This window comes from Haemorhous mexicanus, chromosome 4 (genome assembly GCF_027477595.1).
Source record: "Haemorhous mexicanus isolate bHaeMex1 chromosome 4, bHaeMex1.pri, whole genome shotgun sequence".
Classification (NCBI taxonomy): Eukaryota; Metazoa; Chordata; class Aves; order Passeriformes; family Fringillidae; genus Haemorhous; species Haemorhous mexicanus.
Genome location: NC_082344.1, coordinates 38,965,163 through 39,204,585, shown reverse-complemented (window position 1 = coordinate 39,204,585; position 239,423 = coordinate 38,965,163). Strand labels below are relative to the sequence as shown.

The 239,423-nt window shown below is 37.7% G+C and overlaps 3 protein-coding genes across 7 annotated transcripts in view; 1 reads left to right on the top strand and 2 right to left on the bottom strand.

Moving 5' to 3' along the window:
• Positions 1-4,067: 4,067 nt before the first annotated feature.
• Positions 4,068-10,184, top strand: CBR4 (carbonyl reductase 4). Of its 4 annotated transcripts, XM_059844499.1 has the most exons (7): positions 4,084-4,216; positions 4,978-5,085; positions 6,122-6,263; positions 6,781-6,901; positions 7,365-7,501; positions 8,111-8,245; positions 9,619-10,184. In XM_059844499.1, the coding sequence occupies exons 3-7, from the start codon at positions 6,122-6,124 to the stop codon at positions 9,795-9,797; spliced, it is 714 nt and encodes a 237-aa protein (XP_059700482.1). In that variant the 5' UTR covers positions 4,084-4,216; positions 4,978-5,085; the 3' UTR covers positions 9,798-10,184. The 4 variants fall into 4 exon arrangements, with proteins under 4 accessions (XP_059700484.1, XP_059700481.1, XP_059700482.1 ...); XM_059844501.1 differs by lacking the exon at positions 4,978-5,085 and having other exon boundaries at positions 4,068-4,216; positions 6,784-6,901; XM_059844498.1 differs by lacking the exon at positions 4,978-5,085 and having other exon boundaries at positions 4,068-4,216.
• A 9,618-nt stretch (positions 10,185-19,802) lies between these two features.
• PALLD (palladin, cytoskeletal associated protein) lies at positions 19,803-165,629 on the bottom strand. 2 transcript variants are annotated; one of them, XM_059844496.1, is made up of 20 exons: positions 165,286-165,629; positions 145,036-145,214; positions 142,609-142,675; positions 141,937-142,042; positions 140,908-140,982; positions 138,282-138,423; positions 136,680-136,703; positions 128,191-128,310; positions 127,097-127,409; positions 58,509-59,204; positions 44,535-44,670; positions 42,091-42,192; positions 39,859-40,080; positions 34,838-34,987; positions 30,925-31,019; positions 25,817-25,949; positions 24,637-24,844; positions 23,762-23,927; positions 22,890-23,023; positions 19,803-21,913 (listed from the first exon to the last, which is right to left on the bottom strand). In XM_059844496.1, exons 3-20 carry the CDS (start codon positions 142,614-142,616, stop codon positions 21,741-21,743), a joined length of 3,003 nt encoding a protein of 1,000 aa, XP_059700479.1. In that variant the 5' UTR covers positions 142,617-142,675; positions 145,036-145,214; positions 165,286-165,629; the 3' UTR covers positions 19,803-21,740. The 2 variants fall into 2 exon arrangements, with proteins under 2 accessions (XP_059700479.1, XP_059700480.1); XM_059844497.1 differs by lacking the exons at positions 127,097-127,409; positions 128,191-128,310; positions 136,680-136,703; ... (4 more) ...; positions 145,036-145,214; positions 165,286-165,629 and adding an exon at positions 86,772-86,903.
• A 65,107-nt stretch (positions 165,630-230,736) lies between these two features.
• The window catches only part of LOC132326405 (uncharacterized), a 12,362-nt gene continuing 3,675 nt past the window's right edge, over positions 230,737-239,423 (bottom strand). The window contains exons 4-8 of the mRNA XM_059844494.1: positions 238,729-238,751; positions 237,718-237,863; positions 237,068-237,159; positions 236,879-236,974; positions 230,737-235,797 (exon numbers count right to left, since the gene is read on the bottom strand). Of these exons, the coding sequence (XP_059700477.1) occupies positions 234,136-235,797; positions 236,879-236,974; positions 237,068-237,159; positions 237,718-237,863; positions 238,729-238,751 (2,019 nt within the window). The 3' untranslated portion in view covers positions 230,737-234,135. The remainder of the gene's footprint in view (positions 235,798-236,878; positions 236,975-237,067; positions 237,160-237,717; positions 237,864-238,728; positions 238,752-239,423) is intronic.

Genomic DNA, 239,423 nt, shown 5'->3' with positions numbered 1-239,423 from the left:
CAGGACATGCTCAAATCCTAGATTCCATCTCTTTAGTCCAAAGTCCACTGATCACAGTGGGAGTGTCCAGTGTCTGTGATCAGACAGGACTTGTGGACAGAGGCTGAATGTGAGAGAAATGTTTCTTGAGGATAGTTTTGCAGGGGTGGGTAATGTTGGGGTTGTTTTATTTTAACGTGCCAGGTGCCTCAGGGCAGCACTGGAAGCGAGGTGTTCCATTTTAGCAGCAGATGAAGCAGCAATAATACAGGCTCCTCTCTGTTCCCTCCATGGTGTGCCTGACTGCTCACTGGGAGCAGCAGCAGTTCAGTGACCGTGCTAACTCAAACATGGGCCTCACGCTGACGTGTGAAATAATCCTGGTCCTAGTGGGAAAACCTGTTTAGCCAGGAGTATATGAAAACATTAGGTAATTTGCCAAGGTTCTGATAGCTTTGTTTTGTTCTGGGTTTTGGTGCTGCGTTTTGTTTTTAGAGTTTTCACAGAGCTTTTATACTTTTCACAGAGGCACCAGAAAGAAATTTTTTAAGAGGAAGAAGTTTTCAATTTTTCAAAAAGGTACCTAAACTGTATAAAACCATTTCATGTTGGCATGATAGAAGTTCACTGTTATCACACAAGAACAAATATTGCAGAGATTTTGCACAGTCTAGAAAAACAAAACAGACTGCAGTGTCATAAAAAAGATCACTTAAGAGCAAAGGTGTGGCAATTTGGCTGCTTAAATATCTGAACCTCTGTGGATGGGAAAATCTGCCAAGTGGCAAAATACTGGAAGGAGTGTTTTTTTTCTGTCATACAATAAGGCAGTTGGATTTTTTCCTCAGCAGTTTATCTCAGCTTTATGTCAATTGCCTAGAAGGCTGAGGCCATATCAAAGACATTTGAGAATTGCAACATAAAACTTGTTAGCTCTTTATTTATTTATTGTTTATGTGTACATATAGCACAATATATATAAGTATAAAATTAGTAACTAGACTGGATTTTTCCCAAGGTAAAGTGCATTCCTGAAGAAAGGGGACCAAAAAGAGACAGCAACTTCAGTGCTGAGCTGCCCAGGCAAAGTGGAAAATTATGAGAAGCCCTGAGAGCTCACCTAAAACAAGGCACCTAGTCCAGTGACACCCCTTTTGTTTACAGGAAGAAATGCATGGCCGTGTGTTGACTGTGTGACCTGCCACAGAGTTATCATGTGACCTGGAAAGAAGGAAACCTCTTAAGCTCTTCCCTGCCTTAATTCTGTTCTAAGCCCATGACTCCTGTATCCCAGATACATGCCCCCATCATCAGATTTGCTTAAGCTAGGGAGGTCATCTTTAATACACCAGTTGAAAAGCAAAATAGTTTCTTGAATCTTGATTTCAATTGACTTTTAATCCGCAAGGTTTTACATTTACGGACAGTGATCATCTGGCTCGAGTGTCAAATCTCCTTGGCCTGGCCCACTTTAATTTTTTGTTCTTGTTCCTATAAACTGAAACCACTTCAGACTGCTGGCTATGACAAGCTTGCTCAGTGGTGAAAACCTGAAGTTAGTGACCGCCTTTCCAGCAAGGGAGGAGACTTGAAAACAGGTCTTCTCAGGGCTGAGTGCTCCAACCAGCAGGTGTTTGCTTCCAACAGGACTGGGCACACGTGCAGCCAGGTCTCCAGTTGCTTTGTCCCAGGCCTTACACAAAACCCATGTAATGTGGGAGGCATGCTTTCACAAGCAGAACAGGGAACAGAATGAAAATGCTCCTGGGACATTGGAGCAGCACTGCTCTTTCAAGTGTGACTCTTGGCAGAAATTTAAGAGGCCACCAATTCAAGCACCACTGTGGTTAATGATTAGACTCAAGTTCCTCTGTAAATCTTGCCTTCAATCAAAACCCAAGAGGAATTTGAAATACCTGAGAGACGGGACCTCAGTTACAGTGGCCTGTTTTGTGCTATTTTGCTCTGATTTGAGTTTTCTGCTTTTAGATACATCAAATATCATTTCCTGTTTGAGACTATTCTGTTTCTTCCCATGTTAATAGAGAAATTCTTACTTGAAAGCAGTATCTTGGTTGTGTGGGAGAATGACTAAAAATTTTTAGAAAGGAAGAGTACTCTTAGGAAGAGTATTTTTGCTTTAGGGTGAGGAAAGACAGCTGTGTCATTTTGCACATTGTGGACAGGTTCCAAGTGTGTGTATACATGGTCACACAGACAGACACACAAGAATTATTAGCTTGTATGTTCACATTAATAGTAAGGCAGGCATAATAATGACCAGTATTGACCTAGCTGTTACAGATCTGGTCATGATAGATGCAACAGGTCTATCAGATCAAGTTCTTGTATCAGCTACTGTTCCCCCAAAAGGTGAGGTAATCATTATGACACTGATCTGTCTCTGGCACTCCACTAGCTTTATTGGGAAATCAGTGTGAATAAACTGGCTCAGTTGAACTCTGCTTAATCTGATCTCATGATTTAACCAGGCATCTGGAAAAAAAAGGCTAATGTCACTTTGGCCAATGAATGAACATACATCTGGTTTTAAACACTAAGTTACTGAACAAGAATTAAACTGAATCTTGTCTGAACTTTTGAAAAGGATATTTAACTTTGTCAACTATAACACACATTAAAACCCCCGCACTAAACTCAGGCTTACTCTGTGTCAGCAAAATCTTAAAATCTTAACAGTACAGGACAGATTAGTCTTTAACTTTCTTAGAAGGGTAGGTCAGCTGTATGGCTAAGGACACAGGTCAGAAATAAGGTAAACTCATAATTACTTATTTTTTTTTCATTTAACTATGAGCATCATATTGTAGAAAGACAGCAGCAGGCAGATTTTGTTTTCTCTGTAGTATACACATCTTCAGAAAACATCACTAAGGACCATTTTTTTGCACTCTATGTTACTTTGCTTGTAAGCTTCACTTGAAGAAAAAGCTATCCTGGTCCTTAATTATGCTAGGTACCAGAAGTCTTGGTCAGAGACTATTCTGAGTCACAGTCTCATCTGTCAGTGCCTTTTCTTCTTTAACACTGAGAGGCCTCCAGGCTTTCAGAATATGGCATGATTTGAAACATCATTGTACCACAAAATCTCATTCACTCTTTTGAAAAGAGCCACTTGCAATCTAAATATATTTGCCAAAAGAAACTAATTCTCATAATAGCTTTTCTTCAATATTTTATTTTTGTTACAGATGCCCACCTGTTTGCCAATGCCTAAGTCTGTTTTTTTTTCTATATGTAAAGAATAATCTGTGGAAGAAGAATCCCACATGCATAGAACTAATGTTATTAAATGCTCTACAGCTCCCCTGAAACACATATAATCTGAAATCCTGAAAAACACCTTACAAGTCAAAAGCAAGAACTGTATGTTTGCTCATGGAAACTCCAGCAGGATTTCAGCATATCACTCTGCAGAAAAGAATAATAACAATTATTATTAATAATAATAACAACAATTTTTCTCAAAAAAAATCTGAAGCGTACTCTTGTACAAAATTGTCATAGCTTTTGTTAGTATTCCTCAGAGGGGAAATTTACTCAGTGTGTGTGACTTAATTAAGAGTCCACAGAAGCCCCTCCAGCACATCACCAGACATGGATCATAACTGTAAACAGCATTACTGTTAGAACAGTTTCTTTAACATTAGTATTATTGCATATCATGAAGTTTGCTTTGCTTCCTGAATAGGAACTCTCACAGATGCTTCTGTATTTTGGGCTTATCTACCTTAACGCGTTTGAAATTTAACTCTTCTGGTACAGCGATACCGCATAGAAGATCCTTGGGATTTTTGGGGAAAGGGAAAGTGAAAATGAAACAAAATCCTGATTCATCTACTTGTTTGTATCTCTAGATGAAGCACATTTTTGTGCAGGAAGGGGGTAACAAGGGCAGCACTGAGAGCTTCGGCTCCACGCCGGACGCTGAAAAACGGAGTTGCAAAGCGGCAAGCGTGAGGTGAAAGCCGAGAGGCCTCTCGTGTGCCAGGCCGCTGAGGCCTGAGCCCCTCAGTGGCCGGGCCGGGCCCCGTCCCGCCGCAGAGGCAGGGGAGCGCCCCGGGCCCGCCGCCCCGGCTCCTTTCCCGCTGGGACCGGCGGCCGGTGCCCCCGGCGGTGACGTCACGCCGCTCGCCGTGACGCCTGCGCTCAGCGGAACCGGCCTGCCCGGGGAGGGACCCGCGCTCCGTGAGGGAAGCGAGCCGGCGGCCGGGAGGTACCGGAGCGCACGTGGAACGCGCTCCTCGCGTTCTGCTCCCGTGCCCGTGGCGGGGCATCAGGCGCAGTCCGCGCCTGGCTCGGGGCGGGGCGGGGACAGCAGGGACGGCGCGGAGCGGCCCCGCTGCCACCGTGGCACCGGCGGCGCGCGGGCTGCGGTCCCGGCGTGCCCCGCGGGCGCCGCTTCCCGCTGTCCGTGCCGAGGGCTCCACCTGCAGCCGGGCCCGGGCGGCAGCCCAGCTGAGCCCCGCCGCCGGCACGGAGAGAGGAGGGAAGGAGGCCTGGGCCGGGCACGGCTGCGGAACCCCGCTCGCCCTTGTTTAAAGGTGCCCTCCTTAGGTTGGCACTCGGGCGCTCCGGGGTGGTGCCACCGGAGCCCCGGCGTCAGGCGTTCGGTAGTTTGGCTCTGAAAGAAGAGCGAAGGTGATACAGGTGCCTGCGTGTGCCTGTTGCTCCAAGTATACCTGGTTTTCCCTTCCCTTAATTATCCAGGGAGCAGCGGGGCATTACTGCTGCTGCAGCTTTTCCCTCCTAAGTCACAGCTCCAGGGAGCCTGTAGGGCGTTCCTGTGTTAAAGAACAAGCTATATATACTGTCTTGCAGGTAGGCCCTGTGCCTCCGCCTGGTTAGTGCACAAGGGGCTTTCTCTGCTCTGAGAACTTGCCAGGAAAGGCAGACACATGGGTTGGTTTCAGGCACTTGTGTATACTTAAGGAAAAGGACAGACCGTCTGCTTGTTCTGTTCGGACTCTGTCACAGGAGACCAAAATCATCACGAGTTGGTGGTGGCCTGGCACACTTAGTACCACGTGCTTTTTTGATTATCACTCATCCAGAAGGGTTTAATAGACCTCAGTGAGGCCAAGGGTAAGTTCTAAGGGCTGGGACACTCTTTAGTGACATATTGAATAGCTTCCACATGTGTAGAAGTAACTGAATAGACCTGAAAGAGGATACAGGTGGAGAGTGAAACAGTGAGGGGAAGGTACGAGGAGAAATGCATAGAATTATCTAATCAGAAAGCAAATTAAGAACAAAAGGAAGTACTTTCCCACAAATAATAAAACTTGTTGCCTCGGGATGAAGACAGTATAATTGGGTTCAAAAAGGATTTATTCAAATGTATGGAAAAAAGATTCATTGTTACTGCTTGACTCTGCCTCTGTCTCCTCAGGAAATCCCGAAACAGCTGATTGGTTTCTAGAGCTTGCAGAATAGAAGATCATTCTACAGAAGTACTTTCTTTGTGTACTCCATTCTAAACATCAAAGCTAGCTACTTCAGAATAATTTCCTATTTCAAAAAGCTTTTTTTCTTCCTTCAAAAGCAGAAACAAAAAAACCCAGGCCAGTAAAACACAGTCTGACAGTATTAAACCAGTGTAAATTCAACAGTTTCAAATCATACTCAGTAACATTTGCACTGGTGAGGTCCAACACAGATACTTTGGATGGAGTGAGACCTTGAGGCTAAATGACTTCAGCACAAAAATAGTGGTTGCAAGAACAATATAATTACAACCAGTACATCAGCTTTGAATAAGCAGCTGAACAATACATTGTGGCCTTTAGGTATAAATCACATAATTCATCAATTGAATAAGGATTGCCATAACTCTAGTATTGGAATGCTTGATTATGTGCGTGATTTTAAATTTTTTTTACTGGTTCATAAATATTTAAAAATTAACTTTCATTTGTAAAGGTGGTGTCTAGTTCAGCTGTTTATTTTGAATAAAAAAGGAATACAAATGAATGAATAAAAACCAAATCACTGATTTTGTGCTATTACAAACTGCTGCAAACAGGTAAAGCCTGTGATGTTGACAAAAACAGCAGTTAATGTCTTGCTCTGCTGGACACACAGTTGATGGTTTATTTGCAATTTATGGATTATTTTGAAGATGGGCAAGGTCTGTGCTGTTTTTGGAGGATCCCGTGGGATAGGCAGAGCTGTGGCAGAGCTCCTGGCGCAGAAGGGCTGCCGCCTGGCCATCATTGCTAGGAACCTGGAGGTGGCCCAGAGCACTGCCCGTGACCTTGGTGGTACGTATGCTGCTGTGCCCTTCTCACTGCTCCATGCTTGGGTGACTTGTGAAAACAGCGAGTTGTTCAGCTAGATGGAAAGGCAAATAAAGGCTGAGGAATATTAAAAACTAGCTGTATTGCTTCGCTTCTGTTTTCACAATGGTTGTTGAGAAAGCAGATTACCTTTTTTATCTGCATGATGGGAATTTTAAGATGGATGGAATTCTTTGGGGTCACAATAGAGGTGGTGTGAATTGAGTCATCCTCAGCTCCTGAAGAAGCCAGAACTGAGGCCAGTCTGCTCACGCTGAACTTCTGACTCTAAAACACAAAAAATATAAAACAAGGAATTGTCACATAACTAATGAATACAATACTTGAAAATAGTCTTGATTTAATTGCCTGGGGATTAAATAGGTTCCTTAAATTATAGCTAGTTCAACATCTGTTTTGCAATTGAGCTGATACATTCTGAAGAAGATTTATGAATTAAATACAGCTTTTATTGTGATGTTACAAAAATGTTTCAATACAGCAGGACATCTGGCACTTAGCTGTGATGTATCCAGTGAAAAAGAAGTCCAGAAGGCTTTTGAGGAGATGCAGAGGAATTTGGGTCCTATTAACTACTTGGTTAATGCAGCTGGGATCAACAGGTTGGTTACTCCTTACAAGACTGTCAGTAAATTCTAGATGAAGGCAGCTCACTGTAAGGTGCTCTGGCCCTTTGTGCTTGGTAAGAGTGTTGTTAATGAGCACATCTGAAAACAATATTAAGTGCTTGCCAGTATTTTGTTCCTGATAGCAGTAAAATCCTAACAGATGATACAGCTTTCGCTGTAGTTTCTGCATTCTGAGTTCGACTTCCCCCTCTATTCTTCCACTTTTTCTCCCAGAATGGTCCAAAACAGTGCTTGATACCACTCTGAAAAGGAGGCTTTGTGTCCAGAAGCATGGCTAACTTGGTTTTTTGCTACGTGTAGTTCTTGCAGCATTGTCATTTTGTGTGGAACCATATACACTCCCATTAATATTCTGTCCAACAGTCTTTTTTTATGAGTAAACATCATCAGGGGGTTGTTCACTGAATTCTTTGAGTTTTTTTGGTTTGTTTGTCAGGGATGGTTTGCTACTGAGAACCAAGACTGAAGATATGATAGCCCAGATTCACACTAACCTTTTGGGAACAATGCTGACATGCAAGGCTGCTCTAAAGGTCATGATTCAACAGCAGGGAGGTGCTATTGTCAATATTGGTAAGTTGCTTATGTAAGCCAGTGGAGTTCTGTGTAGTAGTCTTCTAGAAATGTTTAGCAGGTGTAACATACTACATTGCTTGTTACAATTCAATTGTTTTCCTTTTCCTTGTATTTAGACATTCTATATTTAGCCTTTATTTTTGAATGCTTATTCTTTTGTGTAATTTCAGCAACTTCCAAATGGCTTTTTTAAAGTAATAAACACCTCAGAGTTTGTATTTTATTGAAAAAAGAAACTTTGCTATTCTTAACCAATTCTTTCGATATCTCTGTATAATACCAGCTGCTGGCAATTAACTAAGAATTGATAGGTTCAGTCAGTTTCTTTCTTTCTTTATTTAATCTGGGCAAGGATACTTTTTTTAGAAAAGTCTTAATTTTTCTCTCCTGGTGCTTGCTGGTCAACATAGATACATGAATTATACAAAAATCATAACTAGTGGGACGTTTGCTTATCCTAGCAGGCTAAAGTGCATAAAGTCATGCATATTTTACTATTTCCTTGTGATTTCATTTTTCATTCCAGGTTTAAAACTAAAATGATAAAGCTAGTGCAATGTTTCAAGTTACCCATTTAATCTTCTCTTTGATGTTTCTTTATTTTAGGGAGTATTGTAGGACTTAAAGGCAACTCTGGTCAAAGTGTGTATAGTGCTACCAAAGCAGGATTAGTTGGATTTTCACGCTCTCTTGCTAAAGAAGTAGCAAAAAAGCAAATTCGAGTCAACGTTGTTGCTCCAGGTTAGTTCTTGAGGAATTCCTGCATCCTTGACTGTTGCAATTCATTAAGACTGTGGATATTTATTGTACTCTGAATTAAGACTAATTTCTATTATTTTCTTCAGCTTTTTAAGTAAATATTTTTAATATCTTTTGTTTGTTTGTTTAAAGTATAATACATTCTTTTAGAAAACCTTCAGTCTTATTCAGGGAACACCAAGAAATTTGGGAGAGCAAGTCTATCTATTCCTCTATCCATTATTACATAATGAATGTAGTTTTTCTTCTTTGATCCTTCTTCAAAACTTGCTGTCCTTGCAGATGGAAGGATTAGATCTAATTAGAAATAGAGAGCTACCCTTGTCTCCAGCTAGAGGATGCTTGTTTGTTATTAGGGAATCATGACAGACCATAAGAAAGCTGTCATGAAAGCACCCCTGTCTCCTGTAGTAAAAGGAGGAAGTAATGAAAGTTATTTCTATAAGCAAAGGCTGTGATTTTTTAAGATGATCTAGTTCAAGCAAACTGCCACCCTTAAGGAAAAGGGTAAATACCCTTCTGTATTTTCTGAATTTTTCCACTCATAACAGTGTACACTGCTGCTCACCTTCTACTACCTCTGATGCCTTTCAGAATTCTGCGTGAACCTGTTCAGCTTGTGAACTAGGCAGGAAAAATACTTTTATTCTTTAGTGAGTTGAGCAGCTCATCCACAGCCATCATAAAGGGGCAGAGTATTACAGTAGAAAGCAAAAGGGAGGCTTTCCCTTCTTGATGGCAGCTAAAAAGCAGGTAAGATCAGCTCTATATAAAGCTGCAGCTTGTGTGTAGAGTTGTGCAGCAGTGGGAAAGCCAAATCTCAAATGATGGAAATCTGTAAAAAAAGGTCCTTCAAAAATGTCAAGAAATATTCTTCAAATGAGTGCTCTAATAAAAACTATGCAAGAACTGCCATAAGTTCTAAAATAGAATGCAACCACTTTAAAGTCTGAGAGGGTTTCCTGCCAGACATTTTGTGCTCATATTTTAATTGAGAACGTTTTGGTGAAATGAATATATTTTGTCTTTTAGAATAGTGATATTAAATATAGTTTTTGGATTGAATTTTAGTTACCCTTTCTTGTTTGGTTTTGTTTGGATTTTTTAATGGACTTCTATAGATCTCTGCATTTTGGTTATTGCATCATTGCTTCTAAAAACAAAAAGGATTTTATTGGTTAGATAAGAAAGTGGTTTTGGCCATCAAATGATGTGGGCTGCTTTGGAGACTTTGAAGAATGATAACTGGTGCTGAATCCTGGTAATAGATTTCACTTTGTAAGATTCAGTGGGGAATCCACTAGATAAATTTAGTCGAAGGTTAGGTAACTCTTGATATATCTCTCTGCTCTTAGGCTTTATTCACACAGAGATGACAGCTCATTTGGAAGAAGATCAGTTGAAGAAAGCAATTCTTCTTGGAAGATTTGGAGAGCCTCATGAAGTTGCACAAGCTGTTGTCTTTCTTCTAGAAGCCTCATATATTACAGGGAGTGTTCTGGTTGTAGATGGAGGCTTGCAGCTTATGACCTAAGTACTGCCTTGAATAAATGACTGCTTTAATGTCATGATGGTAATATATAAATATGTATTAAATAAAGGGAGAGGGTTGGAAATCATTTGAAGATTGATGTACATAATTGGCTTGGTCTTTTTTAGTCAGAGGAGAAATTCAGCAGCAGTGAAGTGCAGCGTGTGTGTTTAGCTGCCTGAAAGAGTCTGTTTGGTGTTACAAAGTCTGTGTATGAAACAATTTGAAAAAGATCTGGTTTTGATACGGTGATAGCTTTAATAATGTGCTGATGTGTTTTTAAAGCACTGTATTTTTATAAAAAGTCCTGTTTGCTAATTTGGGAGAGAATGAGATTTTATTTGAATTATCATGTTACACAAAGGTTAATAAAGTGCAGAGACATGTTTATTGAGTGGCAGGTATGATTGCATCAAGTTTTTCAAGTAGGGTAAAGATTGTGAACTGCATAGTTTTGCATTCTTATCAGTTAGTCCCTACAAAGTAGCAAGGAGTTTCCTTTGAGCTTTGTTTGTTTGTACCTAACACTACAAAGCTAGGAACTTCTAGATCTTCAGCATACCTGAATTGCCTTTAGGAGCTTTAATTATACAGTGTGTTTTTATAAAGACAAAGCCTACTCGGTTCCATTCCTGAAGGTCTGTACAGCACTCTCTCAATCCAGGGGCTCTTGTGTGTGCCCACTGAAGTATTGCTACAGCATTGGAGCTGCTCATCCTGTCATACTCTCAGCTTGAGCTGCACATGCACTGCTGAGCACTACAGCTGCAGACCTTGCTCTGTAAGACACTGCAAGGACTCAGTAGATGTTTAGAACATGTATCACTTCCAGAGCACAAAGTCAAGGTGTTTTGTGTTTTGCTCTGTATCTTCATGAACACTCAGATCAGCTGTTAAGTTGAGCTCCCTCATATGTATGTCTAGTCAATAAAATGGCCATTTATTTTATTCAAAGCAGCTTTTGAAGCAGAGTAATTATTCTGCTGTAAACGATTCTGAGTGTTCCTGTCTTGCTGAAAACTTACCAAATGTTTGACCTCAGGCTTTTCTATTGAGCTCAAGTAATTTTTGATAATTTATGTTTTTATTATCTCTGAAGAAAACTATGAATGTGGTTCAGGACCTTCACTTCTTAGCTCTGGCGTTCATTGCATCATGATCCAGATGTTGATTCAGCTTTTGAAATTATTTCCCATCTTGGCACACACCACAATACAGAAAGAAGAGATCGCACTGATGATAACTGTGTCTTTAAAGTTGGAGATTTTCTTCATTTGTGCAGCTGAGAAATTTTGTCTTTGTGCCAGAAAACAATACATGTTCAAGCTTCTTGCAGGTATGTATTGAGAAATAATACAAGGAGTACTTATATGATGAGGAGATTTTACAGTTGGTTGTGCTACTCACTTTGGAATATAAAATACTATAGAAGTAATCCTTCCAGAAGTCCTTATCTTCCTGTTATTGCTGTTATGTGTCATATGTGTCTTTGCACCAAAAATATAATTGCTAATTATGCTTTTCCTTGATATAAGGAGTTGGCCAGAGATGATGTGAATTTTTTCCAAGGGCACTGAAGGTGAGGAAGGACAGCTGGTACATTTTCACTAGTCAAGTAGGAATATGTCAGTGATTTGGCTGCTTCCCATACCTGCCCTTGGTATTTTACAAACAAACCCTGTGCGACATTTCTTGACCGAAAGCCAAACCTAAGAAACTAGAAATAATTTTCTTTTAGTAAGCTAGTAAGTTCTGACCCTAATTATTATTATCCTTCTTTTTTTTTGGGGGGGGGGGAAAGGGAGTTGTTAAATAAGTTATTAGCAATGGAATTTTTAGTTTATACTTGCAATTAAAATCTGAAATAATGCTGTCAGAAGAATCTCAGCATGCCACAAAGTAATTTCTTTAAAAGGTTCCAGTACATACTATGTTTTTATTATTGCTGTTGCCATAGGGCCAGACTGAAGTGTTGGTAGCTTTAAATCATACTTTTAAAAAACTTTCCCCCCGCCTTTTCTTCGAACTGGTAAATTAGAACTGAAAACTGGTTAACACAATCCTGAATCTGTCTGGCCTGTGTGATGTCTTGGACAGGGGAAGTAGGGACTGTGCAGGGTAGGTAGCAGATCAGGTGTGTGTCTCCTTAGAAGACTCTGGTATCTCCAGCAGTTTGTGCCTGGGATATTTGAACCCACCAGTGTGTAGCTCTGGTTGAGGCCTGCAGGCATTAGAAACAGCCCTCAGGTGCTCTCTCTGTTTCGCTTCTGAATTTGTAGACCTCTATCTGATCCTCCCTGCCTTAGTTGTTTCTGTTTCGTACTGAAGTGTCATATTTCTTTTAATGACTTGTTGCTGGAGAGCTGTTTTGTATCTTAAATTGTCTTTGTTGAACTTTGCTTTACTCTTCCAGTTTCTCAAGGAAGGAGCACCAGGTAGAATTTTTTGCAGAATTCACTGTGGATCTATTAAAAGAAATTAAGTTATTTTATGTTTTGTTTTATATTGTTTTTAAAAATTGTGCCTAGGTGTTTTGCTTTTTCCTAACCTTTGCACTTATATTTTCAGAACAATAACTCAGTCTCGAATAATTAATGGTCAACTTGGAGTTAATTTCCACATATATTACAAAAGTCTGAATTTTTGTAGTTTTTTCAGCATAAATTATTCTCAAATTTGAGTCTGGTTTGCTGGTTGTAACACCTGTTTCCTCAATGAAATGGTTCTGCAATTTTTTAATTCCTTAATCCCTTTGTGACTTTGACTAACTTAATGTTACTAGAATACATTGTGGCATTCAGAAACTGCTGTCTCAGAACCCTTAGAAATAGGTTGTACTTTGTCTGCTCCACCAGGGGAACTATGGTGTTTTATTGGCACTGCACATCCTAGGGGAGAGCAACTGCTGATTCATACCCTTTGTCTTCTATCTTTAAACAATGTACTGATATGACAACTTATTTTGGTAGCACAACATCTTTAATAGTTTTTGGCAAGGGAATGTGTCAGATGCCTTTTCAAGTATGCACCATTATTAGCTCTCCATACTCTCATCTCTTGTTTACCAGACATGATTTTCCTTTGCAAAAGCAGCTCTGTATGTTTATCCTGTTGTTTTCTTGGCTTTAGAACAATTTCTGGCACTTTGCTATATATAGAAAAATATATGTAGGCTCAATTCCCTGGATCCCTCTGGAATCTCTTCTTAAAAAAAAAGTGGTCCTTCCACCCACTAAAATCACAAGAACTTGCTGTCACATTGGTCAGCTTCTGGTCACTTAAGGCAGGTTTCACTCAGAAGTTTCCCACTGCAGTTTCTTGGTTTCTTTTAGAACTGGGGAGTGAAAGCCCTCATCTATCCCCTTTGTCACTCTGTAACCTGTCCTGATGTAAAGGAAGGAGTAAAACCTTCAGCGAGGTGTCTGTAGAAGTTCTCCTAGAATTCCTTCATGGTACCAAAAACTGATCATAGAGATTTCTTCACAGTCTGGGGATTTCTTTCTCAGTGGGTTTTCCTTCTCTTCTTTCTCTGAGCAGTTTGCTTTTTACTTTGATCATCTGCTCGTCTTCTTCAGGCACAGTTCCTGTTCCTGAGTTGCCAGTGCACTTTTGCAGATTATTCCTCTGCACTCTGATCTGGCTGTAAATGTTACATTCAGTGACTGATTCCGTTGGACTCCTAAAGCTAGATTGCTGGTTTTACAAAGGTTGATGTTTAAATGCTAGGAGCTTTCCCCTGTCCACAAAAATTTTAATTTGATGTGTGTATTTAAAATTGTTGTACTGAAGTTCAGTATGTTCAATCTTAGTATTGTCATTGGGCTGCATCTTAATTTTGACTTGTCTTTTTGGCTTCATTTTAATATTTTCTTAATGTATGTTGCTTCTTTTTTACGGAAGTCTGTGGTAGTGAACGTCTGTCTGTATTAATAAACTTGGTCAATAGAAATAAAAGTGAAATAAATGCAGAAATAAAAGTCACCATTAAAAATAAATCACTATTTGAAAGTAGCATTTTGGCTCAGGCCGTATACAGCTGGGGTAGCCACAGCCAGATTTGGGTGGCCCTGATCAGTTGTGTGAAAAAGAATATATTAAAAAAGTGATCTTGGCCTCTTCAGTGTGACATTTATCCAACATACTCATGACTGCTATCTGTTGTCACAGTTACATTGCTGGCCTTAGACGTCTCAGATATCATAGCTATGGCTATACATTTGCATCTTAATGGTGTGAGTACCAATATCATCTCATAACAGAGTTTACCTTGCTAGGTTTGGAAATTCAATCCGTGTTTGATTGGATGATTTAATATGTTGATATTTATTTTTATGACTCTTCTATATATTTTGTATCAGTATCTTACTTTTTTATTTTGCTTCCATCATATTTCTGGTATGTCTGTTTTGTCACTGTCCTTGATTAAAAGCAGACATTTGGGCTTTGCATCTTGTGCTGCTGGCATTTTTGCCAAGCTGTATATAAATGTTTGGGGTTTTTTGCATATGGGTTTTGGTGGGTCAGACTGCACTTGACTGACTTACGTTGATTACTCAATTGAATTTTGAAAACTTCTGTGCACTATCATATTAGATATCGTTTCTGTGATTCCATTCCTAATCTAAGTGACAGAATGTGCTCTTATCCAACTAATGTTTCTTTACCTGCTATGTTGCTTAAAAGTCTCCTATAATCTCTTAAATACTAGCATATTTTTTCCTTTTTTCTCTTTAAGAATAAAGTATTTTGTGGCTTCCCACTACTCCATGTTTCCGAAGTTTCTAAAGAATCTGTAGTCCTGTTCCTACAACTGTTTTTTCAGGTGTGCATTGAAACTTTGCCTCATCCACCTAATTTTGGGAGCATTCAAAGAAGGCTGCAGTGCAAGTCTGGTCTTTAACATACTCTGTGTTTTATTCCACATCTTTTCTCCTGCCCCACCCCATCTCACTGGTTTGTACATGGCCTTTCACTACCACCACAGAATTTCTAAGGAGACCATCAAGGCAGGTTTTGAGGGTGGCTGCTTTTGCAGCTGTCATTTAATTCAGCATGCAGTTCTATTACACAGCAACCCTCTTTCTGACTCACCCATAATGATTGCTTTGAGTTTTTACTCAGCTGGGTTCCTACTTCAGAGAGGATATCCTTGCTAAATGAAGATTGTTTAGTGCAGTATTTACTCATTTCTGTGACCTGCCTAATCACGGCCAAGTTAGGAAACTTAAAATTGTTCTGTTGGCTTTGAGTATGATTCAGTTCAAAGTTCATAGGTAGTGTGATTTGCGTGTTCTGGGGTTTAGTTGAAGCACATTGTAAACCTAGACAGTTAATTGTTTGGTATTCTTCTCTGCATTTTTCTAATGTTTGGGAAGATGATGGATTACTCTTGTTCATCTTTTGTCCTAGGTAGGACATGGAGCCTTACTTCTGCTTATCTCTTAAGAAGTATGTTTGTAACTTAGAATTTGCGGTAGTGAGCTCACTGTCTGACACAAACAGTCTTTTCTTGCTCTTGGGGCATCTGTTGCAATGGATGGGCTGGATGGCCTCTGAGCAACCTGGTCTAGTGGAAGGTGTCCCTGCCCATGGCAGGGGGCTTGGAACTAGATAATCTTTAGGGTTCCTTCCAACCAAGCCATCTGTGATTCTGTGATTATTGTCAGTAAAAGTTTGCAGCAGGACACATAAAATGTTCATGAGGTGGTTTTGGTTTGGGATTTTTTAAAAGATTGCAGCTGTAAGGAGGAGCTCTGGTGGGGAGCAGCTTTTGCAGACTGTGGTAACAGAAGTATATTGTGTTGGCTGAGTTGGTGCATGCTGAGTTAGGGTTGTATCCCATGAAGAGATTTCACTGTGGCCTCCTGAGGGCAGTCTATCCTAAGGCATTGTTGTATTGGTAATGACTTAGTGAGTAAACCTGTATTGTTTTAGGGAAGTGGAGTAGCCTGTGTAGATGCTAAGCTGATGGCTGGCATCCCTGTCACTGGTTTTGTAAAATCCTGTTCCATATATCCTGAGCTGCTGGGAGTTGTAGGCATGACTTTTAGAAATGGAAAGGATTTCATACTGAGATTAGTGAAATTTGGATAGGAAGTGGATATCCTAATCCCAGCCTGCAAAATCTCTTTGTTATATTAGTACTACAGTCAAAACATACATTGTAATGATTCTTTATTGCTGTAAGACAAGTTTTCCTACCATAAAACCATACCTACCATATGTTGCACAGTGTGAGGTTGTATTACATGACCCTGAAATGTATATTGCCTGTTGCAATTATGTGACTTATTTTTTTTGAAGAACAGTGTAGTTCATTTAAGTAAAGCAAATGAAAAATGAACTCTCCAAGGCCAGGTGCTCCCACTTGGTTCAGTTAATCAATATTTGAAAAGACAGGTCAAGTGTAGTTGTGGAGAGAAGTCATTGGATGTGCTTAGTGCCTGAAGAGGTAAGAACTCTGCTAAGTCCCAAGTTATATTTGATTTTCACACACACAGTTTGTTCAATATCAGATCATATGCTAAAGGCTTCTTTTTGCTGTAGATATGCCTGTTAGTAAAAAAAATGCTACCTGTACCTTGCCAGACATCTTTGGATCAGCATGACTATAATCACAACTGGTCTGGTATTTTTATGGTTTTATTTTTATGTTAACATCTCATATCTGGTAAGGTCTGGGTTATGTTTTGTTCATTGTATGTAACAAAACTGCCAGTTCGAATATGTCAGTGTCAAATGCAGTGGGACAACACTCAAGTAAAAGCCACCAAAGCTTCCTTTGTATCATTACACACACACTAGGGCAGTGTTAGTGAGAGCGTGGGTGCAGATGTCACTGAACAAATGGAGTTGCCTGGACGTTTCTCAACATTCCCAGGCTGCTGGCTGATGGTACTGAGGTGCCCTTGCATGTGTAGCATGCTGATGAGTTTGAAATTACTGCATGATTTTGAACAGTTTGTTTAAGAATAACTGCAAAGTGATTATATGGTATTGCTGAAGCTTGTTAGTGAAGCAGTTTGATGTTTTATGAATTCTAACTTGCAGATCTCCCAGCTCAGTATTTTTAATGCTGAATGCACTAAACTACATGTTCCAGCTCTGTGCTGGAGGCTGTACTGTCAACACTTGGATGACAATGACCTGTTAAAAGCTCTCAGTTGCAGTGTTTTAATTCTGAGCCTCTCAATATGGCCTTCTATCCTAGTTTTTCAGATAGTTGGTAAATTTCTACTGCAGACTTCCCGCCACTTCAGAGAAAAGAAGGAATATAGTAATTTCTCCTGTTTTGTTTAGATGTCATTTAGGGCACATGTATGATTTTTGATGGTGAGATGTCCCTTCCAGCAGCAGACTGGAACTGCGTCCCTTCTTTGCAGGCTCTTGTAGCTCTGTTGTTGGAATGCATATATAGCACAGAGAGCAGCTATAATTTTATAGTTCACCATAATTTTCAGGATCCCAGCATGGGAGAGGTCCTTAATTTGCAATAGATTACAGGTGTATATGATTTATAGTATACTATACTATATAGGTATAGATAATCTTATTTTCAGCACCTTTTGCAGTAGCTCAGAAAGGTCCTGTTGGCAGTCTGGGTTTTGTAGCCTCAGTTCTCTACAAATACTCTGTGATATCTGGGCCAAGAGTTGTCCAAAAAAGCTTGATGACAATATGTTTCCCTGAAACTGTGTTGTTAAGCACACAGGAGAAAAGTGCTAATATAATCCATTTGGTGTGGTGAGATTTGTAGAGCTCCTTCTGTAAGTGTTGTAATCATCCTGTGCAATGGCCATGTACTGTTACTTTTTTCTGCTTTCTTGTTCTGCAGCTGTTTCTGGACCATTTATGCTACTACAGAACTAGAAAGTGATAGCAGTTACAAGACTTGGCCAGTCCCCAGGGTTACCTGTTACACTGCAGTTGTTTTATAAAGCACAAAATTTCTCCTTCTAGGTAGTGTTGGACTGGAGTTCGTCTCCATCTGTATGGCTGCTGAAATCACTGCTGTGCAGGTACTGCTGCTCGTTGTCTGGCTTTTTGCTCTAGACATGACTGAGCATTATGTTTCAAATACATTTTTAGTAGAGATGCAGTGCAGTATTAGATAAGATTATGGTTTAATTACTTCTGTTAAAGAATGCAAAATGGCCTAATTTTGAGTTAGAGTTGCAAGCTTTAAGACAAGTCAAAGAATACTGTGTGCTGTCTGGAATACATTGTAAATTCCTTGGGGCAGGAACTGTGTTTCCATCTGCCTGATGTGTTTCACATGCTCGTATTTCTGTTCAAACAGAAAATCTGTGCAGAGGGAAGGCTGTTTCTTTTAGTTCAGGAGAATGATATAAATGTCAGTAAATTCTATCCCTTGCATGTACATTTGAATGGTGAAGGAGTGAATTAGCCAACATGCATAATCCAAGCAGGCATTTCTAGTCTATGCTTGAATTTATCTATAGTGAACAGTGTGGGTTTGGCAGTTGGGTCATGCAGTCAGAGCATGCAGCTCATCCCCTCAGCATCATGGCATGTTGGATAATGTGAGCTCATGAAGTACTTACATATGAAATCTGTTTGGGCTACTTGCAGAGGTGAGGATGTAGCAGTCCAGATGTGGAGAATCAAGGCATTTCTTAGCATACACCCTAAGTGAATTAAAATAGACCTTAAAAGTGGTGATACAGAAAGAAACAATGATTTATAAGCTGGGGTTCAAGCTGGACTGGTGGTGATCCCCAGCTGCCAGTTAGCAGTGATGGAAGCACATTGTGCTTGTTAACTAATGGTTGCTGTTGCCTTAAAGCTGTAGGATAAAGGCACTGTGTGCTAAGGTACACCACCTGGTGGAACAACCTTCACACAGGTGGAATTTTGCACCTCACTGCTGGTATTCTTGACAGAGGTTTCTGTTGTCATCCTGATGGTTGTTGCATTGAGTCTCTGATTGCTATGAATATGCTTGGACTGATCAGCTTCCTATATAATTAGAAGTCTTCCCATACCTAAACTGGAAGTCTTACAAAAAGTCAAGGTTCATTTTTTTAGTCTTAAAATATGACAAAAGTACACTTTCAGGTCATACTATCTATCTTTGGACTATGTGGAAGGAGATTAAACTTCTGAAAGTTACTCTGATGCTTCCAAGAATATTTGCTTTTTGGCCTGAGAAGTTAACTTGCTTATGCCTCGCTTCTATCTCTGACTTTGTAAGCCCAAACAATCCTGGTAACTAAGTAACAGCACAGCTGAATGTTTTCATAAAAACAATGTTGCTGCTTAGAGATGTGATTTACTACTAAAGTGCGTCTGTACATATATACAGAGGCAAAAAGTGATGATGACCTCATCTTCTCAGTTTTTTAGTCCTCCAGCCAAAGCCAAGCTTGCTGTGAGCAGACACAACTCCAGTGACTTCAGTTGCAGGATCACCGTGAATGTCAGTGCTCGCTTAATTGCTGACATAAGCCTGTTTGTAGTGATCAATGCTTGAAATGTAAACCCAAAAGAAAAAATGGATAATGTTGCATCTTTCCTGGTATCTTCACATTGAAAAAAGGAGAAACTAGTTAGTAGTCAGGATTTTGTAAGTAAATCTGACTTTTTTTTTTTAAATTCAATTTTGATATTGTGTTGTTATCAGGCTCTTAAATTAATTTCCCAGTGCTCAGACCATGTCTTTTGCTTAGAATCAGTTGTAAGTGATGACATATTGCAATTATTAGAAATACAAAACAGACCTGCATATTTTCTAGCCTATTAAAAAAAAAAGTATCTTCCAGTTCCTCTGTTTGGCAAAGGTTTCTCAGAATTTATGAGTAATGATGTTCCTCTGTGCTGTTCAAACAAGATTCCAGGTCACAAGCAGAGTATTCTGATAAATTCTAGTAGTTTTTAGATGCTGCATATAGGCCTCACTTAATCTGTATTCATAATATTTAAAATTTCCAAATCTTACACTTGAATGCTTGTACCGAAACAGTTATTAATCTTTACCAGAAGGAAAGCTTTCTATTTGTGTAATATTTATTGATGCTAAACCCACATTATATCAGCACAACAGTCCAAAGTAATGATAATACATTTTTATAAATACAAATAAAAAGTGGCAAAATAATGCTAGTGAAGCTAAACAAAAAAGTAAATTAGCATGTCACAGTTGAGGAAAATTTGGCAAAAGATATGACATACTTCTAGAATAAAATCAGATTATTCCCACCTGACAGACTGATGTTAATCTAGATTAACCATCCCCATTACTAGTCATATCCTGCACCAGAATAGTACTACCTTGTGTGCTAAAGTTTATTAGTCACTAAAAAACAAAACAAACTTTGTGTACTTACAAAGCAATACATGTATAGCAGTAATGCAATATATGGTGTACACAATTACAAAATTAAAAAAAAAACCAACAACAAACAAAACCCTAAGTACAGGACTTCTGAATAAATGAACTGAGATAAAAGATTTCAACACTTTTATTATAAATAATGAAAGATACCATATATGTGCTTCATATAAGGAATACAGTGTTTTCCTTTCCTAGCAAAGTATCGTAGCTCGTACCATCAAACACTCATTTTCCTTGTCAGGCCTAGTCATTTTTCCATCCATTCTCCCTCCCTCCCTCCCTCCCATTCAACTGAAATTCATTTGGTTCTAATTTAAAACTACCTAGTCAGGTGTGACTTAAGTGGGGCTCCACTTCCAGATGGATTAGCCTTGCATTCTGTAAGTAGCCTTCAGGCTTTTCACCTATGGTGCACAGACTCTACCTCTCAAAAGAGTTGACGTTTTCCTGCAGTCAGGAGAAGGAAAAAATAAAATCTACCAGAGACACGTTAAGAAGAAAAAACAAAAAGCAAATCGGATCTTTTTGCCTATCTTAATTTCTACTTCCTCAGATTTGCAAACTGTCACCTGTGGTGTATACTTGTCACTTAAATCCATAGTGTAGTTTCAGTTTCAATCCATTTTTCACTTGCTATACATTTCTAAAATCCTCATACATATTACACAAGCTTTAAACAGTCAAACATTCCACACATACACTCCCTAGTTTTCAGCTCACCTTAGAATTTCAGAATCTTGGATGGGAGTATTACAAGGTTACACACTGCTGTCTGGAAATCCAGAGTGTTTCAACCTCTTGCCCAGTCCCCCTCCCACCCCTTGCAGTAACTCACTGCAGTGGTTTATACCATGAGCATTTTTTCCCATCTAGTTACCAATGTGTAATCTGGAGTAGATTGTTATTAGGTGTGAACTCTTCTTTGTTGGCCTGCAGAAGTAAAATTACTTCTGCTTAGACTGCCATTGCTATATGTTTGTAAATAAGCCTCCTCCAAGACGGCAAAAAGGAAAAACACAAATGAATTGAAAGTTAGGGTGTTGATGTCCATACTAACAGCATTGAAAGAAAGATTCTTTTTTCATGGTTGAATAGAAAGCAGTTTGCAGAGATACAGCATTTGCTTACATTTCTTTTCCTTGTCCCTTCCTGTTTCATTCTTATAGTATTGCACTTGTTCATTGTTGCTGTCAGAGTGTGTGTAGCCATTTTAGAACTGTTGATAACCCTTGAACAAAACATCTTGCACCATTAAGGCTGTGTAGCATCTACTTACTGCTTACGAAGGTATGTAGTGAAAAATCTTTCTCTCTGATGCGTTTTGGCCTCTATGAAAAGGGTTATGAAGCAACATAGGTTAAGGAACTGGTGAATGTGATTTGTTGTGCAATGTGTACATTTCTATTAATAATCTATCTATTCTTCTAATTTGGTATAATGAATAAGGAATATATGGTTACTGTGTTTGTTGTTTATCTTTTGTACATGAAGGTGTCTGCCCTTGCATAAAGTGACATAGGAATATCATTGGTCAAGGCAATGGCTTTCAGTGTTTCTGCTTTGAAAGAAAATGATGGAAGTGGCAGTTGAATTTACAGATCATCGCTCTCTACCAGGCCAGGCTGCATTGTCAGGTGCACTGGGTTTGCTTCTGGCTGGAAAGCTGCTTTGATGTCTAGTCCTTGGTCACAGAGAGCAGCGTATCGGCTGGCTGAGGGCCGCACCTTCTTTGGCTTGGTCTGCTGAGGGGGTTGTTGCCACTGAGCTGTAGATTAAAAAGGAAAGAACAAGAACAAGCGTTAGCCTTCCTGACTGGTGCACCTAAGTGTGCCAGATGCTCACTCAACCCTTTGTGAAGCAGATAGTAATTTTTGAGACGCAGAAAACCATTGTATCAAAGGTAAATTTGTTTAATTTCTTCACATGATTGTTTTCTGGGGTTTTTTTCTCAGCATCTGGTTTCACCTTCCAATGTGGTAAGTAAATACAACAGTCTGTGTTACTTTTTGGCATTGTTTTCTATTTCCTTGTGCCATTGAGAAGGGTGACAGCAAGGAGGCTGTTTCTGTGCACTCATGTTACAGTAACAGGCCTGTTCTAGGGTGAGTTGCTGCATATAAAATGAAATTATCTGGTTGCCATTGCCATCCCTTGTATACTGAAGAATGCTGAGCCAAATCTCTTATTCTTAATTCCCATTTAGCAGCACCACCCCAGAAACCATCCTTTATTAGTCTCTCCCCTTTCCCCTCCAAGTTAATTCTTGCTATGAGAAGACTGGTAAGAGATACTTCTTTAAGAAAATATGGGTCTGCTTTGGAACAAACTGAGTAATTAAGCAGAAAGCCATAAAAACATCTACTACACTTTTGGTAGCTGTCACAGGTGTATTACAGACTAATGTACAAAAGAATACAAAAAGTTAGGGAAGTGCCAGCAAAACAATAGTAATAATGATCCACAAAAATCATATGATCATGCCATTATCTGTTGTTAATTAGCTATATTTAATGTACTACTAAGCAAAACCAGAAAGCATGCAAGCTTGTTTTGCATCTGAAAGATGGTGAAATATACTTTGACAGAGCATTTGTTGTCTTGAAGTGGATGTTTGCTATTGATGAGAAACTATAAACAAAAGAAAGAGAGACCAATGTAAACCATTCTGTGAACAACCCAAAACTTACAGAACTGTTGCTTTTGGGGGGATTACTATGATCACGAAAATTAAAGCAACTTACTATAAACATCCAACCTGGCAGTGCAAGACACTATCCCAGCCTCATTCTTAGCTGAAACAGTGTACCAGCCAGCATCCTCCTTTGTAGCTCCCTGAATAAGCAGGCAAATGTAGCCGTAGTTATCCTGGTGCATGCTAATCAAAAGAAAAGTAGAAAATTACTATTTAAATCACAAACTGGTATAAGCTGTTTCAAAATGGCATTATAAACCGACCCGATCTTAGTTACAGATTGATTATAGTCTAATTTTAATTAAAATTTTAATTAAAATGGAACTTCCTCCGAACTTAGCAAGTGGAAAATAAAGCCCTGAGTATTTGGCAGTTTAATATCCTGTATTGAAAACTAAGAACAAAAAACACTTGAAGTAACTTTTCTTTCACGATTATGGATTAAGACATTTGGAGCAGCAGGAACACCGGATCTTACCCAGAGTTTTTGTGGAAAGGATAAAGAAACTCGAGGAAGATCTTAAAATATAAAATACTGAATCGTAGTTGCTTTACTGTACAGCAGAATTATGAATCACAGTTTCTGCTGAAAAGCACAGAGTGTTCCTTTGGAACCTTGATTTTCACTAGCAAATTTCTGTAGTTTTGATCCAGGAAGAGTAAAACTAGTTCTCTTGCTTAGAGTGCAAAGGTAGTTGTGTAAGTCTAATGATGGAAAACAAGACACATTTTATTTCTGGTTCAGGCACCAGGCTGGCTGCAAGTTTGAGTAAATGGCATAAATTATTACAATCACTAGTTAATATTTATGAGATGCCCTTTACACAAAGTGTTCCTGTGACCTTTTAGGTTTTTATTTGTTTTACAGGATAAATCACCATTGAAGTTACACATGGGGAGGTTATTCTAAGTCAGTCTAACCTCACTCGGTCAGTGTTGTATGTGAGTGACTCGTTCTCTTTCTTCCAAAATATCTGAGGAGATGGCTCCCCCGAGATTCGACACTCCAGTCGCACTGGGAATCCCTCAGTCACACCTGTGTTTTGAAGCTTCTCTATAAATACAGGTGCTTTTTGTACTTCCTTAGCTGTGAAAATAAAGATTGCAGTTATGTTGACATTTGTCTATGAAAACATAGCCTTTCTTTCAGCAGTGTGCCAAAAACAATTATGAAAGGCCTAAGTAGCAGGAAACGTAAGTGTTGTCTTCATTAATCATGAAGTTCAGTCCTGGTTCCTCTGAAGAAAACAGTCCCATCATTATTTTAACTGGGGGAAAAGTAAGTGCTAAAAAGCTGATTCTGTCCTAAAATAATTGAAATGTAGAGCATGCCAACTAGATAAACTGGCTGCACTATGCTTGATAAAAAGTGCTCCCCCGTATTCCACAAAAGCACAGACTTTTAACTGAAGAAGGAACTGCTGTACCAGAAGTCTGCTGTGGCATTAGTCTGATGTGCTGTGAAATGCACAAGGCATTCCCACTGGCTGCCCAGGGGTCAACGTGGGTCTGCACAGATTGTCATTACAAAGAAACATCCAGGGAAATAGCCTGGTTTGTGGCCTCAAGGCCAGCAGTCCCCTTTTCTTAACTGTGTGCAAAGACATTACATGCCAGATAACTTATGCCACAATGTAACATGAATGGCTCACCTATGAATATACCATACTTCTGTGACTGCCAGGTTTCCTTTTCTTACCCTCCACCCCTCAATGTGTCATTTGACATCATTCATGTTTCCTTTTTTCACGCTATCCTGGCAGTGCTCAGTCTGAAAGCTTAGCATGAAGAGTTACCTGCAACAGTGAGCTCCAGGCTGAATGAATTCTCACCAGCTCGATTGCTGGCAATGCACGTGTAGATTCCAGCATCTCTGGATGTGACGGGTTCTATGATCAAGGAGTGCACCCCGTTCTCGCGCACCAGCATTTTGTGAGAGCTGTCGGGGCGAATTGGTCTGCCATTAAGTTGCCAGCTTAAGTCTGGAGTTGGTAATCCACTAACCTTGAGTGTAAAGAGAACAGTGGGAAATTGTTTTAGCCACATGAAACACTGGAGGAGTCCTGACTTGTTTCTTCAAGGAAATTTGGTTTGGTTTGCTACTGCAAGTGTACCAAAAGATTTAAAGATCTAATTCTGTCCTGATTTACACATTGAGTCAGTTGTAGTCATTTACTTAACTTTCTGGCCAACTCCCTAAATTCCATGATGTCTTATGGGCGCAACTGAAAAAAGATCAGTGTGTAGATCGGCTAGAAGCTAAATAACAATACATTGCAAAACAAAAGGGAGGGTGACACCTTTTGTCTTTTTTATTGTTTGCTCTTCAGGTGGAATGAGAAGATACTCCTTTCTAGATTAACTTCTTGTTGGAAAGCTTGCAGACAAAAAGATGTTCGCTGACTAACTACTGACCTCTGAAGTTGCATTCCACTGAGGTGTGCCCTAGTGACAGCACCACCTGCACTAGTTAATGCTTGGTCTGTGTGGACAAGTCTTGCACTCTTGAAAGCTGTGCCACTTGCTGTGGGGACTGCTTCAGAGCAAATAGCTTCTCCCAAATAGGTTAGCATAAAGTAAACAGAAGCCACCCAAGCCTGAATTATTTCTGCTCAGCAGAGTCATAAATCAGGTTTATACTGTTTGAAACTTTTAACGGGGGCTCAAAACTCAAGTAGTAAAAAGACTTAAAATGTAGAAACACATTGTCTTTATAGTGCGTGCTGCTTCCCTCCACACCCCTGAATTCTGTAAATCAGTTTACTGTGAGCTCTAAGATCTGCCTGAAGCACTTTCATTGGACGGGAGGGAAACTTTTATTGTCCACTTACTCACTCATAAGCAATGAGATTAATTACCCTGCTAACAGGAGCCGAAACTGCCAATAGGCAAAATTGCTTTGAAAAGAAACCAATGTGGTTTTTGAGTCAGCTGATGTTATCAAAAGGCTGCTGCTAGCCTTTGCATGACACTTGCCTTGCAGTCCATCCTGCACAGTTTTCCTTCTTGAACAGTCAGGTCTCCAGGAGCCTGCAGAAAATGAGGCCGGAAGAATCGTTCCTGAATTGGTTCATTTTCATCACCACTGTCCCTTGATCGAGATCGTGGTCTTAAAATAACATGAAATAAAGGTAAATTATTTTTTTTCTCTGCTAAATCAGAAGAACCATAATCACTTATAAGACTGGTTTGAATTTGAAACAACTTCTTTAACCTATAGCATAATCACACCATATTTACACACATGCACTGGTAGCATTTGGCCCAGACTGAGTTAATTATGACACTGCAGTTATTTAATTACTTTCATTTAATTCACATCTTGTGACAAACTATGACCTATAAAACAATATTGCTACAGAGTAATAGCTTGTAATATTAATTAATTTTATGAATGATAGTCTTTTTGTTTAGTCTTTAACTCACTGAAATACATATAAAAGAAGTTGGCAGGGCTTGGCTTGTAGCTTCAGTTCCCCATTTCTAGTGTCCTGTGTATTTAATCCCCTCACTGCTGCTGATCACACCAGAAAGTACATGGACTCTTCATTAATCATGGCTCCCTTTCAGCAAATAGCAGCAGCTAAAAGCTAACTCATCTCAATTGACAAGAGACCTTTCACATCAGACTTATGTTCTCTTGTTCTGCACTACTGAAGACTGTACAGAAAATTCTGTGTATTGAATTGCTGCGGATATATTTATTCCTCGTTTAACAGGTTTTTTGTATGAGATACTCTTGAATATTTTCAATGCCACCAAACTGTGGAATTAAAACAATGAGAATTTCAATTGTGAGAAATAGGGAGAATAACTTTGGTTGCTAGTTTTTTTTTTGTTTGATTTTTTTTTTTTATTATAAAGGTGCCTTAAACAGTTTGAAAAATAATAAAAAGGAAAGAAAAATAGCTCCTGTCCCACACACAGTATCAATCACCTTAAGCTTCCATGGTATCATTTAATCCATTTTCAGCATAGGCTATTCTTCACTTTTAATTTAATCCATCAAATCTTTTTCTAAGTGATTCCTCATTTAACTGGATTTATGTTTCTATTGAAATTAGATGATTCCATTTGTTTGATTTAGTAATCAAATAATCTTGAAACAAAATTTTATGTCCATTTTTGTCCTTGCCTGATCAGCTCCAGTGGGTTCCATTCTGGAGCCGGCTGCTGCCTACAGTAACATCCTGTGTAAAGAAGAGGAGCTACTCAAATATCCTCCAAAGACCTCTTTTATCAATGACACATTACAGTGAAATTCTCTTATTTGAATCCCACATCCTGTTAACTTCTGCCAGTGTTTTGTTTTGGCCACTGTTTGCAGTGTCCATGCTGCAGTACAAGTGCCCATATGCATTTTCTACTGCCCAAGGTCATTCTCCAAGTTAAAATAATTCACAACAAAAAAGAGCCTAAAACCCTCAATGGTCACATTTGGAAAACATGCTGTACTACTGCATAGGAGATAAACACTCCAGCTGCATGCTGTGCTCCACTGAGGCTGCACTTAGAGTTGCTTGTACTTGATTTATTTTGCCCTCCTCTGTTGTTGCCCTTTTTTCTGCTATTGCTGTGTTTGAATTGGCCAAGCATTGCCTGTGCCACGCTATTCTCTTATTAATGGCTCAATGCTGACTTTTTAATGATCATCACAGTTGTCAGACAGCTATGACTAAAGGCAAATGGAGGGGCTGGGGGAGCTTGTGTAGATAGCCATTCAATACTGCTTAATAATGTAGGACTGGATACTGAAATGGGAAACAGACTGACATCCCTGCATGCACTAAGGGCTCATGTAACTCTCCAGGTGCCTAAATCCATGTCTGGAGCACCTCATAGTTTTTGCCACTTGAACATGTCTAACGCTACTTCAGTAGGTCCAACATTGCAGCTCGTAAGCAACTCTGAGCTTTAATTGGTGAGCTCCTGATCAGTTTGGAGTCATAGATGCCAGGTAGATGGGATAGAAGATGGAGAGCAAGGAACAAGTGTACTGCTATTGTTTGGTAATGAGTTCTGCAAGACCAACTAGAAATCATAGCATTGTGCTGCACAGTGTGAGCAACCTGAGCAAAATCTGCCTCCGCATTATTGATAAGCATCCTGTTGATAAGATGCCAACAAAGTACAAGTAACTGATGCTTTGTAAGATTTTGCAAAGCTGAGCCAAACATGTGAACTGGCATTACAGAAGTGTGAAAGCCACCAACTCACTGCTGCAGCTGCAGGAAAAGGCAGCACTGGTCAAAACTGGGAGGTGTGTCTGGGGAATTTATGTTACATCAAATGGAAAACAAAGAAGTTAAGAATTTGTGAACACAGATGTTGCATTTCTACCTCTTTGTAAGTTTACCCTAAAATCACAGACTCTTTTTAAGCCTTTGCTTTGAGAGGTGAAACTAGGGTCATTTCAATTCTAAAATATTTTGTGGTTTTAAACAAATAATGAACTGAGTAGAGCCAAGTAGCTTCAGATGTCTAAGAATGACAAATTGCAAAAGACTGGAATAACTTTGATTCATTGTGGGCTCTTTGGAGTTGCAATGTGGCCATCACATTGCAGAGATTAGTTTCAGCAGAACTGACATCATGTACTAAATGTGTCCAGGGGAGACTCCATGGGTTGGTACCGTACAATGCACTGGGAATTTCAGTGAGTAAGAAGATGAAGACTTTATGACTGGCCATGTGGTAATGATCACTAATTTGGAATAAAGGAGATTAAGTTCAAATTAATCCCCTAATTGAGAGCAGGGTGATAGGAATGTTTAGTTTTAAAATCTTCTTTAAATCTCATGTATTTTATGATTTTTTTGAACTCTGGCTACCATGCTTAGGTGACACAATGTTTGTTGAGCACCTTGTCATCTAGGGGATTGAGTCCAAGCTTTGTACACATCAAAAAATTCAAAAGTGGCCACCCACATCGAGTGATACTAAGAAAGTGATGTTTGTCAGGTAAGTAGATTTCAGAAAAATACATTAAGAGTGAAATAAAACCCCAGAGTTCTGCCAGAACACATTCTGTAAGAGATTAAATATACTTCAGGAAAAAGTCTGTCAAGAGTGTAACAAGTCATAAAATTCTTTAAGCTAATAATTACACTTGTAAGAAAAGAAGCAAAAAATGGTTTTGTTATTCTCAAGCAGAAAATCTTATAGAAATAATATCATAGTGCCATAGGAATATTACTTATCAAAAGTCAATGGCAATAGACATGACAAATACCACAGTATATGGGAGTACAGTAATTTGGGATATTACATTAGAAAAACCAATGGCAGGACTCTGTCTTAGGAAGGTTTTATGTGCTCCCATTTCATCAGTCTTGGGTGAACCCTCCCGTGGGCGTAGTGAGAACTGTCACTAAACAGAGATTCTGTGCTGAATGCTTACAGAAACTGCTCTTCCAGAGCAAAGATAATGGGATAAGCCCTTTACATGGTTATTTTACAGGAACAAGAATCCCCAATAATTGCCCTAATTTTAATTAAACTGCTCTACAGAAATCCCTTATTTCTAATTCATTACCCACTGGACACTCAACCCAAAGCAATAGTGGTTGCTTGAGTGCCTGTCTCCATTAGAAAATATAATACCAGCCTGAAGTGGCCTTGGACTTTGAATGCATTTGGAGAGATGGAAAAGAGCCTCCTCCATTATTACCTGAGGGTTCTGTCCCTCACAAAAAGAGGGACATACAGATTTTGTTCTTCAGGAAGCTGCAGGAGTGGCAGCTGCTTGATGCTTTCACCCTACCTACATTCCCATTGTCTTTGCTTTTAAAGGTCTTTCTCCTTTGTCACCCTGTGTGCACGACTTATTCAGCTGAAACCTGATTCTTCATGGCAGCTTTTCCCTTCAAGGGTTAATGTGGACTTTCCATTTTTACCCATTACCTGAGGGTGCTAAGTGCATTAGTGACTGGAGAGGCTACAGCAGGTGGTCCCAGCCTTTTCTGTGCTGTTCTCACAGTGCAGCCTGGCAGGATATTCCCCTCCAGAGGCACTCTAAGCTTTGGGCTTAACACAAGGTGACACACTCAGAGACAGTTGGTGGCCATCTCAGAGAAATGCTGGGAAATGCTTTCAGGGTTGCAGTTTGTTCCTTGCAGGAATAAGACTGACAAGATCTTTAAACCAACCAGCCTCACTTCCTAACACTTTATGGCTACCAGAGGGGGAAGAGAGCCTGTTTTACATGCAGCAGTTCTACATTACATACTAGTACCAGTACTAACTGTTACATAAGTCCTTTCCTGGTTGTATACTGACTGTGTAATTACATGTTCTCTGTATATTAGTTGGGCAATATTGAGATTCTATGACTGTTGAAAGCATTAAGCAAAACACGTCTTATTACAGCAGAATCCAGAAACCAGAGCCCTCACACTGCCTTGAAACAGTTCTGATTACCAAAATCAACTTTTTTGTATAATCTAAAGTTGTCTAAGCTTGTGCTAAACAGCCTCATAAATGCTTTGGGCAAAGAAAAAAATTATTAGAAAGGAAAAATTCCCTTCTATGGTCCAAACACATAACCCATCGCTTCATATTGGAAAAACTGTAAACTCACCAAAGATAAGTTTAATGCTTTATTTCTGACTCATAATTCCTTATAAGAAACTGAACTGAAATATTAAATACTGAAATACTAAAATATTTCTAATGTAAATCTGATAAACCTCTTTGGCATGCAGTTATTAAATGAACACTTCCTAGAAGCTGCAGAAGATGGAGGTTCCTGGTAGAATCCTAATCACATGAAATATTTTTAAAAAGCCTAAGTGGCAGGAGCCTTCCCAACAGCTGATAGTGTAATTTGAGATACAGAGTAACTAGTGAACACCACAGAGAAAGGAGGAGACAGGGAAATGTAAAGATATTTAAAATTCATGTCATTTCAGAGGTTGCTTATACTTCTGAGTGTGCAAGTTCTGTAGCAATTTCAGACAGCAGAGGCCCCATTTCTTCCTGAATGCCATGCTTTTAGCTTATCTGCTTACCTCACATTCTTTACCTTACCACAGTTATTTTACAAAATCCTTATTATTAAAAGAAAAAAAAAAATCATCAAATACCTTCTTATGTGAGGCTGACCTGAAGGTGACCAAGGACTGCGGCCTCTTTGATTTACAGCTTGAACCATCAGCCTGCCCGTGCAACTTACTCTGCCCTGTTAGGATGACAGAGAGAAGGAACATTAAAAGACTTAAAATATGTAATAATAAATGTTCAACCAGATCTGTTTTTTTTTTCCCTAACTATTTTATCAGCTTCCAATCTAACACAGAACAGACTGGAAGGACTGTGATTCATTCATGTTTATTTTTTTTTTTTTCCAAAGACTGTTAATACCACTGGCAATCAAGTTCCAAGTTATTATTGACTGTTATTGATCTGGGCAGGAGGTTTCCTCTGTGTGTGGCAAGTGGGCAGAAGATGGCCCATGGTGATTGTTGGCAGTTACCAACAGAATTGCTGCCTCCAAAGTGGATTGATCTACTTGATCTGGAGGGCCCAAAAGTCAAAAAACCTCTCATTATTGTGAAAGCCAGAAGAATTTGACAGGTACGTAACAGGTCCTCTCTGCAGAGTGAATCTGGTTTGAGGAATTGCACTGAAAGGCACAGCTATGCTGATGGACATTGGTGATAATTCAGGTTCTTTTCAATGAATGATAAATAAAACATGGCTCTGGTGTATTTGGCCCCCTTTTTTCTTTTACTTTGTGTTTTAGAAGTCAGGTTTTCCACCAGAAGCACTAGTCCTAACAGATTTGGGATGTGACTGCCCTGTAAAGGGTAAAAGCATCTGGTGGTCATAATAAATAACATCTCTGACCCCTGGGCTAGTAGCAGTAAAGCAACATCCACATCAGCTTTGCAGTGTATTTCAGCTCTAAGCTGTGGGCTTCACACTCAAGTCTGCCAGCATGGAAGTGACAAATATTTTTATCACAGTACTTGCGGGGTTGCAAATAGCAGTTCTTTAAGAACTGTCTGAAGCCCATCAAAAAACAATTTCACCAGGCTCACAAGCAGCCTTCAAATAGCAACAACTTTTGTGTTCCCTTAGAAATGAAGTCTGTGTTCCACTTCTATTCCCATGACCCATTTAGTACGCAAGGAAAATCCCTGCATTAAAATAAGCTATTGTGCAAGACCCACAGCAATTCCTTATGTAAAAGCCTTATTTTTCCCCTTATGTTACAAGACCATTGAAGACATCTGGAACAAATGAATTTCTATTTTGGGTACCACTGCATATTAATATTTTTCTGGCAGGTGATGAATTCACATAGTTTGGGATCATTTCTGCATATCTTAATAGATGATGGTGTGGAAACACAAAGAGCAATAAGGAATTTGGATAGGGAAGATTAAGCAGGAGGCCAAAGATTTCGGAAAAGTCACAGGATGGAGAGGATGGAAACAATGAGTGGGAAGTAATTCATGAGATGATGTCCTAGAAACTAAGGGAACTCCAGCCTGAGGACTGTGGGTGTGTAATGCAAAGAAGCGGAGGGAATGGGATAAAAAGAAAGATGAAAATAAGATCTTGATGTGAGCCCATACAGTTCATAGAAAGAGCTCAGTTAAGGGATATGATCTCTAACTAAAGGCCTAAACCAGGCAAGGTTTTGTGTTTGTCTAGGCCCAGGATCCATTTGCTCTGGATTAACTTCTATGGCAAATTTTACAACAAACCCCAGTGGTGTGTCAGAACTTTAATTCCAGCTCACTGCACTTTATGCCGTGGGCAATGGGGCCTGCCCTGTTAACTACCATGGACAATCTCCAGGCTCTGTCAACAAGGCATTTTACACATAAATCCTATTATGTTAGCCCAGGTCATGGGATGGCATCGACTGGCAGAGCTTTTATGGACTGAATCCTTTAATAAAACTGATTTCTTTGCTTTAATAAAACTGATTTCTATCAGCTGAGAGCATGTTTTTTGCTTTAGAGTTTGGTGATTCCAATAGCAATGACCAAACACAGCAACAGCCTAGCAAATATCTACCAGTCCATCAGAGTTCTGATGTGAGTTCCCTTGTATTTATGTACTTTGCTCTCTTAAGAGAGCGAAGGTTGCCAAATCTGCCTAAGTTTGTGATAGCTTTGAGATGTGGACAACTTTCCATTAGAACTGAGAAGACTTTGCCAAAATTATTTCCACTCAGGATGATTTAAAAGAATTGGAATCCAGATCTTTGAGTGTGAAAAGCCAGTACATAAACTCACAGCCCTTCTTTGCCTCCATTGTACTGTTAAATGCATAGTAAAAGCAAGCAAATAGTGGAAGAGATAAGTATGTTTGCTTGGGAATTACACTGTAAAAAGGAGGATGCTGCTGGTTCTTCTCCAAAGAGGGGGAAAAAAGCACAAGCACAGAATTTTATCATTTAACAAAGCTGCTTTTTCAAGCTCCAAGCTGGGAACTACACAAACCCAGCTCATTTTAGTACATCCCAAAATCCACTAACAAAGTAGTGCCATCAATGACCAGAACTGGTAACCTGGCCTGGGTCACTGTTGTGTCATTGAATGAACATTATCCTGAACAACAAATGCTCCAAAGTAGGCTGTAAATATTCAGGGACAGAGTGCAGTGCCCAAACACAAAGGCAGTTTGTTCACCAAGTTCTCCAAGACTTTGGATCACACTGTAACACTACACAGCAAACCTCTGTGCATGCACTGAGACAACACTTAGAGGAAGATGAACAGGAGCATTTCTTACCTTGAGCACGCATATATTTTTAAACCTGTTGTGAAATTTCACAACTTAAATGGTACCTAGTATTGGTAAGAATGTCATCTATGTGTAAAAGCTCTCAGCTTGAACAATTCCATGGCCTGATGTTATTTCATTAATATTTCTTTTATTTTCTTTACTTTTCTACATATGTATAAACAATAATTAAACCACCTATATATTTAAGCACTGCAGTTCATAGAATTTTCCCAAAAGCTGTATGTTGCCTGTCTGTACAACCCCTTGTATTCACAAGCCCTCTGCAGTATGAGCAGAACTGACAAGCTGAAGAGTGAGACAAAAATGGCAGCGTCATGCTGAGTAACCTAGCAACGTGCATAACAGAGCACAACACTCCTGCTTAGATTAAACTCTGTCTCAGTGATACAGTTTGTTATTCTACAGTGTGATTCTGCTTGCAGGCCTAGTCTTGGCAAGATATTTGGCACTACAGAAGAAAATAATTCATTACATCCCAAAAGTTGTGTTACTGCTTTGGTTTCTCACATGCAACTCTTTCCCCTTAATTTGCTGTGGTGTAGGAAAAGTGGATTGAAAAAGCTACTCCCATAGGATGAGTGACCTGTAAGTTTGGCTGTGTCTAATGAGCTAGTAGGTTTCTGCTGTGTACCTCAACTCTTGTATTAAATCTGTAAAGAAAAAATGGCTTTGCTAAACCAGTAACACTCTGTTTCAGAAAAGCACTGTTTAAGATGAACGCAGGACTACTACATGATAGTGCTAGATTTTTTTGCCTTACAGAATTGCAATCTGCCTGATGTAAGCATGTTGAGGTGTGATATACTCCCACTCATTTCAAAAAAATTTGCCTCAGTCAGTGAGCGGGGTGAACAAAAGAAAGTTAAATCTCTGGACTGGGTTACTTCTGCTGGTAAACTGGATCTTTTTCTCCCTTTATGTATATGTACTATCCGTGCTCAGTTAGAATACTGAGATGTTATCAGCTGAAACAACTAGTGTAAGACTAATTAAAAAATGATACCCCTCCCCCTGAAATCTCAAACCATAGGAAAAAAAACCTACTGTTGAGTTGCTAATCTCTTGGCGATAGAAAGGTCCCACCCTACTGATGCAAGATGAAAACAGAAATCTAACTTGCATACTTTATGGTGACTTCATCATTTAATTAAATCATGCATATGTGAGATGAGATAGTTTTCTGAAGATTTATGTCCAGAAGGATGTTTGCTCAGGAGCCAAACCTTCATTTACCTGTGGGTTAGCAGCCATAATAGTGTAATTCCCATCATCATCCAGGGTGGAGGCTGCAGTATGCAGTGAGCAAGTTCCATCAGGTTCTCTTTGAATTCGGTAGTGATCACTTCGTTTAGAAATTTGCTTCCCATCTTTAAACCAATAAATCTACAGGAAAAAAAGCAAAGCACAGCTGGTAAGAGGTGGGCACTCATTGTCATAATTTCTCATTTAATAGCACTAACGAAATTAACTGCTGAAAAACTCTCTGGTAAGTAGTAAAAGAAAACTGCTTTGATCAGCTCCTCATTCTATGAGTCACTTTCACTAACAGTTACAAGATTATCAGTGGTCCAAAGAGAAACAACAGCCTGAATGATTTCCAACAGAACGTACAGGTGCATAAGGGCTGAACATTTCAAGAACTGAAACTAAATGTCATTACAAAGAAGAGATAACTGATTTCAGAGATTACTAAACTTACATTTATTTTGCCTAAATCTGAAGAAGTTGCAGAAAAACCTTGAGAATGCTTTTGCTCTCTTTTCAGAAAATAAAAACATAAATAAAAAACCCAAGATAATGATAGGCTTAATTAATTCAGTGATGAATAAAATAGAAGCAATGATCTCACTGTTGAAACACCCGTTTTATCTCGTATCCATTCCGCTGAGTGGACTGGACCAAAATGCCAGAGGGGATAGAGCAGCTCAGCTGGCAGTCAGCAGCTCAGTGTGTGGAGGGGCCAGCTCAGTGTAGTGACATGACTGAAGCTAACAATGTCACCCCTGTGTGACAGGCCAGCTACGCAAGTGGACAGCTTTGCAAAGTCACAGGAAATACTTCAAAGCAAAGCAGCACGTGGACATCTGTTAATAACTGCATGCCAACACCAGCACAGGTCCAAGCTGCCCAGAACTCTTACACTGGCTATCAAACAGAGGGCTTTTCCAGTACTTTTGATACATAATTCTATTCTCTGGCTGACCCAAGATATACTTTCAGTGAGCCAAAAAAATGATGTATGTGGAATAATATCTTACAGTAATCCATGAATTACACACAGAAAAAAATGTACTTTTAGTGCCTCAAATTTGAAGGGGAAAAAAAATTGACCTAGCATTCAGGAGTTGTTTTTTTTTTTTTTTTTTGCATTATAATAATAAAGTAAAATCCCAAACTGATATCTGCTGGAATCAAAAGTGAATGTTGTATGCATGAACACACACAGAGGAATATCTGAAAAATGTTATACTAGGAAGGCTGTACTCAGCAGCCCAAATCCATATTTAAGTAGAACATTATTTACTTGTTGTTTCTGAAATGTGTACTACAGATAACATCGTGTTCAGCATTTGAGACAGCTGTGAAGATTCCTACATCATTTTTAGGAGGCCAACTCATTCAAAATACAACTGTATTTGTCCTGGTCCTGCTGGGACTGTTTAGCATGAGGAATACACACACTTTGCTCAAGCTCATTCTTGAAGTGGGAATTTAGGTCTTAAGAGTGAGGAAAGGGTGCTGGCTCTCTAGTAAAAAATGAAGTGACAGAGCAATGTGCAATTCCATTCCTGATAGAGTTTAATCTGCTGGGTTCTTCATATGTGCCAACATTTCAAAGCTTGAAATTCACTCACTTGTGGCAAAGGGAAAACTTTTGAATTTAACAAATAACAATGGAGGATTTTTTTGGTGAAAATCAGTGAAAATTTTCCTTAAACATTTAGTACTGTGTATGATTTTTATATTACCAAGCATTATGCGTAAGCTGAAATGATTTCATTTCCTCAATAGCTGGTTATACTTGTTTCCCATTTTGTCTGTCAGCAGCCTTGCAGAGGCTCTGTGGCCTGAACAAAAGGTTTAGTCATCTTCTTGTCTGCTGACAGAGCACTTACTGGAGATGTAAGAGATATCTGATCACTTATATACACATGCTAATGGTGCTAAAACAACATTGCTGCAAAAAATGAGTTTTAACTTGCATGCTTTACATGTGTCATAATGTTGCTTGGAAATCTACTGCATTAAGTAGTAACTATTTAATAACAGTACACTTATCAGAAATATCAGGAGACATGCATGGAAATACACACAAATATTAACTGAACCAGCTATCCAAACATCATGTATATGTTGTCCAAAATTTATATCAACTGAGTTTAAAAGCATTGCCATCCCATATGAGCAATAAATCCTTAATATTACCTTTATCTTACATGGAGTTAATAAGTAAAACAGTACCACTGCAGGAGACAATGGTCCTTGCAGTGAAGTATTTTCTTTCTAGGATAACTTTCAATATATGTACCATTAAACTACGTAAGCACTGAACACTGCATCTGGATTGCTTTTATTTGCACCAGATTTTCAGAAACCAGTGTGCAATGACTGGGAATACAATGGCATACACAGTACAAAGGGGGGTTTGATCTTGGGCAGCACAAACATTTTTAATCACCAAGAATTATATTCAGCCATGTGAAGAGTGAGCAGTATGAGATTTATGTAACATTTGTGCTGAAATTAACCTCTTGTATGGCATTGTCTTAATTCTGAGGAGAAATAATCCCTTAAAAGAAGTATTGCATAGTCCCTCCCGTAGCACCACATTGGTGGAGGTTTCTCATTTCAATGAGAAAATAGTTTTACATTACACCAAAGGTTATAACAAAGAGTAGGCTCAGATTTAAAAAATCATACATATGAAGACAGAATTTGCACATCAGTATTCAATTTACATGGCATGTTCAAGGGAAAAAATAATCAAGCCAATAACTCTGCTTAGAAAAATCCCTTGTAATGAATGCCAGATTTTAGAAACACACCAGTCCTTCCCAAAGCCATTCCTTGGCAGACCTGACAGAATACTTAGAAGGGAGGAGCTTCAAGTTAGTAAATTATTTCCAGCTTTTCATTTGCCAGAGTAAAAAAATTATTCACAAGCAACATTTCCAGCTTCAACAAATGACAGCAGAAGGGCAGCCCTCAGCCACTGAGCTTTTCAAAACTGCTGTCTTGGAATGCTCTGGCAGATGAGGGGGAGACACTGCCTTGGACATTTGTGAAGCCTGGCTAACAAGCAGCCATACAACAGGACTGATATTGGTTCCATCCCAAGCAATGTAACAAATTACACAAAGCATCTGCGAGTGAATGGAACAAAGGTGCAAGAGCAAATCACTTCCTAATGTGCACGCTTTGACACTGCAGGAAAACAGAACATGGCTGTGAATCACAGGGCATTCACATCAGATGCTCCTCTGTAAGGGCAGGCTTTAGGGGAAGTGCTAGGAATGTGGCTTCTTGCCTGTGCAATCCTTATCGCCCCAGTGAGGGAAAGAAGACATCCCCTTTCATCTATCTTAAATCACACAGAGAAACTACACCTTAATTGGAAACTGTGGAAATGAGGGAATGGTGAAGTTGACTCAGGCTGACTCATAATAGGCCATCTAGCAACTTAGTCATAAGCCTCAGGCAGAAAGAGTATCTCTGCACACATTGCACTTCTGTCAGCAACAGACCCAGTTGCATTCCACCCTTGTTCAGCACAACAGACTCTTACCTAGGGTCATCTCAGAAGTAAAGATAGACATGAAAAGTTTGGTTTCAGTCAGACTGGGCTTATCTTCCCAGTGTATGTGTCTTCAGTTTGAAGTAGGAGTGCTTTTTTGATATAAGTATACTGATCTACCCTGCTTACTTTGCAGTGGTTCACATCATGTTGTGCTCTTGGAGCACAGAGCTGGATTCCTTTCAGATGAAACTAAGCCAGAAAATGTGCTCCAAGAACTCATCTAGTGTGCATCTGCTTCAGTCTGTGGGACGAGATTAGAGCTAGCCTGGAGTAAAACCTTCTGACGTGTGTAGGGGTGGATATCACATTCTAGAGCTTTTCTTTTTCTGGTCTGCACGCCTTGCTGATGTAGATGCAGCCCTAGTTCTCTGTTGTAACTCCTCTGCTACCTCATAAAGTCCTTTTTTTTTAAATTAACATCTTGTACAATATCATACACTATCATTGGGCATATAAAGTCACTTGCATTTCTCTCTGTTTGAAATCCTAAGTACCCATAAAACTTACACTAGACGAGAGATTTGGATGTGAGCGCTTCCATGAAGATCTTATGCATCAGATAGGGCAACACTGACCTTGTCTAAGAAGATAAGAGCCCCTGTCCACGAGAGGTCACTGTGAGAGCTGTGAGGACTTCACAGGGAAGACACTGGCTTTGGCAGGGGAGTTGAAGAAGCTGCTGCTGTTTGCCTGCTGCATAATCAGTCAGTTGATTGCCAAGCAATTTTTGAAATGGTTGTATGCAACCTATCCAAGGAGGGCATTCTTCCAGACTACTGACATCATGCAGCTGGTACTTTTAGATTTGCTACAAGGAAATGCTTCCCAAGCCCAACTCTCCCTCAGAAGTTCATCATTAAAACCTCACCATCATGTCTCATCTTGCTGTTGGGACATATGGGAACTTATGGTATTTTATTATGCCTTCTTCTACATTCCAGTAAAATCCAGTCTTGTTAGCGTGTGTAGATGCTGAAGAATGAGAGATACCATGCTGGCTTCTGAACTAAAACCCACATACTTTTGCATTAGTATGTTTCCATGCCTGAACTAATTACCCATGCTAGCAAGGTGAGGTGGCTTTTGGGACTCCTATGCCAGCTCACATGGGGCTTTCTTAGCATTGCACTGCATTCTGTGCCACAAATGTACCCTGGAGGTAATTCTGAAAATGACAGAAACTTTATTTCTAGATAAAATAATTGAGAAGAAGTCTCAGGAGGGAGTAACTGAGAGCAGAAGCCTCATAGTAGCATTTTTTACTAGATTTTGACTGAATAACTCCAGTTACACCAAAAGAGATTCGGCAGTTTAAGCCACATAGAAGACTTTCTTGTCAAGTGTGAATATCTCCTGTTCCTGTAAGATACAGCCCATAGAGTCCAGAGCCTGATGGTAAAGGATGAACACAGAACTCTTCAGAGAAGTTCTAGAAAGATTTACTGTTTTTTCTTACCTTTGGCTTTGGATTTCCTGCCACTTTGCATGTAAATGTGACTGGCATTCCCTCAAAGATTTTGTAGTGCTTCAGCTTTATCTCAAAATATGGTGACATACTGTTATCAATAGGTTCATCTCCATGTTGCACTTCATCATCTGATTCTTCCACTGGAGATCTCTCCAGCCTGTATTCAATTTCACTGATCAGCCTTTGCTCAAAGCTGGAGACTTTATATTCCTGTCAAATGAGAGGTAGACATTAATGTCCTGCTTCAACACATTGCTCAGGAAGATATGTTCTTAATGTTTGGATTTTTCTTATTTTACCAAATCTTCAACAAGCCATTAAGTTTTTACATATAAAAGGAAACTGTATCTTGTTGAAGAAAAACACTATAATCCATGTCTCCAATAGCTTCCCTATGAAACAATCGAGACATCTGGTATGAGGCAAAAACTGTATTTCATGTTGTCTTAAGGTCTAATTTATAAGGGGAAAGAAAGTCATTGGTTGCTTTCTTTCCATTAAAAAAAAAATCCTATAAGAATAAAAGTATTCTGAGGCAGTTCATAAAGACAAAAGGAACATACTAATATTTCCTTGAGGGTACAGACAGATTTAGGGTGGGTTTTGTTTCCAGATGGCTAGAAGACCATATGGTTCACATCTGCTATTTGCATAGAACTCCACCAGAGGCTGAACCAAAAGGATAAAATTATTTTGTTTACAGTTGCCTGTAAAAATGAGGACAAAAATAAGAGAAAATTGCAACAGTGGCAGTCCATGACAGTTGTTTCCCTTTGCTTCTGTTGCTATGATCCCCTTTGTGAGGGATCCTCCCTTAGAAACAAAATTTACCGTAACCGTATTGAAGATACAGCAAGAAGAGCAGAAAGGTTCATCGAGTGTAAAACACTCTGACTTGCTTGAATTTGTTGTGATTTACTGATAGACACTGTTATTTGCTTTCTTGAACTGTTACTTTGCAGAATTCCTGCTTGGAAACTTACTGATAAGAGTGATAATGTCAGACTGTAAAACAGCTCAGAAGCAGAAAAAAAGTATTAGTCAATGCTCTTCTCAGTCAGCAGAAATTCAGACATTCTTTCAAATTACTTTTGGCCATTGTCTCTGACTCTTGTTGTATTTAAGACAGAACATGCATCTCATGCAAAGTATCCTTTCACATCCCCATCCTCTGTTGCTGCCTCTGGTCTGAGATCAAGGTGACACATTTCTGTCATCGGTTACAGAACTAATCATAACCCTTGATAATCACAAAAAATGGAAGAGCAGAGGAATACACTGTAAACTGCAGATAGTTTTAAAATTTCTTTGTTTCCTGAAGTGCACCATAAAAGTAAATAATGAAGTATATGACACAGTTAGTATCAGGTCAGTGTATGTTATTGTTACAGCACAAAGACAGTGGAGCACACGATGATTGCTGTTAAACTGTCTACACTCCCACAGGCTTCTAGAACAACTTGAACATCCTCATAAATGGAATGCAGCCCAGTTCTCCACAGTTATTAATGCTAGATGACCTCTTGTTATTAACCAAGAACAGCAGAATGGAAAGGGAAAAGGAAAAAAAAACAGACAAAAAAACAAGACAGAAAAAGGTGAAAATGATAACCTTTTGAATATCCATGGGACTCACTACAGAAGACCCAACAGAGCCAGCTTCCTGCAAGGGTAGAAGAAAAGATCAAGAGGCAGAAAGAAGACCAAGAGATATCCATGACAGTTCCTCAGTTTTTATCAGGAGAACGTACTTGGTGCAGCACCATAAGCAAATGAATGCTACACATTTCTGAATAGCAGCTCTGGCATCTGAGCAATGGAGAGCGTGTACCTGGCCTTTCAAGCAGGCTTTCTGTTGTGGTTTTGGTCTGCACCCAAAAGTGCCTATTACACAAATAAAGAGAAGATGGTTTCAAGATAGGAGATGCATTTCTGCCTTCAGAGACTTAAAGGTCAGGACAGAACAGGATAAACGGAAGAGTTTAAAGCAGAAAGCAGACATTCGAGAAGTCTCAACCTTATGGAAAAACTGAGCAGTAGACATGTGATCCTCCAGTTTATTTCACTAATAGATAACATATGACTTCTGTAATCAATAACCATCCTATCTTGTGTATATTTGTTGTCTTATATAGGACTTTATTTTAATGACAATCGTAGTCAGTAAAAAAGAAAAGCTGAAAGGCATTTTTCCTGTGAAATTGTGGAGTTATGTGGCACCTGTATAGCTGGATCTTCTTCTGGTTCCTGTATATTGAAGACAGTTGCAGCGCTGTCTGCTCCCAGCAATCGACGAGCCATTTTTTCCTCATATGTTAATCTCTGAAAAAAAAATAAAAAGGAGATGAGGGGACAGGCAAAAGAAAGAAAAGATATTATTTCTCCAACCACAAAGCAGTACACAGTAAGCAATGCTTAAAGTAATGTTGATAAAAGAGAGCAGCAATATGTTTCTAACAGAAATTTTCTACCACAGTTTGTAATGCATTTTTTTAGTATTACAAGTGGCTCTTTTGGCTTAAGCAACCCTTACACTGACTCTGCCATTTGTTTCCATCCTCGTGCCAGGAACTTGGGTAGGAATGAGCAATAGGAACTGCTTAAATCACGGCCATCAGAAGAGGGCATATCAAATCATCCCAAATCTTATCCAGTCATTCTGCTCAGTTTTTACATTAGAATCACAAGGCAGAAAACACTGCCAAAAAATGATACTTCAATGTGTTGTCCAAAATACAGAAAAATGTATTCTTCAAGATTTTAAAATTTCTATTTATTCTTACTGTTTCAGAAATTTAGGAGACAGCTTATAAAAGACAATTTACACTGAGAAAACAAGTTCAAGGAAAATCTTAATGTATAAGTCAATTATTTCATTATTAGTTTTCTTCCTGCATTTACAAATGCATTTCAGACACTTTCCTACAAATCAACATTGCAAAAAAATGCAAGTTTGTGAAAGACAAATTCATTTCATGGTGAAACACCTCATTTAAGGAGAAAAATGAAAAATGAATGAAGAATGGAAATTGTAAACATTACATCTACTGCATGTATGCTTTTAAAAAAAATCTCATGTAATTTATTTTTGTCTTAATGTCATATTGCAGCTAAACCAGCAGGCTAAAACTCATGACAACTAGGTAGCAGTGTTGTCTCGGTTACAAGTGTCTAAGGAAATCATGACCTTTTCTTCACTTTCATTTCTTCTGCAGTCAATCCAAGTGCCCACTGCCATGATTACACGTACAGAATTTACCCAAGACAGGAATCTGCAAGGCAAAAGCCTCAAGGCAAGCACCAAACAGAGTTTATTTAGTTTAACCTCCCACATCATCTGATCACAGTTGGTCTCTTTTTTTTTTTACCTTGGGCCATGTGGGCATTCTCAGGACATTCCATACATTTACCCAGGCCAAACATCTCCCTCACTTTCCAAAACAGGCAGTGACAGTCATTCTCAGCCCGCTTCCTTGGAAAACAACAGGAACTAATACACTGTGGCAGTGATTTTGCTTAACTGCTACAGAAAACTGCCAAATGCTGTGCAGTCAATGGAGAAAGGTAACAGGAGCAGCAGACACTCTGAACATTCTCCCTACTTCACTCCATTGACCTTATTAAGAACCAAAATTGAGCAATGTTGATAGACAGTCTAACTCAATGGGCTTTCTTGAATTACACCCCACAGTTTACAGCTCAGACCTAGTAGCAAACTTAGTTAAATTCTGGGCATTGTCCTGAGAAACGTAAAATTCCACTTCCTTTCAAAGTGACACAAAGGGATACCAAGGTATTCAGATGTTAAAAAAATATTTTATTGACAAAAGAGGGGTGACAGTTTACATTTTTAAAATTACTTTCCTCTTAAAAAAAATTCCTGCTTCAAAGATAGTGTCTTAATAACTGTAAAAAACTCTTAGGGAAGTTGCTTCTCATCAACTCTAAGAAGGAAGAATTTGGCATTTTATCTTTCATATGTATCTTAACTGTATAAAAAGGAACAGAGCTCTTTGTGGCTGTGCATTTCCATTGCTTGATATGCTCATTTTACCTCATTTCTTGACTCCTCAAGCAGGTCATTAACCCTTGAGTCTGTAAGTTAGTACTATGGGTTATTTCTATTCTACTGGTGAAAATTCTATCAGTCAAAAGAAGCCCCCCAGCTGCAGAATCTAATGATACCCGATTCCTACTGGGTGGTTTTTCATAATGAACTGCCTTGTAGCTCCTCTGATGTCCAGTTACCACCTACTGCTTCTCCCATCATCTAATGGCTGGGCACAAGGTAGAATGAGCCTGGACTGAAACAGAGCTGTGCATGTTCATCCACTCAGTAATGAAAAGTCAAAAGCAAATGGCCCTTGAGGCTCAAAAAGTCATGGAGTGCAGACTGTGCAGGCTTCTTCTGCAAATTCACCATTTTGGTGACCTCCATTGCTTTGTTAAGTCCAAGTAAAGTTGCCAAAGAGGAGAAGGAATGATAGAACAAAACATACGCTATCATTCCTTTTGGAAATGCAGTTGTGAAAATCCAATTTAAAAATTATAAATATATAAAAAGCAATCTACAACAATTATTTTATATGCAGCATATCTCAGAAACCACCAGTGGTGCCCATTCTCACCCACTCCCATTCCCCAGGGTATTTATGTTTTTATACCGGTTGCCCGTTGTTCAAAAGGTCTTCTTTGAAGCGAAGTTTTCTCTCCAGATCCTGAATTACAGCATCTTTTGACCCTTGAATCTCTTCATCTGATGCTATCCTAGCAGTTCTGCCTGTTTTCTTGGGAAATCCTCTGCAAAACAGTATCAAAAAAAAATCATGAGCTTTCCTGAAGTAATTTGTATTTAGCAATGTATCTGGAATCCCTGCTATTAGTGAAGAAAACAACATTGTGTCTTTCAAACTAGAGGTCTGACGTCTTTCTTTCTACCATCCCTACTAACTCACACTACTGATTAAATGGTTACTTTAAGGACAAAGATGAAACTATCCTTTATTTGGGCCTTAGTTAAAATAGCCCTCAGGATTGCTTGGCAATGGCTGTAAACACCGTACACTCACAGATGAGCAATGGCAATAAAGCAAAATGAAAAGAAACATGAAAGAGAAAGCATGACTAGATAAGTGGAGATGGAAGATAAACTAGGTTCCTGTGAAGTACCAGAATGAAGATCAGGAAGATATAAGTCAAGGCAGTTAATTATTAATTTAATTTATTATTTATTAACTAATTCCTTGTAGAAACTTTGCAAAAACTGCATAACTTCATGTTTATACTTCATATCTCTGTGAACACATACCCATAAGGCAACATATAAATGCTGTTGCTCAAAGAAGAGCCATTCACAGCCTGGGTAACACTGGGAAAAAGAAAAGTCATCCTTGTGAAGCAGTTCTCAGCAGCAAGATTTCCCAGTGGAATAGCAATCATTTAGCAGTTCACATTCAGAGAGTTAATTTATTCCTCTTATCAGCCTACAGGATAGGATTGCACTTTCAGCAATTTTCACTCCCATATTCTTAAACAGTACAGGAAATTTTATTTTTCCTGACTGCACTAATTTTTAACACTTTTCAGAAATGTTATCACGGCTTTATTGCTGGAAATAGCCAACATTTTGGGTGGTTTCTACTGGAGATCAGCTGTTCTTAACACAGTTGTGAAGAAAACAGCATTGCTATCATATTTAAAACTTGTAGCACACCCCATTTCTGCACTGATAATAGACAAACTCAGATGACAGAGATAGAAAAAAAAAAAATCAGTCTAGCATGTAATGGGCAAATTTATTTCCAATACCCAACTTAATAATTTAATTACCAGTGCCAAAATTCTAAACAAGAATCATACATAGATAACAAATTTTCTTGGATAATATTCAATTCTATGTTTCTATGGTTAGAGAGACTTCATTCTTCAGCAAGTGCTTTCAATGGTAATTTCTAGCATTAGAAAAAATGAAAAGACACACATATACTGTCAAAAACCAAAAAGGAATTAAGTTAATAGATGCAGAAGACAATAGTTGAAAACATTCCTAACTAAAACATTTCATATTCTATTGCTGTAACTAAATGTAAAATGTGAAAACAGTGAAATTCTTGTAAAAAGGACTGCATTTTTACATTAAATCACAGCAGAAGAGCAGACATTTGCCTAATTTCACAAAGAGGCAGAGAACTACATCCTTGGCCCTAGAAATATTCATCTGTTAGCTGGTGACCACCAAGTAGAATAATTCCCTCAGCTTTCAGCTGGGGGTCTTCTCAGTCACAAATACGAAAGCAAGTCTCCTCCACTCTGTTTTGGGGAAGAGATAGGAAAACTGTCCCATCTTCAGGGACACAAGAGAATGTTAAGAGGCAGGGATCAGGTCTCTTCAAGAAAAAGATGCCTCAATAACTCCAGAAATTAGGTACAGTAAATGTAAAGGAAAACATGGAAAGAAAATGGACAGGAGAGAGTGGGAAGAGTGGATGAGAAGGGAATGTCACTCAGGAAGGCTTGAGATCTGCTGGAAGGCTAGTGGGCAGGTGCCATCTGCTTCTTCCCTTACAGCCCTTCCCTTCACCTCCCAGCCCTTAATCACCTAGGCCAGCATTGCCATGAAACCAAATTTTGTCACTTTTTAGGCTACCCCCCGCTAAAAAAATTAAAAATCCCCAAACAAACAACAACAACACCCAAACAAAACAAAATAAAACCCAACCCAAAAATCAGCCAACTTCAAGGCAGCAAATTTCAAGTTTGGCTTCACCTTTGGCTTCATCTGTGCCAGCTTTTAATGGAGACATGCATCCTCCCTTGAAAATTCCAAGTGATACATTAAGAAACAGCTTTTATTTCTCATTCTCACTAATTTGATACTTGACTAATAAACAGAGTTTTACCAGAAAAAGGCCTGCTTATGCCTGGGACTCTCTCAATAGGCTGTGAAGGTGAAATGTACAGTTAACAGTGTATGAAAAAAGGAACGTCCTATGTGCTTGGGAGTGGATTTCAAGTAAAGGATTTTCTGAAGCACTATTGATTATGCCTGAAAACAAAAAACCCTAAGCAAATACACACATTTTTCACAGAGAAATGAGTACCCAGAGAATTTAAAGTTTGTAAGTTCAACATCCACACTATACACAGAAAAACAATATCATAGTCCATTTCTAAACAATGTCAGATAATAAGAAAAGAAAAATTATATCATGTCAAACCTCATGTCTATCTCTCTGTCAGGCTGAAGGGCATGCAAATAGGCAACAAGAAGTAGCTTTAATACACTTCAGTTTATGGTTTCTGAGTTAGCCTGCAGGAGCTGCTGTAAGTTCCCTAGTAAATGAGGGAAACAGAGCCTGGCTGAAGTTTCTATGATATGGCTGCATAAAGCTATTCAGTCTGAATATTCAGCTATTCAGATATAACCAGTGATTTCTTTTTCTACCAAACTAAAATAATATAGTCCAATGAAGCATTTCCAAGAGCTCTGTATACCAATTTGAGCACTTAGGATTTCAGCCTTAATTGGAAAAGTGAAATGGAGAAACACATTTCTCAAATTGGCTGACACTTAATTTGCAGAGGCTGTAATTAATTTGCAGGTAACAAATGCCACTTACAATAATCTTCATGATTTGTCTAGAGGTATTCTAATGATGAAACTCAGGAAAATGTTTAAAGCATGATAGCAATGCTAATGGAAAATTAGCCTTAACATGTTAAGCATCTCTTGAGAATCTATGAGATGAAAACTTGGAAAATAGCACTATTATTTCAAAAGAGACAGAAATATATTTCCAGAGCATGGCAGCATAAGACATGAAATGGAGCTGTTTCCTGTATTCTTGCTCTTAGACACTGAATCCAGTTTTACCACTGCATTTCAAGAAAAATACAGCAAACTGGAAAGTTTTAGAACAAGAAAACTACCCAGTGGTTTTAAAAGCACAGCTTTTGTGACAAACTATGTCACACACAGAGAGGCGAAAATTCTTGTTTCTTTCCTCAGGAATTTAGGAGAATGAAGAGAGACAGGCAAATCAAATGAAATGTCAGAAATCAGACTACAGCTGACATCAGAAAAAAGCTGGTATTTAATCATTCTTCATGTCCATTGAGGATGATAAGTCACAATAATTTGAAGAAGAACAGGCCTAGCTTAGACACAAACAATGTAGAACTCTCCTTCCTCCACCCTACAACAGTGACATTTAAACACTGGAGCAAGTTAGGTAGCAAAGCTACATAGGAATTTTATTTAAGAACAAGGTATGCAAATATGACAACAATGGCCTGGGGATCCTGGGGAACTTTTAATAGGAGAGGCAGAGTCCTTAACAACCTCCCAGATCTCTGGTTTTGTGTCAGATGATCCTGAGCTCTGCACAGTCCATGTGGAAGTGTCACCCACGACCTAGTCAAGGCAACTTGCCTGAAAAGTAGATCATCGTGCCTTTATTAAGTATTTAAGCAAGGAAGCAGTTGGTTTAAAAATTTAACTATAAAAGTGAGCACCAGTCAAAATTTTTTAAATACCTTTGGAGAGAGTCTCTCTTCCACTTTTGGTACTATTTTAAACTGGGACAAAAAACTCCAAGCAGTGCATAAGGAAACACAGCTCTTCCTGCAGATGCTCTGTTTCCACCCCCTCTTCAGAATCTCTTTCTCTAAATATATACACTTTAAAAACTGTCCAAATAGATACATGTCTCCATATATATATATATATATATATACACACACACACATACATACCCCACAGCAAGTTAACTCTTAAGACATACATTCTTGGGATGAATTTCAAAATGTCTACAAAGCAATGATAAAAAATAGAAGGACTTTAGTAAATCTGTCTTCCAAAGCATAGATCCTTTCAGCCTGAGTAATGGTTTACATGGCAAGACAGCCTGGCAGCAAACTTTCTTCAGCTTCTTTTGCAAATATTTTCCACCATCCTTACATGCCCTTATCTGGATGCATTTAGCTCCAAAGATTTGGGTCCTCAGTGAGGCATTGGCTTTCTTTCTGTCTTTTCTCAGGGATAATATCAAACAAAAAAATCTCCCAATTCATTTATGTATTCGTATGTTCATTCTTTGCCCAAGGCAAATTTCAGATTTGCTGCTTTAATCTAGCAAGAGATTGCATATTTCAGGCTATTGACAGCATCAGTCTTGAGCACATAACCATCACCACAAGTGTGCAGAGAAATGAACAGCCTTGGGAAGTAGGCTGCCACTCATATGGATTTTAAGCACCTCTGACATACAGATCACCTAAGTCAGTGGGGGCTTGAATCCAGGTATAGATAAAACCACAAATGTCTGAATTCTTTGGTCAGAAAGGGTGCAATGAAATTGCCAAAACTGTCATCTTAATTCACACTGAGATTTTTGACAGCAAAGATTTTTGCAGCCTTGACTTGGCTCTCCTTAGTTTTGAATATTTGCCCTGACATTTGTTTAGAATGAAAGCCAAACCAGCAGTACTTTTTATGTTTTAATTACACGGAGTGCATGCTGGATGCAATTCTCTCTTTTCCTACGTACCTTTTACAGTGTAAACAAGGGCAACAGGCTGGCTGTTGTTATCCTTCCAAGAACAAATTCCTGTTTGCAGCCAATATGGCTTAGTTTCACAGAAATCCAAATTAATTCTCTGGTAGTGAGGTAATGAACAGTAACTTGATTTTTTTTTCCTTTAAAACTAAAGCCTTCCAAAAATACAGCTAATTCCTGCTCACTTCACACATTTTTCACTTACTGTAAAAGCAAAGTTACTACAAGCACTGTAACAGGTCACAAACTTTGAAGCTGCAGCTGTATAATAAAATTTAGTCTGATCTTGTCATACATGCTGTGGAGACCAGGAGCTTCAGCTCTGTCCAGTAATGTGATGTTACATGCATCTGAATTAAGGGAATGCCTGAAGAACAGACCTGACTAAGGATGACTTCCAGAAAATGGAACAAATGTAACAAAAGTTCAATTATTTCTACCATGCAATGTTCTGAAACTGTGGTTGAAGAAAATAAATCATGTCTCAGCATTGGATATGTTAAGACAGAAATGAACAATATAAATTTCTGAACATCTTTGATCCCTCTTAATGTTTAGATAAAAAAGAGTACAACTCACCTACAAAGTGCATGACTGCTACCATTTTTTTTTCTCTAAAGCTTATGTTTAAAAATGCATTTTTACTCATGAAAAGAAGAATTACTACTTTTTCATTCCCCTGTTCAGTTCCTTCCCCTCCTGAGCAAGCTACCTCTCTGCCTCATGCTGCACTGGTTACTGTAACTACGTAAGCACCATTTGCCTTTCAAAAGATGTGCATGTATTTCGATATCAAATAAAAAATCAAATGCCTATTTTGTAATCTAAATTTTTTCTGATTGTTACCAGCAGTATGCTGGAACTGATGGCCAAGAAGAAATAATTAAAGCACCAACTGCTCCTGAATGTAGAAAAGGTGGGCACAATCCTCATAGTCCTGAAATATTTAGAACAGGCAACTACGAGAAGCATGTGAAGAAAAAGCTAAACTGGACTGGGAAAAGGTGTCATATCCCAAATATCAACTAATTCCAGTTGATGTGGTGTTACTGGTTAAGGTATCCACAACTATCAAGCACTGTACCTGGCTTTCACATTCACAGATGTTTTTGTGGCATTCAGATCTGTTTGAAATAAAGAAGTAATAAAATTAAGTCCCCTGAAAAGAAAAACCTGCAGACCAAAACAAGCATCAAAGCCATGCTGTGAACAGCCTCTCTGTCTTTTCAACAGGGAAATACATGTACTAATTCTCTTAGGTAAGTTCACTGCCATCTTCAATATTCTTAAGTAGCTGCAAATACAATTTTGAAAAAGAACTGGATAATACATATCTTGAAAATTAATACTTTCAGATGCAATGATTGTCAGGATACTGTTACTTGGCTAATGTCTGTGTCTCCATGTTACATCCTTGAGCTCTACTTTTGCACAGCTTTAACTGATTAGATCTGGGGCACAACCTGGATTTCTAAGTTCAAGTGCAACAAACATGCATTCATCATATCTCAGAAAAGCTGATATGGATGTATTTTATGATAAGCATGTGCAAAAACAAAGCCCCAGTATGAGCTGTTTCTTAGCACAACCAACAAGAATTGGTCTGATATCACAGCTAAACCCCTCATGTGTTGGTATTACAGCCACAAGTAGAATCCAACTGATGGGAAAAGAAAACTTTCAACAAAACTTAAACAAAAATTGTTTAATGGGCAGGAGCAATAGCTTAACAAAATTGGAGGCTGAGAATGAATGCAAACCCTATATTTTCTGGAATTTTTCCAGTCACAGCAATATTTGCCTTTAGATATGTTTTCCCAATAGGTTATCTGGAAATACCTCCAGGTATGACTGAATAGGCAGCAAAGAGAGATGAAGTCTCTCTCTCTCAGAAGCAAGGAAACACCCTGACCTGTCTTCTCTGTTTGATACTGGAGTTCTTAATCAAGGTACTTCCTCCTACATATCATGATTTTCACATCAGTCATGCTGTAGATAACCTCCATTTTTCAAAAGTTGTGACAAGCATAACTTACAGAAACAGGAAAAGTTTAAGTCCCATCTACATAAGAGAACAATGCAGTTTACTCTAAAATGAAAGCTGGCTTTTGTGCTGGGAGAGTGTTGAATGCTGTAAGATAATAAGATAGAGAATTGTATTTTTCCTGAGAGTGGTCACCATCATTGCCAGTTGACTAAAGGAACCTGACGATTACTAAAATATTTCTTTCAACTCCATTTGAGACAGAAGGCAATGGACAAATCACAGTACACAGCTGCAAGAGCAGACCAGCAGCTCTGATTCAAAGGGGAAAAAAGTGCAATCCCTTTCTAATATTGCTTTTCTCATGATTCCCACATAATCTCCTTTATGATTTGGATTTAATGTTCTAAAGGTCACTGAGATAGCAGTTAAATTTTGTGCAGAATGATAAAAGCAGCTTATTTAATTACCTTCTACAAGGTAATTTGGAATGTCTTGCATTCAAATAATGCTTTCTTTTCCATTTTCCATCCTTTTCCAGAAAATAGTAACTCATAATTCATGTTCTTTCACCAATTCTGTACAGTCATATTTTTTTCCTGTTTTTAACTAAGGTAGTATTATTGAAGGTATCTAATTTAAGAAAAGGTCTGTTTTAAGGAAAATCATTAATTTTTAAAGTTGCCTTCAGAAGGATATATGTATAGCTAACAATATATATTTTTTACACTTAGAAAGAGATCCCATTTTTTCAGGTTGGATAATTTCACACCCTTTAGTGGCAGGTGTTATACATTTTAAAATCAAATATTCACTAAATAAATAGTCAACAAATACGTCTCACGGGATTACTTGTGCTTTCACAAATGCTCATGTAAACATGTAATGTATGTGCTTAGCTAGAACTTTTAGGTATACTTATCTCTGTTCCTTCACATGTAACTTTTTGATTTCTTTTCTAGGAAGAGCAAAGATCAGTTTCTAGCTTCTACAAACTTAACTGTGAAATAACCCCCCTCAGTTGCATGTTTCTGCCACATTAACTCTCTTCCCTGAAAGTGTTTTGTAACCAAAATCTAATCTGAATACAACAGATCCACCCACCCTGGAGTTTTCTTTAGGTAAAGAGGGAAAGAACTGAGATTTTTAAGAACAGTGTTCCACCAACTTACTCCAGCCAAGTTTTACCTCAGAAATTACTGACAAGTGCTCATAATTCCCTTAAGTACTTAGTTATCCATGCAGTTCCACTAGCACTTCTCTTCTGCTTAATAACACAATGCTCTAGCAAGACACAAAGTCTACCAAATCTATTCCATTAATAAAAAAGGTTATTGCCAAAGCTTGCTCAACTAACACCACCACAGCCACAGCTTGAAAATACTGGTCACTATAAAAAGTCTAGACCTTACTGGAAAATTGAGATATAATTTATTCAAGGGAAACCCTCACCATATTGTTGCAAATAAATGCTTAAAATATTTAAAGATTAATTAGTAGGTATTAATGTCCAAATAAAATGTAGTAAATTCACAAGTAGGTATTCCCATAATACACGCAAGACTGAAAGACCACATGCTATTAAAAAAAAATTCCAAAATAACCAAACCACAAAAAACTTCATTCCAAACAAATTAACAATTCCCACTGCAATGCTTCCAAATCCATCCAAATTTAACTGGAAAGAATATTCATTGGTTCAAACTGGTTTAGCTAATGCAGTCACTTCCACAGAATCTCAGGGTTCAAAACCAAGGAAAATGTTGAAACATTAGCATGGTATTTACTGTTCATGGTCCCACAGGACACAGGAATTGAAGAGAGCATTAGAAATGTTCTTACAGAATTACAGACTATTCTGAGTTGGAGTAACTCAGAGAAAAACTGAATTCAACTCCTGGCCCCACACAGGACACCCCAAGAGTTACACTGTGTGCTAGAGAGCATTGTCCAAACACTCCTTGAACCCTGTGAGGCTGCTGCTGTAATCACTTCTCTGGGGAGCCTGTCTGAGTGCCCAAATATCCAACCTAAACCTGCCCTGACTCAGCATCAGACCATTCCCTCAGGTCCTGTCACTGGCCATGACAGAGGAGAGATCAGTGCCTGCACCTACTCTTCCCTCATGAGAAAGTAACTGCAATGAGGTCTCCCTTCAGTCTCCTTTTCCCCAGGCTGAACAGACCAAGCCATTCCCCACACAGCCCCCCCTCAAGGCCCTTCACCATCTTCATTGCCCTCCTCTTGACCCTCTGTAATGGCTGAATGTCTTTTGTGTACTGGGGTGTCCAAAACAGCACACAGGACTTGAGGTGAGGCCACCCGAGTGCAGAGCAGAGCAGGACCATCCCCTCCCTTGCCTGGCTGGGGATGGTGTGCCTGATGCCCACCAGGGCACGGCTGGCCCTCCTGGCTGCCAGGGCACAATGACTTTCCGTCAAGCAGGACTCCCAGTCCCATTCCAAACAGCTGCTCTCAAGCCTCTCATCCCCCAGTCCTCTTGTATAGCCAGGGCTGCCCTGTCCCAGGAGCAAAATCTAGCACTTGCCTTCATTAAACTTCATACTGGGGGTGACTGCTCAACCCTCTAACTTGTCAAGATCTCTCTGTAGGGTCTCTTTGCTCTCAAGGTAGTTGACAGTTCCCCCCAGTTTAATATCACCAGCAAATTTACTTAGTATTCCTTTGAGTTTTGCATCTAAATCATTTATGAAGAGCACTGGCCCTACAGTAGAGAGCCATGTGGAACTCCACTGGTGACTCTTTGCCAGCCTGATGTAACTCTATTTACTGGAATTCTTTGTGCTGGACCCATGAGCCAGCTGAGCACCCACCATATGATGTGCTGATCCAGCTGAATGCTGGACATGTTGTCCAGAAGGACACCATGAAAGACTGCCAGAGTCCAAAGAGATTACATGAACAGGCTTCCTTTGCTCAGCTAGGTGGGTTACCTTGTCATAAATGGAAATTAAGCTAGCCAAACAGGGCTTTTTCCTGATGAACCCATTCTGGCTAATGACTGCATTATCCTTCAGGTGTTTTTCAATAACTCCAAGAGTAATCTTCTCCATAAGTCTACCAGGCACTGAAATGAGACTGACAGACCTGTAGTTTCCCTCGTGCTGTTCTTGAAAACTGGGACAACGTTAGCCAGCATCGAGTCAAGTGGCACCTCTCCAGATTCCCAAAACAGTTCAAAAAGTCATGGAGAGGAGTCTTGTAATGACATCAGCCAGCTCTTTGAGGATTCTTGGATGAATCCCATCAGGCCCCATAGACTTACAGGGATCCAGCTGGAGCAGTGGTTCCCACACAAGTTCAGAGCTGACTCTGAGTTTATAATTCTCAGAATCCTCGTCTTTCAGCTTAGGGCACTGGGACCCCCATAGTCCATGACTGGTGCTGAAGACTGAAGAGAGCATTAACCAGCTCCGCCTTGTCTATGTCCCTGTTCGTATGGTGAACACCCTCATAATTTAACAAGTCACTGGTTTTTTTGACTGCCTTTTGCAACAAGCATATTTTTAAAAGTTCTTTTTATTGTGCTACACAGTACTGGCTGGCTTCAGCTCTAACTGAGCTTTTGCCTCACAATTTTCTCCCCATGGAGACAACCAGCATCTCTGTAGTCCTCCCATGTCACCTTGCTTCTGCTGGTCAAACATTTACCTTTTTTTGCATTACCTCTAGAAGAAGATCCCTGCCTAGCCAAGTTGGCCTTCTGCCTTGCCTGCTTTTCCAACATTTTGTAATTGCCTGCTCCTGTGCCCATAGGAGGTAGTGCTTAAAAAGTCACTAGCATTGATGTTCACCAGCATCATCAAAAACATTTTCCCAGGGGACCTTACTCATTAGTTCCCTAAGCAGTCTGAAGTTTTAAATCCAATTGCTTTGTGGTAGCTGTGGCCAAGACAACCACCAATTTCCACTTCAGTCATAAGATTCTTTCTGTTAATGAGCAGCAGATCAAGGAGGACACCTTACTGAGCTGGCTCTCTTAGTGTCTGCACCACGTAGAGATCATGTCTAGGAACCTCCTGGACCCACTTGTATTAGCTGTATGGTATTCTCAGTTAACATTTGCCAAGTTGAAGTCCCTATAAGGATAAGAGTGGTTAACTTAGAGATATTCCTTAGTTCCTTAAAGAATAACTCATCAGCATCACCATTCTGGATAGGAGGTCTGTAGTACACTCCCATGATGATATCTGCATTACTTGTTTGTCCCTTAATCCTTATCCAGAGGCTTTTGACTATGCCATTGCCAACTGCAAGCACCATTCATTCCAGACCCTCTATTACATACAGTGCCAACCTCCCTGCCTATCCCCCCTGAAGAGCCTGTAACCATCCCTCATGGCACACCAGGACTCAGTGCATTATGCCAAAGATGTCGTATCTCTGGGGCTGGGCCAAATCTTTGAGCTCCTCTTGCTTTGTCCTGCACCTCTGTGAATAGATTTCTTTTAAGTAGAACAAATATGATAAATGCACGGGAAAGGAAATGACCAAAGAAAGCTGATGAACAGAAGGTTTGACTCCAAGAGGAGTAACAAAGACTTTTGGTTTGTATACAGCCACAGAGAACTTTACTGGTGCTGCCTTTGACCATTTTCAAAAAATAAATGCCTCCACCTGCAATGTTTATTACTTTACCTTTATTCTGTTCCTACCAGAACACAAAAATGAAAAAAAAAATGATGCCTACCAAGTTCTGCTTTTGAGGAGCAGATCTGTGGTTGTGCCAAGATTTAGCAATGACAAAGTCTTTGAAGATAAATGGCTTGACTAGTATTTCTGCTGCTGAGCAAAACTTTGAATGCTGCAATTTATTTCTTGCACCCAGTCTGTAAAGCACACTGTCAGGAAACAGCATCATCATTTTCAACCAATGGATCTTGGAGATCATGGCAAAATGATGAGACCACAGAAGTTATGAAATAGTGTGTGGAGCTCAGAAACTATGTCTTGGAAAGATAAATGTGCTGAAGAGGACTTGTGAGGAACAAGCAAAAGACAAAGGAAAAGAAGCAAAAAGTGAAAGGGGCCAAAAAAAGAATTGAGGCTATAGCACAAAGCAGAAGAGACCTAAAGCTGAGGGGGAAATGGAGGCCAGGGGAACTGCTCAGGAGTGGTATTAGAATTATGGGAAACAGAGTAATTTTCTCAGCAAGACACACCAGACATTAACCTACACAGTAACATGAAACAGGAGAAGCCAGGGAAAAATTGGCATCAAAGATACATAACAATAGATTATGGCTTTTCTGCATCACACAGTACATATTTTACCATGTTTTAATGTTATAATTCAGATGACAAATGCTCACTGTGTATGTATATACACACACACACACATATATATATACACACATAAATTATACACACATACATTCAGTATAGTTAACACGATCCAGCTCCCATCTGGACTTTATTTCCTGAGGGAATGCAGAAAAACAGCCAACTACCTCATCCTCAGCTCAGACCCTGAGGTTGCTGCCTTGTTGGGGTGGGGGAGGGAGGAATATAGACACACCATCATGTGAATACCCAGACTGGCTGCTGCTCTTGGGGAAGTGAGGGGCATGGTGAAGGAGGAAGAATCATTGCAGAGTTGTTTCTCTGTCCAAAGATCAAAGGGAATGAGGAAGAACACAACTAATGCTTCAAGTGAGAACATGTACCCATAAGCACAGGGTAACAGGGAAAGAGGGACACAGCAGAGGCTCAAGCTGCTGCTATTACCCTCACAGCTCACAGAGGTGAGCTCAAAAATGAATCCAGCTCTTGTCAGAGTTGTATTGCTGGACTAGAACCCTTTCTTGGAAAATCAAGGGTAATAGCAGGCTTCAGTAGGCTGTGCTTACTGGTCAAGCTGTCAGTAAATTAATCATGCAATTTTCAGTGCTCAGTATCACTTTGCACTGGCTGAAACTCAGCCAGCGCAAAGGACACAGCAAGGAAGAAAACCACAACTAATATGACTGCAAAGGCAAATTGTACTATTTATTAATTTTTCTCCTAAAAATGTTTCATGGCCAGACTCCATAATGAGCTGTATGAAACAAATCAAGATAAAGAAATGCTTTTTAAAACAGATACATGACTTATTACTTAGATATCTGTCCTCTTTCTTCTTTCTCTTCCTTTTCATATCTTGGATTGAAATAACAGAATTTCCCACTGCAACAGTATGTAGCTGAGAAAGTCACCTAGATACTGTAGATATGTTTAGTCAAACTTCTGGACAAAGTTATTTATAGGCCTTGGATACAGCTATTCTCATTTTTGTTCTTCAGCATGTCTCTTTGTTCTCTAAGGATGGAATGAGAGTCTAGTGCCAGTGGAAAAAAAACCTGATCTATGATGGGAGCTGACATGCTCCAAAACACTATTTTGGCCTTTAGAGAAGACAAAAGGGGAAAGTAAGTGTGCAGAGTTGTTAGGGATAGGGATTCTGTTTGTTTTTATGCACTGCTATTTTAAATCCCTCCCTAAACACTTTCCCAAACTTCCTCAGAACAAAATCTCTAGCCAAAGCCAATGAACTGTTATGGCTGTTATATATATATATATATATATATATATAAAACTGTTATACTTTGTTATCAGATGTATATTTTTATACCTTGTATTTTCAGTATCACAAAGCTATAGGGACTTCTGAAAGACACTCTCTTTACTTGATATTTCTCTACCTGCAGATGTACTAGGAACACAAACTGCAAATATCACTGTAGATGAGACTTTGAAAGAATTGGGCCACAAGAAGAGTTTTCTCAGGTCTGCTTCCACTGCCCTGGGCCTGCAGAGCCTTTTGCTCCTGCTTTCACATTTTCTTCAACTCCAGTTTAAAGCTTCAGCTTCTCATCTTTTGTGTTCCTACTGCAGGGCTCTTTCAGAGTCTCACTTCTGTGAGGGTTAAAAAACTATCTCACATCTCTAGCACAGAAGCATTTGCAATTTATTCACACATCTCTCCCTCTCAGATACCCGCTAACAGCAAAGGGCCCCAGAAAAGTACAAATGAAGCAAGTGCAATAATCTTCATTACAATCTGCAGTACATCAAGGAGCTCATCAGCTGATACTTACGGAGGCGTCACTCCTTTCGGGAGGCCTAATGCGTTGACAGAAATGGGTGGTGGCTGGGATGGCAGCATGGAGCTGAGAAAAGCTGCTGGAGACTGGCTGGAATTAGGAAATCTTGGAGTTGGAGACAGGCTGTGGGAAGGTGAAGAAAGTGAAGGAAGAGGAGGGGGTGGAGGAGGTGGAAGTGGAAAGGAATCACACACTGGATATGTTGCTGTTGGACTAAAGACAGGTGGAGGTGGGGGTGGAGGGGATGGAGAAGAAGGAGACCAGGCATATTCCCCTTCTGGAGCAAACTGCTGAGAGAATGGAGGAACTGGCACTCTCCCAAACTGTTTCTGAGAAGCAGTTGGAGACATAGGAGAAGGAAGGCTAGATGTAGATGACCCAGAAGATGGAGTCACATAACCTGAAGCAGGGCTGATGTTCTGAGCAGCAATGAACTGCTTAGGCCGAGCATAGTTGAAGGAGCTGGAAGACTGCATGGTTGGGGAAGTATGAGAGTTAAGAATACTCATTGGCACAGGAGAGGTGGCAGACTGGCTGGACTCAAGCTCCTGGAAGGAGGGGGGAGGAGGAAAGGAAGGAGAAGAGGGAGGGTGCTGATGATGATCAGGTTGCTGTTGGTGACGATACCACTGTCCACTTTCTTGCTCCAGACGAATTTGGTTCTGCAGCTGCTGTATTTTTTGGGGGTCCCTGTGGGAAGGAAAAATAGACAAAAAGATGATCAGACATGCAGCTCTGGCTGGGGAGGAGGTAGAAGTTCCACTGGTCTAGGGTCCAGGAAAATTGAAAGAGAGGGAAAGTTCAAAGCATTTACCTATGTTGAATAGCCCCATTTCTTCAGAGTTAACACATGGCTACAAAAACCCATTTTTTGTCCTCAAGATGAAGGAAAAAGGGTATGCATAATAAAATTTAACACAACCATCAAGTCTTCAAAAAGGTAAATTATATAGCAATTTGAAGCACTTAGGATATTTTAAAGGCACAATCCAGATAAAGGAATTCAAGGTAAAAGTACTGAAATTCTTAACAAGGTTTCTTTTTGTTTCCTGTGATTCTTTTTCAATGGCCCTGTTTCAATAATAAGGCTGAAATATTTACTCAGTAACAACTTCAGCCTTAGCTGAATTTCTGCAGTAGCCTCGGTGGGCCAATCAGACAATTACAGCCATACTTTTAATGAGTACTTGGAGACAAGGGACCAACTTCTGTGTTAGAATCATCCATGTAGGTAGATGAGCAAAGACTTCTGAGAAGCATCTTTAACCTAGAGAAGCTGTGAACTGAGATTCCCCAGGTCTTTAGTCTCACTTTTTCTCCCCAGTTTTATTTTCAACTGTAGATCCTGAGACGAATCTTAGTAGATACTTAATATAGTTCTGAGGCATTGCAGTACTATCAGCTCAAATGGAGGTAAGAATTTCATTTAGAAATGCAGAAATTCACAGGAAGAAGAATAGAGACTAAAAAAGTTAATATGCAGGAGAGCTCAGAATCTTAATTAAGGGGAAAATAAAGAAAGAAAAAAGTAAAATGTTCAACAGTGAAGCAAATCAGAACTGGGGCTTTTTTTTGTCCAATACAGCTGTTTGAAAGACTTTAAGCTCAAAATTAACTGTGTGGTCTGTCATGTGACAACACATCAGACTGACTTGCTTGAAATTATCCTTTTCAGCTGGAAAATGTAACTTTACCTCATTACTCCAAATATCCACAAAGTTTCAGCATATGCACATATACCTTTTCTGTACATGTAATATATAAATACTTTATTGTATACAAGTATGTCATTGTTTATATATAATTTGGTCATCTAAGCAGACATTTTAGAAGCAATTTGCCTAATGCATGGCATATGAATGTATGATTCTGGCACAACAATATACTTTTGTTGATAGCAACAAAATTAGAAATGGTAATAACATCATATTTTCCACTTGAAGATTAATTTTGATATTCCAGCCATCTACATTTCCCAGAAAATGTTTTCTGATAATAATTCTGCTTATGATCTCTGGCCAAAAGAGATTGCTTAGATAATAAAAAGGGGAGCAAGCTGTTTTAGGGCAGAAAACTGAAAAATCTGTAACTTATACTTAACAGTTGCCTTTCTTTGGTACTGTTGTTGTAAAGATGGTTCAATTCTAGCAATGTCTCACTAACAATACAAAGTTCAGAAATTAAAAGGAGATTAAGTTTTTTACTTAAATTAGCAACAAGAACATTTGGAAGTTACAGTTCATTTTGTAAATTTTATAATTCATTTTTTCATGTTGATAATAGAGATTCTAAATCCCTATCAGTTCAATTTTTCACTCCACAGGACACAGGCTGAAAATTATTCTTCTATTTTTGTGAAATTACTTAACAGTCACCTTTATTTAAACCAGTTATAACAACACAATTTTAGCTCCTGTCAACATTTGACTTGCTTAGTTGATGACAGCAACAGTTCAGGTCACTTCTGACTGGACAGAGAAAACCCTGTAAGATTACTACTTTCACCTCATTCTGCATCTTTGGCCTGAATATTTGCAGACCTACTGTCCAATACCTCTAAAATTATTACCAAATAATAGTTATTTTATTTTTCATCATAATCACCCTCAATTTTTTTTTTTATTTATTACAGACAGACTAAGGTAAAAAAACAAAAAAGGGGAAAATTTAGCATTGTAAATGAGGTGTTGAATATAGAAGGAACTTAGCTGTCTCCAACATTACTATGTTTATCCAACATGTGCTGAAAGCAAGTAGGAGTGTCATGTCTTGAGACCTTTTTATTTGCATTTGCCAAGTCACATGGCGCTGTGCCCGGCCAGCAGCATCCCACAAATGCCCATCTATGGCCCTGTCAATGCAAGTGCAGCACTGCAGCACTGCCCTGCACTGCTGCTGACCCCGCCAGGCAGAGGCAGAGACCAGATTCAGGGCATCTCTACAAAAGGGTGACAGGCAAAAATGAGGTTGTTTGACTCTCACACTAAGCTTGCCTTGAGGCCACAGGAATATGCATGCCTGTGAATCAGGGTTTCTTAGGCCAGGACAGTACTGATTCTGGTTGAACAGCCTTTGGTCAGCTTAGAATCCACCTACATTAAGTGTTTGTTTGCTTAAAAAATAGCATGCAAACACCATGCAAACCATTATCACATCAGTCCATGGGGCAAAAAACCACAAAGACCAGCTTAGAGTAAATTTTCATGCCAGCTATAAAAGTGCACAATCCTTGTCTGCAAAGGAATGTTCTCTATCCCAGAGCTATTCTTTTAACAGCAGACACTGCCGTATTATTTTCTTGAGGAGAGGTACTCTAGGGATGTGTCACTATGAAGGAGAAAAGGAGAGGAAACAATAACAATTCACCAGTGTTTCTTTGGAATGACACCATCAGTGGTGGAAGTTCTACATAGGTAGATCCCTGAAAGATAATTCTGCTGTGACAAAGACAGGGAGAGCCCAGCTGCCAAAATTATGAAAATTATTAATTTCTCATTAGTAGGGAAACAAAGAAGGGAATTAAAAGAGTTTGGTTTTTGGATGAGATTACAAGGAAAACTAATTTAATTGTAATTACATCCTCTTTCCAATTAGTTGAAATATGTTTTGTAATTTTAAAGGGCACACATGCATTCAGGAAACACATCAAGCTTGTCTAAACAATAGAGCATAAACTTCTTTTTTCATGTGGAATTTTTTATTTTGCCAAATAATTAATTAAAACAATATAAGAATAAGCATTTAAAAGTAGTTTTTTAGCAAATTCAATCAGTAAATGGTAAAGGTAAGTAATTAGAAAAAAATCATATCTAGGGTAAAATGAATATTGAGAAATTCCATGAACTCACTGAAAAGCAGGCCTAGTACTACATAAATATGTTCAAAAGTTCTGCTTTAGAATTCATAATGTTTTTCCAATACCAGATATTCTTAACCAAGATATTAAAATACATTTTCAGATGATGTAGTAGGTATGCTAAAACAGCTCCAAAATGCAAGCAGTAAGGCAGTAAGATGTTCATGAAAGCAGACCTCAGTTACAAGAGAGGCCAGGTTTCTGAGCCATGCTGCCTGTGAGAGCAGCTTCATGCACGGGTTTGGTACTGGGCACTCAGAACATGCTCAAGAAGGTGATGACTTTCAGAGCTAAGGGATAGCAAGAAACATTTGAAAACAGATGTTAAAAGCAAAGACTAGGGACATGAGACATTAGGTTTCTTGGTGGACAACAATGGTTGCCAATACATACACCACAGTTTAATAGCTACTAGAGAAATCATATTTTGAGGTATGCACTTGGTTTAAATCACAATAGGCTGGTTTATACTTTTATCCCATTTTCATAATGCTTTTTATTCCTGATAACCTCTGCATCACATTGCTTTGAAAACAGAGCAGTATGTGACTGAGAATTAAACTGGTAACAACCCCCATCAGGAACTGTAACTCCAAGTCCTGAACACAGTGGAGTAAAGGAGGGACATAGGTAGTGGTTGCACATCTCTCCAAGTCTCAGCAAGAGCTGGCTACTGAATTGCAGAGAACATTACAGCAGATGGCATTTCCAGGAATGCAATAAATCCTTCATACTTAACATCTCTCCTGGGCTCATTCACATATTCCCAGTAATGGGGTATGTACCAGCTTTACTTTTATCTTACATTACAAAGCTTATTTAGAGAAACAATGTCCCTCTTCTGGGAAGCATCTTACTGTTTGCAGTTTAATCATCAACTTTGTGTACCTTTAAACACAAAGGTTCGTATGGAAGCTCTTCTATCCAAACAACCTCTCTTGGAAGGGGAAGTTCCCAAAAGGTAGAGAAATGCTGTTGTAGCCTTGAAGCCTTTGTATATGAAATGAACCCTACTGAGTTATGCCTACCACGAAGTACGCAAGGCCACTGGAATTTAGTCAGTGTTTTACAACACAGCACACAAAGTAAATGGAAATAAATAACCACAGGTAAAGAACCAAGATTAAGTGATGTTTTCTATAACATTTTCAAATTCCAAATTTTGTCCCTCCTGATCTCAATAAAAGAAAATGGAAAGCAGACAAAGAAAGGTATTTTTTTTTTGAAAGAGAGTCCTATTTATCTCAGGTATGAAAGAATAACGAGCTCCTTTCTGTCTCAAGTCATTCCTGAGCAAAAGCAGACCAGCTCCTTCACAATCCTATCAGTGACCTCCTTTGAGAAACAGATGGTCCAGTTCTACAGAAATATATAAAACATACCACTGAAACAAAGGCACAACAATATTTTAAATGAAAAATTATCAGAATTAAGCACAATTTTAAAATGTTGAGCAATTTTTCTAAGTTAAGATTCAAAAACAATACCGGAAAATGCCTGTATATTCGGGGTAACAACTACTCATCTCTGTGAACTCTACTTTCCTAAGAAGATCTAGCTTCTAACTCAAGACTATTGCTTCAGATTTATGCCGGAGCATAAATCACTATCACACTGTATCAAATGGCAGGGGCTCTTCTCACTAAGTTCTGTGTCAGCAGCTCTTTATGTATAGATGTATTTTTTATATGTGTACATTTAGATATATTTATCTCTAAACTTTGGTATTTATACAATAAAGTTTTCCCCATAATTTGTTAATTTATTAAAACTGGAATGTATCACATATATTTATATCTTTCTAGCTCTTGGGCAGCCAAACCAGATAACTGCTTCTGCATCTGTGGCTCCCAGCAGCTGGTAGGACAGATCTGCCAGGTAGCTCTTAAGGACATTTAATTTGCTTTCTACAAGTACAACATGGGTATTTTATTGATATAGTACCTGTTGGAAATTCTTAATTTTCTTAACTACTTCTGACAGTTACTATTTACGAAGCTAAAATGTACATGCCAACTTATCCAAAATGTAATAGTAATCACTGATATCTCGAATTCTACTCTTGGCAAAATTCCTAATGCAATTTAAAATTTTCCACCAAACTTATCAATTACTGAGTTGTTAAAAATGAAAAAAAACCCAAAACCTAACTTAATCTGCCAGTGAATTGAACTAACAGATGTACTGAAAAGAAATGCTCAGAATACAAAAGTAACTCAAATATCCACTGAAGAAATTTTTGCTCATTTTTAGAAATGTTAAAAACATACATATATGTCAAGGCAAGAATGTGAAGTAAAGGGAGAATGGTTGCCTCTTTTAACAAAAACTGCTATGTATTCAACACACAGCCTCCAGTCTGTATCAATACAGATGCATTTAGACAAGCTTTAGGTTTTCTGAGACTGAACAGTCCCTCATATTGTGGGGGAGGGGAAAACAAAAAGGGGGACTGTTTTAAATGCTGCAAGGGTTCATATTTCTGTAAGACTAGAATTATCAGTTAAAAAAAAATGGGGGGGAGACAGGTGATGGAGGGGACAGGATGGGGGAATAACAACAACAACAACACTACCACACAGAAACCAGCACCAGTTTCGGTTCTAGCATGAAAATATTCAGAGGTATATTTCGTCTATACTAAGATTACAGGGAGGATGCAGGTTGTCATTACATTTTAAACCTCATTCTGGGTAACTTGATGGAGAACTATAACTAGGAACCTTCTCCAGCAGCTGCAACCCTTTAATATTTTGATAACCTTCCCTTCAAAGCTTAACAATCTGAAAATGCAGATTTACACAAATATTTTCTGTATTTCACGTTGATATAGAGAAGCATTTATAATTCGTTTCAATGTAATCTAATACACTCCTAGAAGAAGAAATATGGTGCAAGAGCTAACACAGGGACTGTGTTATGAGCACTCTGTGAAACTGAGCTTAACTTTTCATCTAAGAAACTTCATACACCCAGATGAGAAGAGTAAACCATCTGCGTTGTTTGTGAAGTTTCTTGTAAGGAAGTCCTGCTGTAATTTGGCTGTTAAAAACCTTTCTATCTATCCTAAAAAGTAGCCACTGTAGCTGTGCCCATTTTCCACTCTGGTTTGATTATCTGTCAAACACATCAAGGTAATTTCTGTGCCAAGGAAACCAACAGTGGAGATGGTGCCAGTATTCAGCAAACATGAGCCATTCTTTCAGAGACAGGAACCATTTTTTACCCCTCAATACCACTGCAGGGACATTTTTCAAAACATGCACCAGTGAGATAACACATTTAGCTTGGGTACAGAAAGAGAGGAAATGGTGCTCTTGTGCACATTCATTGTTCCTAAAAGTCATAAAGATACAATACAGCTTTAGCAAAAATGCTAAACTTCGTATCTCTGGTAGGGTTAGATCATAAGAATTGGTCTGGTGGTCAAAAATCTGTCTGGCTTTGTAATTCAATTGTGTTGCACAAGTAGTGCACAGGCTATCCAGAGACAGATATAACAGTTAAAATATTACACAGGCAACAGGCTTTACTGAGAATGGAAGCTAAAAGCGTTGCATTATTAAGAGGTAAAATGCACTGAGACATTAATTACAATGCAGGTTCCAATTTGCAGTTGAATCAGCCCAAAGTGTAGGAAATCATTACTTGGAATGCAAGAATGAGCTGGCCTGCAAACAGAAAAATAGCTATATTACATAGAAGGTTATGTTCTGTGCTGATTGGTATATATTCCAAGAAAATATGGGGTGGGAAAAAAAAAAAATCAAAGTATGAAAAACCATGCTAGCCTAAAACCAAAAGTGAACAGAAGAAAAAGACGTAGTAGTATATGGAACAACACATGCACAGTTGTCTTTTTTAATTTACATATTTATTTTAAATTTAATATATTTGATTAACAAAGTGCTGTATAAATCATCACATCTTATCTACTACTGACCACCAGACTTCTGAGATTTGCTTATTGTAATGCCACTCAAAAATGTTCCAGTGGGCTTAAAACTGGACTTCCATGTCTTCAATATTAACATTCTGGTATCTGTCAAGTGTGTTCTTTGGATTACATATAAAAATGACTGCTTTGTACTATTGAAAGAGATTTTCTTCATGAGGAAGAATGGATAATATATTAAAAAGGGAAAAAAACTGAGTGGCTACTGGGTGTCCTGTCATGAAAGGGAGCACACAGTTGCTCACAATGTGATCTTAGGAAAATTAAAATTTCAACTCTCTATTAAAAATACTCACAAGACTAAGGTGCCTTTAGAACCTAAGTTCTAGGACCTTTTTCAGCTATTCTGTATTCACAAACAGGTCTGACATTTGAGCAGGTAGCTGCCTCATGTAAAGCTGGATTATTACCAGCTGACACGTCAGTAGTTAATGTTACTGAAATTCAGTGGAGGCACCCTATTCTTAAGCCACCATATGAAAAGGAACAACTGAAAATTAAATAAATACATAAGAACTGGCATTTAAATGAAAAAATTATACACTTGTGCAATTCCATTACAACAACATATGATAGACTTACTTCAGGTGTCAGCCCCATCTTAATGCCATAAGAGTTTAGTGCTATACCACTCTTCCTGAAGTCCTTTGTGCACACAAAAAAATCCCCTCAACAACATACACTAACTTTTATGGAAGGAGGAGATGCACCAGGAAGTAAGACCGACTGCTAAAGGCACTAATAATCTTTCAGCCTTGTTGTCAGGAACACTGGAAACTGAAAATAACATTGCAGCATTGCCCAGAACTTTTGTGACATTTATTCAACCAATACAATCTTAACACAATTATAACTTAGGCTTGATACAGTAGAAGATGCTATATTCCCAAAAATAAAATAATTTACAGGGCCCTGTCACACCTTATTTAGCCAGACATGTACTTCAGAACTGCGAGTTTGGAGGCTGAACTTTGTTTGTTTTTAAAAGGTGTCATCCCCAATGTATAAAGAGACAAGAAAAATTATACCCAAAATGCTGCTAAAGCACCCTCAGATATGAAGAGCTGTTACTTTTTGCAAGAGCATTGTAAACATAATTTCCCTGCTGCTTGGCTAAAACAAACAAACAAACCTTTCACAGTATTACTAAGCAGAGGCAAAATCCACCTACAGTACACAGATGCCACTGCAGTCAAAACCTGCTTTTAAGTAGTCAGAATATATTATGTGCCTGAACATTTGAATAGACCTGATCAGTACTAATTACATTCCTTGTCACCACAAAGAGAAACAATGCATACTGTTGTTACATGAATTTGGACACTGACATATAACCTGAATTAGCTTCTTGCAATGGCAACACATAATTTTAAACAGAATTTTGCTCATAAATAGATATAGTGATGTAATGGTGAGTTTTTTTTTTTTTAAAAACTGCTAGCTAAGTGTGCAGTATGCTGTTCTGGAAAGCTTAAATGGAATACCTTATGCATAAATGGCAGAGCAAATGATTGCCTTTGTACTTCAGGGTGAAAATACATTCCATAAAGATGATTCCCTTCAGGTACTATTTGTTTTTTATTATAGCAAACAACCTTGAGTATGAGAGACATATAGTAAAGACTTCTTCTCTGAATTAAACTCCACCTTAAGTGATGTATAATCACGTAAAAAAGAAGGAATCACACAGGCAAATGTGTAACGATAAACACTTGTTATAGACAAATACTGTGCCAATGAGTATGAATGGCTGGCTCCTTCCCTAAAATTGTTTTGAATCTTGCTTAACTTCCAGTGAAAGCAGCCAGCCATCTTATACAGAGAAAACAAAAGGAAGTATATTTCATTTTTTCCTAAATGAAATTGTGACCAGCATGGTGACTAGCCTGAAACAAGGAACCTGACACTTCTCCTAAGGGAACAGTAAGGACACATCTGCATTTGGGTTTTCCCTTAGGTCAGAAATGTGCTTTTGAAACAAATTTCCAACCATTTCCCACTTCCTTTTTCTCTGGTTTGCATCCATGAGAAGCCTCTCAAGAACATGAACTCCTTCCCTATTAGGTGAAATGAACTAACCAACTTGAGCCCCTTATGAGTCCATGGAACAGACTGGAGCAAGTCCAAGGAAAAACCAAAATCCCAAGCTCAATGACCCTGAAGTGTGCAGATACAGCACCCTCAGCATGTTTCTTCACTCTATGGAGCCACCCTTGTCTCTGTACACTATTTGCCAATGTAGGCTATACACTGAATAAGCTACCCTGAGGTGATAGCTAAACCATACAATCTAAGAGACTTTTAAAACTAAGCGTGTATACCACAAGAGGTTCTGGCTTTATATTTTGTGTGTCAATTTCTGGTAAGTCAAACACATTTCTTTCTAAATGAATATGCTGAAAATTAATTTATTTGATTTATAGGGTTTTCTTCATAGGATTTCTTTACACTTTCAAAGTGTACAACATATTGATGTGTAATATATGCCAAAAATAGGGTATCTTGCATATTATTTAACATCTACATATTCGGAGACAATGTATTGACCTATCCTAGTTAGCAATTTTACTATTTCTATGTTGTAGTATGGATTTTCCTATTTGATTGCCTGCAGCTGACCTCCAGAAATCAATTCCACTCCTCCCATCTGCCCCGCAGTAAAAACCTCCCAGACAAAACAAACATGTCTTTTTTGCTTTCAATCTCATCACAGAGTAGTTTGTAAAAAGCTAGTTACAAAGTGTATTTCTCAGGATTTAAAACCACTTTGTCTGACAATTATGAAGATTCTCTCTTTATGGACTCAGTATTTTGATGACTCATGCACCTTCTTAGCCTGGAGCTGGACACTCTCTGAGAAAGAATATTAGAAACAGCCCTTGTCTGATTTAAGGGTTCCAAGTTATATTTTTCCATATTTATTAAGATAAGATTTATGTTAAAATGAACATTCCAGAATGGATGACAAGAAGAGTGGTTTACCTACTCCTGTAGTAAAGTTCATTTGGTTTATCTTGACCAACAGCAGTTTGTTCTGTCCTTATTGTCCCTGTGGTAGAAGGTTTTTACACATTGTATATGCACTTTATTCCTGCCCACGTTCCTTGCCCACAGCAGGAAGGTTGGAACTAAATATTCTTTAAGGTCCCGTCCAACCCAAACTGTTACACGATTCTATATATAAATTGTTTCCTTCACATAAGTAGACTACTAAAATTACTTTTGGAAACTATTGGGAAATCACTGTTAGTAAACTGAAATTAGAAAAAAGTAATCCATGCTTTGTTTCTATCACTCTAAGTGCTAGCAAGATGGAAAAACTGCTACACCTATCTCTCACAATTAATCCAATATTAATTGTGTGTAAACCTCCTCTACAAGTATCACAACAGCTTGGACTCCAAGTATCATTTACCTCAAAAACAGCTGAGATAGAGAAAGAGAAAAATTGACCTGTGTTTTGATAAATAACCAATAGTTCCATTTCAAATATGTCATTTAGAACTTCCAGGTTACTTCAAAGACAGAAGGATATTGACATTAACAATATTGGAAGCACTAAAGTCAGCATCGCTGGGGATCATATGGTTCTTCCTTCTTTCCACTACGAGTTTCCACATGATCCTCTTCCTCTCAGCAATACTCAGATCATGGTATAATGCTGGTCTGCCTTCTCATCTGTCTCCCTGCCTCTTCCCTTGGGCTACCTGCATGTCTTCAGCAGCCCCTGTGAGCTTCAGAAGGCCTGCCTAGGGTGTACCATACCAAAATTCATGACTTTACCTTCTATCTCACTACATATTCTAGCTTCTCTGGAAAACCATGATTCATTCTTGGGAAAACACTGGCCTAAAAATAACCTCATCTACTACACTTTTCTACCATGAACTCAAGGAAAGTTATTTGAGGTGTTTGAACCTGCAAGACCCTTGGGTCTCTGAGCCTGTTTACTTCATCTACTTAGCCACAAAGAAAATTTACCCAGTACATTGACCTTGCTTCTCACTTGAAAGATCCTCCTAGTTCTATTCCATTTCAGGTAGAAACCTCAAGCATGGCACTCAACGCAAGTATATACAATAACAAAAGCATTTGGATGATTTGAGGTCAGCTAATTGATTAGTCAAATCATACAAAATCTGCAGAAAAAGAGGTAAAAAGCCAAAAAACTAGAAAAACCCAAAAATAATTTAAAAATTTAGTAGTTTTTGTCATAAAAGTACAAAATATTTGTATTTGCTTTACAAATAAAGCAAGGACATTTAAGTTCTCCAACTAGTTGTGCTATGTATCAGGGAAAGTGAGCACCCAGAACTGCAGAAAGACTTTGCTGCTTAGTTTTTCTGTTTGGAGGAAAACAAATACATTTCCCTACAGTCATCCTCTTTCTCATGCCAAGACTGTAATGAGTCCATGCACTCAGACTTACCACACTAATTACATTCTCACGCCCTAAAGGCAGTGTTGTTTGAAGATGTCCATTCTTTGGTCATTTCATAAACCTTCAGAGACTGCAGTTTTCCAAATGAATTTCAAGACTTCAATATTCAATATTCAAGTTACTTAAAGAATCAGTAATCCACTAGGCCTTAGTTTAAAAAATGGGGAAACAAACTTTGCTAAGCAAGAATTGATAGCACATAATTCTTGCTGTACACTGTCCAGGCAATACTTTACAGATTAGTTATGTCTGATCTTCTACACTAGGGAGAACATTTGCCTGCAAAAGCCTAATACTAGAAATGGCATCTCATGATTCAAGATTTTTTGTTTGGTTTAAATTTGTCTAATTTTTAAAATCTTACATTTGAAATTAAGAGGAATCAGTAAGGCAAAAGTCCTAGTTTACTATAATTCATAATTGCAGGAAATGTTTTTCGACCCTTGGTTGACTCAAAATTGTTTCTCATGATTTTTAGCAGCATGATCTACTTCCCCAATGAATCACTCAAAATGAATGAGAAGAGACCTACATACTTGGAAATAGTAACAGAATCTCGCAATCATTTTCAAATCTTCTACACATTAGACAGCTTTATATTTCTGAAACAAGCTCCAGATGTGTACAACAGTAATATTTGATTTGTGATATGACTAAAAGATCATTTGCCTTTTTCAACTGGCCTTCATTTTGATGTCATGTTGCTCTAATTCTTCTAGTCAAAAGGAGATACATAGGCAAATGTTCTCATCACTCCTCTTTGGCATCTCACATAACTAGTAGTACAGCCTCCTAGATAGTCAGGGAAACCTCCAGGGTGCTGTTCAGACTGTGTAAATTTGATGCCTAACATCAGAATGTATGAAGACTCCCTCAAAGAGATCTTTAGAAGTCATCCCAATAAACCACAGGCTTCAAAATGAAGACAGACAACTCAGATTTGAGCAGAAAACACATAAAATGTTCAACACATCCTCAGTAATGCAGATAAAAATAATACTACCCAAAATTCTTTTCCTCCACCCACAACTTAGTAGCTCATGAGACAACTGGTTTCACAATCACACTAGACTTAGCATTTAATTTATTAAAGTACCTTTTTCCCCATATACATTATGAGTTAGTTAACTAGTAGGACAGCTCTTATTTATCAGTTAACAAATGTACTCAGTACTCTTGATGGGGAATATTCTTTTAGGTGGAATTAATATCAGGGAGGATCCACAGTTCCAACACCACCACACCCAGCTAGTGTCACCCTGTAGGAGTAGAATTAGTAGAAAAGGTCAAATTGTTTAACAGCATTATGAAGTAACATTGTTAGAGTCAGGAAGAAATCTTGTGATTATTTATCAACACCATCAGCTGTAGAACAAAGAATTGAACATAAGCCAGGAGGAAAAAAATCTACTAGTTTGAAAGGAGACTCATTTACTCATTTAAAAAGCAGTCCTAAAGAAAGTCAGAGAAGGTGATGAACAAAGATATGCCAAACTGATTTTAAACCTTGCCAAAAAAGCACAGTATCACACTGTATTCTGTATGAAGAGAAATGTGAATATTTCAGAAGATCAGACTGGAACAGGAATGTCAAGCTTGGTTTTAATCACATCAATCCTGCCAACTGGTTAAAAGTGAGACATCTGCAGTGCTTAGACTAAAAAGGCTCAGATCAATGTAATTAACTTCTTTGTACTTTATGTTCCCTAAACAATCAGCAAAATAGTTCAATTAAAATGTTAAACAATGTTTTTCAGCACAGAAACATATCTTAGAAGCACAAATCTAAAAAAAAAACACTCTAGATTTTTATGCACCAGGAGCAAATCTAGCTTTTACTTTTCCCAAGTTCAACCTCTTTTATTTCTGTAAGATGCCCCCAAATCTTTTTATAATTCTTTCAATTGCATATAAATATAATCTCCTGGTATTAGTATATTAGCTTGGCTAAATATAGAAAGGAGCACTCACTCGTGTTTTATGGAGCATTTTCTTTGGTATGCAGCTAATATAAATAAAATGAGCAGAGAGAAGTTGGCAGTGTTCCACTGACATTACATCACTTTTCCTTAATAGGAAACCTCTCTGCAACTCAACATCTTGCTTTAAACACTCGGAAGTGTCCACAAAGTCTTCAGTGAGGATCATCATATAAGGCCAGGAGTTAGCTGCAAAGGGCTAGAACATGAAGCTGGATCTCCCAGTACAACACTGAAAAGAAGCTCTCTAGTGAAAACCACCTTTTAAATGTCACCAACCACGGAGCAAAGGAGTTACTTAATGTCTAAGAAAAGACATCTGTAAAATGTACATAATTCCTGTAGAAAGAAAAGGATGAAGTTCTAATTTCTATGATGATTTCTGTAGACTCAGAAATTCCTCAAGAAACCAACAAATTAAAAACAGAGGTCTAATCCAACAGACATAAATAGGACAGAGACACAAGTATCTATCACAGTTTCATTTGCTGCTTACTCTTTGTGTTCCTCAAAAAGACAAAATCTTCTATTTTGAAGAAATTAATTACTGTAAAATATTATATGATATTCATTTACTAAGAGGCAGATGTTGCCACCCACATAGGTTGAGCTCTTCACCAAAACAATAGGACTTTTTGACTGTACACAAGGAAAATAAATTATATGTGCAGCAAAACCCAGTGGATCTACAAGATTCCTCTGAGAAAAAGACAAGACCTTGCAATCAGTTTTTCTCATCCATCACTGAGATTGCTACATTTTATTGTGCCATACTTTGAGGCATGAAAAGCAATCCACATAGCACATGAAGAAGAAAAGAGCCCAGAGAAATTTATGTTCATGTTGTAATTAACATAAACATAAATTCTGGTTATTGTATTTCTAATGTGCATACTGCCGAGCAAAAATCCAATTCCCCTTCAAGTCTGCATGCTGTATTTGCTGGCATGGAATTTTATTGAGAACATAATTTATTGAGGCACTGTCACACAGACACACACATGAACACAAAAATGTATTTATCACAGTACAAAAAGTCATGGTAGGTCATTTTGTCCTCTGCTTCATCCTTTCCAAAAAAGTTTGAGAGGAGTTCACTGAGTGGCTCCTACTCTATTTAGTTGCAGCTGTGCAGCAAACAGTCTTGAAAAATTTACAGTAATTGTTGCCATGTTTACATCAGTGGCTCTCAGTAAAGAAAATACTTATCTATTAAAGGTATGCAAAAAATAAATGTAAGCTGAGCTACACTGAATGTCACTGTGATTGCTCTCACAATCCAGAACCACCTGCTCTTACACAACCATGAACTCTCTGTTCCCCTTAGTAAGGCATCTCTTAATACTTCTTTATGTCCTATCCTCTTCTTTCACTGTCATTTGTGCTGGCACAACAGCTCAGGACCCTAAGAGAAAGGGCAAGTGAACTAAAAGTTGAAAGTCTACATAGAATTGGATAAATTGATGGTTTTGTTTGTTGGTTGGGTTTTTTGTGGCTTTTTAAAGTCTTGAGTCTGTTCACTAATTCAGGCTAAAGAGCAGCCACCCAAAGGGTTCTGCTGGTGCAGCAGCAAAGCTCTGCTTGTCCAGGAACAAGCACTGAAAGCTGGACCTCTCATAGCTCACACTGCCAAGACAGGTTTTGCAAAGCCCATCTTTAGTGGGCAATTGTGAAGGGTAAGAATGAACTTCCACATCCATTCTTCTACGGATGACTTTGCTATTAACTTTCTCAATGGCAATGACCAAATAAGATCATGAAGTTTTATTTCACATATACATTTTTAATTCAACTGTCCCAAAAATGAATGAAGTCTTTAATGGAGGTAAAGCCAAAGTATAGTTTACAACAAGAGAAAAGTAATTTCAAACTGGTTAGTGTGCCCATTGAAAAATTGGAGAAAATTTTACTTCCATTGCTAGAACTATCTAAAGATTCCAAGTAGGGGTATTTGTGCCATAATACGCTTTTACCAAGAACACAGTACAGGCCTAAAAATGAGGACATGTAGATTAAGACTTGATTGCATGAATGACAAATGTATAAATAACAATATTCACTTGACCAGTTTCATCTTTGTGCATTTTTGTTGATCCATGAATTGGCTACTTCCTCCATAACTAGATTTTCTTTTTTCTAAAACAATATTAGAATTATTAGCATCAGCCAGTGTTAATTTTTCAAACTATCATTTTAGCAGTGGTTTCAACTAATGCCTAATTTTGAGAAAACATCAGGAAAAGCATAGGAATGAAGATGAAGACTCAAAACGAAATAGAAAATAATAAAGCACTTATATTTATCTAACATTAATTGAATCTTATTACAATAAAACTTCACCAAAACCAGCTGATTGGACAACAGAGGTCCTGCTAAGTAAGTTGCTATAACTCTTAGGTTTCAACTATCATACTGTGTTGCTGTATTATTTTAAAATCAGAGAAAACATCTGCTAAAATTAGCTGTAATGGAAAAACATCAACTGCAAGTCTCTCACTCATTCATCCCACCACTATTATTATGCAAGTTATCCTACTCTATACAGCAACCACAAGCAGAACTGATGTGCTAGCTGGCCACGTGCATGCTGAATCCATCGTCTTTTTGTTTTATCAAAGAAAAATCAAGATAAAACTACTTTCCAAACTTGTGAAAATGAATTCAGGATGTCACATTAGTAGCTTGTATGTTCAAGCACAGACATACCATTGAAACCAACAGGAGCAACAGTAATTAGTAGCTCTGAAAATCGGGCAACTTTCATATGAATTTAACTTCATTCAAGTGAATTTGAAAATTTAGGTTGAAAATTCATCCATGTATTGAAATACATTTAAAAATATTAGTTTTTGCTCTCAGAGTAATATTTTTTAAAGAAGAATGAAGCATCTCAGTAATTTTCTATTACTTAAATATTACAGAAATTCTTGGAGATGTAAATGTTTAAGGTTAAGTCCTATCAAGTAGCAACAGAAATGGAAAGCATCTGATCAGCATTTGTGACTGAAGTGAATCAGTCTTGATGCTCTTTCCAGAAAACTTGTTACAATGTCTGAACATGCTACCTTTTGCATGAACCTTTATTAGCTTATTTAAGCAGTGAAAATGCCGAAATCTTTCTTTTGTCCTTGGAAGATGTCCCAATATACAAAGGAGTATGAGAATTTTTCTGGTGGATATTAACTCCCCACCTTCAGTGTAACTCTGGAGTTTATTCCAAGATTTACTCAGATCACAGAGAAGGCTTACCATGGCATAAAAATTCAGGTAGTCTAAATAACAGTGATAAATGACATCATCTGGTTCAAAAATTGGAATAAGTGGTACGGCAGAATTTCCCACTAGCTCAGGAAAACTTTTTTTGTTAAATGACCAAGGTAGCAATAATATATAACTCTTACAAGTTTTAAACTGGAACAGGCTGCCCAGGGAAGTGGTGGAGTCACCATCCCTGGCAGTGTTCAAAAACTGTGGGGATATGGCACCTAAGGACATAGTTTAATGGTGAACATGGTGGAGGTGCTGGGTTAATGGTTAGATTTGATGATCTCAAAGGTCTTTTCTATGCAATATTGAGACAGCTCACACAATGAAGTTTCAGAAGACACATCAGTTGAATAACAGTTTAAAATGTCTAGAAATGTATAAATCAGAAGGTATCTCCTTCAATACCACCAAATTATCAATTAGTTAACTCTGGCTTAGCAACCAGTTGTACTAATTCTATGCAGTACTTTTCACCTAGTTTAGAAATGTTGCTTTTCCCTCTGTTTTGGGCAAGGAGACATGAAACTAGAGCTGAAGGAAGCAGTTGGGCTGGTGAAATTATATCAGATAAATACTCCTACCACAACTGCTCCGAACTACTTAGGTGTGCATACTTATTCTAGAACAGAAACAGAAAAGTTTAGAGTCAATGAAACACAACTAAGTAAACCTGACAGTTCCTAAAGACTTTTACAACTCTGAGTTATTCCCAGCCATTGTCTGACTTAGCCTGGATATGATGTACAACACTATTATTTCTGATGGCTTACCTATCTTTCAGTATTTAGGCCAGCGAGTAAATTCACCAGCAGGAGTAAATGAAATCCTTATTTTACTGGGGAACAAAAAATCCAAACATGCCACAGATAAACCCTAAGAGTTAGCACCTCAATGAGTATTTGAGTAGAAAGACAGTTATTCAAAAACACTGGACAATGTGCACCATCATAAGAGCAAAACTAATAATATTTTCTGAAAAAAGGCACTGAAATGGTTTCATTAAACCAAAAGCATGAGTTTAGTTTAAATATGTTCCTGTCCATACAAATGCCAACCTGCACATCAACGTGCAATACTAATATGAACAGAGTCTGTGCAATGCACGACCTGATTACAGACAACAAGACTATTAGGCACATGCAGCAATTTACAGGACAAACCATTGATTTAGACCTGAACAGGTACATCCAAGAGCATGAAAGGAAAACTCTGAAACATTGAACACGTTCCTCAATAAGGAAAACACATTTTTCATGTCCTTCAGTATCCAAAACACTATTTCACTACCTTCTTTCTGTCCTTAATGCAGCATTTTCCAGTTACCTTAAATTATCCTACAAACTTCACCATTGGTCAGTGATTTTAGCAAACCGTAGAGTTTTAAAAATGATGGGCAAATAATTGAGAAACTGATCATATTAGTACTTTCCTTCCTTTATAAGTAGCTCAACAAAGACATTTTCAAATTCATGTAAAACACTGACCCACTATATAACACAACTATAACACAACTTTTGAGGAATCTGAAGTAATTAAACAGAGGAAGCATCTGAGAACAATTTCAAACACCAACCACTGAGAGTAACATCGGTAACTCAGGAAGCTTGACAGCAAATTTCCATTGTTCTACCTCTAACAAAAAGACCAGTGATGACAGAGAGAATTTCCATAACTCAGAAGCACAGTAAGTATTATTTAATTATGAATTTGTGAAAATTTTAATCTCTCAGACAAGCAGCTTCTGTCTTGTATCACTCTTTGTATGGGGCCCTGGCCTCTCCGTTAATTAGAAAGGTCCTATTCACACCTTTTACAACTCTCTCCCAAACACCCCAGTTACACTCTGATTAAATCCTACATTACCTGCATAATCAACTGTGCTCTGCCAATATTGGAAATTCTGGCAGATATAATACATCTTTTTGGAGAAAAGAGAGGCTACTAAACAAAATTACTGGGCATCACAGAGCTCTGTATGTTAATACAAATTCACTCAACTCCCCCAGCTTTCATTTACTGCCAATCAGCTTTCTGCTTAAAAGCATTCCAATTCTATTCTGTTCTGCTCTTTATCAATGAGCATGTTCCTTCAAATATTAGCATTGCAAACAGCTCCTCTGATCCAGTACTCTTACAAGAATTCACTCAGTAAACAGAGCCTGTCTCTTGCATTTGTAGGCAGTAATGCTTAAAGCACAAACATTTATCTTCTTAACCCAAAAAAGGACATAATGCAAGTGTCGTGTTTTAGTCACAAACCAACAATTAGCCTCAGTGGTCAACAGAGCTTTCTTGTCATTTATTATAATTAACTGTCCCTAGGTCTCTCCTCTTTTCTAGTTACAGCCTACCACAAAAAAAGTCCAAAGTTTGTGCCCAACAGGAATGTTACCTTTACAAAGTTTCAAAAGAGTTTCAAAGACTGTTAAAAGTGAGGATGCAATAGCCCTGTCTGGCAACTTGTAGAAAGAGCAAACTGCAGCCAGAAGATGATGAAACCCTCATTTATAAATGCAGCCATTAACAAACTGAACAGCCACAATTTCTGTGTGTGCTTCTGAGATCTAAATTTCTTGATACTTCTGTGATACTGCAGAATCCCTGGGATCGTCTGTTGAAGAAAACTTCCAGTGAGATACCACACACCAGCTGGATATTCTGAAACTTAGACAATCACAAACCCCTGCTCCTGTAAGATATCAGCTCCTGCTCCAAAAAGCACTATCTCCTTCCCAAAAAGATTCCTCAGAGTTGAAACCAAGTCCTTGATTTTGGGCTAACTGCGATGCATGTGGTCAGCGCTAAGCTTCACCATGCCGGCAATGGTTCCAGCGCACCAGTCCACACAGTGCGTGGTGCGCCTCTGACATCAGGACTAGAGTGGTGCACTGTGTTCCACCTAGGGCTGCAGAGAGGCTGCTCATGTGCTGCTTGCAGCTGGTTGCTGCCATGTAAATGGTAGGAGAGTAAGGCAAACCTGGCAGAGATCCTGATTCTGGGCCTCCTCCTCCTTTTTCTGGGTATTTAATGTGATTCTGACAAATGTCTTATTGATATTAATTGTCTTTGTATATCCATCCATCAACATGACCATTAACTTTTGAAAGGATGGGAGACATGAGAACCTAGAGTTTTAGAATCAGTGTATAATTTTATTTCTGAAATCACAGAAACACTTAAAGTTGCTGTGGCTTATGGGTCAGAGATAACTGTAGATGTAACCTCAGAGTCAATAGCTGAAAGTTCATCCAGTGTTTTAGAAAATGTTGACATATCATTTTGATTTTATCTTAACAGACACTCCTTTTTTTCTCTCCATCTATGTGGAAAATGTGCATGCAACAGTAATCTAATTCAGTTGCATATCCATGAAAGCAGTATCTAAGCATAAGTGTTCCTGAATTACAACTGATAGGATTTTTTTCTCTTTCTTAAAAACAAACACAAACAAACAGAAAAAATAAGAAAAAGAAAAAATAAAGAAGAGGCTCAGGTATTTTAATACAAAGCAGAAAACAGAAGCAATCATTTTCCAGAAATTCCTGATGAACCACTTAAGAAAATGTTAAACAGTTAATAACTGCAAGATCTCTAGCAGAAACTCTAAAAGTAACTAAAGATAAAGGAATGGAAACCACATGTAACATTCTAGAGACTCGTAAGACAACACAATGTACTTTCAATATAGTGTGAACTTCCACAGTCTCACCTTATGGATTTCATATGCCTACAGACACTCATAGAAGAGGTGTCTCTCTTTTTTTACATCACATACAGATCTCCAGATTTTGAAAAAGATAGGAAAACTATGAAGTTTTATAGGAAATCAAGACTTTCTCCTAGAGCACAGCCAAGCAGTATGGCAATCTATTTGCTGCCTGAAAAAAATGCCTACAAATGTTATATGTGAAAAAATAAGCATTATTCAGCAAGGACATTGAACTCATGCACATGAGAATTGCCATAGATATACAAAAATTATCAGTGGCATTGGAAACACAAAAAGAGTAGAATTTGGCCATGTCAGATGAGGAAGATATGTATTCTGAAAAAGAAAACAATCTGCAGTTTATAGAGAAAAATACAGTCTGGTAGCTGAGAAATACAGATGAACATTTCTGAAACACAGGCAGTCTTTTCATTGAAATGCCTGAAAGGCATTTCTTTATATGCACCAACACCTCTGTAGGTGTGGGTATCAATATTCCCTTTAAATATTCTTTATGTAATTCTGGTTTTAGGCACCTCAGATTTGCACAGAAATAAACAGCATCATCTTGCTACAGGCTCACCATCAGTAATGCAATACCAAGTAACTCATGCCTTTATTAAATTCCCTAGAAATTTTAGCAGGAAATACAAATCACACACAAACATAGACTGCATGAAAATACCCCATCCACAAAATATTATGATCACCCCTGGGATTTTCAAAGCTTCACTTCTACTAAAAATTTCACTAGATCTTGGGTCAGATCAAAAATAACCATAAATTAGGTTGCCTTCCTGAAACCTTCAAACACTGCAAAGCAAGGCTTTGTATTTCAGAGCCAATGCAAGTAGAGTGAGGTGGGCTAAAAGAAATTCAGCACCACTGGGTTTCTGAGCAAGGAAAATCTACTTTCATTTGTGCAAAACTTTCTATGTTGCCTTGGTGAATCTCCTTGCTGGCCAAAGTTGGCTATTAAAATAGTTTTTCACTTTAATAGCTGCTTTAAACAAAGCACCCCCATAAGTCAGGTAGAGATTTTATAGATGTGTCTGTGTAAGGACACACACACATACATATATTCACATACCATGAGATTCATATGCACACAGAAACAGACTTGCATTATCTTCTTTCATAAAAAAAAAATCTGCATAATCTGCTCTTTGAAGTTAGAAACCTTTTACACACATCTGGATGTACATACACACATGGCACTTAGAATTGAAAGAAACAATTGTGTTTCTAGTGAGTGCTTTCATACTGTGATTCAGCCTACTCAGAAGAATTAATTCAGCCATAGAGTAATAATTTAAAAATACTTCAAAATCCAACTACAAAAAAATAATTAAGGTATTTCAAGGATAAGTCTTCCAAGTTGTAAGTAAGGTGCAAAATTGGGTAGGAGCAAACTCAGCTGAAAGCTTGGCCTAAACCCAGCAGGTTGGCTCTCCTGAGAAAAGTTGCTATAACACATGTGGGTCTTGATTTAAAACAGATTTGTGTATTCAGTGTGGCTGGAGAAATACTTTTTAAATGGATCTGTAGCAGAAGTAAAAAAAAAAAAATCTAAATATTCCATTCTCTTTTTCTATTCACTAGAGCCCAGGCAGGACCTCCTAATGAAGTTTGTCCTGTCTACCAGATACCGCCTGAATGCATTTCTTGCTCTCTGATGTACATTTCTTTTCATCACAGGAGAGGAATTAATTTTCATTTGCAATTTAAAAATTAAATCCAGCTGACTGAATCTTTATCACAGTTCAATATTTTGGAAGAGACCTTTAAGATCATCAAATCCAACCATCAACCCAGCACTACCACTGTAACTTCTAAACCACTAAACATATAATTATTTTTTTTCCTGATGTCTAATCAGAATTTCCCCCTTCTCAGCTTGAGGCCATTAACTCTGATCCTCTTACTGCAGGTATGGAAGAAGAGACTGATCCTCATCTCAACATAACCTCATTTCAGACCTCAGAGAGCAATGAGGTCCCCCTGAGCTTCCTCTTCTCCAGGCTTAGCATCCCCAGCTCCCCCAGCCAATCTTCATGTTCTCCAGTCCTTTCACAAGCCTTGTTGCCCTTCTCTGGACATGCTGCAGCATCAAAATGCCACTCTTAAAGTGAGAGGCCCAAAACTGAATGCAATGCTCGAGGTGTGGCCTTGGCAGTGCAGAGTACAGGGGGACAGTCCCAGCCCTGGTCCTGCTGCCACACTATTGCTGACACAGGCCAGGATGCCATCAGCCCTCTTGGCCCTCTGTCTGAGAACAAACAGAAATTTTGTAAATGCTAGGATTCAAACAAATCCACTTGAGATTGTAAAAGTTTAATAATTATGTTGTAAGTGTAATACCCTGCGTTTTCCCATTATTTACACACACACCTCAGGTTTTGTGTTGTTGTAATAAGTACAGTAGCATACAAAACAAGTATCAGCCTTTACTGGGAATTCAGTGGGGTAATATGGTTGATATAAACATTAATACCATTAAAACAGTGGTTTTTGTGTGCTAACCTATTTTTACATTTAAGCCTGGAAAAAAAATGTAACCATGTTGCCAATGAAAACCAAAAAAATCTTTTCCTGTACATTTCTGCTGGCTGACACATCATGTCTGCAAATAATAGTCTTTTCTCTAAAAAACCTTTACTTTAAACAATCCCAAAAGAAAAAATAAGATATGAGCCATCTTATGAAAATTTACCAGAACTTGGACATTTTGTCAATGCAGTATAGATGCATAGATTCAACTCTTCAACTAAATAACTCTTCCATATTATTAAGGAAGAGGTAGGAACTCAACCCCTCACTACCACTTTCTGCTTGAAATACACTATAGTTTCTTTGCGAAACTATTTGTTTCTCAAAGAGAATAATTAGAAGAATTATTTTTTCTTATCCTGTGTTATATTCTAGCACATATAATGTAGACCATCTTTTGAAATTGGTAACAAACAAAGTCTGAAGCCCATTTTAAACAGAAATTTCAACAGGAACATATTTTGTTGATGTGAATGAATACAATTTCCCAGGCTCAGAAGAATGTCCTGGGGAGGACTGGACAGAATTCTGAGTAACAGCTACAAACAATGGTTTAAGATAATCTAAGGTAATCAAAAGATTTCTTACTCAAATTATCACTGGAGAGATATGCACACTACGATAACTAGGGAAAACAGATTCAGTTGCTTCTTGGCTCACCTCACACAGGTGAATAAGACAGAAAAATCCCAGCAAGAAATTGAGCCCACTATAATTATTTATTTATATAAAAGTAAGTGCTGTTTATCTTAAAATTCCTTCCCTTTGTGGAAGGGGGAAGTGCTGGGGAGTGCCATACACAATACACTAATTACAATCACTTTCTGCTTCAATAAAGGAAATGCAAACTTCCTGCCTTGGCAAAGATTAGAATGTCTCAAGCAGGTGGGAAAAGGACCATGTAAATGTCTAGACAGAAATGTGGAGGAAAAGTATTTCCTAAATTTTCTATTCATGTGCTAACCCAGAAAATGGACTACACATGTAAAGAGAACTGCCTTAATTATTGGTTCTTCTACTTTGATAATTACATTTTTAATTATGATAATTATATATTTAATAGATGAATACCATAATGTTAAATTATCTATAATGCTCCAATAAGTTCTGACACTTGTGGTCACAAGACTCTTCACCTTCTGCAGGTAAGAGGTTAAAATGAGTCTTCAAGGCCTACAATAATTTGGTTAGTAATTACTCCATACATATTCTTCCAAATGCGTCTATTATCGCTATGAAATCATTGCTGAGTATTGCTATTACTGAGTGGGCACTTCCTTCCAAAGGGAACTTTATTACTTAATCTAGCACTGAAATGCTATCTGTTAAGAAAGCAGGAATGTTTCCAATGGAAGATGATACATGAATACAAAAGTCCACAGGCATATTTTGACTAAATAATATCCCCAGGATAAAATATTTCCAGTCAATTATTATGTTCTCAAGAATATATCTGGGACCATCAGTCAAGTTATATGTTCTACATAATCCTGAAATTTTTATTGGGAAAACAAAACCTTAGGGCCGCCAACTCTTTGCAGCTCAGTAAAGGTCCAGTACAACCCCCAAATACTTAAAGACTGTGCTCTGTGCAGTTATCTACACATTTTCAGACTAGAAACTCAGCTCTTTAAAACCAAAGGCCTTTATCTTCATGTCTTTCAGGTGTAGTGACCACAAATATCCATAATCTACGGGAAATTATGCTCTACACACAGAGAAAACCTACACATATGACATCACACTCACTGACAGTCTACTCTGCTCCCAGGCACGTGGATCCACATGAATGCTGGCATAAGCAAAATTGAAAAGCAGCTAATTTAAGTAGAAGCAGATGAGAAATTAGGTTGTTGTTAGAGGAATACAATATTTTCCATTAACTACATGATTTTACAAGTATGATTGGTTTGCTTTGCCCAGCTGAGAACCAGGTAAGTTGAATAAGGTACGTCTCTCATGGATCATTTTGAAACAGAGTAATAGGAAGAAATTCTGTAGAGGAGAAAAAGAAGAATTTCTCCATAGAAGTGGGCTGACCAGCATCCCACGGGTCAATTCGAGGCAGACTCCTTCCTTGGTCTTCCAATGCCTAAAGCCCAACAGCTGAACATTACTCATCAGATTTACCACTGTGTCCTTACAAAAAAGGAGGCATGCTGTTCTAACATAGCTATTAGAAATGGCTGCTGCAGTCACACAGACCACAAAGTGGATGACAAAACTGCAATCAAGCTCCTGCTTGTGGAGCAGTTAGATGCCCTCCACAACCATCATATCAGCTCAAAAAATTCTGCAGTGCAAAGTTTTATATGTTGCAATCATCACACAGTCTCTGAAAAGAGAAAACAGTAGGCTCAGGCTAATCAGTAGGCACACAATAATTGCTGCTTGAGTGTCCAGCAAGATGAGCTTTGCCAGTAATATAAACAAAAAGAAAAGAAGAAACTTAACAACACTTTGAAGATAATAGAGAATGTTCTAGGATTTCAGTGTAACAGCACAAAAACGTTTATCTTACATCAATGGTTTTTAATTGTTAGTTAAAACACACTTCAAATTTTTAGGACTGAAAAAAATTCAGAAAGCTGCAAGAAAAGTTATGTGACATGTATCTGCCAAGTGCTAACAAACCTTTACCACATATCCACTACTGCAGTCTTAGGAAAAGCGCTACATCAGATTGCAGTGTGTGATAACTTGCTAAATTCTGACTTTGTGATTATCAGATTTCCACTATCTCAAAGATGAGAGAAATCTCATCTCAAAGATGAGCTCCACTATCAGATTTCCCCTGTCTCAAAGACGAGGATTTGTTTTATCCAAATGAGACACTAGCAATTCCAACAATATCCTACCTGCATATTCCTACATGTTTCAAACATCGCAAGAACATCTGTCTATCTTCTACCCCATATTTCCAGTTTCTTTTATTCAAACTCTTATCCCTCTTCCCCACCTTTTCCCCCAGGGTTTCTCGTTCTGGCCAGGAAAATCAGTAAAAGAACATCATTTCACAGACAGTTCTTTCAGGTTTTGTTCACCAACCAAAAGCAGGATGCAACACAATCTCTCTCAGAATCTTGTTCTCACAAGTATTTGCCCCATTTTCATAGTGAAGTGGTTTAGATACAATCAGTGGACATGTGCTGAGAGTCATTTAACTTTTTCTATGATTTTTTTTCCATCCTCTTGTTATCAATTCTATATCTTAATCCTTTTATGTCTGGTATGCATTGTGAATCACAGACCAGCTCTGGATGTCTGGAAACTGCTGGGCTTTCTTAAAGAACTTTTCCCACCCCAGAATGCCAGTGTACCTCTCTGCACACAAACCTGTGAGTGAACATAAAACTTTCTGCACAGCATGTAATACGTCTTACAAAGTTAATTTCAGAAATATAAGGTTTGTTCACAGGAATCAGGGTTTCAGTTCAATACAGCCACAGAATACCATGGAAAAACAGTTTCTTGACCTCAAAGCCTAATGAAACTTTGACTGTGTCCACTCCTATTTTTAGATGTGTGCTCTGCAGTGCCATATTCCTTAATATAAAGCTGACCCAAATGTTCCAATAGCAGACGTTGGTTTCTCTTTGATAGCCAATGCATATCTCTGCTTTCCAAGTTTCTGTAAACACATCATTATAAAGAAGGCCAGTCTTACTTTTCCCAGCCTTCTTTCTAATTATGTGCCTACTGCCAGGAAACTTTCCTTTTTTTTTTTTTTTTTTTTTGTCTTCACTACTAAATTTTAAACAAATATCTTATGCGTGCTGCAGACTCGGAAAAGAAGGAAAAAAAAAAATCTCCAAAGCTGTTACTGTTATAAGTTACAAAGTTACTAAGTAACACCAAATTCTTTTCACCAAGCAGTGATAAACATTAGACGAAAAAAATTAGCTACAAGAGTACATTAAGTTCTAGATGACCAAATATGTCTTTCTTATAGACGTATGAATTCCACAGAACAACCCAAAACTCCAATGTTTGGATTCATTTGGGTAAGAAGCTGTAGCAAATCTTCTAAAAGATCAAGTCTCCTGCCCATTACCAATTCTCTTCATCCAGAACTATCACTGGGTTCCTACAGATGTCTCGTACAAAGAAGGCTGGGAAGGCACTCATAGTTTACTGCCCTATCATGTTTGTTAAGGACTGACTTAGCAAGTCTTGGGCAAGAGAGATGCACAGAGCCGCTGCCGCCACATTAGCATCCTTTTTTTGCCTTTGGAAACATCAAGGGGACGGTCGGGGTCGGCAAATAAAGTGCATCAGCCAAACTCGAATGCGACTACAGACGATGGGGCAAACGAAAAGACCAAGAAAGAGTAGATCAAAAGTAGAAATACTCGAAAGAAAGGCGGTCAGCCCGGTCCGATTACAGCATGATTTCATGTGCCCTGACCTTTCGCCTCCCATCACCGCTTCTGCCGTGAGGTCACCTCATCTGCAGAAGACACGTCACCGCGAACTCCTGAAAGTACCCTGCCGTCTTACCTGGGCACGGCGGAGCGGGCAGCTCTCACACAGCCGAGCGCCGGTGTCCCGGGACGCGGCGGCGGGCGCGGAGCGGAGCGGAGCCCGCAGGTACCCGGGGCTATATAGGGCGGGCCCGGGGCGCCGCTCCGCGCCGTGACTCACTGAGGAGCCGCCGCCGCCGGCGCGTCCCACTCCGGCAGCTTCACGTTAAGAGTCCCGCGGCCGCTCCGGGCGCCCCGAGGCGTGCGGGAGGCGTTACCAGGCTGCCGGGAACGGCAGCGAGACGCGGGTTTCCCGCAGCGAGTCGCCATCGGGATGTTTCTATCCGCTGCGGCAGCCTAAGTCTTAGTTACTCCCTCGGAGCTGCAAGAACTGTAAGCCTGTGGTACACTTTTTGCCAAAAAATGCTCGGGTCCCAGGCTGGAAGTTCACTTTTTTTTCCTTCCAGGAACATCCATAGCCAGCAGAAAAACTTGAGAAGGCGCTGCAACAGCCTAGAGAAACATCCCAGGCTCTCCCATATTGCCATACAGCTGCACAAAAGTGTTGCTACGAGAATTTATATGAGCTCTTCTGCTAGGCAAAAGTTTCCATGATTGCCACATCATCTTCCTCTGCATGACAGAGCGGGTGGGATGGCTACAAGTTTGATGTACAACTGCAGAAGTGATGTCTCAAGTTGTTCCTCTAAGCCCTTTAACACTTCTGTGTTCTTTTAAATTAACACTTATGCCACTACTCATCACTATCAAGACCTCAAGTGTCCAGATTAAACTGAATATAAAACTTTTTTCAGAAAAATATCATGCTATTGCACTGTAGTCATCTGTTTTACAAATAGTCTCATGTGCGTTCTTCACCTGCCAAAGTAGTAGCATCAGTGATCAGAAAAAATTTACTATATGATATAAAAGTCTAGTTGTTTTGTGATCTAATTATGCAAAACCTTCCTGAGTGTCACTTACTCTAAATACATAAATTACTACTACATATTACACTAAGGCATTCATTTGAAGATAATTCTTTGTTTTTCCTCTTTTTTTTCTTCTTTTTTTCCCACATGGAGATAAAGAGTGTCAGATTTCTGTTGTTGGTTCATAGCCTTCCTACTATAAGCCACTTGGTCTGGATCCACACAGATTGATTTCTTACAGGTTACATGCCAACATCAGTTTTATAAGCAATTATAGTACACAACTAATGACTAGTAACACCTACTTCAACATCTGCTTAAAACAAGATAGATAATCTCAAAGGATACATCTATAAAATCACTATTCTCAATTCCATGCTTAGCCCATGGAGGTGATCAGTGGTATCACTTGAATTTACTACCTCACGAGCAGCAAGTAAGTGTATGAGCATGCTGCCTTTTATCTCTGCTCAACATCCTGGACAACACTCAAAAAATTTAGGACAGGTGAAAGCAAGGGTGATCCTCTTTCTTCTCTGAGCTCCAGTTTCCGATCAGTGTGTATTATAGATCAGCTCTGGATGCCTGGAAATCTGTTTGATTTACAAGAACGTCACCATAACTATTTTCTCCCAACTGGTATGAACCCCCAAAATGAGCAAGACCTCTACCTGAGAAATTTTATTCCACAGTGGACAATGCAGAACAGGGTAGCACTAAAAATTTCTCTGCTTACTCAACCCCTGTCACACCTTTTCACCATTAAGCCCTCTTTAGGACTCAGAACTCACTCCACATCACTCAGTCCCTCCAGAACACAATAGGAAGAAGAGAGGAATGCTGCCAATTAGGAAAAAGGGTGGGGAAAATGAAGCATCTCCCTACTGCTAGAACAGAGTGGCATGCCAGAACCTGGCAGTCAGAAGGCTGGTGCTGCACTAGCACCCTGTTTCCAATTCTGGTACATGACTCTGGGGAAGAAGCATGGCAGCTCATACACATAGTATTAAGATAGTACAAAGATAAGAGGAGTATCACTCATGGCTGGTCAGGTCTCTCTATGATTTTTGGTAGGTATGCTTGTCAAGAATTTTATCTAAAAAGCAGAACACAGTTCTGTTACGGCCTGTAACAGGTGCAGATAATGTAACACAAAACAAAGAGCAGATTGATGTACAGTAGGAAAAGTCAGTGATAGAAAAACATTACCTGGACTTCACATCTCTTAACTGCACTTTCTCTTTTGTATTTGATTATAACAGATTGAGATAATACTGCATCAAATATATGCATTAAGTTCTCCAACATTTTTTCTGTCACAGCTCTTAAAATTTTTGCATGTAGGAATTTTATGTCTGTGTGTGCATGCGTATGTTCAGTTCATGGGGATGAAAGTTGAAAGCAGAGACAACTTGTGCACATCAGCTTAGTTCAAGATACTTGCTTGTCTCTGACTCCAAAGTCTATTCGGGCATGGAAAGTGAAAATGAAGCTCAGCTTACTGGGAAACAAGCATAAGGCACATTGCAAGATAAAGATCCAAAGAGAAAATGAAGCAAAACCATATGCTTAACTTAATATGATCTGTGATTCTTTCTTGTAAACAACTTCGCCCTATAATTCCAGTCCCAGGAACATTTGTTTCTGGTTTAATAAGGAGTTTCCAACTATATCAAAAGCATGACTAGCAAACTGAAACGAGGTAAACTAATTCACACATAAAAAGACAATTGCCTACAACTCCAATTATGTCCTAATATTTAAAAGAAATAATTAAAACATAATCATAATGATAACAAACAGCTTTTGGAAAAATGAAGTAAAGGAGCCCAACAATTAATTTCTGTGGACCAGGGAAGATAATGGTAGATGTCCCTAGCAAAGCAGGAAAACACCAAACTGCCTGAAGTTTTCTTGCTAGTGTTCATTCAGACTTTGAGAAGCTTCACAAAATTAAGATTTACTTTTCAAATCACCCCATAAATAAAATGAAATTAGTAATGTTTGAAGTACAAAAACTAAAAAGGATTCCTTCAGGAAAGAAAAGCTGAAAATGCAGGGAGAAAACCTTTTACAAAGTAATCACATCCCAGCAATGAGTGAAAATAAATGAAAATAACTCAATGGACTTCATGAGAGAGTCTGTAAAATTCTTAAGCTATTACAGAATAATTTGGAGCATTTAAATACAATCTTTTTGCCTGCAGTGTATCTTCAGGGAAGGAAGTGTATTTTAATAGTGTACATATATTTCTATAAATAAAAACAGCAGCTGTTTCCCAGGTGCTATAATACAAAAACCTATACTTCTGTATCCTTTCCTATCTTTGCCTCCTTGATTTTCCCTCATTTTGATATGTAAAAATTTAGCATTGTAGCTGCTGACTTAACTGAGACATTTAAAGCTACAATGGAGTGTGCAATTCTGATCACACTAGTTAAGAACAGAAGTCTCAAATTTTTTAAATCAAGACAGAATGTTTTGACAAAAGAAAAAAATCCAACAAATGAAACTTTAAATTAAAAAGTTCTGAGATCTAGGAAGAAGTTGTGATTGAGATTCAAATGGTGTTTTCTAATGAGGGAGACACATGACATGAGATTCATTTGGTCTTAAAATCTGGAAATTAATGCAAGGATATAGGCATGCCTGTAAAGCAACCCAAATAGTATTCAGCTAGCTACAATGCAGCTTTGCATCGTATTACAGTTCCAACATCATTAAACTCAGATGGAAATGTCAGTAAAGTAGACCCAAAGGACTGACCAGAAGAGGGAATTGAAAGAGTTTACAAGCTTCCAAACTGATTCACATGCAGCTTACTGAATTCAATGATCTATGGAGGCCAGTTCAGAAATCTCCTTGTTTTTCCTACATAAGGGAAATGCATCCCATTTACACTAGCAGTGCAAAATAAGCTTTGGCATGCCAACCATTGCAGATTTTAAATTTTTTATTTAAAACAAAAAAAAAAAATCTCCATAAAACTACATCACCTCTCATACTGTGGGACAAAACTTTGACAGAAAAGTCAAAGCTTTCCTGCATAGCTTTGAATCTGGATTCCTAAGCCCTGAATGGGACACTGATTTTCTTGGAATGTGTGAGAGTTTGAGATTTCTTTAGAAGGCCAGAATGCAAAATTAGGATTTCCCAAAACCAAAAGTGACTGACTATACCTCTGAAATGGTAGCTACCAAACATGTGCCAGTCCAAAGCATTTAGCACTATTTCAAGTATTCTGTTCTACCTAACTTGGCTGGTGTTGGCAGACACTGAGGTAGTAGCTGTAAATTGCTTTGTCTGGTCCTATTTCTGTTTGGTGAAATTCACAATGTCTGAACTGGAAGTATATAATAGCTTGCTATTTGTGGCTTTTGTTGTTCTTAGCACTTCTGGAAAATAATAGATCATATGTTTGTTGCAAGAAAGAATATTTAGGCAAACATTTCCCATCACTTTCAACTCTGCAAAAACACACTATTAAAGTTATGTGCTTTGCAAAAGAAAAACACAGCTAGGGTCAACACTTGATAGCAAATCATACTGCAGCCTCTGATCTAGGAAAACAGGATTCAACAACAACAATGACAACAAGAATTTTGTTCAAACTTCTAATAATACCAACAGAAAAACAATAATTAGAAGTTTCTATTACTGAGTCGATTTTCATAAGGCAGCAGTTACCATTTTTGTGGAAATACACCTATACTTGCATTTGTGCATAAATATATGGTGACGAAGTGACTCACACTTAAGGGTTCTTTGTTATACCACTACTTCATCTTTCAGACTAAAATAGCAAAGGTTCTCAGGGTAAAAAATTGAATTATATTGATCAGACTTATTGTGCAGCCCCTATGACAGCACAGAGGAAAACTGTGGGTCTACTATGTAGGCACTTTCTAATAAGGAACTGGAACAGTGATGGTTGAACAACAAGCATATGGAGAAGTCAGGTATCCCAATAACTTCCTTAAATTCCTAGATACTTCAGTACCCACATGATTGGTCTGTTTTATCCATGAGTAATCTATGAGATTTCCTGGCCTACAGAACTACTGATACTGCAATGTGTGAGAGCTCTGGAAATTAAATATAACAAAATATAGCCTAGAAAAAAGCCCATTCACTGCTCAGGCTTTACTTCATAGTAAAGCTGACATAACACTTTTCAGCTGTGACACTGAAACTCACTTTTACAAGCATTGCCACAGATTTATGAGAGGTCTACCTGCACTTTAGATGCTAAAATTGGTAGAAGGCTTAAAAAAAGTCACAGAGGATCACAGCAGTTTGAGTGCCACCTGAAAGTTCTTCCCAGTTCTGAACTCAAATCTCAACAGTACATTCCCTTCCTTAATAGCCCTAATATGGCAATAGTGAGTGTGTTGTATCTTTCAATTAGCTACACTTCAGTAACTTACAGCTGCTGTAATTGTAAGGCCTGTCAGGAAAGAAAAAGAAGCTGTTTCTTCTGAGCCAGACTTCCCTACAGTATTTAAAATGTTTTTCAGTAGCTGTTTATGAGCTGATCTTGTCACGATTTCAAGATCAAGGCATAACTTACTTACTTTCATCAGGATGTCAAGCTCACAGTGCATGTAATTGTTTGCTGTAAAGGCTGTGACTTTAGGACACATTCTGTTGCTCACATTTGCAAACCAGAGCAAACCAGGCCAGTATGTTAAATGTTACTGCTGAAGTTTGTGCCCACAGCTATTTAGTTTTCTCTATTCTAGGTTCCACACATTCAGCAGAGATTATAGCTCTTCCTTCAGAATATTTGTTGGGTGGATTCTTCCTGCTTTGAGTCTAAAGTGAAAAAGTGAATGGTGTTCCATGTGTACTTCCACCAGGAATAAGACCTTTTAACTTCAGCCCATATAAGTAGGTAAAACAACATCCCAACACACTGGATCACAGGGCATGAATTTTACACCTATGTTTAAACCAGTACCTAGCTTGCATTTCTGAAATTCCATAACATTTTTCCATATGTTTTTGTGAAATGCTTTTCTATCTGAATCGTCAGGACAGTTCTAGTGTTTGCTATTTTCTTTCTTTACTCTCTTTTTCTACTATGGTTCTTAACTGCAAAGACACCTCTGACTCTCAGGGGTGCCTGTGTAGCCTTTCTAGATGAATTTCTAAGTTTTCATTAGAACACTACAGTAGACAAAAACTTATGTTTTTGTAATGCCTAAAATTATCTGCAATGGGACTCTTCTTTCCCCTTGGCAAAGGATGACTCATTTATCTTCAGTCTGCTAACCAACGGGGCTGCCAAAGACCCCTCCTTTCTAAACAAAAATCTGTAGAGAGCTTTCAGAAACATGAGAAAATATGACAAACACAGCTTGAGGCTGGCTGTAGATCACAGAAGGATACGGACAAGCCTCGATTCCCTGCATTCAGCACTCCGCTGGTAACAGGAGAGAGCGGCTCCCTGCACACAGACTGCTTCCCCGGCTTCCCTGGCATCTCCCCCTCTGCTCCTATTCTGAAATCCTCCAGCTCCAACTTCCTTATTTGGTTGCCGGGACTGTTCTTTGTCTGGCTGAGCCCCCCGGGCCGCGCCGCCCCCGGCTGGGCCCGGCCCGGCTCCAGCGGGCCACCCCGCCCGGGCCCCGGGCGAGCCGCGGCCATGCCCATGTAAGGAGCAGCTCCCCGCGCCGGGCGGGCCGCGGCTCCGGCCGGGGCTCCGTGCGCTCGGCCCCGCAGCAGCCTCGGCTCCCGCCGAGCAGCAGCGCTCCCCGAGCCGCCCCGGCTGCGTCTGCAAACCGCTGGCAACGAGACAAAGGAAAATGAAGCGATGAAGTTCCAGTGTAAAAACTCAGAGATTCCTGTCGTGTTTTCCATTGTTCTTTAGAACAGGTTACGGCGTGTCCTGTGGGGATTTCACTGCTCTGGTGTGCTTTCTGCAGAGAAAAGGAATCCCTCAACACAGCTACCTACTTTTTTAAAAGTTACTATTCTGTTATGCTACGTGAAGAAACAAAGCAAGACTAGCTTTACTCTCAAAATATCCCGAAACTTCTAAAAGTAGGGTTTATAAAGAGGAGCTAACCTGCAGGAAGACAGTGAACACCCCCTACTGCTGCTACTGTTGTTGATAGTTTTAGTCGCAATTCATGTACTTCATGAGATAGAATTGACAGTCAAACTGGACATGTCTATGTAAGAGCCACAGCAAGCAAGGAAGAACACTTAAATAAAAAACAAAAACCCAACCAAACCCTAGTCCTACTGGTCACTGTATTTTTTTGTTCACATCTTTTAGATTTAGTCTTTTTTAGTCAATTTATGTGATACCTTTTTTTTTTTTTTTAAAACAAAGATCAAGGAATCCCGTAGGAAGTGATTTCTTTCTTTAAATTTAAATGAGAAAATGACAACAGTTCAGGGGAATATATACTGAATATGTCCACACTGACAGCTGAAACAAAGCCTGATCCACAGAGATGTAGTTATCTAAGGAGCTTGTTGGGCTGTTACTCCTTAAAAGGAATACCCTTAACAAAGCAGTGATTTAAAATTAGTAAAAGTGTTCTGAGACAGTCCTTTCATGCAGTGTGACAAGAAACAACATTTTGAAAAAAATCAAAGAAGAAGGTATAGCTAAATTTCAAATTTATAATTCTGGCAGTGAATCTGAAAGCATTTCTCTATTTCTCAATATGGTTCCCTAGCATTAAGTTATGAAAACCAGTCAAGCTGGATGTTGGTTGAAGATGAAAACAAGTAGTAAACTGGAACAGAGAGCACTGCTTTAAGTCACTGATGTACAGGGCAATAGTGATTGCTCCTGGACACAAGTGCCTGAAAAAAATAATTACAGAGAATACAAAGGTGCATTTATAACCACCTTCCTGTAAGACTCCAGCTGCACCCAAGTCAGTTGTACTTTCGGTTCAACAGAAAAACTGACTCTGGTATTTTTATACCACATTCTTGCCCTCAACAGAGGCCTGAACAAGTTTGTTTACTTGTGCGAAACTCTTGTACTAGAAAACCATAAAGAAACAGCTTAATAAAATAACAGAATATAGATTGATGACATCATAATTACATTACATATTTAAATTAGCGTGCTAAAATTCACCTCAGAAAACAAACAAACAATTTCAGCAAAATAAGAAATGTATAGGAACAATTTAGGAGAATTTATGCCCAGAAAGATCAGGTTTCAAGTTGTCTCTTTCAAGAATAATGTAAATAAAACATTCCTAACTGTCAAAAAAAATGCTAAAATAAAAATCCAACTTACAGAAATATTTTAAGAATAAATTAAACTAAGGTCAATATAGCATTGTCAAATAGGAATTTAAAACAAAATGCGGTATCTTATGGAGCTCATCCTTTCTACTGCTAAAGGTTGCAGAAGTACCAGGTTATTTCAGAACTACTCCATCATCTTCAGCAGGTGTTCAGGCTACTGACAAATAACTCACTGCTGATTCTGCATGCAATTTACTGTCCAGGCCCTGTCATCTGACATCAGGTCATCTGAATGGAACAAATGACACCACAAGAGACATGTTCAGGGTAGGAGAACTTGTCCTTTGACCTTTGATGTCCTGTTCTACATTTGCTCTTCTTCTGTCTCTGCTGCAACAGAAACTGGCAATGCTCTCAAGAAAGCTATCTAAAAATCTAAGATAAATGCATATGAAAGCTTAAGTTTCTACCCTTGCAGAAAGAGTGACCTCTCAGAGGTCTGGAAGTTACTACTCAACTGACTTTCAAACAAAGTTCCAGTCCTCTCTCTGTCTGGTCAAACAGGTTTCAAAGTACAGGTTTTGTCTCTCTAAATACTGCAGATAGCTAAATTGCTGCCATTGGCCCCAGTGGCAATCTTTAATGTGCAAGTTTATTTCCATGCAAGTAGAGCATATCTGCTCCCTGTGCCATCTTCTCTTTCCAGTACCTGCCAGTCTGTGCTTCCTTTACCTCCCCAAGTGAACCCCCTCACTCCAACTACTCCACAGTTCACAGTAAATCCACAGGTGCAACTAGACTGAGCCATGGCAGCCTCCTTCTCACAGGTTTGAAGCACTGTCCTCAGAGAACAACACCATATCCTGTCTCTCCTTCACTTCTGCCAGAGGGTGTGTCATGCTGTCCAGCCCCACATCCATGTTGTGGCAATTTCATGTGGTCAAAAACTAGAAGGCTCTGCATGATGGTGGAACAGAAATGTGCCATAGAGGACAACATCATTAACCCAACAGACTTGAACAGTTTTATCATCTGAATATGAAAGTATTCAGCACCAGTGCACAACCACTTACCAAGGTTAGAGTACTAGCAACAACTGTTTCAACTTGCTGCTTGGAAACACTGAATTAAAAAATTACAAAATCTTTACTATTATTAAAGGAATTATGAAAACAATGAAAAAAACCTCAGCATTTTATCAGTAAATTAAAACAGATTTTCTGTGCTAATGTTCAGCTTTGTATTAAAAACTACTGGCATTGTAACATAAACATAACATTTCGTGATATTGTAAAACACATTCAATAACACAAAATCATATTTCTCAGACTAAACATCTTAACATATTCTGAATGTATAGATACACACATTGATAATAATACATTTTAATATAGATCTTCAAAAAATTCCCTGCCAAAGCATGAGAGTGTACATTAACTTAACTGAAAAAACAGGCCCACTGTACACTAGCCAGTTTGTTCACTAGCACAACTGTCCAACAATAAGTACTACACATCAGTTTATAGTTTCAACTAAATTATCATTTAATCTTAATGTGTGTTTTTATGATTACAGACCCATGGAAGCAATATTAATTATATAAGAAACACATGTGTATTCATATCAAAATAATATTGTCAGAACTTTTAGCACTTAGAAGTGCTAAAACTTATGCTGGGAGAGACCTGTATGAAAGCTACCCTGAAATGTAAGGTAGTTATGAGGGGTCAAAAGTCATGCATTGAGTTATATTTAGAGCAGCAGTCAAGGCCAATGCACATGTTTGAGAGAGCTGGGCACAAATTCTTGGGAAGAGGAAGCACTATTCTCCATATTCATAGCTGGCAAGGCCCATTGCACTTAGACCTGGAAAAAATTTACCAACATGTTTTCATCAAAATGGAGAAAATACACAGAACAGCAGCAGAAACAACTGTCAAGTGCAAGTAGATGACTATTTTTCAGTGTGGTTTTACAAAGAAATATATAATGCATGACTTTGTTACATAACTAGTGATATCTGCAAGTGGTAAATAGTAAATAAGCACAGACTGCTGTGAGGAGCAGCAGAATGAAATGAAGAAATGAAAAACTGAAGCTGACTAAAAATGGAAAACTTCTTAGTCTTATTCCATAGTTTGACTCATCTCAGTCTGTCGGGCAAAAGAGAAGATCCACATATCAGACAGTGCTAAACAGAGAATAAAGCAGCACTGTAACAAAAGCTACAATACAAAAGAATTTTAGCTCTCTTGGTGCAGTGTTATAGAAAGATCTTCCTTTGTAGGATGCTCACAAGTTGAACGGAAATTTGAGGAACCAAAACCTTCCATTATGTATAACAAAAAGACATGCATCATGAAGATTGGGGATGTCAAAGCACAACATGCTAAAGACACAATTTTGGTTTAGAAATTAGGTTTCTTCTTCTAGACATTAAAACGTATAAAACCAGAACTAAACAAAATAAAAGAACCCTCAAAAAACTTCAATAGTTATTTGCAATAACTGATTTTATGGGTAATGTACTCCTTGTGGGAGTTCAGAATTACTTTTAGAAGATTTGTAGACAAGATTTTTCTGGCCTGTTTACATTTTCTGGGAGCTTAAGAGAAAACAGTCTGAAATAAGCTGCAGCTAACATGCTACAGGAAATGAAGGAAGAGAACCAGACTTCTCAAGAAAGATTTACATTTATATAATGGTGATGGCTATATTTTGGCTTAGAAAAAGGAATGCAATTGTTTTAAAATACACAGAAAAGCTGTTGACTAGTGTTTCTCCATACTTAGTGGATCATGAGCCACTCCAACACTGTACACTGCAACAAAATGCTTTTTAAGAGAGCTCTTTCACCATTGCACGATACTTTGTTTACAGACCAAAACATCTTGCATCAGCAATTCCTCTCTGTATGGCAACCAAAGAGACACTAAGCCAGCACAGCCCTCGCCTACGCCAAATGTGTTGGTGCAAAACCCACCAGGACATTTTCCATGGTTTCCATGGAGGAAGCATTCAGTCTGTTGGTAAGCAGTAACGCGTTCTTGGAAGTGTAACATCATCTTTTATGAAAGATGTCCACAGCACATTGATAGAAGAACCTGCAATCAGCTTCTCACCACTTTGTAACATTTCCATTTGTGGGAATCAGGTGCCTTTGAAATTGAAGTTTAGAAGTTGAAATTAATTAAAGGGGTGTGCTTACTGCATCTTAAGGACATTATAGCATACGAACACTTCTGTAGAGAATTAATTTATTTGACAACATCTGAATAGTGCCAGAAATCAGACTTTTTCTCTGCACTAAACTATGCCTATATTTGGCTTGATCACAAGCTTTTTTATTTAAGAAACAAACAAAACCCCTTGCTACCAAAGATTCAGCTTTGGACATGTTCAGTATGACATCATCATTTCAGCCAGATTTTTTTCCATTGGGTCAGAAGTCCATGAATCACACACATAGAGTGGCCTATGGGGGATCTCTGGACTGAGCCTGGCTTAGCAGGATGTCTCTACACATCTTGTTCTGACTCACAGATAAAAGGCATAAGAACTGAAAGCAAGGGGTTTATCTTGCCTTCATTCCCAACATTTGTTCAAGATGACAAGTCAAGTTGTGAGATGCTGTACAGTGAGAGAACAGAGATTAAAGGAACTTCTTGTAGCTGACTTTATAAACTCATTTTTCTGTAGTTTTTGAGATATGTTTGGCTAGAAATGGATGAACAAACTTGTCCAAATTAGTTTTAACTTTGGTTTTGACCCTGTCTTACATGTTTAACTTCCACAGAAATCCTTTGGAGAGTCTGCACCATGCATTTCTTTCTAGACTTTTTACTCTTATATTTGGGAAGCATCAATTTTTGCATACATCAGCTATTCAGCTGAGATGAAAATAAACTGCAAAGGGATATAGTATCATAAAACTTCATTTCAAGAAAGTACTGTAAGACAAATATGTTTAGACTGCAATAAGCCTGAATATTAAAAAGCTACATTTCATTCAAGCAGGATTATTGGAACAGTTTTGCAAAATCTGTGATGTTTGACATAAGTCTGCAGGTTTGGATGCCTTCCTAAGATGTATTCTTCTTAATCTAAATTACTTCACATTAATCACTTCATTTTTGCTATCTAGTTTCCAGTGAATGCTGCGCATTTTTTCCCCATTTCTTTTTTTCCCATGACCAAAAATGGTAAAAAGATTGTGTCATACATTTAATTATTTCTGCTGTTTCATCTTGAATTTTGATAAAAACTTTACCACTCTTGCTATGCAATTCTATTTTTAAAAGGCGGTTTTCACTTCAAACTCAATTTAAACATGCAACAAAATGTCCACACTTCTGTAGTAGGATAGAAATATTAACCTGCAGATATTCAGAAGTTTCTGAAGTATTCTACACATGTTTCTTCTCCAAGAGTATTTTTCATTGTTAAAGTGAAAATTTAAATAAAAACAAAACTGGAAGTATCTTTAAAAACAAGGTTGAACAGGTATCCTGTGGCAAAATATTCTGAAAAGCCAATGAAGAAGCAGACACATAGAGTTCTTAAAAGCACTGTTAAAAGCACAGAAATTCTATTTATCGGTATAGGTAAAAAAATTTTGCAAGTATGCAGTTTCCATGGGTTTAAAAGAGCATGCTCTGTAAAAACAAAAATCCATGTTCAAAAGCCCCAAATTTTGGCAGTTTGTTGGGTTTTTGTCTTACATGAGTTGTTGTGAATGACATTTTGCTTTCACATGGTTTTATTAGTTTTTAAGTTCCTACTTGAATTTTTAACTAGGCTTTAAAATGATAGGAGGTTAATAAGGGTAATGGAGTAGATAACATAGGTGCTAAGGTGCCTTGATATTTTTCTTTCTATGGTGTTAGGCTGTGAGAGAGACCTCTCTTTGACAAAGCTAAACAACACACAACACCTGCTTTCAGAACATGACAAAGGCTGTGATGTGAGGTTTGATTAAGGAGTACTTCATGCTCAGGGAGGCTTTGAAAGCTCAAAGTTCCTTTGAGAAGATATACCCCAAAAGGAGTGCTGCAGGCCTAGAGGTGCTGAAAGTTTCATGAGCTTCTTCAGGTACCCACTGTGAAGGCAAGTGCAACTGCAGCAGTCATCCTTAAGCAGCAAATTCAATTCATAGTATCACAGCTATCCTGGTGAATAATTATTTACACATCTACATTCTACTGATATCAATAGGTACAAACAACAAAAGAAACCATGTTTAAACAACTCCAGAAACAGAAACCACACCAAAATGTGTCTTGACTTTTCAACGACTAAAGGAGCAAAGCTGAGCATGGATCTCTGAACTATTTGCTGCTCATAAACTCCCCTTATTACTTGCAGGTCTTTTCACTGGCACACAAGGAAGTCAGTATCTCATTATTACTCTAAATTACTTGTTCTTCCTTGCACTTTTTGTTGTGTGTTTTAAGGACCTTTTGTCCCCCCTCAGCCCACCTTAAAGAACTGCAATTCTTTTTTGGATCGTGGATACAGTCAGCTAGGTAACTACACCAGCTCACTCTTCAAAACCCTGCCTGTCTGACTGATTTATTTGCATCACTATTTCCTGGCTTGTTCTTCTAAGAAATACTGTATAGCTTCCTGTACTCAAGTACACATTCCAGAGAATACAACACACAGAGAAGTGAGGAAAACAGTCCCACGTGTACGTAAAAGGCAATACAGTATTTTTATTTCTTTCTAAATTTCCCAGTAAGCTATGAGAAGAAACCTGTCCTAAATAGCACTGACAGGAGAATGGTATTATCAGTAGTACGGTGTGATGCATGATCTGGGATGTGATTCTCAAAAAATGAAATAAGTCTGATAAGTCCAACCACTGTATATACTTTCTTATCATACTTTAATCAGATATTGCCTGGACAGCATCCCATACATTCTACAATAAAACAACATAAAAGTAAAAGTCTGGGCTTTTGAAACAAGGAGCTGCAATTTTGGTCACTGATCTGGGAAATGAAAACAGGAATCATTTCAGAGAATGGGAAAAGAAAAAAAAAAAAACCAAACCAATAGCCACCAAATAAAAGCTGAAAATTTTCAGAAAATGGTAAAAGGAAAAGAAAAACCAACCCAACAAACTCAAAGAGAAGGAATAAAAACCCCAACTCACGCTTAGTAAAGCCTATAGGGATCAACTGGCTTCAGACCAAAAAAGGCTAATGGAACATAGATTACCTAAGGAGAAGTGAAATAAGTTTCCAAGAGCCATGGAAGTTGTTTAAGACAAATACTCATTGTACAGGGAAAAGAAAACAATTCCACTGGACCATTTTCCAAATGCCTGATCTTGCACTCCTTGCACAGCCTAATTCCCTTGAAAGTTATGAGTTTAGGCTACGTGTTTGCGTTATATAACTATGTCTTAAAAGACAAATGCAAAGTAGTACAAAGCAAAATTATACACAAACCCCTGATTAGGAGGAAAACCCCATAGCTAGACAAGAACCCCTAGAAATCTGGAAAGAAAACTACAATGAAAATAGCTAGAGGTGAGGTATATTTCTAATCCCTTTCCTTACAACTGGAAAAATACTGAGGAGGAGAAAATTCAGAGTAAAGGGGTGAAACTGTGAAAGTTAAACAGTCTTGACAAAAAGAGAAATATTTGAGTAACATTTCCTAAACTACTTTAAAAGGGAGTAAACTAACCAAATGCCATCTGAAATTGGCTGCATGCCCACCACTTTGGTTGACTTTAGGGTCAGTAAGACAGAGGACAGACATAAGCTAGCATAGCTGAAAAATCAATACAAATACAGTTAAAACACAGATGGAATTTATTATAGAGCAGCTGGAAATGCAAAGAAAGAATTCTGTGGATCCATACCGATAGTATAACTTTGAAAAATATTCTCCAAGTATGAAAGTGCTTTACAAAACAAACAACTTTAAGAAGTGGTGTTAGATTTAGTCATACTACAGAAAACAGACTGTTCTACTCTGAATGTCTGGCATAATATTTCTGATCAGTTTAATAATGTTACCTTTCAAACCAGTCCAAATAGACTTGCTAATGAAGATCAACAAATCCTTCACATGATAATATAATGTGCATATGACAAAATCCACTGGACAGAAAATAACTGCACAAAATTAAATGGAAAATTTTAAGTGGTTTCTTTCCCCCTTGATTTTCTGCTAATATGTATTCTGGTTAAATTTTCAGGTATTTTGCAGTTTTAAAGAATTCCTGTAAACCTTTCATGACATTCACCAATATCAAGATTTTTATTCTGCAGGGGGTCATGTCAGAATCAACACAATAAATGTTACCACAAAGTATTGCTAGCGAGTAATTGTTCAAGAAAGTTTCCCAAGGTACTACTGCACAGGACAACCAGTGATATCTTGTAAGTTTTACATTTCAACAGCCCCTATTCTAAAATACTCTGTAACAAGAGTGACATGTAAAAGATTTTTGTTAAGGATGTATCAAAGCAACCTTACACACACTAAAAATGCAGTTACACTGTTAATGTGGGCCAATACTGAAAAGGTAGTGATCTGATGAAAAAATGAACTTTTTTTTTTTTGGCTTAGTTTTTTGACTATATCAGCTACTTAATTGATCTAGTCATGTGGCTACATGATTGCTGGTGCCTTTGCAAGGGGAGAAGTTGTAAGGTGGGGGTTGAGGAATACAGGTTAATCCTTTTTGTGGCAAAGTATGGCCCTTGGTGCAGCAAATTCCAGACAAAAAACTACCCACTGCAAACAACATGAAGGAACTAAATTCTGCCATGTATCTCCTTAAGGTGTATGTGGCATCTGAGACTTCAGATGAAGAGAATAAAAAACTGTGAACCTTCACACTTAGTGACTGGACAAACAAAGCATAAAGAATTTATAAAATACTTTTTAGAGAAAACTATGAAACTCAAAGAATAGCAAGTTGACTGAGAAGCAGGTTACAGGTGTATTTCATTGCGAGGAACTCCACTTAAGAATGCCAGGTCATTTCTGAACCACAGTATGATTTTATTACCCTTTTTTGTCTCTATTGAGACAAATTCCTTCTGATCCTTCTTTGCAAAGTTAAAAAAACCCCATCTGACAGCAATGGCTCCATTAGATCTTGCAGTCCCCCTGATATGGTGTAGAATGGTTTACTAAATAAACATTCGAGGATATTAAACATACATTGAATTCTCAGAACAAAACTGGAGAGGTAGATAATCTTTTTTCTGTTGTTGTTTCCCCAAATTGTCTGTGGGATATTAGATATGTGGGCAGCAAAAAGCCCCATACCCTCTTTAATCCTGCAACAAGAATTTCAAGGAGCAGAAGTAGATCCCTACCTGGCCAAACAGCTTGTTTTTTGCATTTCTGTTGCTGGAGGGAGAGGTAATTTATACTACCCTACCTACTTGAGCAAACCTTCCTCACTGAAATGACATTCACATTGGGAATGCACTGATAGTGTGCAGAGAGAAACCTGCCAAGGTACATACTGCCCATTCTACCCCCCAGCATCACCAGCTCTGTCCCTCTGCAGCCCCAGTGAAAGGTCTGGCAACACCAGCTGCATAATGCAACCACAGGTTCCATCTACAAAGAGTCATTATTGAGTGGCTGGTGTCTCTAATTCATCTTTACTGAATAATGAATTTAAGCATACAATTGTTTCTCACTTTCTCTGAAAGTGTTCATCTCAACTCGAAAAAATTTTACTCAGTCATGTAACTAAATTCATTTGTGTGCAGTGGCCTTAAATCCAAACCTCAGTTACTTCAGCTTTAAGTCACTGGACCAAGAGATCTGTAGGGCAGTCTGTCTGGCTACATTTCCATGAGACAGGTTCTTGTCTCACTGTAAGGCAAGGGGGGAAGAGAAACTATCTTGGAAGGTTTTCAAGAACTTCTCTAAGCCTTTCCAACTACATATCAACTGACCCTTCAGGATACACTAAGACTAAACTGTAATCCTGGGCCAGTTCATGAGAGTAATTCTGACCACGAATAAATTTCAGGAATATTCTTCATACTTGATCCAGAACATAGATTGATGTGATGTTGGTCTTGATATTCTGCAGGACACTGTCAAACAGATGTCTTGTTTAGATCCTTCCTTTGGGAGCTTCAAATCTTTGATTTGTTTGTCTGACGTAAGCTAAAACTCTCCTCTTCTCTCCTCCCACCTCATGGCTCAGGTACATCACTCCAAAATGTTTGTTGGTTTTGTTTTTTTTTTTTAAATCATGAAAAATAACTGAAGGAGATTTAGTAATTATTATATATGGCTGAAAATGGGACTGGATTAATAGTTTTCAGTCTGAACCATTTCTTGATCCCTAGCATAGACAACGAGTTTGGGTAAAAAGTAAAAGGGAAGTACATGAAAATAAATCCAATGTTACACAGGTTATATTAGTGAGATTGTTGTAGCCCAGAAAATGAACAGCCAAAGCATAGAGCAGCAAATCCTCATGGCATGTTATGGTTACAACTGCAGTTTGTAAAAAAAAAATCTACAGTTCCTGTGTAAACAGTTAATAAATCAAAATGTGGAGGTCATTAAAAATTGTGTTATTCCCTAGTTCTCTATTTGCCCAGTTTCACCAATCAGTATTTTTGACATCGTTCCTTATTAAAAACTTCTACCGGCTTTTATAATCTACTAGATATTGGGTGAAAGTGAATTAATATGATTCCATTACTGCTTTTACTGAAAAGCAAATACTCCTCAAGATTTTTAAACTCCTGCCAATATATTTTCATAGCCATGGAAAGCAAGCAGCCGTGCTTGAAATCTTTATGCAAAGATATAAGCAGACATCCACAATTAACCAAGATAGGCACCAGCTTCCCTTTGAATGTGTAAGTCAGATTAATTAGAAAGTAAAAATAAATAATCCAAACCAGTGGTACTGTCATTCTAGTTGCCTCATACATTTTTTCACATAACAGAAGGACAGCTTTACATGAAGAGGGCATATTCCTAAATTTTCAGTATACTCTTGAAAGAGCATACAGCAGGACTCTTTCCTCGTTATGGAAAATGTGATTACATAGTCATTATTTTCAGCAATATTTTTGGCTTTTGACAGGAAGGAGATGCATAAACTATGCTAAAGTAGTCTGTATTGGTATTTCGGTTTTCAATTCAGAGTTGTAGTAGTGGGAGCTATTGGCAACCTAGCCTAGAAATTAACAAATGTCCAGTAGCACTGATTCGCAAGTTCTTCTACTTTGATAAAAAGTAGAAGAAAACCAAGAAAATCAGTCTTCTTACATGGTAAAATAAAATTTGAGAAGAGTGAATGGTGCACCCTGAGTCTTTTCATGAGAAAAAAATCATAACGTGTGTTGATGGGGCACCTGGACCCTGAAGTGCTCTTGGGCACTGCAGACCAATTATCAAAACAACCACTCTAAGAACTTGCCCCCTTACTAACAACATCAGTGATGTGTGAGCAGGCTCCTAATATAGCTTTTTTTGGTGCCCTGAGCAGTGTGAACAAGCCCTAGCCTTTGCAAGCAGCCTCTTGCACAGTGACTGGTAAGCATTTGCTTTATGTCAAACACTGGAACAGTTTTTCCGGTCACAAGGGAAGAGAATTCCAGCAGTTTGTCAGGAGCTGTAATTGCTCTGTGTGCTTGCTAGATAGACCTGTATCCTGTGAAGCACCACAGTTTATATCAGAGCTAACTAATTTTGAAGCCATAAGGTCATAACCTCAACAAACCAGTAAGCTCTTTCATGAGAAGTTAGCTGTTAAAATATTAAATGTAGTAAGTGAGCCATTGGTTTAAGAACTTTCAATTCTGGAAGCGTTTGAATTTGTTGTTTAAGTCCTAGCAATCAGACTATGTCTGAAGTGCTTCATGTGTGGTCATGAGTGAAAATGAAGAAGGAAAATAGCCTGACAGTCAAGAAACTACAAGCAAGTAAGGGTTTCCTGAAATACCTCCCTTAGGGAGCTTAAACTAGGAGACCAAGAGTTATAGTATGCTTCACTGTTAAACTGGAGTGTGGAATTATCTAAAGGAAAGATGAACTAGCAACTCACACTGCGTGAAAATCAGTGGGATGAAGCGCCTTTACAGCCTCTTCCTAGTTTACAGTAAGTGGCTACAATCCTTCCTAGGATGCTTTTTTCCCCTAATACAATAACAAAAAAAAGTTCCATTCAGATTCTTCTCTAAAAGGCAATGCATGAATGTTTCTCATTCTGTTTCCAAGCAGACTGATAAATATATGCAAACAAATACATGCCCACAGGGAGAAGAGTCTGGTTCAGCAAGTTAGTATAATTCATTCTGAAATGCTCGATTGTCCTGGCTGGAGAACCCAGTGTTTTTAATCTGCCCTGGAAAATCCTTTTTCACATTGCCACTTCAGCAAAAGAAAGTCATTGTAGAAGCATTTTTCTATTTTTTTCTTTTTTTTTGTTTGCTTTTTTTCTTTGTGGACATAGTTTTAGAGTCATATCTTTAAAATGAGAAAAACCAGCTGCAGCATACAGCTCATATCAATGCACATGGGTCCATGCTGCAGCCAGTCACTAATACCCAAACACTGATACCCTACAACCATTTCTATGGATGTTTAGACTAAGTGCTACTATAAACACTACATGTAATTGTACATTCACTTTAAAAATATTTAAAAAAATGGTTTCCTTTTCTTCTCCCCTAAAGCAGAGCTATGAATAGAAAAACACAGATACAGACCCATTTTCAACGTTAGCCTCAAAACCTCAGACTATTGCACACTGGTGTCTGGCATTAAAAGCAAAAAATCCTTTGGTGATGGAATTTTGACAGCTAACAAAAAAAAGCTCCCAACATTTTTGCATGTGGACCAGGCTTTAGATAAGAAGCTGGCATGACTGCATCCTAATTTATCTGATTTAGTTTACTTTTCTCTAATACTCAGAAAAACACCCAACTGCAAATATAAGTTGTAGAAAAGGAAATGTAACCATAAAATACAAATTATCCACTTGTTGGGAAATAGTTAAAGTAGTCAGAAAATACGGCAAATTCTATTTTACCTCAGATTGTACTTTTTCATGCAATTTTTGTTTTACAATCTGATGCCTTACAGAATTCTGTGAAGTGTCTCTATGGCTCTAAAATCATCATAATTCCATAGAAATTATTACGATGCTCATAGAAGATAAATGTTTTCATTACACTGTAAAGAGGTTTCAGTGTCTCAGATATGCACAGCTGGTCTTGGCACAATCTGATGGAGACCAACATGTAGCTGGGGACAAAGAATGGAAATGTTAAGTGGAACAGAAACATTTTCCATCAGTAATTTCAGGAAGTTGAGTGTTCCCCTCCTATTCAGTCACTTCATCATCCCTCTAGGCACCACTGCTATAGTTTCCAACCTCTCTGTTGACACAATTGTTTGTGCAATTTGACTGCCGTGTAGCATAAATAATATTTCTAATAAACAATTATGATTTATCTCCGTCACCTCAGAGACAAACAATTTATTTTTATTCTCCTTCTCAAATAAATTACTAGTTGACCTATAAAGCAAAATTCACAGTTGCATTGCATAAATTTGGAAAAGAAAAACTTTTACGGAAAGTACAAGATGCAAGATTCCCAGTAGCACTACAACCATACAACAGAAGGAAAGACAAGCTTACCCTGAAGAGGACCTACATTTGGCAATTTTCATAGTTAGGGTGCTTGTCTGGTTTTGAGTAAATAGCAGAAAAATGGAAGTAATTTGAGGAGAGGCTACTATGTTTGAAGAGACAAAAACGGGGGGAGGGAGACAGGACAGGGGATGGGCAGGGAAAGGAAAAAGAGCAACTAAATAAGTGGAAAGGAACAGTACTGGTCTGTCCCTGTGGAAGTTTTTACAAGTCTCCAAATGACCTAGCATTCGCTCATACTTTTCTGAAGCCTAGGGTGAAGCTAACAGAGAGTATAAATCAGTTGCAGGTGTTTCTTTGGAGTCTGATTTTCTAGGATACTTCTTACTGCAGCTTTATCTTTTCAGTTACCAAACCTCAAGGGACTGTAAATCCTCAATGAGAAACAAAAAATCAGCAACATAAGGAGCAGATGAACTCATGGATAAAAATCCTGGGACAGAAATCCTTACCTTTAAACTGAAAACCATTTATACTGCACTGTCATGAAACAGAAAAATCAAAACAACAGAACAGAAATACCCAAGAGCAACAATAATGTTTCTTCCAGTAGAATTAGTGAGCAAGAGAGCATCATAACTGGAATGGCAGGAGTTCTGAAGTCACAGCTTCACACAGAGATGTTTAAAGGTGTCACTGTTATTTAGAACCCACTGCCCACTGCTTCCACCCTGGTGCCAGCACAAGCATTTATGTAGGCATCTGCTGCATTTACTGCTTTTCACCTAGCATGGCATCCTGGGCTACTCTTTATCTGATCCAAGCAAAGAAGATCCATGGAACCAGCCTGGCAGAAGGAAAGCCCGAACAGGGTGATGGCAGCTTTGATTTATGCTTGTTGAAAGTGCATACATGAGACTACAGCCTAAACTAATCCTCTCACATCTTTCTGTACTAGTATGTTGAAAGTAGGCCAAAGCAGAAGAGGCCTCATGGAATGCATATCACTAACATTATCTATTACTGAGAATCCATTAAAAACCCCTATGAAATAAAAAGGAATACAAGCCACAGAAGACTGGAAATATTTCAGACTCTCATCCATCTAAGAAAACGATGTTTGCTGCAGCAAGTTTAAAATACCTCCTTCACTTGCTATGACTGACTTGCTCTGAAATTATTCTTAGCATTAAAAGTTCTTTGAAAGATCACAGCTGTACAGTACACAGTAAAAATGTTCTTCAAACAGAATATTTTTGCTAAGGTTTCCATGGAGTATTTGTGGGTCATTTGGTTATTACAACCACCCACTAAAAACAGTAACCCAAAGTGTGTAATTAATTGGTCTAGAAATAACTTCTGTCTTTCCTTCTTCCCAGAGCATGTTTGCAGTGATTTGGAGTTAACCTGTCTAGTTTTGGCAGGCTGTCTCTGACTGAGCTGAGCAAACCAGTTCTAAAGAGTCAGCCTCACTCTACCTGAAACATCTGGCATTTTGGTAAAAAAAGAGCCTATCAAATGAAGTTTACATTTAGAGCTACAGATTTTTTGTTTTATTTAAAAACAGTCACGTATAAAAATAACCTTGCAACTATGTACTGCCAAGAAACTCGAATTGTAAATGCACTATCACCATTTTACATGTTCTGTGCTGCTTTAGCAGCCTTATTTTGTCATGAATAATGCTTATCTACATATATAAATTGACTTACATTCAAAGTTGACTCCAGTTCCAGCAAGCTTAGATTAGATACCTAAAACCTGACTTCTAACAGATTGTGTGAACTCTGTGTGAAGACTGACCTCTAAATGACCATGTGAAATGAGCCTCACCAGTGAGACACATACTCTACCCCACTGGAGAGATAGTGGGTTGTTCAGATTTGCTCCTGAAAGACAATGATGTAGAGAAGGTAATTGTGGACACAGTTCTCGGCAATCAAAGCCAAGAGAAAAAGATCCAGTCTTAATAAGTTTGAATCTGTGAAGAATTAAAAGCACACAACATACTAATACTCTTGGAGTAGCAATGTGCTGTATCTATTCCATCAGTAAGCATGCAACTAGCTTGAGGGATGCATCTTCAGCACAATGGTCAAATAACGAAAAACCAAGAGCAACAGCCAAAAAACCTTTTCCAAACCTAAAATGAATGCAGAAGTATTTTCCAGGTAAACACCAGAAAATCAAAAGTGAACTCACATTTAGCACACCTTATGCCCAGCTCAATGACTATCATACACAGTTTCTAAATTGGAGACACTGAGATTTCCCTTTGAGTATATATTGCAAAATATTTTTAAGTAAAGGAATCTTCAAAAAGGAGTATCATGGGAATACACACACATGTACATTACTACCCAATATCCTAACTATAGACCTAATCCAATTACATTTGAGATAATTTTTATACATAGAAGGAAGGATCTGGTAACCCTATTATTTTCACATTCTACAAGCTGTGTGTAACATCATTGCTCTGAGGACTGGTAAAGGGTATAGTTGGATTCTTCTCCAAGCAGCACAAGCCTGAATCATCTTTTGGGAGCTTAGAACTTACAAAAATTTACAATGGTTTGCAAACATTCAGAAGAGATAAAATTATTAGTATCTGAGAAACCCCTTTTCTTTCTTTCTAAATTTCTAATTCTTTCACATTAATATTATCAGCTCATTTCAAAGGGTCTTGTAGAAGTCTATACCTTAAAAAAAAAAAAAAAGGAAATAAAAAGTATTATGTACTTGTATCAAAAAAGAAGAAAATCCATTGGAATTTCTGGCTAAAATAAACTACAATATTACTGGGTTTTTAGATCTCTTTCCAAGAATCTCCACATACATGGGGTATTAAGTAGATACTCCAGTAAATCCAAGGAAAATCAGAGTCAAGTCATTGCAAATTAAAGTGGGCTTCTGAAAGTTTATGGCTTTGATATTTGTGAAGTTTGACCTTGATTATTATAACAAAATTTACAAAAATACCTTTGGCTTCTCAAAATTGTTTTGGCATTTATATCAGATGTTTTATGTTTATAATACTTCTCATTTTAGAGAGAATATTTCTCTCATTCACTTTTTCTGAAGTTTAGGCGAATAACCTTCTTTCTAACCACAAATTAAAGCTGTAAAATACTTGGGTTGAAAACCAACTGCTTTCTGACACTTATGAGAAAGCCTTTGATCATATTAGAAAGAGTTTCTAATTCATGGAGGATACTAGGTGGCACAAAGCAATAACTAGAACTGGTTACAATGTTTAAAAGTTATGGATTCCCATACAAATAAGGGCAAATAGGTACAGAGTACTCACAGAATTTGTGCTTATTTTCAACAAGCTTAACAACCAACAGCCAACATCCAAAGCTGACAGAGTTACCATCGGAAATCTGGACTCCTAAAAAAGTGTTTCCGTCCTTAAATAACGCTGTACTGCATTTTCCCTTGGCAAAAAGTTAATGTTTTCTCTGAAACATTCCATGGGTGAGTAAACATGAAATATACAAGTGGTATGCAACAATTTGAGTATAAACAGCTATTTCCTATCCCTAATATTTCCTTTAATAGATTACATTCCCCCCCAGTCATTGATTTCACAATGTTTTCACTAAAATTATACTCGCACTTATCTATTACTACATATTAACCTCCATGTGAAAGCTTTACAGAATATCATTATCCACAGCACTGTTTCCAAATGTTTGAGTGCAAATATTGCCTGGTCAGGCTTGGCAATCCCGTGCTTGCTCTTTCACTGTTTGAGTATAAAATGGGATTTAGATGTGGCTTCAGGAGGGGTTCTTACCATGTGCATGCCTTTTCAGAAGAATTAGATTTAATCTTTCAAAACTGTTCTGTTTGTCCTCCTTTTTGTCATAAAAGACATACTATAGAAAGATTGATTACAGAGAGATAAATATTTTCTAAGAATTTATTTCTATGCATTACCGATAGCAGTACTAATTGTATGATTGTAGTAAAAGAATATAAAGAAACACATTTATGTACCTCACATTTTACCAGATTTTTTTTTCTTCAGCTACAAAATCTTAGGAATTGCTGAATGAATATTTTCAGTATTTCATCCTTTAGAAAAACTAAAGGATGACTTGAGAAATTATCATTTGTTATACTAACTTGAAAGTTTGCAATTTATTTTGAATTATCCTTATCTCATTTTAGAAACAATGCCATCATTTATTTAATGGCTTAAATCAATGTCTATTGTTAGAAGCACCATTTCAGTGAGCTACAATCTCTTTCCTTCTCTCAACTTACATAACGTTATACTTTTCTGAAATAAGGGTTAACCTTGCCTTGCTTTAGTAAGGCTGGTTCTCTGGAAGAAATCAGAGAGGCTTGTTTAGAAAAGCATTTGACATGCATGCTCTATCCTGGTCAGAACTGGCAGAACAAACCTCTTATAAAAAGCCAGCTACATCAAAGCCTCCAAAGCTCATCCACTTGTATATTTAGCTTACTTTAAAAACAAAACCAAACCCAACCCCTTTTCTTTGTCCTTTGGCTACTTTTGATGAACTATACTTTATGTTCCATAGCATTTCTTGCAGATAGTTCAGTAACTTACCAAGCAAAACACGTATGAGTCTGTATTTTCTCTAAGTTCCCATACTCATATTCAAAAGCATGTCTTAAATCTAAAGTTTCCAGCAGTTTGAGTTTCAGTTTGACAAATTTACATAAAGCAATTAGATACCTTAAAAAAAGATGACTAAATTCCTTCACAATTTTGTGTCTAGTAACTTTCTCATAACTTTTCTCATTCTGGCACTAGAACAACACACAGCAAGGCTATTTAAAGACACCTTCAATGTCTCCTTTTTAATACTTACAGAGAATTGGGAGGATATTTAAAATATCTATTTACCAATCAGCACTGAGGATTACCTTGTTTTGGGTAACTTCTATCCCTGGCTCAGGTTAAACTGAGATGCTTTCCTGAAAGTCACATATGATTTTTTCTAATGAAATCCTCCTGTCATCTTGATAACTTGTTAGAAATTTGTGTATCAAGGATAAAACAATTGTCCCTTAATGGTCCTAGATCTCTTCACAACAGTCTTCTCTCCACAGAGAGAAGCAGAGAGTCTTAAATGAGGTGTTAATAGCCACACTATAGGAGGATTCTGATAAAAAATAGAATCTGCGACCAGATACTGCCTACAACGTGATAGGAAACAACAGGGAACCTTGAACAAAAAATCGCTTGTTTATAAATGCCATGGGAGATGGGCATGCAATATTCTGAGTGAAAGAAAAATCTGGACTATTCATTGTTTTATAGTTTTTACACAGATTCATTAGAATGTAAGTAATTACGTTAGCCATGAGAATACCGCGGAATAACTTAAGTAACTGATGATAATTCTGCAGCATCTCTAATAACCTGCTTTAGCTGTTTCAATATTTACCAAGAAGAGACGAGTTATTTCTCTCCAATTTTCCTCATTCTCAGAATATTGTGAGAATAGTATTTACTGTTTGCCCTAGGGTGACTTTATGATGCTTGTATTCTCAATCGACTGTTCTGTTTATGCTGGGTATTAAGTTCTGCCCCTTTCAGGCTGGTTCCGAGAGCGAAGGGGGAAAAGAAGTGTGCAGTTTGTTTGCAGAAATGGCACTTGCTCCTCTGCCTTCTCTCTCACCGACTGTGCTGTCTGCAGCACTGAGAGTGAGAAAGAGCGCTCCACTTTTAGTCAGTGTTTTTTAGTTAGCTGAGGCCAGAAATTTTTTGGAACTGTTCAATTGTTGTTTGATCTGAGAAGACCAGGACTATGGTCCCGGGGGCCCCCCAAGCTGCACTGTGGCTGGGACACTGGACCTGAGCCCCGGAGAGACTGAAAGAGAGCCAAGCTAGACCTCATGGAAAAGACTCTCTCTGAATTTGCCACCTCCTCAAAACAATTAAAGGTTACGTTGTTTAATATATCATTTTTTCATGTTTGTGAGTACTTTGCTTGTTAAATAAACAGTTTTGTCCACTTTTCTCCAAAGAGATCTTTACCAAACCAATGAAAAAAAGGGGCTGCTTGAATTTGCTTTCCAAAAAAACTTCATTTGAAAATTTCCTCCCAAATTTGCCCTAAACCAAGACAAATACCTTTTGGCACCCAGTGAGCGGCTTGAGAAAATGGAAAAAACCTGTACTGATTGCATTTATTTTCATTTACTCTGCAGTGGGATAAAGCAGTCAGTAGCCATATTGCCTAAATTCATAATGTCTCTCTGGGTGAAAGCCTTCATGTGTTTCTTGTCCCTAGGCTTCTTTAAAGTTTTGATACCTTTCTGGTGCCTAGGCCTATTTTCTTATCTGGAGATAGCTCCAATGTTATCCCTGATACATAGCTTTTACAATAGAGGGGCATGGGTTTTGGTTGCTATTGCACTGAGAGTAGTAATAATGGTTTATAAGGAATTTAAAAATGTATTGAAGTTTGTTCAAGATATGTATGGTTTGTGGTTTCTTCATCCTACCCTGTGTCCTAGTTCCAATAGCGTATTTTGGGAGTTTATTTGTAATTGCACCCAATTTGTTAGAAGAGGAACAGAGAATGAGGCTTTTCAGCCTTTCCTTTCCTTCCTGTCTTCTCCTTTGAATCTGTTATGTCACTTTTTGAGGATGTTCAATTTCCCCTGAATGTTAAAGAGACCACTTTCCTGGTATTTTATCTAATAAGCTTCCTCTATATAGTTTGCAACTTGTCTAAAATGAGAATTAATATGTCCAGAAGAACTAATGAGATGTCTGACCCTGGCATGGATGCAAGCGTAAAAAAATCCTTAGTGGTGTGGAGAATGGAAGGATATGGGCCAAACCCTGAAAGAATTTTCTGACCCTATAACCTGGAGCTTCCACATGATGAAATATAGAACCCAGCTGAAACGGGAAAATATCTGAAAGAAAAGTGCCGTGATGATTCTAATAAAAAAAGGCTCATTGCAATAAGCTGGCACATGCTTATCGCACGCTGCTAAATCCTGTAGGGCAGCAGATAGAGGCAGGGAGGTAGGGTGATAAATCAAAAGCTATCCCAGTCACTCAGGCTGCAGCCAACACCCCAGTCACTCAGGCTGCAGCTAAACCAGACAGTGAGCCTAAGCCCACAGCTAAACCAGACTGTGAGCCTCAACCAATCCCTGCTGCTTCTACCACGAGAGGTGGGAAACACACAACCAAAACCAATCAGCCAGAGGACAGTGATGATCCAGGGGAAGGACCCTCAAAGCCAGCTCCAGTAACTGACTCAAAATCAGAAGTCGTATTGAGTCCTTTTCCCTGAAGGACCTCAGTGGCCTAAAAAAGGATTACACTCCATGACCTGATGAATCTGTAATTAATTGGCTAATCTGTCTTTGGAATGCTGCAGGCAAGGCTACAATTCTGGCTAATGCTGAAACGAGGCATTTGGGATCCCTGTCACATAATCTGATTATCGACCAAGGAATGATGAGAGGGGCTAACCCTCACAATCTTTGAGCATGGATCTTAAGAAGCGTGAGACAAAGATATCCATGTGCAAATGACCTCTATATGCAGCGACTACCACTTCATGATGAAAAGAAATTATAAAATATTTTTGGGGAACATAAAATTAAAAAATTTGTATCTGCAGCCTTCTGCAATAAAACACATTACTGCAACTTCAGTCAATTATGAAGCCCTATGAGCTAGCGATAGAAAAACTCAAATGCTCTTGTGCTTCTTGTCTTTCTACTCCAAGAGACAAATATTCACATAGGAAAAATAAACTGGACAGAGAAAAAGTATCAGCATCAAAACTGCAGAGTCCTGTCTCAGGGACCTTCTGTTTTTAATTAAGTTATCAATTCTTTGTCTTTCATTTACACAAACATATAGAAGGGGAAAAAAAAGAACACAGTATTTACCTGTACTACAGCAATAGCCAGGCTGGACATTTATAAAGGCTTTTTTGCCCCCACCCCCCAAATACTTTGTTTTGACTCAGGTGTTCTATATGCAGGACTACAGTCTTCTGCTGTGACACATCATCAAATTCCTCTGTGACTTTAATAAAGCAAGGAGGAGGCTCATTACATAATCCCAATGGCTGTGGCTGCTGAAAGGATGCTTCTGCACATAGAGTATTTTTTAATGCACATTTCCAGAGTGTTTGCTCATAACCAGCATTATGTTATGTGTTTTAGTGGAAGCTGAAGTCACACAGCTCTGTCTTCAGGGGCTGACTTGGCAACTTCACTCAGACAAGAATTTACTAGATAACAAAGTCTGGAAATATCACTAAAGTCCATTTTAGACTGTGTTGAGAGTTAAGTAAACATGATTAGCAAGGGAACCAAAAGGGTAGCTGTGAATTTCTGCTTCTGACAGAAAACACTCCTTATCTTACATTACTTCAGGGAGGAAGAGTTAATTCCCAGTGAGCATTATAAAAGTAAACAGAAGTTGAAGTATATCCAAAACTAAAAATGCTAAGCAATTTTAGCTACTGAGTAACATCTAAGTCAATATAACTATTTCCCTAAGTATTTAAAATACTACAGATATTAATTTCAAAAAAGACAACATGAAGCACTTCAGAGGACTTCTCACTTCTGTATAATCTCCAGTGACAATTTTATCCTCTAAGAAGTTATGAAAATTCATGAATTTTAAAGATGTAATTAACATGTACGTTGGAGCAAATAGTTGTCAAAAAATAAAATCAGACATTTACAGTAATGTCTCCCATTTTATGTTTTGAATATTTAATTATAAAATAAAAAGCATTTTTCTCAAAAGTGACACAACAGAAAAAGTTACTAGTGAATTCTGAAAGCTGGAAAACAAAGATGCCTCCATCCTTTAGGTTAAATCAGAAGCAAACTGCTGAAATAAAGCCGTTGCCACTTATGACTGCTTGAGCTTTCTCTCTGTGAGTACTAACAGGTCATTTTCTCAAAAGTAGGGTGGTATCTAACAGATATTAAACTTTCCCTGAACTACAACAGCAGCAATCCATTCCATTATGCTTTACCTTTTGGAATGTGCTGTTGATGCTTCAATTTATTCATCTATCAGGGAGAATATTGCTACTATACCACAAAATTGCATTCTTCGACCAGATCACCACTTGCATACCTACTGCTATTCTTGAAACCTGGAGAGATTCTGCAGAGATACAAGGTTTGCTTACACAATTCCTATCATAGAAGCTGAGCTAGCAAGAGGTGGTATTCAAGTACTCTGAATGCTGGTTCTCATTAGGACTCTATGGGCTTTAAGCTTAGTCAAGCTTACTTCCCTCATTCTCTTCCAAACTGAAAAAAAAAGTGACATTGCACTGTACTTGCCAGCACAAATAAAAAACCAAAGAAATCCTTAGTTTAAGAAATCAGTTACAGGGGGAAATTAAAAAGGAAACAGGTACAGATAGGAACGGTGAAAAAATGCCAAAGGGCTTGCACAATGCATCTACTGGCAAGGTAATTTATGAAAGTCCAGGAGATAAACTTAGGTAAATTGCCATAAGATCAGTACCTGTTAAAGTTTGGAGCATATACTGCACACACACGCAGCAGTACAGAAGAGCATTTACTTCCAGGTTCTATGTCAGTCTCTTGCGGAAAATTATATAATGAGAAAGAAACCTTCTGCAATCAGCAAGAAATTTTAAATATTATCCCATATACCACTTGCAGGTTCAGATCTATTTCTAATGTTTTTCTACTTTATTTAGATATATTTAAAACTAGAACCAAAGTTTTGCATGTTAAACTCATGCCTGTCACATTCACAAATTATTGTCAGTTTATAATTTGCATGGCAGGTCCTTGGGTAAACAACTGCTTTGTCAATAAGAAAATATCTCACCTAGTAATTGAAGAAATAGGAACTGCAAGTATACTTCTGTGTGTGTACATTGATATCATATCCATTTCTGCATGCAGTGGAGAGGGAGCTCTGCTTTTACCAAAAATTTAATCCCTGTATGCCAGTTCCAAGAAGGCAGTAGACTTTATAGGTGCTATATGATGGTTTTCATATTAGGAAGCTGTAACAGATTATAAGCAATTCCACAGCTACATGTACAGGTTTTTTAGATGGTCAACACACTGTTTCACAGGCACGTATTAAAAATGTAATATTAAGACATAGAGAAATTATAAGCACTTGCACAAACTGAGAACATCAGAACAACCAATGAGAACACGGTTATGGAAGAACACCATAAGTGAGATTAATAAAGAAACAGAATGGATTTTTCACTTAAATAGGTTAGAAAATGACTTAATGATTCAAACTCTAAGCATACTGTTAACACAGTAATTTCTAGAAAACTAAATACAGGGCCTTGTAATGTCAGTTCTATTAAAGCAAACCAGTAAAAACATATATTACAAAGAACTTACCAGTTATCAAAAATAATTTTCCATAGTGTCTTTAATGAAACCTCTTTAATCAGAATTTTCACATTAAAAATGTAGGCTTCTACCCTGTCTTTCTCACCCACTGAGAACTTAAGCAATTTGGTCTGCATTTCATAAATCTGTCAGGATCATGCAAGTATTTAATTCCTTCAAGCAGGAAAATGAATGCAGCAGCTCAACAAAACTCACAGAAAAGGAATTTCTGCAGTAACTCTGACATTATTGTATTTTAAATGGAAAATTTGAGTTTTTCCTCTGATTCTGCTAAGAACCCTTTGAGGCCTTGTGAAGACATGATAGTGCAATAAATGCAAAGCAGTCCTTATGCTGAATTGGTGAAGTTTATGCTAACAGTGGCTCATCTGTCTGCATTGTGAAGACTTTTAATTGTTAAGACTTTCCATCAGAATGAAAGAAAGTGAGAGAGAGAAGTGAGAGCATGCATGAGTGAGAAAGCATGAGCAACAGGAAGTGAGGGAAAGGGAATGAAAGAAAAGCTACTTGAAGCTCTAGATCCTTTAACTTCTTTTTTCTATTACAATTATTCTAAGAAAAGGTTTTGAAAAGAGAAATTTTAGGAAAGTCTTTCCTTTAATTGCACTTTTCTAATCCAAAAAAAGAGAAATTTTCCCTCCGAATTGTTATTGCTCCCATATCCACATGTCTCCCATTTCCATTTTCCACTGCAGAAATACATGAACAATTGCAACAGGATCTGAGTAAACTACTACCACTTGTACTAAATTGACTTTAATTAAATGAATAACAGTTAGAAAATAGAAAACATTTCTAACAGTTAGTCAAAAGAAACAAAAATGCAGTGCCTTTGAGAGGTTATAAGAGGGTTGCCAAGATCTCATCCTGGAAGCAAAATTCTCAGTGTTTACCAGGTGTACAATTCCATTAGCTTCATATATGCTAATTATTTTTCTTGCTAAACACACTGCAGATTTTGGCAAGGATAGGTAAGGGCCTGACACAAGGTAACAGGCAGGAATTCTAGAACATTCCAGATTTTAACCAAGTTAGGTTTCCATGAGTTTTTTGGGTTTTTTTAGACAAACAATACATATATGCTATATACGATCAAGTCTCTCAAATGATAAGAGTTGTTTACAGTTCTAGTAAACAACTGTTCTACTTGGTACTAAGCCTAACCCTTCATCATCCCCTGGAGGCATTTCCTACACCACTGGTGAAACTATTGTGTGTAAATACAGCTATTCTGGCCTTTAGCTTTGGCATCTTTTCTGTCTTCCCTATGACTAATTTCAAACCAAATACTGAACTTCTTCTTTGCAGCCAAATTCTAGACTTGTGCTTCCAATTTGGTGTTTCTTATAGGATATAGACAGGGCCTCTGAAAGTGGTCCAGCCACTGTCTCTTACATGGTTGTGTCAGTGTTCTAGAAAGCACCAATTTATTTCTTTGACAGATATCTACTCCAGCAACACGCCCCCTCCACTGGACAAGCCTTTTCCATTCCTACCTCCATAAAAACCTCTAAGAGAGCAATAAGGCTTCTTAAGACAAGAATAAGGCTGACAGAGCAGGACCTGAAGCACTTGTTCAAGTTTTAGGTCTTCTTCGGTATATTTAGTTATCCCTATTGATTCTGTTTATGATAGAAAAAAGTAGCATATGTAAATTCTGCAGCTAAGTTTCATAGCATGCACACTGAACCAGAAAAAAGCAAATGCTACTGAGTTCCAACCTCTTACTTGCATCACCAGAAAACATTTCTTAACACAGAAAATTTAAACATAGTTAAAATAAGTACATGAAAGAGATGATGGGAGATATACCTGAGAACAAGGATGAAAACTTGAAATGACATACAAGAAAAATTTAGTAGTACAATCACAGATAGAAGAAGCATGGAAACCATCTGACAATTGCATAACTTTAATAAAAAAATAATCTGGCATATGTTTGGAGGGAATAGAAAAATAATAAAATCAAGTAGCTATATAACTACGTGAGTTTATCATTAAACTTCATGAGCTAGCACCCTGTCCAGCAAGTCTCCTTACTCAAGGATGGGCTGACACTTCTGCAGAGCTTTTTAAAGCATGGGCATGACCAACTGCAGGTAGATGAGTAGGACTAATTGCAGATGGTTTCTATGATAAGGTAAATTCCAAGAACAAGTCTATTAAAGAGTAGGCACTGGGAGTTTGACTGTAGCCAGCACCTTAACAAGTTTGTGTTTAGATAGTTTAGTTACTTTTTTGGCTATATATTAAAAAGCATGCAGTAAATTAGCTATTCAGAAGTTATCCTTGCTAAAAAAATCCTCAAATTATCTTTTTTTTTTTAATTTCTTCAAGGAAAGAATATTAAAACAATTACTAATCAGTCCTCATAGTGTTGAAAATTTCAAGCTGAAGTCATGTAGCTTTGAAATCCAGTTCAAACATAATAACTATTTAACCCAACTACCGTTCACATAATTATGCTTGTCTATCATAGAGAACTGTAGTGTCCAGAATACTTTGAAGTTCATGTTATCAAAAGGAACTTTATATTTATCTATCCAGACTCTACCAAACATATTTTCCAAAGAAAGTGAGGATTGACAGAACAAGCTTTGGCCAGTTCCCCTCTCTGTCTCATAAACTGATATTGGTTGATCTTTTATTTCAATTTTTTGACTAATTGAACATCATAAAAAGTACTGTCAAAACCTGTACAAAAGAGACAAGTAGATTTTCTAAAATAAATATTGTATTTTTCAATATGAATCAATTTCTATGTCATATCTCAGTAAATCCTTACTCAGTTGAGTAAGGATTTCCAGTCTCTCATTTTGGATTAGAATACTAAGTGCTGTATGCAGAAGGTTTTTTTAAATTTCTCAACAGACCTGGGTGCCAAAGGAAGTGTCAGTGTAATTTTCTGTTGTATTAAGTAAAAGGGCTTTGCCTGAATCAGATGGGACCTTTCTCTAGGAAGTCACTCAGAAGGCAAAGATGAAAGATATACTATTACTGAGACTTTAAAATTTAGGTTTTCCTGAAAACCAAATCAAAAATTATGAAAACCATCTGTTTCAGTTTTTCAGCTTCATCTTCTACCTTCTACAGTTGGAGTGAGCAGTCCTGGCAAATGGGTTTAGCTGTATCAAGACAGAGTAAACAAAGGTGGTTCAAAACAAAAACTATATCCCTTCTCATCTAACTTTCTCTTCATAAACAGCATAAGATGATACATTTACAATTTCAAAATTATGTGCAGACTGGATATTTACATGGTCAGGGATGAAAGAATACCAAGGGAAATGTGGCTGCATGCCATATTCAAAGCCATGTAAAAATTAAGTACATATGATGATTAGACTGCAAGGATTAGCATGCAAGGGAAGCATTTAATCATTTGGCTTGAGATTTCTATCCTGTGATACCAAGAGAATCCTTGAATATTTCTGCAGGAGCTCCCTATCCAAAAGCACGCTGAGAACTTCCCAGAAAAGGCTTCATTTTAGAAGAACTGACCATTTGGATTTCCTTTGCTTGATGATTTCCATATATTAAATCCACCCAGTTATTTAGGCAAGAAGGAAAGAAACAAACAAAAAACCCCAACAGAAATGTTTAAAAAAATCAAAATGTTTCATTAGAATGCTTTTAGTTTATGATTACCAGAAAACTATCCATAAACCGTTTGCAGATGGATAGTACAACATTTCCTGCTATATTTTCTGGTTCAAAGGTGCATCATAAACTGTTGGCACAGTATTCTACTCAATCTTGTTACAGAAAAACAAATTGCTCTAAATACATTATCCACCCTCTAGCCCCAACATTTGCTGTCCTTTTCTTAGAAAAAAATCACACTCTTGGTTCCTTGAGGAGCTGGTGGTGTTGGTAACAAAGGTATGAGAGAGAAAACAGAGCTATAAAGCAATACTCAGTCAGAAAAGAGAGGGAGAACACTCTTGGAGGCACTAAAGACTTTTACAAGTTTAAAGCCTGTGTTTAACTGAAAGCTTAAAATGCACAGGCTCCAGCAAGTAGCTGAACTTGTGCACTTGTAGCCTAGAAGACCAACCATATCCTAGGCAGCACCAAAAAAAGCATGACCAGCAGCTTGAGGAACCTTAATCTCCCCACTCTTGTGAGCCCCCACCGGCAGTGCTGCATCCAGCTCTGGGGTCCTCAACATAAGAAAGACATGGACCTGTTTGAACAAGTCCAGAGAAGGCCACAAAGATGCTCAGAAGGCTGGAGCACCTCTCCTGTGAAGGTGGGCTGAGAGAGCCAGGGTTGCTCAGCCTGGAGAAGGTTCTGGGATACCTTAGAGCAACCCTTCCAGTGCCTCAAGGGGGCCTATGGAAACCTGGAGCAGACAGGACAAAGAGGAGTAATGATAGTGATAGGACACGGAGTAATGGCTTTAAACTGAAAGGGGGTACGTTTAGATTAGATATTAGGAAGAAATTCTTTACTGTGAGGGTGGTGAGACACTGGAAAAGGTTGCCCAGAGAAGCTGTTACATGCACCATCCCTTGAAGTATTCAAGGCCAGGCTGGAAGGGGCTTTGAACAGCCTGGTGTAGTGGAAGGTGTCCCTCATAGGGGGACTAGAACTAGATAATCCTTAAGGGTCCTTCCAACTGAAACCAGTCTATAATTCTATTAATTTCCCTCATAAACTCGATAATTTCCCTCATAAGCTGGTCCTATAAACTGGATTACTTTCAGTGTTAAAGTACAAATCTGAAAAAATGCCGGGGTCCTGTGTGCATACCATGATGGTGGCACAAATACTAGATGTATTTCATTGCTGTTTCAAGGATATTTGACTTTTCTGGTTAAAATACTGATTAGCTTTTATGTAGGCAGGATGTACACTTAGGTGTCTCCACCTACTTGGGTCAGAAAACATCAGTGCCAAAAGGAGAAAAAACAGAAAAAATAAATGTATCACCTTTAACCTCTCTTGTTTTTCACATCTATTGTTAGAAAGATATTCAGACTTCTATTGCTGCAGATTTTAAAAGGCTTAAAGTTCATTTGTGATTACCCTTTGACACTATGTTAACAAAGATACAAGTAAAAAGGAAATTTCTCAGCAATAACTGCCACTGGTTTTGTGTCATGCTATTCCTTGATCCGAAATAGGCAATGAAATGTGACTTTCAAACCATTTTTCATAACACTTCCTATTTCCTCTCTTCTGTCTTCCAGTAGTTTCAGAGATTATCACAGTGATCCAAGATCACCAAAAAGACAACTAATGCCTTGTTTTAAACTTATTGTTATCTACTGCATTCAGTCCACAAGTGTACCAGGAGAAATTATAACACTTCATATTCTTTTCAGGATTTGCAACTTTTGCATAAGAAATGAGTCTGAGAAAATGGGGAAAAATCCTATCAGTCTATTCTCTCATAAAGCCTCCTCTATTTTCATATATTATTTGTTATTAGTAAATTAGTAAATAAACCCTAGTCCAAGTGCCTGATGATCACTAAAATGGAAATGCTTCACTAAACTTTTCCTTGTTTTAACTCCATTTCTGTTAAAAATGTATTGTTATAGAATGAGAGGAAAAAAAGCATTACAAATGAAACATCCATATATTAATTGTAAAAACAGATGCAGAAAATGCTCTGGACTTGTATTATTATCAAGAGATTAACTTTATGTGCTGTTATCCTGCTTTACATTTTAACAAATTTAGTTAGCATTAGTTATTTCTACTACAGTAGAAAATAGGTGTAGATCAAGGTTTAATTGAGGGTAGACTTTAACAGCAAGATAAAGATACAAAGGTCCTTATCAACCTGAAAGAGCAGAGCAGATGAAACAAAAGAAATGGATATGGACAGACCTTTGCTCATAAATATAAAGCTACATGAATCATTGAACTGTTGCCTATTCTCACATATTTTTTTCTATCCAGCTCTTCTCAATTTATTCTAAAAAGTTTCTTACTGCTTGCAGATATCAAATACAATTACTATGGAAATAATAAACGCCCCTTAAGCTTATACTCTTTGTGGTCATTGTATATGACAGACTTGGATAAAACTCCAACACAAAGAGGCTGAACATGAGACAATTGCAGCAAAGCTCTCTGGTCAGGTGTTAGAGTTCTAGACAGTCAGGAAGCTCTGGCACCACATTGTAGTTACACTGAGTCTGTGAACTTCAAAATGATGGCTTGTTACAAAGCCAACAAACATCATGCAGGTACATCCAGTAACCATACGAACATCATCTTTTTTTCTCTTACCATTTTAACAGACACATGGAAAAATAACAATAATACCAAGCCACTTGAATGGAAGTTCTTAATTTGAAACTATAGACATGTTTTATATAAAGTCCTACAGGACAGCCTTGTGTCATTTTGGCAGACATTCACACTGAGAATTATAAGGGGTTTTAGGGAGAACCTTCATACGCAGACTTCACACTGAAATTACTATTAACACCATTTGCCTGACTTTGAGAGATGCAAAATATCTTAACATATATTGCTGGGGAGCTTCTGAAACCTCATATGTGTATTACACCATTAGGGACTGAAAAGTCCAAGGCACTGTAATAGCTCAACCTCCTCAAATAGGTCACTGATGCAGAGATCAGAATCACAGTCAGGGGGTTTTGTCTCAGTTCAACAGTCCTTTCACTCTACAGAAACTCATGTTTCAAACAAGACATAAAGAAATATTGTGCCTTTTAACCATATTTAGAATTATTGTCTTCTAGACTTCACTTTAGCAAAATATCTGGTGTTAATTACTTCCCCAATTAATTCTATACACATTTTTCCCAGAATTTTTTAATATTGTCATATTAAACTCTTTTAAATATTCTTAGCACCAGACTGAAGCAACAACTAATGATGCCTTAAAGATTACTAGCATGTCTGTAACCACAACCTGAATGTTTTTTAGGACTTTAAAAAAACACTTTTCAAGCCTGAAAACAACTACAGTAACTCTCTGCAGCATGTCCACTCTTGCATTAGATTGAATTGTGATAAGTCATTATTTATAGGTGTTGGTTACAGCTACACTGCCAAGATGCAAATTTATTTAATACTTCAAGGAGATACTCAGTCTCTCCCTCTTGTTAAATTAAAAATAATAATAAAAAACACAAAACCAAAACCAGCTTATCATTCCCAAACTATTTGCAATTACTTTCAGTGTTGGCTGAAGAAACTGTTTTCAGAGAGTTCACAGATAAACCTGTTAAGTAATTTATAATTTATGATAAACTTGAAAATAAAAGATTATTTGGGAAATTTTAAACCAGTCTTCCTGAAAAATAAACCTATTAATGATTTTCAGAAGCTTAAAGCTCTCTCCATAGTTAACAATTTAGAAGTTTAAATAACTTTTAAAAAAGGTTATAAGTGTGCTTGCTTTTATTCACTGCTAGTATGTGCTGACTCTATCATCTCTATGAACAGATATACAATTCCATAGATGAGTTCTTTTCAAGAGAGAACATTCTCACGGTTGAGAGAGCTACTTTACTACTCAGCTAATTTTAATGTAATTATTTTGTTCACTTTTACTAAGGAAGCAGTTTTCCAAATGCTGAAAGCTGATTTCAAGTGTCTGCAGTCAGGCATTTCTTTTTCTCCTCTTGTTGGCACTCTTTCCCTTCCTTATGCTATCACTGTGCTAGGGAGAAAAATACTTGGCTGAAGAGAAGGCAAGATTTCAAATTCTGACAGCAGCACAAATTTACACTTCCTTTGACCAAGCAAAACATGTATCTTGACTGCAGTCTTGATGCTCTTGTGCATCAAGTGCTGTTAATTGCAAAATAGAGGAACCAAGTGTAATTACACTAGGGATTCCAAGGTCATCAATTTGAACATCAGCAACTGAAGGGACTTTTGCAATAGCATCCCTCTCACGTTACTGTATTTTATATTGACTCTATGTTTAAAAAAACAAATTTTGCACACATAGCAGTGGAACATTATACAATGTTTACACCACATTCTTTCCCTTATCTCAGGCAACCTTGCTTCTGGGAAAGAAAGCTCTGGGGTGAAATTTCTTTTTTACTGCTCTGCTGGAGGCACTTTCTCCTTTCTTCACAAGTGGGTCTTGTAACAGATATGCATGCTGGGTACAGGACCACCTCCCTCCATTATGCACAACCACCACCACATACACTGTTTTTTCACTACTCTGTCTTTCTAGTTCCTCCACTCCTCCTTCCCTTCTACAGTTGCCAGAATCTGCTTAGAATGACAAAGAGCAACTGAAAGAAAAAGTGGTGAGTAGAAAGGGAATATGTTAGCTTGCTGTCTCAAATGTGTTTTTGTGCATTTAAATTCAACATGAGTGTTAAAATAACAGCATTTTTATATTTTGTAATTTTCCTGTGAAAACATGGAATAAAGCAAATGACCTAGCTTAAGCTTGAAGACCATGTTTCATGCTTCTTCTTAAACACTTTTTAATAATTTACAATTCCTTCCAACTATTGATGCAAATTAAAGAAAGATTTAGTTAATCACATTCCAAATATTCTTGAGGGAGATGGAAAAGAGGAGTCTGTACAATGTTAAAATCAAGCTATAAGTTAACAGGGAGCATAATATCGCTTAAGCATAAGGTATCACCACTAACAAAAGGTAAAAATGTTACTGTAACTTTTTTTCCACTCATTTCTCTGTCCTTTCCTAGAGCTTTGCCTTCTCAGATTTTTAGCTATAAGAGAGCTATTGTAATCTGGCTGAAAACAGAACGAGATATGTGTTATACATAAACATAGGAAATAATAAAAACATGACACACCTGAATATCCAATGACTACACAAACTCAAACACATGCAGAAAAAAACCCCAGACCTAACCAGTGCTGATACAGAAATAGCTTCCAAAAATCTCAGGCCACAATGATCTTTAGGTACGGTGACTAGGGGAAAAAAGGCACAGAGCAACAGCCACTACAGTATTTATCTGTTTGTGACTTTCTCTTAAACCTCTCTAAAGGCATTGGGATATAGAATGTACTTCCCTTTGATATAGCACTATGTAAAGGAAACAATGTCTCCTCTGTTCAGCTCTTGGGCACATAAATCACAGCAGTAGGACTGTTCAAGGGACAGGCACCATGACCGTCCGTTTGTCTAATGCTAAATCGCTTCAGGCAAAAGTTTGCTGTCAACAAATATCAAGTTTATAGGAAACAAAAACACTCAAAAATACTCACAGCTTTGGTTTGGCAAGCACAGGTGGTGGCTCCTTTGTGGGTGAAAGCAAGACAGCTGGAGGTGGGATGGATTTATCACCATTGGGCTTGCTGTTAATCATTCCATTTACTCCATGAAGAGGATGAATGCCATTTGATTTTTCCTCAGACAAATTGAGCTGTTGTTGAAGGTCTATCACACCAGGTCTCAACTCAGTGTTGTTTGCTTGGTGAGTATCTGTAAGTTTCTTAGGAGGAAGCTCAAGAGAGCTAATTTCAACCGGAGGAAGTGGTGAGAAATGATGGAAATCATCACTAGAGCATTCCAAGTTGGCTAAAAGCAATCAAAAAGAAAGTCTCTTCAACAAGTCATAGACAAAGTACATGGTAAATACAAGGTGTATTTTCAGTTTTTTAAAGGCAAAATAGCTTTGGTTTTATAAAAGTATTTTTCTAGTCCTCCTATTGATGATTTTGCTGAATTAGATTCATGGGTGGCTATTCATTTTCTGAGTGTGCCTCATGCAAAAGGCACAACTAGAAACCTTAGGAAACACTCTAAATCTATTTCAGAAATCAAGGCACTAACTGAGATTGACAAGTATGGACAACAACAGCTAAGACAGGACTTCCTCTTCCTGGAGTTTCAGGATCACTGAGGTACAAATAATTAAAAAATGCTGAAGAATGCATGAATAAATGGCAAGTTTGCAATGGCAGCTGGGTTAGTGCATCCCATGACAATATATATGGAAACACATCACAAAATTAAACATATCATGTCCCAGTGTTTTATTTTACAGAAGGCCACCACTAGTAGCATAGTTACATCTCTTTAATTTTGCCTCTGCTGCCATCTAGTCTTGAACCCTAATGCTTAAGATATGCCAGGCTTGTGGCAAAACTTTAAAAATATATTTCACATTAATAAAAATATTAAACCAGTAAATGAACGTAAGAAACACTCAGTTTGCTTTATATGAATGTACTGAGGTTGACAAACCCCATGTCTTATAACAGCCCTTTTCCACAAAGAAAGCAGACTGTCAACTTCACAGGTAAATTAATTATGTAAGATTTATGACTAAAAGCTCCTCTTTCTCTTTGTCACATACCTGAGCAGACAGTTAGTTGTGCACTGCTTGTTACTGAGCCATGTTCATTTGTTGCTGTGCAGGTGAAAATTCCTGAATCTTCAGGAAAAGTTTCTGCTATTACAAGTGTACATATCTCTTCTGGAAATAGAAAAATAAAGTGCATCATAAACTATTTAAAGGACCATGTAGTGTTTTTTACACTGTATGTTAAAAGGACAGCAGAAAGTAGACTTTTACAAAGAAATACTGTGAGAACTGCAGAAGAACTTTCAACAGAAATGGCTTTAAGGAAAATAATTTTGCATCTGAAAGAAGTAAATTCATCAAACTGAGTTTTCAATACTAGCTTGAATAGTAATTTTGCAGTTACAAGTTTGTGCAGTCATTTTACGCATGATGTTTTTTTAATGCAGGATAGTACTAATTAATATGAATTATTGTAATGATTTCCAGAAACAATTATCTTTCCAAGCTCTTTTTGTGTCTCTAAATAATACCATCAGTACAAATGTGTACAATTCTTTCTTTCTTTCTCTGATTTTTTTCTATATTTAATGCAACTTCAGATCAAATCCCATTTCAAGTAAAACTAGAAAATATTTTATCACCACTTCCAATTAGCTCTTCTGTATATACTAACCAGAATTAAAAACTCCAGATGCATTAATATTCCTCTTATGCAGAGTTTGGGAAAATGATTTCTGTCTCTGTCTGCACAGCAGTGAGAATTGATACATTAAAAATATAATAAAAATCAGTATCCCCAAAACCTCTTCAGAATGCTGTGATAGATATATTCTATGGCTGTTTTAAATTTGTTAATTCTACCTTGATAAGTCATGGTATAGGCTTTAATTATATCAGGATTTCTGTCAGAAAATTTGTGTGAAGTATATTAGGTTGGGTCCTACAGTAACTTTTACAAAATCAATTTTATCCATTTATAATGGGCACACTTAACTATTTTGGCATATTTTTTCCAATTATTCTAAGAAGTCACTTTATCTCTACTTGTCGTGGTATGTTATTTTTAAAGATGTGACAGTACAGATGATTTAAATACTCCTACTATTTACACAACATACACATAAAATTTTATACCTGGACAATGCTACATAGCATGTCTCCTCAATTAATTCAGACTTTCTTTTCTTTATGCTGATTTTTTAGTCTCAAAACCAAAGCAGAGAAATTTTATAACAATCAGTTTAATTAAAAAAAAAAGAAAAATGCATTTTGCAATTTGGACATTTCCCCACAGTCCCATATTTTATCACAAAATCAGCTAATAAAAGCATACTGTAAAATGAGGAAAAGTACTTTAGAATCTAATAACTTCCATATGAAAATTATTCTGTAGGAGAGATTCAGCAAGGTCATCTTCACTTCTTACAGTTCAAATAGGAAAACATTTTCAAATAGTGGTTGGTTGGGTTTTTTTCCCCTGTGGAATGACTGGCCACTGTCTCTTTTAGACAGTTAACAAAAAAGCTATGAATTTTTTCCAATTATAAATGACAATGTGTCCAAAAGCTTCCTGTACTGGAAATGGGCTAAAAATGAATGACTGACTAAATATTTGGCTCGCAGTTGGTTTTCAGACAGCAGAACATGCCTTTTTTTTGGCATCACAAACCAGTCATTCTGTGTAGCTGCAAGAGTCATGTCTGGTAACACTGTAGCACATTGGATCTTATCTAACACAGATGAAGATTAATGACTCATGAAAGGTCTTATCAGGAAAGTAATGGGTAACACAAGCTAGTTTTTGAACTACTAAGATCAGCTTTTTTTTAGAGCCTTGGTGTGTCATAAGCAGTTGAAGCTGTATTGTTAACCACACGTGCGTACTCCTGGACTGAACTGACCCTGGGGATGTAATGCTATACAGGCAGCATTCTAGTTTCCTGTTCATTTAACAGCAGAATGCTGAAAGCTGGATCTTTCACGACTGCAAAAGAAGATCACTCCACCAGGCTGAGAACTGCTCTCTGAATGAGGTCAAAGGCAATATAAAACACAGCACCCAGCAGAAGTCCTATTTTTCAAACAGCAGAGCTAATTAATGCATAACATTCTTCCAGCTTTTTAAGTGTGTAAAATGATCACATGAGAAGAGCCAATCTTCACTCTTCAGTGACAAAAGAATTCTAATGAATTCTACAATTATGTGCTTGGCTTACTGACAAGGTATGTTTTAAAATTATATATGGTAGATTGCAGCAATCTTTGTAAAAAATTTCAAAGTAAATTAATGATTAAAAGAATCAGAGATTAAAATTCCAGCTTTTCAACCAGACAAATAAACTGCAACACATTTGTGATCAATCATAAGAAAACTGGTTAAGCTGAAAACGCGAAAATCCTAAGAACAAATCAAAAGGCAGCATGGGCAAAAAGCACATGTGAGCAACACATTGCTATCTTCTTTATCGATTTTCCTCCTCCAAGCCAAGAATCACTCACCCCTTGCTAAAAGGCTTACTACTGTGGAACACATAGAAATGAAATACTAATTTGGCAAAAGAAAGGTTCTTTCAAGATTTCCATAACACACTCTGGATATACTCAGTGTTCTGAGTATTTTTCTACCTTTACATCCTGACTTATGTAATTATTTTACTTTCTGGTACTGTGCTAAGCAGAATCAGAAGATTTGAGGGAAATAATGTCTGTTCTACTTCCTGACATTCATCAGCTGACAAATAATTTCATCACAGAAATGTGTTCCAGAAACAGCTCCGAAATGCTGTTCTCAGGGCCTTAAAACATATTTAACACTTGACTAAATGAATACAAAAGCATTTTGTTCACTGAAACATGTAAAATGCTTAGGCATGCAAGTACTTGACTGTTTTGTCAGTTATTTAGAAAGAACGATTACATTTTACACAGCAATTCTTTCCCTTTATGGCTCATGAGTCCATTAGGAAGAATAAACTTTGGTAAGAGAGAAAACTGTAGCATTTTAACAAATTTTATTACTGGCAATGTGTTTACTTCAGAATGTTTCTCTGTACTACATTAAAGGTAGAGCAGTTCTTATATCTGCAACTTCATCTCTGAATGTGGCCATTAACTTCCTCCACTGTAATGCACACACAGCTGGGAAAATAAGTACAGTCCCTTGCTGGTAGCTGTTCATTCCCATGCAATAAACAGATCAATTTCCAGAGCTGTAGGTTCAAAGCTGTAAGTTTTCTGATACACAGGGACAGTGGGAAGTCACAGTTGTGGTTTCCTGGTAAAAAATCCAACAAAACAGAACTCTGCCAACTTGTGTCTTATTCTCCCTCATGTTCCACAAGTGTTTAACTCCAGTTAAAGCAATAGGCTCATCAGGTTACTTCTCATATAGGTATCTGTGCATCTTTTATATAAAGAGAACAGAGAAGAGTGAAAATAGAGAAGAATATGCAGAGTAGCCTAATAAATGGTAGTATAGCAGACCTGTAGATGCCTTAGTTTGCAATAATGTAACAAAAAATGTATTCAATTTGCCTGTTTCTGATGATTGCCATCCCATATACCTTTATCCAGTCAGACAGCTGTTCTGGCTTATTTAATAGGCTTTATGTCACTCAAGGAATGAAGAGTAAAGTTTTTAGAAGATGCACAAAACTGACTATGTTTGACGATATCTCAAGCAGCACCTACAAAACACTAAGATGAAAACTGAACGACAGCAAATGTGTTTGTGAGCAATAAAATGCAGTTTTAGGGCCGAGAGCCTAGGTTACACAATATCTAATCAATAACCAAGACGTCTGCTACCTAGCCAGATTTGGTACAATAAATGGGAACACTGCTATGGCAACAAAAACTTTAGCCCCCAAAACATTGTTCAGGTTTGAGGAGAAATTAATCCCCTTACCACTGTCAAGGAAAAGTTTATGCTAAAGCTTACCCTAAGGCAGTTATGATACTGTAGATGCCTAAGCCACTTTGAAGTTAGTTAGGTATAACCATGAATATTAATGCACTCCAAAAAGATTTAAATGTTTACAGTTGGGGAGGAATGACAGTGGTGGGGTTTTTCTTAAATCACATAGTACAAAACAGATCAGTTGTTTACTTTGAATTTGGAAGCATCAACAAGCAAGGATAGTTGTAGCAGTCAGACTTAAGAGGAAGTCACTGACAGGGACAGAATTCTGTAGGTATCTTGGGAGCACAGATACAATTGAAAATTTAATTGACAAGCAATAATATGTAAACTGATCAGATCACCTTAAATGAAGGGGAATTTTAGCCTATTTTCAGTTTTTCTCTTAATCTGACTTCTTGAAATATGGCTCATGGAACATTGCTCTCTCCAAGCCCTTGTTTGCTTCCCAGCAGGGAAAGAAGAAAAAAAAAATCCTTAGTCTTAATTCTCTTGTTTTCACTAAAGAGTGCAAGGATCTGGCATGCATGCTAACCTACCAAAGCTTCTATGTTTTGAATTTCATCAGCTACCAGAAAAGTGATTTTCTTGGTGCACGGAAGCAGTAAGGATTTCTGTAACATTTGCCATGTATTTTCAGTTTCAAATGTTTTGTAGAAACAGGGGGGAATTTCTAAAGGAGTTATTTAACTAGAGTGGAGACTGTGGAACACAGCAGTAAAACAGGAAACAAGAAAGCACAATCCAAGAGAAGTGATGACTATCTTTTGAGATGTGTTTCATGAACATACACAGTATTGTGCTTAGGAAAAAAAAGTATGTATATGTGGCAATTCCTGGCAATTTAAGCAAAATTACTTCATACAGTTTTCTTCTTACATGCTGTTAGACAATCGTTCTAATGTAATTCAATACAGTTTGTGGCTGTCTCCAGACAGCTGAGTAATGGTCAAAATATCAACAGCTGGCAAGTGATTCCATGGGATTTTTCATTCTCAGGCAGCCTGTTTTTGAAGGATTCAATCAGTATAAAGTCAAAATGTCCAAGAAAGAAGTACAGAACAGGTAATTTGACAAACTGTGATGTTGGCTTTGAGTAATCTGACTAGCTATTAATTCACAAAGCAGTCTGGAGGGATTTGCAATGCAAACTGATTTCTGTCTAGACAGAAAAAGGAGTGCAAAACACATTAGAGTAGATAGAGTGTAACCAAAAAAAGTAGCCAAAACCCCCCTTTGCTTCCTAATTTCTTACCTGTGCGAGTTCATTGAATATTTTTCCTTTAAATCATTACTACCGACCTATCAAAGGACAACCAATGTTATTGAGTGCTATAGTGTTTATTGATGGTTGGATTTTGGTTGACAACCAGCAATTAAAGCCACACTATAACTTGCTACAATTTATGTAAAATTCCATGGATGTTTTTCACTTTGAAAAATTTTTAGAAAACATGTCAGTCTTTCAAAATTCCGAATACTTATCTAGCACATGCACATTTCCATGTCAATCTTGCATATGTATTAACCATCTGCATTGAATAGCAGTTATGTGTTTTCTCATGAAAAATTTCCTCCAAAGGCATTGTTTAGTCTGGCTTCTAAGAGTTTGAATTACATCACAAACCAGTGCTGCATCTATTACATTTCTGATACCCATATCCAGCTTCCTGTTGTACACATTTTAAGATTTTTCATGATATCCTAAAACTCAGTGCTACTTATTACTAGTGGTACTACTAATATACAAAACATTGCTCATTATTTATGCCAAAAGGAAATATTTACATTTTGCCCAAACTTTATTTACATTCCCTTTGCACACACAGTGTCAATTCCTACACAAATAAACCAGAAAGTGTACTGTCATTAATTTCTGTAGTATGTAAGACACTGCACTTTTAAGATACTACATTATTTAATAGGGTTTAGTAGGAAAAGATAAGTGCACAAATCTTAAGGGATAGTATAGTACTTAGCTCAATGATTCCAGGGAGAACAAAATACCCAACAGAAATTCTTTCACAGAAAGAAAACACAGGAAGGTGCTCGTAAATACATATTGCAACATAATTACAAGCATGAAAAAAGAAATAATCCAACAACAAACCAGGCAAACTGTATTCAGGCATTCACTACTGTTATGTCTACAAAACTGTAACAATACAGATACCAAAACTGTTTTGAGATGTCTTCCTATTTGTGTCTTGCCAATTCCTTTGAGAATGGTATGAGATACCTCAACATTAAATAACTTTTCTGTACTTGAAAAGATTCAAGAAATGCACCTTTCATATAAGAATTCATTCCCTAGTACCATTTAGAAGACTTTAGGTATCTTCTCTCAGGGTCAGCAAGCTGCCCAGAAATGGGAAGGGGAATGTTCAGTACTTTCAACATTATAGTGTAGGTATGTGAGAGGGCTGGCAAAGTGATGATCTCTTTGGACTCAGAATCTCACCTTGTGTTTCATATTTCAGGCAGCAGTTATGAAAGCAAGTTGATAGTTTCATGAACTAATACCAACATTTTTACTTCTTCCATAGCAATAACTATCAGAGAGGCTATACAAACCTTGCAACTAAAAATATGAAAATTAGTTGTTTATGAAAAAAATCTTCTAACACTCAACTATTCACACAAAGAAAACCTTTTCTTTCTATCAAAAAAGTGCTTCTCCTTTCTACTAGATGATGCTACATTCCTACTCTAAAATATTTAGTTCATCTAGCATTATACACATTAGGTTTATTAAAGAGGGTGAAAGGGTAAAAAAAAATTACCAAAACTAAGCAAACATTCATGATTATGAGTTTTGATAGAAGAGTCTTAAATTGGATATAAAAACTCTAAGATAGGCTGGTAAATTTATACTTAGAAACTTTTGTGTAAAATTTCACTCCTTTCAGATACTATATACCATTTAAAAGGACAAATTGAACACAGTTCAAGTGATTTTGTAGGAAAGAAGCTCCTAGTAAGAATGAACCAGATATGATTCTAGGTATGATTCTGATAATGTTGGTAGATTAAATCTAGAAAAGATTTTGGTACTTTGACAGGAGAAATGTTCCTCTGAGAAGGGGAAAAAAGTCAACCTATTGATCAGACTGTTTTTTCTTTTTAAGATATCAAGAAAACTTAAGATATCCCAGCTAAACTGGGAGACTTCATCTGTAATATGTATTACAGGAAAATGTTCTAAGAAAGTTATAGAATTAAACATTTCAAACCGATTATCCTTTATTCATTTTCATATCCAAAGGCTTGATATGGATATATCAAACCTTTGGATATAAACTGAAACTCTCTTAAAACTCCTTTGTACCCTAACCTACAATACTTAAACCCTAAAGTTTGTGTTATGACTATAAAATACTAATAGCCCATTGCTAGCACTTGGACATCTTTTAATTCCTCATTAGAGGTTAATTTGGTTTTCCAATACTCTTTTTCTCTTCATATGGCTCACATTTCCAGCCTCCACAAATTAAATCATTCAGTCACACATATTCAGGGCATCAGATAAAACTAGAGTTGCACACTGTGAATAGCAGTATTAACTGTTAGGATAGAGCATGCACACCTGTGTGTATGTGCTATCTATATATGTATAATAGACATGAGGCAAAATAGGTATATAACAATTTTGTGAAGTAGCAAGAAAATTAGTGAATAGCTGACAAAGAAAAGATTTTTCCCTCTTTCCTTCCTCTCATTTCCATGAAAAGTAAAGGAAAGCTGCACTTTTCCTAGCCTGTGTCCTCATAGTCACAGTGCTACTTTACAAATATCTCTCCGCTGCTAGGTCTGTCCTGCCTGTCAATTCAACCCTCAGAGTTAAAGCATCCCCCCACTGCTAGCATCCTTCAGAGGCACTCTTTGGAAGTACTCAAATCCAAGACAGAAACTTTTCTGTTTTCTTCAGTGTCATAAATAAAACTCTCTCCAAAGTCAAGAAAATTCAAGCACAACTGGCCACCCTCTTAAAGCAAAGTTCAGACTGTATTGCTGTCTTCTCTTCTACATGTTTGACTTAGAAACATTAAAGAACATTCTCAGTGTTTTAGCATACACTTGCTATTCAAGAATCTCCCCCAGTATATAATGATGTATAATGGGAAAATGAAGCAGGCAGAGAAAACCTGCAGCTGGAAGAACACTTTTTACTTGTTGAAATCCAGGACTTTTATCTTGTGAATAGGCTAGAAAAATTGAGTCAGGGCCTTTTTTTTTTTTTTTAAGCATCAGGTTTTACTTGTGTTTAAAACACATCCCATCTGCCAAGCTGGATTGTTAAAGTAGCACTTAGTGGTTGGGTGTTATGTAATTCTTATGAGCACCAATTGGGTAATGGAATTTTGTGGGACTTGTCCTTTTTCCCTTCAGTAGCAAGCAAACCATTTACTCCCCTTGCTAGTCTAAATGGAATTTACTGTTTAACTAATAAAGGAATTGATGTAAAGGACAGAGTACAGTATGGGAGGTGTGATAAAGCAGCATTGTCTTTAAGGGGGTTTCAGTTTACCAGTGTTCAGCAGAAACACTTTTCTATTTATGGCTTCAGTACAAACTCAAAGAGCTAGTGAATCAAGAGATTATTTTTTCATATGATTCTTACCAGGTTCAGTTGCAGATCGTGGCTCTGCATATCACATCACAAGGAAGAAAAACAAACAGAAAAAAATTATTAGAGATTACATTAATAAATATCAGTGTACTGCATGAACATATTATTCTGAAATACTGTAAATAAGTAGAGAACCTGTGCAGACATTACAAAATCAACAATATTTAAATTGTTTGTCAGTAGCAGCAGTTCAGTTATTACTTCTAGCCATTAGCACTGAAATGGGAAGAGGAAAGGACTCTGTCCAAAACTGAATCCTGACAGACTAATTTCATGATCTTTTTCCATCCTGTATTAAAAACAGCCACTTCAGATTATTGCCTGAGCTGATTTTGGCTGAGTGCAGCTGTGCCAGATGTGCTAGAACTTCAAGACGAACTGGAGTCAAAGGCAGCCTAGTGGAATGCCACAACTGTGTGGCATCACATCACTAGTGTGTTTTTCCTCAGTCCCTTTGGCAGTAGAGTGCAGGCCAAGATGGCTTTCACTTGGAGTGGTGTCCAGTACCTCGGGAATTGACTGAGGTGAAGACAGCCAGAACCTCTTGTTGCTAGCCAGGCTGGAAACAAGGAGTGGAGTTAATTGCAATGTTAAATCCAATGCTAGGGTCCAGTGGGACCACGGGTGAAGATTGTAATGGCAATACCTTTAAATTGTTGTAACCTGTGATTTGAGTTGCATGTTATAGGAATTACTGCACCAGGAACAACGTGAAACAATTGAGGAGAAGCCCTCACAAGAAGCAGTGCAAGGGCATTGATGACCTGGCCTGGGCTGGCTTTGGTGCTCAGGATATCCATGCAACACACCACCTCTCCTGTCCTGAGTATCATCATAACAGATGGAGCCCAAAGACATGGACTAACTGAACTCAGAGTAGGTTTTGTGAAATTTTACAGGGATGATGCATAGACTAAGGGAATGATATCTGTGTACTAGATCAAAGGATGAGAAGTGGTGGGTCATGAGCATCTCTTGGCTAGTATGGGACCTGAGCGTGACATACAGGGTATGGAATAAGGGAGTGGAAAATGTCCTGGGTTTAAGTGGGATAGAGTAATTTTCTTCACAGTAGCTGGTATTGGGCCATGTTTAAGATCTGTGCTTAAGGCATTGTTGGCAATACAGAGACTTTTTTTTATAAAGGCCTTTTCTGCTACATGTATCTTGCTGATAGTGAGAGGCCGGGATGCACAAAGAATTGGGAGGGAACAAAGCCAGGACAAACTGCAGTGATCAAAGTGCTATTCCAAACCATATGACATCATGCTCAGCATATAGATCTGGGTGAAGAAGGAGGAAGGGGTAACATTCAGAGTTAGGGCGTTTGACTTCCCAAGCAACTTACAGGTAATGGAACCTGTCTTTCCTCAGAATGGCTAAACACCTGCTTGCCCATAGGAAGGGGTGAAAAAATTCCTTGTTTTGCTTTGCTTCTGAGACTTTTGCTTTCCCTATTAAACTGTATCTCAACCCATGAGTTCTCTCACTCTTACTTTTCCAATTCACTTCCTCAGCACACTGGGGGAGAGTGAATGAGGGTCTGTGTGGTCCTCAACTGCTGGCTGAAGTTAAACCATTACATTGCCTTACTTTTTTGGAGAATCCTGAAGTCTGGAGAATCTTGAATTTCAATGCCCTGTCGAAACCACTTAAGATGAATGGGAGGGGGTCCTCTGACCCTGCATTCCAATACTACAACTTGTCCTTCAGATGCTGTGGCATTTTGTAGCTCCTGAAATGTAAATATCACAATTAAACCAGAAGCACTTTACATTCTTAAAAATAGTATTTTCTTCCTTTTGTAATTCAACTTTATTGTGTCATTACATTTTTGCAATGGACATTTTCTTTCATTCTGATTGAATTTAATATATCTTTACAGTTAAAAATTATTGGATAGGTTATTCACAAACACATTCTTAAAAACAGCAACGATCGGAAAAGTACAGAAGTATTTAATTCCTCAAACTAACACAAGCAGATCACTGCTTTTTGAGCTTTCTGTTTTTGTTCTTCCACAAACTGAAATGAAAATTCTGGAACTAACTACACATTAATTGACTTAATCCTGCTTTTGGGTCCAGCTTTTGAAGGTGAAGCTGCTTTTCATCTGAGCCATATGTAACAAACCAAGCAAAATTAGATGACACCAATATGATTAGGCTATATTAACTAGTGTATGGATAGCTTCTGAGACAGTACTCTGGCTGTAATAAATCCTTGTAGACATGTGAAAAATTTTGGAAGAATCTAGATCTTTAATGAAGAGCTGCAACCAGAGGGAAACACAATATTTTAAGTAACAGAACTGACAGGTGATAGCCACTATTTTTACCTTTGTTATCTATTTTAAGATTATAAATCAAGGAGTCCTTTTTACTCTGCAGTGGCTGTCTCATTTCCTATGCAATTTATTGACAAAGTTTTAGACCTTACTGCAGCAAAGCCCTTGAAGTTAGGTCTAAGCTCAGAGTCATTCTAGTTTATATTCACAGATCTCTAGTTAATCAAATAGATAAGAATTTTGTTACATGGAAACCTGAAAATCTTTGAGCTGTTTCCTGAACTTTGCACGGGGAGAAATTTATGTCAGGACGCTGGATTAAGCTTATATTTTGTTGTTCATATCTGGTTTGCTTCTTCTTTAATTAGTTTTCTTGGTTTGGTATGTTCCAGCTGTCTTAAGCAAGTTAGTAAAGAATTTCAGGGACAAGAGATATGAGCACTAGGAAGAAAGAGCAGAGTTTTCATTGCTTTGGTCATCTCTGGATGGGGGATGGACTTCTCCTGTTTCCCACTCTTCCCTGGAAATTGCCTGCCTCCCAGCCTTGCAGTAACCACATTCTCTAATCTCCTGCACCTATTCACCCTCTTGTGACACCTGCAGTATGGGTGCAGAATTATGAGACCTTTCTAGATATGAGAAAGGAATATGCTGGAGCCAAGCTAGACAGCTGCAGAGAGCAGGGCTTACTCTTACTCTTATCTCCAGGCAAAGCTATTTGCTGTCCAAATTAATTTTTAATCAAATGTTTTCCTGAACCAATAACCAGAAATACTTCATTTTGGCTTCAGCAAGTAGTGATCATATAATAATTACTACTATGGAAATCATTGTTTGAGACAAACTGAAATAATATCTTAAATTGAAGCTGTATTTTATAGATAGGGAAGCATGTCATCCTTGTTTTGCTGCTACCTAATTCCCAGTTCTTAAGTTTGATTTGGGATGACCGTGAAGATAAATATTGACTTAAGTAATTATCTAAGAAACACTGAATAGAATTTTCTGAATAGAAACTGCTCTTTTAAAAAGCAGGATCAGCAGAAGAAAGAATTGGCTCTTGTACTCAGCACTGGTGAGGCTGTACCTCGAATCCCATGCTGAGTTTTGGTCCCCTCAGGAAAAACACTGAGGTGCTGGAGCATGTCCGAAGAGCAACCAAACTAGTAAAGGGTTTAGAGCACAAATCCTATGAGAAGCAGCTGAGAGAACTGGGGTTGTTTAGTCATGAGAAACAGAGGCTTGGGGGGGACAAAATTGCTGTCTAGGAATTTGTAATGAAGTGGGGGTTGGGGTCTTCTCAAAAGTAACACACAATTGGACAAGAGGAAATGGCCTCAGGGTGTGACAAGGAGGTTTAGATTGGATATCAGAAAAAATTGTTTTCAGAGAAAGGGTTGCCAAGTATTGGCTACCCAGGGAAGTCAGCATTCATGGAGGTATTTACAAGCCATGTAGATGTGGCACTTATCAACATGGTTTAGCAGTGGGCTTAGTCGTGCTGGGTTAATGGGCTTGATGACCTAAAAGGTCTTTTCCAACCTAAGTGGTTCTATGATTTTTAACTTACAATTCTTTTTTCTAAATCAGAGTCAAAAAGTCTATGCTATTTGTTCTTATCAGTAGATAAATTATTGTGAATGAAGCTTTGTCAAGACTATTATTAGTAATTGGTACTTGCTATATTTTACAAAGATTTATCAATGGAGAGCAGTCACAGGCATAAGAAAACTCATACAGATTATTCATTTTAATCCACTAGTAGAATCCATAAGAACTTCATTGTTGCAGTGGAAAAGTATTTTCTTAGGAAGTCATTGATACTGAAAAGTTTTAACTTGATCAAGCCTTCCTGCATTAGGATACATAATTTCGATATTTTCTTTTGGACTATAAGAGTATGATATAAAAATCATGATGGATAAAACATACCTTTGTAAAAATAGGTGCAGAATAGATAGGCTTGGATCCATCCAGATGATGCAGGTATGAAGTAGGGCTTTGAACCTGCAAAGCAATGCAAGAATGCTGTGAAATGGAAAGAATACTAGTTTCAATGATACGGCCCCCGCGTATATGCAAAAATGCAAACTCCCACACGTGCAGTCTTATTGTTCTTTCTACCATACTTCTTGGATGGTATCACTATTTCACATCTGTTATATTCTGAAATTAAAATGCAAGCTTTGAAGGCTTCTATACTTCCAATGAGAATTTTGTGTCCAATTGTCTTTGCCTGAAAGTGTTTTGAGAATTTGATTCCTGTTAATAGACTCAAGTGAATCTTTTGCACTGAATCATTTTTGCTTCTCCTGCTACTACATCCCTTCACTGATGCAGTGATAAATAAATCCAGGTACCTAAAGGCTTATCAAGGTTAGCTCAAGGAAGGGAAAAGAATTTACCATGTACAGGATGACAGAGATTTTAATTTTGTTTGTATTTTATGATTTACATGTAAACTCTAAGTCAGCCACAGTGGCACTAAAGACTTAGTACAAGTGAATGAACAATGATACTCTATATTTAACATCTAGATAGTAAAATTTGTTTTTCTCTAAAAGGCCCAAAGAAATGACAGCAATATTAAACTTAGTAACAAAATTTAAAACTTTTGCTAAAAAATATTGCAGGCATTTATTTGTAGTACATTCTTTTAGGACTAGAATAAGTCACTATTAAGTGATAAACTCTGTAGTTTTCATCATCACCAGATCTGTCTGGTGCTTAAATGCTGTGTTGATACATGCTGTGTAAGAATCCATATGTATATTTACTTTTATGTCCTGTCCCCTTCAGTGGATAAATACTTAATTTTTAAAAATCATAATTCTTAATATAGTAATGCAAGTTTATACTTTAGCAATATAATTCCTCAAAATGACAGAGTTTTTCAGATGTTGCAAATCTTGGAAGAAAATTGGAAATACTTTTACTAATTTAAAAATTGGCTAAAAATACCTGCTGACTGGGCATAGAGATAGGTTGAATTACAGCTGTGGTCACTCCTGATTTTGGTGTAGAAGATCCTATTGTCAAGGAAACAGAAGTGGTTTTCTTTTGAGCCCTGAAAAATAAAAACCCAGGAAGCATTTTATAGGATCTGAAATGAGAATGTCTTTGTTTTTAATACATAAGCGAACTTGTACTTTCTACATATTTAAATATGTCATTATCAACTGAAAACATCAACATGACTGCTGAAGATCACGATGGATAAATGAAGCTTGAGTAGAATACAACCTTTGGCACTTCCTCACACAATAAAAAGTACTGAGAAAAGATGAAACTAAAATGTATTTTGTTTCTTTAATTGTAGTCCTCTACATATTTCTTTGGGGGCACTGGATTGGGTGACTTCAAATGAAAACTTGGTTAACTTAAGCTTACTTTTGAATATGAAAAGTTGGTATCAACAAATATGTTGTCAGAGTGAGGCCAGCCTTCTCTGACAGAACAAGCAAATTAATAGGATTTACAGTTATTATACTACACATTTATATCACATAAGAGAAATAGAAAAGACAAGGCATACACAAGTGTACCCCAGATGCTTATTCAGATTGTAAAACTACCAAAGATTTTCCTTATTAAGAACATTTACACAACATTGGTAATGCTTTACATACTTACTGTGGCATAGCTCCAGATTTTAACTGGAAAATTAAACTTTCAGTCTCTGAATCTGTAGAACTGGCACCTGGAAAAGAAAGTTTTTTTCAATAATCTCATATATTTTTTATTGATTTATTTAATGTTTCAATTCCAAAGGAAAAACTAAGATACTTTTGCATTTCACTTCAAGAATTGAGAACCCTCTCTAACAAACTGGCAGTTTTTTTATCTGATAAAGATTGTAACTATGTACTTTAGACAGTTACAGAAATCATAATCATGCCTATTTAATTGCACACTGCTTTCTCTGGGCTCCTAGCTGTCTCCCTTCATATTGAAACACATATGGCCAAGACAGGAAAAAAAAAAGCTGATTACTATTGCCTATGGGAAATGTATAATTTTATTTACTTAAATTTTAAATTTGAAGCTTAAGCAAACATATGGCTTATACAGATAACAAATCTTCAAACTTAAGTAAGAGCAACTTAGTATACCAAGACATTTTCAGACTAAACTTGCTGCCCATGATGTTCACATTTCAGACTATTTACATTAACCTACACATAACATTTATGTACTGCTATTTCTTGCCAGTGGAAGTCTTGATACAATGTATGTGTTTGGCAACACCCCGAATTTACTTAAAGAAAAAAAATATGAAAGCATTTATTCCCTTTGTCCTAATTTTTCCTAACAACAGATACTTTACACATTTATTCTAGACATTTATGCAGCACATATTATTCCTCAAGGAATTTGTGCATATATATGGATATCTGTATGTTTAATGCAAACCATAAGCACTTCATAATCAATATGCGTAGTATAGCATAGACAGATTCCAATGAAACAATGCTGGGACTAAAATACCCAAGTACCCAATTGATTTCCAAAGTTTATGCTGTAAAAAAAAAAAAAAAATCAAAGCAATAAGTAGTATAGAATAGATGAGAATAGAGAAGCAAATGTCCAGTCATCAAAGTGAGTCTACATGAAAGGATTTCTTAAGAACACAGAACAACCAGGTCTTGCATGGCTGGGCCTGCTGCACAAAAGAAAGTATGACGCATCAGTGTCGTCAAGTCTATTAATGTACAAAGCACTGCTTGTGTGACAACCTGTTTCCCTTAAAAATGTCACTGTTGTGATAACCTGTTTCCCTTAAAAATGACAGTTCATGAGCCTAATGACTTGTACAAGTCTCTCTCCTTCAACGTAACGTTATAAAACTTCAAGATAGGACATCCATACAGCAAGACTGGCAGATGTCAAAGAATGAATTCTTTTATTCATAGCATCTCTCTACCTAGCTGTTTCATCTTTTACTGTTGCTCCTGTCCCTATAACTTCACACAGCAGTGTGTATTTGTACTGCACCTGAGTATTTCTGAAATCATGATTACTACTGTAAAAAAAACTCCTGCTAGAATCTGTAAGATTCAGAAAAATCTTGGGGATTTTGCTATTATATCACAATGGCATATTAAAAAGTTCTGAAAATAAAGAGCATAATGAAGGAAATCCTATAAAGGTACATATGTCATGATTTAGCTAATTAAGAGCAAAAAGTTTTTTGTTTGGTTAATAAAAATCTATTTAATAATTTTGGCATATCATTAATTAGATTTCCTATGACTATTTCTTATGTTAATTTATTCTATGCTTTCAAGTGACCATTTAAATTCACTTTAATGAGTTAGGAAACTGGTGAAAGAATATAGAGTACCCAATTTTTTGGGAGATGTGTGAATTAAAATAAAAAATGGTATTCAGTTAAGATAATCTTGCCTGAAATACAGTTCTCTGCTAAAAAATAACTTAATAATTTTACTCATGGTCATCATTAACTTTTCTCAGAGAAAATAATACTTTATAATTACTAATTTTGCAGTCAGGAAATATTTTGACAGTAACTAGTAGCTGTTTGTGGACAAAACCAGTATGACTCACTTTAATCTGACTTAAAATCAGTATGCCAAAGATAATGGATTATAGTATTTTTACACATGACTAAAGACGACACTAAAGACGACTCCTTTTGGGCAGCCACATATATTTGCACAGGGAGGCAAATATATCAAAACTGAGACAGGGACTACTGCTATCATGGAAATCATTATTACTATCACTAGTCAAATCTTTAACTAGTGATTTACAGAGGTACTGTTTAAAAGCTAATGATATGCCAAAGTTTTTGTTGGTTCCTTCCACTTCATTCTTTATCTCTTTTCTACTCTAAATCAGTGATTCCTGATGCATTCCTTGAAATATCTGAATTAATATGATGTGATGCTCAAAATGTGTTGTGTTAAAGATAAGCAGAAGAACACCATAAAAATATCACCATATTGAATGTAATGTTTAGACAAAGAACCAACAGTAAACTTCAGCTTAATTACCTTTTCTTATACGCATCAAGTATTTTATTATTTTATCTCTTACCTTCAATGAATATTTCAGCTGATGTGCTATCTGAACCAAAAGAATTTGAAGCCAGACAAGTATAGCGCCCAGTGTCGTCTTCAAAGGCTTCTACTATAATTAGTGAATGAAGTCCTCCACTTTCAGAATGGATCTGAATGTCAGGGGAATTCTGGAGTTCTTTTCCTTCACAGAACCATCTGCAGCCCACACACATTTAGAAAGACAAAGACAAAAAGAATATAAAGGATTGGTTCAGGCTCATCGCACACCAGAAGACATTACACTCTGCTGCAAAAATCTAAATTGCTACTGGAATCAACACATGCTTCTTTGAAGTGTTTAACAAAGAAAGTATTTCACAAAGAAATGACTTGCTAGAATAAACTTTGTTTAAAAGGTAGGGAGACATTGCTGAATACTAAGAAAATTGTACACAACACACCTACATTTTAAAACTATCTCCTGTCCTGTTTCGGTAAATGGGATTTTCTTGCATAAATTGTGTATTGGCTTGTTTTGACCATAGTCTAATCCATTTTGATATAATTTATCACTCCCATCTACCTAAGCCCCGCTGATTCTGCACAGAAAATTTGCAATGGGTAGCACAGGGTCTAGCTGGAGGCCTATCACTAGTGGTGTCCCCAGGGGTCGATATTTGGCCTAGTATTATTCATCAATGGCTTGGCTGGATGAGAAGGTGCCTCCTCAGCAAGTTCACTGATGACACAAAGCTGGGAGGGGTGGCCATTACCCCAGAAGGCTGTGCAGCTCTTCAGAGGGACCTTGGCGGGTTGGAGAGATGGGCAGAGAGGAACCAGCTGAAATTCAGCAAAGGCAACTGCAGGGTTCCACATCTGTGGAAGAATAATCATGCACCAGTATAGGCTGGAGGCTGGTGGACACTGAGCTGTCCATGAGCCAGCAGTGTGACCTTGTGGCCAAGAGGCCAATGGTCTCCTGGGGTGCATTAGGAAAAGCATTCCAGGAGGTCAAGGGAGGTGATCCTGCCCCTCTACTCAGCCCTGGTGAGACCTTGCCTGGAGTGCTGCGTCCAGTTCTGGGCTCCTCAGGACAAAAGAGACATGGAGCTTCTGGAGCTCCTGTTGAGAGGGCAGCAAAGATAATTAAGAGACTGGAGCATCTCATATATAAGAATAGGAGATGGGCCTGTTCAGCCTTGAGAAGAGACAACTGAGATGGGACATCATGACTGTATGTAAGTATCTGAAGGGAGGGTAACAAGAGGACAGATCCAGGTTCTGCTCAGTGGTGTCAATAGGACAAGAGACAAGAGGCAACAGATTTACAGAAAGTACCACCAGGATATTAGGAAGAACTTTACTGTGTGGGTGACTGAGCACCAGAAGAGATTGCAGAGAGAGAGTTTGGGGTCTCCCACACTGGAGACACTCAAGAACTGTCTGGACACAATCCTGTGGCATGTGCTCTGCTTGAGCAGGGAGGCTGGGACAGATGACCCACTGTGGTCCCTTCCATCCTGACCCATTCTGGGATTCTGGGATTTTTGTCCATCTTGCCCAGTCGACCTAACATAATCCCATGGTACAGGTCCCATATTGGTATGCTTTAAATAGGTTTACTCTTCCTTTAGATCAAGAACATAAACTGGTTTCCCAGGGCTGGATTTTTATGCGTGTAAATAATACATCTTCCACTACCCAAAAGGTACGTCCCAACAAAAGGGATGGATTTAGGTACAGACAAAACAGACACTTATCTAGGGTGACTTATAAGTATGTAAAAGCACAGCATAAATTTGTTTACATCAGGTCAATCAAGCATTTGCCAGTGTAAGCTATTCTGTGTTCTCAGCCCATACTGCTGCCATGAAAGTACCTGTTCCCACCTTTTTTCTGTTTGATGCCCTCATATCAGGTAGTCCTATTATCCTGGGCTATGCCCTGATTTATCTCCATCTCTGGCAACCCAGTAAGTATGAGAAGTCAGTAATTCTTGTTTTATAGCATCTGCTGTGCATTTTTGCAGGGAGCAGAGGCAGATTGGAGAGTCATTAAAAGAAAATCACTCATGAGTAACCATTCTTCTGTTCTCAAATTGTCCCTATATCCTGAAAAATACTTTTGCCAAGCCTTGCCAGGCTGTTATTCCCATTCCAGTCCTGCAAACCCACTCTGATCTTTACCACTCTCTCTTCCCTTCTTCTCACTCCATAATCATAATCTGTGTTTTGCCATGTCCTCTCCCTTCCCTCCTTTCCCTCTTCTTCCTCTGCCACCCCAATATTCAAATCTTGCTCTAATAAGAACAAAATGAGAAATTTTTGACAGCAAGCTTCAAAAGGGATCTTCCCCCCCAAACTTTTAGTTTGCTACTCTAGTATGTTTTTTTTTTTTTAATTAACAAATATAACCTCAGAAATTTGTGGATAGTCAATGCAAAATAAAAGATGAACAAATTGTTAAAAATAATTTTTAAATATTTAAAATTTGCTGAAAAAAATTGGTATTTTTCCTCTAATTTGTATGTGTTGATGAGAGAATTTTTGCGGTTACATCCCAGTAATATTTCAGAATTAAATTTTTTTTCCCCTCTATCAGATGACTTCCCATTGCCCCCAAAAACCAAAATAACCACACGGAGTTCCTACCTGTTTAGGAAAAGCATGCAACACTACAGGATGATAGATACTATAAAATAACAATCAGTGAGGAGTCTTTAAAATTGAACTGCCTCACTTTTATTGTTCTTTTTAATTACAAACTTCATGTAATTAACATAAACAAATAATGTTTTAAAGCATCCTTCTGAAAATATTGCATTGTAAAACTTGAAATGTCATGATTATTACAGAATGCAGAGTTAAGAAACCTACCAGGTTTACACATACAATACCCCTCAATAACATAATAATTGTGGGCAAGATCTCTGTGTTAATGAACAATAGATGTTTTATTCCTGAAGGCAAAACCCTCAGTTTATAGTGGAATTAAAGTTATATGTAATTGTCTTCAGTAATTAAAATGCTAACAAGTTCTTTTTCTGTCTTCTTTTACCTAGATAGTGCACAGAGAAAGTATCATTTTTGGAATGAACTAACAAACTTCCATTTGTTTACTCAGCAAACCCTTTTGGCCTACTTTTACAACTATTTGCCTTGGAGACAAATCTATTCTGTCAGCTCTACTGCCAAAATTAACATTTCTCTTCCCCCTCTTCCCCTCCTTTCCTCTTGTCACAAGTTGTCCCTTCTACCAGTGTGAGGACCTCTGCTACTATTTCTGATTATTAGACCTTCAGAGTCCTAACCTCTGTGTAGCTTTCCTAAGCTGCATTTTAAACAATAAGCACAAGAGAGAAGTTAATTCAATTTCTAGACAATCACAGACAAAGCCTGTAATATGAGGCCCTACATAACCATTTGTTCTATTTTTCTTTCCTTTCCAGAAACATCCTGCAAAGGAAAACCTCTCCTCCAAGCCTAATTATTTTCTCAGACAGATCCCATTTTAGTTTCATAGAAGCTGTATGGCTTTCTATTGTTTCCTAAATTCTATGTTCACAAAATGCTTAAGAAATTGTCTTAAGCATGAGAACCTAAAACAACAACAAAAAATCCATTAATATATTTTTATCAGATAACATTTAACAAGTAAACTGTTTTCTTAGGAGGACAAGTTCTATGTTGTCCCTTGATTTGTGCATACACACGGTCAGTCTCAAGTAGTGGGAGCTATTCCTCAGCACTAGCTGGGATTAAGACTTTTTGTATCACATCAGTGTCATACTGAAAATGAGTCCTGACCTGCTTCATCAGACACTGCCTGCCCCAGAGGAAAGCACATAAGTAAGCAATTCAATACCAAATTACCTCAGCTGTCATTAAGGCAATGTTTGATGCATGGGAAGCACACCTGGTGTGGGACTCCACTGTTTATTGTGGAAGAAGAATTCATTTTTACAATTGGCAAGAGCACAGGTATTTCAAATGACGAAAACTGGAAGAGGCTTAATTGTACTCTTTCCTTTTCTAATTGTATCTTCTTTTCTGTGTACATCCTGATAAAAGAGGAGGATTACTTGTGAATTTCTTTTGGTGATTACATCAAAATTAGGTGAATAAGAATACATTCAATTTAAATACTTATTCAGCAATAACTTTCCACTTGCCAGTTCAGTTCAAGAGAGTTTGTGAATTCAAAAAGGGGCCATCAAATTAAAATAAGTGAAGTATTTTTTTTCCTACCACTTTTTCATCTTTTATATATTTTTAGGCAGTCGGCCTTACTGCATTACAATCAGAATAATCATAGAGGAGAATTTTCTGCTCCTAAGAACTGAAAAATATTCAAAGACAAATCTTTGAAGCATTCCCTCTTACTGCGAAGGGATCACTAAAGCAAGCAACAAGTCACTATCAAAGGGAAACTGAGCCAAAGAAACCAGGACTCATGGCTAGACACAGAAAAATAACCACAAAGCAAGTCTTACAAGAAAATTCCAGTTTTATGCTAACTAGAGCAGCATTAACTCATGTCCAGTCTATTCCAGCCTACTGATCCTCTTGGGGATAAGAGGATTATTTTCTAGCCCCGAGGAGACAACAATACTTCTGGAGAGTTAAAACACCCCAAACCAAACTCAACCTGAAAGAAAATAACCCAGAGGAACAAATGCACAGCAAATGCTTTGAGAAAAAGAAAATTTTCTACATAGAGACCATTGTTTTAAAAGATACCTCTTTCAAAACTTCTGGATATCAAGTGTAAAATCATCAATTCATTTCCCTATCCTCTTGTTGCAGGTTCTCTGTATGGCATTAAGTGTGCAAATAGGAAAAAACCAGACAGAAACACCAACAAAAGGGTTTGCAGATATGTGTACGTATAAGTCCCCAGAATAAGTCTTCCAAATTGCACTGTGGGTACATTCCTGCAGGCCATGCTACAGTTCATGCAAGTTTGTAGAGAAATGTACCCTTGAAAAAGAACAGAAACTACTGTAAGATGTCAGATAATGGCTGGCCAATTAAAAAAAAAAAAAAAAAAAAAGGAACATACACTTTATATAACTGAAATCAATTTTATTAGTCATTCTCTATCTTGCCAAGTTTCAAATTGCACTGCGTTTTTCTGCTCTTTCCTACTTTCTTCTTCATTCTCTTTCCACCATTTTTCTTCTTGTGTGCATTTCCACTCTTTGCCTTGCTTTTCTTCAACCATGTTTAGTTTACACCTACATTATATCTCCTGTATATTACAATTATAGCAATTAAATAGTTAATGCAGACAGTGGAACAATCACTAGACTGGAAAGTCAACAGACAAGGAAGAGATATTTTGGTAGCAGGGGAACAATGATTAGGTACTCATTTTTCATGCTTCAAAGCTTCTTTGCTTTTTACTGGCTATGCTGTGGCAAAACCAGAACAGCAAACAAAAAAGGACAGTCAGATGCCAGGTAAGCAGCAGCTCATGCACACTGACATCAAGCAGCAAGCCACACAATGTGCCTTTCTATTCACTCCTCTTTTCTTTATGCCCTCACAATCCTCCATGCATGGAAATACATAGGAGCACGTGTGTCTGGGATTTTAATGACCCTGAACAAAATATAAACAGAGTTGAACAGACACTGACTAAGTAAGCACAAGGGTCTTAAGAAAAACAGTTCAAGGTTCTCTCTAATGCATAATCCTGCTGGAACTTATGTTTTTTGAGAGTCACTGAGGAATAGAGAGGTTTTCCTCTCTGCACACTCTTAAAGTTAATTTAAAATGGCAGCTGAAGTGAAACTTTAAGATATAGCCTTAGGGAGAAATTATAATAGGGAACTCTGACCACTACAGAAAGTGCAGAGAGATAAGTTGTAAATTAAAAAGTAATTTTATCCTTAGTGGTGTTAAGCAAGAAAAGTCAAAGTGAAATACTCTGACATTCTCATACTGGCAGAGTCAGCATTTTCATCACAATACTGTGTAACTCTCATTTTACTTTTCTCCATTGAAACTAAGCAGTGCAACACTTCCAGACTATAAAACATTACTACCTAAAGAACTGGAGCAGATTTTTAAAAGAAAACAGCTTTTTCATAAAAGATTTAGAGTACACTGCAGGAATCAAATTATTCAGATGCTTATAATTCTCTACACACTGCCCAATTTTTGTGGAATAGATATTTCATTATTTGTATAGGCAATTCATAAGAGAGTCACAAATAACAACATAGATACTTTAAATATTTATATACTGTAATTCTAAGGAAAAGAAAATCTGAATAGGATTGCTGATGCTTTGGCTGAACCTTCAGTTAAGCAATTTAAAAATGTCTATATACTGAAAACCATAGAAGCCAATTTTATAATAAAAAGTGTGTTACAGTATAAGCATTGTGCATTAATTTAACTGATTTAACTGAATCTTCAGATATTGCACAGTGTTTTTCCAGCTCTCAAAAATTGCAGTGAGGACTTCACATCCAGCTGAGTAAACCACACAATGAGGTACTTGGACACCAAAACTGTCCTCCTGAAGGGCCAAAGAAATGGCAAGAGAATGCCAAAATTGTTGTATTTTCAAGACATGTATCAACATTTCAGTCTGCCATTTCCCACAGGCTAACTCTGTTTCCTCTCAAGAGAAGCTCTGCATCATGTTTTGTGCAAGGATGAAGTGGAGGGGTACAGAAGTAACAGATGAGACCTGCCATCTGAGCCATGGGCAGCAAAGCTTCCAAGAACAGTGAGCAATGGCCTCTGTCACTGATTTCAACCTGCAGTAACTCCAAAGATTATTTTTTTAGCTTATTCCTGTCATTAGGAAAATTTCTTCCCTACCTTCTTATGTAGGTTTTCCAAGCCTCCTTCAGTTCACCTTACCCATGGAACAAGGATTCTACTCTGTTTCAGCTGGGGAAATAATCTGAAAGTTAGCTTGAGATTTTGATAGCTTTGGACAAGGTGCTCAGAGTTAGAGCCTGTAGCTCATGTCCTTCTCTCTGGGTACTGCAATGTTCCACGGCCTTACATAGATATCTACAGCTAATTACAAAAGAAACACAGCATTGTCAGACTTGATTAAAAAGTAATTGTTCTGTCTTAAAATCACAGAATCAGCTTAGAAATTCTTAATTTTTTTTCAAGATTGTATCTTGTCATTGACTTTGCAACTGGTGGCCTCATTTTGTAGATAGAAGTTTAAAAGAAAATATTTTTGATGGAAGCTTTTAGTTATCTGAATGAGAGAGATATTCACACAAGAAAACAAAATCAATGCTAGAAAGTGTGAAAACTGAACACAACACTGGGCAAAGATTTCTAACTGTCCAACTTTCCATATACCAAACCTTTTAGAGAACATTTCTTTTACTTTTTAGATTAAGTGAATTTTAAATTATTTGCTCAACAGTTACTACTGTTCATTTTGCATTTCTCTGGCAGTAGTAAAATGCGTGCTGCGGATTTCAACTGTGCTGCTGCTAAATTATTCTTAGACGCAATAAGAATTTTTGATACAGAATGTATTTTTCTGAAGTTGCTGAATGTACTGAAATTCACTCTGAGGCAACTACCTCTTATTTCCTCAGGTCCTTCTGTTTTATCTCAGCTTCCTATTATATTTTTAAAGGGGCATCATAGTCAAAACTACTGTGAGCATTATAATATGAACTGAAATACAAATTGGTATTTTTTATTAATTATTTTTTAAAGAATGCTTACAGCTATATTTACATTAATACATGGTTTTTGGAGCTTTTTGGGGTGTTTAGAAGTAGTTGCATTGGTGTGAGAGAAATACAAACAGCAATTTAAATAAATAAACTGACTTTATTAACACTATTCATGATTTGATTATGTACTATAAAAACTAAAAGAAAAGAATGAGTTTGTAAGACAAACACATTCTAATTTAGTAAAATTTTATCACTATAAACTGCATGTCTCTGTGTTAATCCTGCAGTGTTATAAAAGTCAGAAGATATCCATGCTGTGAGGCAGCAATGTAATACCTGGATATGAAGGGGAAATTATGGGATTTAATGAATAAAACTGAATTACACCTCATCCCTATAATACAGTAATCTTTCCTGTACATAACCAGAGACACTATATCATGTAGAAAAGAGGTACCTGCCATATGACTTACACACAATCCAAATTTATTAATTTCTGATTAATAAACATTTCTGTAATAACAAGCTGTGTAGGAGGTTAAAGTAATGTTCACTACTTTCTACTCATTTCTTGCAGGAGTAAGTTTTTCTAAAACTGGATATGCTTACTATTTTTTAGAACTCTGATTATAAGAAAGATACATAAATATTGAACATAAAATCAATGAAAAGTATCTAGCAGCTTAGTTGTTTATCTGGCTTCAAAGTCTCATAGGTACATTTATGCCATGCAGCAAAGAAAGCAGGGAAGTGACTCTTGCTGTTGGCTGCACTGTGGGGTTGGTGCAAATGATATTTCGCAAATGTATCAATGGTATCTAAATGAGATACCACATTTCAGGTAATCCTGTTTCATCATGCGGATCAAAGACATTTGTGCAGCTGTTTTTATTCAACAAGAACAGCAGGGAGATCATATTTCTTTAACTGGCCAAAAAGCAGTCAATATTAAAGGAAAAATCTGTATGCTTACCTCTCTAACCAGAATGAACAAATATCTCTTTAAGAAGTTTCTTCTAAAACACTGTTTATGTTATAGTCAACCTTCTTAAATAACAGAATACTGAAATGCATGCTGAATAACTTATTTTCCATTTTTAAAGCCCCAAGCTTAAACCCTGCCTCACATCCTGTTTTGATCTAGCTTTACCCCTTTCAAAGATTTGTCTTTTTTTCCCATGTCTTTGTTCATTAACAAAACAAAAGTACTTATTATTCTTGATTTTAACAAGATGTTTTCTGAAGACAAAATCATTGTTCAGGTGTAGGCGTAACCTGCAGATTTCACATTTTCAGAAACCTTTCACAGAACTTTCATTTCCCTCTTTGGCCACTAGCCTGAGCAATAAAAATGTCAATTTCAGAAGCCACAATTTAACTGAAAAATAGATATAGATAGATGATTCACTTTCTTCTATATTTTTGACGTCATCAGATCAAGAAAGAGTGAAAATTCTGTGCAATTTAAGGACTGCTTATGTCTTATGAACTGCAAACCACCTTTTCTACAACAGGCATGCTGATTATTTGTGACAAATAAGCTAAATATTCAAAAATAATTCATTTAATCAAGCAACTTTTTAACTAGTGAGTTTGGACATATGTATAAATTTAAAAGCTACATGACCATGTTCATTCATGTGAAAAAAGCATGAATTAAAAATCCAGGAATAAATACATGTAATTTAAGATATGAAGTTTTCAACACTTCTATTTGTAAGACATTTTCAAGGGCTGTTGAACTAATTAGATAACTGCTAGCTAATTTAGTGAGATTCTTTACATCAGTTTTCTTCAGAATATTCAGAAAACTTACTGTATTACAAGTCATTTACAATATTTCATGTATCAGTTTCCATACATCATCTCTTCTTGGACAACTTATTCTCACTTCATTTTCTGGAGCACTATTTTGTACCTGACATCTAAAAGTTTACAGAAGAATATTTTATATTATCTATTTGACTAAACCTGAGTTTCTGCCACACATATGCATACTACCACCGCTTACAACTCAGCCATACATTTGGGATAAATCTGACAGGGGGTGTTGAGACCCAATGCAGTCTGGGCCAGCATAGCTAGAGCCTCTTTATGAGTGCCTATGCAATAACTCTGGTGTCTTTCAGGCTAGCTACACTAAAGAAGGATAAATCAGAATAACTGAAGAGAAAACTACTATTCTCCTGAAAATTCAGAATATGCACTTTCTGGCACAGCTGAAGAGTCAAAAGACTTCTTTGCTTCACTCCAATTACAATTCTGTATTTCAGTAATGAATGTCATCACTCAACAACTTGGATGGCTGCGCTTGACAATATTCAATTTTTTTCAAGCTCCCATTACATGTTGAAACTGAAATAAACTTCCTTCAGAGCATAGCCAATATTGTGTCACAACAAAATACTTTCAGCTTCAGGTGGCTTTCCTTCACTAGAATTTGCTCTCCTCAGCTATAAGATCCCAACACTTAATTATAAAAGCCCGCAAATATCAGGCAGAAAAAGGTATTGCATTGAAAATACCTTCAATTTGCAAAAACTCAACATTTTTATAACATATATAAATATTTTTGAATATCATTAAATATGAGATATGGCAAAATAATTGAACAGTTGCCAATTCCCACTTGTTCTTAGTCCCAAATGATACAATTTATTTTTGAAAAATGGCTGTTCGCTTCATAAATATAGTAGTAAATATAGCTGTAATCTCTCTGGGTTTCATTGGTTTCAGACAAAAAAAAAAATTATCACAAATCAAGACCTGCAGATTCTAAGGAGTTAGAATCTGGTCTACAATTTCCAAAATTAATTAAAATGCATAGAAAAGGAAAATTCTTTGGTCTTCTGACATATCTACAAATGCAATTCTCGATTATGACTCAGTAAAAACAAAAAAGCAAACAAGCAGAAGAAAGATACAGAAGAAAAATACTCCCATACTAGTTTTGTGATACATTTACCTGCATTTCAGAAGTCTTTACACTGAAGTTGGTAGGTGATATAAGCAGGAAGTGACAGAAGGAATTAAGTAGAGTAAAAGATCAACTTACATTCATTTATAACCTTAACATTCCATGTAACTTTCTCATTTTGTATTTTTAGGTTTCATATTTCACTGCAAGTTTTTTTTCCCTTCTGAAATATCTTCTACATTTTGATCTACATTGCAATAGCTTGCCTCCAATGCCAAAAAAACCTGGAAGCCGTTTCCATGTGTCAGAGCACAAAGAAAGAACAGTTTATAAATGTGATGAATGAGCAAGTACAGTCATAAAAAGTTTGATAAAAGTCGGCTCTGCAGTTCTGTGCTTAATATTACTGTAGATGCTTTCATTAATTTTTTAATATAAGTCAAGTTTAAATGATTAACAGATAAAGCCATTCTTTTAACACCCTTTGAGAGTTTTATACTTTCAGAGGATTGTCACAGAACTATGAAACATGTTACACAGAAGAATTCAGCACTGAAGAGAAGAAAACCCCCAGCACTTGAACCACGCACTTATTGCATACAACTAGCTACTACACAGGAGCTCCTATAGTTTTAGGGCATGAAAAGCCAGACACTGAGCAATAATTTCTTCCAATCTGACAGGTAATTAAATTGACTGGTTTTGTACAACTTCCTCCTGGGGCCTGGAACATCTTACCCTGAAGTCAAAGTGTGGCAGACATTATCTGCATTTCAGATTGTTCCACTAATTCATTTGTCAGTAAGTCAAGCAGACCCATTCTGCTTGTGTCTGTAGTTGTGCCAGCAAAAAAATTGATTGATCTGCTGTTTTATTTCATGTGAAGTTTATAATCTCTTCCCCCAAAAATCAGAATGTTAGATTTCCTCAGTAGAGATGCTGCTCTGTATTTTTCACCCTGTAGCTAAAGGATTTTGCTCAGCATGGAAATACACAGATACAAATCTTCTCTCCAAAATGGACTTGAAAGTTAATTCAGGAAACTCTGCCTGTTTTACGTCCCATGAAGCATCCTCAAATATTTGTTTAAACAAAGTTACAGAAAGATATGCCAAACATATTAAAAATTGTCCCCAAATGCATCAAGCCCTGTACTGAGAGTACAGTAGTGGTGCATAAAGCATATGAGAACAGAGTTAAAGTATAGTTCTTCAGAGAAAACACACATATGGTATTGGAGACAACATGCCTGGTTCCATTCAGATTGTCCTCAGCTTCAGAGCATGCTGGAAGAGCCCACTAGAGCAGCATAGCAGGCCTCCCTCATTTTATTCCACCATTTACTCCCCCAAACAGTTTTCCCATTCCATTAGGTTGGTCATACCCTTATGTGTATTTTCAGTAAGTACATTCACCATAATTTTCCACAGTGTCTAGCACATGGCACATCTTATTGAATATAAACATTGGACTACCTGTTAACAACAGTCTAGACAGAATCTAATTGCACAATGAATGTTTTTAGGTCTGCAGGAGCTGAATAAAAACGTTTCTCTAAAGAAAAGATCAATAAATAGATCTTAAAGCACTGAAATAGTAATTGGACATGAGATCGTTAGATATGTTTTACTATTGAGAAACTGAGGTTAAGCACTTTTTCCACTGTCTCCCAAGAAAGTAAGAGCCATCTTAGAACTCAATTTCCACTGTCTTAACTCGAAGGCCACCTTCTATGTATTGTCTCTAAAATATGAGTAGATTTTGACCTTGCATTACCAGATGTACTACTAGCCATAAAATTATTCAATCTTTTTGGAAGCTAGCAGATTGGCTTGAAGAGGTGGATGTAAGTTATTATACAGCCCTGCATGCCAATGAAATACTGAAATTTCATTCTTAGGGGTCTGCTTACCTGTTGCAGAAAGATATTATGTGGCCACCTTCCATGAAGTTTGAAGGCAGTCATGCACCTAAGCCCCATAAATAGCTGTAACTTTGTTCACTTAGACTGAAGATACCATCAATTGGTTTATGCTGACCTATGCTTAAATGAAGCTATCACTTCTGGTATTTGATAGGAAATTAAGAAGATCATGGAAGGGAAGGAAAATAAAAAAATTAAAGGCAGTGAAGATGGTTAGAGCGGGTTAAAAAAAAAGTATTTAATAATCCCGTGTGAAATGCTGAACATTTTTCAGACACAAAGAACTGTTGAGGCTTGTAGGATTAACATGATTCCTTGTCTAGCTGAAATGGAATGCATAGTGCCTATAACTGAAATGCCACTCTAAGGTATCTCTTATATTCCTTCTGCCAGAAACAGATTTTCAAAAAGCATGCCATCATTATTTTGCCTTCATGGGGAAGAGTACCTATTACAGAATTGTGAGGCATAATCTTCCAGTGAAATACCATTTTGAACTTTGAGGGAAGGACTGTAAAGAGTTAGAAGTAAGAAAAAAGAAAGTTAGAAGGATGAAATTGCATTTATGCAATTTGAATTCTACACATAATTGCATTTATTATGATTGTGGTGAGTTAGTCAGAGGCAACTCAAGGCTGACAACACATATGTCAGATGAAGAAGTAATAATTCTTCTCAAAACCATAATACTTAAAAAGGGGAAGAAGATGCAAACTGGTTGAGACCAACCACTCTAGTCCACAGAAAACAAATCAACAGTATTCAATTACAAAACCTTAATAACTTGTAAATCAACAACAAGTAAAAGGAAACCTCCATTCAGAATGTATAGTCTTGTTCATACATACTGAGCACATGGAAGTGGTAACCATGGAACTTGTTGGTTTACCTTGAAAACTGGAAAACATCTTTAGATGTTTGGAAAGGTAGAAAGCTATTACATCAACTGCAACATACATTGCCATCATTGTGCATTTTATAGGCCAACTAAATGATGCCTATAGAAGACAGTTATCTACATGATAGTAGCTAAATGGATAAACTTCTAGTTGGCACCTGCAACATTAGCTAAACTAGATCAAATTAAATGCAAAATGAAACCCTACATAGCCAATACAAAAGGATTCCATTTTTATATAAGTACTATTCCTACTATCATCTCTCTTTTTCTTACTTCTCGATTATTTCAAAGTTAGAGACAGTCAGTATAAGTTTGCTGAGCAGAAGCTAAAATACTTGATTCATTTGGGTCAGGTCAGCAACTTAGTAACTGACAACAATGCAAGGAAGCTGTCAGCAGTTTTGTCAGTGCCTCTCATTAAGTATGACAGCAGTCAAATTGACTCAGTGAGAATTTACTCAGCCTGCAGAGATTGGCATCACTCAGCAGAGTGCCATAGGATGTAGAGAACGAGCACCTCAGTCTTGCTCCCAACATGGTTTTCAATACTGGAAACAGGTCTTGGAAGGCTGGGCTATCAATGAAGGAAACTGTCATCATCAAAGAACTCAAGATTAGGATGATTTATACTTAAATGGATTAGGATGCCCTATATTCAGCACTGAAGAGAAGAAAACCCCATTTATATATAAAGAGAAGAAAACAGATGTTTGCAACTGTTGTTTATTTCATGTATTTACGGCTAGAAAAATCACCATTTTAACAAGTTAGTTTCTATGCCTACTAGTCTGTAGGAAACAGAAAGCTTTCTGAATTAATTTCCAACAAACTAGTAAAACAATATTGATAATACCTCTTCTGATTCATAATGTAATATTATCAAAGATAATTTTCACAGTTGCTCATGGAAAAAAAAAAGCTTCATCTCTACATAAATAGCCATCATATTTGCAAGTAATGGTACTTTTCTGTAGTATGCTATTTTCTTATATCCTACCTCAGAGGCAAATGGAATCATAGATATAGCAAAAAGTTACCCATTAAAAGAGGTAAAATAAGATTCAATACTTTGGACTCTGGGATAACACTGGTGGTGTCCTAGGACAGATTTAAAGTGTGCTGTATAAAAAGGTCTCATTGAAACAGCAGATAATAGGAAAGAAAGGGTGGGGAAGGAAAATTGCCTATCTTTGGAGCCTCAGTTCTCCCAAAACTTATGCCACTTTTTCTTCAGCATCCTTCACAGAGCATTCCTTTACTGAAATTACATTCCATTGATTTGCTCAGTTTATACAATGAGATACCTGTCATTAGAGTTAACCACTGCAGTACTGTGCATTTTACAACACACAAGCAATCTTCTTTAGGGAAGGATTACATTAGCTTCCTAAGCCTGAGGACTAGCCATCACCTTTCTCTAAATAAGAATGACTGATTTACGCTATCTGTTCAGGTATCAGCAGAAGTGCCTTTACACACCTCATTAGCTGCAAGACACAGCCCAGCCCTTACTTTCAATCTTTAGTTTCAGCTTTATCAGGCAAGCTCACATCCATGTTTGACAGCTGTCAGTATGGTATGATACTAGAGCATACATGTACCCATGTTTTATACTCTGGTGACTATTTGCAGATTTATGACTACTGCCTGCTTGCTCCAAATACTCATTTCAAGATTATTTTCAAATTTTCAAGATTCTTCCTACCTATTGACATACACTAGCCTAGCCAGCCATGCCTCAAAGAATACCACGCGTATTTTTCACAACAATTATGAAGCCTGAAATATGGAACAATACCAAGAGCAAGTTTGAGTGGAAAATCAGAAATTCCCTAGGAATCCAACAGGTTGAGGGTCAACACTCAAGACTGCTTTAAAGTTTACTCCTCTTTGCAATGACTCGAGTTTATATATGCTTGCTGTTGCCTCTGTAAATCCTTGAATTCCTTGATTCTTATTTCCTTTCCCAATGTGCCTCTCTCTCCATTAATTGAGAAACTGTCTGAAGAGAGGGTGTCTGTTTAACATATGCACAGTGCAATGTAGACTGCACCAGCATTACAGTCAAAAAATTGTAAGTAGTCATAATTTAGGAAGAATGACAGCTTTCAGTCTAGTAACAGATGAATAACTGTATATGCACATACCCTATAAAAGCTGGCCTAAAGATGTTTCAAAGAACAGGATATTCTGGAATATATGTGAAGGCACAGGAATATTCCCACCTATACGACAGAGCAGAATCTTGCCACCTTTGCTTCACTTGATCTGTAAAGCACTGAGGGGCTCTGGAATTTGTCAAGGACTTCAGGCACAAGATAGATCTTTTAAGACTGGGTATCTTAAAGTCCATGCTTTCTTGTGTATTTGTAGAAAGACTGTACTGTCCTATCCACAGTACAATTAGGATTGTGTAGTATAAAACCAAATCCAGTTAATTCTACGTATTTTATATGCATTAAGTCAGTAAAACTGAACACTGACACAACACACTAACATACCACAGGCAGGAACATCAGGGCACTGTAGTATGTACTTTGACCTCTGATTAATTCTCACAGCAGTTACTCAGAAATAATAATAGCTGTCCCACCTGCATTACGCACCTCAAAGTTAAAAAAATCTGCAAATAACTTTTAAACATTTACATTGTTAGTTTATGTGAGGCAGAAATTAACAACCAGTGATTCATGAACTCTGGTTAATGTTTGGGTTTTGCTGGGTTGTTGGGTTGTTTCTTTAGTTTTTAGCCTTTTTTAAAGTTAAGAACAAAGTTCATGCATGGTCTGTAAATTTGAGAGATGTAATGTTAAGCAAGGAACTAGCTGAAAGGGATCTACACAGCTACATGACTGATATTTTCTTCTTTTTTCCCATTTCCCCCTAGCTAAATTTATCATCTCAATCCTTAAAGACAGCAAAAAGCTCATAACTATTGTTTATTGGGTTTCCTGTTGTAGAATACTACACTTGTATTATTTCTAGATAAATTATGGTCAATTAGTGTAAGAATTGCCTTTTATCATTACTTCATCCTCCAAACAGATGCAAGAACGAACAGTGATTTTTCAATGCTGTAACTTCTGATTCGCATTCTATGTTTGAAACACCTTGGAATTTTTTACTATTTTTTTTACTAATTTCAAAAGTATCCATACAAAATAACATTCATAATCTAATATTCTCATTTGAGGGAAATTTATTTGGATTAAAGTTTTACATCAAAGCTATGCACCAGTTTATATGATAAATATTTAATTGAAAAGAAAGAAGTGAGAGCACTGAGGGAAGAAATAAATTTTCAGAATAAAGAATATGCATTAAAAGAATATAGATTATTACAATTTCATCCTTGATAGTAGAGATATACTGTATGTAGATAGTTACAACAATTTAAAGAGAGTTTACTTATATAAATTTTCAATCTTAAGAGCAGCACAAAATGCTGGGTAAGCAATTAACTTGTATGCAATAGAAAAAGGTCTTTCCTTTTTACTTTTGGTATTTTCCATAATATATTTGGAGTGGAACATATTTACTGTGATTTATGACAGGGCAATCTTCCTTTATCTCTATCCTTCTCACTCTCAAATCAGGTCACCAATTAATCTGTAGTGTCCAAAAAATTCCTGAGATACATTTGCTCTCTTTTAAGAAAAGCATTTTTTCATCTCATGCAAAATATTCAAAAAACTATTTTTCATTTATTCAAAGGAACACTAAAAACTATTTGTTTTAATCCTGACCTTACCATTAAATGCTATGACCCAAACTCTCAGCCTCTAGGCAATTAAAAAAAAATAAATCGTTTGAGTACATCCAGCCAATGATTTCCATGTTAAAAGAAAAGTCTAAGTTGGAGCCATGTGGTCTCAATCAGGCAGTAAAAACTCTGTATTTTCTTAAATGCACAACTGCAGTATGCCCATAACCTCTCTTTTAAATCATCTTAACCAGATCTGAATCACTCTCACCACAAATGATTCGGTGGCGCTGGAATGTGCTGGGGTAGACAGAGTTGCTCTGCAATGAACATTGAGATATTTCCCACTTTCCTAGTGTTAAGAGAATAGTCTGCAGGAAAAAAAAAAAATCCCAATTCTAAAAGGTTAAAGCCAAGACAAAAAGTGACATCATAGTTCAATCATTCAAGAAAAAAATGCATCTACTGCCTAATAAATCAGTGTTGTGTGCCACAAAGCACAGTGAGCCAATGCAGCCAAAGAACAGCTTTTCTTGCTGAGGCAGGGATACCACAAGCAGCTGGCAGATGCATATGTAATTGTATTCAGAGAGCCACTAAATCCATTAAGCTAGCCAGAGTAGGAGAAGTTGATCAATTAAAAAGCAGAATATACACTATTTCAGCAACAATTTGTGCAGCCTCCTACACCACATTACAGTTTTTCTTACCATAGGCCACCACAATTTTTTTGCAGTTTAGTATATACATATATGACACTTTCTTAACAGCTTATAGGCAGATCACTTAGGATCAAAAACCATTTTCAGGTATCTGCACTATCTAAATGCATGCTGCTAGTCTTCTTCACCAGTCTCCTTAAGCAAATAGAAAGGACAAGCACAAAACCACCTTAGCTTCCCCAGCACATCTCAGAAGGAGTTCCAAAATATTACTTACATCTAAAGTTATAATAGAGGAAAGGGAATGTAGGTCCATGGGGGCTCCTAAAAGTCACATTTAAACAGCAAATGAGCAAGCTTTGCTTAAATAACTGTAAGATTCTTAAATGCCATTTCCTCTTTAAAACTGTGTCTGGAGCCTGAAAGATTTCTTTCAGTCTTAATCACCTCAAAAAACAATTTAAACATGTGGCCAAAGCGATGTGCATTTAAAACAGGAATAGACCAGAGCCAAGACATTTGGATCCAGTTATTAACCTTCTTATACTTCATGGATGTAGGAATCCAGGGATTTTGGTACAGGCCCATCTCTGAATTCAACACTCATTGCCAAACCTCACAGTCAATAGAAAATATGCTTTAACATATCAAAGCAGGAAAACCAGCATAAAGATGTCAGATTTTTCCACCACATCAATGAGAAAAAATGTCATTATAGCACCCATGTAAATTGTGAAACTGAAAGCAGCTGCTGAGGCAACCTGACATGGTGCCATTGGCAGAGGGGGGTCCAACTGAGGAAAACAATATTCCATTTTTAGCTCGGAAACAAAATCTTTGCGAGTTTTAGTGTGTAATTCCCATTCAGTGAATAACTTGCCATAAACAGAGCTAGAAACTACTATAGAAAGAAATGCCTTAGTACCTGGCAAGTAAAGTGTACTAAACATTCCCAACATCCTAACTAATTGCACACTGTGCTGCTGAGCACTACTTCACAGTCAATCCATAGAAACATAATTTAGCAGATAATTTTAACAATTACCACACCTGAGTATTCTCCCAAATGAAGGGTGAAATGTAGAATGACAAAGCTTTGGTTTTGAGTTTCTAAATTAGAAAAAACAAACACACAGACCTCAAACAAATAGTTAATTGACTTTGTCTGCTATACTTCGCACAATCATATATTTGCCCATTCAGCATATTTTTCGTGTGACTAGGTTCACCTTCACAAATACTTGATCACCAGCAGTTAATAACTGGATAGAGGGAAGGGAACTCTCACTTTGTCAACAAAAAATATTTGAATAACTACTTGAAGTAACTGATGGAGCCAGAGCCAAGGCAAGAGAAAGGAATTTTTTGCCCCTTTTAAGATCTATTGTCACAGTAAGGTTTCTTTGGACTTTTAGCTTTAAAAGTATGTAAGTACATTCAGTCACCTGATCTTTTCCCCTTTGTCAAATTTAATATACAGTTGACTTTCTGGACTTCAAGGGTTTCTTATTTATCACTTTATTAAGATAACCCACGGAGCAAGACATAATAGCATGCTGATAGCAGGGCTTATCAGTACTTTTAAAACAAATGGGTCCCTGCAGTGAACTTCCTTTGACAGCTAGATGGCATTTCTGAAAGCCATGCATTTGTATTAACCTGCCTCAGTTCTGACCATTATAAAACTTTTCCTAAAGACAACACTGAGAGATTAAAAAAAAGGTCTTTGTGACAAAGCAAACCATTTTGCTAGTAAACTAATAAGGCAGCAGTTCTAACACTTTGAAAAAGCGAGAACAGCTAAATCATTTTGCATACTGGAAGAAAGCAGTCTCTTCTGCAGGACTCCTGTCCTCTCTCAGAGTCATTTATTCAAGCCTACACTCTTTTTACACTGTAGATTAGCTTTCACTTGCATGCCCTAGAACAGTAGACTCTCAAAGCTTTTTGTTTTAAAAAGAGATTCACTTTGCTCCTAATAGCGGGAAAGGAAGGGGGAGGGGGTGTGCTCTGAATGAATGCCAGTCATTTAAAACAAACTTGTTTTAGGTGCCTGTAAACTAGTCCTGGGGTGCATATCATCCGTTTACCCTCCCCATCCTCCTCAACTTTAGTTCTACCCATATCCTCTATGATGGAGCACCTTTACTTCCCAGGTTCAGCCCTTGCACTTAAAGCAAATTAGTTACTCTGCCAGTTAAAGTTACTCTGTACTACACATTGTTCAAAACAAAACAAGCTTGCAGAAAACCTAATAATAAAGCCATTTTGGAAAGTTTTCCAAAATTGCACAGACACTTATGAATTTTGTTAAAATAGATACATTCTTATAAAGCTTCTTGGAAAAGGAAAAATGAGGAACATTTTACTGCTAGGCACTGTTCCAAGACCACTACAACAGCACACACTGTGTGATTCACTCGTACTTTCCCCCCCTCTCCTATTGTAGCAAGCTAAAGCACCTTATAGCTTCCTGCACCTTTATACACATTTAAGGCTGGCACTTACCGTTGTGGCACAGAGGGACCCCACCCCCGCAGAGAGGCTGAGAGCTGATGGTCTCTGGGTCCTTGATTTCTTGACTAGCCCCGGCTCTTAGCTTTGCTGCTCTAAATTCATTCTAATCCGCAAAGGAGCAGAGAAAAATTTAATAGACAGCTGAGCTGCCAAATTCCAACCACCACGACCGGCAATGAAGACGTTCTCCCTAGTTCTGACTGAGTCCAAAGAACAAAGCCTGCTGGCAATGAGGAAGCGGAGTTTAAGTCCTCTGGCTGCAGTCCAACTGTTGCTCTTGCTGCTGCTGCAGAGTACGTGAGAGTGTTTGCATGAGCTTGTAACGCGTGTAAGAGATGGGGGCTGGGGGAAAAGAGGGTGTGTGTAAGGGGAGGAATGCTAGTCATATCCAAAAATAACACGAAGGAAGTCAAGTAGTGATCCGTCTCCCCTCATTCTCTCTCCTTATCGCATGTACTGAGAGTGTCGCTACCCTAAGATTCTGATCTCAAGAGTGGGTAGAGAAAAAATTCCATTGTGACTTGCCGCTCATATGATTGTGCTTTTAAATTGCAACTGGGGAGCTGTACACTTACAAGCACACGTCACAAAATGCATGATTTAGTAGCAATCCACTTGATGACACTGCAGCCAGCAGCATTTCACACTGTGTGCGTTTGTTTGCAAACTGGAGAGAAAAACCAGAAACTACTAACGTAGTTTACTACACACCAGGAAAAACAGTGTCATGTTTGCTTGTCCAGAAGTTCCTAAATTCCAGTCCCAGGCACTTCCAGCTACTGTTAGTGTTGATTTTCAAAATAGCAAATGTTGCAAGTTTACAATATAATGCCGAGACAGAGATATAAAAATCTTTATCTAGTTTAAATTTGCCTGGTTTTTTGCAATTATTTTTAAAGAATTCCGCATAGAGAAGAGTAAAAAAAAAATCAACACCTATGCGACAATACAAACAAAAAAACTCACCTAAAAAAAAATTAAAATCCTTCCTGAATAATCAGAAAGCTATAATGTAACTATTGTGACTTTTCTTATTCTGTTAAAACCCTAAGAATATTGATTTCAATAATTGTGGGCTTTCAAAAATCTTAAAAATAGTCATTAACAAATGAAGAATAAATTTAAGGAAAAATATTATTAATCCATTAATCACAAAATCTTCTGAGTTGGAAGGGACCCATAAGGATCATCAAATCCAACTCTGCAGTGAGTGACCCATGGAGGGAATGAACCCAAAATTTTGGCATCATTAGCACCATGCTGATCAACTGAGCTCATCTCATGATAGACCCAATATTCTTTTCAGTACTTGTATTTAACCTGCTTTCTCTCAAATCAACTTGAGTACCTCTAAAACTCTTTACAAACTCAGGAAGAGCCTCTATCATCAGTTAACATTTCTGAAGAATTTTTACTCAGTCTAGTAGGACTTCAGTCTCAAGGAAATCCCTTCAAAATATTCTAAGATAACACAAGTCATACTTTTATTGTGATACTCTCTGTGCAGTGTTTAATTAAGTTTTAATTTAAACATTACAATATAAAGAAAGTTCAAAGCAATTTTGGGTTTAATTTAATCTCATGCAGATTAGTTTATCCCATGATGCTGGGTTGTTTGATGTGGTGCTGGGTATTTAGGAAAAACAAAACTGGTAAACTTCAACGATGAATGGTTTTGAAATACTAATTTTCACAACAGAAGTAACAGCTGTAAAGAAGCAGAAACTAGTTAGAAAAAAGACTCCAGTGTGCTGGTTTTAACAATAATGGCATAAACCAACCACCTATTTACACAAGGCTTTGTTCCTCAGTATGGGAGACAGTGTAGCTCAGACGCAGTATTTCCATATCCAAGGTCCGTACTTGTGGACCTACCCCTGTTTTATCCTTTAGTAAAAATAATGAAGCTTTGGATAGGAGCTTAGGTTTTATTGGACAGAAATAATACATTTCCCTTCATTCCCATTACATTAAAGAAATGACAGTTCTTTTCCAAAGCTACTAGTGGAAAATTTTTTATGATAAATTTTAAAACTACAAATAAATTTTATGTTGAAGGTAAATCTCAGAAGCCTATGGAAACCATCTGGAATGTAGGGAAGTTATAATGATTTAAGTTTGCCTTCCTGCATATTCCCTAGAGACTGAATTTCAATATATTAAAAGGCCATAAAAATTACAGTAAATCCAAGTTCTGCATCAGGAAGTTCAGTCCTACTGTGTGATGTACTTTCCTGTGGGTACTTGGTAGCATTACAAAGCTTGGCTTCATTTGTTGTCTTGAAGTTTACCAGCCAAAATTTAACCCAACAAATTTCACACGTAAGGAAAGATCAAGAACAGATAAGATTACCTGAGGGCTTTTAGTCTACACCTCATCCTATCTTGAACATCAGCTGCACTGAATTTGCTGAACTGGCTAATTACAGTTCTAACTTGAAAAACACTCTTCAAGTGGATAACAATAAACCCACATTTAGTTAGCTATGCAATCCAGACTCCACACAAGAGAGATCAGTCCAAAACCCAGTTTTAGTCCAGACATTTGAATTTGCTTTTCCATTATGGAAAAGCACAGGCCTGAAAGAATACAAATTCAGCAAAATTACACAACATAAAGACAAAAAAAAAAAAAAAAAGCAAGTAAACAAAAGAACAATGGGGACCTTCTTTTCCTCTATCTCTTGCCATAACCAGACTCAAAGCTGTTTTCTGGAGAATTGAACCCAGACGACCCAAAAGTTCCAATATTATATGATAAATTAAGGTTGAGTATTTCAGTAGCTGATACTCCACAATGTTTATCCAGCCAAACAATCATTACTAGCATGGATACTACATTCTGTTATTCTCTGATGTCTACGTAGATGAAAGACATGCAACACATAAAAAAGCCCCAAACCCTGGATTTATTTGCTATTGGGTAATTAGTAAACTACAGGATTGAATTTTTTGGGGTCTACTTGTATAAACTATTACAACACAAATATTGCTGTTTTTTAACTCAAATATAAGGGAACCATGCGACGTTTAGGAAACTTACAATAACTATATTTGCTAAATTGCAGCTGATCTGCTCCAAGCAAGGTCTTATTTTCTGCCTACAAACAATTTAGCTGCAAGATTCAAATTCTGATGAAGATCTACCAGAATTCAGCATTTTCCAACTGTTCTCATTTCTAGCTAAAGAAAGAAGGAAGAAGAAAAGATATGCATTAAAAATTCTTTGATTGAAATGTCATTCTTGTTACATGCAGAAATGAGACACTTTGTGTTAGCAATGCTTTGACTGGTAGGATATAGCCATCTCAAATTGATTGATGCTCAAACTAGATGGTTATAGTAGTTTTTTAAACATTAAATAAATGCATCTAAAATATGAACAGCAAAAAACAACAGATTTAAAAAAGTCTAAGTGTGATCACCATGCTCTAACAAATGTATGAATTCAATGCTGGCGGTAGCATCAATATTTTCTCATATTACTGTATGGGAAGGCCCATTCAGAAAGGTTGTGGCAGACCCTCCTGGACTATTTGCATCAAGAAGCCATCATATTTTAGTTTTTTGGTCTCCCAAAACTAAGAGTATAATAAAATAGTAGCCATGTATCTAGACGAAAGAACACATTTTGCTGTCTTTTTTTTGAGCACTTCCTAGACACTGGTAAATAGGGCAATTTAACAGCTACAGTGTCATATATTCTGTACACACAAATGTGTTTCCAATATAGCTTATGCAAATTTGGCATTCAGCAGTAAAGGTTACACACTGTTTGGAAGTAGGGAGCACTTGCAAGACAATGGCTATAATCTAATAAAAGAGACAAGAGTGTTGAAAAATGCAAAAAGATAGAAGACTGAGGTCAGACAGATTGTATTTTCCTAAATCAAACATTTTCCTTTTGGTATCTACATACTTAAATTGTTTAAATGATGACTCAGGCTGAATTTATCTTTGATTATAAAATATTTAAAGGTTTTGCTTTTTTTATCCATACATCCTTTTCATGGTTTCTGTGGCTACTGACCCAAAGCCTGCTTTTTCATAATCTCCTTTGCTCTCTCCTCTCAAAAACTTATGTTCTTTTAAAAAGTGAAAAGTGGTTTGTGGCATAGTTTTATGGAGAAACTTTTACCCTGTAAAGATAATGTCTGAAGTATTTTCATGTTCTGAAATCATTTAATATTGAAATTTCATTCTCAAAAACTAAAAAGCCCGAAAGAGCAATTAGGCTTTTTTGAAAGTTAGACTTATTGTGTATTTTTAAAGTAGTTTTTTGCCTCAGAGGTATAACTTAAGTTAATTTTTATTTCATTTTTATTTATTTTTATTTTTCAATATAACTTCCCTACTTCCCCATTTTTTTTCAATAAACTTTCACAGATAATATAATTTGAATCAGAGGAAAACAAAATTTTCATAGTGTTTGCTTTGCATGAATATTTTCTTATTTTAAAGACACAAGATATACATAATTTTGTCTTTGGTTGTCCAGTGTTTCTATTTATTGTTAATTTGCTTATAAGCCATAGAGATGGAGAAAAACAAGGTATTAGAAGCAACTGTATAAGCTATGTAGAAAAAGGCATGTATTCAGATATCTCAGAATAAGTTAATCAAGAAGATTTCTTCCACATAATCCAAGGCCAGAATAACCACCACACCTAAACAGGAGTTTTATAGAAATCACTAGATTTCCAAAGTCAGTAACTATTAAACAGAATGGTACCTATAAGCAAAATGCTCTCCAACTTCGTAACTATATCACACTAACTGTATATGATCAGACAAGCTTGGTTTTCCAAATGCTCCATAGTTGCATCATAACATAAACTAAGAGAAATACATATTTGCTACAATTACACAAATAAAAATCATCCTCATCTCTACTTAGGCCTGAATATTAGCCAAGTAGCATGACTGATATTTCAGAGCAAGAGAAGAATGTAAGAATCTGCCTTTTAAATGACAACAGGAATTCCCCAAAGATCAAAATGCCCACAAACTGTTTTATTAATCATTAATGATTACTTGCCAAATCAGAAGCTATATCTGATATCAGTTGAAATTAATTTACATTTAAGGGTGATATATGAGGCATCCCAAGCCCAAACAAGTCAAATGGCTTAAGTATTTGTTCCCAGAACCATCTACTTCTTTTTCCTTGTTTACGGAATCCGTTGTAATTTCAGGATAAGTATATAATAATTAGCACTGAAAGATATTAAATTTTAATTGCTGAGTGATTAAATAAAAGCATTTTAAAAGGATGCATGGACTAGGATAATGGTAGGGTAGAGATGAGGGAATCAAACATTTCCAAAACTCAACTCATTTACTTTTTTAATTCATTCACTGTCCATATGATTAATAAAATTCAGATACTCTGCTTGAGGTTATTGTTCATAGGAATTATTCCTTTAATTGCTAACTAGTGTGAGAATCGTATGCCTTCTCTAAAGCTTCTATTTATCTGCAATTTTAGTACACCTTCATTCTCGTGTTGAGAGAAAATACAAACCCAGAGTCTGGAAATTGGTAATGATTCTCCATTGTATTCTGTCAGAAAATAAAAAAAATCAGCTGCATCTTTCTGGATATGGCATATATTCTCAGTTAGAATTGAAGATTTTCACAAATAAGTGAATACTTCAAAAGATGTTAAAGAAAATTATATTCCTCCTTTCATAAGAAATTATAAATCCAGCATAGAAGTAGAAAAAAGCGTCAGCTTTGGTTGTAAAAAATAAGGAGCTACACCTAAATATTGTTTCTAACCTTACAATATAATTTGCAGTGTTCTAGTTCTGCCCCTTTTCCATTTCTTTTTCCCCCTTCATTTTATTTTCTGCCATTATCTGCTACTATTTACTAATGAAGATCTATGAAGAATAACAGAAAAAGATATTGCTTGAACAGAGTGTAGAAAATCCATAAAGAAACTGAAACCAGAAGCATTTCACAGTCTTTCTTTCCAGGCTGACAAGGCAAATGATTGGGACAACTGACCGGACTCCAAGAAACATTAATGCAACTCTTGTGTTCTGTGGAAGCTGAGCAACTGCTATCAGTTCTTAAAATAAGGCTTCCAACACTACCAGTACATCCTTCTCTATGCAAACTGATGTCAGCAGATAATGCTGCTGCCAACTGACCACCACATCCATTTTAGCTAAGAAACAAGGAGTCAAAATAAAAAGAAGCCCATAAAAAATTTCTTTGAGTTTAAACTAAGGGGAAGTAGTTTTCCTTAAAGTAACAAAATTTTCACTAAATCCTCTACAATATACTCTTTTCCCCTTGTTCATTTGCAATTGTAAGAATCTTTGAAGAACACAGACTGTGAAGGAGAACTATTTATATTAGTTCTTCACATAGTTTCTGGGTTTATTTAATTTATTTTTTTTTTGTTTGGTTGGTTTTAGTATGAGCAATGCCAAAATTGTTATCTTATGATCTAGTAACTGTCAGGAGTTAAATAATAAATGCAGCAATACAGCAAGAAGTTTGTGAGGACCAAACCATTCCACCCACCACATATCTCATTTTCTGGTGGGATTTTTTGTTTGCTGGTTTATTTTTAAAATTACAGTTCTTTTCGAAAGTATAGGCATCATTTTATCCCATTTTAGTTGGTCCTTCAAAGAATACATTTCTGCACCGTCTATTAGTGAAAGAAACAGTAAATGAAACAATCCAGCAACTGCTGCACTTCCACTTAAATAAAATTATATTTAACATTGAAACAACAAGCATTTTGAAAAAAAATAGAATTAAATAAAGTGCAGCTGAAGCAGGAAATTTTTTTTGCAAAGGTTCTGTTATTGACCTATGATCAAGGCTTTAACTGACAGCAAGGCATCCGCCCTTCCCTGAAAGTCACAAACCAGCTTTTAAAAAATAAGTTGCATTATTTAACACAAACCCATGCAAAATTATAACTATCATGCCCTTCTCACCATAAAAGAATAACTCATTCTATTATCAGCAAACAGCATGTTGAGAACCAGCAACCAAAAAGCTTTTAAGTAGGAATGAACAACCTCCTTTTAAAGAAACACAGTGATTAGCTTAAGCCAAGTGAAAAATGCTGCATTTTTCCAAGATGTGTTTACTAAGCAGTAGAAGAATTTAACAGATTTGATGGTTAGTCAGCATTTATAAATAGCCATAAAGAAAGCAGATAAATTGAAAGAAAAAAGCCCCTTTATTGGATTCTGATGTTAAACTTAATCAATACTTGTGGAGTTCTTATAGCCAGAATACCAAGACTTAGATTTCAAAAAACCTAATTATTCTTGGGATTACTTTTAACAACAAACATAAATTGTTTGTACAAATGCTTTTTGTTAGAGAAGAGTAGAATGTAAGTAAGCCAAAAATCCATATCCAACTGCTATGGTAAGAACAGTATTTGTTTATACTTTTGTAGAAAGAGAACTATCACTACTGGTATTTTAAAAGCAAGTTACAAAAGTAGCCACAACTTTTCCTTCTCTTACTTTTATGACATTATATTTTGAGACATATTATATTAAAAAGTTGTATTTCCCTTTAAGGTTAGACTATTTTCATATCAAAGAAACAAAAAACCAGAAATTACATTTAGATATAGAGAATAAGGACTAGAAATAATTTAAGAATTAGCATTTGGCATAAAGAGAGCATTAATATCAACATAAAATGAAATTAGAAGTAAATTTAAATAACATGCCAAAAGTATACCTTATTCATAAAAATTTTTAAAAATCAAATCTCATTCTTTGCATATTCACTTTGGAGTTGATGCATAATTTTTTTAAACAAACTATGTAATGTCTCAAAGGATGATTTCCAGAAAAGATATTTTGGCACAAACACTAAGGATTAGGCTTGGGTGGGGGGAAAAACCTCCCAATAGATCACCTAGTAGAGACTGCTGACGGGATCGTAAGGGGGTCCCAGTTCATGCATCGCTTGGAACAGACTTCACTTGAACATCAATCAATACTTTTTATATAGATTCAAGCTTGCTTTGGCTGTTTGGATAGCTGTGGAGTGAAGGCTGAGTTTTACCAGGCTGCTTGCTTCACCTACTTCTGGTACAAATCCCCTTTCATGATTTGAAAAAATCTTAAAAATGCTATTCAGATGGATTAACCGTGCAGCAGTAATTCTTCAAAAGTAACTTGAGGTAAACCACATATTTCTAGTCCTAAATTCAGAGGAAAATGAGTTCAGGAAATTAACTCATAGGTAAATTGAAAAATAAAATTAAAACCCTCCAGAAAAATCATACTGAACATATGATGCTGTTTTCCTTCTAATGCATTACTTAAACTTTTGGTAAATAAATGCTGACACCTGGATTTGATAGTGTTTCTAGCCAGTAGTAGCCAAAGCTGTACTCAAGATTCTTTTTGCCATTGTTAATTAACTTCAAAATTAAGGTTTTTCTGTAGTCCCTCAGTATCCCCACCAGTAACCAGTAACCAGAAATAAAAGCAGAGAGATTTGCATGGTAGAACCTGGTCACATTTTCCCATCATTCTACTGTGCAAGTTCTGAGCCAATTGCACGGCAAATAGGATTTATGGAGAAAAATGGATACTCCATGCATACACTCTCACAAATTTCTTAATCAGCAGATACTGCGCTGAAGAGCAACAGGGTATCTGTGATCTTTGCATACCTTCAACAATAGCCTCACAAACTGGAGGGCAAACTGCCCAAGCATTTCTGGAAGCGCATTCTTTGAGTTTCCCTCTTGCAGCATGGCCAGCTGCTCTATAGCAGCTGATGAACAAATGCAGAAAGCATCCACGAAGCATTCGAACACTCCTGAACACTCGTTGCTCTCTCCCAGCTTCACTGTGCAGAAAAGGGTTAAGCTAGGCTGAAAGAACTAATGAGTAATGCAGCTGGCAAGACTGTTCTCCTTCCCCTCTCACTGGAAAACTGGCTTTTGTTTCTGCCTTCAGTGAATGAACTAATGCAGCAATACCTGTTGGCAGATCGAGGCTTGTTGTATTGTTAAGATACAGACAATGCTGCCAAGTCCTTGATGTCTTCACAGATCTTTGCTACACAGATCACTGTGCCAGGGACTCATCAGATGATCAAGCCTACACAGTGCCAGAAGTAACATCCAATTGCCACATACCAGTCAGAGCTCTCAGGACACAGACAGATCATCTCTTCTGCATATTCACAGGCTCGCCTCTGGATACCACTGAAAATGCCAAATTCTCATTTAAAATTAAAAGCATTTAATTTTATGCATGTAGCGAATTAATGCAAAACTTCTAATTAGTTTTTCTTTATATTTCCTCCTTACTATACTGAACATAGATATCATTAATGTTGATTTCTCACTACTTCTTGCAGTGATCCATGCATGTGGGGAATTAGAATAAATTTACACTTACTTGCTTATCTATTTACACAGTTACAAACACTGAGGCTCTTGACTTGCTGAAGGCAGAAAGATACTGCTATGCTCTAGCCTTACAAAGAAATTAAAGTTGTTAGGTAATAGTGCTCCATTTTCTACATGCAGTTTAACCACTTCGAAAATAGCCAAAAAGCACATAAACCAAGTAAAGTCTGTCTGTGCCACTGTGGTTCCACCAGCAGCTCTTCTGTTCCAAGGGCAGCTGTCTCTAGGGGATCCCACATAGTAAGTGCCTTTCAACAGAAATGTCTTTGGAAGGAAACCTGGGCATTCCTAAATCTGTCAAGCATGTAGCATGCTGAACCCTTCTGGTCTGGGGAGGAAGGGATGAGCCTGGCTGGTTCTAGATGGTTCACAGACAACCACTTTGCATTCCCTCTCAGTTTACTGCTTTTTGGAAGAGTAGCAAGCTGCTGAATGACAAGGAGAGTCAAGCAAATGTTGCTCCAAATACAAGTTACTGGGGATATGAAATAATATTCTAATGTAAAGGGCAAGCAGATAAATACACACAAGCATGAACAATATTTTCATTAAAATTGCTAGTACCTATCTAAAAGAATTTATATTAAAATGCATGCATTTCAAAATGCAACACTGAATAAAAATATGAGAGTAGTATCTTGTACAACTGAAGTACTAGGCAACACTATAGAGACTTTGAGCTACTTAGATCTCATTATATTATTAATGTAAAGCACCTCAAACTGTGCAGTCTCGATTTTGCCAGCATTATATTTTCTCTGTACTAAAATATTGAAGAACTTCCCTATAAATATGCATTCAAAACCAAGAAACTTTTCTGGCTTCCTTTCCATGCCCATCAAATCTGAAAAGAGAGAAAAAAATCCAAAACCAGATGCCAGCCAATATGAAAGATAAATAGTCCATAACCATTATTAAACTCATGTCATGAAGCCAGAGGTTCAAGAACTTGCTTCTCTATAGCAAATTCCTGGTAGCACCTCATACTTAATGCTGCACTGCTTTTTAAAAGGAGAGCAAGACCTTTCCTTTAGATATTTGTATATATTTTTAAATTGCCCATAAGACTGAAATATTTCTAAGAAATAAGTTACTTGCTTTCTGTTCATAGTGCTTATCAGAAACAAAGCTTAAAGACTTTTTCTGATGAGAATTTCAGCTTTTTACCTTTTGCAATCCTGCCTTTTGCTACCAGAAAAAAAAAATTAGAACAGAGAAGTGTATGTTCTGATGTGTTCACTAAAGAAAAAGACAGGTTTAATTAGGATTTAGTTTACTTTTTTAACAGCTAGTTGTATTCTAGGCAGAATTTGATTAGTACACAGGAGCCTGAATGATTGACACAGACTGTGGGCACACACAAAGCTATCTCCATCAGAAGAGATTACTTTTCTTAAGATTTTGCACCCCTTGTGTAATATGGATTCTCATGCAAATGTTCTGGCTATCCCACCTCAATGTCACCACGAAGTATATCTAGCACCATTGACATCATTCCCTAGTCAAAGAAATGCAAAGATAAGCTACCCAAAGGTCAGATCCTTTTAAGCACCTAAGTACAGCAACATTAACTCAAAGTTAAGCAGGGAAATATTGAAATCTTCTTTCAGGTGACTCATTCTGAAAAGCTGCATTAGATCCCTGCATCAGCACACAACTGAAAGCAGGCAGTTTGAACTACCATTTGTTAACATAAGGTCCCTAAAAAGTCTTTTCTACAGATGGCAAATCTCAAAGGAGGAAGCAAAACACAGAATATTACATTTTTCTTTTATGTCTGTTATTTTGTATCGAAAACGAAGAGGGGAAAAAACACCTTTAGACATCAAAAAGTCACTAGAATTTTGGAAGTCCTGTGTGTTCGCACAGGATGGGGGAAATCTCCGGACAATACACTAGGGTGCAGTAGAGAGGCATCTGAGGGAGCCTCTGTCCTGCTGCTGACAAGGACCGTGTGGAATGAAGATGTTACGCTCCGAGTACTTTAATCTGGCAAAATTATACCAACAAAGCTCTGAAAGTCAAGTCAAGTGAAATTTAAAAAGGGGATTAGGTATAAACAACAGTATGCCTACAGATATATTACACAGGACACAAAATCCAAGCTGCAGGAGCAGAAACAATCTGCAAAGGGCTGACAATCTTTTTGCCAAAGACATCCTTTTAAAAGCATCCAAGATGAGACATCCTGCAATTGATTAAAAAATATAAACTGACATTTCCATTTTTTTAGTTTTTCCCATCACATTTAGTTATGAATACAAACTAACACAAAGGAGGATAAAACCAAGAATTGAGACACACTTGAAGTACACCTGCTTGTAGCTTTCCTTTCTAAGAATGTGTATTTACATAACATTACCTAATGGCAGTGTTTTACAATGCTGGAGACTGGACTATCAGCTTTCAGTTATTACCAGAGAAAAGAGGCCTATACCACACCAGCTAGAAGGACATTCACATGAAATGTGACATTACGTCATTCTTCCCCCCAGTGAAAGGTGATGGAACTGATATCGATTAATTAGTATATTGTACAAGTTTCAGTTTAACATGTGGAATAAACACCAAAAGCTTCCTCCAGCATCCTTGAAGTGCTCCTTAAAATGGGTGCTGTAATGTTTAAGAAAGAGTAGCAATCTGAGGCTTGCTAGTGTTAACATGTAGTCAACCAAAGATGTGACCACTGAGAAAGACTTGGCTAACAAATTATTTCACTCTAAATTGGAATGCTACATGCATCTGCTTTTCTTACACCAAAAATGTTAATTTTTCCCCAGTGTAAACACTCTTCATAAAATGAGACTCTAAGATACCACCTTCAAGTGTTTGGAACACTGACCATCCTAAAAAATGTATAGCTTTTGCCCTCCCTGGCTGTAGTGGTATGTAACATGGAGTTAGTTGGTGGTACAGTCAGGTGTTTGAATTTTTTCCTTTACTGCAAGACCATTCTGGCAGAACAAAGTGCATCAAATAAACCTTTTTTCAGGTTTCTATTTTTCATGAGATGAAATTTCAGTATTATTTTCTCAGCTGTGCATACCAAAAATTAAATGCTTCCCTCATAATTTTTAGGTAGATGTGTAGAAAACTGGTATAACAAATCTCTATGCAAAACCTCATGGAAGATAAAATAGCATTTGTAGTGTCTCCAGGTAATTTGATTTTACCTACACAGTCATTCCCTTGTAGCTTTCATCCACTCTTGATTGAACATATACTCTCACACCCACGTATTTACAAGAAGCAAAACATGTATTTAGTGGTCTGGCCAGGATGACTCTTATGCAATGTGGAAAATAAGGGATGCTGGCTATCAAGCTCTTGTGTTTTCTTGAAGTTTCTTCTCGTTCAGCAGCACCTTTTTTTGTTATGGAAAGTCTTTTGCTATAAGATTTCTTCTTTTTTGGGCTAACAGAAAAAGAAAAAACACATACTACAATCATGTTTCCATCCTTCTGTTGTCAAAATGCAGAGTCTTCCACTGACAAAATGCTAAAGACCTATTGAGGCTTTTTTGGGTTATGATCGAAGTAACACAGCATTTCATATGATCAGCTGGGAATTACCTTCTTTACTATCATTTGAAGCTGTTTCTTCTGGTTATATACATATTTTTATTCATGCTTCATTCACAGCAATCTTAAAATATGATACGAGTCTCTACAAAAGTTATTTCTGTACTGATAATGCCAAGTCCCTACCACCTCTTACCCCGTGAGAAGATCCCAGTGCTACATTGCATAGGCCTTTGCCTAGTAGGATTGGTAAAAAACAAAAACAAAATTTGCTTTCAAAATCCTATGGGTATGGTTACTGATGACTGATAAGTTTCCCAACCAGTCTGTGCAGTATGTTTTGAAAACACTTCTAGCTTTCATTGCCAGGGCAGGGTCAGGACTATAACAGATATCCCAAGTGACAACTTACTGTACATAAAAGTACTTACCAGACCAGACTACATATATCCATACAAAGAAGCACCCCGTTTACTATTAGTACATAATACAAAAGTAAGTAACTCCTGCTTAGTTCCCGCTTATCAATTCAGCACTCTGCCTTACTTCCTGTACTCCTACAAAATGTGACATGGCCTTTCCTCCTTGATGCTTTCTGAAGGTAGAGCTTTAAACAGTCCCTCAGGCCCAGGACTTCCAATATTCTCTGGAAGAAAGACGGATGTATTCATGGAGTGCACATTGCTACTTTGGAAAAGCTAAATACAAAATAGATATTCAAAATATTCAGTAGAGGTTACTGATGTTGATTGCACCTCTTCCCAGTGAATGTAGGTACTTCTAGGAATAAGATCATGGGAGCTCACTAGCATCTGCTACTACTCTAATTTAGAGGGGATATCCAGGAATAATTACAGCTATCTGCCAATTTTCTTTCAAGCTCAAAAACTGCTTCCCTGCATTTTCAAATATGGCAGTGTGATATGTACTCAAATCATTGAAATGCCCACAACTCCAAAAGACAGGTTGAATTCAAGTATGCTGAGATTATTTGTTGCAATTAGTTTGGCTGAATTAGCTTATAAAATATAAACATTTAGTCTGAAATGCTATTGCATACAATACAAATAGTTGTAGTCAGAAAGTGGGGGGAAAAAAAAAGCCAAAGACCTAACTGTTTACTATGGAATTTTCATTTTGTACATCTTTCCCATTACTGAAATTGTTAGTAGCTTCTCCTGAGCCTAGGGTAGATGTTACTTTATAATAGATAACTACCTATTAAAAAGCTGAATCAGCTTTTCATGATGCAGTTCTGCAAGCCTTTGGAGCTTAGAAAAAAGCAGATAAGAATGTTTTGACTAAAAAAAAAAAAAAAGGAAAGAAAGAACTCTTAAGGTGAAATATTTAGGTATGCAATCACACTTGCCTTTTTTTAGTTTTGGTAGCACTCAAGCTTTCTGCAGCTATGAAGCTAAAATGGTTCACAACAAGTCAAAAATGGAAGTTCTTAATGCATCCAAATCCAGATGTAAACAATTAATAGCTTAAAAGAAATACCATGGAAGTTTGTTATTAAGATCTTTAATCTAAGAACATTCCATGATCAAATTCCTTTTTCCTTTTGTGACATTCAGGCTTAATAAAAACAGAAGTTTGTCTACCTTTTAATCTTATTTTATCACTCTGCTGGTATGCTATTCTGTCATCAAGATGTGGAAATCAGAGACTACAAATGTTAATTAAAATAACACAATTCAGTTTGGATCCAAAGGAAGCATATAATTCAGGGCTTGAATTTCTCTAAGTGTTCTATGGGAAGGTCAAGATCAAACATGTATAAATGCAATATATAATGACATCATTTTGGTGTTGCCATAGTGAAGAGGGAAAGAATTACTGCTGTAAGATGACACACATTTCATATGAAAGGAAGCTCTCACTCTCTTGCTACCACACAGACTAAATCTATTTTGTGTCCTATTGTGAGATATTTCAAACAAAATTTGTCTTTCAGGGACCATATATATGCAAATCTGGTACAAGTAACCAGCAGCATGATGACCCTTACAGAATTGAGTTCCTCCAGGAAAGAACATGAAAACAAAACACTTTGTGACCAGTGCAAGGATGCTTACTGATTCTTTTTCTACATATTCCTAATTTTCATAGTCTTTAAACACTCATTTTACTCCTTTGTCTCCACAAAGTCAAGATTGTCATGGGGAAACGTATGATAGAGTACTAATGTCAAATGATGGAATTGTCATAAATAGCAAGCATAAATGTTAGAATTTAAACACCCTAAATTTCATGCCAGTTTTGTTTTCTCTAAAAGCATCCAAAAATGCTTCAACCTATGATCTTCTCTTACACAGAACACATAATACTGCTGGCAAGTTGTTCAACAAAACGTCTTCTGGATAGGGTAAACATTAACTTACTTTAAATTCAGGAGCAGAACCAACAGAGGCAGAAACCATAGTGTAAAGACTATTTGGAAGTATTCAAGGCAAGAGACTTAAGTAAAATCAGTATATTCCTATGCTTAGAAACATTTTCTACTGAAAAATCTGTTTCATATTCTTTCTCAGCAGTACAGCATGGACATTGAAGTTTTAGACTTTAGATCCCAACCAATTTTAAATTTAACTATTAAACTAATTCATCTTTAAGGACTGAGCAGAAACCATTATATCACTGAGCTTTCTGGTCTTCAAATGAAGTTGATCCCTTGAAGTGACCTACTAAAATCACTAGGAAATCTGTACAATCAGCAGCAATCAGAACAAGGACATGGTCTATACACATGCTCTATAAATGCATGAGTTTATGGCATAAGAAATTATTTTGTACTAAAAATTTGCATAAGCACTAATCTTTGTATGGACACTGCACATTTAAACAACTGTTCTTTCTGACTTCAAGAAAAAACATCTGATAGACTATATCTCCACAGTACTGATTGAAAGTGGTCCACAGCAGATAGCTTTTGAGAAGGCAATCCTACTGGTTTGGATTCATATATGAAAAGTGGCAGGTTTTATTTCATGAATTTGAAATCACACACCTACACTGAATGCTAAAAAATTTAAACTTCAAGTGACTCTTTAGATTCAAAATACCACAGCTTAAAATTTGAGTTTAGAATTTGAAAGAAAAACTACTGTGTATTTTTGATATTTTTGGATCTTTATTCCTACTATTGACATATACAATCTAATTTCACCTCTCTCCTCAAGTCAGAAAGAGTAACTTTAAAACATAAAATAACTGTATTTCTAAAAGAAAAATTAAACTGAAAGTAAAGGTAGCATTTTCCCTATTGGCCCCAAAGGACTTAAAACCTAGATTTTCTACCATATATGCAAAAAGTTCAAGATATTATTTTTTATCCTTTTTAGTGGTGTAATATATACCTATTAAAACTTCTACTCAAAAAACTCAAATACTGGGTTTAAACTAAAATGGAGATGGAAGTCTCTATAATAGAAATTGGTTTTATATAGAAAACACCATTAAGTGAACAAAAACCTATAAAACCACCCATGTTAAATGTCCCAATACTTGCTGATTTATATAGTTCATCTCTTTGGATACATTAACTATTTCCTGTATAAAGATGTATATTCCATAGTAAGAAAATATAAAAGGAAAAGGAGGCAATATAGTATTTCACAGATTATTCTTCTATTCAGAGTGAAGTAAGGGCATTTCAGCAACAAAATGAAGAATTTCCAAACAAAATGAAGGAGGCGTTACTAGATTGCAGATGTTAAAAATAATACTAGCGAAAAGATTTCTTTTTTTCCCAGTCACTGCCTGTTTATGAACAATAAAAAGTAGCTGAGTGCACTTCTACTAAGAGTCCCTAAGGACAATAAGGACTTGCAAACACTAAATACTGCACACACAAACTCTTACTGAAATTAGGAATAAGTTAGCATAATTATGATTTTTGGTAAATATTTGTAAGTCATTAACAACAGAAAATTAAAATTGCTTCCTACCTAAATTCTTCATGAAGCAAGCCTCAGCCCTTTGTAATACTTTCCTGTCATAAAACTGCCAAGTATTTGAGATTTTCAGATGAGATCATACTCAAAAATGTTCACATCCGTGAAGTGGGGAGGGGGTTGTCAGGAGGACTAATTGCAGCACAGTGCTATGGGCATGAGTAAAGCTGCCCCAGAGTGCCCCGCCTCTCACTGGCTGCTCTGGACCACTGGAACAATATTTGCTGGTTGCTATGTAGACAGAAGTCATTGCCAATTCATCCCATTAACAAGACTGAACCTGGTTCTGGTTGATAAGAACGGGTATTGTTTGAATAAAATGTGTAGATAAAATACTCCCCGCAGGTAAAACTGGTCATTTTTATGTGCTTGGAGAATGTCTCATGCCTCGCAACCACACATTTAGTAGAAACTTTTATTTTCATACCATTGTTGTTGGCCTTTTTAGCAGATTTGGAGGAATGATACCTCATGTTGTTTCAAAAGGCACATCGAATTTATAGTGTATTTTAATGTTTTTCAACCACAGGTTAAACAATCATTCTAAAAATAATTTTACAGTTTATTGGGGTTTTTTTAAAGTCAGCTGGAACAGCTGTATATCTGACAAGCTGACTTTGCGCATCTCATGAGTAATGACTGACAGAGGGTTCTGAGCTCTTGGTATTATATTTGGAAAGAAAAGGCATTGCATACAAGCCTAGTGCATTAGAAAGCATTGCTAAGAGGTTAAGCACTCAGATGTTAGGAAATGCCAAATAGCAAACACATACTCTGGAGAGAATCAGCTGAGCAGATAATGGTGTTTGGGAGAGGAAAGGATGGTTCGTTACCAGGTTTTTTCCAACATATACTAATAGCACAGGAGGGGCAAGAATAAAGATCTGAGAGACTGAAAGAAGCCTGTTCTCTCTCCATTTTCCTTAACTTTATCCATGCCTATTCCTGTTCTATCTGCTTCAGAACCTTGATTGCATCAAACAACATTTGGACTTCTTTGCTACATAATGTCTATCTACTTTTAAAACTATTATAAGTATTTGTTGTCTTTTTATTTCCCTCTACATGAACAATTCATAAACAACTCCTTTTCAGAATAAACAGTGATATAAAGAGTGTTATCACTGCTTAGCAAAGGGGATTGCAAAATTCAATATGAAATATTTAGGAAATGGTTTATTCAGAGAGCAAATATTGCAGAATGTATTTAGAGCAGAATTTCTATTTGTTTCAGTTACAGTTGAAAATACTGACCTCATTACATAGAATAATGTGTAATCTTCAGGATTCATTCAATAACTGCATATTCATTCAATACCTAGTTTTCCAGCTCCAGCAACAAAAAAAAAGGCTATGAATCCCACAGAATTCCTTTCTTGATTTTACCCCTCTACTGTATCTGCTGAATAAGACCATCTAGGGGTGGGGTGGGGGGGGTGGAGGAATGTGGTTATATAACTACATCATGTAGTGTACTGTTTGAGTGACATTTGTTTTTTTACATTTTGAGTCTTTAACTTTATAACTTCAATAATTATTCAAAACTTAAGACATTTTTATGCTTCTTGGAACAAGCCAGCAAGGTAAGTTCTATCAAACAACAGTACAAAAGGCATGAAATCACATCAGAATGTTTTGATCAACCATGAGAAATTCTTACTAAACAGCAAGTGAGAGTTGAAGGCTTTTGTCTCCACCCATCCTATTCCCATCTTTTACATGGCTATATCTTTTTGTATAGGCAGTTCTAAACCATATACTTCACATTTCCTAGCACAGCCTCCTGACCTCTCATTCAGTTTTCTCTGTTTTCCATCTCCTTCCATTTATCCTAACTAGACTGCGATTCCAGCATTCTTAACCAGGCACTCTGTCCTTCCCTCTTGCCCTGGTTTTCAAGAGCTTTTATGTGGTCAGTTACCAGCTTGTTCACAGCTCCTGACAGTGGCCTCTTGCCATTCAGTGCTGATCCTAAGAGCACCCTAAACTCCCGGCCAAAGCCTCTCTTCAAACTGTCCCAGTCTCTTTAGCCTAACGGAGAGCACAGAAATCCACCAGCCTGTAAAGGTTTATGCTTCTTGGATTGGGTTCTGAGATGAACATAGCAAGTACAGTACATAATCTTTGCTTTAGGGCAAAATTCCTCAATCATGGAACTACATAAAAATCCAGAAAGAACTGCAGGTTGCAACTTGGCCAGCTCTGAGTGGATTTTCATAGGAGTGGCAAAAGGCACATCTCTAGCACAAAGGTTGCCCTGTATCAAATTTCAAAATATGCCCTAAAGAACTGGCAGGATAATATATATATTACTGGGCACCATTTTCTTTTAATTCAGGCAAACTAAACACCTAATTTTCTGCTCATTCCTCTCTTAAAAAGAAAAAAAACCTAAAAATCCCACACCCTTAGCAGTCACAAAATCCTTCTCAGAACCTTTTAATGGGCTGGGACTTCTGAAGTAAAGGGATAACGAAGCTGTAATCAGCAAGTCTTCAAAGGATAGAAACAATTAAGGGAGGTGTGGATGCCCCCAAAGAAATAATTTATGATGTGATGTCATTACAGTATCTGGCATTATGAACCAGAATGCACGCAGAACTAGGAGGACTGACGCTGATGTTGTGCAGGAGTTCTACCATGTTACCCATGGTAGAACTCCTACACAAGACTGATAAAGAAGAAGGAATCTCACATTTCCTCCAAGACACTTTCTGTTGCAACATCCATTCTGCTTGAGCAAGAGAGGGGATCAGGCTGCCTTGACAGAATAGAATGTTTGTATTTAAGTATTAACTCCCTCTACTTCACCATGAAGTACATGAATATTGTGATTGCTCAATTATTCACTAAGAAATAATCACTACAACAATTCATATAACAAATGTAATACAGGTAGTGACATTTCAAAAGCATTATAGACTGGTGTGCTTCCTGAAACAGAACTTTTTTAGTACATAATGACATATTGTGATAGCTTTGTCCCCACAAGTAGAATAGTAGTCAACAATTTTCAACTGTCTTAAGCAAAACCCTATTTCACTGTTCAAATTTTAGCAGCATGAAGTTTTCTGTACAATAAATAACAGTTCTTTTAAAGGTTCAATCATTAACCAAAATCCTTTCAAGACTGATTTGTAATCCCTCCAACCACCTACAACCTTCCCCTTCATCCCCACTTCTTCTCCTGCCTTAGTCCTGTAGAGATTCATTCATGCAATGGTCTTGCCACAAAGACTTTCAAAAAAGTGAACAAACTCACTTGGCAGAATAAACAGGAGAAGCAGAATATAATTGCAGGACCCATCGCTGAACTTTTCAGGATTTATTGCTGACATTCACTGTGCCAAGAGTCAGTTCGGTTAAGTGAAATACTGCAAATATGGTATTGGAGTGTTTGACTTTATGGTGACACATTTGTACTATAGTCATGAATAATATATGCTATTCTCTAGTATATTTCCCAGTATACTGCTATTCACTAGTAATACAGGCTCTTGCTAAAACAATGGTATTCTGTAGTTTCCCCCCTCTTCCCTATCCAATTAAAGCATATTTTTAATAAATACCAAAAAAGAGTTAGACTGCAGTCGACTTTTCAAACAAGAAGTTCTCTTCTTTAAGGTGACAATCTAATTCTAGAAAGCAGTGTGAAATGAAGTTAGTGTCTTTAAAAATATATTACTTTTCAAGTTACTTGATACCTTCACTCTCCCAGAGAAAATTTCCTGCTCTGGCTGATGGCCAAAGAGATTATTTAGTAAGAGGCCTTTTGCCTTTCATTATTTAGGCAATATTTCATACTACTACAATGTAATCAAAACACTTCCTTTCTAGCCAATATTTGGCCCTAACACAGATCAACATTTTTTCCATTGGTATTTTTTAGTAGCTGCTCTGAAGAAAAACATTATTAAATCTCAGCATTTATTCATTTTGCCTTCATGCTGTGATAAATATCAAAAGTATTCTGTTAGATCTATGATGACTACTCTCAAAGGGTTCTCAGGCTATAAGGTTTCACGAAACATAAAATTAGAAAAGTGAAACAGATTCAAATATTAAGTGAGGATAGTTTTATTTCTCTAAATTCAAAACCTAGAAATAATATAACCACATGCAAATCAGAAAAACCATTCAGATACATTTTAAAAACTTGCAACAATTGTAATTTGTTTTTCTCACATCAAGTTCCTTTCCTGATTGCTGCAGGAAAGCACCAAAAAAAGCAGCTTTGTTTTCAAACCAAGACAAGAGAATCTCTACAGGACTTGCTGGGTTTAGTGAAATTACACAGAGCATCTCTAATTTGTCTTCCTGGAAGAAATGGGGTTCTTTGATCATCAAGGGGCCATTACAGAGGTTTGCATGAGAGACACGGTGTATGGTGAAAGCATGGTAGACCATCAACTTTTCACAACAGTGTCTGTTCATATGTATGGGACAGACTTCAGCAGGCACAGCCAGATTTGTTAACAAGGAGCAGAATAAAGGGGTCAGGAGTTCTAAACTCTAATGGTAGCTCTGGAATGGGACTTGATGCTCTGGTTACAACCACCATAGCCTTGTCATAGTCATTCTCTACAACAGAGTGACTTCATGAAGTTCTATAACCCAGATGTGAGGTGGCTATAGTTAGGGTGCAGTAGAGCTACAAAAGGGCAGTAAAACTCAAGTCTGGTGCAAACACAACACTCTCACAAGATCAGGAGTAGTAGTAGTTTAATAATAATAATAATAATAATAATAATAATAATAATAATAATAATAATAATATTGCAAACTCCAAGCTCCATCCAACCAGCTATGCCTTATTCTTACAGGCCAGAGTGATACTTGCCTTTCTTGCATCGTGTGATATCTTTGTGGTACATTAGGAGAGTCAGTTACTGAGGGACCATAAGGTCTGTTCTACAGATTTCTTTAGTTCTGTAAGCTCGTTACACCACGTAGAAGTCAAAGCTTTTTTCTGTTCACTAGCTTGCCTGCCCCACAGTTATCTCTCACTGATGCCCATGTTTCATTACAAGAGTTTAAGACTTGAGAAATAAGTGGAAAGCACATTAATCTGTAAGACTCTTGAAATCAGTCTCCTAGCTTTCTGTTTATGGTACTCCTAGCTTTCTGTTTATGATAAAGGGCATTTTGAAATTGGAACTAATTGTGCAATATGCTTACTCTGTTGAAGCTTTAAAGTATGAAAGATTGTTAGAATACTGAAATAACAGTAAGGGGCCTTCCTCTCTCTTGCTTGCTCTCTTTAAACACTGACAGGCTTCAAAATCAATCTACCATGCAAATTCCTCTTGCTTTACTTAACTACCAAATAAGAACTGGACACTTCCAAGCCATTGCAAAATATGAGTGCAGACTTATCATGGGCCTGAAAGGAGTCCCTTTGCAATGGAGTCTTCTCTACATATTGCACTTTTCTATTTATTCAGGACCTTGGGTTTAAGAGAACTTTTTAATATGAGAGCTTGCATTAAAGGCAGTACTAAAATAGTGCTTTCCTCCCCTCCCTGCCAAACTGTGAATAACTAGCAGTATAACTAGCAGGAATAATTTAAAACTTTCCCAGAGCTATCATGTAGAAGAACTGCATCTATCAGAAATTAATCTCCCTCCAGCCAAAATGGTCAATCTCAAAGATTTTGTCATTCCATTCTTCAGCAAGCTGAGAAAAGATTTGGTTTTATTCTGTAAGATTCACTAAATAAACCTAGCAGAACATCTGATATAATTGATCTTATAGCTGAAGCTATCCTGCTTCAGCTTATGCAAGAAAGATTAATTTTAGAATACCAGCTGCCTGCAGTATTGTAGAAGCCTCAGAAATTCTCCTCCTCCTTTTCCCTTTGGCCCACAATACAAGTCTTGGAAGTCAAGATGATATGTGCCAGATTGAATATTTGATACTGTGTGTTAAATAGTTTTGTTTTTTTAAAAAAAACAACACAGTAGTTCTTTAAACTGCCTCATAGGACTTCAAATAGATGACAATCTCATTTGCACTTATTCATATATTTTGTTTTGGGGGCATAAAGTCCAAATAATAGTGGTGATACACTAAGAACAATATGAAACCTACATTCACTGAAATAAACATGGAAAATGACTAATTAAAGTCCTCACAGAAACGTCTAGTCTTAAAATTGAATAAATAACATCTTAAAATGGATTAGAAATATGCTCATTTATGTCAACCACTACTCCTTCATTTTAATTTCCATCATGTTTGTTCCAGTAATTTTCAATATACTGTGTAATTTGCTCCATTGTTTCTGGGTTTTATTAGTTTTTGGGGGTTTTTTGGGTTTTTTTGGTGGGGGGGAGTAGTTGGTTTTTTTTTGTTGTTGTTGTTGTTGTTTGGCTGGCTGTTTTTTTTAGTTTTGGGGCTTTGTTGTTGTTGTTGTTGTTTTTATTTTTATTAAAGCAAGGAAAAACAAAGCACAGTTCTTTATGGTAAAATAAGTGACTTTACCTGAGATTGACAGTCATGTGTCTTCCCCCTGAGAAGATTATGTTAGCCCTTGATACACTGAAGACCAAAGAACCAACAAAGAAACTCCACATTTTAAATAGCCTACTGTCACTCTAAACAAAGGTGCAAACAATTAATTATAACATTATTTCTAATTATTTCTAATTATTTATAACAAAGATTACATGTGTGTTGTCACCACTGAAATCCCTTCTACTTCAGATAGTGGGTGTTAAGAATTATCATTACACTTTTCAAGACTGGAATGAAAAGTTCAATGCCATGTTTACACCTAAGATATACATTTAATATACGTGGAATGGGTAATGGAACAGTGTTAAAAACCCCACACTAGCTCCCATGCTCCAGTACCTTTCAGAATTGATTTCACATATTCAAAGTTTTTGATGCTTCCATTCTAAATGTCCACATGGATCTTGTAATCTATACTTATTTTTAAGTCAGCCATGAATTTAGTCACAGGTTTTTAATGACCAATGAGGGAAAAGAGTGTTTCTGCTCAAAGATTATTATTAGATGCCTCCTATATGACCAACTATTTTGAGGGAGATTATATAACTAACTAGATGGTTTCCATTTTGAGTACAGGGAAAGGTACTAAGAAACTGTATTTGTGCTACTTATTAGGAGTAAATGAGCAAGTAAGAAAATAGAACCAATGTAATATACAAGTCAAAAATAAAATGGTGTGAAGCTATGCCCTGTACACTACTCACCAAACAGCAATCAAAAAAGAATTCAAAGGTTGAAAACTCACTAAGCAACTAAAAGAAACAGTTCTTCTAAAGAACAACAGAACAGCATTTTGATGAAAGTCTTAACACATTTCACATATCAAGAACTTCATATTGAGGGCGGACTTGTTCTATTTGTGGAAAGACAAGAAAAATCAGCATCACTCTTTGGAAATGGAGGACAGCCTACGTTCTATGTAACTAAATGTACTAGCTCAGCTGAGGCAGTTATAAAGAAACAAAAAGGCAGCAAGAGGCTAAAGCAGAGGCATAACTACTTAAAAGTCTTATTTGTATTCTAGTGGGAGCAGAATTAGCATCTTAGTAAAGTACCTTGCAACACATGATGGAGGTTCCTTGCTCTAATCAATACATCTGCAGCTTTTCCATAGCCTGCTTTGATCACCAAATTATATTTGAAAACCAGACCTAATCTGAGGAAGAAATATCCCTAGATTTAGATTCTGCATCCTATGCACGAGTGAAACTATTTTATACTGTGAAAGATAAAATTTTCTGAATACCTAAAGGAAAAAGTAGGGAGAGATGAAGACTCTTGGTAGACAGACATAGAGGGTTATGATGGCACTTCGTTTCTCAGAGATAATTGCCCTTCTGAGAAAAAAAATTCTGAAACTTGAAATACAGGTTTTAGAAAAAGCAAAAAAAAGGATAGGCACAGATAGTAGTATTAAATGCTTTACCACAAAAAGAAAGTATCTTTTTTTTTTTTTTTGTAAATTACTAAAATTTCAATTTCTGAAGCAGAATAGTCCATTAGTAATATAGAAAAAAAGTATACAATAAAACACTAGGAACTTCACCTGTTCTCTGTTTTCTTCTATGTCTATGTATCTTTATAATGTTCTACTCTTAGTTTAATTAGTAGAAACCAGTAAAGGATATTTCTATTGAAAGACAATGTGACTGGCAGAAAAGGAGTCAGATTGTAGTATTCCTTCTAAATCTGCTCCCAGTAACCTCAGCTTTATCACTTATGAGCAGGAGGTAAGACTTTTGATGATAACAGTGGGAGTCCTAAAAGAGATGTCAAAACCAGATTGTACTAGCAAAGAAAAAGTTCCAATAAGGGCTGTGCCTTAGGCCTCTCCCTAGCATTCTTAAGTAGTGGCTGTTTCTTCAGTTCTTTCATTTCATTTGCATGCAGCGTAGTTTTCTTGCACTGCCAATTCACAGAATGCCTTAGTCATATATGGGAAGAACCACACATAGGGTCTGTGGTTCCTCATATCTCCCACTGTCAGACATTTGCATTCCAAGAATCTTTATTAGCTGTGTGGAGAGCCTTTCTAAGGAACCAGGAGTTGCTTATTTCGTCTCTGACATTCCTTATCTAATGAAGCTATTGCATGGCTAAGCACAGATAGCTGCCAAAAGTGCAGCTACAGTGTTGCCAGCCACCACTATGCAAATTTCAGTAAAAAAAGCAGATATTTCACTTTGAATTGCAGTAAGATGGATAAATTGTTCTAATCTACGTACCCCGGTATTAGTCCTACAATTCCTGAGGCAGCAAAGGGCAACCTATTTTCAGAACAATGTTTTTGCCTTCAGCTTGTTTCTCAAAACTCCTGTGGACTGGAAAAGCAAACTTAAGAGAACACCATGTAAACTGGGTGCAAACAGAACTTTAACTTAAGTAAGGACTTCTCTTTCTAGACTGCTATGCTTTTGTTTGTCCCATGTTTGTTCTTGCAGCTGTATAAACCCTATTAAAACTCTGAGTCAGGTTTCAGGTTGTAATAATCCCTGCTGCAAACGTTAAGATTAGTAAGATTAGGGTTTTTTTAAAGAAAAAAATAAAATAAATAAAAGAAACATACTTAGGTCTACTGAGATTACTGCAACTGCTAGTTTCATTGATGGTGGAGAGTAAGGAGATCTGGCAAGGCTCTGTACAAAACAGCGTCAATAATAGATTTATCAGGTAATGTGTTTCAATTGGAAAAGTGAATTCACTCAAGTTAATAGGAGATTCAAAACATGTCATATAAAAATTGCCTGAATATGGGCCTTTCCCAAAAACCAAAACTGAATTTGGTTTTCACAAAGATTAGGATAAATTCTCTTAGTTTCATTTGAAAATGGGGAACCAGTAGTCTAGATTGAATAACTTGCTCTAAGAGCAATGTGCTCACATTCTCTGTGATATTAAAAGAGTTCACACTTAGCAATAGGTGCCCATCAGTTGTACTATAAATGAGAGATAGATTCTATTTGTCTAAACTTTTTCCCTTGGCCACCTGAAAAGCACAACTTTATCACATAAGAGGAGATAAAGAAAAGCTGTTTGCATATTATACAAACTGTTTTATAAAGCACTGCAATGCTCACGTGAAAGGCACCGCATAACTGCAAAGTAAGCTATTTTTATAATGCTAATGTATGCATGAATTGCAAGTACATAGTATTAATAACATGAAACAATGAATCACTGTGATTTGAAGCAGCATGTTAGCATTAGACTAAAGGAAACATAACACCTATGTCTTGATAACAGATTTCTGGCAGAAAAATTTTAGTCTCCTAAAATCTATCCTGAATCTAATCCTAAATCTCCTAGTTCTGTTTTAACCTGCAGGTAGCTGGAAAAAAAAAAATAATCCCAGTATTTTAGGAGTCATTATATCTGTTAATCCCAATCCCCAGGCATTTTAATTTATTTCCCTTTCCCACAGGAAGTCAGACCTATTCAAGTTCATACTACTCCCAGTCCTAAACTGTGTGCTCATCCATGCTGAGTAGTATCACACCAACTGGTAGCACGCTACCTGAAGGCAATAAGGTTCTTGGAGACAGGTCAGTGACACACACTTTGAGCATGCAGTAATTCAGTATCTCAGATGAGATACTTCTGTACAGGTGTTTGTGTACAACTTCCCCCTTGTAAATAGAGGTGAAATTATCTAGTTGAATTATTCCTCTTGATTTATTTAATAAAATCACACCTTTTCTCTATCCAGATTAGCTACTTATTTAATAAGTATGCTAATTTCCTGATTTATAGAAAGATATCATATAGATATTGATTCAAGTTTCCAATACTTAAACAAGTCCCTCAGTGTTTCAGCTGTTTGCAATCTTTTCCTCTGCCTACTGATCAACCCCTTTTGTGAGTCTCTTCAGATAAGGCAACTTACACAGAAATAGAAATTAGGTACATTTCTTAAATTAATACAAGTGAAAAATTTTCTTGACGACAAAAGCTAAGATACACCTAAATCTCTAAGGGGACAATATCTTAGTAAAGATTTATTCTGTAAAAATCTAAGCTTTCAATTTTTTTTCATTCTGCTATCTTACAGGAAATTCTATGTCCTCACTACATAACTACATCATTTTTAAATATCCCAAAGTGTAAAAATTTCAAATAATCTTTTAATCTTCACTTTTTTTCTAAAGCATGTGGAACGTGAAAACTCATGACAACATAAAATGTCTACTTGATGTTCTTCCCCCACCACACACCTCCAAATGTGAGCAAATTTGTACAAGGTATAAAAACCTCCATAGCAAACTCCTTAACTTTCATGCTTTCTTTATATCTTTTTGCTCAGAGAAAGAAATATGGATACTATGAGAAAGACTTGAACTTGGATGATCCTCATGGGTCCCTTCCAAATCAGGGTATCCTATAATTCCATGACTTACTTGTTTATTTTCCTATGTTACAGGGAATAGGAGGACAAGGGAATTTCTTTTACTCCTTCTTTCACCATTGCATGGGCTGGAAAGGCAAGTCCATTTACTAGTAAATGAACCACGGTTCCAGCCCACTTAACAGAGCTTTATCAAACTATAACACTGGTTAGAAAAAACACACTTTCCAGATGGGTTCCAGAACCAATAAAATAAGCTCATTATTCACTGCTGTTTAACAATTTTTCTTCTATGTTTGTTCTATTATAAGCTTTTAGTCCATAGCCTTTCCAACCTCCCTCAAAGCCCTGCCAGCTCTAATAGCCCAAATTGAAGTTTAACATTTTCATCTGTGAATGTTTGCAGAGAAGTCCTAGTTGTTCAATTTCATTGTCCATATCTTTAAAGGTAGCTTTCACATTGCCAAGAATGCATTTACACAACATATTTCAGACATGACAGTTTTTTATTAGAAAGAATTTTTAAAGCATCAAGTTTCAAAGTTATACTTGTATTTAATAATTTATATTTACAAAGCAATAAAGCAATATATTGTGTTTTAAAAAGATATGTCCTGTTTAAGTAACATTAATAAACTGCTATAATTGCTCTTAAGAAGGTTTAAACAACCCAAGATGTGGTACTGCCTTTAGGCAAATGAGCAAGCATGTCAAAGTGTATTAAGCATGATATTTTAAATAGGATTTGGAATAGCACTTCATACCTGTTGAACACTGATAAGTAATGATGCCAGAATTACTTACTTCAAACACTCCCCTGTAAAAAGCCTCAGACTCTTTTCTTTTCTTTCAGTACAAGTCAAATAGGCCGAAATCATGTTGGTTCATTCCTGCTTCTGTTCTACTTAGCCTCTACATTTAGTTTTAATTTTCACAGATCACTTCCAATTAGCCCATGACAAGCAGATTGCTGATGTATTTCCTCATTGCCAGACTTCTTGACTGTTGATGCTTTGCACGATACTGGAAAGGCCCTGAGACAGCATATAAGATTTATACAAATAAATTCTGAAACATGAAGTAAAAGCAGCCTCTTGGAATTCTGCCTCTGGCACAGTTTCAGCCCCACTTTTGTGGAAAATCTGTATTTTAAAACTAATTCAATTAAACTTTGTTTTTAAACTAAAAATGTTTAACATGGACAAAGCTTATGTAGTGAAAGAGCTTTCTGAAGACATGTGGTGCCACATTATTTTAAAGTTCATCCAAGTCTCATTCAATTCCTATGTAAATACAAGGCAAAAGTCCTTTATGTTTTTTCTACTATGTAGATAGCAGCATAATTTTTATTACTTTACTTTTAAGCTTTTCATGTTAGCCATCAAGCATTTTGATAACAATTTCATCTAATCTTTGAGTCTTTTTATAAATACTAGACTATACGTTATTTATTTTGGGAGCATTAGCAAAGAACTTTAGATCTGCATTCTTTTACTGAGAGCCAGAAAAAGAAGAATAAAAGTGAACTGAGATGTTTTAAAACTTTCACTAATGCAATCAGAAAAACTAAACCAGAGACACTGGCATTCACGAACAGAGAAAAATAAAGTACTCAAGCTGGAATTCTCTTCCTAATTCCAGTTTAAGAGAGTAATTCTAGTTCCAATAACTTTCTCTTTGTTTTTACAACTGCCTCTTGCAGCACTTGTTTTCATGCACCTAACAAGCCTTATTCTTCCAATTTTCAGTATGAAATAAACCATGCACAAAACCAAAACAAAAGCATGAAACTTTCAAACCCCAAAATTTACAAGAGAGCTATTTCCACATTCATGAAAAATGACAGCTCCAAAGAAAGAGATCCTGGTGATCCACAGAGCCTGCATAACAAAGATGAGGAAATGCTTACATCATGCAGTCAAAACTATTCTAGAGAGACAATAAATAAACGAAACATAAGAATAACCCCCACGTCCAGAATTTTCAGATCCTCCTTGGGGTTTTTGCAAAACACAGCAAGTAAAGAGTTTGTGTCCCCATAGGCCACCTTCCCAACCACATCCACACATTCTTCTAGATCTTTGAATATTCAGTTTGTAACATCAGTGGATTGCTCTGCCTGTTTTCTAGCAATTTGTTTATTTTATAAGACCTATATAAATGATCCTGTTATCACAATCTGAACTTTGTAAAGATCATTTCACAGAGGAAAGAGCTGCGCTTTCCAGGTACCTATTTTAAATACTATACTCTATGGTGTTAGACAGGCAAGCAAGGGAAAAAACCTCACCCTTTCAAACAAAACATTTGGTTATCATTATTGTGGGTTAGCTCCAGGAGGAAATTGAATTTTAAATAAGCCACTCCCCTTTTCCCTGCCCCTTCTGGGGATGGAGAGACAAAAGCAGAGCCTCTATGGGTTGACATAACAGTTTAGTGAAAGAGTGTTTTCTTAAGATCTAAAGAGAATCCAAAATTTTCAAAATGTTTTATTGCAGACCTAAGGAGGAGAAGGGAGTGGAAGACTGGAGAAAATCCTCCTTCTCCGTTCCTCCTGTAGGCTGGGTATGATTATTGATGAATACCCAGAGGTATGGGACAAGACCAGGCCAGGTGAAAAACACTAAATATACACATTCCTAAAGATACTCATTGCCCTTGACACTACCATGTCAGAAACCAATATCATGCAGTACAGCAACAAAGCAATCCTAATACCTCTCCCTACTTGGAAAAACATCTTGACCAGCAGTGCATATGGGTACATCCACAAGCAGACTGAGCAAGGCAGTAACCAGTCATTCCTATACAGTAACAACCTGCACAGCACTAAAGCTCTGCCCCTCTCTGCAACCAGACAATCATAAACCAGAGTCTCCCAAATGCTGTTCTTAAGGAGCACCATGGCAAATCTTCTTTCCAAGTGGTGCTAAGGTAAAAGAACTATTACTTACAAGTTAAGAAAACTGATGCACTACTAGCAGTGATCAGAGAGGCCACACTGTTTTTTAAAGCAAGTGGGTACATGACCTACACAGGCCTTTACTCCACTGCCTGTTTTTCCCAGATGCAGAAAATCCTGAGGGTGTGGCCTCTTATTGCCACAAAATGAATCGAGAATGGAAAAGGAAATATCTGAAAGATGCACTCTACCTACCTAATACCTGCAGGCCACAAATCCCTATGGGCAGCCCATGCAATAGCTTTACCATTTATGCTGGGTTATCATCCCTCGATTCCCCAGCAAGCCCACTAGTCCAGAGCACAGTTCTAAGACAAATAGAACTAAGGAGAAGCTTCAGAAGTCACTGAAGCAACTTTCAACACTACATTCCAGATCTGCTCTGAAAGAAAATTCAAACTCCAGGGATGCCTGGAGATAGCCAGACCTTACCCGAAAATCAGCAAAAGCAAACAAACAAGAATAGCGTCGTGTGGTCCAATAAACAAAGAGTATAAAAGGAAATAAATGAGGAAGGAAGAAGGGCTTCTTGAGGTCAACTGCAAATAGGTATTATGTTGACTTGAAAATGAAGAAAAAAGCCCAACAGAAGTAAAGACATTTTTGGTGAAGAGAAATAAAAAATACTATTGTGACAGGAAACTACTGAGAATGCAGAAATATAATTTTCATATTGATAGTAAAGGGAATGATTTTGAAGATATTTTATCTTCATTTCAGTGTAAATAAAATACTAAACGACAACATGTTCCTGTTGAGCAGATTTCTTAAAAAAGTGTACTACCAGATTAAAATGGCTAACAACATTTTTGTATTTAATCTCAGCAATAAGAATGCTGTTAACACTTTTAGATGGGTGTCAATGCTCCCTACATACACAGAAAAACATCCAGATCTGCAAACAGAACATTTTTGACCTAAGGAACTCCTCAGGTACAAGAATATTCTTCCATTCTTAACAAGCACCCTCTGTTTGCAAAAGGCTAGTAAGAAGACAGATTAGCAGGATTCTGCTCTGAAAAGATTAACAGAGGAATATGGGAGATTTGTGTAAAAAAGTATGTTTATTGAGAAAACATTTTAATAGAGAAAACTATGGGGAGAATATAAGAAAAATGTTTATATTTGTGAGCAATTTGACAACTAACCTAATGAATTATCACCCTTAGGAAATAAATGCAAGCTATTCTGGAGACATTATTTACAAAAGGTTGCATAATAAGAAAACCACTATTTCTTGTTGCACTGTTCTAGATATTAATAAAGAATTCTAACAATACTGAAATAATGGAGCAGAAACAATTGCCTAAATTGTGGAAGTATTTTAGATTAATTCTAACAGCAAAATATGACATTTTGGGACTCAGGTAAGAATCACCTCAAAGCTCAATACAGGACTTGATTTTTTATTGTATAAGAATAATATATATAGTTGTTACTGATTTTCAAGTCACAAGAGCCCTCTCCTCCCACACAGAATATATCCTAATTTTTTTTATCTTTTATGAATTATTTATGTAGCTATCATAATGCTTGTAATCTACTGTACTCTGTTTTAAAGACACATTAAGCATTTCATTGTTTCAGAAGCAAATTTGGTTGGGTCAAGCAAACAAGAATGCAATTATCAAATACTTTAAACAAGTTCATCATAAAATAGCTTCACTAAAATTTCCATCTTGAATAACACAAGTATGTATATAAGCTAATGAGAATATTTTAAAAGCAGGATCTGCACCATCTAATTCTAAAATCTAACTTAAATAGTTAAGATTCTACAAATAAAAAAGTAACACAACAAAGACTAATGAAGAGTTTCTTCAAGAAAGCAAGGAACTCACTCATGAAACAGGTTTTGTTTTTAACTAAGGACACCTACAATGGTCAAGTATATCCCATTACCACACATACATAAATAACTATTCACATTTGATAAAAAAAAGTAGTACTAAAGACTTGCCATTATCGAATTAGTAGAACATCTCTATCTCCCACCAGGGCACTGGTGTTTCACTACAACTAAAAAATCTACTTATAAGAGACTTCAAGAAATAAAACTTAATTCTATCTCTAAACCACAGATTTTCCTACCTCAAATCAAGACCAGCAAATAAGCAGAAACTACATCTGGGACACCTCTTCCCAAGACTTAAAACTACCAGATTTCCAAGACTTAAAACTACCAACTGCTGTGTAGGTAGTTTAATCACTGTTGTCCTGTACACTTGGGTTTTTGCACAGCTGTGTAGATCTGTGTTAAGCGTGATTTAATCTGATGTTCAATTTTCTTTGCATCTATGCTTGGTGGGTGGACCATGGTGGTCCCACAGTTTTTTGTGTGTTTTTAGGCTTCAAAGCCTTTAAAGACTGTAAAACTGGGTAAGATTTTGAAGCTTAGTAGTCAATGTAATTTGGTTTTATTATAAATTTAAGTATTGTACTTTGCATTTGTTTCTGTATTTTCTAAGAACAGTTCTGGGTTACATGCAAGTAATGGTTCTAGGAAGAGATTTTGGGTATTTGTTACAGTCAAATCTAGACAAACAGCACTTATGAGAAGAAAAGGATTATAATGAGAGCAAATTATTTCCTTAAAGCAAAGAAACCTTGTTCTTGTCATGTAATATGTGGAAAGTGCCTTATTTTTAACTTTGATTTGGATTTTTCTTTGTGTCAATTTGCTGTGGAAAGAGGAAAATAATATATTTTGCACAAAAATTTCAATACCTCTGATGCTACAGAAGCTGGGTGAATATCTGTAAATATTTTAATCACAGCTTACAGCTCAAGGCAGACCTCAGAAAATACTTTAATCATGGCTTACAGCTCCAGGCTTTGAAGCAATTAAATATTCAGGTGGTGAGGCGAATGCTGAAGAGGTCTAAGTCACACCCAGCTGGTATTTGCTTTAGCCAGCTCAAGGCTAATATGAGTATTTTAAACACAGCATTGTTGATGCACTTTGAAGGACAGCTAGTGGCTGATAAATTGGTTTTGAGAGTAACAGAAATTTTGTTTCAACTTATATTTTACATGTTTTAGAGCTTCTTTAAAAAGCAGATATCCTAGAACTTTTCAAACCATTCTGTACCTTCCTAGGTCTTAGGCTGGAATCTGGAATCTTACAGAAATATAAGAATTCTTCTGACCAGTGACAAAATATTCATTTTAAGAAATCTGATTTTCTGCTAGTAGAACTAGTAAGTTAAACACTGAACTTTGAAAAAAAAAAATAATGATACTTGAAATGTAACTGATTATTTGCTTTTGGATTTCAACACTAAGATTCCACCTGTAAGTTCTTCTGTCAAAATATACTTTTTTTCTATTTGTAGTACAAAGCTACCTTGGTCAAGTTTTGTCACTCAAACCATAACACTTACTGTTTTACTTTCAGCTGTGTATGGCTATGAACATCTAAGGAGCTTTCCTAGTGAAATAACCTTTAAATATACACCTTGTCCTTACACTACATTTGATGCTTTCTTCAATTATACTAAGGTTCTGCAGCATTGTTACGTTTATCCTCATAAGAAATGTAGCTGGATAAAGAAGGATTCTAGCTCAGCTTTGTGTAGGCTGAGGACTTAGAAAGTTTAGCTACAAAAAAGCTATGAAAAGGGAAGAAAGCCAGTTGTAAATATTACTTGGGACAAAGATAAAATATGAGCTTGTTCCATCTTTTGGCAATGCAATACAATGCTTTCCTAATATCCATTTCTACTTTCTTCCTATTCAGAAACCTTTAGAAAAAGCTTAATATCTTTTACACATTTCTTTTTCTGGCCAGTTTCTTCAGAAAACTGTAAATATTTTCAATTAATATGGTTATGGTCTGAATATTGTTTTCCACATATATTACAAACCAGAAACCCAGTCTAATGAAATAATAGTCTAAGTAAAGTGGATTAGAAAACTGGATAATTTTCATTACCAAAATACAACAGAATGGTCAACTATTATTGTATCATTGATGTTTTGCTTTATTTTTAAACCACATTAAACTCCCATTTACAGAAAATACTTCTGAAAGTAGCACAGACATTCTTCACTTGCTCTGCAATATGTGGGTGGTTTTAAATAGGCTTGTCTTTTTCCACTGCAGCAAATTAACTATTTATTGGATATATATAGGATACACCATGAAACTCCTTTTCATATCCAGAAAGAAGGACAGTGATGTGCCTAGATGATACTATGAAAATGTTTAGAAGTTCCCAGTAATGCTTTTATAGATAAAAATCCACTATATATTTTTCTGCATGCTTTCTCATCTGGAAAGAACCTCCTCCTTTCCCCAATATTCAGACTTTGGAGTCTCACCCAAACCTTGCTCAAGTGTTTACTGTCTCTTAACCCCTGAGCGAGCCTTGGTTTTTGCTCTCTCGGCTCCACAGCAGCGCTCACTTGAGGGCTCTGTGCTGTCCATGCTGTGTGTGAGTGACCTCTTCAGCCAAGTCGCTGTCACTACAGAAAGGACACTCAGAAGAAGTGCATGGACTTCTGAAATGAGTACTTTTTGAGGTGCAGCTGCCGTATTTTTCCTCTCTTAAGGATCCATAATGAAGTAAGACGAAGGGGGAAATTTGTTTTCAATTGAAACTTTGAAAAATTAATTTTTATTAGTAACTGCTTTCAATTGCCAGGTGGAGAATTATTAATAATTATTTAATAAAACCAATTCGGGAATGGACCATGAAAGTGTATTTGACTGTTGGGGAGCTTTGCAAGACCCCAAAAATTAACATGAATCACATTTGCCACAATGCAGTAATGGCTGTATCTACAGACTGCTAACATAGCACGATTATGTGTGTCAAAAGGCAAACAAGACAGACGTTACAAATTAATTTATACTGATGTGATTACTTAAAAGTATGCTTGATTTTATAGTAACCAACTATTATGTCAGCAATGTTTCTCATTACTTATTTCCTCAATCATTAAATGCCTTCTTATTTTATGATTCCGCCTGAGTTAAAATTCAGAAAAACTGTTTACATGGATCTTGGAGGCATTCTAATTAATCAGCAGTAAAAACTGTATCTTCTTGAGATATGCTCTTTAGGAGCAAGCTGTCTCTTCTTTTACTTAGATTGATGAAGTAACAATCACATAGAATGTTGCTAGAGCCAATTCTGTTTCTAATTTTGCCATGTGGCTCTTAAATCAAGAAGAATTTAATTTCCCAAGCAAACAGTGTGAAACTTTCTAGTAAAATAAGGACATTAGAATGTGTTATTCTGTGTGCTTGCAAAATTGCACGATTGACAGCTCTTTTGTGACCGCCTCTAAGCAAGTCAGTGTCATACCTGTCCTTAGGTATCTTCCACAATCAGGTGACCCTATCTGGTGATTTAGCTCTTACCTGACGTCAGGGACGGGGTTGCCAGCGACTCTGCACTCCAGCAATACTTTGTTTCCTTCAGCAACTTCCTGGCTCCGGAGCTTCTGAGTGAATAGAGGTGGTGAAAGTTCATGCTCTTCCATGTTGATGAAGGGACGGCACAGGACCATTTTGCTCTCCATGATGCTCCCCCTTCCAGAATAGTGTTCTCCATTCAGATGAAGTCCAGGTAATTTTTCCTCAGGCTCAGTTTCTTGATGTGGTTTGTCAAACTCCTGGTTCACCAAGGTACTTAAAGCTGGTTGTTTCTTATTAGGTGACAGGTATCCACTATCTGGAGAAGAAGAGTCCCCATCAGGACTACGGCCTCTTGTCTTAGCTGCCTGTCTAAATATAGATGATAGCTCCTCTATGAATGTGGCAGCTTTGTCACACAGCTTGTTCCTGAAAGGAGCCTCTCCCTGCGCTGCCGATTCAGAGTTCGGGCTTGTCTTAGGCATACATGGACCACCTTTCTCTGAATATTTCAGGCTTCTGACAAAGCTGGGACTAGCAGGCAGAAAAGGTGAGGTGCTTGCTTGTCTCCTAGAAACTGTAACAAAACTATCCTCTGTCTGAGGTGCAGTGGATTGCTCTTTCTGATTCCTTGGGAGAACATGACTTTCAGCAGATGAAGTCCAACTGCTTGCTGGAGGTGTCTGTACAGTGTCTTGCTCATGCAGGTCGGTGTCCGTGAAAGAAGGGGTTTCTGAAGGGCTAGAAAGAGGGGTGTTGAGATAATGGGTAAAGTCTGGTGCTGTGTTCTCATCTTCCTCCATGGAATTGGCAATGGCTTCTCGAGCTATGTCAAGGCTCTTACTTATCTCCTCCTGGGTAAGGAAGGCAGAAAGTTCATTTGAAAATTCACCATTCTGTGTGTCTGACAGGGAATCACAGAAAAAGTCACGGTAAGATGAAGCTTCTGACATATTTTCAGGATATCCTGTACTGCTGCCTCTTTCTGGAGAGTAAGTCTCCTTCAGCATTAAAGAAAGAGGCAATGCTCGGCCACAGCTTCTGTCTTGCATCCTGGAAGACACAAGAACAATTCCTTAATGAAAAAAGTTGTATCCTAGTTCCCACAAGCTAGACACAAAGCTGTAAGGTAAGCAGAACACAATGGTGTATGACATCCATAAACCTTGTTTTCTATTAGAATAAGCCAGGACTGCAAATTGTCTAGGTGGAAATGAGAGCACTTAGAGTAATTTTTCTCATAAATCTTCTCTCAGAAGTATGAAGACATCCTTTGCCTGTATATTGCCTAGCACAATCTTGATTTGGCTGGATCAATATGTATATATGCTGTTATTTCACATCAGATTAGTTATTTTGCATCAATTCTATTATGCCTCATTTTTTTTTTTTTTCTGGTTTTAGCCTTATGAAGATTTTGGGAATATATTTACTTTTCTCTTTCCCATAACATTGCCTTCCAGACATTAAACCATCAAATTCTGAGAGAAGTGTTCAACTTGAAACCATTATGAGGATACACACAAAAATATCTGGATTAGAAATTCCAAATTATCCTTTCTGTTTAATGTTGATAAAGTGTTTAATATTATTTTACTAATTGTGCTAACATTTTTAACTTGTTACAATTTAGTAGCACTTTCCTCAATACAGAAAAATGAAATATCAAGCTACCATATGCTAGAAGTTAAGCACTGAAGAAATAGATTTCACAACGGATATATCATCCTGCTCAATGGAAGTGTATAATGTATATTTTGTACCAGTTTAACAAAGCAGAGAAGTATTTATACCTCTCCAGTTTCCCACTATGACTCCAGAATTAGGATGAGCATTCTCTTTAAAGTCAGCAAGAAACAAGACATCAGGGAAATCACACTTTCCACAAGGGAAGGACTGGCCTGAAACTCTCCTTGTTGAAATGTATTTGTCTAGATTGTGGCTGATGAGATCTGAAACATAATTATTGTTTCTGAAGAGCATTTAATTGAGTTGAACACCAGTGGTTTTAATTATCCTAAAAATTATCTTATTCCAATGATAATTTCTACAAGAAAAAATTTTACATAAGATTTAAAAAGAAAAAATTTCCTTTAATTCTCTACTGATAGTGGAGAAATGGCTTGACAATCATGCGATGCACTCGGATGTATTTTGCATCAGCTTGTGCAGGCTCCAATTACCTGTAGTCACTAAACCAGGGCTTATCCAGCATGTAGTCATTAAATGACTGATAGATTACTGGAATTCTTGGCTTAGCATATGTATCTCTTGATATGCCTGTTTGTCTTGCCAACAGATTACAACTCAATGCATAAAAGAGAAGTCTAAGAAACCCAAAGCATTTAGGGTTTGAGAAATGTTTTTATAGATTTCAGTGATAAGTTTATTATTTGCTGGGATATGTTTTCCTTTCCTGTTATCCGTGTTTATAGGGCAACAAATTTAGCAACCATACCAATCTCTTGTCAACAAAATCTAAAAAAGTATATACAGTATAACTGACTACCACACAGCAGCTTTAAAGAAAGAATCTGAGAAGCCCAGCAAACAGTTGGTCTAGAGGCTCAGCTGTTCAGGCATAAACTGGAGAAATGCCAGGGAAACAAGGGTTAAAACTGCAGTTTCTTCCTCCTTAATCTTAGATTTTTTTAAAAAACTTTGTATTCAAATGAACAGAGGTTCTATTTAGACAACATGTAAATATCTGTGCTTCAAATTATATCTTTATTTAAATCTGACACACACTGGTTCCTAGCTTGTTCACATCTCAAAGTGACACATTACATACTCGGATAAACTTCCCTGACTTCCAACACTGAGCTGCTCTAATGTTTCAATGGGCTTTTTCATGGGTAGGAGGACAATTTTACTTATTGTTATCCACCCAACATGATGATTAAAATTAGTGTATTATGAATTAACATATTGCTTCCCAATACTCAGCTTTGTCATTAGAAAAATATAATGGCTACATATACAGTAATTTTCAAAGTCTGATGTCTAAATTAAGTTAATCAGTCTATACCTGGATATTTAGATGAAGTTGATGGATTTAAATGTGCTGGTTTATTGGCAATTTCTAATGCTGATATGCCTTCTTGGTGAGAAGGTTTCTGAAAATGAATTCATATGTCTAGCTGTAGGGGGCTGAATGGAAGCTTCCAGGAGAAAGACTTTTTTCAGCCATACTGTAATACATAAACTCACTATTCTTTTAGAGCAACTTGTAATCACAGTGAACTGGAGGTGAAGTATCACTAACCCTATCAAGTAGCTTATAAGATCATAATTAGAAATTTTGAATGCTATTTCTAGCTTCTCCAAGTTAGACTACAATGTATTTATAACAGTTTTCATCATCATTACTCATTAGGTAACCTGCAAAGCCATATACTGTATCATTTAAAGACACCAGCATAAATTACAATGTTGCATGCAGATCAACATTATTAGATACAGACTACTAAGGGGGACCTATTTGTATATATTTAAAAATTACGCCCAAGTAAAACCACATTTTTTATCATGCAGTTTAAACACTTATTCAAAACCCAATGCAGATGCTCTAAAGAAACATATGGCAAATATTAAATTTGAAATATATTGGATTACAATAATTTCAGAAAAAAAATAGAGTAACTAATCAAATTAAGGTTTTGTAGAGATATATAGTAAAATATGGAAAAACATAGAAAAAAAAAGGACTCATTAAAAAATATATATAAACATCCTGAATTTGCAGAGCCTGCCAAATAGGAAATTATGATTTAACATGACCCAGTTATTACTTCACAGGACCTATCTCTTCAAAATAATCATATGAAGGATGAAATGTATTTAGTAAGATTTTTCAAACAAAAAAGGCACATAGTTTTTCTCTGAATTTTGAAATCCTGCAAAATTACTCCACAAACACAACAATTACGATCAGCAGAAAATATAAAACAGATCTTACAATGAGCAGGCCAATATGAAGAGTTCAAGTATAATTAATAGTAGGTAAAGTTGTTTTTCTCCTTCTCTATCTGAATAGGCTCTAAGTTGCTCCAGCTCTTCACTGAAGCTTGCTTGGTCCTTAGTCGAGAAGACTGTGGCCTGTGCGTTACATCCGTCCTCTGTGACTATGAAATTCGTACCCCCCTCATCTATATTTGGTAACTGAACTCATGTTTCAGCAGACTGCCACTATCTGGAATTCCAGCAGAAGCAACGTTAGCCCTGGAAGTGGCACAAAGTTCTCTGTGCTTACTACTCACAAATTCAGAGAACTTAGCCATTCCCTTTTCATACCATTTTATGGTAATAGATTTTTAATTTTTTTCAACAGCATTATTTTCATGATAATAAATAAAATAATTGCCTTTTTCTACTAAGAATAGTTTAAAATCAATAGCTTCCTTGTGTACCTTAAAATCTTGTAGAAAAGAAAAAATTAGAATCATTGAGGTTGGAAAAGACCCTTAACATTCTTGGATTTATGAGTAGAAAACAGCAACTTTTTAATTGATAAATAATTGATAAATAATTCGTAACCATATACTACACTGTATAAATAAGTTAACCTACTGAATTTTCACATCTCAAGTGAAATAATAAAAGAAAAGAACTATCTCCCTCAGAAAAGACATAAAAAATCGCTGGAAAACATGTATGCTTGTAAAAATACCCCACAACTTTGACACATGTATTAACACTGAAACAATCAAAATATACTTTTGGTTTCTATAGCGTTGTAGAGCATAATGTATAACAGAGTCAATTCTCCTTTACTGTCTCTGTTAAGGAAGTACTTTCACTTCATTAAAACCCCTGTGAGAATTTAGTCCCAGGAAAAAGAAAAAAAAACTGTCCAAAAGCACTTTTTCAAGCACATAATTTCTGCTAAACCTCAGTGAAAGGAAGAAGTAAACATGAAGACTGTTGGTTTAATCTAGAGACTTTATCACATAGTTTCCAGAAATAAAAGCAATGTGTGGGCAACGTGGTTTCTGCCAGATTGCAACCTATTGGGAGTCACATGCTCCAGAGTGGATAGAAGAAATTATAGCTCCAAAGAGATGTTACAGACGTCCGTCCCTTCTGCCAGCATCCATGATATTTGCTCTCGGATTTGAAATAATTTTGTACACTGGCATTTGCTCTTAGGTACTTACGTCTTCTAGGTACTGCCTTGCATTTTTTACTAAAATTAGTTCCTTGGCAACAATGGAAGTGCAGTAGATGTACTCTTGTGACAGAAGAGCACAAGAGACTCAGAGCTCCTTACAGGATCCAGACCATCTTCATGTACTAACAAGTGCTAATACCACACATCCTATTTCAGTGGTTGACAGAGCATCTTGGCATCTTCATACAGGCAATTACTGTCCCCTAATCACAGCTTGAACAGACTCACTGCTGGACTGGGAATGCTTCCCAATGTATACCAACCCCATTTTTGCAGTGTGAGATCCTTACCATGTTGTAGTGAAATTAGTTAAAAGGATTTTATTTCAGGTCATTTTACAGTGATTTCAGCGTGTCAAATAAGAACAGAACCATGATTCTAAAAATTTCAAGCTGAAAACTGTGCACAAAAAAGGAGCTGGTTATCCAAGAGTTAACCACTGTATGCCTAATTTTTAAGCAGTCACTCCACAAAGTAAAATCAAGGTCCTTTTTCAGGCACCCAGTATCTCCACTAAATACCCAAGACTTTGCCACCTTGGAATGGGAGTCAAAAATAGCCTGCATATAAACAGCAACAAGCTGCCTCGGGCTATCTTCAGCATTTTCTACAGGGAGTGGGTGGATGAAATCCTGATTCTTGCAATTATGTGTTTAAATTTTCACTTCTGGGAAGAAAATATATCTGCCTGTAGATATCTGCAGAGATATTTTAAAAGAAATTTAGCTTTCTGAATACAAATAAAGTATTGTTTTGTGTAAATCAAGTATGCCCAATACTTTTTGTACAGCATGACAGAAACATTTGCCCAGAAAGTGAAAGATTTGTGTTCAATTAATTCCTCTTCAACTGTTAATGAAATATTCTTCATAACCTGAAAATAGGGCAAGGTTTTATAAAGCTCTATTAAGCCATGAATAAATTTTCCCAACATTCTTCTTCTTCTTCTATGATTTAGTGAATGCTTATATTTTTTTGCTTATATTTTTTTGCTCTGTACTGAATATTTTGGAATCCAGATCTTCCATTTCTATTGCAAAAACAATGTGTATTCTCCTTTATAAATGTAGTATAGGCAGTAAATCACTATGAAAAAATGGCACAGACTAAAACTTTGGAATAGTTACACATTTTGCAAGATAAACACGCTTTAATATGCAATGATGTAACAATTTAGCATTTGCATATAATACTTTAAAATTAATAATAACATCAAAGAAGATTAGAGATATACAGCTAATATGCTCACTCCATTTATATTGCAATATTATGGAAAATTCAGCTGATGAACAGAACTCCACGGAGATAACAGTTTTCACTACCAATAGATTTGATGGAATTCAGCTGCAGTTTCCCTGAAACCTTAATAATAGTTTCTAACACTTGTCAGCTCGAGTCATTCCAAATCTCATCCCAAAACCCATAAAACTATTTTGGTTTAAGCTCACCATTTGATCCGATGAAGATGTTACATAATGCAAAAGATTTTCATCGTTAATTGTGTAAAACCAAAATACAGTAATAAGCTCTTTACCCTAATGATTAAAGTACTTACCTGAGAAAGGAGAGCACCTTTGTTATGGTCCTTGTTAATTGTTTCTTACTCTAAATAGCAACAAGATAAAATACAAGTAGATAAGCAATCTCCTTTCCAAGACCTGAAGTCAAACACCAGTATGCAAACTTCAAATAGAAATCTCTAAGAACTGCTTCTACTTTAAGCAGCAGGGAGAGATACAACCTCCTTTACCAGTTGCCACAGAAACCTCCAGTTATTTTGAGTTACCAACAGACATTTTTTTCCACCTCTGAAAGAGCAAAAAAATAATCTGGTTGCCTGTGCTTAAACAGATTGGGTGAATGTCGTGCTGTACTTCGATGCCAAACATAGCTTTGCTCTTTAGATTTCCCTCAGTACGCCAAAAACTTTTAATTGTGCTTGTAAATACATAGTAAATGGGGTTTTTTACATAGCTAGAGCTAATCTATGTTTTCATAGAGTGTGTTTGAAGTATCTACCTGTCATACATGTATGAAAGTGTCAAATGTAGCAGGCAGTGTCAATGGCATTCAAACACAATTTTCCCAAGTTTCTCTGAGGATCTTAGGAGTGCAGTAGGAAAGCTTATACACCTTCAGCTTTTGCTAGTAGTTGTATTGGTAATCGGTCTGGAAGAAATACAGCAATTGGTAAATTATACTAATAACAGAACAGTAATAATAACTCCCAGCCTTCTTTTACAGAATATTTCGTCCACAAAGAGATTGAAGGGCTGTAAGTAACAACACATCAATAAACTTTGAAAATAGTACAACTTGCTAGAATTACCACAGCTGTGAATAGGAAAGGAAACCATAAAACAGAACGGAAAGCTAAGTAACTCACAAAGAACTAATACCATTCTGTAAACTGGGAAAGAGATGAACACTTCTCAGTCCAAGATCTATAGCCTATTTAAGGTCTTCATGAGGCAAACTCCCCTCTACTGAGAAACTTGTCACCCTGCTTCCCTAATCTCAAGACTACTAGAACACTTGGAATATCATTCTGTCTCAAGATGACATCCTCTTTATTAGCTGAACAGGTAATAATGGAACACATGTACAAACAGTTACTTGACTGGTGGTTTTCTTGGGTTTAAAGAAATGAATGACTGCATTGTATATTAAAAATTTCCTTTTAGAGAGAAATCATGTAGCAAACAAACTGGAAGCATCCCTTAAAATGCCAAAGGAGTTTTGTCAGGAGTTTGCACTCCTGTGCACTGTGATTAATACACTTTAGCATCTGCGGCTGTGAAGCACATTGTGCCCTCACGCGTTTATCCCAAAGGCGAAGTCACGTAGGGCAAAGCTGTTTGATCTCGGCCTGCAAACTGTGCCCAGGGTAGAGACATCTCTGTCCACGTTACCTGAGCGCGGGCGGTGCCCTGCGAAAGGCGGTGCTGTCTCAGCCTGCCTCTCGCCAGGCCCTGTGTCCATCAGAGTCCCTTCAGGGCTCGGTCACCATGACACGCTGGTTCCTGAGCCTGCCTCGCTGCCTAGCCAGGCTCTTCACTCACAGCCCCGCACACGCTCGGCTGCGTGAGTCGCTGAGGGGAAAACGCGGACGGCGTCCGGATTTGGAGAAGCCACTGGGCGCCGGTGAATGGCGACGGTGCTGGAGGTGAAGATGTGCCGGCCAGAGCTGGCGAGAGCAGCTGCTCAGACGGGGCAGGCAGGGTGAGGCTCTGTGGTGAGGGACAGGGAACGTGGAGCCTGCCGCTCTGTGCGGCTGTGGTGGCAGCGGGTGCCCACGGGCCGAGCTCGGCCTGCGGGATGTGTTGCTGTGCAGAGCGCCATGGAGGTGCTGCCACACCGCACTGGCGGAGCTCACCGCTGTGCCGTGGAGGTGCTGCCACACCGCACTGGCGGAGCTCACCGCTGTGCCATGGAGCTGCGGCCGCACCGCCCCGGCGGAGCTCACCGCTGTGCCATGGAGGTGCTGCCACACCGCCCCGGCGGAGCTCACAGCCATGCCGTGGAGCTGCAGCCTCTCCATACTGGTGGAGCTCACCGCTGTGCCGTGGAGCTGCTGCCACACCGCACTGGCGGAGCTCACCGCTGTGCCGTGACCTGGAGAAGGCCTTCCCACTGCCCGGTTCTGTTAAAATATTTAAGGAGTGTTATCTAGTGGTGTCAAAGAAGAGAAATGAGGTGTCAACAAGCTCTGAATTGGCAGTCTTCTGTGGTTGAAGTAGAAAGGCCGTTCCACTTTTTAGCATTTGGGAATGTATACAAATAAGAATTTAAGCAAGCATGTGTTACAGCTCATTTTAGTACAAAAACTTTAAATCAATTTCCTGTTGAATTAAGAAGCAAGAGGAAAATGAATGAAAGTTAAAAAAGGCAGCACCAATTCAATCTCATAAGGATAGAGAAAGCAAGGATGGAATTTGTCAGTGTAGCACATGGCAATATAATTGAAATTGTATAGTCTAGCATGTAAAGATTTCAAATTATATGATAAGTTTAGGAAATCTAAGCTGTATCAGGTCAGTATAGTCTTATATAATTTTCTAAAGAAAATAAGGGAAATAAATTAGAGTTAAAACACTTTAGTGGAAAATCTGTCATAAAAGTAACTCTGTAACTTAAACAAGCTGTTTGAAAGAAGAAAAGCAACCCTTTAATGTTAGATAGCTAATTTTTGTCCTGACTCTGCAAAGGAGAGTTACCACTAGTCTCTTTCTTAAAATTAAGTTTTTGTTTAAGAAGTCCATATACCAGACCTGAGTTCTAATTTTGTCCAGTTCTGTTTAACTTAAATGCTTTAAGTGTTACTCTTCTCTGAGTTGATTTTGTCCTGTATGCTGTACACGTTAGTCGTATTCATTATGGCTTTACCAATTCTTTTATTTTTAAATTAATTACATGTGTTATAACTACTTGTGCTGTATCTGAAATGTTACTCTATGCCCTGTGGAGTATGGAACTACTTAATTCTAAGTGCTGCAGTCCTATTCACATTAGATATTACCTGTACCTCTGTGAAGATTATATTTCAAACAGAGCTGATTTTTTCTTTTATATAAGAATTACTTGCACTTATGCATATCATAAAATTCCCATAGCTGGGCAGTGAGAAAAACGCTTTATAGCATCACGTCATCCTTTAATGTTGTATGTGCTAAGATTTACTTTCCTCTTCATGAGGAAAATGATCTCTATTAGATCAATTTTAGCTGCAAGCCTATACTGCATATTTTACATGTTTATATTCACAGCCAGTCATGTATTTGGATTCCTTCTTAGCATGTGAATTGTGTTTGATCTGAGCAGGCACAGACAGAGCTGAAGTTCAATACCAGATAAAAGCTTCTTTCTTTACAAGGGGATTAACTTTGAAAATGGAATGTGCTTCTTTCAACAAAATGTGAGATGCTGATCTGTAGGAAAATAAATATTTACTTCTCTCTCCTTTTATCATAATACAGCTTTACTTTGCTTTACCTTTGTAGCAGCTATAGCACGCTGCCTTTTGATTATACCAAAAGTATTTCTGTGGCCTGTAGGAAGACTCCACCTGCCACCAAAAAACGTGTCTGATGCCAGATAGGGGTAGACAGCTGTGTATTGCTGCCAGAAGTCATAGCACTAACAAAGACAAATGTGCAGGAATGTGACATCCATACGTCTGGAAAGAGGAATGAATGCTGAAGGAGGAACATGGAGCAGCTGATTACTTCCACTGTTAGCTTCAGTAGAACTAAATTAAAAAAAAAAAAAGTTAAAACACAGCTGGCTATTTAGAATGAACTGCTGAGAGATTTGTCAGTCAGTGGCTCCTGTTAGGGAGACACTTAGCTTGGGGATATTTTTGGAAAGAGTTTCCCTGGAGTTGGAGAGACTTCAGGCCTTTTGCTTTTTTCTGATTGGCCAACAGACAGGTGCTGAAGAAGGTGGTGGCAGAAATATTGCAGACGTGGTGAATAACACACAGACAAGCAACAGCAACTTACTTCTTGTTTTATAGTAGGCTATACCATGTAAAAATATAACGGAATTTTTCCTTTCTCTCTCTCTGTTGTGAAATGAAAAGAGATCAGACAAAGAACTGATTCATGTCAAATGAAAATACAACTGCCTGCTTTTAGAGTTTGGGAGGGGTGTGTTCTACCATAGCAAATGTTTAACACCTTAAAACTAAAACCAAGTGGGGTTTTTTGTGTTTAAAGAGTCTGTGTCCTTCAAACAGAAATGTATTATTGCATTGTATATTAAAAATTTCCTTTTGGAGAGAAATTATGTAGCAAACAAACTGTTTTTAAAAATAGGTGCTTTTAGGAATGACACAAAGTAGGCCTCCAAGCTTGTGAGAGAAGAAGGAGCCTTTCAGAGGCAGTGACAACTTGTGTGGCAGCACTGAGAATGCTTGTACATCTTCATTTTGGAGTCAATTTCTAGAGCTTGGACCTCAAAATTGAATCCACTGGTTCCATCAAAAGCAAAAATTCGAATTTTGACAGAGTACTGATCTTGTACTGATGAGTCCATCTATCACTCTAGGCATTACAGCTTCAGAGCCAGTGACTAAACCTTGATGGGGTACAATCCTGGTACTTTGGCATTGACAGATTGGAAAAATTGACAGAATTTTTTTAAGTTAAACAAGCTGTCAAACACAGTCTCTGTTTAGACAGGATCCAGCTTTTGCTTTTTCCTAAAGGGTGATTATTTCTGGAGAAAAAAAATAAATTGCAGAGGCAAACTGAGTACATTTAGAAGGCAGTGATGAAAAATCATTTAAAAATACATTTCAGACAAAACATGCTAATTTCTACTCACCATCAAACATGAAAAGTGCATTATAAGATGTGCACACCTCCTTTCTGTCCTGTTTGCTATCTTGATTTGAATCAAGATAAAGAGGCAAAGTATGCAGTTATTTGAAGATATGTTTTTACATGCTTTCAATTCTATCAGATGTGGACCTTGTATTGGTTTTTCTGTATCAAAGTAGGAAAAATTCATTTTAAATTCATGTATTTCATAGTTGTTCAGTAAGATGTCTTTTGAATTTCAGTGGTTCTTCACACAGCAATTTTCTGGTCCTTACATGAGCCTGGTGGTATTAGTCTGGAAAAGGGAGTCAGACTGATTGATCAGTGAACTAATGAATTCTCATTAAAAAGTGAAATGTCACCGATAATCATGCTAAATATTCACCGAGTCAGAGAAAGAATGCAGATCAGGGAGGAAGCAGCCTAGAGAGCCAAGACAACCACCCTTTAGTGATGATGCAAGTATGCATTTCAGAATTAAAAGCATGAGTGAGACAGCTGAGAGAACCACTGAAACAATGATTCATCTAAAAGATTACTGGAAACACCACTTTCAGACTGTTAGGAATACAATTTCTGGCCATCAAAACCTGACTAAATCCAAGGAACCTGGCAGATGAAAGAGGAGGTTTTTGTAATACTACCACAAAAGACTCTAAAATTCTAAGATGCTATATGAGCAATCTAATACATATATTATTTGCTTTGAAATTTGGGCAATGGTAAAACCTGGCTATAACCCAGAGAATTTAGGCAATAAATCTGTTACTGAAAAACTTTTTGCAAAAGCATTAAATGTACTGTTGCACATGTGGTACAGATAGAAATAGAGGCATGATTGGTGTGCAAGATTAGCATACAACAGAACCAACCAATCTAGGTTTTTCTTTATATAACGAGAGAAGGAGGGGTGATCTAACACAAAAAAAAAAACCCAAACAACAAGCTGTTTAATTCCCTTTGTTGCCACTCTCAGATCCAAACTGTCTGGAGAGTTAAAGTTTGTGTTGATATAAGCAGGTTTAGAAGAGGTGTTAGATACATTTTATATGGAATTGGGATAATATTTACTATATAATAAATGCATTAAATACATAATAATTATATATACATAATATAATTGGAAAATTATATTACAGCTATACAGCTGTATGTAAATACAGCTATATGTAAATACACAGTATTCAGGAATTAGCAAACACAACTATTTTATTATTTTGACATAGCTGTACTTACTGTATGAGAATATATTGCACAGTTTCATGATCAATTGATATATAACATCTATATAAACAAACCAATACAACATTCTTATCTCTGTTTTTCATAGCATTTTCCTGCAGTGTGCATTTGAAATCCTAAATTGAAACCAGTCTTGTGAGTGAGTCTCGGGAATCATCAACATCTAAAGCTTTGCCTTGGGAAATGCTGTCTGTGAGTTTTTAAACATAAGAATTTATTACCTCAAAATCCCATAGAAGTTAGCACCTCTCCTTTGAAAACATTTAGCTATGTTTGACCAAGAAATCTTTCCTTACCTCTGTTCTACAAATTGAATGGATGGTGCAATAGTCCAACATGCAGTGAAGGGGTTCCAACCCCGAGAGTTTTCTGCATAGCCAGGTTTGATGGTCTTCATTTTTCTGTGCACTTGTATGTGGGAGGAGACCCTAGGGACAATGAGGTGGAGATGCCTTGGGAGGGCACTCCCCCGTAGGTGTCTGTCAACTATGGCTCCCACCCAAAGATCCAGAAAGTTCTGTGGTTCCCCCTTCCCCATTGGCCTGTATGTTGGTGCCACCCTCTTCCCCTCATTTCATTTGTACATCCCCAATCACTCCAATCCTGCTCCTCCCATGGTCTCCTATCCCATTGGTTCCTTGTACCCTAGCCCCTCCTATTCGCTACAGTGTTATAAACCCTGTTCCCGCCCAGCTCCCGGCTCTTTGTCACCTGCTTCCCTTCAGCTTGGTTGTGTCCCTGCTTCTCTCCTACCCATCCTGCCTGCGATCCTTCATTGCTCCTTCAATAAACTCGGTTGGACCCTCAGCAGAGTGTGCAGAGTCCTCCTTCCTCATCTGGTTGGACCTCTCTAAGCTACCTGGGATTGTGTACGCGTGAGGAGAATCGAGGAGACAGCTCTCCTGGGAGTTGGACCACCTGCCCAGGATCCCCTCAAGTAGGAGAAGCTGTGGAGGGCCTTCTCTTCCTCTCCACACCAGCGACAACAATCCTACAGCTGGCGCCCAAACGTTGGGCCTGGGCAGTCATCGGCTTGTCCAGGTCCTAGAGAGCGACTCTTCGGCGTGGGCACTCCGTGAGCAGCCACGACAGGAAACAAGTGCCGTTTGGTTCCAGCTCCAGGGAGAGCAAAATCCTCGATTGTGCAGAGGACTGCTCTGCCTGGCCTGCCGACACCCCTCCGTGCTTCGCTGCAACTTCTGTATCTCCGAGGGAGCTTCAGCGACCCCGAGGGACCGGCAGGAGCCAGCCAGCCTCCGCAAGGATCTTTCTTTTCGCCCAGTGTTTCCGACTTTGGGTGAGTCAATTTGCGCCAAAGGGCGCTCCACCTGGGCTCGTCTTTTTCTTTTTTACATTTACCTTGTTGGGGGGAGTTCGGGGAGATGGGTCTCAAATTAACCCGCCCCGAGAAGGAGTTTTATATCCAAGTTAAAGCTACCCTTGTGTTGGGGAACATTTCTGTTAAAAAGAGGGAACTTAAATCTTTTGTTAAATTTCTTTTTGAACATTTTCCTGTCATCTCTCAGGAAGATACCTCTTCTCTTTCGTTTTGGGGAAAAGTGGGGAGATGTATTTATAATGAGCAGGTTAAAGGGAATTTTCGTACGGGAAAATTCAATGTTATTTTTGATCCTGTTTTTAAGTTATTAAAAGAAAGGGAGAAAGTTGGGGTCCCCAGTTCTCCTCCCCCGTGTTCCTCCCCACATGACCCCAAGCCCTCTTTCCCTATGAGTGGGACAGGACCCAGATCCTGCCCAAGGGCACAGGGCTGCCACCTGCTCCCTGCTGCTTCCTGCCCCACTCAGTCCCTATACCAACCTGGGACTGGCCACCCCAGCTTGGGCTCTACCCTCACCCTCGATCCAAACACCCGTGTTCCTAGTTCACAGCCTTGTTCTGTCCCCAGTTCAAGTTTACAAAATGGCGTCAACCGCGTGGCGCCCCAAAATGGCTTCCCTTCACCCCCTCATAGCTTTCCCGCTGTTTCATCGGCACCTCCCGCCCTTTCGACCACTCCTTCCATCGCGTCGTGTTCCGCCCCTGCGTCCGGTCCCGCCCCTTCCAACGCGGCGATGACGTGTCCGTCAGGTTCCACCCCTCCTGCCTCACTTGCACCTCCCCTGGGTGGGCCTTCAGTGGGTGGTTCTACTCCCCATGAGGGCTCCGCCCCTGGGCGTGATGTCAGCCCTCCACCTGGCTACGCCCCCTCGGGCCACACCCCCCGGTCTCCAGCCTCTTCCGGTTCCCTGACCGGAACCGGAAGTGGGCCAGACCAGAAGGCGGCCATCTTGGATTGCCAGGGTTCCAGTCACGGGGACCCTCCGGTCAGCCGGAGACCTCGTGTCTTGGCTTCGCAGTCTCATCGTCTGATGAGGATGGCGCTTGCTACACTCCTGGCCATACTATCAGGCCGGGTAGTAGCTGGACACGGATCTGGGAGGAGGCAGTCAGGGAGGGGGACTTCGAGTTTGCAAAGGACCTCGACCGGTTTGTGGCTCCAGTCATCGTGAGCCGGGATGGGAACACGCGGTGGGAGCAAATACAATATCCTGAAATAAAAGAGTTACGAAAGGCGGCCAAGGACTATGGGAGGGGTTCCTCATATTTTAAAAGCCTACTGGACTTGACTTTTACGGGACACACCCTAATTCCCCACGACCTCCAGTATGTAATGATGGCGCTGTTGTCCCCCACTGAGTTCCTCCTTTGGGAAGCTCAATGGAAAAAACTGTTGAAACCTTTGATAGACAAACATCAAGTGGATGGGCTGGGGAATGATGCTTTGGATGCTTTTTCGGGAGACGGCGTGTTTGACAGGCCCGAAGACCAAGCTGCTCTGCCGGTGGATGTCTTGAATGACATCAACTCAGCCGCCCGAACCGCCCTCCTGAAATTGCCCGACAGTTCCACCCCCCTCCAGAGCTTCTACTCCATCCACCAAGGAGTTGACGAGCCTTTTATTAAATTTGTTGATCGGTTGCAAGAAGCCATCGAGCGCCAGATCGACAACGTAGAGGCGAGAGATGAACTGTTAGGGAAAATGGCCATGACCAACGCCAACCCAGACACCAAGAAGGTGCTCAGGGCCCTTCCTCAAGATCCCGAGCCCTCCATCACCCAGATGATCACTGCCTGCACCAGGGCCACCTCCATCGAGCACACGGTAGCAGCAGCGGTGAGCAAAGGTGTTGGGGAAGCGATGGTCGCACTGCATAACACCCAGTGCTTTAATTGCAAACAATATGGTCATGTGTACGCCAATGGCCCATATCCCCTGTCGGACGGTCGTATTTCCTCCTTTGTGCCCTCGTCATCGGCATGCCCGCCTCCTACTACCTCACCACATGCACCAAATCTCCAGCATACCCCTCCGCGGCCGGGAAACGAGTGGCAGAGCGTGCAGCGGTCCCGCGCGACGACACCAAATGGCAGGCTGTTTCTCCCCACCATCCAGGAAAGCCCACGCCCGGTCGAATCATCGCAGAGGAGCGGAGCCACGACGACGGACTTAAATACCTCTGAAGGACAGGGGCATTAGATCAACGCTTTTGCAGGGTCCTCTACAGCTCTGTTCACCTCATGTTAGAGGACGAAGAGATCGTCCGAGTCCCTGCAGGCTACTTACCTCCGCCATATCATAATCAAGCCGTCGAAGTACTCCTTTTAGGGGACAACAAGCACACCCCCTTTGAACTCTCCGTCATCCCCGAGGTCGTAACGGTGTGGCCGTACAACGAAGTCACCGTGACAGTTGCGTGCAACTCTCCACCTTTTACGCTCTGCAAGCACGCCCCTTTTGCTCAGATGTACATACTCCCAGGACAGGACGACGACCAAACTAACCATGACGTTTTTTATTCCCGAGCACTTACTAGGGAAAGACCCAACATCGGCACATTAATTTCATGGAAAGACAAGAACTTTGAGCTGACCATGATGGCAGACACGGGAGCTGATGTCACCATCATCCCCAAGGCGAAGTGGCCCCGCGACTGGGAGTTGGTGCCCTCTTGCGGCACTGTCTCTGGGATTGGTGGAACAGTCAACTCTCTGCGGAGCAAGCACCTTATCACCGTAGAGGGGCCGGAGGGGCAAATCGCAACGGTAAGGCCATTCATTACCACCGCAAACATACCCTTACTGGGCCGAGACGTTTTGCCTCAATGGGGGGCTCGTCTTGATATCCCTGATGTCACCTGGGATTTTTAGCTTGGGCCACTGCTGAGCGCACCACCCCACCGCTTGTTTGGAAATCACATAAGCCGGTATGGGTGGAGCAGTGGCCCCTTCCAGAAGATAAATTAAAAGCGCTCAACGAATTGGTAGAAGAGCAGCTGCGCCTGGGACACATTGTCCCCTCCCACAGTCATTGGAACACCCCAGTCTTTGTGGTCAAAAAACCCGGCAAAGACAAATGGCGCCTGCTTCAAGACCTCAGAAAAGTTAATGAGGTCATTCAAGACATGGGTCCCCTTCAGCCTGGTCTCCCCTCCCCCTCCATGCTCCCGAGAGACTGGCCGCTCGCAGTCCTCGACATCAAAGACTGCTTTTTTAACATCCCGCTGCATCCTGGCGACGCCCCCAGGTTCGCTTTTTCGGTACCTTCTACCAACCGACAAGAACCGTATAAGCGATACCATTGGGTCACTTTGCCCCAGGGAATGAAAAACAGCCCGATGCTCTGCCAGACTTTTGTTGCTCAAGCCCTTTCCCCAGTACGCAAGCTCTTTCCCGAGGCTGTCATCTTGCATTACATGGATGACATCCTTGTATGCGCGCCAACTGAAGCCTACCTAAAAGCGGCATTGGACAAGACCATGGTTGCTGTGGAGCGAGCAGGACTCTAAATTGCGTCAGATAAGATCCAGCTCTGCAGCCCGTGGAAATACCTCGGCTTTCGGATCACCGAAAGAACCATCGTGCCTCAGACCCTTGCCATCCGGAACGATCCACGCACTCTACACGACCTCCAACAACTTTGCGGGATCATCACGTGGATTCGGCCGTTCCTGGGTCTCACCACAGAGGAATTAGCGCCACTGTTCAACCTGCTACGTGGCGACCGAGACCTCGTCTCACCTCGTGCCTTGACCCCAGAAGCTTGGACAGCTTTGGACAGGGTTGCAGCTGCGGTGAAGTCCCGCCAAGCCCACCGAGTAGAACGGTCCCTTCCGCTGGAAATCGCGGTGTTAGGTAAGGCCCCTCAGTTCCACGCGCTCATTTTTCAGTGGGACGCAAATTCAAAAGACCCGCTCATTATCATCGAGTGGTTGTTCCTGCCGCACCAGCCACATAAAACTATCACTACACCACAAGAGCTGGTGTCACAACTTATAATTAAGGCTAGGAGTCACCTCCAGACCCTTGCGGGCTGTGAGCCGGCGTGTTTTTATTTACCATTTACCCTCGATCATTTGGACACTCTCTTGCAGACCAATGAACATCTACAGGTCGCTCTAGATAGCTATCCCGGACAACTTTCCACTCACTATCCAAAACACAAATTTTTTAAAGACTCATTACAATTAGCTCCTCAACCACTCAAAAGCAACATACCACTCAAGAATGCTCTCACGGTGTTCACTGACGGGTCTGGGAAGTCCCACAAGTCAGTGATCACCTGGAGAAACAACGACACTGGAAGGTGGGAATCCAATGTCAGAACTGTTGATGGATCTCCCCAGATTGCAGAACTTGCTGCGGTCGTGAGAGCATTCCGGAAATTCCAACAGCCATTAAATGTGGTCACCGATTCGGCCTACGTCACCGGGGTAGCTGAGCGGGCAGAACATGCCCTGCTGAAAGAAGTCCAAAATGAAACATTGTTTAACTTGCTCTCTGAATTAATTTGGTTAATATCCCACCGAGAGCAACCTTACCATATCACACACGTCCGGTCTCACACAGACCTGCCCGGTCCCATCACTGAGGGTAATCGGAGAGCAGACCACTTAGCTATGGCAGCCAGCTCGAGTCCCACCTTGGGTGTCTCCCTCCACAGTGTTCCGGACACTTTTCAGCAGGCTCAGTTGAGCCACAAGTTTTACCACCAAAATGCTCCCGCCTTGAGGCGGCAATTTAAAATTTCTGTGGAACAAGCCAGAGCAATTATAGCGACGTGCCCCAACTGCCAAGCCTTTTCCCGACCATCAATGTCAGTCGGTGTCAATCCCAGAGGCTTGGGTGCTCTTGAACTCTGGCAAACAGACGTTACTCACTACGCCCCCTTTGGGAGGCTCAAATACATACATGTGTCTATTGACACTTTTTCAGGCGCTGTGTTTGCGTCAGCCCATGCAGGCGAAAAAGCACGGGACGTGGTCAAACATTTTTACATGGCTTTCGCTACCCTGGGAGTCCCAAAGACCATAAAAACTGACAATGGTCCAGCTTACAGTTCCAAACGGTTCAAGGAGTTCACTCAGCAATGGGGAATTTCACACACCACAGGCATCCCTCATAACCCCACAGGTCAATCTATTGTCGAACGAGCACATAAAGAAATTAAAAGATTATTAGAGCAACAAAATGACCCAGCGGTTACCTCCTCCCCTCCTGAAAAGTTGTGCAAGGCTCTGTATGTAATGAACTTCATGAACTGCTCCCAGAAGGAGCCCAATGCCCCTATTCTTAGACATTTTCATAATAACACCCATGCACAACTCAAGGAAAAACCTCCTGTGCTCGTTCGAGATCCAGAATCAAAAACAGTAGAAGGACCTTTTCCACTTATTACGTGGGGGAGAGGCTTTGCTTGTGTCTCTACAGGGTCTGGACCAAAATGGATTCCCGGCAGGTATGTGAAACCATACCTTGACTGCACGCCCGAAGACGCTGCAGCCAACGAGCAGGTCAATCATGCCCACCACCGCATACAAAACACCGCTTTCCCCTGGAAGAGGAGGAAGAAGAAAGGGATGTATCCCAACCTTGTCGCGCGAGTCCTTATAACGCGTAGATACATCCCTTCCACGGACTGCACCTATATATCAGACAAAGACATACCCCCACCCTTTCCAAGCTACTGTCACCCTTAAAGCCCTTTCCAATTTTTTAATAAACAGAAAAGGGGGAGATGTGGGAGGAGACCCTAGGGACAATGAGGTGGAGATGCCTTGGGAGGGCACTCCCCGTAGGTGTCTGTCAACTATGGCTCCCTCCCAAAGATCCGGAAAGTTCTGTGGTTCCCCCTTCCCCATTGGCCTGTATGTTGGTGCCACCCTCTTTCCCTCATTTCTTTTGTACATCCCCAATCACTCCATTCCTGCTCCTCCCCTGGTCCCCTATCCCATTGGTTCTTTGTACCCTAGCCCCTCCTACTTGCTACAGTGTTATAAACCCTCTTCCCGCCCAGCTTCCGGCTCTTTGCCGCCTGCTTACCTTCAGCTTGGTTGTGTCCCTGCTTCTCTCCTACCCACCCTGCCTGCGATCCTTCACTGCTCCTTCAGTAAACCCGGTTGGACCCTCAGCAGAGTGTGCAGAGTCCTCCTTCTTCACCTGGTTGGACCTCTCTAAGCTACCTGGGATTGTGTACGCATGAGGAGAATCGAGGAGACAGCTCTCCTGGGAGTTGGACCACCTGCCCAGGATCCCCTCAAGTAGGAGAAGCTGTGGAGGGCCTTCTCTTCCTCTCCACACCAGCGATGACAATCCTACACTTGTACTAGTGAAAGTGAGAGTGAGTTGGCAGTTTTGGGAATCGCACAGAAGAGATGTCAGACTATGCTTAGGGTTGTTGCTGTCCATTGACTTAAAACTCTTATGAAGTAAGTTAGTAAATATAAAGTGACAAAACTTTTAACAATAATTAGCTGCCATCTTTCAAAGTTCATTGACTTAATATATAAAGTTATTTAATAAAGATCATAAGATTTTTTCCCCCTTACAAATATACAGGAAATGTAATATGTGGAGATAAATTACCCCTTCTAAAAATCCTACATGAACTCAGAGGTGACAGTGATGACATCTACAGTTTGTTTTCAAAATGGAAATGATAATGACAATCTCACAGTTTAAAGTTGTAAGAAAAATTAGTATCTTTTGAGAAGGCAAAAATAAAAGTGCAGAGAAATTTTTAATACATTTTCTTGGAGAGGAAGTAGAGCAGTTATTGACAGTAAGTGAGTTTTGCCAAAAATGCCCTATCAGAGATACAGGAGGGAAGCTAATTCTCTTTTGTCTGTGTCAGACTTTCATATGGTTTGAGGAAGGTCCTTTCATTTAAACTCTTTTTTCTGTTTATTATAGAGCTTTTGTTCTAAGTATTTCACTATTAATAGAGCAGACATCATTGTTTGGATATTTTTGCCAGCATTCTACATAGACAGGTAACTTTGAAAATGTTTTTAACTAAATACCTTAAATTTTGGTCAGTTTTAAGTCGTGTAGAAGCTAATGCCTTTCTAGTACACACTTCAGGCCTTCCACAAGTCTTTCAAATTCCTAAATGCAACAGCTTTGAAAGCAGACTGTACATTTGTTCAGACTCATAATTGTACAGACTGGACATCTGCCTCACCGCTAAGGTCTCGTGAAGGCTGCATAAAATTAACATGACAAAGCCTTTCCCTTCATCATTATTTGATTTCTGAATGTTTGATTTCACAGCTTTAATATTATTCCTGTACGTTCTATGAATAAAGATGGAATAAAGAGATACTTGGACATGGTTAAATAATCCTTGTGATAGTTTGCTAAGACTTTCTGAAATTAATTTTTAGAATTGCACAGATGTATATTCCATGATCTAGTGTTTCATCATATGATCTCTCTGTGTAAGTTTAATTTGGTTTTTAGGTTCTGCCTCGTACACTAGCATCTGAATAATTGTTGTTTAATATATCCAGACACGTGTTTCCTCAAAAGTACAGTTCAAAATGTTAATGAGCCTTCATTATAAATCTCTTCAATCTGGTGTTTAGTGATGCATAGTGATAACAAAGCGTTAGTATCGGCCCTTAACTGAGCTTGCAGCCCTCACATCTTTTCAGAGATGTTTCAGAGTGCCTCTATTTCCATAAGAAATACTTTTCAGAGTGTTTCTTATGGAAATAGAGGCCTAAAGGTGGGGTCGTTCACACTATTGTGTAGGTAGAACTTTAGGTACTTTGCTTCTTGGGTAATACTCAGAAAATGGGACAGGACAGAGGAATGGCAAATCATACAAGGGAATCAGTGCTTTAGGTGTCATTATTATTATTACTATTATTATTAATTTGCAAATAAGTGATTAATCATTTTCTTTTTAAATGGTTGTTTATTCTAAATGCCATATTTTTTATAGTAGCTGATACATAGTGAAAACATAAATTTGTTTATAAAACTTTAAATAACATAATAGAAAAAGTATATTAGACTGAATATATGAAGTAATCAGTTTAATGTCTCTGCTGCTTTGTGTGGGTTTTTTATTAACCTTCTTGTATGGTAAAGTACATTTGCATCCTTTTACTCAAAACTCAGAGTTCTCAAAGCCTTCATATCATTTCATCCCTTGGACATGTTTTCTTCATGGTGTATGGATATGTTTCATTACCACTGGGTTACTACTGGTGATATATGCACTTACTAGGATTCATTTTGTAAATATTTTATATGAGAGAAAATGGAAAACATAAATCAGGTTTATAAAGCAATGAACTTGGAATTTATGGAAGACATTTAGCATTTCTCAGCTAAAATTGCATAAATAATTAATATGTAATTTGATCAATCAATAGAATTCAAAAGCAAAATCATTGAACAAAATCAGAAAAGGATAAAGGATGAATAGGGGAAAAAAGTGGAAACAATTGAAAAAACTCTGCATTGACAACCAAATTAAACACAATTTTAGGTCTGGAATAAATAAGGTAAAAGCTTTTCTGGAAACATGCCGAAGTAATTCTGTGAAATGTACTGCAGAAATGTCTCGTTTCAGCTGTAGAAATTACAATCCCTAGATAAAGGTAAATGTCCATACTTTTGTGGTTTCTTTGGAGGGGATGGCAGGAATTAACTCTGTGAAGATTATAGAAGAGCATAATAAACAATAAACTTTGCCTACTGTAATGGTAATGTTTCCATACTAAGAGTTTTTTGTGCAGCTCAGATCACTTCAAGGAAATTAGTTTGTGAAAGAGGCATATTCTGTGTCTGAGGAGTTTTCTAGGCATAACATCAGCTTGGCATCAGCTGAGATTTGTCAGAAGTTATTTTTCTCAGTGGGTATATTGTAGATTATGTTGGGCCAGCTGAGTAGCAGAAGAGGAAATGCTTCACCATGCTAATGTACACAACAGGCTCGTATTGTGTTTTTCGAGGGTGTACTTGTTATGTCAAGCTTACACATATCAGTACATTCTCTTTCTATTAAATTCCTAGCAATGATGATGAACATACGTTCTTCAATGGACAAACAATAAGATGTAAAAAGGTCCCTGACTGAGGTATGCATCCACTGGGTATGATGGCCTCTCCTGCTTAGTAATACCCCTCAGCAGTGGCAGCCCAGGAGTGCAGGACCTGCTGCAGGTGATCCATTGCTATTTTGTGACTGCCCAGACCCCCCGGCCATTCATTTAGAGGCTCTTGAAGGTGCTCGATTTGAGCAATTTTGATGAAGCCACTGTCTAGGAAGGAAAGGGAATTAGAAACAACTTGCAGGAGCCTTTGGTTTGACCTTTTCTTACCAATCATTTCCACTTTTCTGCATACTAACTTCTTGCAGCTTTTTTTTTTCCAGGCTGTATCACCTAACAGATGAAGTTTAGTATATAATCAGTTAGTGTAGAATAACTGGGATAGTTATACCTAGTCACAAGCTACAGCTAGTTGAACCTGAAGCAATGACTGAATTAAGGGTGGGCTGGCATCAGTAACTATTCACCCAGATCAGCAGGTGCCTAAGGTTTATAGGCCTGGAAACCTTAAATGATGTGGGAGATCATAGGACAATGCATGCTGTACGTTTGCAGAGAAAACATGCATGCATTTTCATTTTCAAGCACACATTTAACATATGCTGATTTCTGTACACATTGGGATATCGGTGAGAATCACTGATTTTTGAGATTAGGGGAATGATTTTCTTCCATTAATGGAATGTTTCTTAAAAGTACAATTAATGAATGGGACAATCATTAGGGTTGTTTTCTTTTTTTTTGTTTGTCTTTTTTCTCCCCAAGGCAGAAGAACAAAAGACCTAAGAAAAACTATTGAAGCATGAGAAGAATCCATTCTCTACTGGATAAATAGCATGATTTACTGCAGAGCACAGATAGTCAGAGGATTGCCAGATGCCTTAGATATTTATGATCTGAGAATTTGACAAATAGTCTGGATTATTCACAGATTATAATAATATAATAATAATATTTTTTCATTTTTCCATTTTTTAACATGTATTTGTTACTGCATTGTTGGAATTGTTTTTCTCAAAATCTGAAAGCAACAACATTTGAAGACCCTGATATAGATGTACTTACGTTGCAAAATCAAGAACTGTAAGGTTCAGAGATCTACTATTTATAATTGCCTGGAGTTCTGATGCATAAAGATTTTTGCTTTTTATATAGCTGTAGTTTTATAGATTTTAATGTACAGCTGTATAGTTTCTAACACTTTAGTTGCACTTTCTCCCATATTACGCTACCTTCTAATTCTGTTTAGTCTTGCTTTTTAATCTAGCAAGGACACTTTGCTTTGCACTATACATAATAGGCATAATAAAATGTAGGGCTAAAATAGGACAATATTTGTTAGATATACTAGTTAATTAACCTTATAAAAACCTGTAGAAATACTGTATCACATGTGTATATAGCCATATTGTGCACCGAAAGCTTTCAATTAAGGACTTGCTTTTACATTACCGTTCTATGACATTGCTGCCTTTTGCAGATGTTCTTAAATGCCTAGCACAGCAGGGGTGAGTGCATATCAGATAGTGGTGCTCAAGAAGCCCTTTCCCTGTGAAGTGTGTAAGCTTTTTTCAGTGTCCTCCAGCAGTTTGTTCAGATCTAAATGACTCTCCAGTAATCCCATTCACTTCCAAATTATGATGTCAATGATATTCTCTCTAAATTGTGCTTTTTCTTTTCAGAAAAGCATTTTCTTTACTGCCTAATTAAATCTGCTCCACACATGGGATTTTATATTCCACCTAGTACTGCATTGTAATTGAGATGGAATACCCTGGTAATCAGCTCTTTGGGGTCAGTTTTGAAATGATTGATCATCTAATCTTATCATTAGAGGTTCCCATTCAAGAGGGAAGTTTGTCTTGTCCCTTTTAACCTACAAGGATGTAAATTTCTATGTAAATTTGTCTGTAAATATCTTTCAGCTCCCCTAATGGCTTTTTGAGTTTCTTTGAAGGCCAGCTTGAAGTTCCAAAATTGTACTCCTTTGGAATTATTTTGTGTTTTGTATGTCCACCTCCCTAAAGAATACAGGGCATTGTATCCATATCTGGGAAAAGCACAAAGCTTGGGTGCTGAAATCCTTAACTGAATGTCAGATAATTTCTGATGTATTGGTATGTGTTTTATGTTTTTGCCACATCTCGTTCTTTTATTCATTCAGTTTGTTTTTTTTTTTTGAACCTTTCTTAATTCTTCTTACACTGATATCTGAATAATTTGTATGGCATTTCTCCAAATAAGCTGTTATTTTTCTCATGCTGGGATGTACTTTGCATGAGCAGAATCCAGAACACATTCAAACAGATCTCCACATTTTCTGTTGTTGTGGGAGTAGCTAGATTTCTTCTGAAGCACAAGGCTATTTCCCATTTTGAGAAGAGAGGATGACAGAGATCCCAGGTTCAAAATTTCTACTCAGATACATGGCAGGTAATACCACATAGAGTGACTTTTATTTAATGTATTTATGTTTATGGGTGTGCAGATGAAGATGTGGCATTAAAAGAAATAAATTAAGTTCAAAGATAATCTTGAGTCTGGGAGTGAGGATTTTATCAATATGTACAGGGGGATTCCTGAACTCAGGGACAAAGGAACAAGCCACAAGGCCCACCCAGACCTGGAAGTCCTCGGCAGCCCATCAGGCACAAAGCAGGCAGAAGCTAATGAGGAGATTTAAACCTCTCTAAAAGCCTGGATGGATGCACAGACTGAGGAATAAGAGTCTGGAAAGCAGCACTGTGGAAAGGGACCTGGGGGTCCTGGTCGATGGTAAATTGAACCTGAGTCATTGTGCCCTGGCAGCCAGGAGGGCCAACCCCATCCTGGGGTGCATCAGGCACAGCATGGCCAGCTGGGCAAGGGAGGGGATTGTCCTGCTCTGGACAGCCTCACCTTGAGCACTGTGTGCAGTTGTGGGTGCCACGATATAAAAAAGACATGAAGCCATTAGAGAAAGTCAGGAGGATGGCCACAAAGATGTTGAAGGGTCTGGAAGGGAAGCTCAATGTGAAGTAGCTGAGATCACTCAGTCTGTTCAGCCTGAAGAAGACTGAGGGGAGACCCCATTGCAGAGTACAGCTTCCTTGTCAAGGGGCAGGCACTGACCTCTTCTCTGTGGTGACCAGTGACAGGACTCAAGGAAACACCATGAAGCTGAGTCAGGGCAGGTTTAGATTGGATACCAAGAAAAGGTTCCACAGCTGGAAGTGGTTGGGCCCTGAAACAGGCTTCTCAGGGAAGGAGTCTCAGCATCAAGCCTTGTCTGAGTACAAGAAGCATCTGGACAATGCTCTCAGGCACATGGTGTGATTCATGGAGTGTTCTGCACAGGGCAAGGAGCTGGACACAAGCTACATAAATGATGAAACCTCTTTGGTCCATAGCAGGCCATTTACATACTGTTAATCTTCTGCTGCCCAATGGCTGTTAGACAAATGGAGATAAAAAATGTGTTTTTTAGTGACATAACATCACCCTTTGACCTGTGGATTCAGCACTAGTTCTTGTTGCCATTTTGAAGAGGTTTCCAAGATTGTACAGCTATATTAAATCTAGAAAACTAATACAATGTATTGTATTCTATTTTTTTTAGATTGTCACTACAGTAAAGAGATAGTTGCAACATGCTAAGAAAGAAGAAATCTCCAATTTACTGTCAGACTCCAAAGAAAAGACCAACAAAGTAGGTAATACTTACAGTGTTAGACTGATCAGGGAAAACTAAACAGCTTATAGATTGTAGCTCTTCCTCCCTCTGCTGCTCATCAGCTGCAATTGTAAATGTAGCTGTACTGATGGCTATATTGGTACATAAGTATATGGATGGAACACTGGCATGCTCCAGGCTGAAAATAATCCTATCCTTTTGGCTGCTTATATTAAATTTCGTATTGTTCAGTGACCTAGGTTGGAGCAAAGACCAAAAAGTCCTCACATTTTTTTTTGTTTGGAACACTAGATTGAAAATATGATTTCACTTCAGACCTAGTTTTACCACCACAAGAAATTCTTATTACACAATGGTAGAAGTCAGGAAAAACTGGCCAAGGCACAACATAAGCATACATTGCTATAATTGCTACAGCTGTTGATTTCTTTGTTCTGGAAAGATGTTCCTGAGTGGAGCCCATGCACGGCAGCTGTACATCCTGCCCACAGGGGCTGTGGAGGAGAGGCACAGGCTGTGTGTGCTTCCCTTTGGCCAGCACTCCTACAAGTGGGCAAGGGCATGGGAAAGCCCCAAGGGCCAACCAAGCACTGGTTCTGGAGATGGTGGGAGTACTAAAATGAGGTATTTGGAAGTCTCTTCTGACCTGGAAAAATCTGCGACTCAGGGATTGCACTGACCCAGGTGCAGCACTTGGCACCTCGTCTTGAACCTCCTGAGGTTCTTGTACCACTTCTCAAGCTTGTCCAGGTGCCTCTGGATGATGCCATCATTCCATGGTGCCCCTGCCCTGCTCAGCTTCCCATCCCCTGCAAATGTGGGGGTGCTCAGTGCCCCTGGATGTCATTGATAAAGACACTGAGAAGCCCCAGTCCCAGGGTAGAGCCCTGAGAGACACCCCTTGCACTGGCCTAGTGAAGGATGTCCAAGCCCAAAGCAGGGGAGTTGAGACTATAGAATTCTGTAATGGTCTGGCTTGAAAGGGACCTTTATTTTTTTCCACCTCCCTGCCACAAGCAAGGACACCTCCCACCAGACCAGGTTGCTCAAAGTCCCATCCAGCCTAGCCTTGAAGACTTTCAGGGGACTGGGCATCCTCCATGTCTTTGGACATCCTGTTCCAGTGCCTCACCATCCTCACACTAACGCATTTTTCCCTAATCAAAACCTACTATTGCAGTTTGAAGCCATTCCCCTGGACCCATTGCTACATTTCCTGACAATGTCCCTTCTCCAGCTTCCCTGTAGGCTTCCTTCAGATACTGGAAGGTTGCTATGGGGTCACCACACAACTGTCTCTTCTCCAGGCTGAACAAGACCCAACTTTCTCAGCCTGTCTTTATAGGGGAGGTGATCCACTCAACTTCATGGCCCTTCTTTGGATTTGCTCCAACAGTTCCATGTCCTTCTCCTATTGGGGATACTAGAGTTGGATGCTCTACTGGAGGTAGGGTCTCACAAGAGCAGAGTTGAAGAGGAGAATCAGCTCCCTTGATCTGCTAGCTACACTTCTCTTGATGCAGCCCGGGATTCCGTTGGCTTTCTGGGCTGTGAATGAACATTGCTGGCTTGTGTCGAGTTTTTCATCAACCATCATCCCCAAGTGCTTCTCTGCAGGGCTCAATCCATTTTCTGCTCAGCCTGGATTTGTGCCTAAGACTGCACCAACCCAGGTGACTGACTAGATGGCCCTTAAGGTCCTTTCCAGTCCAAGACCTTTGGTAACTCCCGTATTTCAACAAAATACTGACTGTATTTAAAAAACCCCATGTGGGTATTATTAATTAATTCTTAATTACTAGGAACTGAGTTTATTGAATTACTTTTTAGTAATTAGGAGTCCTTTTTACAAAACCTAGGGTCTTCATCATTGATAGAAATTGCAGATTTTTCTGCAGTGTTCCAGTTTAGCTTTGCAAGCAGTTATTCAAACAGTTGATACCATGTTCTCAATACAATATTAATAAATTAGCTTTTCTAATACTTCATGTGTCTTATATGCTCAATATAATTATAGAAACATAAGCCTCTGCAGCATTATTAGTTTAAGCTTATAGCTGTTCTGCAGTGATCCCAGGGAACTACTGTGTCAGTATTTGAGGTCACGCCAAATGCCCTCTTCATCCTTACCCTACCTACACAACAGGGTTTATTAACAATGAAACAGTACCAGTGCATATCCAATTGATTTTTTCTTTCTTCAGGTTAAATGAAGAATGAATTCTTTCTTCTTTAGGTTAAACATGCTTACTACACACTCAAGGATTTTTCACTCCTTATTAAATCTATTTGGTGTGATAAATTTGTGCTTTTTAGAATACAATATATATTTCACTTTTAGAATACAATATTTACTTCACTTTTAAAGCAACTTAAAAGGAAACAATGCTCCTTTTTTAAAATTAAACCAGGACAAGTCTGAGTGAACTGTGATGATCCAAATAATAATGTTCTACTGGCATTTAGACAGCTGGAAGAAAACTATGAAGAGAAACTGAAGTATGTTACCTGAAGAACAAAAACCAACCAAAGCACCAGTACTTAACAGTCTTACCACACAGATCATCAGTCTTTATGTTAGAAAGTTACTAGATCTGAGTTATCAAATACAATTTCAGAATAAAGCTTTAGTGAATAACCAATAATAAAATAATAAACAAGCCAAAAATACAAAGTAATGCAGTTTGCTTTAGGAAGTTAACTTTTAAAATTGACATTTAAGCAGCTGTAATGTCAACTAAACAATTGTTTTTAATAATTTTATTTTTTTAACAGTTACAAAACCAAATAGTTGTACTTTATCTTTCAGTTGCACCTTTTATCCAGGCAGTGACATATATGTTAAATACAGCTCTCAGACATATATTGAACAAACATCACATTTCTGACAGCTGGAGAGATTAGCCCCTCAGTAGGACAGCACTAGAAACTTTCAGCTCATATGTGAAGTATGTTCAACAAGAACTTTAGCTATTACAATAAAATAAACTTTTAACTGCTTTCCAAGGTTTCTATTAAATCATCAAGTAGTATAGTCATGAACCGCTATAAAAGCTTTCAAACTGGCCTGCAGGTTTACAAAATCTGAAATATATAGACGGCTTCATAACAATATAACAAAGCTTAATAAAATTTTTCAACCCTATGTAGAATTGCCTAATTTTTTACCCCCTGTATTTTAAAGAATCAGAAAGATACAGAACTGCGTAAAAAAACAAAACAAAACAAAACTGAGTTTAGAAAAATATGCTATTTCCTTGGTGCTTTGGGGCTTTCTTCTAGTTTTGTTTTTGGGTTTTTTGGTTTTTTTTGTTTATTTTTATCTTTGTCTGTTTTTTTTTTTTTTTGCCCCCAGCAAGGGCAAATTTATCAGTAGTATTTTCAGACAAATGCTTCACTTTTAACACTGCCTTTTTGTTTACCTGTAATCTGAAAAAAATATGCACACAAACCTAAGTTTAGATAACCTAGGAAAGTGAGGCTTTGACATCAGTCCTCACTGCCACACAGAATTTTATGATGATGACCAAGATAGTGGCATAAGTTATTGTCTATGGATAAAAAGCAAAATATGCGTTAAGGACAACTCTGAATCCCATTTCTTTGAATTAGCTCTGGTTCACCCAAGATTACTGACAGTCCTGCTTCCAGCCAGGAAAGGGTTAATTTTTACAGTAGTCAGGAGGAGGCATGCCTAAGACCCAGAGGTTATTCTGTACCTCACAGCATTTTCTGGGAACAGAGGAAGGGCTTCCTTCTGGGTCAGCATAGAGTGGGCAAGGATCTTCTTGTTGGGGGTTTCTGCGTGAATCTGCTCTGCCCCATAAAGCCTGAATGCTGAGCTATAAGGCACTTGGACAACAATGCTTGAAAAGCAGCCCCAGGACCAGAGCAAACCCCCACACCCACAACTTTTACTTTCAAAGTAGTATATAGTAGTATGTTTGGTTTATGAGTCTATGATGGTGTCTTTTCACTAAGAGACAAAGTATCTGCATGGAAGTTAATCAAACTCTCATGAAATAACAGAAATTAGCAGAAGACAGGTTGAAAATATGTTAAGCTTCAGAAAATTTTTACATTAGGAATTTTTTGTCAGTATAGAAGAAAGCAAACATTTTCTGCAACTTTCTGGCAATGAATTTTACAGGTGCCTCATGTGACTCTAAACTTGTTGAATTTCTCTTGCTTTTGTTAGAGTGAGACCAACTGCCACCTGTGACACTCTGCCATTATCATCTTGCTCAGCCTTTGTTTTCCAGTGATTTGAATTAACATTTCTCTCTTACACATGCAGAACATGACAAAAATGTCTAGAAATAATGGCAGAAAAAAAATCTTAGAAGAAAATTGAAATACAGTAAGATTTAAGAGATGGACATCAAGAACTAAAAGACTAACCATAAAGAGAATTTTCACCACCTTCCTTATTATAGTGCAGACAGAAAAGTAGTACTACTGTGATAAATAGCAGAAACATTTAATAATTTTCAGCACATTTAATAAAGGAATGCACTGCCACAGAAAAACTGAGGCCAAGAACTGAACACAAATGAAATTAGGTCAACATTTCCTGAAAGAAGAATGGTTTCTCTAAGTTTTATGTCACAGTAAGTATATTAGTAAGTAGTGCAGAGATTTGAATTTAAGTAATAGTTTTTTTACAGAATTACAGAGGTAATTTGCAGATTATTGATTTTTCTAGTTGCCAGTGAAAATTTCTGAAGGAATATTAAACATTCTGCATTTTGATTTAATACTGCCAGTTGACATATCTATCTAATACAGAATTAATTTCTTTAAAGCCTAGCATCAGCTTTTGCTGAAGCATGGACAGTAAACAAAAAATAGAGCTTTATTCTGAAACAGTGCTTCTATCTGTGTATTCCAGTAACTAAAGCAGTTATCTCTTGGATCCAACAAGATAGTCAGCAAAATAGAAAAGGTGGTCTTTTTATCCTTACTTTGTATTGATTTTCAAACTAAAAATTCCATGAATTCCAAATCATTAATATATAGTAAGAAGTGCTGTTTTCCTTTTTTCATTACACACAGAGTTTAAAATAAAGTTTTTGTGTTTTGAAAGCTAGGTTCTCCAAAAGCTTTCAATATAACATCAGGTTAATCAGTCCAAGTATTACCAAACTGTTGCCAAAAAGAGCTGAAATTTAATTGGGATGTTTCTTTTTCCTGAAAGCAGCACTTCAGAAGTGTAGCTGACACCCTTCTGCAGTGTGTACCAAGAACACTGATATGATGCTTCCATTTCAAAAACGTAAGAGAAATTATTGAAATTACACTCAAACTTACACCTTCAACACACATTAAACACATCACAGAAAAGGAAACAGCCAAGAGGAGATAAGCAAAACAATTTTTAGTAACACCTTCAATATCCTTTATTTTTGTTGTGGTTCTCCTCCCTCCCTGCCTGTGAGATGAATGCTCTTGGCTGCTCTCTTACCCATTTAAGTGCAAGTGCTGCTGCATACAGACAGCAATTTACTGCCTCCTGCCACTGAGGCTTTATCCAGCTTGCTTTCTGGGACGCCTCAGTACCCCATCCCCCAAACATACCCCAGAAGGTTTGCATTCTTGAGGATGCAGCATCTATGGCTATGCTTTGGTCTTGAGCAGGACATGACGTTTTTGGTTGTTTCTTGAGTTAATGACTACACTATAAAAATCACTTAATTGCATTGTACTGCTCATAGTTATGTTTCTGACACAGAGTTACCTCGATTGGTGAGAAGTGGGGAGAACAGCTGTACAATCACAACTATCCCCACCTTTTAATGTGTTAAGTAGCATTTATTTCATTCCAGCTCATTTTCCTTTTCAGTCTCTCTTCACATCTGATTTTGTTCTACCTGACATTTTGTCTTCAGCAACAGAAGAATATTCTGATGCATGGCTGGTATCAGTAGAGACAGATGTTTGACTTTGCTCTTAAGTGTCAGAAGTGCTGTCTTTTAGCATTCCTTTTGTCTCATTTACTGCAAGCACAGAACCTCCTAAAGATGGATCATTGCACGTGCCAGGAACAGAACAAGCTGTGTTCTGAAACTGTACAGACTCAGGTTCATCCTCCCTTCTAGGACACAAACAATTGTTTTCAGCAACAGTTTCTTCATCTTTTACCTTTTTTTGTTGTTGTGTTGCTGCAGTGAGTTGAGTGGAAGATGCATCCTCACATTCAACAGGAAGGACTCCTGAACATAAAGGCTGACAAGGAGTGCTACCATCACCAAGCCTTTCTGCACTTTCAGTGTTTTCAGATGAGTTCATAGGCAAATTTGAGGCTTCGCATTTTGGATGACTCTGAAGAGAAGCAGACTCTGCACACTCTGAAGTTACAGGTTTCCCTAGATTTAGAAGTGTTTTGTCAGGAGAATTCATCTCCTTATCCATTTTTTCTGTTTTGTTTCCAGAAAAAAACATGGAAGAAGTCAGCAAATCAGAGGTATTTCTGAGAATGCCTCCAAATGAAAATACTGGTGAAGGCAATGGAAAGTTACTTTTGAAAGGAAATGCACAATTATTGGTGAGAAGAGGGGTCTTGGAGACATCATTCACCCCAGCTTCAGTGTTGGTGTCTGAAGTAGTGCAAGCTAGAGTTGTGCTGGATTCTGAGGTGTGAGGTTTTTGCTCCCCTAAGACAGGTGGTTTTTGTGTACCACATCCTCCAGGCTCCTTTGTACAAGGTGCTTTTCCCCTCATGTGAGATAATATTTTTTTGTCAGATGGATTCTCAGATTGGCTGAAAAATGAGGATGATGGTAACACCTTACATGAATTGCCAGCTTCTGATCCAGCAAACCAATCTCTTTCTGAATTGCCAAAGGGAAACAAAATGTGTGGTTTCTCACTTTCTGGTGAGACTAAAGTAGGACTTGTTGGAGCATCACAAACTATGTTTTTGGCTTCAGGACCATATTTATCCTGGTTATTGGTTTTATCCCCTGTATCACCTCTCCCTAAGTAAAACTGAGGGAAAGCACATCTCTTGTCTTGCTTTTTAAAGGAAAACGTACCTCTCTCTTTACTAAATCTTGGTAATGAGTTGCTAGATGCACTGAAAGTAAAAGGTACACCTGAAGGTCTCTCTGCTGAAACATCTACAGATTCTGAAGTTGGAACAGTAACAGCCACTGTTGCTGCTGGCTTTAAGTCCAATAAAGTCCCAGAATTTGAATTCATTTCCTTGGAAACAGCACCTGCTGATGCCTGTCTTGGCCATTTTTCTTTAATTAGCAAGTCTGGAGAGGCTTCTGACAAGGCTGGACTGGATACTTCCTGGCCACTCCCGTCATGAAATAATTTTAAACCACCATTAGTTTCAGAAAAGATCCTACTTGTGGATGGGATGCTGTGAGCACTGCTTCCGGAAGAGTTTCTTTTGTCAAAGCCACCTCCTCTTTGCAGGGCTCCCATTTTTATTTTATCTGTCTTATTTGCTTTGATAGGGGAAGATACAGAAGAAGTTCCTGAGGACTTATCCTTGGAGGCCTCAGCAGTTACAAATTTATACTTTTTGTTTGCAGGGAAATTTTGAGTCTTAAACACATTGGTGAGCTTCTGAAGTTCCATATAGTATTTGTAACGTAGCTCCTAGAATTACAGAAAAAAAAAAAAACACATTATCCAACATGGCATTTGTGGATTCAAAGGTTATAAAACTCATGTATGTCTAAGGCTGAAGGAAAGTTTTCCTATATTCTAGAGAATTCTAATGTATTTTTCCATTGCTACTGGAAGGCAACAGGACGCAAGTCCTTACAGAAAGAAGTGCTTTAAAGACAACTGAACAAGATACACCTAGAATCCTGATGATAAAGTAGGTTTTGAAAGAGAAGACTACAGAAAACTGTGTTTAAAGTCACTATCAAAACCAAAAATATATAAAAAACACTAACTTAGATATTAGGCAACAAATTCTCAATCAAATTCTCATGAAAAATAGCCATCTGAAATTAAGTTAGATGGTGGGGGTTTTGTTCTTTTCTTGTTATTATATATAATTGCATTCTTAATAGCAATAGAAAATAGGTATTTTCCAAAACAATGCAGAAAAAAAATTTCTATATTTAAAGGACCTAAGCAACTTTTTAATTCACTCATCTGCCACTGGTATTCTCAGAACATGCATAATGTGATTCACTGCCAGCATGTTTCACTAACTGTAACTGGAATCATTCTCTGCAGAACAATACTCAGCCACCCACATGGAGCTGCTAGTAAGTAAAAAAAAAAAAAAAAAAAATCTAGTTGCATAACTGCATCATTTGAAATGAAACAAAAAAGAGACTGAATTCAGTTTCATGTCAAATTATTATGTGGTCTTACAAGATGGAACTCTATTCTTTAGAAAACAATACAGACAGATGACTGCCTCTTCAAATAGACACTAGGGAAGTTTATTTGGATTAGAAAGCTACAGATATGACTCAAAAAGCGACATTAAATTTTAAAGTAAGTATTTGAAGTCAGTAGTAAGATTAAGTTTCAGCTTTCTAAAGACAAAAAAAAAAGTACAATTCTGACAGCTTTAATACCTAGTCAGATTTCATTCCAGAATTGTAAGGGTAACTTTCTACTGAGGAAACTGAAAAACATTTTAAAAGCTTATTTAGAAAGTTGCATCACAACAAATAGTAACTCAACCATACTTACAACTGATGTTCAATCATACCTCATGGCTCATATTTTGAAATGCTGACATTTCTGATATTGACATAAAGCGAGTAGGGATCCTGCTACCGTCTGCTTCATCCTGTCCTGTTACAGGCTGTAAAATATTTTGCAGCAGACATATTTCATTTTGATAAGCCAAAACAGACAAAATAGTACCATGCTGAAGAACACATAGCCAATAACTTACAAAAAATGTGTTTGGTATATTCTTATGGTCCTGCCATTGCTTTAAGGTATCTTTAAATAGAGTTGAGCTCTCACTTCCTTCATAAGGTAGCCCTATTAGAAAAAAACATAAAGACAGTGATGGACAATATATTAAATATAGAAAACACTGAAAGATTCCTGTGCACCTGAATGGACTCCATTTAAGAATAAAAATATAGTGCCCTAAGTGAGAACCCAGTCCTTGTTGAATCTTCTGTGATATACAGCAAGAAGCCTGTGTAATACATTTTTTAAATGCTGGAAATGCCTGGCCTTACAGAAAACATAACACCTCCTCCTGGGAGGTAAAGGCACTTAATGTGAGCATAGCCAACATTGGCATGACACCACAACGAACATCCATCTAGTTCAGCAACACACTCCTGACAGCAGTGCTATTGGCTGGGTATCCAGAGTACTGCAGACTGCAAACACACAGCCTAGGAACCTGCTAGAGAAAGCACATTCATAAAACCCATTTAAAAACTCCTCATGAATTTAGCATCCATTTCATTTGCTCAGATGCTTTCTTGCACGTGTTTGCCATGCAGGTTGTTTATCAGCAATTGGATAAACAACCAGATTTCTAGACTTCCCAAATCTTGTGTTAATTAAGTCCTTCTTCCTCACCTTGAACAATGCCTGCATCGACAGGTGTTAACTCCAATGCTAAGATTTCATTAACCACAGACTTGATATCTATCTTCTTTGGTGTATACACTGGTGGTTTTTCCCAGTTGGATGCTATATTCATCACATCAAGCTGAGTTTTCATTCTGGAAAAGGAAAAAACCCAGTGTTGCAGAGATGCAACTTGAACATTTTTCATGCTTACGTGCTAGCTAAATTGTACCTGCCTCACATTAAAAAATATTTTATAAAGAAATCACTAGGAAGGAGAAGTAATCAGAAAAATTATGTCTACAATAAAATTTCAAGTTCTCTAGTTTTTTTTCTTAGAACTTTTTCACTTGAATTAGTTTTCATATTCAATGAAAACTGCAAGTAGTGCTAATAGATCAGCAAAAAGTTACACCCTCCACTTTCCTTAGTGTACATTGCCTGAATCTGAATTATACTCCTTTTTCAGAGGGCATTGTTAATGTTAGTCTGAAACACAATGTATTTTAAAGAACTCCATTTCCAATATTCTTTCTTAAATAGAGGTTAAAAGGTTCGCAGAAATGTAATTAAGAACTCTTAGAAGACATTACATGGTATGTGCACTACCAACACAAAACCAAAGATACTGCAGTATCTCCACACACTCTCTTACACTGAAAGATTTCTGTAAAAGCTTCAAGCAAGATTCAGTGTTCCTGAGTTTAAATAAGATATCTGAAAATATCCAATCCCCAAGTATTAATGAATTTCTATATTTGCTTTTTATTAAGGAGATAATTCAAAAGCTTGATTATCTCTAATCCCAGATAGTATGCCACTCGAATTCTTCACACATTTCCTAAAATTTGTAATATTGGGCATCCAAAAATCTGAAAGTATTATAATCTCTTAATTACTCAATACTATTTTCATTTAAAATTGCTTGTCTTAAGATATTGAATATAGCTATTTTTTTAGTTTTTAATCTTAAAAATCTAAAAGAAAACTAGAGAACTAACAAAATATGAAAAAATATACCTTGTATTCAAGCCACAGGCAACCTATAAATAAAATGAGAATTTGTAAGATATGAGCATTTCTCCAATTATCAGGAACTTATTGCTTTATAAAAATACTTCAGAGACTAAAGTATCAGTCTTCATTTCAGAGAACTATAGAAAATAATGCTGTTAACCAACTAACCAAACTCAAAAAACCCTACCTAAAAAAGTATGTCCATGACAATTATTTATCTTGCAATATTTTGTGCAATATCAGAGCCAAATGAAGACATTCAAATTATGGCCAACACTGTCACCTGATCAGTTTCAGAAGTTCAAATACTTGTAAGCATTCAAATGAAGGACTATTCTTTATTTCTTGGAGAGGAAAGGCTCTGCTATGTGCTCTCAAAATGCTATTGTACTATTAAAAGAAGCTGTCTTCTAGTTTTAAATCAGGCAGATCATGGTGGGAGGAAGTGCAGAGCACTTCTTCTGGTCACGTGAGACTTCCCAAAGAACACATAATGAAAAGTAAAAAACCTGACTGGATTAGAGCTGTTTCCCTATAAAAACCTGGTGATCTCACTGTACTGGATCTTCACACAACAAAACCAATGTACTGTTATGGAGGGCAGGCAGGGAGGTGCTAAGTTAAAGCTAAAGAAAACAAACAGCAGAAAGAGGAAGTAGATGAACAGGAGGAATGGGAGGAAAAAGATGAGGAAGTTA

Excerpts from the sequence above, each read along its gene's own strand:
- CBR4 (XM_059844498.1), top strand. The coding sequence starts at position 6,122 with ATGGGCAAGGTCTGTGCTGTTTTTGGAGGATCCCGTGGGATAGGCAGA. Across the intron at positions 6,264-6,780 it reads CACTGCCCGTGACCTTGGTG|CAGGACATCTGGCACTTAGC; the intron begins GTACGTATGCTG and ends GTTTCAATACAG. Across the intron at positions 6,902-7,364 it reads AATGCAGCTGGGATCAACAG|GGATGGTTTGCTACTGAGAA; the intron begins GTTGGTTACTCC and ends TTTGTTTGTCAG.
- PALLD (XM_059844496.1), bottom strand. Across the intron at positions 128,311-136,679 it reads ACGATCTGCAACTGAACCTG|AAGAGATATGTACACTTGTA; the intron begins GTAAGAATCATA and ends TTCTATTTCCAG. Across the intron at positions 42,193-44,534 it reads TTTTGAACAACGGGCAACCG|AGATTAACATATGAGGAAAA; the intron begins GTATAAAAACAT and ends TTTTTTTTTCAG.